The sequence below is a fragment of the Podarcis filfolensis genome (assembly GCF_964270895.1).
Source record: "Podarcis filfolensis genome assembly, chromosome: 1".
Classification (NCBI taxonomy): Eukaryota; Metazoa; Chordata; class Lepidosauria; order Squamata; family Lacertidae; genus Podarcis; species Podarcis filfolensis.
Window position 1 is genome coordinate 46,473,109 of NC_139604.1, and position 223,758 is coordinate 46,696,866.

At 42.3% G+C, this 223,758-nt stretch overlaps 2 protein-coding genes and 3 long non-coding RNA genes across 26 annotated transcripts; 2 read left to right on the forward strand and 3 right to left on the reverse strand.

Moving 5' to 3' along the window:
- Positions 1-272: 272 nt before the first annotated feature.
- LOC310749386 lies at positions 273-1,619 on the reverse strand. The gene is made up of 2 exons (XR_014541596.1): positions 1,501-1,619; positions 273-696 (listed from the first exon to the last, which is right to left on the reverse strand). It is a non-coding gene; the product is annotated as an uncharacterized lncRNA (long non-coding RNA).
- Positions 1,620-1,659: 40 nt separating this feature from the next.
- On the forward strand, positions 1,660-164,989 carry CLASP1 (cytoplasmic linker associated protein 1). 22 transcript variants are annotated; one of them, XM_083584369.1, is made up of 43 exons: positions 1,660-1,903; positions 26,925-27,415; positions 51,906-51,984; positions 53,493-53,596; positions 55,564-55,655; positions 55,908-55,983; positions 61,969-62,066; positions 62,708-62,775; positions 81,953-82,105; positions 82,935-83,008; positions 83,520-83,612; positions 84,552-84,697; positions 85,589-85,724; positions 86,971-87,041; positions 88,416-88,475; positions 90,738-90,815; positions 92,046-92,213; positions 93,326-93,375; positions 94,898-94,951; positions 96,000-96,167; positions 101,585-101,692; positions 103,385-103,411; positions 104,979-105,146; positions 108,493-108,600; positions 113,673-113,735; positions 117,518-117,621; positions 120,606-120,629; positions 122,317-122,561; positions 123,499-123,562; positions 124,295-124,458; positions 126,383-126,461; positions 126,715-126,858; positions 130,330-130,422; positions 132,868-133,011; positions 135,092-135,198; positions 140,404-140,520; positions 147,778-147,928; positions 148,179-148,425; positions 149,383-149,573; positions 152,584-152,712; positions 155,103-155,309; positions 160,807-160,923; positions 162,327-164,989. In XM_083584369.1, the coding sequence occupies exons 2-43, from the start codon at positions 27,221-27,223 to the stop codon at positions 162,411-162,413; spliced, it is 4,851 nt and encodes a 1,616-aa protein (XP_083440495.1). In that variant the 5' UTR covers positions 1,660-1,903; positions 26,925-27,220; the 3' UTR covers positions 162,414-164,989. The 22 variants fall into 22 exon arrangements, with proteins under 22 accessions (XP_083440495.1, XP_083440506.1, XP_083440514.1 ...); XM_083584380.1 differs by lacking the exons at positions 108,493-108,600; positions 113,673-113,735; XM_083584388.1 differs by lacking the exons at positions 108,493-108,600; positions 113,673-113,735; positions 140,404-140,520.
- Positions 57,884-59,952, reverse strand: LOC310749456. The gene is made up of 2 exons (XR_014541638.1): positions 59,836-59,952; positions 57,884-58,491 (listed from the first exon to the last, which is right to left on the reverse strand). It is a non-coding gene; the product is annotated as an uncharacterized lncRNA (long non-coding RNA).
- On the reverse strand, positions 163,801-179,660 carry LOC310749434. Its single transcript, XR_014541619.1, has 2 exons — positions 179,516-179,660; positions 163,801-165,796 (listed from the first exon to the last, which is right to left on the reverse strand). It is a non-coding gene; the product is annotated as an uncharacterized lncRNA (long non-coding RNA).
- Positions 179,661-179,750: 90 nt separating this feature from the next.
- Positions 179,751-221,285, forward strand: TFCP2L1 (transcription factor CP2 like 1). Its single transcript, XM_083585722.1, has 15 exons — positions 179,751-180,009; positions 190,165-190,316; positions 199,202-199,278; positions 201,549-201,654; positions 202,211-202,317; positions 205,531-205,683; positions 206,008-206,118; positions 208,814-208,905; positions 210,419-210,467; positions 210,565-210,658; positions 211,435-211,525; positions 212,224-212,324; positions 214,321-214,463; positions 216,552-216,603; positions 217,720-221,285. Exons 1-15 carry the CDS (start codon positions 179,948-179,950, stop codon positions 217,755-217,757), a joined length of 1,428 nt encoding a protein of 475 aa, XP_083441848.1. The 5' UTR covers positions 179,751-179,947; the 3' UTR covers positions 217,758-221,285.
- Positions 221,286-223,758: the final 2,473 nt, after the last annotated feature.

The following is a 223,758-nucleotide window of genomic DNA, read 5'->3' on the forward strand; positions in this document are numbered from 1 at the left end:
CCTATGCATGCCTCCTCAGAAGTAAGTCCTGTTTAGGACTGCTGTTTAAATGTTACTTTTCCTGTGGTGGCAAATTACAAAATAGGCACAAGGTTACGGCCCTTCTAAGTTAACCACCCATTCATGCAGTCCTCCCTTACAGAGATCCGGGCAGAGGATATTGTTACACGACACCCCAATTTCTGAGCAGTGCAAGATTCCAGGGGTATCAGGTACACTTAGCAGGGTCTGTGTTTCTTTTTGGACAATGAGGCACAGCAGAGACTATGACATCTTTATGATATATGGTTTATTTACACATACATACAACCTGAGCCTAGAGTACAGAGCATTCACATGCACCCCCACCCCCCATTTGCAAAACTGACACTTTTCTCAGTTTGGTTACATCATTCCCCCCTGCAAACCTGGAACTTCCCTCCTCCTCTCTGGCATCCTCCATTGCTAATTACCCAGAGTGCAGGGTGCAGGATGGGGCACATAGTCTTAGTTTTGCTGATGACTTCTCTCTCTGTCTTTTGTTAGGACAATGACTTGGTCATTGCAGTGATTTCCTCTTGATGGTTCTTTTTGATGGCTTGGAACAGAGTCAGCAGAGAGGCAGGCAGACAATGAGCAAAATGGAAGCATTTTAGGATGCGTCTCTGTGTGAGCAATCCTCTCAGTAAGTTCCAATCAGCAGCGGTACCTCTTAACCTGACAAATGATGGACAAGGGCTACCATTAAGGAATTCATTGCAACCAAGTATAACCATAGCTGCTTTATTAGATCATTTAAATGGTTAACTGCTTATTGAAATATAAATTTAACCTTCAATCCATAACTGTTCTTCACTTTTGCAGAATAGTAACGGCAAACCAAATACAAACAATGCATATTTTTTTACAGTGAAGCTTCTGAGTAGACATGTATACATATTTTGCAGTTAATCTTTAAGGTGCCATAAGATTCTTACTCCCACCGCCCAAATACACACAAACACACACAGAGATAGAGATCTTTTAAAGGCAATACCAGTTGAAATGTATTTGAATGCAGTTAACACTAGAACAACAGGCAGAAATTCAACAGGTAATCAGGAATAATAACGGGGAGCGGGAAGGAAATATTACTTCCTTAGAAGCTTCCCTGTGCAGTGTGTCTCTTTAGGACGCAATCCCCACCCCCACCCCTTTCCCTAATTATTTTGAAATAATACTGCATTGCCTTCTTATGACCTTTGACCCCGGAAGGCGAGACCGGCGCGCTCAGCCTTCATCTCCACTCCGTAACTCCGCCCCCTCTCGTTCTCTTATTAATATTAATCAAGGAATGCAGCAGCCGTTTTGTGCACATACGTCATTACTAGAATACGGCTGGCCGACGCATGCGTACAACGCGCGGTGAGCTCATCGCCTCAGCTACACACTTTGCATCCCTCCGCCGCGCGCCTTCCAGTATCGGATTCACGTCACCATAGAGATGCCCCCCCCCTTGGTTCTATCTAGCCTTTGACGGACCTCTATGACTGTCGGCGGGAGCGTCGGCCAGGGAAGAGACTCGGGCAGCACATGCGTGATGGTCCCTAAAAGAGCCAGGAACAAGAGGCGCATGCTCACCGCATGCCCCTGTGCTGTGGTCTACGGCGCATGTGCAGCACCGCCCCCCCACTCCAGTCTTTCCTAGCGAGCGGCGAGTGCGCCTGCGCGCCGAGGTTCCATTCTTACCAAGCCCAAGCTGCAGCTTTATCGGCAACACAGGGGCGGAGAAGAGCATCAGCCATGCATTGCAGCAGCAGGAGCAGCAGCGGGGATTAAAGGCTTCTGCTGCTCCCATTCGTCTGAATGCCTCTTTTAGGACGTGCAGGAGTCCAAATATCTTTGCGCCCGCCTCCAGTGTCGGCGCCACAGCCTCCGCCGCCAGGTATTCACACCCGCCCGCCCTTGCACTGTCATGTTGCCCGGGATCTGCATGGGCAGGGGGCTTGGAGGGGGAGGGGAGCGAGGGCGAGGGCGGTGTGCGGGTGGGGAGCGCGAAGGGAGAGCATTGTCTGGAGCTGCAGAGCTGGCTGGATGGCGAGCGGGGATGATGAGCGAGAGGGATCCTCTGTAGGTGAAAGACTATGCCAGGGTGGGCGGGACAAAATTGCTTGGGCTTCGCATCTTGGCTCCTTTCTTTATTTTTCTGAGGTCGCGCTTTCAGTCTTCTCCGCATGTAGGATAGGGGAAAGATCTCCAGCGCCGGCACAATGGACGAGCATGATAGTTGTGGGTGGGGGGGAACTCTGGTAAGAAAGTGACCTGCCAGAGGGATATCTCCCCCTGCCCTATTCCCATCTCTTTGAGATTTATATTCGAACAAAGCAAATTCGTAAGGATTAGTGCAGGGCGGGTACATCTATATAGGCTGGGAAGGGTGGATTGGGTGACCTATGGAGGAGCCTCTGAATTTCTCCATGTGTTTGTAATCTACATTGAGAGAAAGAAAGACCAGAGAAATGCAGCTTTTGTTTTATCCCCACCTCTTCCTATTGTGCTTAAATGTGAGATTAAGGCAAGCCTGTGCTGCCATAGAAAAGGATGCATTTCTATTTCCACCTTAGTCCTGTGTATCTTTCCCTAACTGGCTCTTTGGAGATTTTTGTTTGTCTTTGTTTCAGTTTCTCATTCCAAAATGCGTAGGTATCTTTGTCCTATTGTTGCAGCCTTTATCTGTGTGTGCTAGGTATGTGGATTAATAAATGTGGTGTTGTCATCGATCGATGATTCCCAGTTTTATAAACATATAAAATGAAATGAAACTTCCTGATGCCTTCAGTGGGCACAGTACAGGGGTCAATTCTCAGAGCGTTCATCTCAAAACTTGATCAGTTCAGTTATGTGGTTATCAATAGTGCCCAAATGAAGATGTTGCAATAAAACAATTTGCAAAAAAGTTTAGTTTGGTGAGGGGAACATGGGGATGATTGTGTCTCTTATTGGGCCTCTGGTGTTTCTATCACAGAAACTACTTCCACTGTTTTGGAGCCTTTACAGATGATCTGCTTCACTTGCTATGCAATTGGGAGAACTATACCTCTCTCAGGAAGGTAGATGTTTGATCTCTCAGCTGGTGTGACTGTGTATATATGTAGCTTTTTATAGTTGTCAGTTTTGGCTTCCTTTTTTTGTCTATCATCCTTGAGCCATAATGTTTCCAAAATAAGATCTCTTGACTGTCTCCACTCCCTCCATCAGCTATAGTAGTGAACACTGTGTCACAACTGTACAGTACAATATACAGAAATTACAATAGCATCTGTTATATAGACCTTTTTTAGATCTTTATGGATGAGAAAGATGGCTTCCCCTGCCATGCCATGCCAGTTTTGAAATGATTTTTGTTTCAACTCTGTAAGAGAATAAGTGCTTCTTCAAAGTACCACTCGGAACGATAAACACAAGAGATGCTACTGTCTTCCAATGTCATACTATAAACTAATCTAAGAACATTGTACTCCTTTTTCTTCAGTGCATATAACTCCTTATTCTTTAAAAAGAACAAACCTATGGTTCAATGGTGGTGATGGTGGAGTTCCTCTTGAGACTTACAGCTACCTAGTTCCATAGCAGTTCTGGGTCAGCAAGGCTAGCCTGCTTCCCAGATAAAAGATAGCTGCCCCTTCCCCTGCAGTTCATATGGATTGGATAGCTTATTATTGCCTTTGAACTTGTTCTTGCAGAAGTATACTGTAATCATACCTACACAGTATTGAGTTCATAGGTGGAGGGCAGACCATCTTATTTGTCTCCTCTTAAGTGCAGGGATGGGGAGCTGTAGGCCCCCACATATTGCTGTACTACAACTCCTGTCATCCCTGACTGTTGACCATGCTTCTAGTTACAGGTAGGTAGCCGTGTTGGTCTGCCATAGTCAAAACAAAACAAAATAAATAAAAAAATTCCTTCCAGTAGCACCTTAGAGACCAACTAAGTTAGTTATTGGTATGAGCTTTCGAAGTGTGCATGCACACGAAAGCTCATACCTATAGCTAACTTAGTTGGTCTCTAAGGTGCTACTGGAAGGAATTTATTTTATTTTATTTTGTTGACCATGCTGGCAGAGGCTGATGGGAGTTGGTGTCCAACAACATCTGGAGGGCTACAGGTTCCCACTCCCTGCCCTCGAGGTACAATTCCAGGCACTTGTTTCCCTCCTCCCCCTCCCAGCCAGGCTTATCTGTGGGCCAGCCCTTGAAAAGAGAAAGGGGTGGGTGAATAACAGATGGGGTGCAAAGAGAGCTGTGGGAGTGTGAGGAGATAACTGATATGCAGAAGAAGGAGGAAACAGAAGGTTATGAATTAGGATGCAGAGAGAAGAGAGTGAGTGCATGCTAGACATGGTGCACAGAGGATGAATCTGAGGAGCATGGGTTGTAGACAGCCCTGCAATGGAGGTGGAGAGAGAAGAGGTGAATAGAGAATGGGTTGTAGTGTGTCACATATAGTGTGTGTATGTAGCTGAAGCAATGATGCAGATTTCTTGCTATATTAGCAATGTAGAAGTGGCCCTCAGAATGACGTGAGCCATGCTCCTCTGCCACAAAGCCTTTAATGTGGCTGGGCACACATTGACTGATCATCTGTGTGTGGGAGAGGGTGGAGAGGTTGAAGAAGCAGAGGTGGTCAGCCACCCTACAAGAAACACCCTCTACTGCTTTCATTCATGTTAACTGGGATGGGTGAATGAGGTTGGTATACGTGGGCAGGAGGAATCTGGGAGACCCAAAGAGCCCTGCATTTCCCCTCCCCAAATATTTCAGGTGTTGGGGGCCAAAATGTGGAAGAGCATAGGGAAGGGTAGATTATCTGGAATGACTTGTATCTGTAATTGCTGAAAGGAACAACAGTTTTATCCTCCACCAATTCCATGTCCTGCAGCAGGTATGTCAACTTTTGGGGCTGTGTGTGTAGGAGTGGGTTTAAAATCCTTTCTCGGGTTGGGCAAGGTGCTTAGTTTATAAAAAAACAACTCTGCATGTGTAAGTGTTAGCGTGAACACTACTCTCCCCAGCCTGTTTAGGGAGGAGCCTCGCCACAATTGCACTCTCCTTTGTATTTACAGTGGACCCTCTGGATACAAACTTAATTCGTCCCGGGGGTCCGTACTTACCCCGAAAAGTCTGTATCTGGAGGAGTTGCTTCTGCGCACGCATGTGGTGCGATAGAGCGCTTATGCGCGTGCCGTGAAACCTGGAAGTATACACTTCCGGGTTTGCCACGTTTGCAACTCAAAATTACGTTACCTGAAGGTAATCATGTTTACTCAGAAGCAATGTGCTTTGATTCAAGTAGGCTTTAGTGTCTGATATGTTTAAGTTTGCTGTCTTAGGGGTTTGTTGTGGCAGAAGTGCTTTCCCCCTCTTATCTTTCTTTTCCTGCAGGAATTGAAGGTGGTAGGGTAGAAACTACCGTATTTTTCGCTCTATAGGACGCACTTTTTCCCCTCCAAAAATGAAGGGGAAATGTGTGTGCGTCCTATGGAGCGAATGCAGGCTCCCTGGCTTCAGCGATAGCAAGGCAAAGCCTCGGAAGCCTGCGCTCCGGAGGCTTTGCGTTGCTTCCGCTGAAGCCAGGAGAGTCTGCTCTTTGAGGCTGGCGGTGGGGAAAGCAGCGCTTCCCCCATCGCCAGCCCCAGAGATTGGGGGGCAGCGGGAAGGCAGCGATGCTTTCCCGCTACTCTCCAACCCGGGTTTGAGGCTGGCGGTGGGGAAAGCAGCGCTTCCCCCATCGCCAGCCCCAGAGATTGGGGGGCAGCGGGAAGGCAGCGATGCTTTCCCGCTACTCTCCAACCCGGGTTTGAGGCTGGTGGTGGGGAAAACAGCGCTTCCCCCATCGCCAGCCCCAGAGATTGGGGGGCAGCGGGAAGGCAGCGATGCTTTCCCGCTACTCTCCAACCCGGGTTTGAGGCTGGTGGTGGGGAAAGCAGCGCTTCCCCCATCGCCAGCCCCAGAGATTGGGGGGCAGCGGGAAGGCAGCGATGCCTTCCCGCTACTCTCCAACCCGGGTTTGAGGCTGGTGGTGGGGAAAGCAGCGCTTCCCCCATCGCCAGCCCCAGAGATTGGGGGGCAGCGGGAAGGCAGCGATGCCTTCCCGCTACTCTCCAACCCGGGTTTGAGGCTGGTGGTGGGGAAAGCAGCGCTTCCCCCATCGCCAGCCCCAGAGATTGGGGGGCAGCGGGAAGGCAGCGATGCCTTCCCGCTACTCTCCAACCCGGGTTTGAGGCTGGCGGTGGGGAAAGCAGCGCTTCCCCCATCGCCAGCCCCAGAGATTGGGGGGCAGCGGGAAGGCGTGCGACGCCTTCCCGCTACTCTTCAACCCTCCTGTGGGCTTTTGGGGGAGATGGGGGAATTCCCCCACCTCCCGCAAAAGCAGGCAAAAGCCGCGCGCTCTTTAAAGGGGCTCCGTGGCTTCTGCTGGCTTTTCTAGGAGGTGGGGGAATTCCCCCACCTCGCAGAAAAGCCTGCAAGAGCCGTGCAGCCTTTAAAGAGTGCACAGCTCTTGGGGGCTTTTCCCCAAGGAGGGAGAAGGGACTGACTGGCCGAGTCCGTCCCTTCTCCCTCCTGTGGGCTTTTGCGGGAGATGGGGGAATTCCCCCACCTCCCGCAAAAGCCGTGCGCCCTTTAAAGGAGCTCCACGGCTTTGCTGGCTTTTCTAGGAATTCCCCCACCTCCTAGAAAAGCCCGCAGGAGCCGCGCAGCCTTTAAAGAGCGAGCGGTTCTTGGGGGCTTTTCCCCAAGGAGGGAGAAGGGACTGACGGGCCGTTTCAGTCCCTTCTCCCTCCTGGTCGAAAAGCCCGCAGGAGTCACGCGGGGCTCCTGTGGGTTTTTGCGGGAGGTGGGGGAATTCTGCCACCTCCCGCAAAAGCAGGGAGAAGGTCTTGGAGTAGCGCACAGGCTGCGTGCAGCCTGTCCACTGCTCCCAGAGCTGCCGGGGGGGGGGAATCATATTTTTTCCTTGATTTCCCCCCCTGAAAACTAGGTGCGTCCTATGGTCCGGTGCGTCCAATCGTGCGAAAAATACGGTATTCTTCTCATGAGCTCATGAAACATATGGAGTTAGACCCAGGATTCATCTAGCCCAGTGGTTCTCAATTGGTGGTCTGCGGACCCCAGGGGGTCCACTTAAACCACCCAGGGGATCCACGGCACCATTCACCTAACAAATACTATCACAGAGATATCAAAATTTTCAAAAGTAGGGGATCTGCAGTAGTTAGCCAACTGGGAACCACTGATCTAGCCCATTATGGTTGATCCTGGAGGTTGGGAATCTGTGACCTCCAGATGTTAGTGAACTCCAACTCCCATCAGTCCTCATCAGCATGGCCAATGGTCAAGAAGAGATGGAAGTTATAGTCCACCACTATCTGGATCTTTTGCCCACAAAGCATGTTTATGTCACCAAACTGTGGCCTGTTATCTTACTGTGGAACATGCATCGTGACCATGATCGTGAGAATTTCCACTCAAAGCCCCCTTGATTTTTCAAATTTGGGTATATAGTGTTACATGAGCCATAATTGCAGCAGAGTGGGACAAAGCCGTGTTGAGTAAGCTGTTGGGCCGGAACTAGTGCATTTGATGATTTGAGACTTCTGAATGAATGTGTAACTTTGTGTTTCATGGAGAAGGCTGGAGGAAAGGCATGAGGTATGTTTACTCGAAACACATGGTGGGTTCAGGTGGCTCCAGCATTCCATGGCTCCTTGTTCCACATGATCTGTTTTAGTTGGTGAATACTTAATTATGCATCTTTGAGTGATATATTTGCTTGGTTATGTTCAAGTCAAGTTCTGAAATCTTTCATGAACCCTTTCTTGGCTCAAAATCTGTCTCGAATATTGCCTTTTTTGTTACAGTAAACTTGATTGATTAATTGTATTGTGATGTTAGTGTAAAAAAAGACATCTAGCAAAGGCAGCTAACAATAATAAACATTCTAAAACAAGTCCCATTCTAGTTCATGTGGTAGAGATACTCTGGAAGAGTGATCATAGTGGGGAGACAACTGGAAACGCACACCCTTGAGTTGCGGTTCAGCAGGGATTGGGAACCTATGGCCCTCACCTCATCCCTGATGGGAGTTGGTTGTCCAATGAGATCTGGAGTGCCACAAATTCTCCATCCCTACTGTCAAGCATGTAAGCAAAGGTAATATGTTTTTATTCGCTATAAGTAATATTGGAACATAATCAATTTTAAAAAAATGTTACTTGTGATAGTCAACCCTTCCAGTTACCACAGTCATACCTTGGATACCACACGCCTTGTGAGTCAAACGTTTTGGCTCCCGAATGCCGCAAACCCAGAAGTGAGTGTTCCACCAATCGGAAGCCGCACCTTGGTTTCCGAACGTTTTGGAATAATAATAATAATAATAATAATAATAATAATAATAATAATAATAAATTTTATTTATATCCCGCCCTCCCCAGCCGAAGCCGGGCTCAGGGCGGCTAACAACAATCAAATAATCAAACAATCAAATAAACCAACATTCTAAAAATATTTCATTATAAAAATTAATTAAAATCAAGTTGATGGCAACCATTAAGCAAAATTCTGTGCAGGTTGCCAGAGGAGGGAGTCAGGCTGTGCCCTGACCAAAGGCCTGGTGGAACAACTCTGTCTTGCAGGCCCTGCGGAAAGATGTCAGGTCCCGCAGGGCCCTAGTCTCTTGTGACAGAGCGTTCCACCAGATTGGAGCCGCAGCCGAGAAGGCCCTGGCTCTAGTTGAGGCCAGCCTAACCTCTCTGAGGCCTGGGACCTTCAGGATGTTTTTATTTGCAGACCGTAGGTTTCTTTGTGGGGCATACCAGGAGAGGCGGTCCCGTAGGTACGAGGGTCCAAATGGACTTCTGGAATGGATTCCGTTGGACTTCCGAGATACCACTGTATTAGGCTTTTCAGTGTTTCTGTACCTTTGGTTGTCATACTGGTATTTCTCCTCAGATTGTCAATATTACATTGAATTCATATGAATTTAATCTCTTTTATATAGTATATTCAGTGTCCCACTAGCATTTATCAGGACTGACATGTAATGGAGACATAGTTCGTAATGCAGTAGGATCATCATGCGTGAAAGAAGTCAGTGGAGGGAGGGATGGGGAATATAAGGAATGAGCTGTCCTTCCTGAGAAGGACATATATAGGATGACAATGATCTCTAGAAGGGTAGCTAGCTTTCCAGTACAATCCTAGACCTGTATACTCAGAAGTAAATCCTGTTGCGTTCAGTGGGACTTACAGGTAAGTGAGCATTGTGTCTGTTGCAGCACAAAGAACAAAAGAATCTTATGATGACCTTTGAGGCAGGGATGAGGGGGACTGGACACCTACAAATGTTGTTGGACTTCAGCTCCCATCAACTTCTGCCAGAATGGCAAGAAGTATGTGATGATGGGAACTGTAGTCCAGTAATATATGAAAAGCCACAGATTCCAAATTCTTGCTTTAAAGGCTAACAAATTATTGTGGGATGAAGTTTCTAAGAGAGGAAGCCTATTATTTATATTCATTGATTTATTACATTTTAAGCAGTTCAGGGTAGCGTACACAGTCTGTGTTTTCCCCTCCCTGCCACTTTATCTTCACAACAGCTATCCTACGATAAGGATAAGTGTGCAATCCTATCCGTGTCTGCTCAGAAATAAGCTTTGCTGAGTTAAGGGGGAAATGCTTCTAGGTTCATAGTCTTAAGTGAGTGATTGGGCCACGGTGATCCACTGAGCTAAAGAGGAATTTAACCCAGTTTTCCCCAATTCAGGTCTGTCATACACTGCCCACTACATCATGACGGCTCCTACTTCGTCCAATGCATGAGTTCATAGAAGATGAACTGCGGGTTGGGGTATCTGTTATACCAAGTGAGACTTAAAAATGAAAATTCAGTTCAGCCTCCGACAGTTCTGTGCAAAACACACACAGAGACAAGATAAGCGTAGTTGACCATTCCATGGTGATTGTGATTTTGCTGATAACAGCACAGCTACGAAGATTGTGTTAACACTTGTATGTAGCAGTTTAACCAGCTTACTGGCATGGGTTCTAATAGATGTACTAATTCATGCTAGATGTACTTTAAAAACTTTTGCTAAAATGGATAGCGAGCAGTAACATCAATTCTCATTCTAAGGTAGGAAACTATTCCCATTTTACAAGTGGAGAAGCTGAGTCTGCAATTCTGTGCCTGCTTCCCTGGAGTGCAGTGGTGCTTGCTTTTGAATAAACACATATGCCAGAGCTGGGCCACATGGGACCCTCCCTATGTTGTGGGCTCCCAACCCTCATCAGCACCAACCAGCATGGCTTCCAGGTCGATCCGCACAGGAAGTGACAGTTGAACTCCTAGCATGGCCAATGGCCAGGGATGACAGGGGTAGTAGTACAACAACATCTGGATGGTACTATGTTGGCTACTCCTGGTATATAATATTAGTATGCAAGACGTGCAGAACATCTTGTCCAAGGCCATGCAGTAAGTCCATGGGTGGTGTCATTTTGCCTGCAGAATGCTACCTGAGGTGTGATTGGACCCTGGCCTGGTGCAGTCGGCCCCTCCCTAGCTATATATCTCATTGAGGGTGAAAGGCAACATAGCGAACCTTCAAATTTCTATTTGAAATGAAATGTGGGAACACTGTGCACCAACTCAAGGCCCTAGGGGTAGCACCCTGGTGTGTATAGTCTCCCTCTTCTAAATCTTTTACCCTGTCCATTGTTTTGTGCTACTTTTCAACAACTAAGGAAACTAACTTGGTTCATTACAGCAGAAATTGAACAGGCACTAAAACGCCTGGGTCTTTCTCACCGGCAAGTGTGCATAGGAATTTGGCTGCAGTCCTGTGTACACTTTCCTGGAAGGTAAGGCCCATTGAACTCAGTGAGTTCTACTTGTGCGTACATTGCTATGAGCTTGTACTGTACATAAATATAGCGCATTTCAGGTGAATGGTTTTAGAGCTGGGGCACAAAATACAGTACAAGGCCTCTTTATACTCCAGGCTGCCTAAATAGGGCTTGAGACGTAGATGAAATGGTTGAACATTAAAGCATATAGCTTAAATGCAGTGGACCAAAATAGACCTTTTTTTGCAAACTGACCAGTAATACACTTTGAAAATGTGAGGCAGTGAAGCAAAATTAGAGCAGTGATGAGTAAGTACTCCAGAGCAAATGGAAAGGATTGTATGGAACAATCCTGGCCTAACTGTAGTGGCTGCCAGTTTATTTCTGGCCCAACTGCTGATGCTGACCTGTAAAGCCTTACATGGGTCAGGACCTCATTGCCTTAAGGACCGCCTCTCCCCATATGAACTGACCCTGACCTTGTGCTTGTCATCCAAGGCCCTTCTCTATGCCCCCCTTCCCCAAGCAGTTTGCAGGGTGACAACACAAGAACGGGCCTTTTCTGTGGTGGCTCCCTGTCTGTGGAACACTCTCCCTAGAGAGGCTCACCTGGTGCCATCATTACATGTCTTTAGGCACCAGGCGAAAGCATTTCTCTTTACCCAGGCCTTTGGCCATTGAATAATCAATGGCCTGTTTAATGCGTGTGCAGCAGTGGGGCTGCTGTTATGATTATTTTATTATTATGTGTATTATTATGCTGTGCATTTGGGTTTTTTTGACATTTGCTTCATAAATTATGTTCTTAACAGGTCCATCCAGCGGGGGTGGGGGGCAGAAGCTGGGTGCGCTTGCCCCAGGCCTTGGAGGGCAAAGCTGGCCAAGGGGCTACCGCCAGGGGCTACCGCCAGGGGCTTGCTGGACTTACACTGGCATGCCACGAACAAGCCTGTGGGCCTCAGACAAACTCTGCACGGGTTCTTAATGTTGAACACAGCCCTGAGATCTTTGGATAGAGGGTGGTATATAAATTGAATGAATAAATAACAACAACAATAACAATTGTATGAAACAACATGCTTGTTATTGGGGTTGATAGCAGATTTTACTGTTGTAGAAATATCAAAAAGATCAACATTTAGATGGACAGAATAATCACCTGTTCAAAGGAAAGCTATATTTCAGCCCCCTGTCCGTGCATTTAATGGTGAAGAATAGTAGCCTGGAGTCTTTCTCTCCTGTTCAGTGTTCCAGTCAGGTTCTTATGTGTTCATCTATCACACTGGTATCTAAGGGTCTGCTTCGTTGCCTAGCACTTTTACGGTGTTGGGGGTATTTGTCTGTCTAGCAGACTAATATATGGACAGCCTGCAAAGTCATCTTTTAAACCTCTTAAATCTGCTGTTTACAAGGGAGTGATTGCCCAGTGGGGAGATTACACAGAAAGTTGCTAACTAATTCTCATTTTTTAAAGTGGCAGGACCTTTGAGGCCTGCTTATAAGTCTTTGACAAATTTGTGATAACCACAGCGCGGCCAGAGCTTATTTTTGTTTGTGACATTACTTAATGTGTATGGAGTACTGGTAGTACTTTTTTCTTTTTCTTTTTGCTGCCCAGGGTAGTAGTGACGCCTCATATTTTAGTAGAAAAAGCACTGGGTACAACTGTTGAACAATTAAATTAGCCGAGCCCAGCATACATTTTAGTAGTTTGTGTTATAATTGATCAATCTCTTTTTAAATTGTCATGAGGCATCACTGTGGTTATTTGCTCAAGTGCGCACAAATAATACAGGATGGCTGCTTAAGTCTTGGGAAGCCAGGAAGCTTGCCTGGAAAATGCTTGAGCAGTTTAAGTCCTGGAGAAGTCAGTTTTGATAGCCTTGCCTAAAGGGTTCCCTGAACTCTTGAAATATCGTATATACTCGAGTATAAACCGACCCGAATATAAGCCGAGGCACCTAATTTTAGAACAAAAAACCTGGGAAAACTTATTGACTCGAGTATAAGCCGGTTCACCACACCACAAACCTGGTGGTGGCAGCAGCGGAGGAGGAAGAACAAGCAGCCCGAAAGGGCTCCTTTTGGGCTGCTTGTTCCTCCGCCACCGCCACCGCTGATGGCGGCGGAGGAGGAAGGAGCAGCCTGAATAGGCTCCTTTCTCGCCGCTCGTCCCTCTGCCGCTGCCTCTGCCGCTAGCAACAGCAGGCACAGGAGCCCGGTTGGGAGAGGCACAGTGCAGTGCCTCTCCCAGCCATGGCTCCTGTGCCTGCCCTTGTGAGAGGCGGGCGGCAGCGGAGGGACAAGCCGCGAGAAAGGGCTCCTTTCTCGCTGCTCGTTCCTCTGCTGCCGCCGCCTCACTCGAGGCTTATATTTGAGTATATATGGTAGTCTGCAGACATGTTTATAGTGATGTGTATATCAAGCAAGTGTTGCAATTGTAGTACAGTCTTCCTTGGTTGACAAACGCCTTGCGACTTGAAAGTTTTGGCTCCCGAATGCTGCAAACCCGGAAGTGAGTGTTCCGGTTTGCGAATGTTCTTTGGAACCTGAACGTCTGGTGTGGCTTCCATGACCTCCGATTGGCCGCAGGAGCTTCCTGCAGCCACTCGGAAGCCGCGCCTTGGTTTCTGAACATTTGGAAGTCGAACGGACTTCCAGAACGGATTCTGTTCAACTTCCGAGGTACCACTCTATTGGATTAGCTGATGTAGACTCCAAATTGGGAATAAGGGCAGCCCTTCGAGAAGCATGTATGCATGATGCAGTTTCCATCAGGTCTCCTCTTTATTCAGTGGAACTTTGCTGCTTTAAAAAACAAATTCTTAGCAAAGAGATGATGCATGTGGAACTGCACAGAGTATAACAAAGCAAAATGTAAAGTGGGAGAAATATGCTAACAATAGGCCTGCTATCAGATCAGAAGACACTCTCTGAATGGCAGCATTATTGTTAGTTGATTTCTCTGGCCACTTTTTCTCCTCCTTTGAATATAAATTGATACGCAAGTAAGTCATGCTTTGGAGTAAGCCTGCTGATTTCAGTAGGCCTACTCTGAGCATGGCTTGCTTGGATATTGCTCATATACTTGGCAAAATGTGAGCTTCCAGCAGCCCTCGGAGGATTATTTTGAAAAACTGCCAGGTGCCATTGCTATCTCAAGCCTCTCTGGGAATTTCCAGGCTGCAACCTTGGTTTTCTCTCTGTGTGTTTTGAGAAGATGGTTGCTCTGGATTTTTCAGGCATTGTTTAGTTTCTAAAAAACAACAACCCAGAGATATAGGAGTTCTGGGTTGCCTTCTGTTTTCTACATATGTGGGGATTGGCTATGGTTACTGAATAATGAGGGGGAACTCTGCTTTCCTTATTCTCAGCTACTTTATTATTTTAGTACCACTTCAAATAATTCAAGACAAAGTCGTGGCTTAAATTACAAACTAATTTTCTCACATACAGCCTTTTTTGGGGGTGGCGGCAATGTGAACTATGAAAATTTGTCTCTGCTGAGCTCCACCCAATGTCGTTTGCAGCATGGTAATACTTAGTTCCACTTGTTCACGCTAATCTATGGTGCAGATAATTAGGTGTCGGATATATGTTACAGATTTAAGCGCTACTGCAGCTGTGACACTAGCAACTAGGAAGTAATTACCATGCATGGAGCTATTTCAAGTCGCTCACTCCTTGTGCATAAGGTATGCTCCTCCAATAGGTCTCATTTTGTAAAAATTCAATTATGTTGCGAAAAGCCATGCACCTTCCTTATGCAGATTTGCTTAGCTGAATAAATCCACACAGGTTGTAAAATTTTGCATTCATAATGCATAGTTGTAGGCTTGAAAACCATGGGGTGGGAATGGGCCTGTGGGAGCCTCAAGCTCATGCGTTCCCCCTTCTTCCCTCCTCTGGTGTGACCATGAGGAAGAGACTGGAAGACTTAGCTTCTCTTTTAGATTAACTGTAAATTCTTATATCCAAACTGACAAATTGTGGCTAACCCTAACTATGCTTTCGTTGAAATAAGGCAAACTAGAAACAATGGATTATGAAGCTAGGCTAGTTCAACAAACCATTGTTGAGACTAACCACAGGATTAGGGATTGAACCTAATGATGATAATAATTTTTTATTTATACCCTGCCCATCTGGCTGGGTTTCCCCAGCCACTCTGGGCAGCTCCCAACAGCATTAAAAGCACAAGAAACCATCAAACATTAAAAACTTCCCTAAACAGGGCTGCCTTCAGATATCTTCTAAAAGTCAGATAGTTTTTTATTTCCTTGACATCTGATGGGAGGGCATTCCACAGGGCAGGCGCCACTACCAAGAAGGCCCCCTGCCTGGTTCCCTGTAACCTCACTTCTCGCAGTGAGGGAACTGCCAGAAGGCCCTTGGAGGTGGACCTCAGTGTCCAGGCTGAATGATGGGGATGGAGACATTCCTTCAGGTATACTGGGCTGAGGCCATTTAGGGCTTTAAAGGTCAGCACCAACACTTTGAATTGTGCTCGGAAACGTACTGGGAGCCAATGTAGGTCTTTCAGGTGTTATATGGTATTGGCGGCCACTCCCAGTCACCAGTCTAGCTGATGCAGTTAGTAAAAAATGAAAGCGATCTCCTTGTAGCTGTGCTGGGAGAGGAGAGGGAAAGCTCATACAGGATCATTTCAGTAATGATAAACCATGGCTCATTATCATGTCTAAACACAGCCATTGATCTTGGTTGTACATCATGAATTAGCAATATATGCGAAAGCTGGAATGAGCCCAAGCGAAAACTCATATTCATGCGCTTCCTCCTCCAATGCAACTGGGAAAAGGTAACATATAGACATAATGGCTGTCAGTGTCTACTAACTAGTCATGTTGGCTATATATGACATCCTATATTGGAAATAGTATGCCTCTGAATACCAGTTTCCAGAAGGTACGAGCAGGAAGGTTATGTTGCACTCATGTGCTGCTTGTGGGCTCCCCAGAGGCATCTGGTTTACCACAGTGGAACAGGATGCTGTACTAGATGGGCCTTTGGTCTGATCTGCCAGGGTTGTTACATTCGAAAGAAGCCAACTTCAAACCATGGTTTATGAAGCTGGTTGGTTTATTTTATTTTAGGCCACAATCTCTGGTTCGTACAACAGTGACAAGCTTGAGATTATTTGAAAATGGAAATTATTGCTGGTGAAATCTTCCTGGCTGAGAAGAGGCAGGGATGAGAGAGTGGACAAGACTAAGCCTTCATTTGTGGTAGTTTTAACTTGTGCACAAAGTGCTAAAGCATAGTTTAGTGTTACATGTGAGAGGGCCACTGTGTCAGACTGTAAATAGGAGCAAAGATGTTGTGTTGAGTTTATGGGAGGAGAAAATACCTATGGGAAACATCAATGAAATGGCTTTGTTGGGCAGAAAAGCAGAGTCGTCCAGATGTGTTATTTGGAAGGCCACAGATCTGTCTTGGGAACCTTTCTAGAAAACAAAGCTTATGGACAAAGCTTTCCTTGAAACTTCTGACTTTTAAAGAAAAATAAAGAATTAGTCATAGCAGGCAAAGTATTAATACATTTGAAGACCCACCTGAGGTTCTACTCTATTCATTTTTGGGGGGCTTGTTTCATAATCTGCCAAAATAACTGCAGTACTTCACTATAATTAAAATAGAGAATGTTGCAGAGGAACAATTGTGACATTCGATATCTATTTAAAATGTAAATGCTTTGTAGCAAGAGGCAGTTTTTAAAATCTCTGCATAGCATTAAGGTACAAATAATTTATTTCCCAAGAAGAAGAAGAAGAGAAGACTTACCCTCTCCCAGGGATATAGTGTCTCCTTTCGCTGTCTGGGGTGAGCACACACATGCTGGGGTGTGTGTGTGCATGCTGGGAGTGAGTGGGGTGTGCCTAAAGCAAAATTGGTAACCCCACAAATTTTGGGCAGTGGCAGCAAAAATAGAATAAAACAAAAGTAGGCATGGTGCTGGGGTAGGCAGAGAGGTTCAAACCTCTCAACCCACCACCCTAATAGGACTGCAAATGGCCTCATTCCTGCAAATTGGGATGGAGAGGGGACCAGCAGCCCACCTTCCTAGCTGATCTCCATGGGACTATGTCTCTTGTGCAATTGAGAATGTGCAAGCATGCATGAATGTGAAGTGGTCATACCTGCTTTTGGCCACATCCACCATGTAGCTCCCAGAGGGTTGGCCAAGAGTGAATGTGGCACTTATGCCGGAAAAAGTTGGCCATCTCCGTTACAGATTATTTTTTTGTACAGTGTATTGAACTTCCTGTTACCAAGTTCAGACAAAACTTGGATTCTGCCAGCTAGGTTTGCAAAGCTCTTTGTGGTCTTCACGACAGTTCCATGATGTAACCAGTTGTTGTTCCTGCTGTGACAGCAGGAAGCAGGATTTCAGTGCTAGCCAGCTGGCCCATCAAGTGCTGTCAGTAGGCTTCCATCAAATGTTGTTAAATTTTCCATGAAGTCAAGAATGCCTTGTCCGCATGCTTGGTTGCAGTCTGTGCTAGGGATGGAGAGTCCGCAAATTGGTTTGCTATAGACTCTGTCACAAGCATCCTTGCCCTGTCTGGTGAGTGTGACAATGAACATGACAGGGATGAACCCATTTTCCCAACTTGGAGCTTGGGAGAAGGGGCATGGGGCCTGTCACTACGATTGCACTTAGCTTTGGAAGAGTTCACAACCAAAATCCGTGAAATCCTGGTTAGCTGCCTGAGTTTTGTTTTTTTTAATGGACTGTGGCAATAATATATGCCACAAATGCTTAGAACAGTGTTTCTCAAACTTGGGTCCTTGGACCACAACTCACATCATCCCTGACCACTGGTCCTGCTAGCTAGGGATGATGGGAGTTGTAGTCTAACAACAACCAAGGACCCAAGTTTGAGAAACACTGGCTTAAGAGTTGACCATGAGTTGTCATAACTTTCTCTTGTTTTGTTATTAAAACTACATATGGCTATTATCTGACTGGTCAGATGCCAACATTAGTGGGAAGGCAAAGTTGATAGACAGGCTCTTTGTCAGATATTGGAACCTGACTCCTGTGTCCTGAACTCTGCCCCCTGGAGCACACAGTCTTGTTGCTTAAATCAAATGGCTGGGAAGAAAAACCTGGACGTGTCTGAAGTTTATGGGTGGGATCTGTACCATTTTACATTGCACACAGGTGCCCGACTTCAACATGCCTCTCTTCTGCAGGTCAGGAAGTAGTGAGTGGAGCTGAGGAGAGAACAATAGGGACCAATGGAAAATGGAAAAATATTGTTTTAATTGCAATATACTTTTCTGTAGGGGGGGAGGCAAAGTTATTTGTCTGGTTCTAATTCATATTGCTTCATATGAATTGCTAAACTTGAGATCGCAAGTCACATATTTTGGGGTTTTGTTCTTGCTACAAAATTCTCTGTCTCTGATTTGCAATCACTTATTACAGGGTTGGTGAACCCAGGAGCCTTGAGATGGTCTTGGGCTGGCATTGCCAGACAACAGGGGGCCTGGGCCTGGGAGTTGGAGTGCGGCAACAACTGTAGGGCCACAGGTTCTCCAGCCTCGTCCTACAATGTTCCTTCCAGAGGGGGGAAGTGTTGGTTGGCCTGCTGTTGGAAAAATAGCAAGTGGGGCCTCTTAAGGCTGATATGGTGGCCATCCACAGACCCCAGAGTGTACCATTCACAAATCTAAAACTACCATAAAGATACCAACAATTTCAAAAGTAGGGGAGGGGTCCATAGCTTGGCTTTTAAAAAACAGGGGGCTTACAGTGCTTGGCTGATTAGGAACTACTGGGCTAGTATATTCATTGTTGCGTAAGCTTTTGCCAGCGCACTTCATCAAATACATGAAGTGGGCAGATGTACAAGAAAACGGTTTGTGGGGTGTGTGTTTTAAACCGAGTGAGGTTTGAAAAACAGTGAGTGCTTGGCTGATTTCAGTGGGGTAGTTGTTTACTATATGTATATATTTCATGATTTTATTATAACCCACTCTGGAAAAGCTTTTCCAGGGAATGGCAGGGTAGAAAAGACTTTTTAAAAAAGAAAAGAAAAAAGTCCAGGAATGCAAGAGGAGCATGTATGCTCACAGTATCATGTGGAACACTCTGTGCACCCAATAAAATGGGGTTTTACTTATTTATATATTAACCCACCGCACCCTCACAAAAGCGTGCCACAATAAATCTATTGAGTCTTGAAGGTACTGCAAGGGTACTGTTTTTAAGGGATTACTGCATGTCAAGAAGTATTCTCCACCCAGCTCTGTAACCAGCCAAATTCATGCATGGGTGGAGCGGGTTTTCCACCAATTTGACTGCGCCGCAGTAAAAACAACAAAGACTCCTGCGGTACCTTGTGGTGCCACAATAATCTGGTTGTTGTTTGTTGTTGTTGCTGCTGCTGCTGAGAGAGAGAGAGAGACTTTCCTCACAAACTGTGACACGGTGTGTCCAATAATAGTCCATCTGGCTTAGGGTTCATATAGCGGTTTTTAAGTGCAAGTTATTTCAGAGGAAAGTGTTGAGTAGGAAGGTCTGTGCCTTCCAATCCTTGTTTCCAATTTTTGGCAGGCAAATGTCTTTGGGGATTGAAGCTCTTGGCAAACCTGGTTTGATCCTATTCTCTATGAAGTTTGACATTCTAAATAGAAGAGCCTGCCAACCAACCTTGATGCTTGTTTTATCCAAGGTCACAGCTGGGGTCGCCATGGGGAAAGGACTTTTGCATGTGCATGCTGAGTTCTTTTTCTTTCTTCCTTTTTTGAGTGGTTTGATGCTTTCCCTGCTATTCTCTGTGCTTTGGTCCAGGGAGCCTATGCACTAAGCAGCTAATTATACCTTTATCAGTGCTACCCTTGGGGCTATTAAGTGTGCACTACAGTCCTTGAACTTCTGGTCTTTCTTGTTTGCTTCTTGGATTATTATTATTTTTTTGGGGGGGTCATTATGGAGGATTTGAAGAAAAAACAAAAAACACACCACCTCCAAAACCATTATGTACAATAGTTACGTTCCTCAGCCTGCTTATTGTTGCTATGAAAATATTATTAAACTGATTGGGTGCAGCAATGGCTCACTGAAGCCCTCTTCGGGCTCTGGGAAGGGGCTCCTTGTGAGCCGCAAGGACTTTCCAGCTCTCTTCCTCCATTTCAGCCTAGAATTAGTTATTGATTTCCCGGTGCTGCGCGTATACGCTGCCACGTATGAGTCAATCGTGAGCAAGTGGGGGGCTGGTGCCAGTGGTAGAAGAGCCCATGGAAACTGAGCATCTTTGATGGTGACCTGTTTAGTAATAGGGCCCATCTGCACTATACATTTAAAGCAGTATCATAGCACTTTAAACTGTCATGGCTTCTGTGGGAATGTTGATATATTGATTATTAATATCTTTCCTAAATTGCACTAGCAAGTTTCTTCACTTAGCAGAGTGTATTCCCCCCTTACATGGCAGAAAACTGGTTGCAGACTTGTGTGAGCCTCTTAAGACAATAAACAATTCAACCTGGCTTGCCCAGATTGAGATATGTTCTATTATTCCTGGTAAGACCCCTTTGACCACCCTAAAAGAATAAAGACACAACAGTCTTATTCATAAGTAACAAAAAGTAGTTTTACTCAGAATCAGGCAGAGCACAGTGTGATCCCTGAAGGCGGGCTTTAGGCTTAAAGTTACAAACATGTACAAACAGGTTTAGCCCATATGGGAGATAACCTAGGGGTGAATCAGTACAGTCCAGGTGAATCAGGAAGTTCGCAGGACGAAAGAGAAGACTGAAGAGAGGGAGGTGGCTGCATGACTTGGCCTTTTACCAGGTCTGGAAAGGTCACGCCTACCTACCAGTCACATGCAAGGAAGGATGCTCCAGACCAGGTGTAACAGGAAGTTCAACTGGCTGGACCAAACATTCCCTTGCATGTCCACTCTCTAGCAAAACAAGGAATGTTGTATTTGACTGCTCCCAGTGGATTACATCCCACCTCTTCCCCCAAAGAATCATGGGAACTGTAGTATTTTTAAAGAATGAAAGAAAATGGACACAGTCCTGGGGTGGGTGGAGAGGTTTCAGCCTCCCATCCCAGCACTTTGATGGGGATCCAGATTGCTCCCTCTCCAGTCATGAGATTTATTAATTGATGATCAGGGAACAGAGAGAGATCTTTGATATCATGTGAGAATGTGGGTGGTCATGTCCACTTTTGACTGTACCCATTGCTGGCCTGCAGCCCCTAGAAAGTTGGCGAAGGTTTTTTGCTATTGGGCCAAAAAATGGTTAGCCACCCCTGCTCAATGTAAAAAAACCGCCCCCCTGGCAATACAACTAGCATGCTATGTTAGATTTCTCTTCCCCCCGAAAATAGTATGGCACCTTGCCATAAAATTTAAGGCAGTTATTTCGCCCTACCTTTCCCACCCCCCTCTTTCTTTCTCGGAGCTGCTGTCTCTTGTTGACAAAATTTCAGACTTAATGTACCCCTGGAAAGAGTCCTCAGATACAAAAGCTATTGTGTAAACAGAATAGGCGAAAGAAAATAATTGAAGCTGGAAGGCCATTGGCCTAATGAGCTCAATACAAGGGTTGTACTCCAGTCCGGTCCTAAACAATGAGAGATTCTAGTTGAACCTCCTTTGGCTAGAGTCACTGAAATGGTCCCAAGCAGCCTTACTTGGAGAGCTCTTCAAAGAGCTCTTATTAATCAAGGATGCTTTAGGCCTAGATGTCCATAGTCAGGCTTTAAAGGACAAAATGCAGAACAGTACCCGTTATTGTCCCCCGGCTCCTGCTCTTGCTTCTTGGGGGAATCTTTGCAGAAGTGTTGCATAACCCATTGGCAGAGAGTTATGGCCGACTCTTGAAAATCTGACCAAATCTGATTGGCAAGGGGTAGCCAACATGATGGATTCCCGGCTCCCATCAGCCCCAGCAAGCATAGCCAATGGGAAGGAATTATGTAGTCGGGCAACATCTGCAGGGCACAATGTTGACAACCCCTGGGATATAGCATTTATCTGCATCAGGTCAGCATCTCTCCCCCCCTGCCCACCCACCGGCAAGCATTCTCTGCTTCAAGAGGTTCCTCTGTTATAGGTTGTGCCACAGCCACTTAAAACCTACTCCTATAATCTACCATATTTTTCGCTCTATAGGACGCACCGGACTATAGGACGCACCGGACTATAGGACGCACCAGACCATAGGAGGGGGAGAACAGGAAAAAAAAATCTCCCCCTCTCTGCTCAGCGCCCCTTCAGCGAAGCAGCAGGAGAAACGGAGTCCCTTCCATTTCTCCTCCCGCTTCGCTGAAGGGGCGCTGCGCAGAGAGGGAAAACTGTGCAGCACCTCTCCAGCGAAGCGAAGCCTAGAGAGCAAGAGTGATTGGTGTGCACCGACCCCTCTCGCTCTCCAGGCTTCAGGCGGCTATCCGCAAGTCTTCGGAGTGCAGCGGGAACTCCTGCTGCGCTCCGAAGGCTTGTGGATAGCTGCCTGAAGCCCCTGGAGTGCAGCGGGAGTTCTCTGCGCTCCGGGGGCTTCAGGCGGCTTCAGTGACAGCAACGCGAAGCCTCTGGAGCGCGGGGGGAGCTCTCCCTCTGCGCTTTGGAGGCTTCGTGTTGCTATCACTGAAGCCAAGGAGCCTGCATTCTCTCCATAGGACGCACAGACATTTCCCCTTCATTTTTGGAGGGGGAAAAGTGCATCCTATAGAGCGAAAAATACGGTACTTTGGTATTCTTAAGCTTCTTTCCACAGTTTGAATTCTCAGGAAGACAAACACTGCTGTGTTCAGCTAACAAATCACTGGATTCATGCAGCCTCCAGCTAATACCGTACGAAGTCATAAAGGGATAGGAAGGATGGGGAAACCAGCCCAGTTGTTCTCCGGAAGCAGTGGATATAGATATTGGGGTGGTTTTCTCACATTGGCCAAACCATCCTGAACATACGTGAACTTCTTGTGAGAAATGAAGGGATAGCTCCTGGGGCAGTTTCTTCCTTGACATGAAGCCCTTGTTTGTGGTCTGGTGACTATCAAAGGGATCCAGGTAGTTGGATGTTGTAATACACAGGAAAGCTTCATAATGTAAGGTGCAGGCCAAAATTAATGGTTAAGATATTTGAAGTCCAGCTGTTGACAGTAGGCTTCGAGATGCTCTTTTTGTTTATTTATAGTTGCGCAATTGACTGTTCTCTTTTTAAAACAACAACAGTTTTTTATTGGTTTTATATAATTACAAAAGCACTGCCATTTGGCAGTAAACTGTCTTCAAAAGCAACTAAAATAATTATAGGTACTTTGAGCTCAGTGAATAATAATAGGCATGCCATGTAAAGTCCATAAAGTATGGTCCAGAATAAAAGACATAATGTGCTGACAAGCCAATATGATACTAAAAAAATGACCCTCTTTCTGTTAAAAGTAATAGTGTGGTCCTCTCAGTATACCTAACATAACACAAAATCAACAAAGGGATCCTCTATAAAAGTCTATATCATCCACATCCATTGATTTGCCAGCATCTGGCATCGAGCATGCTCTTTCACATTAGTTTATGTCACCAAATCATATCATGTACTAATAAATTTGTCTTCTGTGCTTTGACCTCCTATGACTCACATTTTTTAATGTCTGTTCTTCCATTATTGCTGTTTCCCAAACCATCTGTACCAGTAGGTAAGATTAGCATTTGAAGGATTCTTCCAGAAATGTGCCATAGCTGATCTTGCAGCCTGCAATAAATGACTACTTAAGTCAATATTGTGCAGATTCCTGTCTCTCTGCCTCTCAATTGTGTGTGTGTGTGTGTGTGTATGGTTGTCAGAGGATTTTGTCTATGGCAGTGGTGGGGAACCTGTGTCTTCTCCATATGATATTCGACTCCAGCTCCCATCATCCTTAACAATTGGACCTGCTGGCTAGGGCTGATGGGACTTGGAGTTTAACAGCAGCTGGAGGACTACTAGTTATCTATCCCTGACCCATAGTGTTAATATCTAGATAAGGGTGGCTGCGTTGAACTTTAAAGTTTTATCTAAGCCTGCTGTACAACCTTAATACAGTGAGTGAGACTGGCTGGGGCTGATGGGAGTTGTAGTCCAGATTTTCTGGAGGGCACCATGTTAGGGATGGGTGGCCTAATGGATGTGTTATGAGCCTCATTTTTTCTAATAAGAAAGCCCTTTACCCTTCAAGTTACATTTCCCGAACTCTTATAACCCACAAGTAACATCTGCATCATCCCTGTGTGGGGTACTGATACACACACCCAGCACCATTTTGATGTTTTTGCCCACTTGTCTATTGCTCTGGGAATTCGTTTTGTGTCTTAGGATTCAGCGAGGGACGTTTGTGCAGAGTCTTTTTTGTGAGCTAATTGTTTATGGAGAAGGGTATACATTATCTTTAAGTCCAGCCTTCCCGAACCTGGTGCGTTCCAGATACTTTGGACTGCAGCTCCCATCAGCTCTAGCCAGCATGGCCAATGGTCAGGGATGACAAGAGGTATAGTCCCAACACATTTGGAACTCGCCAGGGCAGGGGAGGCTGTTTTGAATAGACAACATACAGGCCATGACTGCTGGAGGAGTTTTGTCATTTCACTGACGGTCGGGGCTCTTTATATTAAAAAAGGGAAAAGAGAACTGCAGCAATGATGACCTAGAAATACAGTCTGTGAGGAAAGACACTTTGCTGACACTCTGCTCTTCAGATAAAAGTCAATTAGGATGTATTATTGTACTGTATTGTTTTTGTACTGGGTGATGCCTGTAGGTTTGCCCTGATTGTTTACTTGGCAAGAGATGTGCTTTACAGCTGTCTGATTAACACGCCCCCCCCCCCCCGCCGGCCGGCCTTCTCTTTTGAACTGAGCTTGACCTGTTTTCCTTCAAGTATGCCCTACTTTCTATACATCCAGGAGCTTCAGATGTTATCATTAGGCAGCTTATTTTTCTTTACATTAAAAGGCACCTGCAAATAATAGTTTTTAGGATGTGGAGACCCCCCCCCATTTTTTTAAAACCATGCAAGTGGTACTTTTCTAGCCGCATAAGCAGGGCCACATGGAAGACTGAAGTGGAAGGGCTGTGGGGGTTGTGGTGTGTGTCTGCCAGAATTAATGGAGAGAGAGAGAGAGAGAGAGAGAGAGTGTACTGTATTGGAATATGTGTGAACAAAGATTCATTTCATTATGGAGGGGGAAGGGAACATAGAGCCTGCAGCTGCTGGTAAAGTGATACAGAAGAGTTGGCAGCATTGTCACCGGGGGGGGGGGGGGACCTCCAGTATGTGCTTCCTCTGCCTCTCTCTAAAAGTCCTGTTTGAAAACACAGGAGTTTTTGAAGACACTGACACTTGGAGGAGGGACTGCATTTCTGTGTTAGGGCAGAGGACGAATGAAGCGCTCTGCCTTGCTTCAACCAGCCTGTTCACTTGCTTGCATGGAATTCCTTTTCCCTATACCTGCCGGGCTGATGCTTGAATACAAGGCCGCGTTAGAAACAGATGCATAATAATAATAATAATAATAGTCATGCTTATAATTTATAATAATATATTAATTAGCTGCCATTCACCCTAAGGTCCCAGGGCAGTTCACAGAATAAAATACAGGATAAAAACAAGTAAATAATTAAAACAAAACAGCAAAACAATAATCACCCCTTCCCACAGACACATTTTAAAGGCCTGGGTGAAGAGGAACATTTTTGCCTGGCACCTAAAATATATACAGTGGCACCTCGGGTTACATACTCTTCAGGTTACATACGCTTCAGGTTACAGACTCCGCTAACCCAGAAATAATGCTTCAGGTTAAGAACTTTGCTTCAGGATGAGAACAGAAATCATGCTCCAGCGGCGCGGCGGCAGCAGGAGGCCCCATTAGCTAAACTGGTGCTTCAGCTTAAGAACAGTTTCAGGTTAAGTACGGACCTCCGGAACGAATTAAGTACTTAACCCGAGGTACCACTGTATAATGAACCTCCATCTGGCATCAGTGGAGACCTTGCAGATACCAGATTTCTTAGGACACTTTGGCAACATGCATGACCACTATCTTTGGTAGCAGTTTTAAGGCTGCAGTTGTATACACCAAGGAGAGGGAACCTCTGGCCCCTGTCATTGCTGGACTCCATCTCCCATCATCCCTGATTGTTGGCCATGCTGGCTGGAGCTGAAGGGACTAAAGAGTCCAACAGCATCTGAAGGAACACAGGTTCCCCATTCCTGGTATACATACTAACCTGGGAATAAGTCCCATTGAAATCTGCGGGGTACACTTCTGAGTAACCCTGTACAAAGCTGCACAGTTAGTGCTTTCAAACATAGAAGTTATGTGGTAATTCTTACATGAATAATTTTATTGGGAGGCCAGGATATGGATAGCATTCTGGAGGTCTGCATGTTGAAACTCTTGACAGTGCAGTATATTTCTCAAAGTAGCTGCTAAAAACATGAAGCTGGCTTCAGGGAGTCATTCAGACTTGCTTTCTCATCCAGACTTGCCCTGTGCTATCACCAATATGCAAAACCTTGCTGTCACTTGCTCTGTGTGTCTGATGCGCACACAGACAGAACAGGAGGCGACTGCTTCAGTGGTTCTTTCTCAAGCCTTTTTTCTCTTTCTTTTGGTCGTGTCTGATTTCAGCAGACAGCACCCATGGCAAAGTATCCGTCTCTCCATACAGTTGACAGCCAGAAACCCATATTATAATTTGTTGACTGCATTTTTGTTGATGAAGAAAATGTGGGTTTCTTTTTTGTTTGTCTACGTGGTTTTTTCCCCTTAGCAGTTGATGCCCTGTATAACAGGATTGGCTCCTTTTTCTTCTTTGGGGCAGACTGCAGTGCTGTGTAATACATGAGAATAGTTGCAAGGAATGGTTGCAAGGGAACAGATAGATAAATTACTACTTTAAAAAACAACAACACACACACACAACATGACAGCTTTAAGTATCTCAGCTGGGACTTTATGCTGTTTGGCTGTTTGCTTTCTTCCTAGTTTGCCTCTAACTTTTCCCTCTTTTAAAATTTTCTTTCAGGATGGACTGCTGAACAGAGAAGCATCACAGACCTGGTCATACAGCACGGCTGGTCCGCTCCCAGCTTTATTTATCTATTACTAGTTATTTTGAATTGAACTTTTAATAACCTGCCAGCTGCTCTTCAGACACACATGGTGCATTGTTGCCATTCCCAGAATCACGTCTTTGAAATCCAGACCCTTGGTAACCTTCATCGAACAAAGAGGCGACCTAGAGGAGACATCTGCAGCAGGACTTTTCAAACCTGCTGCCCTCTAGCTTCTCCACTGGCTGTGCTGTTTTCCTAGCACAACATGGAGCCCACCATGGAGGGTTGCTTGGTCCAGGTTCTGCAGAAGGATGTTGGGAAGAGACTTCAGGTTGGCCAAGAACTGATAGACTATTTCTCAGATAAACAGAAATCTGCCGATCTGGAACATGATCAGACCATGCTGGATAAAATGGTTGATGGCCTTGCTACCTCGTGGGTAAATTCCAGCAATTATAAGGTAAGACTGATGTGCAGAGATGGGATTGCTAAGGTCAAATGTTGCTTCAACTCTGGCTGGTTCGTTCGCGCAGGCTTCTGTCAACAGTTATGGAACAGACATCACTCTTCGCTTTACAGCTTGCAAATCCTCTTGATCCCATGCATTTCTTGGTGATCTGTAGCCGATGTAACAGCAAGTTTGTAGTTTTGTGGCGTTTCGTTTCTGAAAATGTATACAGCCCACACTGCAGAACTCAAAATAAATTAAAAAGAAAAATACCCCCTCACACTTTTTACTGATGGAAATAAAAACAGGATCTTCATTACTGGGTTGGATCAGGGTCCTTCCTTGTAATGGTGAATATCTACTGGATTTTCAAGCTCCTTTAGAGTTACCCTGCTGCAACAAACAGCAATACTTGTAGGAAAGTCGACTTGGAAAGAGCCTATGCATGAGGGCATAATTTAATAATACAAGAAATACAGGAACATCAGCCCTGTGTCACACTCTCTCACCCCACCCCCTTCCATAATGTGCAGAATAACTTGCTGCGGTCCTTTTCCTGGTGTTATTACATGGTGGGGTTTTTAGACACTGCTTTAATTGTGCTACACGTTATGGAAGGGCCAGCTATTTTTAGTGGCAGCTTGGTATAATCATCCTAACCCAGCATTTGCCAGCTTGGTGTCCCCCAGGTGTTTTGGATTACAATTCCCATCAGTTATATTGACTAGGGATGATGGGAGTTGTAGTCCAAAACATCTGGAGGGCACCAGGTTGGCAAAGGGTATTCTACCCTAATCAGCATTCTTCAAGGCCTTCTGCGGGTCTTTCCCATCCCTACTGCAGTTTATTTTAACCGGAAATATTGGGGCTTAGACCCAAGGCTTTCTGCCTTCAGAGCTTTCTGCCTTCTACCACTGAGCTATTACCCCATTTAATGTTGACTAAATACTTGAAATTCACAGCTGAATCTTCTTGAGTGTCAGTTTGTTTTATCTGAGATATTGTCTGAAATAGTTTCATTAGCAGGAGCCGTGGCCTGACTTCTGCACATCAGCAGTACAGTCCCAGGTCAAATGGGGTTCTAGATTGCATTTGTCTACATTTCACGTACCCTACTTTTCACCCATCAGAAGATGATGGTTATCTGGCCAAAGGTTTAAGCCAGCCTTGCCCACGTTGGTGCCCTCTAAATGTTGTTGGATTCTAACTCCCATCAGCTTCTGCCAGTATGGTCAGTGGTCAAGGAATGATGGAAGTTGTAGTCTAGTGTTATCTGGAGAGAAAGTGGACATGGGGAAAGCTGCTGTGAATGGCTTTCAACATGGAGCTAACCAGTTACATCATAAGCCCAAGAGTAGTTCAGAAAGAATAAAACAGGTGGAAAAAAGTGTAACTTTGGGGCTGGTTGTTGTTCATTGTTACCTCAGTGGAGAGATAACAGGATGTGGATCTTTAAGTATTGGTCACTGCCATATGGGCCCTATATATAACTTCTTGGTTATCTAACTCCTGGTGGCAAGTGCTACAGTTGTTAGCAAATAGTTCACATGTGGGTAGTTTCAGCGAAGCCTTAAATAGTCATTATGAAGAGAGCATGATTTAGAGATGGTATCATAGTTAAAAGATATTCTGATAACAAAGAACATTATAAGTAGCCCCTTTTTTCTATCATAAATTGGAAACTGGGGCTCTCCTCTCTTGAGTTGAGAATTTTTTTTGAGGATGTTCAACCCTGAAGGCTGAAGAGAGGTAGTCATAGACACCTCTCCATTTTTATCCTAATCTGTGACAGTGACAGAGGGCGTAAGGAATATCTGAAGCGGACGAGGGTTAATACTGACTAATATTTGGATTCTGTGTTTAACTAAATGATGCAAAATTAAAATAGTGGTGTTGTAGAAAATGAAATTGTTCCATTTGTGCAAGGACTTCCATTTGCACAGCAGTACTTCCCCCTGTTCTCCACCAAGGCAGATTTACAGGGAGTGTGGCAGGAGAGGAGAGGAGAGGGAAGGGAAGTTCTGTTGCACAACCAGAAGTCTTTACTCAAATTGGATGGCTTCATTGGATACAACCTATGCATTTTAGCTGCCCCAAATTACCTTGTGAAGCGGTCCTTAGAAGTGTATCACTATAAACTACAGTCGTATCTTGGATCCCAAACTCCTTGCGAGTCAAACGTTTTGGCTCCCAAACGCCAAACTGAACGTCCGACACGGCTTCCAATTGGCTTCCTGCAGCTAATCAGAAGCCGCACTTTGGTTTCCGAACGTTTTGGAAGTTGAACCGAGTTCCGGAACAGGTTCCGTTCGACAACCAAGGTACAACTGTACTCTTAATTCAACACTTCTGATTAAGCTGGCAGGAAAGAGTGCATTAGACAGATACTGTTTGAAAGAGACTGGCAGGAAATGAAAAGCAACAGCTGATGATAAAACAGAGCTAGGAGAATTATTTCAAATTCCTTGGATTAATTGTAGCCTATCACACAGAGGGTGGTTGCAAGGACAAATGCAGAAGAGACGAGAAAGCACTCTGAAATTTATAGTTCTACTGAATTCATTTCTAGAGCCACACCTTTGAAAATATCACATACATGTAAATCTACATAATTTATAACAGCATTTTTTCCAAATCATATATTTCCCCCTTTCCCCTTCTTACATGCTCCTTATTATTTTGGTGCTTTGGATATATATGTAGAGACCTGGGATAAAAAGACTTTGGTTATGGCAATCCTAATTAACTTCTTTCCTCTTTGGCCTTCTCTGAAAGTATTCTGGTTGTTCTAAGGCTCTGTCATTTTCTTTAGCTTGCCCCCTCATACCCTCATGCCAGTCTTTGCTTGCCCTTTCCCATCACTTTCAACTTAGTAACATGCACCCTTTCTTTTTTTACACTACGTTCTCCCTTAACCACACCACAGTTGGGTCAGGGCTGTTCTGTGCCTGCACCTACAGATGCAGCTGGCGATACTGTGCTATAGTTGTGCATAAGCTATGCGCCGTTCCCCAAGATGGCTCTCACAGCCATGTTTTTCACTCCCTTGTGGCCTCATCTCATCATACTTTGGTAATGTAGGAATGCAGAGAGGATCTGGGACACGGGACAGAGAGGATCAAGTGGATAAATAGTAATAACAAATGCTCTTCCCTCTCTGCCCCCCCCCCCGATTCTGGATTCTGATGATGAATTTGTTCTCTGCAACACGAGATGCTACTAATGCCCCATGAACGGCGTGGGGTTGGCGGAGAACGTAAATACAGACAGAAGTAGATTGACATCTGCATTGTTTGTTACGGGGCATTGCTGGAGGTTTATTTTGCTTTGTATAATTGAGGGGTGGAACAGATGGCTTGAACTTAGTTTAAAGTGGGGTGTCTGTTAAAATTACTCATATGTAGCAATCATCATTCAGCTGCTTTAAGAAGCATACATGCTTTCTGAAGCATGCTTCTTGTTCTGTTGAAGTTCAGTGGAGGAAAGGAAACATGGAATTAGCTTGATGATGATGATGATGATGTGAAATGGACAGTGTTAACGTGCTCTTCCACTAAAGCAAGCTATATGATCTATGAACTTGATGAGACTTAGGAAGGAAGGTGGAATCAATGTTGACAGCTAAATAGGACTTACAGTGGTACCTCAGGTTACATATGCTTCAGGTTACAGACTCCGCTAACCCAGAAATAGTGCTTCAGGTTAAGAACTTTGCTTCAGGATGAGAACACAAATCGTGCTCCGGCAGCAGGAGGCCCCATTAGCTAAAGTGGTGCTTCGGGTTAAGAACAGTTTCAGGTTAAGAACGGATCTCCGGAACGAATTAAGTACTTAACCCGAGGTACCACTGTATTTGTTGTGTAAGTTTGAATGGATGCTTTTTTTTATAGCACTCTTCTTATTCCAAAGTATCACAATCTAATAGGACATGGCAAAGGCCCACTATTCCAGTTGCCCTTCAATTGGACTCCAGTCTCAAAAGTCTTGTAACTCCTTTTGCCAACAGTTGTAATATAAATAAATGTAATTTATTTAAGGTCTGCTAACAGGGGGGAAAACCAAGTTACAGAATATAAAACACATAAATTTGTTGAATGGCATGGGAAGGAAGCATAACTGTTAACGTGAAATAGATACATTTAGGTATTTTGCCCTGGGAATTAAAAATTGGAGCTCTCTGTTGGAACAATCAGAAGAGACTTTGGAGATCGACCAGTGAAAGTCTGTGTAATGGGGTAAATCAGATTTTCTCTAGTCCCTCCTGATACAAAACCAACAGGTGTGATACCACTAATGCTCAGTAGTTTGTGGGTCAGATATGTTAATAATGACCAAGCAACACAGCTGCTATGGGCTGTGTTGCTTTTGTTTATATATAAATATTTTAAGGAGTGAAAAATAATGTTTGTCAATAATCAGGTTAGAAAGTCAATGTTTGCCTTGTTGACTTAAGTTATTTTCACTTTTTTCCACTTTTGTGGCATGAGTAACTCTTTGCATGGGGGAGACAGAGGTTAGGTCAGGTGAGAAGTTCCTGGCCAGCCTTAACCTTCTCCGCATTTGTGCTGCTTAGCTGTGTGTCACTGTACAGGCCTCTAAAGTAACACCTCTCTGAAGATGTTAGCACAGCTTTTTTGTTTTTGTGGGTCTGAATTTAGCACAGATGTGCCAGTGTGATTTGCATTTGCAGTGTCTTCTGCAGGCGCTCCTGACCTACATTTTTCCACGGCAAGCTTTTAAAGGTATAATGAGCAAAGCTACATCAAATTTTGCGACAAGAAAACTCAAAACCTTATTTGGGATGCATTTTGATGTTAATGTAGGTAGATTTGCACAAAGGTACTTCATTTGTTTCATTCAGTTCCCTTAACCTGTCAAATATTTGGGAAAGAGGGAGGGGGGAGAAGGAAGTGAGAGCCATGGAGTAGGGCAGCTAGTGTACAGGAGCGGCCCTTCCTACTGAAGACCTCTCCTCTCTAGCTGACTTTATTTCCTGTAGAGAAGAAGTGCAGGGCCAGCTTTCGCATGAAAATTATGCTTTTGGTAACAGATTCTCAAGTGGGCACCCTACTGGGTATGGAAGTCCTGTCATTTTGATAGCTTTTTTGCCTTGGGTGCAAAAATATCTAATGTTCGCCCACTTAATTTTATTTATTCATAAGAGTATTTCTAAACTGGCAACTCCCTCTCTCTCCCTCCCTCTCTTTTTCCTCCCTCCCTCCCTCCCTCCCTCCCTCCCCTCTCATATCATCTATCTGTCTATCCATCTAACAGCAATACAATAAGAGCATTAAAGCTATATAAAATCATAAAATGCAGAACACATGACCACCACAGAACTAAATTAGTTCTCTGAAATTGCTTCACAAAACAGGTGAGGAAATATCAAAATTGTAGGTGCTCGTCTGCTTTCGATGGCAACAGTGTTCCAAAGTATTGGCGCCACTACGCCAAAAATATTAGCTTGCGTAGAAACTAAACAAATATTGGACGACTGCGTGACAGTCAGGAGGGCTTCTCCAGATGATGGCCGCAATCTGGCTGGTGTCTAAGGGACATGGCAGTCCTTCAGGTAACCTGGTCCTAAGCTGTTTATGGCTTTATACACCTTGAACATAGCTAGTAAGGTACTGGGAGCCAAAAGCTGGACCACCCACCGCATTCGGCAGCACCTGCAGTTTTTGAACCAGACTGCTGCTAGTTTTCTGTGGTTTTGATTTGAATTCTGTGTTCCCTAATCCTTTTTCTGATGATGATGTTGGTTTTGACTTGTCTGTTGCTTTGCTAGGTCTGTGTTACCCAATATCTAGATATTTTCTGCAGGTACACTGGTATTGCCAGAAAAACGAGTATCTCTGGGAGGGGGAAAGGCAAGCAAGTGGGGTTAATGTTGTTCCAATCCCCCTTCATTTGATTTCATTGACCTGAGCTGTAAAGCCGTTAGAATTTCTGCGGTTGCTTATGGCAGGGAGTGGGTGTGAGGGAGAGTCAGGGTGGGAATGTTAACATTTGGTAGCTTTCAGATATTCATAATAGAGGAGCAGGGTGGTGGGCAGAATCATGCTTTTAATAATGAGCAGGCCAGACAACAGTATCTTTCAGCTCTTCCCAGTGGCTTGCCAGCATGTTATGAAATTCTAGCCTGTAGGCCACGTATTTCTGAGGGAAGGACAGGAAGGGGAAAAAAGAGACCTTGTGTGGAAATATTTAGACCAAAATGTGACCCTTGTTTGCAGTTTTTAATTGGGGAGTGTGAAGAAAGAACACCTTTGAAAAACGTATTTTTAACCTTTGTTTTCTGTAAGACGCAACGAGAAGTTCTGCAAGAAAAAGAGGGGTTTTTTCCCCTTTTCTTTTTGAGTTTTACTAATAGAGTTCACTTTCTCCAATGAAAGTGGATTTCAGCTTAGGCGAGCTGTTTTGAGAATATTTATTGCCTTCTGCATTCCTGCTAGTGACTTTGACCTGTATTGTGCTGTTTTGTCCAAAGCTGACATAAGTGCCTGGAAAAAAAATCCTGCCATCAAAACAAAATTGCTGGGGCTTGAGTTTGTTTGTTGTAAGTTTGCCAGATGAAATATGCTTCATATATAAGTGTAGTGTTACTCCCTCACAATGCTAATCTGGCCTGTGAATTTTTTTAAAGCCAGCTTGGTTATCACCATTGCAATTCTTCTGTGAACTTTAATTCCTGTTTTGCAGAACTCAAGGACAATTGGTATGTGGGCAGCAGCATAAACATAGCCTTGCTGGGATAGACAGCAGGCCTGTCTAGCTTAGTAGATTGGTGTGCTATATACTAGTTCCCCCCTAACCTGGTGCCCTCCAGATGTGGTCTGATTATTTGAGCTACTGACCTTCTGAATTTTATAGCTATTTACAGCATGGAGATATAAATTATCAGAGCTAATAAATAGATTATATGTGCATACATGGCTGGGGCTGAGTTAAAAATCTGGTTTCCTTGGTTTTTTAAAATAGAGTTTAAATCCAGATGTCTGGAATTTAAATTTAAATTCCAGATGTCTGGAAGCTGTGGCTGGATGGTTACGTGGGAGCCGGTTGAAGCTAAATCCTTCGAAGACAGAGGTCCTGTGGCTGGGACGGGACGATATGGGATTGGGGGGGCAACTCCCATCTCTTGCGGGGGCGCAGTTAGTGCCAGCACCGTCCGTTAAGAGTTTGGGTGTAATCTTCGACACCTCCCTTTCCATGGAGGCGCAGATTGCAGCTATAACAAAGGCGGCATTTTTCCATCTCCGCCAAGCTAAGCAGTTGGCTCCTTACCTCTCTCGCCCTGACCTAGCCACTGTGATCCACGCGACGGTCACCTCCAGACTGGATTATTGTAACTCGCTCTACGTGGGGCTGCCCTTAAGACTGACCCAGAAACTCCAGCGGGTGCAGAATGCTGCAGCGAGACTCCTTACGGGGTCTTCGCTACGAGATCACATTCATCCGGTGCTATATCAACTGCACTGGCTCCCGGTGGAGTACAGGATCAGGTTTAAGGTGCTGGTTTTAACCTTTAAAGCCCTATACGGCCTTGGACCCTCGTACCTACGGGACCGCCTCTCCTGGTATGCCCCACAGAGAAACTTACGGTCTTCAAATAAAAATATCTTGAAGGTCCCAGGCCACAGAGAAGTTAGGCTGGCCTCAACTAGAGCCAGGGCTTTTTCGGCTGTGGCTCCGACCTGGTGGAACACTCTGTCACAAGAGACTAGGGCCCTGCAGGACTTGACATCTTTCCGCAGGGCCTGCAAGACAGAGCTGTTCCGCCAGGCCTTTGGCCAGGGCACAGCCTGACTCCCTCCCTCGGCAATCTTCGCGGAGCTCTGGCCCAATAGTGGCCAGTGGCTTGAACTTAATTAATTTTATAATGAATGATTTTAGAGCGTTGTTTGTGTTGTACTTTTGTATTGTTTTATTGTTGTTAGCCGCCCTGAGCCCAGCTTCGGCTGGGGAGGGCGGGATATAAATAAAATTTATTTATTATTATTATTATTAAATGGATAATTTTACATTTACTTCTGCAAGTGTTGTTACTACTACTCTGAAATCCACTTTTGGATGAAGGTGCAGTTTTAGGAATTCAGATAGTAAAAATTCAATAGCAGATGACCAAATCAGCAATTATTCTTGTCAAACACAATGAGAAGCACCGAACAAGGTGGCTGGATAGGGATTTTAACAATAGGGGAAGGGAGCTATCATCATGTTATTTGTCAGGCTTAGGTGCTGATTTAATGAAAAATTAAGGAAACTTCTTAAATGATGTTGCAGAATCACATCTGCATGTTCTGAGAGTTCTGTCAGCACAGGAGTGGATATCCAGCACTTCTTGAGAGTTACCACATACAAGAGCCACCTAAAGCGGGATACAGTGGTACCTCTGATTACATACGCTTCAGGTTAAATACGCTTCAGGTTACAGACTCCGCTAACCCAGAAATAGTACCTCAGATTAAGAACTTTGCTTCAGGATGAGAACAGAAATCGTGCTCTGGCAGCGCGGTGGCAGTGGGAGGCCCTATTAGCTAAAGATGGTGCTTCAGGTTAAGAACAGTTTCAGGTTAAGAACAGACCTCCAGAACGAATTAAGTACTTAACCTGAGGTACCACTGTATAAGGGATAGTTGGCTATGAATGTGGTTCTGGCATCTCACATGTCTTACCTGTCTTGACACTGCTTGTTTTATATGAAACTGCTGTACTGCAAATGGGACTCCCCATAGCATGCATGGATCGTGTGGGCGAGTGAATGGAATTAACTCTTGGAGAGAGAGACAGCGGGTGTGAATAGGACAGAGTGGTCAAAGGGTAACTGATCCCTGTTAGATGATCTTGAATATGTGTCCTATAAGAAGCGCATGGAATGTAGAAGGAATGGAACAAGAGAGGATGTGCTGTGCTGCATTTGACTCACAGCCATGCTTTGCTCTTTTTGTTTATATCCCCTTTCAGTGGCAGATAACAAGAGTTGCCTTGTAAATACTGTAGTATGTTCCGGTGGAGGCTGCCCAGCCTATTGTCTCTCTATTAAATCTATTACTTTGATGTGTTGAATTTTATTTTTTGGTAATGCTATCTGTAACATTATCATTCACTGCCATCCCTGTTAATCGGAATCATTTACCTTTGAATCCCATTGTCTGCAGAACTAGTTCCAGGGTTGGAAAAGACTGGTTTTTAAAGGGATAATTATGATAAATCTAATAGAGTTTCTTTCTGCCGTTGTCATAGAAATCAAAAGATAAGTGTTTCTTCTCCTTCTCTCAGTTTTGCTAATTGTTCCTTAATGGAAGACTTTGAATGGCTACCTGCATTGTGCAATACAGAAAAGATCTCATCCACATGTTCTGTTAGATAAGGAAGGATATTATTAAATATATATATTTACCGTATTTTTCGGCTCATAGGGCGCACCGGCCCATAGGACACACCTAGGTTTTTTGGGGGGGGGAATAAAGATTTTTTTTTATTCCCCCCCCCCCAGGCGCGGGGCTGGGGCGGGGGAAGCCCGAGCTTCCCCTGACCCCAGCCCCCAGAACAGGCAGCTCTCCACAAGCCGCACCCCCCCCAGCGCACCCCCAGGTTTCGGGGTGCAGGCAGCTCTCTGCAATCCGTGGGAGGGCTGCGCGACTTCGCGCAGCCCTCCCACGGCTTGCGGAGAGCTTCCTGAAGCCTGGAGAGCGAGAGGAGTCGGTGCGCACCGACCCCTTTCGCTCTCCAGGCTTCAGCGAAAGCCTGCATTCGCCCCATAGGACGCACACACATTTCCCCTTCATTTTTGGAGGGGGGAAAGTGCGTCCTATAGGGCGAAAAATACGGTATATATAGTGGCAGATTACCCTTTTTCAGAGTAATCAGTATTTATAATTATAGCAGCTGTTGGAACACCAAGAATATTGAGGTGATTGAGTGGACGAGACCAATACTGGGTCCAGTGGTCAGTGAGGGTGGTTTTTGCATGTGCTGTAGAGGGAAGTGAGGGGCAGATGGGGCTCCTCAACCTGGGAAGCTAGCCCTTCTAGGAGAAGGTAAACTTTGATCCTAAACTTCCTCTGCCTTGTGGGATATCTTTGGGAGAAGAAAAGGCTAAGGAGTAAACCCTACACTAATCCGGAGTGGAGTCCCTAAGATGGTTGGATGGCGCCTTGTACACCTCCTTCCAGCAACTCCTGCACCCAATCTGGTGCCAAATATACTGCTGTGCTTTCCTTTGGACTATACCCATGAGGCCGAGAAGGGGGTCTTGTCGTTTGGCAACACAGGACCAGCCTTGCACCCCAGGTACTTCAGTACTGCTAACTCAGTGGTTTGACTTCACCCCCTGGAGGCGCACTCCCTTGTGTCTCGAGTCAAATGGATGCCAACAACAGCAACCCCATGCCCTTTGGTTGCTGTTGAGAAGAATCGAACCAGTTTAATCCTGAGCGAGCCCTTTTCTTTGTTGCTCATGGGGCACAAACTTTGGGTCCTGATTGTCAAAGGAGGCTTTCTCCCATGGCTGCTTCAGGTTGTGGGTTGCCACTGGTGCCACAGGAAGGGTTGTCCCATTTTGTGGATAGCTTAGCCTGCACTGCCCACGTGCCTTTTCAATGGAGTACAGTGGTACCTTGGTTTACGAACTTAATCCGTAAATAGATAGCAGTCCCAAGACCTGAAGCGTATTTGCTTCATTGAACAACCGACCAATCAACAGTAACCAGCCAGCATGGGCAACCCACCATTCAGCAATTAAAATCAATCACAGAATCCACAGATTTAACCACAATAGCAATAAGACAATGCACAGCAACTTCAGATTAGAATAAGGAGAGCAGCAAGTAATAAAACAGGCTAAACAATCTGCTTCTCAAAGTACCGTATCTCCAAGGGGATAGAAATAAAGATGCCAAACATGCTCAAAAACTAATAGTGTGTTCCTCTCTCACCTGGACATCTAACCTCCGAATTCCCAAATCTTTACTCCTACCAAAGGAGTACCAACAAACTAGGCTTATACAGTGGTAACTCGGTTTAATAACAGCCTGGTTTAAGAACAATTTGGTTTACAAACTCCACAAAACCAGAAATAGTGTCTTGGTTTGAGAACTTTACCTCGGTCTAAGAACGGAATTTGAGCGGTGGAAGGGCACCGGCGGTGGAAGGCCTCCTTAGGGAAAGTGTGCCTCGGTTTAACAACGGTTTTGGTTTAAGAACGGACTTCCGGAACAGATTAAGTTCATAAACTGAGGTACCACTGTACAATGATTCGGCTTTCTCTGTTTGCATTTGCCCTGCCTACAGTGTTGGTATAGATTACAGTTGAAAATGGTTTTTCAAATTGTAACTTAAAATGCTATTTCTGCTCATCTGAGCAGCTGCTTAGGCAGCAAATATATTCTCAGTTGTTCTGACTTTGACCAAATATAGTTGAATGCAAAGTTCTTTTTAAGCATTAAAGGGAAACCTATTTATAAAAATAAGGTTGGCTGGGTACAGTTGGGTACATGTTGTATACTGTGAGCTTGTCTATAGCATACAGTAGATTCTATATAGCTGAATACAGTTATTTTGAAGTGGCTCTGAATCTCCATCCTTCCTGTTTGGCCTTCAGTCCTCCCTCTTTAAAGCTGCATGAAAATGGCATGTTTCCAAGTGTTACGGAAAACCTTCTATTGCTATCAAGTGCTATGTTCAAATCTTTCGGCTTCCTGCTTTTCAGTACCAGGGGAAGGTCCTAGAACAGATAATTCAACAGTCGGTCTGTGAGCATTTAGAAAAGGATGCTGTGATTACTAAGACCAAGCATGTGTTTCTCAAAAATCAGTCATGCCAGACCAATCTGATTGTTTTTTTGGTTTTTTTGACGGAATTACAAACTTGGTGAATCAGGAAAATGCTGTGCACATAATGCATCTTGATTTCAGTAAGGCTTTTGACAAAGTCCCCCATGATACTCTTGCGAGGAAGCTGGTAAAATGTGAGTTGAATGAGGTAACTGTTGGGTTCGGTCAGTCAGTCAGCTACAAGCCCGCCTAATTAGTACTCATTAATGGTTTGTCATCATCCTGGAGGAGCGCTTGAAGGAGCTGGGTAGGTTTAGCCTGGAAAAGAGGAGACTGAGGGGAGATATGATAGCAATCTTCAGATATCTTGAGGGCTGTCACATGGAGGAGGGAGCATGCTTGTTTTCTTCTGCTCTGGAGGGTAGGACTCGAACCAATGGCTTCAAGTTGCAAGAAAAGAGATTCTGACTAAACATTTGGAAAAACTTTCTGACGGTAAGAGCTGTTCAGGAATGTAACAGACTCCCACGAGAGGTGGTGGACTCTCCTTCCTTGGAGGTTTTTTAGCACAGGTTGGATGGCCATCTGTCAGGGATGCTTTAGCTGAGATTCCTGCATTGCAGCGGTTGGACTAGATGACTCTGGGGGTCCCTTCCAACTCTAAGATTGTATGATTCTAAGAGTATAAATTTTCAGTTCATGCACTAAAAATTAATGAGCTTCAGTTGTTGCACTCCTCAGAGCAAAACCTGCCTTTAATCTGGCATATAAAGACTGATTATATAAAAATGGATTTCTTCTCACACCTTTAATATTCAGCGCACACCTGTAATGAAGTATGCACTTGTCACGAACTTTATATGCGTTGCACGAACGTTACATTTGAAAAGTAGACTCTGTGTGGTCTGATTGGATAGCCCAGGGATACTTTAAAAAATATCCTTCAGATAAACGTGGCTCGCTACTAACAGTGGAATAGCTCTACAAACAAACAACCATAATAAATGAGCCGTATGTTCCAGATTTGCAGTGTTAGCAAAGGAGGGCTACAAGAACCCTCCTTTCCCAACCTTGTGATCTCTGGTTGCTGTAGGACTCCAACTCCCATCAGTCCCAGTCAGCATGGCTGAGTTGGCCAATCCATAGAGCCGCCTCTTATTCATTAGCCGTGGCTATTGAATCTTGCAAGCTGGCAATGTGGTTGAGTGTCCCCAAATATAAACGTTTGCAGCACTGAAAAGCTACCTCAGACCAACTATCCTTCCTTCATTTGTGACTTAAGGAACATGGGAAGCTTCCTTTATTCCATTGGTTCAACTAGGTCTGTATTGACTGGTAGTAACTCTCCAGTGCATTAGACAAGGATCTTGCCCAAGCCTACCTGGAGATACCAGGGATTGAACCTGGGATTGTTTGCTTCCAAAGCTATGGCCCTTCCCTATTTGTCCAATGTCAGAATATCTGTTAGCCCACTATTGTCTACTCTAGCCTGGTTCATGCATCATACAAAACCATAGTTTAAAGCAAACTATGGTTTAATGTGAACGAGCAGCACACTGATGCATGTTGCCCAAAAGTTCCCATGAGGCTTCTCCTTCCACTCCTGCTGCTGCCGTGCAGACAAACCAAGCAAGAGTCAGGGGGAAACAAACCATGAGCCTGTTTGTTCACATTGAACCTATACTTGGTTTAAAACAGCAGCTTAATATGATGTGCAAACCAGGGACTGGAAGCAGCTCTACAGGGTCTTAGGCAAAGGTTTTTTGTCCAATACTTTCTTTTTTCTGTAGATGCAAGAGATTGGATTGGGAACGTATGATTTCTGCTACTGATTTCCCCATAAGGGAAAATAAAGGGAGGGAACTCAGTTCTTGAATGCCGGGAGTAATGAAACTCCCGACCTCAATATGCCATAAATCCTTTTTTTCCCTTTTGAAATGTTCTTGCAAAGTAAGCATTTGTTTACTATATTAAAAAGCACACACCCTACAATTCTAACTATAAGAGACTGTTCACCTAGCTTCCATCACAAACAGACTTTCAAGTTTTTTTTTTTTACATATTTGATGCTAGATCAAAGGAAAAGCAAGGAAAAAATGCTTTAAAAGGACAATGCTACTAAAAAATATATGATTATTGGTATACAGGATATGTTATGTGTATATAGTGTGCAGATGTGCCTATGTTTTAGGTGGGGAAAGTATACCTTTGCCATCAGATTACATGACCACTATCTAGGGATAGAATTTATAGAATTGGGACTCAATCAGTTCTTAAAAACCCATTGGATTGATGGCTAGATTGATCCTAAACAGTGGTCATATTGTGCTTTAGATTGCATATTAAAATGCTTAAAAATACATAGTGCATGGAAGGTGCTTTGAACCTTCTCAGAGGCTCTCCTCTTTTTACTCTGCGTGTTCTAACACCAAGCATTAAAATAGATTCAGGGGCCTTGAGCTGTGACTATCAAAGCAAGCCTGCTCCTATTGTGCTCCTGGGCCTATATAGATTAATGCACAACAGGGGTGTACAAGAGGGACCTGAAACAAAATATTGCAGTGCATCAGTCTCCTCCTGCCAGAAGTACTTCTGTTCAGAGTTCCAGCTACTCAGCCACGACATCCTTCAGGAATCTGTAAAAAAAGCTCAAGCAAGATGGCTCTTTTCTTTCTCCTCTCACCCATGGGTATCCACAGGAAAGGAGGTAGTGGGAACGATAATCCTCAAATAAGCCATAATCCTCAAATTCTCATTTTTTAAAAAAGAAAAGCCTATGTTTATAGCATTTGTAGAACCTGTGATATGAAACAAAGCATACAGGTACTATCCTCTTCTCTCTCTTTTGGTCTGCTGTCCCCTTTCAGTGTTTTCATTCCCCAACCCAAGAGAAGTTCCTTCAGATGCTCACACCCCACCAACTTTTCCTAGGTTTCTTTTTCAACTGCTAACCAACTTCCTTGCTTTAAAGGATTTTGTTTCTACATGCCGATTACTTCAACCAAGTATGTTGATACACCCGCCCCCACCTCCCTGTTTTCTGTCTTTTCAGCACTCAAATCACCTGAGTTTGCTATTAGAGGGAGTGGTGATGATCTGCCACTGAATGTTGGTGACAGGACTACTGGTTCTTTGACAGACATGGCAACCTGCACTGACCATTCAGCTGTAGCAATGGGTTGCTTGATTACCATGTTCTTTATAAATGTGGTATTAGACACACTTTGCACATTTATGCATGCCTGCATATCTTCTGACTAGACCTTTCCCATTAGTCTTAAGCTAAACTCTTGAATTGCTGGATGAAATACCCTTTTGATTGTTTTGTGGTGAGAAAAGTCCAATTAGATAACGTTTAAGAAGGGACCCAGCAAGAGAAAGAATGGAGCCATGCCCATAATATTATATACAGTAAGCCCCCAGCCTACGTTCATTTAACTTCTGCACTTTTAGCTTTATGCGCTTGGCAACTGAAAAAATATTTAAAAGGGGACGGAACGGGTGCAGGCTTCTGGGGAAAAGGATTTTGGCAATCCCGCCTGCCATTGCACCCAATATGTTTTGACTATACACAATTTTGGCTTTAGGTGTGACTGTCTTTTAACTAGTACTCCTGCAGCCAGTCTTATACCTGCTTATGTGCATGTATGTGTTCATGTGCTTAAGCTGTGATTAGCCAGATGCTGCTGCTGTTGTTTTTCAAACTTACCCACAGATGCTTACTGTGTCCTGATCAATGAAAGGCACCCATCTCTCTTCCACCTCTTGTCTTCTCATCCCTCAGCTTAATGCAGAAGGTCAAGAAGGTTAAAAATAGACACAGTCAGATTGGAAACTGAAACCCGAGTATAGATTTATTAAAGCAGAGCAATGTGTGCCAAGGGAACAACCCAGCTTCTCATCTTGTCGTCTGTGTTGGGGGCTTTCCTTCTGCATAGTCACTGTATTGTACAAATGAGTGCATGCTTTATTTGTTGTCCACAACCGACACCCCTTTCCCTCGAAGCAAATTGACCAAGCTGTGGTCCATGGCCCAATTTCAAGTGGGTGACATGATGTAAAGGTGGTAGTAGAAAAAGAGAGAAAAGAGGTTTGGGGTGAAGATAGAGGAGGGTGTGGGGTGGCTGGGTGGGAAAAGAGGGCAGGAACCCTTTAATGGTTTTGTATAGGAGAGGATTTCAGCAGTTGCCCACCTGAGTGACAGTTTCATCTAGGACACAACTATTAAAGGTGTTCTCCCCTCTTTCCCTACTCATCCATCTTAAATGAGAGGCCTCCGGCCTTGTCAGCTGATGGTAGGCAGCCCCTGACAGATTACACCTGAGGGAATGTGGCCCTTAGCAGAGAAAAAGATTACCCAGCCCCATCTTATCCTGTATTCTACCACAGTATTTTGTAACTGATGAACATGATGTTGTTGTTCATTGCTTGGTATATTGAGCTACTGTTAGGTTGCTGTGCTGAATGTGGTGGCTTGGTTGTCAGTGGTTACTGACAAGTGGCACAACCCTAGCACCTCAGTACCCCTTATAAAGCCTGTGCGTGTAAACAGTTGCACAGTTATTCCCCTCCTCTGTATTGTGCAGATGTTGTGGTATCCCAAGCCATCTACTGGAAGGGCCCTGAGTCTTCTCTGCAGGGTCAGGTAATGAAGGAGACGGCAAAATGCATTGGTCAGAGAGACAAGTTGAGGTCTGTTCCTAGAAGGAAGTCTGGACAGGTGAGCGTTGGAGAGAGAGAGAGAGAGAGAGAGAGAGAGAGAGAGAGAGAGAGAGAGAGCTGGGAAGGAAGACTTTGGGAACTGGGTTTTGAGGAACAAGAGTACAAACAGAGCAGGGAAGAGGGTCTAGGTAGGAGCTGAACCTGGAGAGAGCCTATGAACTGCTGACAGGAGAGGGGAGTTGTACAGTATAAGGGCAGGAAAGGGCAAACAACCTTAATATTATTGGGGCCCAAGGCTTTTTTAAAACGTATTTTCTTACCAGGATGCTGTGACAGAAATAGCAGAGCCCCACCCTAGCACCCAGAAGGGCTGTGCTTGGAATTCATACGTGACTAATTTCACCTGACAGACGCTATTGTCAGTCGACAGAGAATTGAGAGAGCATTGTACAAAGGCCAAAACGAAGCTGTGGCACACTTCAACGGAGAGTGTGCAAAAGACCCGAAGTTGGCTCAGTCGCCTATAGATGCCGAAACGATTCAGCCTGTGAGTTTGTGAATAAATGTGTAACATGGCAAAAGTAATTTTAGTTGTTGGTTCCTTAAACATAAAAAATAAAAAACCAAGGTTCAGAAATAATGACTGGGAGATCATAAATAGGCAACTAAGTCAAGTTTCAAGATTTGCATTGGTGCTGTGGGCTGTGCCAAGGGCTTGGACAAACTGTAGAAGTAATAGTGAGGTCGGGAACGGGTCTCACTTCTCGTCTCTATCTCTCTTGTGCACTGCTGCTTTTACTTGTTCCACCACAATGCTGCTCAGCAACAGTGCTTCTTGGCTTAAGTATGCTAGCCGCTGGAGGCTAAAAGGAGGATTGAGAACCAGAGCTGCATTCTAAACAAAGGGCAGTGCTGATCTGGCTGCAAGTCTAGCTCTCCTACTGCTTATTGTAGCATTAGAAAAGGAATGTGCACTGGATGAGGACCTGTAGACTGCAGTAACTCTTAACAATAAGCATGCTCCAGAACTGCCATTGGGCCAATACCACTGGGATACTTTTCACAGCTTCAAGCACTGCAATGTTTTGCTCTCAAATGCAGTTTGTCACATTTACTGGAATCAAATATGAGTAGAGTGACACACAATATGGTTGTCTCTTGAGAGCTTGGAGGAATGGCACAGCAGAAAGGCCGTGGCTCAGTGACATAGGCCTCAAATAAGTATATATCTCCAAAATAGACATCTAGTGTGAATTTCTGTACTCTCCTCCCTTAGATTTAAAAGTCACATTGTTAGGGAATTTAATTGAGCTAATGACATTTCAGCTCCTACAGCTAAAATGTTCTCAAAACAGAGAGGCTTCAGGCTTTATAAAGAGAACTCCACTGATCGGTAAACAGTCAGTTGTATATCCCACTGGTATTGCTTACCCGCCCCCCCATCCCAAATTACTCTCTGTGCACTTCAGTAAAGAATTAAGGGTGATGGAAGACCCTTGGATTTCTTATAGCAGGGGTAGTCAACCTTTTTATACCTACCACCCACCAATGCATCTTTCTTGATGGTAAAATTTCCTTACCGCCCACCAGTGCTCGATGGAAGGAGGATTCAGCTTGTGCTGTAGAACCCCCTACCACCCCCCTAGAATCCTGAAACGCCCACTAGTGGGCGGTAAGGACCAGGTTGACAACCCCTGGCTTATAGTGTAGAAGGCACTCTTGTAGCACTTACTGACACTTCCTTCTAATGTTGGTGCTAATTGTTGAGACTCCAATCTTTCTATATATAATTGTGTCTGGCAGTGTTTCCGAATTTGTTCACGTGCACGAACAAAAACTTCACAACAACGAACACTTCCACAATACGGTTTGGGAGAATATTGAGGTGAAGTGGGAGGTGATCCTTTTTATCACAGCCCGTTCCCAGATGCTCACGGCTTTGGATGTTCACTAATTGGAAGATAAGCTTAGGAAGGCTAGGTAGATAGAAGAGGCCCAAGTACACTTGTTGATTAGACTTAATTGACAGCCTGCATTCCTGAAGTGGGCTTGATTTTAGGAATGTGGGAAACTGCCTTATAACAAGTCAGACCAAACCTAGCTCCATATTGCTGACCAGTGACTTGCCTCCTCTTTCAGGCAGGAGTCTTTCCTAGCCCTACTGGGACTTTGGGCATGTGTGGCATCTGCTTTTCCACTAAAGCTGCAGCCCTCCCGTGTCCTGTTTTTCCTCCATGTATACACCCTTGCTGTAATTCTCTTTGCCCCTCCTCCCCCAACCCGCCTGTAAGGCTGCAAAAAGGGGCCACTTAGCCCAGGTCCTTGATGTGAGTTGTAGTCCAAAACATCTGGAGAAGGTACTAGGTTCAGGAATTCTGACTTTCATTTCACGAGCTAGTACCAATATTTAAAAACTGTCTTCAATTTTGAACAGTGTGTGAAAGAGCTGAATTGCAAACCAATCAAGGAGATGTTATGCTAACCGCAAGTATTTTAGCCTTTTCACTCTGCACTGTTCGGTGGTAGATTTTTAAAAAGAATCTCAGGAGCCGAAAGATCAAGGACCTGTCATAATAAGAAGATAAAGACATGACAGATCATTCAGGTGAATGTATGTTCTGTTTTATAGTGAGGAATAGCTAGATCAAGCTGCATATTAGCCAGAATTCATTCTTCTGCTATTGCACAAATGTGGTTCCTGTTCTGATTTTTTTTTTTTAAGAGTTATCTCTGTAGTGGCAGCTGGTTTTTCACAAGGGATGAAAATTCAAGACATAGCACATCTGACTTGCTTACATCAAATGATTTCTATCTAATCAAAAAGCCCTATATATGTTTTCCCCCCATTGTAAGTATATAGCTTGGATTTCTTTATGTGGCTTAAGGGGTGATTTATCTACAGATGCTTAATTTTAGAGCACCAAATACTGTATATGACGTGTGTGTGTGTGTGTGTGTGTGTGTGTGTGAGAGAGAGAGAGAGAGAGAGAGAGAGAGAGAGAGAGAGAGAGTGTGTTATGGTTAACCCAATGTTGGCTGTAGTTACACTAATGAACCTGCCTTTTGAACTGATACTTTTTGAAACTGCTGTGGACTCAGTTAGTGGCCTGTCAGTCTATTCTCGATCTTTGTGAGACAATGGTGCTATATCACTCCTACTTCTGGTTTTGGAAGTAACGGGATAATTGCTGTGATAGCCTGACCCCTTAGCTAATTTTAAATGCTGATTAGACAAGGAAATAGCTAAAAAGTCTTAGATGGCTTAACTGTGTCCCCATTGTCTGATCCTAGAAGCTGGGAGTGGGTTTGGGAATTTAATTGTTTTTATAATTAGACCCTGGTAGGTTCTGCTCGTGCTGTACTGAACTTGTGAAACAGTTGGAAGCAACGGATATACTGTGCACTTTGTATTTTTCCCTGAAGTGTTCGGAGGATTGCTTTGCATATTACACCAAGCCAAACACCATGGCTTGGTACAAATGTGGAGGCTTCTGGGGAGATTGTGCCAATGTCACTCCTTCCCAGTAAGCCATCGTTTAACCAAGTGTGTCATCTAAACTTGGGCTGTGTATTAGCTCTTTCCCTTCTAACCATGAGCTTTAATCAGTGCTTGTCCTTGGTTTACTGCTTGTGCATGGACTGGAGAGAGCTGCTCCATGAGCCTGGGTTCAGAGGACGTGCTTAGCTCAAAATGGTGCAGCAGCAAAAAATAAAAAAAATGAGAAGGGAGAAGTGAAGTGGCTGCAGGTAGAACATTTATCTCCATGCTGTGTTAGTTTTCCAATTGGAAAGGGTAGACTTTTGTTTTTCATGTCACAATGCATTCAGAAGCCTCCCTCACCTGCTATCTGAAGTGCTGCTGTCTACTCAGCCAACTCATTCTGCTGCATGCATAGGCTAGGCTTTATCTAAAGGTCACCGTAGGGGTAAGTGCACCTATTTCCAGAATCTTGATATTTCCAAACATGTGAGATAGACGGTAGTTTGTTACTTCTCCAGCAGCGGCCCTTGATGCAACTGGAAGCCTTCATGGCACCTAACAGAGCCTCTTTTGAATGTCTGCTGCCTCCTCACCTATTCCACCTTAAGGCTGGGACCAAATGCAGACTGCAGGGTTTCACAATCAGCCAGCTTCCCCCAATGCACACTTTGTTTCCCATCTTCTAGCCCAGTGTTGAGGAACATTTATCAGTCTTAGAGCCATATTCCCCCATGGGCAACATTGGGGGGGGGGTGCGTATTTCAGTGGCAAACAGAGCCAAGGGCCAAAAGAGCAAAAGGTGTAGCTCCTAACCTTTCTGCAGCAGGCTGCATTCCAGCCACCTTCAAGCCACAGGTTTCCGTCCACACGTATACACACACGATTCAGACAAGCAAGAGATGTTATCACAGTTCACTCTTTTGTTACATTTTTGTTGGCTAGTATGGTCCTGCTCTGAGGGATGTGGGTGGCGCTGTGGGTTAAACCACTGAGCCTAGGACTTGCCGATCAGAAATTCGGCGGTTCGAATCCCCGTGACAGAGTGAGCTCCCATTGCTCGGTCCCTGCTCCTGCCAACCTAGCAGTTCGAAAGCACGTCAAAGTTCAAGTAGATAAATAGGTACCGCTCCGGCGGGAAGGTAAACAGTGTTTCCGTGTGCTGCTCTGGTTCACCAGAAGTGGCTTAGTCATGCTGGCCACATGACTCGGAAGCTGTACGTTGGCTCCCACGGCCAGTAAAGTGAGATGAGCGCCGCAACCCCAGAGTCGGCCACGACTGGACCTAATGGTCAGGGATCCCTTTACCTTTTTATGGTACTGCTCTAATACAGTTCTTGAGCACCCCAAAAACTGCTACCTCTGCTTTTTGTGCCAATAGTGACTCACTTTGCTTTATTAATTCTGCCCCGGGCTTTTCTTACTATATTTTTTTCATATCTCCCCTGAGCTTTTCCAAGTCTCTTCCCACCCTCCTCTGCCTACTTCATCATTACCAAAGCATGTTTTTGAATTTGCTTTTCAAAAAGAGTTCCAACTTTGAATTCCTGAGGGGATTTTTTATATATAAAGATGCAGTAGTGCTTTGGTTGCCTTTCTGCTTGAGACTAGTGTGGTTGTTCTTACAGAATTTGACTTGAGATTTAGTTATTTTTATTATTATTTTGTAAAGATCCCTGTTCCGTTTTCAGCTGAGGTTGAGGTGGCTTTTCTACGCTCTTGAAAGAAAAATGGCCTTATTGTTGGTTGAAAATCTCAACTGAACATTCATTAGTTGAGGTACTATGAGCTGTCGATTTACCAAAGGTTGGCGATTGGATGATTGGAGATGTGTGAGGTGTTTCTCTTCATGGTGGCTCAACATATTGGGATGTTAATTTCCTTAGACTCAATTTGCTCATGGCTTCAAAATCTTGAGGACGAGGAGCGATTCCTTCCTTAAGCCCCTAGTAAAATTGAAAGAGGTAAATGCAGGAACAACCTGCATTTGTATAGAAATAGTGAAATAAGGAGTGAAGCAGAAATAGATTTTTTAAAAACCCATATGCTGCTGGTGCTTATAAACAAAACAATTATGATTGAAGATTATGTTTTGTTTTAGTTTGCTTGGCCTCAAATCCTCCATATAGTTTTCCCCTTCTCCAGTCTTGTAAAAATGGGTCAAGTATTCAATTCCCCTTTCTGAAATGGGTAATTCTAGGCTGGTGTTTGGCCATGGATGATAAATGTGTTGAAAATGACTACATCGCTTCTTGCTAAAACTGCAGAGTATTTTCCTGCCCTTGCAAATGGAAGTGGATGAGCCTTCTTTACCCCGAAGGGAGGCAGAGTAGCCTGTATGGTTGAACCTAAAGATTAGATCAATGCTTTGCAAGCCTGAAGTTTTCTCGTTTGCCATACTGCTCTCCGCTGTGCAAAAGATAATTGCAGTTAAATGAGGAAATGGTGCACCTTTTTCTGTCATGATTAAGCATTCCTCATGCTCATAACTCGAATTTGGCGTTGATTTACTAATTCTGGCTCATGGACTAGTGTCCTCCAAATTGCAAACCTTGAACAGAACAAATGCACCCCATGTATGTTGGGAACACCAATAGTGCACATATTTACAAGAATAATTGATTATAAATATATCTTGTAGCAAAGGTGCTTTTTCTACCAAAGATTTTACAAGTGATCTCTAGCATCATCTAGTGGTAGCATTTGAAAACACAATAAAAACGAAAACGCGTGCTGTATTTTCTCTCTAATAAGCAACTTTCTAACCATATGGTGAAATGCGAATAGTTTTACTATACTATTAAAGCTCAAAAAGTGGATGAAACTGAGTGGGGTTCTACTACTGCTTACCAAACTTATAGTGCGAAAATAGTACTTGTGCTACGTGCGAGCACCCCTGGGGTTTGTATCGCATGAGTTATAAATTCTTATTTTGCTACTAGACAGTAAAGGTTCCAAAAATTGCACCTCAATGGGGTAGAAACCCCAGGGATGCTCACGTGTTGTGTAGGTGTTAGCAGTACTACTCTCACTAGACGTTCATTGAGCAGTAGCGCAACCCCAAGATAAGGACGGTTAGCGAGCGGGCGCCGCGGCGATCTGGGCGGGTGGCCGGGAAACCTCTTGAGGTCATGGCGAGCGGGGTGTGCGCGGCCGAGACCAGCGCGTCGGCGTCCGCCTCGCTCGGATGTGGGGATGAGGCTTCCGCGGGGTCCCGGGTTCCGTATTGCAAAGCAAGCCGCTCTTGAGGCCGGTGTTTGCGATTGCGGACTGATACCCACAGTGCATTGCAGCGATGCTCATTTGCATAGAGGGATTCGAAAGCGGCACGGGCGGGGCGGGGGAGGGAAGAGGCTCCCTTCGCTTCCGCTCGTGGCGAACAGCCGGCGACGCCTCTTGCAAAGGAGGACTTTTGCTGTTTTGCAGAGTTAGTTCAATCACATCGGCTGCTGAGAGTTTTGGGGTTAATAAAATAAAATGCTGCAGTCCACAAACAGATTACTTTGTCAAACCCCAGACGCATATTTACTCGGAGGTAGCAAAGCTAAATGGGCGTTTACTTGTGGATGCATAGGAGGAAAACACGCTGAACGCAGCGGGGACTTACTTTCGAGTAACACTGTGAAGAAATAGTCCGTAGATAAGTTTCTTGCTGCAAACACACAGAAGCTTCTGTGGAGGCTGCATGAATTTCGGGTCTGATGGTTTTCTCAGTTAAGTCGAAGGTTCATTCCAACCCGAGCAGACTTCTTGCGAGGGCTGGCTTTATAGAGTGACTTTCCAGCAATGTCACTTAACAATGAACGGTAATGCCGAGAACTCACTTTTATAGGTTGTTTCATATATGCAAGAGTTATTCGTTATACCCTCTACTAACAAATGATGTGTTAGAAAGAAGCCAGCATTGTCTCAGTAAACTGCCTTCCCCCTGTTGGAACTGTTAGCAGCATGATATGTCTACTTGGATGTAAGTCCCATTGAGTCACGTGGGGCTTACTCCCAGGAAAGTGGGTCTGGGATGGCATTCAAAACAAGTATTTTGGTCTAGTACTTGCATTCTTTTTACTATTATTTACACTTCTTAGCCACCTGTTAACCTCATTCTCTCTGTGACACACACCAAGTCAGTCACAAAATTAGAAACAAAATAACACATTAGATAGTGCATTAGATAAAAATACAAAACAACAACACAAAGACAAATGCAAGGCTCTACAAACATAGGCAGTAATATAGCTCCTTTAGTTACATAATAACATAATAACTATTGTCCGTAGTTGTAGCAAGTTACAAGTGCCTTATGTCAATTTTGCAGATGGTGAGCAGCAGTTTGCCAAGACCACCTTGTGAATTTATTAATTTAAGGTGAACTTTTGAATTTGGGGGGGGGGGAGAGGCAGACATTGCCCTACACCAGGCTGAAAATGCATAGCTGTTAATTTACTACTTCTAAATGTTCAAAAGTAGTAGTGTGTAGCAATGCAGCAGCAGGGAGCCCTATTCCATTGTGCTTAACTTTCATGTTCAGTTTGCACGCTTTATGTTTACCTCTCTCTCTCTCTCTCTCTCTCTCTCTCTCTCTCAGGTTGTCCTGCTGGGCTTGGACATCTTATCTGCGCTGGTGTCACGGCTCCAAGATAGATTTAAAGCCCAAATTGGAACAGGTAAGGTCATTGGGACTAGCTGAGCCAAAAGATGTAGTATTTGATTGCATGCTATTCTGTAATATTCTGCTGATATTATTTTCCAGCTTGCAGTCTCTTTTCTTAAATTGTTGCAACTATGAAGAAATAGCAGTTTGCAACAACTGTGATTGTGAAGTCTGGGACTTGTCTGTCTGCATGTATACACACCAGAGCATTTTCCTTTTGAGCCGCAGCTATGTTGACAGGCTGTAAAGTGTTAACTGGAATCTGGATTCCAGTTTATATATTAATTTCATAAAATTTACACACCACTTGATTGTATAATAGTATTACTAATTAAAACAACAAAATCAAGATTTTTTTTTTTGCAGTACTTTAAAACATACAAAAAGTTAAGATAATAAAACAGATTAAAATTCACACTAGTATTTCTGAGCATCTAGGCAGGCTTGCCTAAACAAGAATATTATTGGCAGGTGCCAAAAAGAGTACAGTGAAGGCACCTGCTTGACAGGCAGGGAGTTCTAAAGTGTAGGCGCTGCCACACTCAACAATAGAGTTCTTACCAATGCAGAATGGGTATTATGTGGCACTTATACTAGTGCCAATTCTGCCAATTGAAGCTGTCAGGTGGGTGTATATGGGTTCAGGCTTTCTCATAGGTAAACTGGTCCCAAGTTGTTAAGGGCTTTGTAATAATTGTAATAATAACACCTTGAACCTGGACCAGTAGCAGATTGGCAAGCAATGCAGATCTCTGAGCACTGGTGTTATATTCTTTGTTCATTCTTTCTATAACATTTATTGTGTGCCATGGAGTTTAGAATCATTAGTTTGGTGATGTTCCTTTAGAAACTGCTTAAATTGGAAAGCCAATTTATCATTATCCTGTTTCTAAGCTTATTTTCAGAACAAAAGGGGCAAGAAGCTGGGTTTCTTGTTGTGGGGGCATTAAATGAAAGCTGGATTCTCAGATTCTAAATTCTGCACCCAGTGTTGCATGTGGAATTGTGGAAATGCACACAGGTAACACTGATTCACCATCAGTGGAGCAGATTATAGACTGGGGCATAAGGCCTTGCGGTTTGTGTAAGACCTGCTTTGAACATAACATGGACCGAGCGGAAAGCACTTACTCATGGCTGCTTCCCATGTGTATCTGGTTATATTTAAAGGAACTTGCTGGCCAATTCACAGGTTCACTTCAGCTCCTAATGTTCGATCATTATATGCAAATGGGCTAGCACATGTGGCAAGTGCATGTCAATGTCACTGGGAAGTTCACATGGGTAAAGTCACAGCATGCGCATCTGTTGATGAGAATGGTGTGGTAGCCTTGTCGTTAGCCTGTTATCCTTGGCAAGTGTCTGTTCCATTAATGTAAGTAGCTTGCCAGACCCACTATTTAAGACACCTTGAAATATGTGGGAAGGGTTGGGTTCTCATAGAATTCTTCTGTACTTCCAGCTCTGTCTTTCCATACCCCTCCCTTTCCCCCCCTAATCAGCCGTGCTTTTTGCCCTTAGTACTACCGAGTTTAATTGACAGACTGGGGGATTCGAAAGACTCGGTCCGAGAGCAGGATCAGGCACTGCTGCTAAAAATCATGGAGCAAGCTGCTAGCCCTCAGGTGAGTTCCTGGAAATATTCAACTTCAGTATACAAGTAAGCAACTCCCAAGAAAAGAATCCCTTGAAGGTTTTGGTTTGTGATCATTTAGAAAAATGCAGCTTTTCAAATAGGCTGAGTGCTACCTATCCATCGTAGGCAGCATCCTGCAGACTGAATTGCAGTGGAATTGCAGTTGTGGTGGCAGCATTTTTGCTCGGCACACAAAGGCAAAAGCTTTCAATGAACTGTCATGGTCTGCTGCTTCAGAAGTGCAATAGTTAATAATAAAGTTACTAGAGGGATTGGAATCCAGAATCTTCACAAAATCTGTATGCAGTTTAGGGAATACACCCAAACCTGTGAATTATTTTGAACCACCTACCTGCCTGTTTTGTTGTGAAAAGCCTTGAAATAAATACATTGCTGCAATAGATTCCTTCCCCAATTGCTTTCAGCTATAAAGAATGTTAATCTTACAGACACTCATTTGGAAGCAAATCCCATTGAAACAAATTTAAAACTGATTTTTATTTTTATTTTACACTCAGTTGGGGGCTATAAATTCCAAATGGTTTTCCTGATTTGGGACCAAGAGGTTTCAAAACAGTTTTGTGGAAGCACCATGCAAAACAGGGGTGAATAAGTTCTGTGTAAACGGTGTGTAAGAAATCAGGTACAATGTTTTTGGGAAAACGCTTGTTCCTCACAATTCACTCCTCAATGAAATTGTTTATAGGGGGGCAGGTATATTATATTCTCTATCACATTCTGTTTGAACAACTGGCCATCTCTCTACTGAGGTAACACTTACTTCTGGAGTCTTTCAGCAGCAGCAGTAGTCACAGTTTGAGTATCCTAATTTAATTCCTTGGAAGGTTGATGGGGAGGAAAGACATGAATATTTACAGTACCGTATTTTAAAATAATGGTCACTGCACATGTTTTAATGAAAAATAGCCTATTACAGAGAAACAGTGTACACGAAGTAGATACATACAAAGACATTCATCTCCATACTTTGAGAAGACAAATATTTAGCATTTAATGGAGCATGCCATTCTCACTTTAAGGCCCCCTTCATTTGTTACATGTGTGTAGCACAGCTTAGATCTCTGGGAAGGTTCCCCTGCGCATGAGCAATCGCTCACAGTTTTTGGTTCTTCAACTGTCTGCACACAGTGCACAGATATCAGGGGACTTGCCCTGTGGTGAGTGGAGCAGCTGCAAAGCCCCGTTCTGTACCCCTTGCAGAGACAACTCCGCTTTGTGTTTGAAACCCTTGAAAGTAGCTGAGAGCTGTTAAACACATAAATACAATTTTTGGAGACAGCGTTATCGCTCAGAGTTCAACGGATGCGTCACTCTTAAATGACCTACTAGAGCTGTCATTGCTGATGCATCAGTGTTAAATTGGTGGGGAGTACAAAAATCAGTTTTAGGTTTGTTCCAGTAGATGCATCCTGTTTGAAACAAACAAAACACTAGCAATTCTTTTGGCATGGAAAGCTATTCTCTATTTAAACCAACTAAGAGAAAGTGGTTACCAGTCAACTGAGTGTTCCTGTTTACCTAATCTACCTAAAGGGCTGTACTCACTGCATTTGAAATGCTTATTTTATGGGCAACCAAATGAGTTCTAGTCCTAATTGTCTTAACATACATTCAGTTCCCCTTTTGTGGGTAGATGTTCAGGATAGGACTTTCTGGAGAATCACTGTGTGGTGGTTTTGCGTAGTTAGCTTCCTAAGGCAATATGAGAAGGGGCTAGGTTACCACTCACCCAATAAAAAGGAGTTATTAGAAAAACAAAAATTAACAGTTTACTAGTCACACTCCCATCAATGCCTTCTCAGGTGCATGTGAATAGCAACCCACACAACCCCCTGACACTCTTCCTCGGACTTTACAAGACTCAGAATCACAAAACGAAAAACTGCAGCCTGTCTAGGTTAATCTTTCTCTTATTTTCTTGTTTCTCTGTGGCAGTACGTATGGGACAGGATTTTGGGAGGATTCAAACACAAGAATTTCCGGACTAGAGAAGGAATTTGCCTCTGCCTTATTGCAACACTCAATGCGTAAGTTGGAGCTTGTAGCATATTTTGCTGCCCTGGGCTATTTTGGGAGAAAGGGCAAGATATTATTATTATTGTTGTTATTATTATTATTATTATTATTATTATTATTAATACTCCGCCTATCTGTCTGGGTTTCCCCAATTCACAATTTAATAATAATAAATAATAACAACAATATTCACATTCAAAATCATTTCAAAATACTTAGCACATCTTTTGTTCTCTCCCTCCCCCTTCCCTTTGTGTCTTTAGATCTGGAGCTCAGAGTTTAACACTGAGCAAGATTGTGCCACATATATGTAATTTACTTGGAGATCCAAACAGCCAGGTGAGTCTGCAGTGAAACAAATTTGATTAAATATATTCCCCCAGGAGAAAAATGACTGTGGTGGATAGGGAAGATTTTCTTTTTATTTAATTTTATTTCAGATACAGCCTTTAAATTGCATGCAATAAATTTGTCCAAGAAATGCTTGTGGGTGGCAGGTGTGTGGAATTGCAAGCTTTGAGATTTCTCATTCATTGATCTTGGAGCATGATGTCTACTCCTGTGCTGAAGTTGTTGTGCCAGTTTTGAACATGGTTATATGAATGAATGTCTAATGGCCTTCAGTGAGGGTTTGGTTTCATTTCTGCATGTGGTGTAATGTTTCTGCAGTGCCATAAAACTGGCTGCATATAGTTTTATGGGGCAGTGGGAGAGATCTCAGCAGTGAGAGACAGGGGGACCATGATGTTACTAAGATAAATAATGGAACTCCGTGCCAGGGGCAGAATTGTGGAGTTTACCCAGTAATCAAGCCTCTAAAATGAACTCACTCAGTATACTATCTGCCTCCATATTCAGGTGAGGTAGGTATGATTTTTGTCAACATGTATGGGAAGGATTTGAGTTGTTATGCTATAATAGGGTTGCCATATTTCAAACAGTGAAAATCTGGACAGAAAAGTTATTGAGGGCCCCCCCCCCCCCGCCAACTCTTGCCCATAGAAGTGGCATAGTTCAAAGGTCTATGAATAGTTTAAAAATTGGCAGTGCTGGTTTTCTGCCTCTGACAGAGGCAGCAGGGCAGATGGGGCACTTGTGGGGGCTTCTGCCGCCTGAGGCAGTGGCCTCACCCTGCCCAATGGCTGGACCAGTTCTGCTAATAGTGCTCCCGCAGATGATCTCAGTGATTGGCTTGGGTCATAGCTGGTCCTTAAGGTATCCTAGGCATAATCTGTTCAGAGTTTTGTACAGTACCAAAAGAATATTAAACCTGCCATGGTAGCATATGGAAAGCTCATTATACTTGAGATAATGATAACTTCAGGAATTGGTACCTGAATTTGCTAGGTTTTCTCTTCCCTCCCCATTCCCTTTTCTTTTGCTGTCAGGAGCTATCCTTTTTTTTTTTAAAAAAGAAATCTTTATACAGCACTTAGAAGTTAAAAGGAAAAAATACAACTACTGCTAGCAACAAACACAATAATTAGGCATATATCCACGCTTTCACACCTACTAGCTCAATAGTGGACAGATGGTCAACAATGTTCCCCACCTTTTCTGGCTCTAACGGAAGTGTATCTGAAACACGAGTTTCCTTGTTACCTCTCCTCTCACCGCTTCTGTGCCTGAATCCTAAGTTGTACCCTTAGGCTAATAGCAGTTCCCTAGAAATGATCTTACTACTTTCCTGCTACTGCCATATGAGAGCCATTTAGGCTGTGTATTTCCGGAAATAAACCACTTGGCTGAAATTAAATCAGTGTTGTACCAATTAAATACACAAGCACTTCTTTGAGCAAAGATTACGGCTGGCCTTTGCCAAGGGGGTTGGACTCAGTATCTTATCAGATCATAATCCATCACTTGCTGCCTGTTCTTGTTGTAGAGTTATAGCATCAAAGCTGCAGAGAATGGAATTTGCATCAGTATTGACCTCTGATGGTTGAAACAATTAATATAGAAGGGGACCTTGATTTTCAATTGGTTCACTTTTGAGTTAAAGTCGCAGTATGTTCCATGAAGGGCTTCTAATCAAGAAATTCAGGCGAAAAGTAGCCTTGGGTGTACTAAGCAGTTTCTTTGGATCCTGGCTATAGCATTTTATAAAACCCTTGCTTTGTGTCCGACACTGGCTATATTTAAAAGGCGACAAATTTAAATGGCCGGTCTTCTATTTTTAACTGCAGATAGTCTATTTTTAGCTAGATAGCACTTAAAAAAATGCTGTGGAGTCACTCCATGAAATATAACATGATTTTAATGACTGCTCTGGTCGTAAATTACACAGTGAGGAAATGAGAAGCATTGCAGAATTTCTCTTTAGTTCAGTTCAGCATCATTACACAAGTCGCTGTTTCAAACTTGGCTTCCTTGGACTTGAAACATCATTGCTTTTTAGAACAGCTTTCTAGAAGATCTTATTTTTCCCTCTCTCCAGACTGTTTCACTTGCATCTTGTTGTGTTTTCTGCTCAGCCCAGCGGCAAAAGCTTCTTTTTGACCTTGCTTGTAATGGGAAAGAGATTTTCTTCAACTCCATAAAATACTCTGTGCTGCTCCTGCTCAGGAAATGAACTCTGCTGTGCTGTTGCAGGCACAGGATGGATGATTAGGAAGGTGAATCAGGGGAAGAGATGTAAATTTTTATTCTTAATTTATAAACAAATCAGCCGAAACCTATATGCTCTATCATTCTTCATTTTTTTTACTGGTCCAGTCAAAGGATGGTCATTATATGTTAGATATGGGCTTAAAGCAGTTAGGCGGCAACTCTGAGGGTCCGGTTTTATATGTCGTTGAAGTTTTCCCCCATTGATTCATTAGCCTCCTTTTTTAGCCATTAGTCCAGCTGTTGGGCAGAATTCAGGAAGTGTTGATTAGACCCACTGACAGCAATAATTGGATTTAGTTGTTGTGATTGATGACAATGTTATTTATATTAGCTGGCTATGCCTTGATCCAAGAGCACCTAGTATAATACTTCATAGATAATCCTGGTGAAGTTATGGAAGTGTGGGCCTGACTAGGAGACAGCTGGAAGTCTCATGTAAGCTGCTTCTCTCAAAAGAAGAGTTAGATGTAGTTAACAAACAGTAAAAATCCTTTGCGTTTGTTTTCAGTTCTCTTTACTGGAGTTTAATAAATGTAGTGTATTGATTAACAAACAGTAACAAACTGAATGGAAAAGGGGAAACACACACACACACACATATATATACATATCTGTTAAGATGAAAATAATACTGAAATACAGATAAAATATGAAATGTGAAAGGAAGTGACGTGAGAGTGATGGAAGTCCATTACTATTATTATTTTGTAAAACAGCATTTATTGTATTGAAATATACTTTTTTATTCTTTTACTGTCTACTTTTCTTTCCTTTTTTCTTTTTTCTTTTTCTTATATTATTCTTTATGTATGGCTTGTTATTGATGTATTTACTTTGCAATAAAAATTCTTTTAAAATATAAAAAAGGGGGGAAACAATAAAAATCCTTTACGTTTGTTTTCAGTTCTCTTTAGTGGAATTTAATATAAATGTAGTGTGTTGATTAACAAACAGTAACAAACGGTAGTGGCGCCCGCCCTGTGGAACGCCCTCCCATCAGATGTCAAAGAAATAAACAACTATCTGACATTTAGAAGACCTCTGAAGGCAGCCCTGTTTAGGGAAGTTTTTAATGACTGATGTTTTAATGTATTTTTAATCTTTTGTTGGAAGCTGCCCAGAGTGGCTGGGGAAACCCAGCCAGATGGGCGGGGTAGAAATAAATTATGATGATGATTATTATTAGTATAAATTGTTTACATTATTTCAGTTCTCTTTAGTGTAGTTTAATATAACTATTGTGTGTTGATTAACGGGGGAAATCCCCACACACTTGCATAAGAATACAAGATCCAGCATTCTGACACCACAGATACCTACAAGAACCCCTCAAGCAGGATATGAGCACAATACCACAAAGTCATGTTCCTCAGCAACTGATACTTGGAGGCATGCTGCCTTTGATATTAGAGGTAGTATATAGCCATCATGTCTAGCAACTGGTCTCCATAAACATATTTGGAGAAAATCAGATGAAAGAGAGTAAAGTCAACCAAGCACCGCATGTACTTGCTAATGATGCAGAGAGGAAACTCTGGCACCCCTGGCTTTTAAAAATGTGCATGCTTAATGGTCACCTGCCTCAGAGTCTGGAACGTTGTAACTCTTTTTCCAGTACAGTACAGATAGGGTACCTTCCTGGGTGATCTCCAGTGGTCTTCAAAATGGTGTTGCTCCCCAGTTTTCACGGGATGCCCCCCTTGACACGAAAAGGACTATAGTCTCTTTATCTTCCGAGCTGCCTTTCTGCTTTGGGGTGACTTGATTTGCTGTTTGTTTGAAGAGTTAGAAGAGTGCCTCACAAAAGACTGAGAGGTTCATGTCCTCTCGCCGTCAGAAGTTGGTGGAATGCTTATGGCCAGTTGTAGGAGTCCAAGTTCCAGAACTCTGCCGGTGAGCAGTTGTACTCTTAGGCAGTGGCAGTTGAAAAGGCATAGGTGAGTTATTTGGGCAGAGGGGAGGGTCCACAACCCTGCCTCCAGGTTCACTCCCTGAGTCTCTGGGCTGGCCAAGAGGCAGAGTCTTCTTTCTCCATGGTCTTCCCACACAGTACTTCTCCTTTTACCCATTGTTGCCATGGAGATAGGGAGATCCCTGAGCCATGCTTGGTCAGGGGGGTAGAAGAGGAGCAATGTAGAAGAGCTGGCATGGGAATGGGAGGGAAATATAGCTGGTGGGATGGATGTGGATTCGGCCTAGAGGGAGCAAGGAAGAATGGAGGGTTGGTTTTCGAAATGCAATTTGCTGTGGAAAGAAAGGCTAGAGAAGGAGAGGTTAGATCTAGTAACACAATTTTTTCTTAACATTTTGTGTGCATAATTCCCTGATTCATTTTGGATCTTAATCTGATCCTAAGATAGGGCTGTCCCTTTGAAAGAGTGTTCATGCCTTTGAAAGAGTGTTCAGTGCTGGCCAAAAGCAAGCAGCCATGTCAGTTTGTTAAAACAAAATTAACATAAAATGAGCCTTTTTATTAAAAGCGACTGCTGCTCGCCGTGTGTTATACAAGCTTTCAAGTGGCACCAAACTCTTCCTCGAGCTGAAAATACTAGGGAACATCTTTTAAATGGATGGAGGGTTGGGAATACATGCTTCGTTGTCAGGACTTGAACCTGCTGAATATGAAACCTAAGGTACACCAGGAAGGGATTTAAACTGGTATGCCACACCACTGCCCTCTTGATACGGAAGAAAACTGGCTTCAGGGAGACCAGCAAGGAAACCTTTTTAAACCAGTGGCTCAGAATATAACTGACTGGTCTCTGTACCAGTTTGCTCACTAGTCTTTGTAAACTGCTGCTGTTCCCTGTGATAGATTACTTTTGCTTCTGACTTGCTTGGCCTTAATCCCACTCCCAATTTAAATGAATTGAGCCCTGGTGATTCTTCCTCTGTCTGCAAGAGGTGATGAGTTCGATCTACCTGTAAGATTGAGAAGGATGCCAGCCAACCAAAGGATTGAGAAACTCCAGATTTTTTCTCTAGTGTGAGCCTTAAGGAGACTATCTAAAAGGGGTGGGGGTGGGGTATGACACCAGTGGCTCTCCGTTTGCTGTTGAATTGCAAGTCCCATCATCCCTGACCATTAGCTGTGTTGGATGAAGCTAATGACAGAATCTATCAACTTTGGGAAGGCCATAGGCTCTCGAACCCTGATCTTGCCATAATATGACTTTAGAAGCTTGTGCATCAGGCTCTGGGTGAACATACCAGCTTGTGTTGGCATCTGTATTAGTGGCCATCAGGATGCTATCATATGCTTACAGGAAAAAAATATGTGTTCCTGTTTATATTACTCAGCTGCCAAAGTGGTGGCCTATTATCTACCAGATTTCTTCCCTTGGGAAGTTCAGAGGGGTTTGTTTTCATAACTGTGTGAAAAGCTTTTGTTCTTAAAAATTTGAGGTCAAAACTAGACATGGTCGAGGTCTCTGCTCCTCTCTTTTCCTTATGGATTAGTCATATTATTTCCCTGCTTTTCTGGCATCAGCCAGTGACATAGAACAGGTGCAGAGGAATGAAACAGGTAAGTCTGAGTGAACATTATTGGGGGAAAGGGGGGGGGGATTTGACATGAGTCAGGTGTGTTCCTATATGTAATTCTGCCTAGACCTGGACAGCAATATTGACAGTTATATAACAGTATTATTACTTTATGGATTTATCTAATTGCATGTATAAAACTTTCCCCCTATTCTTTTCTTGGATCTTTAGGTTCGCGATGCAGCAATAAATAGCCTAGTAGAAATCTACAGACATGTAGGTGAACGTGTAAGGGCTGATCTCAGCAAAAAAGGATTGCCACAGTCTCGGTGAGTGAAGAGTTTCTGGTTTTGATGTTCTTATTTTCCAGCGCTCTTCAGTTTCTTCCGCTGCTAAACTCTGAGCCTCCTTTTCTTCTCATCTGCTGAGTGCTATAACTGGTTGGACCTGATCCCTAGTGTTCAAAAGCCTTGAGCAAATTGGAACGATTGTAGTTTGAAAATGATGTTGTTTTGTTCAGTTGACTATAATTTGTACATTACTTGTTTTGTCTGGTAGTCTGACAATCAGGATGAATAAAGAAAATCTCAGAATTATGATGTGGACTTGAAAATTGTGAGATTTGAAAAGTTAGCATCTTTGGGAACATTGTCAGCTGTGCTTAACTATAAGGACTGCACACCTGCTGTTTTAATAAATGAGAAAGCTAAGATTGTAGAATGTACTGAACTTTTTCTGGAATAATGTAATTCACAGCTTGTATGCACTTCTGAGGTGTACCCTTTTTTCTTGTTCATTTAACACCTATATCTGACTAATGAAGGAAGAGTTTTTTCTTTCTTTCATTAAAGTTAACAGCACAAATATACTTTGGTTGATATCAGCGAACCTTTGCCAAAGTCTGCATTCTCAGTTGGAAGTTTTGCAATGTTGATTTTTCAGTTGTTTTATCTTCCCTCTTGCAAACTAGGTTGAACATCATTTTTACAAAATTCGATGAGGTCCAGAAATCAGGAACCATGATCCAGGGATCAGGTGGTGAGTAGAAATATTGTTTTTGCTTTCTTATAAGATGAAATCAGTGGTTTAGAAAAATTGTACCCTTTATCCAAACTTCAATAAGTTGTGGTTAAGACCTGTTTGAAATTAGTGGGATGAATGAATAACAAGTAAATGGGTTTGTGTTTCTATTTTGTGATTGATGTATCCTATTCTTTTATTGCCATTAAAAACGGAGCATGCAAGTTGCTTTCAGAACTACTGAAAAGGAAGATGGTGTATTTTAAAAAGCATCACATTGGTTAGGCTGGGGCCAAAGGGGTTTTGAACAGAAGCCTGAGTGAATTTTCATTCTGAGATTAATAGCTCTATATGAAAGCAACAAGACACTTTGTGTTAGCATTCATATACTGTATATTCCTATTTTGTGGCTGAAAGTTCTGCAGCTGTAAAGTTATCGATTCAATATTCCTTTTATTTCATGTGTTGTTGTAGCCTTCAGCCAGCCTGGCATAGTAGCAGAGCTTGTTCTTTCAGTATCATATTATGAGGGGACATGGTCAAATTCTAAAGTGAACACTGGAGAAGCTATGTTGCTAGTAGCCCATTGCTTTCGCCTGAGAGGAAGCTGGACATTGTTCAGAGGTCATCACATGGCTATGTCTGGAGCAGATCTTCCCAGCTTGTGCCTGTTTTCGGTGTAAAATGCAAACAAGCATTATATTATACATAGTGTTGGTGTCTGATGCAGTCTTTGAATGTCAGTAGATTAGTGTGTGATTTAACAATTAGTTTTTTGGGCAGCTGTCTGTGTGGGTTGACAGTAACCAGCATCAAATAGAGTTTAATGCAGTCATTCGTGAAGTCCTTAGCTCCAATAATTTTATGTTAAAGAACAGAAATATTGCATGCCTTCTAATAAATAGACTGGGTGTCCTGCAGATTTTGGGACCTTAATCTTTCATTTTCTCATATTTGCTGCTGATATTTGCCACAGTTTGTGCTGAGACGCTTTACTTCGCTGTAACATTGAGAATGCAAGTAGCTTTCATCGAACAGGATCTTCTGAACCTCTTTACACCAAGCAGCAAATAGGTTGTTGTGGTTGTTTTGCTTAATGAAGAAATATATTTGCCATCGAACACAATTTTTGGGTTTGAAGGGTTAGCTTCAGACTTTTACGCTTCCATGACCACTATAAGTAAGTTTCAGATCACAGCTGCTTTGATACTTGAGGCACCCACAGAGTTTGATGCCTTCCACTTTTCCAGAAGCAGGTTCTTTAATTGTAGAGGGAATATGAAGTAGTCAAGATCCCATTGTTATATTTTGGAATGTATTTATCCTCATTCTCTTACATCCCCATTAGAGTAATGGTCCAATTAGCTTGATTTACTTTGGAGGCTTATGAATTCATGGGGGTTCAGAACTCAATGGGGGATTATCTGGTGTCTTTGAAGGTCACCTTGGTGAAGAGGTTGCTAACTTGAGAAACAGTAGCTTTCCTTGGACCATCAGTGCAGGCGAATACAGGTGTTTCCCCCCTCTGCCGTAGATCATGATGCTCTGGTTTACGAAGAACATGAAGGGTATATGCATGGTGGCATTACTCCACTCAGATGAAACCGACTGACTTCAGAAGATGTTATTGTAACATGGTGATAGCACCTTTTGTTCCCTTTGGTGCCCATTGAATTGAATCAGATTTATATCGGATCAGTACTTAGTCAATTATGTACGAATCTCCTCGAGAAAAAAAGTAGCCGTTCTCCCCTTTGCAAAGTTATATTAAAATCTGAACAGAAAGGCAGTGATATGCGGGCTTGTTCCTTATCACTGTTTTTTTTCTAGCAGCAACATCCAACAGAGTATCTGGATCCAAAATCCCAACATAGGTTTAATTTTTTCCAGAAACAGTACTTGAAAGAAAAATTAAAGCAATGGGCATCAAGTAGCTCCTGGTGTGATATTACTAGCACCCGAGAGTTTAGAATTTGGTAACTGTATAGACTTAGAAATGCTGTTTGCACTGAACAGAAGCTTAATTTTGTTCATTGCACCTCTAATATGAAGCTTGCATCTTGGTTTTGTATAAAGTAACTATTTTGCAGAGAGAGAGAGAGATATGGATGTTATATAAATACATCCCAAGTTCTTGGAACTCACCAATACAGTGGTACCTCAGGTTACATACGCTTCAGGTTACAGACTCCGCTAACCCAGAAATAGTACCTCGGGTTAAGAACTTTGCTTCAGGATGAGAACAGAAATCGTGCTCTGGTGGCGCAGCAGCAGGAGGCCCCATTAGCTAAAGTGGTGCTTCAGGTTAAGAACGGACCTCTGGAATGAATTAAGTACTTAACCCGAGGTACCACTGTAATGGAGAATTTGCACCCCACCCTCCGGGAATGATGTTGGACTGTAACTCCCATCATTCCCGTCCATTGGCTATTCTGGGTCAGGCTGATGGGAGTTGGAGTCCAACAACACTCAGAGTGCCACAGCTTTCCCACCCCACAAATAAATGACTCGACCATTCTTTAAATATGAGAGATTTCCCCCCTCCCTCCTTCATTCAAGTCCATCAGCATTTTCCTTAAATAGATCTTAAGAAATGCCAGCATTAAGATCCTTATCCACGGGGGCTTTGTTTTTAAGCTTTAATAGTATTATGAATAAAATGCCAGTTGGTGGGGGTAAATTGCAACTTGAAGTGGGCTTTACTTTATATAAGAGGAAGGAGGATTTCATCTTGTGGATATGCTGTTGGTTGCTAAGTTACGAGGAGGTCTTTTCAGTCCTTCATAGCCAGAAAATGGAGCAAAGCTGCACACTGGATTTCTCAGTGGTTCTTAGCACTGTACATATTTGTGTGAGTGTGTCTCTTGTTTTACCTATAATTAATCAGTCTCTGGATGCAGAAATTGAAAGTTCTTCCTTCACCTCAGGGTTTCAGAAAGAATCAGAATTACTATTTTTTTCTGCTTTTTGTAATTCCTTGGATGTGCTTCCACTTTTCATAGAAATGTATCCCCCCCCCTTTCAGCACAAGAGAGCCAAAACTCCAGGCATGCCCATTCCTGTGGTATAGTGTGTGGATCTTTAATTAAATATAAGATGCAGGAAGGGAGTGTCTTTGGTTATAAATTACTCTATAGAACCAGTCCCTTTCCATGTGAATATAGTTTTAATGTTGCAGATTCCCAGTCCAGTGAAAATGAAGCACAGAGCAGACACTTTCTATTGGACTTGATGGTGGTGATGATGTTTATGTTCCCATCTTTAGTTGTTAGTTCTCTGTGTGTTAGCTTTGTGGTTTTGACTCATAATTCAGTTGTGGCAACTTATTTATCATTTTCTCTAGTGCCCCACGAGGCAGCGCTCCCGTTAGGTGTGTGAGGTAGAAGTTAATAGCAGGACATTTGAAATGTGGTATAATTCATGCTCCTTTAATCAAGAAAGCAGCTGTTCAATGCCAAAGCCAGACCAAATAAGTTGACTTCACTATCCAGAGCTGCAGTTCCAACATAGCAAGAAACAGGGATGATGGAGGTACATTCTTACTTTCAATTTGATGCTGCAACTTCCCTTTTCCAATTAAAAAGAGGCATTTCACCAGTCTCTCCCATTATGTCTAAACCAGGAAACTGAGCTTTCTTTGTTATTCTGCTGTGTTGAGTGATGTGCAGAGGCCACATCTGCACTGTAACATTTAAAGTAGCACCATACCATTTTAAACAGTAATGGTTTCCCCTAAAGAGTCATGGGAAACATAGTTTAAGGGTCCTGAGCAGGCATAGGCAAACTCGGCTCTCCAGATGTTTTGGACTACAATTCCCATCACCCCTGACCACTGGTCCTGTTAGCTAGGGATGATGGGAGTTGTAGTCCCAAAACATCTGGAGAGCCGAGTTTGCCTATGCCTGATCCTGAGAGTTGTTTGGAGACCAGTATTCTCTTCACAGAGCTATAATTCCCAGTGTTCCCTGGGGAAGAGAGTTTGCTTGTTAAACCACTCTGGGAATTGTAGCGTGATACAGCTTCGGAATTACAGTGCAGATGTGGCCACAGTCCTCTTGGTTCAGATTTAACAAGGAACTCTGGCTTACTGCAAACCAGGAATGGAGCAGCAAAGATGGTACGCAACAGGAAGAAGTAGCTTGAGGGGTCTGGTAAGGGAGGAGGGCTCTGCCCAAATGGCTGTTCCTGGTTTATGAAGCCGGGAATGATAATCAGAACCAGGCCCATTAGAAATTTCAGCATAGGTGGCACATCAAAGGCCATACTGAGGAAAAGGATGGACTGCCTAAGGTGAAACAAAAAGAGCTTGCTTGCTTGCCTGTATTGACTCTCTTGCAATGTGGAGCTAAGGGAGTTCCTGTGTCTTACAGCCCACTCAACACAAAACACCAGAGACATAAAGCAGGAAGTTAATGCCTGGAAGTCCCACCTTCCCCTTTTGGTACAGTTTGGACCAGGCATAGGCAAACTTGGCCCTCCAGATATTTTGGGACTACGACTCCCATCATCCCTAGCTAACAGGACCACTGGTCAGGGATTATGGGAATTGTAGTCTCAAAACATCTGGAGGGCCGAGTTTGCCTATGCCTGGTTTGGACTGTGGCGGCTGCAAAACTTTCCTGATTAAAACTCCATTGCAATGTCGCCAAGCCTGGTCTTGCAGCACCCAACGTTCTGGAAACCGAGCCCCTCCCTCCTGCATAACTTCCAGCACATCAGCAGAGGGTATAACTGAAAAGGTGACTGTGGTTGTTTTGTATCCGTTAAAGCAAGCCGCTTATAAACTCAGAACTAGGAAACAAAATTGGATACTTTTAATTTTCTTGTAACAGGGCATTTATGTTTTGGTTAGGCAGAGAGGTGTGTAGGTGTGTCTCTGTTCTGGATCTTGCCATGGAATTTATGGGATACTTATTAGGAGTTCTGGAAAAAAAGCAAATACTAAAATATGCATAACTTAACACTTTTATTGAAAGATGCCTATTTTTTTGAGGGGGGGACCCCATACTCAGTTGCAGAACTGTGTCTGGGTTTGTTTGTTTTTAATACAGGATTACAATTCCTGAATGCATTAGTGGCTTCCCTTTGAGTTAAAATTTATTGAGATTTCCCTTAATCAGCCAATGACGGGAATGGTACCCAGAGGGTTCCTTGTGATCTGCATCTGTTGAAATTGGTTAGGCTTTCCAATGCTCTGGTGAAAAGCATCATTATAAATAACATTTTTTAAATCCCTCTGGTTGCTTCTGCTGGTTTTCTGAACAGAGATGTGAAAGAGCTGGGGGGGCGGGGGAGAGAATGCTTCCTTTCTGTTGAATCCTGTTGTACATGCAGAGAGAGATTGTGCTGAAAGGAGCTAGCACCGCTTTTCCAACTGCAGAGGAGGCTTTTATTTTGGAGGAGTGTAGCAGTTGTTTCTCATGCTGGGTCAAAGAGGGTGGAGAGTTAACTCCTGTTTGAGTTGATGCTTGCACTGTAGGACTGCTTTCAGATCCAGCCCTTGTCTAGCATCACAGGACTTCTGCAGATCATGACTGCCAGCAAAGGTAGGCATTTTGCTTAACAAACAAGCAGGCAGCATGTATATATATATATATATGCTACAGACAACTGAGCCTGTTTATGCCATCAGAAGTTATTTTCTCCTGACAAATGGATTTTTCCCTGCCATCCCCCCTGCTAGAGGCATTATCACCATGTAAAAAAGTTTAGGCAAATGGCATCTCTTCATTAGATATGGAGGGGATTTTTTATGCTGTTTGTTTTAAGTCTCTGTATAGGAATACAGATAAACTGATCTGGAATATTGTAATCATATTTCTAGGGGCAAAATGCCTTGTAATGTGTGTGGATGCTTGTTGGTATGTTTGTGTGTCGCACGGGCATTAGAAGACAGGCAGATTTGGTTAGGGGAAGAAAAGAAGAAATCAGTAGTACAGTAGCTTATGGAAGGCTAACAGCACAATCCTACTATACATGTTTATTTGGAGGCAAGTCTCACTATATTCAGTGGGACTCGCTTCCTAGTTAAGTGTGTTTAGAATTGCAGCCTTCGTCACAATAATTGTTTAGGCACAATACGTTTGGGAAGCAAAAGTGAATGACAGCTAAGAGCCTGCTTCTGTTTTCCTAACAGCCTAATTCCGCAGCAGCAAGAAATGTATGTTGAAGTGGGATGCATAGTAACATAGCAGAGATGGGGGTTGGGGTGATGCTGAATCACCTGCAATCTTGTGAAGCATTAATTTACAGGGAGACAGAGACCGCTGCTTTTCTCTCTGGGGGAACCATTTGCATTAGCCATCTTTGACTTAACTGTGTTTGTGCCGTTCTCTCCACACTCTTTCCAAAGACTGGCAGGTGTTTTTCTGTGAAAACAAGGCTTTCTCTGCTGCCGTTAAAAAAATCTTGTTGGTAAAGCATGATTCACTTGTGTTTAAACAGATTAAAGGTAAGGGAGGAACTGAAGTATTGTGGCTGATAAGGGATGCAAGACACAAAACTTTGCTGCCTATCAGTTCCTTTCTGTTGCCTATTTTATCTTGAAGGGATCTGCTCTTAATGTTTTAAGGAGATGTAAACTGGAGCTTCTAAATTGGTTACAACTCTTATCTGTTAACTGTTACCCTAGGCAGTAAAATTATATGATTACATTATCTCAGTGCAGGTGATATTTGAACCTGTTAAAGTAATGGTAGTTAGCTTAATGACGCAGGAAGATAATGCATTCAGGTCCATTGCTTGAAATGGGGGGAAAAGGTTATAGATTGTTTCTTTTCAGCAGGATTAATAACACTGAACAGTTTTTCTAGTATGATTAAGAATCTAGCAGTATAATTAGCTATGAAATAGCAAATGTGTTGTTTGCTCCAATCACTTCCTTTAATTCCTAGTACAGTATAAATCTGCTCAAGTTGGGTATTATGTTAGAACAGGGAAGTGATGGAAATATTCATGACCCAGAGGAAGTTTGGAGAATAAAATAATTAGCATTGTAAACCTTTTGCTTTGCCACTGCTTCAGTAACGGTCTCTTCCATCTCCTCTCACTGCCCGGCTGCTTTCTTAGGCTGCAATCCTGTGCATGCTTATCCAGTACTAGACTCTCCTGAACTCAGTGGGACTGACAATCTCTAGGATTGCACAGTTTGCATTTAAGAACAAACCCGACCCTACCTTCTGAAACATCCTGATATTGTAACTTTTGGATTTGCAACCACAATTCTCAGACACAATGCCCCTGCAGGACTGTGTTTCGTGTTGTAAAACCTATTGGAGGTGGTTCTTTCATGCTTTCCTGGTTGCCAAATGATTGGTCGTATGGCAGTGGAAAGACTGATTTCTGGGACACTCCCCCCCCATTCCTTATATCAAGGGATATCCATTTCTGAACTGTCGTCATTTTGATGGCAGTGTCTTGCCATCAAACACTTTTCTGCCATATGGAAAGTTTATAATGATCTTTATTTATTAGATTTGTATCCCTCTTCCTCCCCAAAGTGCTCCCGGGGCAGTTAACGGCATAAAAACTGATGAAACCATATCCAATAATCAAAGTGACAGTTATGAAAGCAACAGTGCCTAAACATACACTTCCCATTCAAAAGAGCTGGACAAATAAAAATGTGTTCACCTAAACACGTCCAGAGAAGGGGCATCGTGTCCCACAGGAGGGGCAGAGTGCTGCAGGGGGAAAGCCCTCTCTTGTACTTGCATCCTCCTAGCTGTCCTCAGTTGTGGGACCATGAGAAGAGCCTCTTCCCCCTCACCATAAACTGCAAGTTGGGACTTCGGGTGGAAAGTGTTCCATCATCCAGTCCTTGAGTCTCAGATCATTTAGGGCTTTATATACTGGTACCAGTAACTTAAATGGAGCCCGAGAGCTCACCAGCACTCAGAATAGGAGTGACGTAAGCATTTCACTATAGGATGGCTTCACTTGTTGGAGTTTTCCTATACAGAGCTCATCTTGATGAAGTAAAATGATAACACGGGCAACCACCCGCATTATTAGGTCTGTCAGGCAATACAGAACATCCTGTGAGCGTGTATGCGAATGAGTTAGCCAAACATGAATCCCAGGTATCTTCCTTTTATGCTTCCACAGATTCCACAGTCTCTGATATAACCCTGTTTATTGCCGTAAAACGCATGTGTACACCACAATATATTTTTGTTCACTTGTTCACCTCTCAGTGTTGTCTGCTTCATCATCTAACCGTCCACATGCCTTTTAACATACAGTGGTACCTCGGGTTACAGACACTTCATGTTACAGGCGCTTCAGGTTACAGACTCTGCTCACCCAGAAATAGTACCTCGGGTTAAGAACTTCGCTTCAGGATGAGAACAGAAATCGTGCTCTAGTGGCGTCGTGGCAGCGGGAGGCCCGATTAGCTAAAGTGGTACCTCAGGTTAAGAACAGTTTCAGGTTCAGAACGGACCTTCAGAATGAATTAAGTTCTTAACCCGAGGTACCACTGTACATCTCAAGCAGAAATCTTGGGCAAACATGCCTTAGTTTCTACCTAAAGGGCCCATAAATAGCTGGTTTGCTTCATACAGGAGCTATCAAAATAGAGGTCTTACTTTCCTATAGCAAAGATGCCTACATCAGCCATCAATAAAATAAAATAAAATAATAAAATAAAATAAAATAAAATAGTAGTATACAGGGGATTGGTCAGGTGTTCCCCAAACCCTAGCCTAGACTTTGAACCACTAAGCTTGCAATCCTGTGCACACTTGCTTAGAAGGAAGCCTCAGAAGAGGGATTTACTTCTGAGTAAGAACAAGAACTGGCTCAAAGGCAGATGTCATGTGCTCATCCTAATGCATCCAGAATAACTCTTTTCTAACTAAATACTGCTATGTTGTCTTGTTTGAGCTTTCTTAAATATGCATGATTATTGTTACATGTTCATCTTGTGAATTAGTGCAAATTCCTATTCTGTAGTGAATGGAAGCCTCTCTCTTTTTATAGCGCTAATAGATATAAACAAGTACTGTCTAATGGATGTCTTGTTTGCCTACAGAAAGAATGAATCATACCCCTCTGTATCACCAGAGGAATCCTATTGCTGTGCTGTTCTAAGCAAAGTGAATCTCTTCCTTGTTTTCTTCTCTAGGACTAGACAGTAATGAATAATGCTTCCTCACTTTATTTGCATGCACAGTCTCTAGTGAGTTCACTATATAATGCAGGACATTAGGGAGGAACACTGCCAGTAATTCAATTCCACTCCCCTCGCTACTGACCTACTCTAAGCTATGTGACAGCCACGATCCCATTGTTCTGTGTAACATGTAGTCAGCAAGATCTTACAAAATGTACTCAGTAATGTTCAACAAATGTAGTCCTGCTAAGAAATGAGATTTCTCTATCCTATATTACCTTTTCTCGTAGTTATGTATTACCACTACTACTACTACTATTAATATTATTACTTATTAAATTTGTATACCCCTCTTCATCCGTAGATCTCAGGGCGGTTCACAACATAAAATTACAATATAAAAACCGCAAAATGCATAATAAAAATAAGAACAACAACATGTAGGGTCAAGGAACAAGTTCTGTGGGGTCAGATCCAATATTTCCTCTGACTCTCATTAACTGATTTCATGAGGATTAATTAATAACGGAAGTACAAATATTTTAGAGCTCAAACCTCCATGCTGAGGACGATTCATGGTGATGAGTGTCAGTGACAATGATCCACAAGAATGGATACTGCACCAGACAGAAATCACTCATTGGCTTGGAGTGACTCCGAAAGAAATGTGCAGCAATGATTATCAGTCCTATATTCTCCTAATTAGTCTATCATCCTTTATCTTACTTTCAGCAACTGTAGTTTTAAAAGCAATAGCTAATTATTGAAACAGTATGGATCATTTAATGAGCATGGTGTCATAGAGCTACTTTGGTGCTGCAAATGCAACGAATATAAACTAATATATGTTTAAACTGTCATCTATGTAGTCGTTTTTCATTCCATCCATTGTTGTTTCTGTAAAGTGCAGTGCTATATTGATGATGATGATACTTTTATTATTTATACCCTGCCCACTCTGGGCGGCTTGCAGAATATCTTAAAACATAATAAAAACATAAAGCGTTAAAAACCTCCCAATGCAGGGCTGCTTTCAGATGTCCTCTAAAAAGTTGTGTAATTCTTTATTTCCTTGACATCTGAAAGGAGGGCATTCCACAGGGAGGGCACCACTACTGAAAAGACCCTCTGCTTGGTTCCCTGTAACTTTGCTTCTCGCAGTGAGGGAACCAGCAGAAGACCCTCAGAGGAGGTCCTCATTTTCTGGGCTGAGCAATGGGAGTGGAGACGCTCCTTCAGGTGTGCTAGGCCAAGGCCGTTTAGGACTTTAAAGGTCAGCACCAACACTTTGAATTGAATTGGAAACATACGTCCTGGCGGCCACTCCCAGTCACCAGTCTAGCTACCGCATTCTGGACTAGTTGTAGTTTCCGAGTCACCTTCAAAGGTAGCCCCATGTGGAACGCACCGCAGTAGTCCAAGTGGGAGATAACCAGGGCATGCACCACCCTGACGAGACAGTCTGCAGGTAGGGTGTCATCCGACGTACCAGATGGAGCTGGTAGACAGTTGCCCTGGACATAGAATTGACCTGTGCCTCCATGGACAGCTGTGAGTCCAAAATGACTCCCAGGCTGCATACCTGGTCTTTCAGGGGTACAATTACCTTATTCAGGGCTAGGGAGTCCCCCCCTGTCCCCCCAAACAGTACTTCTGTCTTGTCAGGATTCAACCTCAGCCATCCATCCTCCAACTGCCTCCAGACATTCTCACAGGACCTTCACCACTCTAACAGGTTCTGATTTGAAGGAGAGGTAGAGCTTACTCTTACTCTTATTTTACTTATAAACCGTAATTGCACTCATTTGAAGCAGAATTGGATCCACTGCCTTTATAGTGCAAGTCATGGAAAAAGACAAAGCAAGATGTACAAGGATTTATTTGGAACTCGACTCAGCTTCGTTGATTCATGCTCAACCTTGAACTTAGTGAGATCTCCTCCGCTGTCCTTCTGTCTCATGCAAGTGAACATTAGTTGTGCAACTTTGTATCATTTTGCCGCAGATTATTTTGACAAAGTGTTGCCTTTTCGTTCTCTGGTTTGTAAAGAAGTGATCAAAAGTAATTACAGGCATATTTCTCTCTCTCCATCTGGTTGAATCGAAAAACAGCATGGGAGTTTTCTTAGAGCTAAAAATACCAAGTGCAATAAATTCTCATTAGCACTGCTGGGCGAAAATAGCACAGAATTCACAGGTCTTGTGGAGCAGGTGTAGATAGACCAGGATTTTATTTTACTGCATAGCCACAGGGTAAAATTTATAAGCAGAGTTCATGAGCCCTACTATGGAGGTGCTGAAGTAGATGACTGATAAAGCTCTTCCTATGTACACTCCGTAGACCCCAAAAGTAGATACTTCACATACTTTTAAGGCTGTAATCCTCAACACTCTCTTATAAGATGATGAGTCCTATTAAATTGAGTGGGACACAATTATGGGTAAGCAGATGCCTTCAGTGCTGCTTTAGTCATTAACTCGGGACGATTGCAGATATTGATCAGCCTAAATAACACTTTTATTTGGCAAATTTATAAAGTTTACAGCTTTCAACATCGTAGATCTTAAGCTCACATGCAAATCTTCAGAATAATACAAATGTGAAATGTCTGAAATGGGGGGGGGGGAGGAATAATTCAGTGAGCTCATGCTGCAGCATAGCCTCACGGAAACCAGTGGCTTTAGGTAAATATAACTGGTTACTGAATTTCCCATGTCTTACTATTTAAATAAAATATTTTCTCCTCAAAAGTTGGCCCTTACCTAATTTTTTCCTGGTTCTTGGCTGGTAGGTCTTGTGATGCTGCTTCTGCTTCTCGTTTCTTTTTTTTTGTAATTATGGCCTTTAAATTTAATTTTAGCGGCATTTATGTGCCTGTTTTTAAATTAGATTGTTCATTGCCCTGAGCACAGCGTGCGCACAAGTTGGGAGTATTTTACATAAATAAATTTGACAGAATAAAGTCAGCTTCCTTGTGAGTCACATTTTTTTATTTCCCATCACTTAATATATATTTTTTTGAGAAACAAAAAACAGCACACAAATATATGCAGCCTGATGTGGTATGCTGAATCTTCTGACTGTGTCATAGAGAGGCTGATGCAGTTCTGGGTATGATTAAACCTTCTGCTGTTTCATTGCTGTGATGAGAGTCTACTTTATTGTTATTATTTACTTAAAACAAGCTACTAACAGAGAATCTGACAGTGTCTACAACTTTTGCTCCTGTAAAGCTACATCTAAAATCAAAGTGCTCTTAACCATCTGTGTTTAAGTCTAGCAATTAGTTTTATGGCTGAAATATGCACAGGAGACAGATTTGTTTGAGAGCTTCCTAACTTTAGTACAGCTAGATGCATTCAACTGGGAGTGGAATAATTGGGGTCCTATATAATGGTGCTGTGCTATACAGTGGTACCTCGGGTTACATACGCTTCAGGTTACAGACTCCGCTAACCCAGAAATAGTACCTTGGGTTAAGTGCTTTGCTTCAGGATGAGAACAGAAATCATGCTGCAGCGGCGCGGCGGCAGCAGGAGGCCCCATTAGCTAAAGTGGCGCTTCAGGTTAAGAACAGTTTCAGGTTAAGAACGGACCTCCAGAACAAATTAAGTACTTAACCTGAGGTACCACTGTATATGTATTTAAAAGCACAAATGCTGCAAATGCTGACCCTGCGCACAAAAAAGCACTTGGTCACGAAGCAGTTTCTTTGGTGGGTTGTACTAAACTATTTGCATTTCTTCAATATGGTTTATGTTTAGGGATAATCAGTTATTCTACATCTAGCTAAGTCTCGGTTGAGGACTTGATGCCATTTGGCAAGTATGGCTGCTAACATTGAAGAGGCAGTTTCCAGTGGTGATCACACTGCTTAAAACAGCAGTAAAGCTCACTGTGCATGTATAACATATTAGAATAATTAGATATGCCCATGTTCTTCTTCCTAGAAAGCATAACCCTTCTAGTTCCTTCCTGTGCAATTTAGTTTCATAAATTGCATGCAGGACCAGGGGGTGAACATTAATATTTCAAAAGAGAACTGCAATTGCTGCATTATCAGAAGTTGTAAATGTCATTTATTATGTGCATCCTAGGGAAATGCTGGTGTCCGTTTGGTCCTTTTAAAAAGGGAATACAGCAGTATCTTATACTCGTCCTTCTCCCCTTCCGCCTTTGCCCTTACAACTGAAAAAATTTCTGAAGCCTCTCCCCCACCCTTTCATGTATTCAGGGAGAGTTGGTCCAAGTTGGAATGCAATTCTCATAGACCAACAGGTCTATGTCCAACAGGTCAATTGTGATCTACTGGCAGATCCCTGCAATGTTTTGGTAGATCGTGGTCGATCTCTGGGTCCCTTTCCTCTGCATTGGTAAATCTGACTCCTGCCCCTCCCCCTCGTCCTGCCCTCCATTGTTGATTGAACTCAGGAAGGGAAGACCTCTGTGTCGCTATTTTCATCCACAGTGATGTTTTTGTGAGTGTCTTAACCCCAACTTCCCTTGCCTCCCCCCACAAACGGATCTCCCCTCCCCAAGGAAGCCTGCACCTTAACCCCCCCCCAAATGGGGTTTTCCGCCTCCCAAAAAAGCTCAACAACTTTGAGCTGAACCCCTAAAAAAAGGGGGTAGATTACTGCCAGATTTTAATTCTGAAATAGATCGCAGTCTGTTGGGAGTTGGCCACCCCTGTCATAGACACTTAGAGGGAAGAAGAATAAAGCATGGCCTTTTAAATTGCCGTACTCTCTGGAACCCCATCAGTCTCTCCGTCTCCTCACCCAAGAAGGGGGTATTAATGACCAGGCAGTAGTTTTTGTAAACCCAGGGGTCTAGGGTGGGATTCTTCAAAAGTGGATGTATTACCGCCTGTTTAAGGGCAGTAGGCACAACTCTTATCACACAAGAAGTGCTCACCACACCCTAGTGCAACACAATCGAGCTCCCTGCCTGCTGCAGAGAGGGGATACACCCTTGCAAGCGTCCTCCCCACACCATAAGGCTGCAATAAACTGAAACTGATCCCATAATGTATCAGAAGGCCCTGCGCTGGACTCCTCGACTGGGGTTTCAACACGGCACTAGGCACTGCAGGGCCTAGTGACTTTGTTTTCATAGGGCCATGCAAGCAACTCACACCATGCAAACTGGGTGTTGCAAAGGTCCACCCGCTACTTCTAATCTGACTAGCCTCTGGACCACCCAAAAGAATTCTGTTGGACAGCTCTCGGGGAGGTTACAAAGTAATTGTTCTTCACCTTCACTGCCTCTTGTTAGGTTACATGATTCTATCTGCCAAGTATCTGGCCAGGTTCAGAGTGAGCTTTCCACCGCTTGCACTCTGGTCATCTCCTAGCCTGCTTCATAGGCCACAGCTCCATAGTAAACCAAGGGAGGGTGTGGGTTCTGCAGCAGTGGGGCAAACCCTTGGGAGTGATCATGCTTCTCTCCCCCCCCCCCCCCCGTCTCACCATCCCAAGGTGAGACCAGGGAAAAAGGTAGAAACCTTCTGCATTTGAGATAGTGGAGTCTGTGCTTGCTAGGCCATTTAGGCGCAGCTGTCTACTCCCTTTCCTGCACTGAAAGCAGCTTGCTGAGTTTGGCTGAGGTCATTGAGGCTTCTTTCCATAAAATGTACTTACCAAAAAAAGTAATTGTAGAAGTGGACTTGTTTCTGAGGGGTTAGAAGCCACTGCAACTGATTGCATCAGTGCAGTAATCCAGAATCATGTAGCTGGTTTAAAATAACACCTTGGGTGTTAATTATTGAAAAACTTTCCTCTGTCTACCTGCTTTTAGGATTATGTTACCATCGTGGGATATCGATGTCCATTTCACTGTAAATGTATGGAATTTTTCTCCTGGGTAATTTTTAAATATATTGTGTAGTGCTTTTTTGACACATTTTTCAAGGTTTATCTTTGATAGGTAGAAGAAGATAATATGAAATATTTTCTTCCTATCAGGAGTATTTTTTTCTACATTGTGAAGTTTTAGTGGTCTAGCTTATGTGGGAGTGGACAATTTTCCTCAGTGCATTAGAGCTTTTATGTCATGCGCTCTTTATTCAGTAATCCAGGAAATATGGTGCTAAGGAGCCAATGGTTTGTTTTCAACTTGAAACAGTCATACTCAAAACCCTGATCAGCCACAGTGGGTCATATTAGTTTACTTTAGACAAGCCCCATTTCATTCTAACCTATCCAGTGGGGTTGATATAACACTAAATGAAAAACAAATTCACAAGGCATTTTGTATGCTATGACAGGCAGAATCAATAATAAACCTAGCTCTTTGTGGAAGTGCCATTCTCTTAAAAGCCTCTTGTGGAAAGCTGCTGCTATCATTTCCAAGATTTTGATTCAGCACTGAATCTGAGCCTGTTAAGTGTGCCACAGCGGTTATGAAAATAAATGTGCCTGTGAGAACAGGCTAATATTTTTCTGATATTTTTGGCATGTTTTCACTGTGTCGTTTGGAAAACAGCTTAGGGAATCCAGTTGTGGAAATAAAAGAACTCTCTCTCTCACCAGAAAATGCATGCGCAGGTTTGCATGTGCTCTTCACCAGCCTTCCCAAAATTGGTAGCTTCCAGATGTTTTGGACTACAATTCCCACCACCCTTGACTATTGACCATGTCGTCTGGTACTGATTAAAGCTGTATTGCAAAACATCTGGTGGATACCAGGTTGTGAAAGGCTGCTCTACACATTGCTCTAGGGAACAAATCGCATTTCTAGCAACAACGTATGTTGAGTCTTTGAAGGTGGCTGCTTAGATATATTTGTTAGAGATGTCTGCTTATTGCTCTGGGAAATTTGTGGACTTTTTATCCAAAATTGTTGGGCTAAGAGTCACCAGCACCATTGTTAAATAAACAGATTGTTACAAAATTGCTTCTCCTGAGACCTCTTGCTTTCCACTGGAAATGGGGAACACAACACAGAGCCATGGTTTTATCTGAAGAGCAACATATTTAGGACTTAAGTTATGAAAACCTAACCTCTTGCTTGTTAGTTTGTCCTTTTGTTTCAAAGCAAACATTATTTAGATGCCTCCTGACGTGCCTTTATAGAACCTGTGAGAGGGGCAGTTGTGTGTCCTTGTCCCCCCATTAATCAGCATAGATTCTTGGAATTCCTGGCATAGCATCTGTTTCTTCTGATATTGCCCTTGACACAACCCTTCTTTTAAAAACTAATAATGACAAATGTATTTGTCATGGACAAATGACGAGAGCTGTTGAGACACTCCCATTAACCTTCCCAAGGGATGATACTGGGCTACTGCTACTTCTTGGTAGTCAAGCCAGCCATAGTAGGACTGCCTGCTGCAGCTGCCTCTCAGTCCTAGCCTGTTTCACCCCATTGGAAGGTTTGAAATTCACAAGGATTGACTGTGGGATGCTCTACCCTCCTCTCAAGTCTCAGTGCTGAAGCCTGGGCTGTTTAACTCCGCGTGTGAAAGCAGAATGCCTAATGAACACAAGGGGCAAGGATTGATTATGTCCTGGACTTGAAAGCAGCAGTGGTCTGCAAGACAGCGTTGCATCTCGGCTTGCTGTGGAAAGCATGAAGGAATGTTGAGGAAGATTATTTGCAAAAGGATTTGTACCCGTAAGCAAAATTTATCACGATTTCCTCCTTTAATTTAGAGAAAATGTGAGAGGGTTTTGTAAGCGTTTTATTCCTCCCTAACAATTGAGAGCAGACAAAGGCCTCTTTACACACAAGGCATGTGTCTGCATATTGCTAGTCATCATTCATACACGAGTCAAAGAATCAGCAGTGATAGATAATCGCTCATCACAGAAAACCATGCACTGCCTTGGTTTATGGCCAATGAAGCCAGTGGAAGTAAAGCTTGTTTGGACTTTAGTGTTATGAACTGTAGAGCCTGAGTGTGGAATCTAACACTTGCTATAAATTATCACTGCATCACCCAACTGTTTTAACTGAGGTTGGATATGAGTTTTACTTTACTGTGTTGATCTGACTGCTTGCATCTTGTTTTCACGAAGTTCCATATTCTGATTTTTGTCTTATTCTTTGTTTCTCTTTCTGCCTTGTGCACATGCTGCTTCAGAATTTGGTGTCTGAATATGTCAGTTTATTGAAACTGAAGGGGAAGCTGGGAAATGTTCGTTTATTCTGGTTAGTGGGCAGAATGAAATGGGTTTTCAGTCTAAGTTATGGGTAAATGTATTTTTGTAACTTTTCCTAAGGGTGCTGGATTTTTATACATTATGTATAAGGATATATCTTTTTTTATACTGCAATCTTTTGAAAAGCGGTTTCTCTTTATGATATGTATAAAAATGAAATGTGCTTCTCTAAAGAGAAACGTGGACATCAAGCTTTTTCCTCTCCATTTAATGCTAAGGTATAATAAACCACACCCTTGATGAGTGTATTGTGTGTGTGCTTTTGTGTGTGTGTGTGTGTGTGTGTGTGTGTGTGTGTATGAAAGAGAGAGAGAGAGAGAGAGAGAGAGAGAGAACGAGAACAGCAATGCAGTCTTTTTGCTTTCAAGCACAGGACTTTGCTATTGAAGTATCTGTTTTCTTTTTATAATAAACATGAACATTTCTGCAGTTACTTAAGGTCTGTTTCTAAGGGGTGGAAGGATGACACTTTCACATTGTTGACGATGTTGGAGGCAATGAAAGCCTGAGGGAGTGCCTTCCTTCATAGGCCTCTATGTCTCTCACATTTCACTTCAGGTTTATTCCAGTACAAAATAAAAGAGCACATTCTTATGTCATCTACTGAATGAGGATGGACTTAAGCAGATGTATTTGAATGGAACCATTGGCAATGGATGATAAATGTCAGAACATTTTTATAGGCTCATCAAAATAGTTTCACCGCACGTTTATAGTATCTGGGCTCCAAAGACTTGTGAAACTATTTCTAGAAATTGAGGTTAACTAGGCCTTCATTGTCAAGCTATGGGATGAAAACCTTAGTTGGGGGGGGGGGAGAGAATAGGAGGTGGGGCAGTCATTTCCAGACACCACCTGCCACCTCCAGCCTCCTGGAATGTTTTGAAGATGGGGATTTTGGATTTTTAAAAAATGAGATAAAACCTTCCTCGCTACTACAAGCTCTAAAGCTTCTAACAGCAGCAACAATGAGCAGTCACCAAATGTTTGACAGAAGAAGTTAATGCTAGTTTTCTGCAATTCATTTTGGAGAGCCTTCTACATCTGAAAGGAGATCTGAGAAGGTTAATCCTGTATCTGGGGAAAACAATGTTTAATTTCTGGTTCTGCTGAACAACTTGCATGGACTCATCCCCTGAATGTAATTAAATTGGATATAGGGGCTAGAATAGTGGGGGGGGGGGAAGGATCACTGTAAGTGATTTGGATAAAATTGTGTGAGGAGCTGTTGCTGCTTTCAGACAGGACAAGAATAGGAAGACAAATAATGTTGTTATGTGACAGTTTAAATAAACAAATGGAGTTTTCTCTGCCTTTGCTTAGCTGTCTTTGTGAGAACTCACAACCACAGGATATAGTGTTGGTCAGTAGCAGTCAATTTAAAGAACATGGAGAGGATAATATGAATTGTATATATGGTCCAGGCCTGCATTTTCATGATTACAATATTTCTCAGCTGCAAGTCATGTCCAAGGAATAAATATTTATTTGTGCCCTTGTACACTTCAAGCAGTTAATCACAGCCTTAGAGAGAAAGCTGTGCATGATTACTAACCAATCTCTCCTCCTGGTTGTCAGAAGAAATTTTAGTGAAGGAATTATGTTTAATCTCCACATTGGAAGAGATTAGGGTGGTAGAATGGAAGGAATTTAGGAGATCGGGAATTCCCCTGAAACAAACTGTCCTTCCTGTAGTTTCTGTCATACGCTTCACTGAAAAGGTAACATATCCCTCTTTTTAAGAAGGTTTTGGAAATTTGGATATAATCTTGGAACTTGAAAGGCCAGCCTTCTGGCAATCGGGTCTGTCTTCTGAATTCTTGCAGAGTGAGTTTGCTCCAAAATATGAGGTAGAAGCTATTCGCAAATTCCTGAATTTCATCTTGTGGCTTTTTTTTCTTTTTTCTTTTTGCAGATAAAAACTTTGATGATGACGACTCTGTGGATGGAAACAGGCCTTCCTCAGCCAGCTCCTCAACATCTTCAAAGGCTCCATCAAGCTCTCGAAAAAGTGGGATGAGTTCTGCTCGCAGAGTTGGAACAACAGCTCTGGTCTCAAAGGCTCCAGGTAGGTGGAGGCCTTGATAAATCATAAGGCTGACCTAAAACCCATGGCCCTAAAAATAAAATGTGTGTTGTTTTATTTTCTGTTTTGAGTGCCCATCTGAATTTGCTTGATGGACTATAACATTTTTAGGAGGCTGGCTGTCTTTCATAGTTTTGAGAACTATACAAAAGGACTTTTCTTGAGTATGATGGGATAGCATCAGGTCAGCATGGCGCTACACAACTAAATTGTTCATAGTATTTCTACAGATTTTCTCCCTATTAGCAGTGCAAAATCAGAATTGTCTTCAAATCTTCATTCATTTGCAATTTGTAGTGGTTCCTATAAAGACAGCACTTTTTCATATCTTGTTTTCCTGAACTGCATGAAAACCAAAATAAGAGAAAGAAATAACTAGGAAGCTGTTTCCAAATGGCACCTACAATAAGCTTTCAAGAGTTTCTGTGCTGAACAATAGCCTCAGCTAATTAATGTTTTAAAGATTTTCCTTCTTCGGCCCATCTGTCCATCTTCATCGTATGTTCCTGTCAAGAATACCATACTTTCATTAATTATGCATGGGTCTGAATCCTTTAAGAGAAAAGGCATCCCTCTAGTTTAGGTAATATTCTGTTATATTACCAGACTGTGTGTTATGAGATACACTTATTCTTACTACTTCTAGGTTTCTTTGCTTTTCTTATCCTTAGCAGAATAAGAAATATTTACATGCAGCTCCTTGAGCGTCTTGATGGTTTCATCAGCTTGTTTTGCCTGTTATTTTCTAATTTTGTTTTAATATTGTTTAACAAGAAGCATTAAAGCACTCTTTCCTTTTGGCATCTGCCAGCGACTAAAGAAGGAGCTGGTGCCGTCGATGAGGAGGATTTCATTAAAGCTTTTGAAGATGTCCCAACAGTTCAGGTAATAATAATGTGGCTTAACACACACACACACACACACACACACACACACACACACACACGGTCCTTCAGCCATAGTCAAGGCTGATGGACCCAGTCTTTCTTATCCAGCAGTTATGTCTTCTCAGTATTGTTACTTAGATTATGCTGCCACTGCTCCCAAATACTTTTCAGCCAGCTATGGGAAGAGCAGTGGGTGAAGCTTACTTCAGCCCATGGCCAATGCAAATCCTCTTTAATATTTTCTTTGCAGACAAGATGGAGGGGGGCGCTACCTGACTGTATGTAGAGCAGGGGGCAGCCAACATGGTGCCTTCCAGATGTTGCTCTGAGGCCCATCAGCTGAATCCTGCATGGCCTGTGGCCAAGGATGTTGGGGGTTGTAGTTAAAGTTGGCGTGGATGACCGACTGCAGTTGTTGTAAAGGTTCATCAACCGTAGGAGTTGAATATAAGCTCAGTGTTTATGGAAATAAGCCTTGTATCTTAAGAAATGTCATGTATACTTTCCAGATTTATTCTGCCCGAGACCTTGAAGAATCCATAAACAAAATCAGAGAAATCCTGTCTGATGACAAACATGATTGGGAACAGAGAGTAGCTGCAGTGAGTATTTGTTGGAATTCTGTATGTATTGCAACTTATCTGGCTTGTATTTTACCACTTTTGTGTCTTATGTGAGAGTGGACACCTGAAAGTTGTCACTCTGTGGTATGGTGGAAAATAGCAGTAGTCCTTTTATACATGCATATTTATGGAAATCAAAACTTATCTGTATGTCTTGGCTCTCAGTGGATGAAGAACTCGGAGTATGGTTTCTGGCGAAATCTTTAATGCTCAGTCAGGTCAGGTGCAGCAGGTGCTACACATGACTAAGCAAGCTACAGTGTTGATACAACAAGAAACATGCCCTCTTGGGTCCCTTATATAGGAATGGAGTCAGTACAACTTCAGCATGGCAAACCGGCAAGCAAATGGGAATTACTTCCAGAGGGCTGGATCTAAGGTGCCTGTTCACACCTACCTGTACACTCCAACGACTCTGGTGGTGCTGGAGGGGATGCTGAGATTGGAGGTGAACCTGGCACAGAGGTTGGGAGTGAAGCAGGTTCAGTGCGCCTGGGTAACGAGGGGACAGAACGGAGCACTAAGAGCCTATGTTCTGCTGGAGCCCTCTCTGGTCTCTGACACCTCATCCGCAGCTCCCTCCCCTTCTCAAGCCTCTGATACAGCCTGTCCCAACCCCTAGGTCAGCTACAGACAGCTCCTCTGATTCCCGCTCCCCACCCCTGGTCCAACCACAATGTCTCTCCAGGACTCATGTATTCTGAACCATTATACCTCAGAAATTCTAGTTTTCTTTCTGGGGAGTGGAGTGTGGGGAGAAATTTAGCTTTCAGTTCTCAGGCTTGTAGAAAGAAGTTTGAATAGGCCACATTCCTTGGTCACTTTAAAACCCAGCCAGGTGGGTGGGGTATAAATAATGAAATATTATTATAAAACATGGTTAATATTAATCTGCAGTTTGTTCTTGTTACCCAACAGCTAAAAAAGATCCGGTCTTTATTGCTGGCTGGAGCTGCTGAGTATGATACCTTCTTTCAACTCCTGCGCCTGCTCGATGGAGCGTTTAAATTATCTGCTAAAGACTTGCGGTCCCAGGTGGTGCGAGAGGCTTGTATCACATTGGGGTAAGGAATGCAGTCTACATATTCTTAGCTGTCTTGTTAACTGTTGTAACAGGGATTGCAGTGGTTTGTCTGCAGTCCTGTCATTTCTGTTTTGGCAGGATTAGGGGTGCTCTGAGTTAGATTGCTTAACCACCAGACCAGGGATATTTGGAACCTCCATATATTATTTGATTCCCAGCTCCCATCATCTCTGACCATTGACTGTGCTAGCTGGCTGCAAATATGGAGGACATTCCTATTAATGTCATTTCTAGAAAGGACTGGCAGTTCTTGGTTTAAGTGCCTAGAAGCTTATTTTATATTGCTCTTTACGTTTTACCCCTAAGCCAAGTGCTACGCCATGTTATGAATGTACCAGAAGCAGAACTTCTATTTTTTTAAAAAACGGAAAGCTATAATATTGCTTCTAGGTTCAACCAGAGTTCAAGGGGAAAGTTCAAATCGTTGCTTTGGCCTGCTCATCCTGTTGGTGGTAATTCTACATTGGAGTCTGCTGGACTCTAGGGCACATTTAACAGCGCCACTGAAATTTACGAATGTCAAGACAAGATGGAAAGCTTATGAGAAGAATGGGCCTGAAACCGACAGTACTGGAAAAGAAAGCAATTTAGCTATGCCTTCTGGGCTGTTCCCCGGTAGTGCGACAGTGACCTGCGCTAACTCTATCGCTTGTTAAAACACATACAAAAAATAAACCACATTAACTGTTAGAGAAAAAAATGTGAAGTGTTTTGTTAACCCAGTTTCTGGTTATGGTGTTTGTAATGTATTGATGCAATTGAAAGCTGCTGAGAGCTTCTGCTTCTAAGTAGCATATGATCATATTGAACTCCATTTTTTTGTTTTACTGTTATGACATAATTCTTGTGTTGTTGTTTTGTTTTGTTTCAGGCATTTGTCATCAGTCTTGGGTAACAAGTTTGACCATGGGGCAGAAGCCATCATGCCAACAATCTTTAATCTCATTCCCAACAGTGCCAAAGTAATGGCCACCTCTGGTGTGGTAGCTGTTAGATTAATTATCCGGGTGAGTATCTCTCAAAGTAAATGTGAATCGTGACACCAGGGAATATTTTTTATTTATTGGAGTTGTGGGGGGGGGGCGTATAAACATTTGAAAAACATTCCAGTCAGCATGCTGTCCAGAAGAATCCTAAATGGGACAACATTTGGCAGACAAGAAGACTGTGTGTGTGTTTACAGAAAAAGCGCACAAATGTGCTAATTTCCACAATGTTCCTTCACGGAACATAGCCAGACTGGAAACCAACAAAGCCTAAGAAATGAAGTGATTCAACGGTACCCTCTGGGCTACCATCTAATAGTATGACAGTGAGCTATGCTAAATTCATAACTTGCACTATTCTGATGAAGAATAAGGCATATCATTTGTTGGAGACAAGGAGGGATAGTAATCGTTTGTTGGTGATCAGAACTTGCCCTGACAAAGCAAGCATGCAAACAAACATATTTGAATTTCTACTCTGTGTCTGAGCCTTGTTGATGATCCCCTGCAATTTTTAAATTCAGTTTTGGTTTTCAGTACCTGAAGGAGAAACAAATAAATCCATATCCAGTTCTAAGAAAATATCAGCATTAAAAGACACATATTTGTATCATCACAGATTCTGTGGAGGCAAAACTAGAAAACTTTTTTAGTATTTTAAACTTTTGTATGTTTTAAAATAGAGTTGTAAATCTTTATTTTTGTAAACAACTTTAAGTCTCTTCCCCCCCCCCCCAATCAAGTGGTGTATAAATTTTATGAAATAAATAAAGCAAGCAAGCGCAGGGATGTAACTCAGTCCAGTGTATTTTTTTAACAAAAGCATGTGCCAAGAAAAACTGATAATAAATAAATGAATACATTTTAATGTTCATGATTTATACATTTAAATCCCACCTTTCTTCCAAGCATCTTGAGCTAGCTTGCATGATTCTCACCACAATAGCCCTGGCTGAGAGGTACATAGACTGGCTCATGGTCCCACAGTGAGCTTTACTGCTCAGGAAGGCCTTGAACTTTGCTCTCCCCAGTTGCAGTCTGACAATATAATCACTATACCACACTGCATATAATTGTTTGTTTTTAAAATATTTATTATTCTTGTCATGGAGAGGAGCAGAGGGACATGTTTGGCACTGAATCCATCCTCTGTGTGTCTGATTGAGTCAACCACAATCTTTTCATTTTAGCATCTACACTTTAGGAACAGGTTTTTTTGCTTTCAACCTCTCTTAAGATTTCCCTGTTGTTGCTTTTCGTTCCGTAGCATACACACATCCCTCGACTAATCCCCATCATCACCAGTAACTGTACCTCCAAATCTGTCGCAGTTAGAAGGTGAGTCGTGTTTCCCTCCCCCTTTTCTTGATCTGGTGGCTTAGCAAAATGAAATTTAGTGTTAGAATTGTAGATTTGGAATGTCCTAGAGACTGCGCACAGGACAGGGAGAAATCTTTTTCACTGTTTAGCAGAGGCAGTTTTAGGGTAGCATGTTCGGTTCAGCCACACTTGAATGTTGGCCCATAGCAGGTGCTGCAACAGTGAGCACAGGAGGTGGGGAGCATCAAATTTTAGCATCACACAGGGTGCTGCTGAAATTTGAGAACCCAAAGTCTGCCACTGCTGTTGTTTTATTGCTTAATATTCGGTGTTTTATTATTTTTTTATATGTGTTGGAAGCTGCCCAGAGTGTCTTGGGCATTATTATTATTATTATTATTATTATTATTATTATTATTTATTAAACCAAGGCCAAATACATGAATTTTAGTTACCAATAAAAAGCTGAAGACCCCTCTCCAAACAGAGTGGATAAAAAGTCTCTCTCTCCCCCACATTTAGCCCAAGGTCCACATTCAAATCCAGAAACACGCCAAAATTCTGCAGATCAAATTAACAGTGGAGATGCCCCTACGTCTCTTCCTAGAGCCCTCAATATATTGCCACAAGAAGGGAAATCAGCTAGATCTCTGTAACTGCCAATTTCAGAAATCTTTAAGCCTTCTAGACACTAATTGTTTCATTCTTATATTATGTGTAGCATCTGTCACACAGTTGTTGACAATTATTAAAAGCATCCGCAGTAAGTTAAAATAAAGTGACCTGAAATGTTCAAAAGTTGGTATTAGCTTCCAACTGGCTTGGATGGAAGACTTCAGTCTTAAGGGTGCAGGGTGGGGATGGAATCCTATCACTTCAACGAGGTAACACACTTAAATTAGTATAAAAAAACCCAACCCCCAGTATTCCCCCCCCATCCTAAACACCCATTCTGAACAAGATTTCTGCCTGCATTTGAAATGCTAGTTGATCCCAACAAGGGACATGATCCTCACTTCAGCACTGTATGAAATGTTGTGTGTGGTTTTTGTTCTGTGAGCCCAAGACTTTGGTCGAAACATACAAAAATGTGCTTTCAAGGCAAAAGGAGAACCTTCCACATTCTATGACCAGCCGGAGGGACCCACTTAAAAATAAAATCCAACCTCATAGTGATAGGCACACAGAATATTACAGTGGCTGCATCACAACTACAGAACTCACATTGCCCAGAAATTTGCAAAAGCCTAAGTATTTTCCAGAAGCATATATTCTTTGGTAGATGTGGCTTTTAGTGACCTTGGGTTAGGCAGTTATGAAGTTTAATGTGGTATGTGTATTTATAAAGATAACCTAATTAATGGTAATTTCCCATATTTGTTCATACCTTAGGCGCTGTTTTGAATTTTTATATTTACTTTTACAAGAATGGCAAACACACTCCCTAGAAAGGTAAGATGTGTGTATTGTAATAGAGAAAGCATGCTTCCCGCTTGCCTCACTCCCCCCCTTTTTTCTTTGGTAGGGAGGGAATTCTCTGATAGACTTGGCGACATTTGGGAGGAGTAGGCAATCTCCATTGGGCTCCTTACTCCCGCAGATATCATGTGGCAGCAGCTATTCCAGCAGAGGGATTGATGGGAAGCAGGGCCACTCATTCAGCGCTGTGGGAAGACCAGTTCCATTTAGTGGAACTCTCCCTGAACTGTTCCGTTCCAGCTGGTCCTTAAAAGAACTGCATCACTTTAAGGATTGGTGCCTGAGTTTATTTGCTTTCCCCTTCCCTCTTTATTCCTTTTCCTCTCTGCTTGTATTGCATTTTCTGCATTGTAAATCTGCAGACTAGGTGTGTGTTTATTTATCTTACGTAAGCTGTTCTTGAAGCATTTTTGGCTGAGGAGCACAGTAAAATATTCTAAATTAACAAATAAACAAAAGAGAGAGAAACAAGGGAGCAGAGGAAATCAAATTTAACCAGTGTGTGTTCTAGCACCAGGCCTATAGGATCACTGTTAGGTAAAACTGCTGAGTAGTGTGATATTTAAAGATTTCCAAGCCAGCTTGGTTACAAAGAAGATTTTTCTTTGACCACGTTCAGAAGTTGAAAATAGTTCATGAGTGTTTTATGCTTAGAAGCAAAAGGTAGAGCACCCATGGCAGAGAGGAATTTGGTTGCCAGAGAACTGTGTTACTTATGTAATAGCTTATCCTTTTCAAAACATTTGAAGCTAACTTGAGTATTTAGATGAGAGCTGAATTATAAGAATCTGCAGGGGTACAGAGCATAAGGAGATTGTCACAGTAGCTAAAAAGATGTTGCAGTTTTCAGCCAAGTCATTGAGACAGCATCCACACTTCTTAGCCTTAAAATAGTCCCTAAGGAGATGAGACAGCTTGCATATATTGTATTGTGCTGACAGAATATGTATCTGTCTCTGGGAACTTTAGGCGAATCTTAGTCTTCTGCTGCCTAATACCTTGTGGCAGGAGAGCTCCACTTTTCAGGGCAGGAGGGGAAGAATCCCAATGCCTTTCTTAGTTCTCCACATGCTGGGTTGAGAGTTAATTTAGCTAAATTTGATATTGCCCATCTGGAATGAAAAGGAGAACAGATTGCCTGGGAGATACCACGCTTACAACTGAATATGGTACGTCTCAATTCACCCTTTCTCAGTGAGGAAGGAGAATCAAATGCATGGAAAAGAATAATTAGGCCTATATTTCCTATCACTACGGCTATATTCTCCTCACTGCAAAGGATATTTCACTGGCTCCTTGTCATATCCTACATCACCCAAATCTGTCTCTAGAGATTTTGTGATGGTTTAATCTCAACCAAACTGACCACTTCCCTTTTCCTCACAGAAGTTGCACATTAGACTCGACCTCGTTCCCATGTAACATTAAGCCAAACTATGACTATTAAGCCAAAGGAGCAAATGTGCAGGCTCCTGGAAAGGAGATCACGATCAGCATGTTGCTCCTCTGGTTCTGCCACTGTGCTTTCACTTAGCTAAGTCATGGTTTGGTTTCACGCACACTGTCCAAATCCAGGCTCGTGATGTAGTTTTCCAAGGCAAACCATGATCCACAGGACAAACCTAAATCACAATCCTATTTTGGATTACATGCTAAACTGTGGCTTAGCTCAGCACAGAACCAGAACAGATGTAGGAGCGAAGCAACTGTGATCTGCTCTGTGGGAGCTTGCACAGTTACTCATGTTGCGTGCAGACGGGACCACCAAATTGTTTTGATAGCTTTGTTCCCTGAACGTTTTGTGCTGTCACATTATCTTAACCAGTTGGTGTCGCAAGCACGATACAACGTAGATTATGGTGCCAAAGTTGTTCCGCTCCCGCCAGCAAGTAAACCCTATTGATTCCCAAATGGCTTCAGCGGCATATGCACATTTTAGCATCTCTATACTTTTATGCTTCTGTGGTTTCCAAGTAACTCAGGATTGACCTCTGAAGAATGTTTCTTGGCATTTTGAATACAAGAGAGGCAAATGCAATAAAGCTGACTGGCATAAGTAAGCAACCACATCCTCAAAAAGGATATTGTGTAGAAATCTGGGCTTAGCAAAGCATGCTGTTTTTATTCTGGCAAGATGGATAAACTTTTTATGGCCCCAAAGTGCAGTGGCGCTGGAGTATCTCTCCCCCCCCCCCCCCCCGCGGCCTGGTAAATGATGTTGTTTTCTAATCTCAGGCACATATCAGTATTGGCTGAAACACTAAAGAAGGGAATCCACGATGCTGACTCTGAAGCACGGATAAAAGCCAGAAAGTAAGTGGGTTTCTTTTTCCCTCCATTGCAGATTCCATCAAGGAACGTTGTTGTGTGCTATGCAGCTGAATTCAAGGCTGTTAAAGTCCGCAGCAGTTTCATGAAATTTGATGTCACTTAGTGAGGGGCAGAATCATGCCTTCAGGAACTCACATGCAAAAGGGAGAGAAAGAGACTACTGTAGGCATGCTATTGACTGTATTGTTCATAATAGCTTTGCCTTGTTTTGGTGTAAGTTGTTTGGAAGATTCATCTATTTTCACAAGAGAGTTGTGTCAGTTTCAAAGATCTGTTTGCTCAGTGGTTCTTTAAAGGTCAGACATTTGCATTCTGAGACTTGCTGGTATTTTCAGAATTGCAGTTTGTAATGCCTTTCTCTCTTGCCACCCAATATTTTTGAGGACTTCACTAGAATTCAGTTTTCCCTTATCAATGCTTGATCCCTCAGCCTTCATGGATTATTGCTTGCCTTAGCTGAAACTGCAAGAAAAGTCCAATCGCAATGGTTAAACCCAGTGTAGTGACAAAGTGGTAGGCTATGTTAGTGTATGTTGTACTCCCCATTGAGATATATTCTTATTTTGCAGTAGGAAGTGCAATTATCCCTGAATCTTTATTCTCATTTCCTGTTAATTTCTTTTCCTGCTGGGAACATTAGAACTAGTATGAAAAGCTAGTGAAAGTTTAAATGTGAACAAGATGCAGGATGCTCATAAGTTGTTGCTGTTGTCCTCCCCTAGTTCTGCAGCTGCCAGGTTTTTCATGTTGTCCAAATCTGGGCTCATGGTTTGTTTTGCTGCAAACAAACCACAAGCGGAAGCCAAGGCTTGTTCTTGGCTTACCACTCACAATTTGGTTTTTTGGAGCAAACCATGAGGCCTGGTTCAGATGTCGCGACAAGCCAGACTCTGCCTTGTTTCCCAACAGCAGCGGGGGAAGACCGGAGGAAGAACTTGTGAGCAGCATGTATCTTGTTCACAATAAAGCACAGTTTGCTTTTAACGGTGGTGTAAAGTGTGATGTATGAACCGGACCAATGTGTGGAGGCATAAATAATTTATGTGGAAATAAATGGATGTAAATATGCTGGTTTTGATTTCATAAGTTGATTCCCCACCACCACTGCCATTTTAAATTTTGGCTGGAATTTCAACAGAGCAGCTTCTCTGGGGCTAAAGTTCTGTTGCGCTAATGTTGTGTTCAGTGACTGATTTGAAATTTTATCCTCAGGTGTTACTGGGGCTTCCACAGCCATTTTAGCCGAGAAGCAGAGCATCTGTTCAATTCGTTGGAGTCCTCATACCAGAAAGCCCTGCAGTCTGACTTGAAGAACTCTGACAGCATAGTGTCTTTGCCTCAGTCTGACCGCTCCTCTTCTAGCTCCCAGGAGAGTCTCAAGTAAGCCCTCACAGTGTTAATACTAACAAAATATGACCTTTCCCCATTTTCTTTTTAAACATTCAGTTTCATTTGCTGAATTGGTACCGCTTCTGGATTCTGAGAATTGTCGCTTGGCTTCATGTATAGGAACTTGATCTACTTGTTCTGATTTCACATGCAATCCAAAATTTAGCTTGTTTGTTCATTTTAGAGTTTTCTACCCTGCTTTTTTCTTCATTAAAAAAATAATGAAGCGACTTGCAGTAAAACATTAAACATTCACATGATGAACACTTTTAAAAGACATCTGAAGGCAGCCCTGTTTAGGGAAGCTTTTAATGTTTGATGCATTACTGTATTTTAATATTTTGTTGGAAGCCGCCCAGAGTGGCTGGGGAAGCCCAGCCAGATGGGCAGGGTATTAATAATAATAATAATAATAATAATAATAATAATAATAATAATAACAACAACAACATTTATTCCAAACAAAACCATAATCCAACAGTGTGCATCTGCCTCTTATCACAGCAGACAGGAATAAATCCCAGAGTTCATCAGTCTACCCCAAACAGCTCCCTAAAATGCCACGTTTTAATGAATCATTGAAACGTCGAGTCCATTTTAGCTTCCTTAGGGAGAGCGTTCTGGTGTTTGAAAGGCCCTGCCCCCCGAGCTTCATTCTGCAAGGGAAGCTGGAGTGGGATTGGACCATGTGGGAGGGAACATGTGAGAGAAGGTGGTCCTTGGAAATGCTCCACTCCCAGGTGCGCAGGGCTTTAAAGATGAGGGCCAACACCTGGGATCTGATGAAAACAAAATCCCAAGGTGACACTTTGGCCTGGATCTTCCTATGACCTTTCTCAGCAGTTTCTTGTAGAAGTTAAAAAGCATGGGAGATGGAACCTTCTATAAATAGGGAAGGTGGGCGGAACGCTCTTTAACGTTGATGTTCTTCATCTGTTGGAATCTGTGGACAGTGCAAGGATGCATTGTTGTAATCAATTGTAAATGAATGTGGGGAGGGGAGGGAGCCTCCTAAGCCTCCAAGATAACAATTTTTGGAAGTGTTGCCATTGTGGATTCAAAGAAAACCTGTTTCTAAATCCATTCTTTCTCCTCCTTTTTAGTCGTCCGCTGTCTGCCAAAAGAAGTCCAACTGGAAGCACTACATCGCGAGGTGAAAATTGAGGGGACTGGGTCTAAAGTGGGAGTGGGAATGGGGCGGTATGGGAAAGGTGAAGCACCACCTTCCCTGTCAAGTGTCAAGCCAACAAGAAACAATTCTGTTCAGTGACCCTTGTCAGGCACTGCTAGACAGAATAGGTAGTATTAGCTCAATTCAAGATGGGAGCGGCTGCTCAGAAGTGTTGCTACCTTTCATGAAGCAGCCTCGAAGTGGGAAAACGTTTGGGATAAATGGCAACAGAACTCTGAGAGCAAATTAGTCTCAAGATTTGTTCTGCAGGAGTAAATTCTCACTTAATAACTTTGAAGCAACACTTGGCAAAATATTTGAATTATGTTCATCCGTGAAGGCATTTTGAGCCAGACATTGTTTTGATAAAGATCATTCTTTATTAAGCTCCTTAAAATCAGTTGGGATGTCTTCGTTAGATTGGCCTTAGTGCAACTTATGACAGACAGCAACAAATCACTAATATACGAGAATTTATGACAGGCATGATACATTTTGCATTAATTTCTAAGTCATCCTTTACGAACCTAGTGCTCTCCAGATATTTTGGTTACAACCCCTCTCGGCCTAGCCAATGTGCCCATTAGTCAGGGATGATGAGAGTCATAGACCAAAACATCTGGGGGCCACTAGGTTGGCAAAGGCTGATCTAGACAAATCTTTGGATTCCATATTCCGCAAGTATTAAGGGATGCCAGCAACCAGGCTCCTAGGGACACTGTGAATACAGAGAGTAATTCTCCATTGGTTTCTGATGCAACTCACAATACTTCATGTCTGCCATCCCGTCCACAAAACTGGTTTCTTTTGAGAATGGAAGAGCTTGAAGTCTTCATTCTAACTTTTCCTAGCTTCATAAACAAATGTCTTATTCAGGTGCTCAGAACTGCAGATGAATGAATGAAAAACTTTTAGACAGAATTATTACAATTGCCAGAGTTTTCCATGGTTTCTTCAGTTTATTTTGAATGTGTTGTAGATTGGGCAGTACAGGACGTGCACTACAGTACGCACAGTAAATATAATAACATCATTAGATATAGTAAGCGATTAAGTTTGTTTATACCACTCTTCATAAGAAAACTGCAATCATTTGCAAGCAAAATATATATTTTTTAAATGCAACGGCTGACACCCACCACATTCTTCTAAAAACGTTTTAATCATGTATTGTCATTGCAACAAAAGCAAATGAGGCCACCTTTTTATTTATGTGCCTGTTTCTGTTTGCCAAGAGAAATTCAGTCGTCTTGTTGTTGCAATTTTAGTAAGATTTTTCAACTACATCCTTGAAAATAGGGCCTGCCAACAAATAGGGAGATGAATCCTCAACTATATCTGCCCCACAAATACTCCCTCAAACTGAATTGAGTATTCCTGTAGTAGCCGTCTGGAACGGCAAAGGTTATCTGCAGAAGCCTTATTCTTTTAGTAATAATAAGCTGTAGTAGCAATCTAATAGATAGGTAGCATTAACTTACTCCGTCAAATTTTCTTCTCACAGAAGCTACATCAGAGCAGCAGTATGATTTAGTTCAGAATAAAGATTTGAGTGGAGGTAGGAAAACCTATATTTTAAACAGAACAGAGTCTGAATGGTTCATGTAACTGAGAAACCAAGGTCCACCAATCTAGACCAGCCTTCCCCAACTTGTGGCCCTCTGGATGTTGTTCGACTACAGCCCTCATCACCCCTGATCCCTGACTGGGGCTTATGGGATCTGTAGTCCAAAACAATGGCCACCATTTCAGGGAAGGCTATATTAGAGCCTTAGATTTTTGATGAGTTTCTGGTTAACGCACATATGGTCTGGGTTGGAAGGACCTCCGTAGCTGAGATTACATACAGAATAGTTAACACAACACCGGCAAAAGAGTACCTGATTGGTCCTTGAAAGGGCCATAATCATTTTGCTGTTTCTCTGAGGGAGATCTTTATTTTGCCAAATAGGAAGGGAGAGGAGGAAGCTGGATAAAGAGCGCAAATATGTTTTCTTTAATTTGGTATGACGCATTAATTTAAAAGATGTAGAAAGTTTGATTTTAACGCAGTTTATTTGTTAAATAAGAAGACTTCTTGTAATAGCAACCACAAGAATTACAGTGTTGTTATGCCTCTCTCAGTCCGTAATTTTTTGTTTTGTTTTTAAGAGGGTGAATTTTGGAATTTTATTGCTGAATTTCTGTATGTTATTGTATGTTTTCATTTCATGTATTCTATTGCTGTGTGTCAGCAAGAGAACAACATAAAATTTACTTAGCAGAGACAGAACAAAACAATTTTCAGCTGAACTTAAAACCAAGCTGAAAAAGAGAAAGCGTGAGGCTTATTTAAAACCACATTAGAATAGTGAAGGCGTAGAGTTTTATTTCGAAGCGAAGGTTCATATAGTACTTTTCCATTTAATGGGGAAAAAAATCCTTAGGATAAAACTTACTGAAGCATTTTTGTGCCTGAAATCATTCTTTGGGCGTAGGGAAAAATCTTCAGTCTTAGCACCCCCATTCCTCCTGGCAGGAATGAAAAGACTTGTGCTAAACTGATCTCCTTGAGTATCCTTATCTTTAACAGTGCGTATCTCTCTTCCCACCCACCTCCTCAAAAGCTTCTACAGTGAGTGCAAAATCTGTGTCTGCATCAGGGTCCCTCCAACGTTCTCGCAGTGACATTGACGTGAATGCAGCAGCCAGTGCCAAATCTAAAGTCACTTCTGGATCAGATGCCCCCTTCAGCTCGGCAGCGGCCTTGCCCCCGGGTTCATACGCATCTCTAGGTAAGCTTATTTGCTTTCCCATAAAGGAGATGAGTGATTTATGTAAGGATTTAGTAGAATAAATGAATGCGTTTCTTAGGGAGTTCCAGCCTTACAGAGAAATAGTTTGGAAAACGGTATGTACTGTCCCATGGGGAATAAATTCGTGGATTGTTTACAGAAGCATTAGCTAAATGAAATAGGTTTGGCATCTACGGCACCTGAGCAGTTTATGGAGTGGTGGCGTTTTATTTGACATGATTGCTGTCACTTTCTTCGGCAAGGCTTCTGTGAATTCTGTGAGCCAGACAACTCAGACTGTGCAGCATGAGGAACAAATGTTATTCTCTGGAAAGAATGCAGTAGCTGCAATCTAGGGAAGGTGTCCCTATTGGGTTGCATTCCACTAAGTCATACTCAGAGTAATCCCATTTTCATCAGAGTATAAGGCTAACTTCAAATCCATTGATTTCAGTAGGTGTGCGATGGGTATGATGTTGCAGAATGCAACCTTTTCTAATCTTGAATATACATTTGTTAGGATTCAGTGCAGATCAGGGGAAATCGCCTCCTTTTTTCTCATAAAGATTAGGTTATTACAGCTTAGTGTGGCAAAAACATTGTTTAAAGGAGGATCAATATAAGTGAGTATTTGGCAAGTCATGCCAAGATAAAGCAGCCACTAAGTTCCACCAGTGTAAAAATTTGGAGCAGCTGCTAAATTTTGCCTAACATTCTGGGGGAGCAAAATTAAAACAAACAAATATGACCTGTGAATGTTAAAGGCTGCAGGAAGCATATTTCCGGCATGAAACAGACTAGTTTTTCTCCAGAGAATACCCTGAATGACTCTATGCTTTGAGTGATCTTAGTATAACTAGTTGTTATTATTATTATTACCTTTGTATCCCACTTTTCCTCCAAGGAGCTCAGGGTGGTGTACATATATACTCTCACAGCAGCCCTGTGAGATAGGGTAGGCTGAGACTGGTGACTCGCCCAAGGCCACACAGTGAGCTTTGTGTCTGAGTGGGGATTCAAACACTGGTGGTCTCCCGGGTTCCTTGTCCAGCACTCTACCCACACCACCACGCCGGCTTCTATGTGTCCTCCTGTGTTCTTGATTGGTTTGCATGTTGCATTCTTCAAGCGGAAATCTTGTCAGCATGAGTCAATAGTGCCACCACAGAATCTCTTGTCAACTTTTGTGGGTATATTTGTTTATTCAGTTACTGCTTTTCCTGCACCTAATCTTACAATAACCCCAATCTTTTTTTAAAAAATTTCTTCAGTTTAAATTGCAGACTACTTTCATTGACCTTAGCAGGATGTCCCTTTCAATTGGTTTAGTCTGTACTGCACTCAATGGGGGCAGCATTCTTCTGATAGCACTTAAATCTGTGACTAATTTTATTTGGCAGCATCCAAGTAGTTACGACACCTACGACACATGGGGCTACCTTTGAAGGTGACCCGGAAACTACAACTAATCCAGACCTACATTGGCTCCCGGTACGTTTCCGAGCACAATTCAAAGTGTTGGTGCTGACCTTTAAAGCCCTAAACGGCCTTGGTCCAGTATATCTGAAGGCGCGTCTCCACCCCCATCATTCTACCTGGACACTGAGGTCCAGCGCTGAGGGCCTTCTGGCGGTTCCCTCACTGGGAGAGGCCAAGTTACAGGGAACCAGGTAGAGGGCCTTCTCGGTAGTGGCACCCTCCCTGTGGAACGCCCTCCCACCAGATGTCAAAGAGAACAACAACTACCAGACTTTTAGAAGACATCTGAAGGCAGCCCTGTTTAGGGAAGCTTTTCATGTTTGATGTATTACAGTATTTTAATATTTTTTTGGAAGCCGCCCAGAGTGGCTGGGGAAGCCCAGCCAGATGGGCGGGGTATAAATAATAAATTATTAGTATTAGTATTATTATAGAGTGCACATCACCTTACCATGGTCAGTTTCTGCAGAAGGGCTCTCTAATGACCAAGTATGCAATGCCTGCATTTCCAGAAGCACCTTTTTATTTAAGAAGAACTTGTGGGCCCAGTATTAGAGAAACACAGAAGCAAAGACAAGTGGTTCACAAACAAACTAGTGCTGTATTACTTCTGCTGGTTTAGAGAATTACATTTTGACATTGTCCCTTCCTCAGCAATATGCTAATTGTATTTCTTCAGTATTAAAAAAGAGTAGAGCACACACTCTAGTGAAAAGACATCAAGCTTCTCTTTCTTCCCTTCTATACTTAGTGTATGGGCAGGCAGTTTCGGAGGCAGTTTCCTTAAGAGCCATTCACACAACCAGCAGCCTTTGCAAGATTGCTCATATGCTCACTTGTGTTAATGAACCATAATGGGTGAGATCCAATGCATGTCTTCCCCCACAGCCCACCTCCTTCCTCCCCAAATCTGCTACGGAAGGAGGAGAAAATAAAACAGAAGTCCTATTGTGCAATCAGGTTTCTGTTGTGCAAACGGGAGCGTTGGGAATAATACTGGATGTCACCAATTAAATGTGCTGAAAGCATTATGGGGTTATTTGTCAGCAGGTGGAGCTATTGTCATAACGATCTCTGCTGTAAGAAGCAGTCTGGTTAAACAAATGACCGAATTTTGTTTGTTTGTGTGTTCATGGTACTTTTATACTCTGGTAGTATAGGCCTCTCTAACAGGTTTACATGAAGTTTTAAAACAATCTTATCAACCGTGCAACACACTTCAAAGCCAGGTGGCAGAAAAGGAAGCCTGATGAAATTGAAAAGGGGGGGGGGGGAAATCAAAAGAAAGACAACCCAAGTGAGGACTAGGAAATGTCATAAATATCTGGAGGTGGTAGCAGCCTTGTGCGGTTACCCATGTATGTATTACGATAATTCCGGCTTCAGGTGCACAGATGTTGCATTTCTGTTTAACTAACATTATTCATTTAATTCAACTGAAAGTTATACCTTGTTTTTGTAGCTAACTACACACTGCCCACTTCTGCTGAATATTACTAACTTTCCCTGTTATCCCTCTCATTTTTTTTCTAAATTTGCTTAAAGATGGTACTACCAGTAAACCTGAGGGTAAGCAGTCTCTGTGTAACTGAGGTCTGTCTCTGGCTCTTACACCAGTTCTCTGTTATCACCCAAGTGGTCCCTGATTTTCATCTGTGTTCACTGGTGCCTTTGCATGACCTCTTGCATGGTGTTCTCCTCTTACTCATGCTGCTGCTGCTGAGTACCCTTCACCTTGTCTCTCAGCTCACCCTTGTCATTAGGCATAATACTTAGTGGAACATTTTGTTTCTGAGTAGTTCTGTGAACCTAGCCTAACGTGTTGGACACTTCATGAATATCACCGCCAACTGAGGGTTTACCTGGTTTTTGTAACTGGAAATGTTGGGCTCTTTCGTTTCCGTAGAAAAAGCTTGCTTTAAAAAAAAGAAAGAAAAGGGCATAAAAAGGTTATTCTGGTTCTTTGCCCAGTGGCCTTTCTAGGCCTCTGCTTTATTTATTAATTGTGTAGAACTAGTATCATTTTAATGGCTAATAGTTTGTTTCATTGTACAGTTCCTGGCAACCTTGAAATTTATTAACTATGACTGCTTTACCTGTTACTTGATTTTCTTAATGCTTTTACATATTTTAGATATAATTAGATGTTTTTAATTGTTTCTAAATTTCTTACGTATGTTTTTATTTTATTTTTAACAGTACAAATATTATGGGATTGTTTTAAATAGTGCTGTTTTCTATTTACCTTTTCATGGTGTTGGAAATAGTTTCGTTATTGCGAAAGGTGTGCTTTCTGAAATAGCACTGGAATAGAAAGGTAGAAGAAACAGCATGTTTGTAGTAGAGAGAAAGGGGATTCCCTTGGGAAATATAACGTTTTATTCGTTTTAAAAAATCTATCATATAATAGCCAAAGCCAGACTGAGCATTTGCACTGAATTTGGTTATTTTTAGATTAACCTGTAGCTTAAAGAGAAAATAGTAGATGCAATTACCTTGTGAGGTAGGACAGGCTAAGACTTTTAGAAGACATTTGAGGGCAGCCATGTATTGGGAAGTTTTTAATATTTGATATTTTACTACGTTTTTATATATGCTGTAAGCTGCCCAGAGCGGCTGGGGAAACCCAGCCAGATGGAGGTGGGGTGTAAATAATAAAATTATTATTATTATTATTATTATTAGGAGGAGGAGGAGGAGGAGTAATCATGAAGTAGCCAATCTGGTGCCCTCCAGACGTTGGACTACAATTCCTGCCAATTGGCTCTAGTGGCTAAGGGGGAGTAGGAGTCCAACAAAATCAAATGGTCCAGTGGTGCTGGTGGGTTGGGCTCTGATGGGATGCAGCCTATGAAGGAATGGTACATCTGTTGGTGTCATCTTCTGTTCATTCACACTTTCAGGGCAGCTGAAGCAGTTATGCTGATAATAGTTGAAACAGCTTTTTCTTGCTAGTGAAGGGGAGGAGGAATAATGATAAAGTTGTAAAGTTTAGTATGGTACATTGCTGCTGCTTTCCTTGTAATATCATAGGAACTTTGGAAGCTTCCTTAATACTGAGCCAGACCATTGGTTCACCTAACTTAGTATTGTCTGCAGCTTTCCCTGGCTTCAGACGTGGGGCATTCCTGTAGATGTTGGGGACTGGGAGCTTCTCTGTGAAAAGTAGATGCTCTACCACTGAGGTAGAGTCCTTCAGGATTTGTCAGAAAAAATTGGATCATCACGCTTTGTGCTTACTGATTCTACTGGCCATAACTGGGCTGCAAGGATGTTTGCTAGAGCATTCTCGAGAAGTTGTTCTGCTAGAACATTCTGGAGACACACAGGGACTTATTCCTCCTATCTGTAAAGCAGGAATAATATTGCCTAGTCTTATTCAATAATAATTTTGAAGATCAGCCATTAACACCTAGAACCTCTTTATCTCCAGTTCTCTCCCCTAATTTAGGAATGAACTTTGTTGTTTTCCTTTTTCTTGTGACATTTTGATGCAAATTGTTTTGGGTGTTCTATTATGTACACTGTTAAATGCAAAGGGTTGTACCCAACATTATATGTGTGTAAGCAGAACAGGCTTCCACTTGCACAACAGAACTTTACTATCCTCTCCTCCCCACTGGAGCCCTCTGTGCACCATCAAAATCATCTCCAGAGGATTGTAAAAGTCTCTAGGGCAGATTTTGCGGGCTGTGGGAAGAGGAGAGAGGTGAAGTCCCATTGGGTTGCACCTAAATATTCATTTCTGGTTTTGATATTGAGATTTTAACCATATTTCTAACACTAGTAAAATGGGATGCATTTTCATTTTAGTACAAGTATTATGATTATGATAGATTTGTTCATCCCAATTTGAATGTGTTGGTGAGAGGATTAGATATTTAAAGCACAATCACTTGGATTAATTAACTGCTGCTTCTTTCCCCCCTTTTCCCTAGGTCGGATCCGCACAAGGAGGCAAAGCTCTGGAAGTACCACCAGTATTACCTCATCACCTGCTGACACTCGAGGCCGCAGCCGGGCTAAAGTAGTTTCACAGTCCCAGCGTAAGAAGCCATTTAGCTTTGTCTTGTTGAGGAGGCTTTATATTTTTCCAGCTCATTTTCATTGCCTGTCCTCGAAGAAAGCACATATTCCATTCACTCCAATCAGTTTCGTTCAGTATATATAATTTGTGTGGAACAGCCTTATCCAAGGCTAGGACTCCAATTCATTATAAAATGGTACACAGATATAGAAATATCAGGATATTTGAGGGCTCTAGGTAATGGTTACCATCCCTGTGTACATTCCCATCCTCTTTCATTATGATCACGTGCGTTTATCTCCTAATATGCTGCTTGAATTGTTCACTTGTGTTTCACACATTCATGAACTCCTTTGTGCTAAGCATGGAAGAATACTCCTTCATTAGAAGCTGCTTCTAATCTGTGGTGTCTGCCTGTTTTACTTGTAAAGGGCTTTCCTACTCTTTTTACCCCAGAGGAGGTCCACTAAATCAGGCCCTATCCATCTCTCTGGGATGTCTTGTGCAATTCATCCTGTAATTCATCCAGCATCATGGGAGCATGTCTTTCAGAGAGTAGGAAGGTGGGACTTTGGCTGGATTGGTTGAGTGCTGACACTGTGCAGAAAGGTCTGCATCTGCGATGACTGCTGAAGAAAATAAAATGGATTCCCGTATGTCATAAATAATAGCTGGCTCTCTGATCCTTTGTTACTGTACTGTATGATCTGTGATTACTGATCAGTTAAGGGGAAGAGCATATGATACTTGCTAATTTGCATCTTGTTAGTCACTCCGATTCCTGATCACCTGGGGCATCTCTCAATTAAGCTGATATGCTGGGTGTGTGAAAATAATTCTAAAGAAGGGATAATGTAGAATGTGTAAAATAGTGATTAGGTGCTTAATGTAGTGTATTTGCATAAAGAGAAAAATGATATTACCAGTAGCATATTCACAAGTTTTTTGTGTTGCATGGTATGAGCATTCCCACTGACCCTGACAGAATGCCAGTTCTCCTGATGTTGTGTTTTTTACATTGATTGTTAGAGCCCTAATCTTTGAATCTTGCAGTTCTTTCACTGGGGGCTTGGCAGGCCAGTCTTACTACCCTGCTTGTGAAAGTTGCAATCCCATTATAAGGGATTGCTAGTGAGCAATATAGCTATTAGGGCTGCTCTTGGTTTCTTGATCATTTTTGTTTTCTTACTGGTATCATTCTTTGTGTTCTAAATCCTTAACAAAATCAATACATTATTAAGGGGACAAAGCGTTTTGGGGGGGGGGATGTGCTGAAGAAGCTGGCTTTGGGATGATTGATGTGCATGTTGGATCATTACTCATGGACCCACTAGTTATCCCAGTGCAGACATGCTAGTAATTTGTCTGTGACCAGCAACAGCTTTGCATGTCCTGCTACACTGCATCTAATTGCTGTGCAAGGCCAACTCATGATACCACTGATGAAGGCTCTGTGCTGGCACTACGTTTCTTTTTTGCTTGACCCCCAAGTGGTCATTTGCCAGCTCATAAGTTCAGGTAATAGGTGTCTCTGTGGCCATGCTGGCAAGAAAGGCCATGCTGTGTAATATACTGCATGGTGCAAGCAGTGATGTGTCTGTCAAAAAGCAACTGATGTTGTGTGCAACTAGCAATGCTTCTTGAACTTTGTATTGTCTCGCTTTCTCTAATTCACTCTCTGCCTGTCCTTTGGTCTGCTCTCATAATCCAGGATCCAGATCAGCTAACCCTGCTGGTGGTAAGGACCCCTTCTTTGTTTTTTCACTCCTGTTTCCATGTCTGTGCTGTCTTTCACACTACTGTTTTTAACTATTTTAATATTCAGGATACTTGCCCCTCTTTAATCCCCCCAGTACCCATAAAATGAGAATTTAGACTTGGACTGCTTTTGGTATACACATTAGGTACTTAGAATACCTTTGAATATATAAAAACATGTCATATTTCAGCTGCTATGATTATTAAAAACTAGGTGTTCTTTTTTTATCCATCAGCAGTACCCTGCTTAATTCAGTAGGACTTTCTTCTGACACAGCTCTGATTGGGCAGCTTAGTCTTGCTGATGCATGTGAGATTAAGTTCAGTGTAAATTGGAAGGAAGATTTGGCATTTTTGTCTTGTACAGTACAGTAGACTATAGAGTGAAGATAAGGTGCAGAGACCCGTATAATCAAGAGCCCAAATCTTCTGAATGTACCTACAAATCAGGAATGTTGTTTTCTATGTGGTCTCCAGGTAGTTTGGCATGAATTAGCAGAACAATCTTATGCATGTTTACTCAGAAGTAGGCTCCACTATGTTCAATGGGGCTTGCTCCCTTTTAAGTGTGCTTTAGGGCTTCTGCTAAAAAGACCGCAGGGGTTTTGGTCACCTCTTCAAATGTTCAAATGGAAAACAGAATGCTTTGCGAACAACCATGAATGACTCTTTGCTGGATAGAGGAGGTTTAGAAGTTCTTAAAATAATAAAAATGAAATGTTTGCTGCTTGTTCAGACAACAGAAGCAGCAGCACTGGTTTAAATTGTAGTTCCTAGGTTGGGGAAAACATTCTTAATTGTAGGTTCAATTAAACAAGTATGCAAGATGCCTCAAGATGTATAGAACCTACTTGCTAGTAGCACGGCATTTAAAGATAAATTCACGATCAAAGGATCTTGCATCTAGTATGGTGAGTTCAGTTGGATTTTTATTTTTTTAACAGGAGCCCACTTCCCAGCATTGCAAAGTGCTTTTGAAACTGAAGGGACTTTTAAAAGTAGGTTGTGTGGTAACACAAGGCAGTCTGAAAGAGTTTTTAGAAGTTGTTTTTTCTAAAAAAAAAATATTCCACTGGGCTGCTACAAGTCCCTTGTGTGAGCTGAGCAGTTCTTTGGATCCCTTTCTGCCTTCATAAAACCATATTTCCTGGTTGGACATCAAGGGAAATTGTGGTTTAAGAAATCAGGAGGTATCCTCTAGTCTGCAGCCTGAGTGTATGAGAGTAGAAAAGAATGGGGGAGGTGGAAACAGGGGGCCCTTGAGCTTTCTTTCTTTCATGCACAAACTGTGGTTTGTAGGAGTGCCTCATTATGTGTGAACTGGGTATTTGTTTAAGGAAGGTACTTCCTCTCAATCCATCATAATTTTTGAAATGCGTAATTCAGAAGTGATCAGACATGTTTATTAACAAATGGGCGGCTTCTGGGTTTACTTTGCTGCTTTAATTTTGTTTTTGATATATTTTTTAATTAAATGGAACCGGGCAGATTTAGTCATTTTGAGATAAGCTGAATGTTTTTCTTTTATATCTGTGGTTCCTGTCTAGCTGGCAGTAGATCCAGTTCCCCTGGCAAGCTCTTGGGAAGCGCATACGGTGGACTGGGCAGTGGAACAACCAGAGGACACCCAGCGCCATCCCCTGCTGAAAAACGCAGCAAGGTCCCTCGAAGCCAGGGCTGCAGCCGAGAGACCAGTCCAAACAGGATAGGTCTAGGTAAGATTTGTATTGGCTTCGGTGCAGAACAAAGAGACTGAAGAAGCACGGCATGGTGCTTGGTATTACCACAATAACATGGTGGCTATGATGGCCTTATTTAAATGCGCACCCTAAGAACTTTATTAGCGATTTGCATTCTTTCAGAGTCATGCTAACATGTCCACAAAGTTCTGTGACTCCAGAATGAGGAAAGAGGAATCTGTTGAGAGAGCACTTTGAAATGGCAAGGCCATCTTTTCCACTGAATCAGTAAAACTTCCGCCTAATTCCACACTAGTAGAACTTTAGGTGAAGCCACCTTAGGTGGAGGTTGCCCAGGTTTAATCACAACATTAATCAGAAAATAATACTTGTTTTTTTTAAAAAAAACAACCACCACCAGTGGTTTACCTTCTGTTGCCACTCTCATGATTTAATTCCATCCTATCATTTCAAATGTACTGTCAAGAGCATTAAGACAGAATTTAGCTACTTCATAGTTCATGTTGATGTTGGTGAATGCTAACATTTTCTTTCTCTACCTTCCCTTAGGAAAAAAATATGTATAAATATATATCATGTTGTTGCCTCTGCTTGAAAATAGAACCTATTAGTGCACTGTTTACCATTCAAGTAACTTTTCAACTTATTCTGTAGCTTCCCCTCCCCACAAATGAACATATGTAGGACCATTGTGCACGTTCCATGGCTCAGTAAAAGCAGCTGTCCAGTTATCAGAGACATCTGATGTTCAAGCCAGGCTACCTGCTTTCAATGTAAAAAATATGGTAGCCTTGGCAGGTTTTATTTTGAAGGTAGGAGTTCTGGTTTACATTACAATTCATCAGCATAGAATCCAGTCCTGCTGGCCAGAACTGCAATTGAGACCTCCAGATAAACTAGCAGAGTAGAACTGGAAACAGCGACTTTAAAGTCAATATCAGAATTCCAGGAGTAAACAGGCAAGAGTGGAATTGGGAAAGCAGGTGGGACTGGAGGGGGAGACACATACATGGTCAGAGCTCAAGATACAGGATAGAATGACAGCACAGAAGGCATACAAGATTTGAGCAGAGATTTCAACCAGATTTATGAGATCGCAAGTGGGGTGCGTGAGAGAGGGAATCAAAGCCTTAGTAGTAATGCGGGATGTGAGGTTACCTCTCTAGAAGAGATCTGGGGACAGGCTTTCTGGTTGTATGCACAGAGAAGGAAGGCAAAAGACAGACAAGGGAAACAAGATAAAGAAGGACATAGCTATTATTAAGAAAATGGCAGAGGGCATCAATACCAAGCTGATAACCAGGGCAGTCAGCACAATGAGAAAACTGATTTTGTTGAGAGTCAGTTGATCCAGGAAAACATTTTATGCAAGCAAACTCAATTCCCATGAACCCAAATTAAGACATCTGTTCAAAGCAGAATGAACTCCAGAGTAAGGTCTGAGACCTCTTTGGATACAGTGTCACTTTTGTTGTGGTGGTGAAAAATACATGCAATTGTTATTTTTGCTTATATATTACATTTTCATTTAAATACATGAAAAAATAGATTTATCTATAGGCGAGCAATGAAGCAGAACTTTAAAAAAAGGCATTTCAGTCCATCTTAAAATTTGGTCAGGTAGTGGCCTTATTTAAATGTCATCTGTGAAGAATTCGGTATACAGTATAGGCAGTTTGGATGATACCAGAAAGCTGAAAATGCATGCCTGTGAATACTCTCTAATAAGCCACGTCCTCTCTAAAGCCGTATGGATATTTACAGTGGCATTTAATCAGGTCACCCAGCATAATGCAATCTATATAGAGTGCACCTCCCTGTGCATTTTTCTCCAGCTGTTCATTTTTGTCATGAATAGTTCACACTTGGTGGAACACTTTCTGCTACTCAGGCTCTCTTGTTTATCTATTTATGAACAGAATGGATTTTTTATAGATTTGCAGGTTCGTTTCTGCTTTCTCTTGCCGCATCATGAGAATCACATGCTACAAGCAGATCATGGGTGCATCTAGGATGAAACTAACGAAGCTTAAGCTTCAGGGCCCCTAATCCCAGAGGGACCCCAGAAGCAGCTATAGTCCACGTTGCTTTAAAAAAGTTAATCATGCATGTATATAACATTTCCCTCCCATAACTCGAAAACTATAAGGCGTAGGAAATTTTTTGTTCACACCAGTGATTTTGATATGTGAGATATTTCAGCACATAAATTTTAATCAAAATCTGAGGCATAGAAGTTAATTTTTTTAAAAAAATGTGGTGATCTGTCATGGAACAATCCCTAAGTTGAAGAAGATCATAGTGGTTACCTGGACCTCAATGCTGGTTCCAAAGGGCCCCACATAACAGTTCAAACCTCAGGGCAGCAAAAATGTAGGTCTGCCACTGTCCCTGTTTGGAATCTGGTTCAGTCAGACCTCACTTCAGTTCACAATTTTATGATTCAGCCTCAGTATTCAGATCATGGTTTCACTGAGCCGGTGGACTGATCCAGAGTTTGCAATAACAGGATGGGTTTGTGGAAGCAAATGATGCACCAGTTGTTTGGTTTTCATCTTCATTCCATATTCTTTATTCTCAAACTGAAGGGCTCTGTAGTGTCATACATGACACCTTTCAGTCTTGGTGGTCTCCAGGTGCTTATTTGTATTCTTCTCCAACAAATAACTGGATTTTGGTTGTGCTGTTGAATAGAAACCCAAAGGAATAGATTCCACTTCATGTTTGAGTAGGCATGCCGGATTTTGATGAGAAAAGAAGGGCAGAGAGGAGAGAGAATCTTGCAAGGGTGCCTGTAGCAATGCTAACCGATCAGGGACATCGTCATAATAGCATATTTTGAGAAGGTTCTAGATAAGTGAATGTCCTGCTTACCTTCCTTTGACATTATTTGTCTATTACTATGACAAGTCTTTGTAAAAGACCTTTTTTTTCTTTTTGTAAAAGTGGCCTTTCTTTAGTGGTTCGTGGCTAAATCCTTGTTGATCTGGTTATCCCTCTAAAAACATATCTCTCTCCCACAAGGTTTCTTTCAGCCTCAGCAGTTTGGCATGGTCTTTGTATGTGCAAAAGTCTAACCCTCTCTTTTTCCAACTAAGATCTTCTGTCCCTTTACCACTTACACCAACCGGGATTGCCTGCCAGGCAGGCTTCTCAGGTGTGCTGATTTGCAACACAATAAAGCGCCACTTAGCATGCATTGCGGTTGGTCTGTGGCCAGTCAGAGTTGGCTGCTGCTGCCCATGATTTTCCTTTTTTACTAATGTCAATAATGACCATAAATGTGACTTTCCTGTCTGAGCTTTGTGTCCTCATTAAACTTGTGTTCACCTTCTCTGAAACCCTCCCTGCTGCATGCTAGCACGGAGCAGCCGTATCCCCCGACCCAGCGTGAGTCAGGGGTGCAGCCGCGATACCAGCCGTGAGAGCAGCCGAGATACAAGCCCTGCTCGGGGCTTCCCTCCACTTGGTGAGTACCTGCAGGCGCTGGAGCTTCTAAGGGCCCTTCCTTCTCCTCCCCGTTTTTTGTGGCTTAGTCAAGACATCACTAGGTGGAATGAGCTTGTTTTACTCTCTCTCTTTTTTTTTAATTGCAAAACAAAAAACAAAAAAAACCTTCCCAACACTCCCTGTTTCCGACCCTCACTTTTTTCTCTTCCCTTCTGCATGCTTAAATCCTGCTTTCCTTTAGTAGGAAGATCCTCCCGTCTAAAAATAATCATCATTTTGTTATAGTTTCCAAGGTCTTTTAACAGCATTTGAGCAACAATGGTTTTGACAAATCCAGCACTTCTGAAAGCAGCCAGCCTTCATCACTTCAGGGAAGAGTGATGCTGCCTCAAAGCATGAGCTGGTGGCATTTAGATCCAATGTAATATTGGCTTTCACGGGGTGGGGGGACTTAGAAAGTGTGTTCACATTTTCTTTCCCCCTCTTCCAATATGCACTCCATCCTGTGGCTTGCATGCATGCAATAACAAGATTGCTGTCGCAGGGTAACTCCATCCCCAGCTGTAATTGCGATTAAAATGCCCTGTATTTATAGGGCATAATGGATTCATCACAATTTCACAGAAGTTCCACGGTTTTGCTTTTAAAATTATGGTCCAACAACCCTAGTCCAAAGAAAAACCTGTGCTTCCAAATTGGTAGTGCAATGTCTTGGTTCTTCGTAATGAATGCTTTCTATTGTATTATTGGTTAATTAGTTGTGCGAGATATTCTGAAGGAAACTGAGCATCCTGAAGCCTTGAAAGGCACCAGTTGATTTTGTAGAAGTATTCAGTCTGAATATAAAATACCATTCCAGTATATTCTACAATGTATGGTACTTGTGACTTGCTTAAAGCAGACAGGTAGTTTGTGATCATGTACCAAGAACTGGGTGGTGTTCAGCTAAGTTTTATTCAGAGTAGACCAGTGTGTCGTAGAGCAGGCATACGCAACCTTCAGTCCTCCAGATGTTTTGGACTACAATTCCCATCATCCCTGACCACTGGTCCTGTTAGCTATGGATCATGGGAGTTGTAGGCCAAAACTTCTGGAGGGCAGAAGGTTGCCTATGCCTGTCATAGAGGTTGGAGTGCTGGACTAGGAACTTGGGAGACCAGGGTTCAAATCTCCACTCAGCCTCCATGAAGCTCACTGGGTGACCTTGAGCCAGTCACTGCCTCTCAGCCTGATCTACCTTTCAGGGTTGTTGTGGGGATTAAATGAGGGGGAGAACCATGTACAGGCCACCTTGAGCTCCATGGAGAAAAAGGGTGGGATAGAAATGAACATGACTAAGTTAGGGCCATTGGTTTCAATGGGTCTACTCTGAGTAAGACATAATTGAGTACCACTCTCTGTGTTTCGCATTTTAGCACTATATACCCAACGCTCATTGAGATTTCATAGTGGAGGAAAGCAAATGTTATGGAATGTAACCCTGCTGTGTGTGACACCTGTAGAGGCTGGTTTCTAACATTGCTGATGGGAAAAGGAGTCTTTAAACCACGAGCTTTCAGATCCACATCCAGAGCTCAGCTGTAGGCCTCAGACATTGGTGACGATATCTTTTAGAGGTGTCCAAATGTGAGCAGTTTAGAACGATTCAGTCTGCCATCTTGATTCAAAATGGCATCCAATTGAATCCAAATTTAGTGGAAGGGAAAATGTTCTCAATCTCATCAGCCATCATGCAAAAATTGGTTACTGTCCTGCTTCAGATCTAGTAGTCCTAAAAAAAGAAAGGTCTGGTCACAAACCAGAACGTAAGGATAACACAAGAAGCAAGGTCCAGAAGCCGTCCAAGGACAAAACACAGGAAATCCAGTCAAGGCATGTCAAGGATGTTGTTCCAGCGCTTCCTTCTAGAAACTAGAAGCTTTAATGCATGAACCTTCATAGCCTTCAGGCACTCCAGCTCACTAGGTCTACACTTATAGGCTCCAGAGCTCCCCTGGACTCAGTAGCAGCTCAGCTTCTGTTCAGGGGCCCTCTGTGTCTTGTGAAGGGTGTTGGGATGCCTTGAACTCTGAAGGCCCCAGATCCAGCCTGCTCCTCTGTAGTATTTGCTTTGGGAGGACCAGGTCCTTCTCTGAAGAGAATTCTTGCAGAAGGAGCCTGGCAGTTTTTATATCTTCATATGTGTCCAAATCAGTGTTGTTTTGAAAGGTTCAGTCAATCCATGTTGATTCAAAATGGCATCTGGTGGTTTCCAAACATAGACCGAAACCCGCTTCAGGAACCATCATGCCAATTAAAAGGTCTGAAGGCTTAGAGAACTAATGGATGGACAGACGTCACACAGCTTTCAAAAATATATAGTAGATAGAATGACAATATAACAAAAAACAAAAATTTCTTCTACTTGATAAGTGACTATTGCTGCCATAGGTGAATCAGAAAACCTTTCTACTCACTGTTGATAATTAAAATTTCTCTAGTTCGGTGATCTGTTATAGCTAAAACAAGGTTAGGGATTTGTGTGTTCAGGAACCATCCTCTCTTCTTTAACTAAGATTTATTAATATTAATCTGAATTCTGGAATGTTTCAGATAACTTTCTAAAGGATGATTAAGGAATGGCTTTAAAAAGGTCTGAGCAAAAACACAAACCCCGGTCTTCTTAGCCTCGTATTGCCAATGTTTGAGAGTGTTTACCCATTAGGCTAGGAGAAGGGGGGCATTTGTTGCTGCATAGCCTGGCAATGATCAATGCAACATGTGGAGCACGGCATGGAAATACAGGGGAATCTCTATGCATTGCTTAAGCATTTGGAAGACTCTTCTCTTTCCACTGTTGTTCTGTGACTCAGTTCTTGGGCTGCAAAGTTTGCAAACAGGCACGAAAAATATGAATTTAAAGGAGCAGTTGGGTTCTCTCTGTGTGTGTGTCTGATATTGGAACCAAATATTTATGTTGTTTTCTCCAGTCATATACTATAACTAAAAACTAAAACCCAAAGAGGTCTTAGTGGCGCATGTGCATGTATCAAATGTACCATTTTAGAAACTTTTCAACTGTTAATGCAAAGCTGTATGCTTTTCTTACTGTCCAAGTATACAACCGGTTGTACATATTCCTAGCATTTAACATATTCAAATTTATATTTTTTCTTCTAGTAAGGCAAGATAAGAAAAATACTGCTGTTAGTGATAATCTAAATCAAAATTCAATTTTAAGAGTTTAATAGCATTTTATATAAAATGCAACTATAGGCTTTGAAATAGATTTGCTAAATAATGTTAGTACTACCCTGGCTCATCTCCTGGTTTTGCACATCACATTATATTAATAGTTTATTTGGGCAACACAGCAAGCCAGACTCTGACTTGTTTCGTATGCAGCATGGCGGCAGCAGAAGGCGGGGAAGAGAACTATGGGAACTTTTTAGCAACAATTTTTCATTTTTCATGTCACTTTTAATTTGTATACCACTCATCTGTATTACTATACACAATGAAGTTTAACAAGCTGAAGAACAACAAAATATACAAGATCACAGATCTTATAACAATCTATTCCAATAAAATAAGTCATAATCATTTTTTTATAACTGCTAGTTCACACAAAGCCACAGTTTGTTTTATACTACGTATAATATAATGTGACATGCAAAATGGGCCCACATATAGATATCTGAAACATCCAAGATGGGATCAAATGGAGAGTATATGAAATGAAGAAAAAAAATTAGCAGGGTTTATCTTTGCCATCTTACATCAACCACCAAATTCTCGGCTCTATTCTTCCTTAGACTCTTTTAGTTGTTAAAGTGAAGGGTGCTCTTTCAGATCCAAAACTGAGTTCAGAACTAGTGAAAGCATGAGCATGCATGCAGTACAACTGCAGATTGAGCAGCTGAATAAATAAGCGGTGAAAGTATTTAAATGACAATTTCCCCAGCCAAATCTGCTTCTTTCCACGGTATAATGTGTGACCTCTTTGATTTTTGTATTAATCAATACATCATTATGATACAAACTCTTTGTTGTCTTAGATCCAAAGGTAAGTATACTGTGACCAGACTGCTTAACTCTATTGGCACTTGTGAATGATTTAAATGACTATTTGTCAGTGCTGGTGCCTTTTACTTTTTGGGTGCTTGGATGTTTTCCAGCTACAAAACTGACCTCAGGATTCTATATTTAGTGTAAAGTCTGTAACTAACATTAATGATTCAAATCTCCTCTCAAATCCAGATTTGTTCTTTTCCGTACTGTAGCTGCATGTTGTCCAGACCATATGGTACCCTAATTAGACTCTCGACAGAGCACTTGCTTTAAATTCAGAAGTTCCCACGTTCAATGCTAATGGATTCTGGGTTAGCAGAACTGGGGAAATCGCTCTGCCTGGGGAATGGGAGAGATGCTACCTGTAAGAGGGAGCCCGAATATGTCTATGGTAGCATCATATGTTCAGTTTTAATAGGTTACCTGCTTTGTGGTACTGGGGATATAATTTCTGCAGCAAATATATGTCATGAAAGTTATTTCCTTATGTTGTCTTTCCACTCCTCTCCGGCGCTGTTGGTTTGTCCCTGAACTACAAATTGTCTTTTTATTGACCATGGGTTCGCATCTATGAATGAAACTACTGAGGTTTAACACTTGCAAGCACAGTTTCTAAGGATTCATTGCGATTCCGCCATAGGATTTAGACGGACCACACCTAAATCCTATTGCTTCCAAGTTAATCATTTCATGTTTTCATCAGTGATTCTCCTGAACCCAGCAGGTGATTCATGTTTCTCAGTCTCTGCTGGACTGCACGTAACTCGGAAGTCTCAAAAGGGGTCCCTTCTGTTTTTCATGCATCATGCCCCATAGCTGGAGGGGGAGGGTCGGGGTGAGCAAGGGAGCTTTGGGTGTTGGTCCTGCTTGTGGGGCTGGCACTCGATTTATATGTCCATTCATATGCGATGCCATTTCCTTTTCACTATGTAACGCCAGTGTTGGTATTAATCATGTGCATCCTCTTTGGACTGTGGCACTTTTCTGTCTTGAGTACATGTGTGTTAATCCTGTGGGTGTTGCCATTCCTTCTACTTGCAGCCTCTCGACGTCATTCCAGGTCCACTAGCGCTCTCTCCACTGCTGATTCTGTTGGGCAGTCAGGTGAACAAGTGCTAACTGCATGAGTCTGCTTCTTAATAGTGTCTCTTTTTATTGCCATTTTAACATTTGCAGTCACAAACGTCGCTCTTCATTTAGCATGTGCTTCTTCTTTTTTTACCACCACCACCGCCGCCATAGGCTTTCTTTTTTTTCCCTTTAAACATGCTTTTGTCACTTTTAAGTTTTGAATGCATTTTTTTAAAAGGTGGCTTGGTTTTTTTGGTTTTGCATACTGTTATTCCTGGAAAGGAAACAATGTTAAAATGGCGATTCAGGGCTTTGTTGATGTATCTTCTATGCATTTGTTCAGACAGATTGCATAGTATTTTGGGGCATGCTTCACAGCAGCCACAGGAAGCGCATAACATCACTTGGAGCTACAATTTTCTAATGCTCAATAAATAAATGGCAGAGCTGACCAGCAGCAAGGATGTGGCTCAAAATTCAGTTGTACAGTGTATCTCTATGGTGTGCAAATAGCAAAAGTCAGTTTAATATTCTTTGGTAAATACAATTTTTAAAATGATGTTCAATCCAAGCTTTATAAAACTCTTATTTACTGAAAGGCACAAATCAAGCAATTAAAAGCTTGGGTTTTTAAGCTGGACTGGGTCTTTACGGATTTGCATTAGTTTCTTAAGCCAAGTAGTATAGATTTCTATAGATCATGATTTATTTGAATTTGTGCTATACATTTGAAAGGTGGCAGATTTGGTAGAATTTGTCTCAAAATGGGTGTCATTGAAAAATTATTTGGGATTTGCCTTGTGCTCTTCTGAAACTTTACTGGAGAACTTCATTCATATCTCTGAAATGGGCTTTAGTACACTGAAAACATACTCTTCTGGAGTGAGGGACTGACAAGCCCAGAATTTGTCCCAATAGAAACATGTATTGCATCGTCACCCATCTCATGGGTTCTGCCCATTTGCTAAAAGTAGGGCATATAGCTGCATGCCACCTTGTAACTTAATGTGAGTTTAATTTAGTTGTTTCTGCTGGGTATTTTAAAGGCTTATGACATGATTTATTTTACCATTCTGATTATCCACATCTTTTAAAAAACTATTTTCCCTTTTCTAATGCAGTCTTAGTTTTGCTTGATAACATGTGACAGATAGAATTCAGTTCTGGTTTTTATGAAAATTGTGAGCATTTCAACTGGCATTGCTGGAGCTAGATTTTCACTCTTTACCAACCTACACAAGGAATATTTTCACTTGAAAGTTAATTCCCCAGTGGCATGCCTTTTTCCTGGAGGGTGGCCATAACCACACTGGGATGCAAAGATTTCTTTTACTTCATGATTTGTCAAATAATTGTTCAGTATTGGAGCTCTTGCCAGGGTGGTTGGGATCTTGATGTATTAAATCAAGTTGGTGATTACTTTCTGGGCAAGAGTACTAGATTTATGTATGTTTTCTGGAGCAAATTTGGTTGCACATACCTCTTTGATCACTTTCTTGTTCATTCGCATGTCACGAAATTAGCCTAGTAAGCTGCATGTGGCACATTCTGGGGCCAGTTTACCATGTATGAAAGTGCAACCAGTTCCTTGATTTTGGGAAGCAGGTAGCAATAGAAATAATGATTTGCCATGTCTGTGGGGAAACGTCACGTCCCAAAATTCCTGTGTACCTTTCAATGGGGCCACACTATGGCAGTTCTATATTTCAACTGTGGATATTCCACAAATAGTAGAAATGTTACCTTAATCCATGACCCAGCTGAATTTCAGCACTTTTAAACCCCATGCAGATTAGTGGTTCATTTCTTTCATTGAAACAAATGAAAGTGGTTAGCTTTGGCTGGATCATACACTTCATTTTATCTCTGCTATTACTGAAATTTTGGAAGATGCAAATCCAGGGGGTGAAATTCTGGCTTTCAGTGAGACCTGAGCAATGCCACCTGAGCCAAAGACATAAGTGCAGTTATCCTGCTATTTGTAGATTCTCTGAAACCTCCTACTCAAATAGTTCCACTGAACAGTGGAGGGCTTTAACAAAGTAGGTAGGTTATAGGATTGTGGCTGTTATATTGCACCAGATACTTACTGATACTTACAAAATTATGGTTGACTAGTACAAAACTTCATAACAGTGCATTTGGCTTGTCACTTCATATACATTGTCACATTTCCACCAGGTCTTCTACTTGAAGATCTACTTGAAACAAAACTGACGTTTGAAGCAAGTATTTCTGCTGCTTCTGCAACTAGGTGCATTAAAAAAGGGAATAGTAATAACATGCAGTTTTTATTTCCCTGTAAGCATCATCAGTCAATTGCTTTCAGAAAAGGCTTTCCATTAAAAACGTTTAATTTTCGCATGTAGTCTACTTTTATTTTTAGAAAATGTGCTTGTTGTAAATTTAAAATGCCTTATCTTGGTAACGCATTTTGAAAAATGAAAAACTTTTGGTATAATTGCCCCAATGCTTAGAAAATTATTGGTTTTGGCCTCTTAACATTGATTCTTCCTTTATGCCATAGTTGATCTGATCTTGCTTCCCTTCCTGCAGACCTAAACAAATATTGAATGCAAAAGTTGAATGCAACTTTTATCTGAGAGAAGATTGCAGAGTTCACAGAGCTCACAAATGATTTTTCCTGTTGAACTTATTCTGTTTATGCCTAGGTTCCTGCATCAGTTGTTATTGAATCTGCACACCCCCATTAAACCTTGCAAGAAATTCCTATTCATTGGAGATGAAGCTACTTAAGCTGTTTCTAATTAGTGTGCCCTAAAATATTTGCATGCAAACCACCTTTTTATCACTTATTGCACAGTTGCAAATTATATGGTTCAGTAGTGCAGATTATCATTGTCCTTATCTAGCAAGGGAAATATGCAAGGATGCAGCCTTCTGCTGTTGCAGGTAGTTCATATCCATACACTCATCCACTTCGTGATGCTGATTGGGCCCCACTGAACTGACTAGGGATATACACCACCATTCAGCTAATTGCCTACAGCTAGAGTAGGATTGGCATGCCATGTTTCTACATTACTGTTGCTTTTAAAAAGCTCAAACACTGTGATTTTTATTTGATTGATAACCTACGCTAGCTGTTGAAAAAAAAATCCTTTTGAAATTCATTCTATCATTATTATTATTATAGTCTTTCTTCTATAAGGCTGTGAAACCCAGATTCAGATGTAATGCTAAGCCAAAGCGTGGCTTACCTCTGTGTAGCCCATCAACAGTAAGGCCACAGTCTTTACTCTGGAATCCGCATGTTTGCTAGTTCGTGCTAAGCCATGTCCTGGGCCACTGTCGAGTAATTGTTAGCTATTCTAGAGTATTTTAAAAAGTACACATTGCAGGACCTGCAAAAAAAGAAAGAAAATTAATAGAATACTAGTGACAATTTTTCTCTTAAAACACACACACAGCACACACTCGAAAATTTTGTTGTGGTACTTATGCATCATCCTTTGAACAATGAGTGATATCCAGGGGTTGTTTCATTAAAAAGACACCATAAAAGAGATCAACTCCCTCCCTTCTGTTTCTCGATAGGAAAGTATTCTGGTGACTTGTCCAATGCTACATCTGGGATCCTAGCTAGCTATGTAACAGGACTCTACATTTTGACAAGTCTGTTGTGGTGCTAAAGAGGTCTGATCATAACAAAACAAAACAGTGCCTGGTAATAATTAAAGCCATGGTGAGAGTTCCCTCTCTGTGTCGGTTCATTCCTGGCCAGCAGCCTTATTAATATTCCAAGGGACTGTGAACTCCCCTAATGATGCCTTTCAATATTGTCTTTTGTGCAGACCGGTTTGGGCTTGGACAGCCAGGCAGGTTGCCTGCCTCTATGAATGCAATGCGAGTCCTCAGCACAAGCACAGATCTGGAGGCTGCTGTGGCGGATGCACTGGTAAGAAGGAAAACACAATGCTACCAACACCAGAAACTGACTTAAAGCTGCCTATTGTACGTACATTCTCCTGTTTCTTGTTTATAACTGTTCCTTTTTAATGTGCGTGACACTGCCTAAATGTCTGCCTTGGAGTTTGGCATATGTGGAATAAAGTTAGTTAATGCACAGCCGTTCTGCACAAGAGGCAGAGCTTTTGTGACTGCTGGCATTGGAACTGAGAAGACTGACACTAGTAGTCTCAGATAGAAGTGAAGAGTTGCAAGCATTAACTGTTTGATCCTAACTACCCTTATGTGGAAGTAAGCCTCATTTATTTGGATGAGTCATATTCCGTCTAAATGCACTTAGGAGCACAGCCAAAGTCTCCGAATTGCTGTCTGCTCTGTTCAACAGTTATATACCATGGTAGATGAGATGCTTCAGCTGTAAGACATTAAGGACTTGTGTCTCTAGTTCTAGATATTTCAGGTTTGATTTCCAGCACAGTAGGTGTCCCTGGTGTGGTTGGTATCTGGGGTCACTCTCAAATCCTCCAGTGATGCTCACCAAGGCCCCTGCCCCTCCCTATTTTATTTTATTCTTTTTACTTTGGGGGGAGTGTTGGTTGGGAAGTTTCCTGAATTGGGGGGGTGTTGCCTGCTTTTTTTGCTCTGTGTTTTACGTGTTTGGGTGTGTGTGTGTTTAACTCTTTTTTGGGGATAGATAGATAGATAGATAGATAGATAGATAGATGATAGATGGGTGGGTCTGAGTACTGCTGTTACTTCTGTGAAATGGGTATTTTGCAGTTCCTACAACAGTTCCTTTGATTTTCAAATGTGCCTCCAGGCCTGAGAAGGTTGGGAATCTCTCCAGACGTGTTAACAAATTTTGCTTGGCTCCTGAAGGTTGGTTGGTGCATTTGGAAGGCTAAAAATGAATCTCTTCTCCTAGGGAACTCGTGAGAATTGTAGCTCTGTGAGGGGAATAGGGGTCTCCTGACAACTCTCAGCACCCTTAACAAACTACAACTCCCAGGATTCTTTGGGGGAAGCTGTGATAATTTAAAGTGGTATCATAGTGTTTAAAATGCGTGGCGTGAATGTGGCCTTAGAAGTGCTCTGCTGGAAGCTCCTCATTTCCAGAAAATCATCCATTAAGTGCATCTAAGTACAATGTGTTCTGCTATGAGTGACACTGTGGGCTTGATTCTAGCTCCTAGACTATGGGTCCACCTATCTCAGTATTTTTTTACTGAATGAAAATGTTCATCCATGACTGACTTTGTTTTCTCACCCACGACTGAAGAGCTTCCATTAGAATGGATAGCTAGCGAGGCCTCCAGTACTTCAGTACAAGCTGTCTCTTATGTTTGTTAAAGTTGACAGGGAACTACTGGCCCTGAGGTGCAGCATGTGAATTATACGCTCTCTCTCCCATGCCTCAGTAAAATCATAAATCCATAAAGAAAGGGCTGTAGTGAAGTTGGGGCCTGTATTTTTTTCCAAAATAAATTTTCAGATTACCCTGTCAGCTGAAGCATACACGCGTCAGTTATTTTCATCTGTCTAAAGACTGATAGGGAGAAGGGTCCTGCAGTCTCTGCCCTCAACAAGTATATCATAAAATCAATTCTCCACATGGAACACAGAGACAATTTGTTTCTACTTCAAGGTAGTGGTATTTTGCATTGCCGACTAGCAATGCAAGCCCAATCCAGAAAACCCCAGAACTGGTAAGATAGGGCCTTCTCATACTGAAGATATGCAGAGCAGCAGACCAGTCATCTGATTTATTGAAACCCTGTTTGACAGATACCCAGGTCCAGTTGATGTTGCAGTAGAACAAGAAACCCTCCAAAGTCTATTTCTGTTGAATTTTGCTGTTTTCCTTATCGTTGTTACTATTGTGAAAAGGCAGCTGTTTTACTTTTGGTAGCCAGTCTCCTGCCTTTCTCTGTTTCTCACTGAAAAGAATCCCCTAATCTCTAGTAGTCTTTCTCACAAAAGCAGCATTCTCTGCTCCCTGCCCCTCCACCTTGGTATTTGAGAAGTCTAGATGCTGCTCCAAAAAGGCTTTATCCCAACAAACAAGATTTCAAACAAAGCCCTGCAGGTCAAATTCTGTGTCCTGGCACACACTAACTTCTGTACCTGTAAAAAGAGACAACTGAACCTGGTCAAAAGAAACATTTTTGTTTCTGCCTAGCAAACGTGACATCAGTGTACAGAACCAGTCTTGTTGATTTGAAGGTCATTGAGAAACATTGGGATAAAGGGATTTCACATTCAGGGGAAGAAATAAGTCCCAGCTGGCTATGAGAGAGGGAGGGAGCTCTGGGAGACCCTAGTGCAGGCATAGGCAAACTCGGCCCTCCAGATGTTTTTTGGGACTACAACTCCCATCATCCCTAGCTAACAGGACCAGTGGTCAGGGATGATGGGAGTTGTAGTCCCAAAACATCTGGAGGGCCGAGTTTGCCTATGCCTTCCATAGTGTATTTGAACAACTTTGAAGAAAAAAATAGCTCTTAGTTATTTGGTTTTCTGTGAGGCTAGAGAGCGTGTTATCTCTTCCCTGTCTTCGATTCTGTGTCTGTGGGCTGGTAAGAGATAACATGTCCTCAAATGCCACCTTAAGGAGAACAGAAGCTTAGGGGTGATAATCAGGACTGCAATTCTTTTTTATTGGAGTTGTATAAAAGTGTCAGAATGGCATAGGATAATGTTGGCTTTAAGTGTAGGCAGAATGCTAAGTGCGCATCACCTATGCGTGAATTGAAGAGGCATTGGGAAGTGAGATCAGAAGAGCAATCTGTTTGGTACCATGCTCTGTACCCATTTTAATTTTGTGTTGCTTGAAGTAAATCTGGCTCAATTTATATTTTTATTTGCTAAGACACATTTGCTTGTACATTTTTGTTGCAAGTGCAATCCCTGCATAAGCTTCTGACATAATTCTCTTATGCTTTCTCCCGCCCTTCAATCTTTTCCTGCATACAGCTCTTAGGAGACTCCAGAAGCAAGGTACTAGTGCCTGACTTTTTGACTTTTTGTTGTTGTTTAGTTCTTTTCCTTTTTTCCTTTTTCTTTTTTTGCTTTTCCTGTTACAGAATTCATATGGTGCTGTAATTATTCTGATATGTTAGAGCCCTATCAAGCTGTGGAATTGGGACCTCAGAAACACGTTCTGTATCATTCACTTAGTGTCTGTGTGTGTGTCAAAGAAAACAAGAAAAGCCAAGAAAAAAATACCTTTAATGAATTATGCAAATAAAACATTACTATTATGTACACGTGTATATGCATATATGCTAAATTATGTAGAGGGTGGGAAAGATCAGGAAATCGGGTGTAATACATAGCTCTGAAAATAATAGTTATTTGATGTTGCGTAGCACAATTAGGTATTTCTAGCAAGGGTGGGAGCATATTCCATATTATTATTATTATTATTATTATTATTATTATTATTATTATTTTGCTGTATGCCGCCTTTCCACATTTCAAAACATGCTCAAGGCGGCTAACAACATGAAAATAATACAGAACCACGACATAGCAAAAGTAGTCTTAAACAATAAATTAAATATTTTAAAATATGCATCCAAACTGAACAGTTTCCACATAAATCGCAACAGGATCTAAAATAAAGATACAAAAAACCAACAGCAACAACCCCCCTCACCAAACAACACCCCAGCCCAAGAGTGTTCAGTTCAGCTGGAGTTACTTAGGGCTCTGCGCTCCCAGGCCAGGTGGGTAAAGGCCTGCAAGGCAGGGAGCAGGTCTTCCAGGAACACACAGGCAAGATGGTCTCTCATTTGGCATATAGCTGCCATTCTTCATAAGGCATTGCCCATCCACACACATTATGTGACAATAAGGACTACATCCAAAGTAAATATGAATTTTCAAAGCAGCCTATTGCACTCTAGTGATAGCCTTTAGGTTTCCATAAATATACACAATTCCAAAAACAAGAACCTCTCCTAATGCTAATTTTGGGACATCTGGATCTTATGCTGATGCCAGCAGGCGGGGGGTTCCCTGTGCTCGTCTTACACATTTTCTTAGGATTTGAACTTCATTGGGATTAGAGGGAGTGTGCACATCTTTCCGCAATGTATACTTTGAGTAGCTTTTACGGAGTGTGATGTAATCATTTCAGAAATTCATTATCATTGCTAAATATCTTATTTGCAAACCTGGGCTCTCAAGACATTGGTTTTCACTAAACGAAATTTGTATTAGCATAATTATGACTCTTGTTTATTAATGAAGAACCAATACTTAAAACCATAAATATGACATACTATATAAAATCTGAATTTATATAGGTGAATTTGGAGGCAAACCTTGTTATTTATTTACAAAACGATATCAGCAACAGAATATTTCTCTTTTTCCAGTTGAAATCACTGGCTTGTTAGCTACATGTTTTATCTCCGCAGTTCTTTTCTATATTAGTATTTATGATATCTCATTATCGGTAGTTTCTTCTTTCATAGGGCCTTTTCTGTTATCACTGCTTATATTTTGTCTATGTCACTCTTCACTAAGACTCCTGATGCAGTTTAATTGTGGTTTAAATGTTTTTATGCCATAGTCACCAGCAGGGTCAAACAGGCTTCTTTGGTGTTAAATTCCTAGTTTTTGCTTCAGTGTGATCACGTGGAGCCCACTAAGCTCAGGGTTAATTTCCCCCCACCAGAAAAAGCCGGTGAGACGAAGGTATGAGCCATATGGGATGTATTCTGATGATGATGCAAACAGTGACGCATCAAGTGCTTGCTCAGAGCGCTCCTACGGTTCCCGAAATGGAGGTATCCCACACTATCTGCGGCAGACGGAAGATGTGGCCGAGGTCTTAAATCACTGTGCAAGTTCCAACTGGTCTGAGAGGAAAGAGGGGCTAATAGGTCTACAAAACTTATTGAAGAGCCAGAGAACACTGAGGTAATTGTTTTAGTAAGATTAAGAGAGGTATTATTTATTTATTTAATTTCTATGCCGCCCTTTATTTTTAACTCAGGATTAAGGAATGCCCTTGCGCGCGCGTGTGTGTGTGTGTGTGTGTGTGTGTGTGTGTGTGTTGTGGAGGTTTCTAAGCAGAGGTTGGATGGCCATCTGTCATGGATGCTTAAGCTGAGATTCATGCATTTCAGGGGGTTGGACTAGATGACCCTTGGGGTCCCTTAGAATCATAGAATTGTAGAGTTCAGTGATAATAAAAGGTTCTGCAGCAGAAAAAAAACAAAAGAGGAAAGCCCGATCAGCCATATGCCACACAGCAAACAAATAGAGGGCAGGTGATCACCCTAAACAAAAAGCCCTCCGGAATGGCATTTGCAGTCTCCCTAAAGAAGGGAAGAAGCTAAATTCTCCTTCTGAGGGAGTGCTGTAACCAAGGAAGTGTTGTCCCATGTAAACACCTGGCGTACTTCTAATACTGGTGGGATGCAAAGCAGGGCTTCCCCAGAAGATCTCAGTGGATGGATAGGGTCATGTTGGAGAAGGCAGTCTTTGGAATATTCCAGCCCCCAAACATTTGTGGTTTTAAAGTTGGCAACCAGCATCTTAAAATTGGGGCTGTGAAGTAAAGCAGTGTAGAGTAAATCATTTTTGATTAATATGGTCTTAATTGTGGGACCCGTCATCAGGCCGGCAGTAGGAGGGAGACTCATTACACTCAACTATCATATAAAATTGGCATATCCTGAATTAATAGCTCCACATATTATATTGTTTGTGAATATGACCAATCTTAAGAACTGTATTTCATAGTACCACACATTTTATGGTCGGACAGTAAGTGTAAAATACTTCCTTTCCAGCATTTTACAGATACTTTATGTAAGATCTACAATATTCTCATTTGGGTTTTGTGTTTCAGCCGAGTTGAGTTGAAAAGACTGTGCGAGATCTTCACACGCATGTTTGCTGACCCGCACAGCAAGGTAAAATCTTAAGTAGATCTTGTAAGATAAACCTGTAATATTTTCTGAATGTACATATTTGTTGGTATAAAACAAGCTTGTTATTGAAACCTTGCTTGTCTCAATCTCTTGACGGCGTCATTATGCTCTGAAACAGATTTGACTTTGTGTGTAATATTTTAAGGCTTCTTTGTGAAGGAAGTGGGGGTATAAAGAAATTATCTCACTACGAAATATTTGTGCCTTTCTTCCTGAAGCTTGAGCATTGCAGAAGTAGGGCTCATTTAGGGCAGAACATCTCCTTAATGTGCAGTAAGAAAGGTTGTTTCAAAATATGTTACTTGCATCAATTTGTAAACACTTAACTCTAGCCTATAATAAAACAAATGTCTCAAACTTTATGTGAATGCATATATTATCTGGGTATTGGGGGAAACTGCCCTAGAGCAGTTGGCTTTGGTTCTCCATATCTATGTACTAATGAATGGTTTGTTTTGTTGCATGGCCTGTTTTGCGGTGGAATTCACTACAGAGAGTAAGTGTATTCTCTTTCCTCCTCACCCCCACCCCTCCATGTCACCTCTTTTATATGTTTAATATGGCACATCCTGAAAGTTTACAGTGCTAACATTGTTTCTAAAAGTATTCCATATCTAAAGTAGATCCCCCCCCTTTTTCTTCTTCTTTTGGACATGTTTGCGGTGTTGTTATAACTATTATTCTACCCCCCCCTTATCTCTATATTTCTTATAGGTTTTCAGCATGTTTCTTGAAACCCTGGTAGACTTCATCATTATTCACAAGGATGATTTGCAGGATTGGCTTTTTGTCCTCCTGACACAGTTGCTCAAGAAGATGGGAGCTGACTTGCTGGGCTCAGTACAGGCAAAAGTGCAGAAAGCTCTGGATGTAACAAGGTAGTGTGTCTGCAAATAACAATGGATGACCTGTGAACCTACCAGCAAGGTGACTTCACCAGACACTTAGACATAATGGTCCGCTTTGGATATAACATGAAATCGTAGTTTAACATCACAGGAAGAAGCCTGCTTGGACCCCATGCACAAGCACACCCTACTTCCTGCTCCTCTGATGCAACCACAACAAGGAGATCAGCAGAACATTTCTAGATTTAAACTAACCACAGTTTATTGCTGCATCTAGACCATTCTGTGATTAGTTTAAGCCATGGTTTATCGAAACAAGTTAAGATCAATTTGTGGTTTTTGGCTTCTTTTAGTAAACCAGGAATGGGGAATCTGGGCCTCCAGATGATGTTGGATATCAACTACTTGAAATTTAATAAATGAATAAAAACAATTAAACAATTGATGACCGTTTAAACTGTGTGTATGGGGAAGTATTTTTTTATTATTATTGTATGTCTTTTCTGTGTTTTTATATAGCAACCCCCCCCCTGTGATCCTCTGAAATAAAATGCTCAACATCCCCAGCTGTTGATCAGTCATCAGGGATGATCAGAATTGTAGTTCAACAGTATCTGGACGGCCAAAGATTCCACATTCTTGAAATAAGCCACAGTTTAAACTAACTGCAGTTCCTAGTTTGGATGTAGTAAGAGACTACAGTTAATTTCAACCGGGAAGTGGGTGCTTCCAATAAAATTCTCATGGCTACATTGGGCGAGGAGAGAGTGCTTACGCTTGAATCTCGGGTAGTCTTGTTTCTCTAACACTAAACTGGTTTAGCAGTATATCTAAACCTGGTACATTTCAGGAGAGAAGCTATTTACTTTGCTTTACTACTTGAGGGAACCTTGCCGTTCATTTAAAACCAGCATAAACGTTGGAGCCCAGAGGTCACACCCACACCATACATTCAAGGCACTCTTCTACAACTTCAGTAGTCATGGCTTCCCCCCCAAAATCCTAGGAACTGCAGCTTGTTAAGGACTCTTAGGAAGCCCCTCGCAGAACTACAATTCCCTGCACCCTTAACAAACTATAGTTCTCAAGATTCCTTGGGCTAAGCCATGACTGTTAAAGTTGTACAAGAGTGCTTTAAATTATGACAATGGATTCTTGACAGTTTTTCAGCAGCCAATAGTTAAGGTCTATGCTTGGACTGCGTAAGTTGGAAGATGTCGTTCATCAACCACTACGCTATAGAGCTTCCCTCCCTTTTCAGAGGGCTTCCATGGAACCCCAGGTCAAAGAAACAAGGGCTGCATGTAGCAATGCCCAAAGAACCAGCTTTGCATTTTTGCAAAATTTTTTGCATGTTTGCATTTGAGACTCGTCTTTTTTAAAAAAAAAAATATTCTGTTTTTTGTGCTCCATCACCCAGGCTGTGAGTAGTAAATGCTGCATCATTTCTCCATCTGAGACAAGATCTTACAAGAAAAGGAAAACTGAATGAAACAGAAAGTGAGGGGGGGGAGAGAGAACTATCTTTTTAGAACCTTTGTTATTGACTGAACATTAGCCGTGTCTGCACACCTCAGTAAACCATAGGTGAATGCAATATGTATGAACAAGAACAAGACACAACATGCCTGGAAGTCACCCTCCCCCTGCTCCTCATCCCACACAGCCTGGAGGACGACTTCAGAAGCTCTCATTTGCACTCTCAATCGGTTTCCCACGACATCCAAACCTGAAAGTGGCTAGTCTTAACTATGGTTAGTTTAAATAAGCCAGCTTCAGCAATTATATTTGCAAGTTGTTTGAGATTAACCATAGTTAATTCACAGGTTGCTGATCTAAATACTACAAACCGTGGTTTAGCATCATGTGCAAATGTGGCCTCTTGTGTGCATAAATGTTGTGACTAGTAATGGAATTTGTTGTCATGCATTGTTTTCTTTTCTTTCCACTCTAGGGATTCTTTTCCGTTTGATCAACAGTTTAATATTTTGATGAGATTTATTGTAGATCAAACCCAAACACCAAACCTTAAGGCAAGTAAAAGCTTTTGCATTAACATTGGGAAATGCTTGCATCTGAGAACATAGTACTTGACCACGGACCACAGTGGGGAAGGTAGTCTTTTGTCCAGTGTTTATATTTTAGTGGCGTTCAGAAAATCTAGAGATGACTTTTATATAGCAATCAGTGACCCACAGATTCTTGAATAGGAGCAGGGAAAGATCTTGGGGTTTGGGGAATTTGCAGTGTTCTATCTTACTTACAGAAGTATCCCACTCACTTTAGGTAAAAGTGGCCATCCTGAAGTATATTGAGTCCTTGGCCAGACAGATGGACCCCACAGATTTTGCAAACTCCAGTGAGGCAAAACTTGCTGTTTCTAGGATCATTACTTGGACAACAGAACCAAAGAGCTCAGATGTGAGAAAGGTGAGTTAAAGCAACGACAAGGGTTAAGTGTCAGAATTTTCTAAGTTAATATAAACCATTATAAACATTGTGAAATTGAATAGGTCAAGTAATTTGATTTTTGAATGGCTGTATCTATATCTGTCACCTTAGATAAAGTTTATGGCTACTTGACCATCCATTTTTGTCTTCCATAGCATTATATGAATAACCAGAAGAACTTTGAGCTCTTTTTTTTAATACATCTGACGGATCAAACGGTATTTTACTTTGAAAAGAGAGAGCCAGTTATTCACCATCCACAATATTTACATACCTATTAGATAATACAAGATTCCACTCCCTAGATAGAACAAAAACAGGATCTAGAAGCATATTTTCTATGAACCCTAAAATTCAGAGAACTTGCTTGCTTGCTTGTTTTGGAACATTTCTGCACCACCCACCCCCTTTATCACTTGGTCTAGGATGATTTAAAAAACATTAAAACAAATTAAATACAGCCAGCAATAATAACAGATCAAACAGCATAAAAAGTAGTAGCAACAATAGGAGACAATCTTCACAGAGTAGGTGAAATAATTGAAAGGCCTGGGAGAATAGGAAAGTCTTTGTCTGGTGCCTGAAAGATAACAAGGTAGGTGCCAGGTGAGCTTTCCTAGGAAGGAAGTTCCACAGATGGGGTGCTGCAACCAAAAAAGGCCCTTCTCTGCTCACTACCTAATTCCCCTTTTAACAGTGGGAGTGCCCAAAGGGCAGCATGAACAGATGTTACACACACACACTTTCAGTTCATACATAATATTTATTTCATATAATTACAAAAGAGGCACTTTGGAATTGTCTACAATAAGCAGAATACCTTTCTGTAAATATGTGCTTTGCATTACTACAGTATTATGATGCTCTGGCCCCCACCCCCATACTTTCCTTGCATTCTTTAAAGCTAGATTATTTGGATTAATTAATAAGAAGATTTCCACAGCAGGGCAGTGTCTGGAACCTTCTGTTTGTTTGTTTGTGTGTGTGTGAGAGAGAGAGAGAGAGAGAGAGAGAGAGTGTCTTTGTTGTACTGCCCATCCTTAATGGGCTAATTTACATGTCTCTGTGTGATAAAGAAAAATATAGTTTTAAAGCAAATTGCTGGTGAAATAGCATTTTAGCAAGGTCTAGGAAGTTTCCAGCTCTGCCATTAGGTGTCACCATTGCTACACACAAGTTGAGAGGAATCTCACCTTGTTAAAGTTTATATAAGAAGAAAAAGATACAACCTGTGGATGTTAGGGAGGATAAGGCAGCAGGTGATAAAAACACAGAGAGAAACTGAAGAGAAAGGTCCACTCAGAAAAACCTAAATGTCAGTGAAAAATTACTTTATCCGAACACAGATTTCATACAAAAGACAAAATAGGCATTTGCATGCAAATACAAAAAGCATTAACTGCATAATTTTCACATGGGAAGGAAGCAAATTATGGCTATTTAATTCAATTATAAATGATCTGAAGTCAGTTTTTGCTGTTAACACCAAATTAAAATCAGAAGCAGACAGTGAAGAATTCTAAAGGCGTCTCTTCAAACTGAATGACTGAGCAAAAAAAATGTCTGATTAGATTCAGCACAAGTAAGAGCAAAGAGATAGGGGGTATGTAAGGAAGGCTCTTTAAATATACTTATTCATAGAAAAGCATTCTGGAGAAGTATAAAACTTGCACTTTTCAAAAGACAAGGGGGGAAAGGAGCCTTTAAAAACCTCTTTCACACTGGTATTTTAAAATGTCTTTGATGCCATTAGAACCTATAAAGATCTCTCTGTTCCTAAGCCTTGTTTCCAAAACAGTGGCCATCAGTTTTTGTTTGTTTTGAATGAGGAGCTCAAGAGCAATTTTGGCCAGTACATGCGTTTTGAGTTCTGCAAATAATAGTTTTTTTAAAAATAGGGATGAGTGTTGCTTGGCAGTAGATTCTGGGCAGACAAAAGAAAATACTTCCTCACATGGTGCGTAGTTAATTTATCTAATTGCCTGTCACAAAATGTGCAGGTCTCCAGTAGCTTAGACGTGTGTTTTTTTAAAAAAAAAGGATTAGGCAATTTCATGGAGAATGGGTTTTAAATATAGTGGCTAATGTGGTGTTTTCCCCAGATGTGATCTACTTCCTTCAGAACCATCCAGCATGGCCAGTGGTCAAGCATGATGGAAGTTGTGGTTCACAACATCTGGAGGGCAGCACATTGGCTACCCCGATCTAAGAAAAGCTATTTACTATTATATCTGAGTGAAACTTCCATGTTCAGAGGAACTAGACCTTGAATACTAGTCACAACAAGAGAGGGCTTTTTCCTTCCTGCCCTGCTTTTGTAGGCTTCCTGGAGGCATCTGACTGTCCACAGTTGGGAACAAGGTCCTGACAATATAGATCCTTGGTCTGAATGAGCAGGGCTGTTCCATAAAAGTTCCAACGGGGTTTTGTTGGACAGTGTATGTCTCTTGGACAAGTCATTCATCTGCCATTGTAGCTTTCAAAACGTGGCAGCTAAATGGCAGTCATGGCTGGTACGATGGGAGCTCCACCAATGCATCCATGGAACCCTGACCATGGCCCTGTGAAAACAGGATGCTGGGCCATGGACCTGATCCATCAGGTTCTCCTTACATTCTTATCCAGGTAAGCTGTGGTGATGCCAGTGTCAGGGGGACAGCTCCATGGCTCTCCATCACTGTTCTCAACACTACTGCTAGGTGAATGTGCTCTAGAAATGCACGTACCAGGCTTAGGCAATCCAATCTGCTAGCACTATTGCAGCAAAAGGCTATCTAATCAAAGCTCAGGCAAATATGTGGTGTTGCTGGAACACCATGGAGTGATGTGCTGCTTCTTTGCTGCCCCGGACTGCAATCCTATACATATTTACCTGTGAGTAAGCCCCACTGAAAGCATTGGGACTTCATAGACATGTATAGGATTGCGTCGTTTGACATACTTGCAGTTTGTATTAACATAGATCTTGCCTAATACTCTGAGGTTCCTAAAGCTTCTTAAAGCTTACTTTGGTTTTAGGAGGGAAAAGATTTGTGAGCAATCGATTTGAGAGGTGCAGTATAAAGTCCATGTGCTTTTTCTCTCTCTCAAAAAAAGAGAAAATGAAAAATAATGTTTAGCAGCAGTTATTAAGGTGGGAGTAATTAAAGTCTGATAGTACCTTTAAGACTGCTGAGTGCTGCATGAGTAACAGAGCAGAATTCACATAGAATCCAATGCCACTAAAATAATAGATGAGATCCCAGCCAAAATAAGATGTAAAAGATCTTAGTGATCAAATAGCAATTTAAATTTTACAGCATTGGCCTCAAGTTTGAGAAGCACCACCTGCTTTGAAAATGCAGCCCTGGCAAGAAACTAAAATATGCAACTGCTTTTCTGTATGGGTCACTGAAAATATTGTGCTTGCTTCTACTAAATCCTGTCCCCTTTCCTATTTGTTGACCTCAGACCATGCATAGTTGGGTAGGTGAGGATATACCAGCTAGACCATCAGCCTCATCAGGTCCTGGTGAAGGAAACTTGGAAGAGAAGTGTAAACAGGTAGATTAAAAAGTAGTGTACACTAATCATAAGGTATACTCTCTGTTTGCAGTCCAGAGTTCTAATCTAGTCTACATCATCTGTGGAGAGAAATGGGGGCCCGAAATAAATATGCAGTGCTGACTGTGTGTGTGTGTCTGTGTGCGTGTGTGCAAATAAATTGGCTTGATGTATGTTTTCTTTCACTCAAGAGTTTGAATTAGATGAAGTGTAATCATTACTGTCTAAAAGAAGCTCTGCAGTTAGTTGCACTGCATGATGAGTTCACATCTCAAGGTTGGGTGGAAAGCGACTGAAGGCTCCTGGCGCAAAGTTGGGGTGTGCCTGCTTTTACATCTGCATGCAGCAGGCACACCCTTTGAGTATTAGCCCAACACAGCTCTGCCCTATTACAGGAGACAAAGGAAAAATGACATTTGTCTACGTAGAAAGACAACTTTGGTTATGCCCTTCAGTGGCATTTGAGGAATGGCAATCTCAAGTGCAATAAGCTCCTTTACTAGAGAGAATTTTGGATTCAGATAAATGGCATTGTAATTATTCCTGGGGGGAACAGACCTGCAGTAGAAACTGGTAGGAGCCTGCTTCAGAACTGCCAAGACAACTGAAAGGAGCAGTCATTGTCCTGTGGCTTTAGGAACAGAAGGGTTAGTCAATTCAGAAATGAGTCAAGAGGGGCTTTGAATCTGCTCTTTTCTAAGACTCCACAACCCTGAGATCTTGCTTGCCTAGGTGCACTACTGATTGCATGTAGGCATCCTCCGACAAACTAAAATTCCAGCGCTTGGATCTGCATGATCTGTCCCGAGTGCTTATGTACTTTGGCATGATTTCCTGCTTTTCCCTATTATTTTATTGCATCTTTGATTTGTCATAATATTTTCAGTTCAGAGAATGTTCTTTTGATGAATGTTCTTCAGTTCTGTAGAACAAGATGGACAGGAGTGATTTCCACCCTCTTTCTGGGTACAGTACAGTCAGATTCTCTATGCAGCTGGAAGATGCTCTGGCCAGTGGAAGGAAACTATTAGGCCTTTGTAGACAACAGACACACATTTTCTCTTCTTCAGGTGTAACAGTTTGCTTATGGTGGATGGAAAGGGTCACCATTTAAGGACTGAATCTTAACACACCTTGGAACAGCCAGTTTAGACCCTGACAAGTGACCCTTAGGGCTGACTTCATGGCACATGTAAACAAGAAACGAGATGGCAGTTGGATAGTGAATGCTGGATGTGGATTCTCCCCTCCCTCCCCAAGCAAACTCCAGCACCTGTTGGCTACCGTATTGCCCAAATTTACTGACTACATCAGCTTTCAGTCCAACTGAAAATGTTCTCATGACCAGAGTAGTCAGAATTTGTAGTTAATGTGTTGAAGCAGCTGCAGCATTTGAGGCTACTGTCCTAAACACACACACACACACTTACTAGGGAGTAAAATCCATTGAGCTCAGTAGGATTTACTTCTAAGTAAACATTCTTAGATTGCACTGTGTTTATATCCACATATGATGAGTCTGTTACATGGGGTTTATTCTTCAATTGAGATATTTCAGATAGACTTCATGTGCAAAAACTGACTGCTCAGTAGTTCCACTGGAGTGTGGAGTGTAAGATGCTGGTCTGGAGTTTAGCTTGTTAAATGCCCTAAAAGGCTTTGTAGGGATTAGTAATTTTTGAAGGTGTGTAACATGAGATATGTATCTCTACTAGGAAAAATACTGCATTGCTTGGGATGTATTCAGTGGTGTCCCTCTACTTATGCATGACTCTTAGAACCAACAGGTCTCCATCACCATAATGTGGAGGGAAGTGATGTCCACCTATTTTCTCACCCTCCCTGTGCTTCCCCCAACCTCCAGAGAGTTGGGGGGACCCTTTGGAACAACATGGGAGATGGCGCAGACAGCTGCACCAGGGAAGAATTGGCAAAAGTCGCCTCCCTCCCTGTTCTACTGATGGAAGCTGCCATTGGATCCAAGAGCCTTCTATCAAAAAGCGACATACAAGTCTATGTGATACACATTCTTTCGATGTGCTCTTTTATTTAAAGCACTGAAGCTCCCCTTTATTGTTTGACACCATGGTGGATTAGGTAACCCTGTTGTCTGATGCAGTAAGGCAGTTCTGAAGCCCCAAGGCCAGATAGCTGAAACAAGATATTTCATTGGACTTGGGAAGTACTTTGTGCATACACCTTTGATGCAATTCTTGCAAAACTTCAATGGATTGATCTCATTGTTATGGATGTGCTTCGTTGTTATGGATACTGTTAATGAATGTTAATTCCATCTAATTGAAGCTTGTCACAAAACACTATATGTATTAATGGATCTTAATCGCATCCCACGTTATTACTGGTAAGACCCTCCTCGATAGAACATAAGCAGTTTTTAAAGATTGCCCTGATGTTGATTGGTGGGTTTTTTTTATTCCTTCCTAGGCAGCACAAATAGTCCTGATTTCTCTGTTTGAACTGAACACTCCTGAGTTTACCATGTTACTTGGTGCCTTGCCCAAAACATTCCAGGACGGTGCTACCAGGCTGCTACACAACCACCTCAAGAACTCCAGTAACACTAGTGTGGTGAGGCTGTGACATATTTTCCTTAAAAATCAACTGAGCCATTGATTTATGTTAAGCTGTTGATTAGGCCTGGCCAATGTATCAATATACAGTGGTACCTCGGGTTATGTACTTAATTCGTTCCAGAGGTCCGTACTTAACCTGAAACGGTTCTTAACCTGAAGCACCACTTTAGCTAATGGGGCCTCCTGCTGCCGCCGCACCGCCAGAGCACGATTTCTGTTCTCATCCTGAAGCAAAGTTCTTAACCTGAAGCACTATTTCTGGGTTAGCGGAGTCTGTAACCTGAAGCGTATGTAACCCAAAGTAGCATTGTATAGCCCAGGACCAGGATGAGTAGCATATCATGGTGTTGGTTACACTTGCTGGTGAAACGACCTTGCTCCTGAGTCCCTCTGCTAGCAGCACCTGTTGGAGGGAGTCAGGAGTCTCCAGCTGAGTGAAGCCCGATGCTGCTGAGGCGTTGGGGCTCGCTCAGCTGGGTGGGGGGAGCCCTCCCATCCCCAGCTGAGCAGGGCCTGATGCATTGTCCCCAGCCTGTGAGGCGCTGGGGTGAAAGTTCCTCAGCTCCCACCGTGAGATCAGCAGCAGTTTCACGCTGCGTTTTGCTGTCTGGGGCCAATGCGACTTGCTTGGCTGGTGATACATCATGATGTTGAAAACCCAACATTGCCCAGCCCTACTGTTGATCTGTTCAGAGCTAAAGTTCTGCCCTAAAATCACACAGGATTTGTTTTACGGGATACAGTCAAACCTCAGTTGTCAAACGTAATCCGTTTGGAAGACCGTCTGATTTCCAAAACGTTCAACAACTGAGGCGCAGATTCTGATTGGTTGCAAGAGTTTCTTGCACTCAAGCAGAAGCCGCGTCGGATGTTCAGGTTCCAAAAAATGTTCGAAAACCGGAGCATTTACTTCTGGGTTTTCGGCGTTCGGGAGCCAAAACGTACAATAACGGAGGCGTTCGGGAACCAAGGTTAGACTGTAGTACAAAAAATACCTTTTGACAAAGTAGGTATACAATGGTACATAAATGTACATAAAGCACTTCTGCTTTTTCAATTTCTTCAAATATGGGCTCACTAGTTGTGAGCTTTTATAAGAAGCTTGGCATTGTCTAGATCAGTGGCATTTGGTATGCTTCAGACATGGACTACAAATCCCATCCAGCATGACAAATTATCAGTGTTGATGGGAAGTCTAGTCCACGACACCTGAAGGCTATCACATTGGCTATGCCTGGCCTTGGGTTTTGAAGAATGGCTTCTAAAAAGCAGAGGTGATGACAAAGCTTGTTGGTGCTCAGGCAGGGCTATGAACTTTAGGGGATCGTAATGGTAACCTTCTCAGTAAAGATTGTGGAGCCAAATTATATTATTTGGCTCAGGTTAAAGCCCAAGTTGGAGAAGAAGCTTATCCTCACCTTCCACTTCCATTGACAGGTGAAGTGGGCAGTCTCCTCCTCCTCCAGCATTCTAATGCATTGCATAGCAGCATGCCAGGACAAAAGACCACATTGGCCTTTGGGTTTTCCCCAAAGGATACTGATGTTGGAATAGTCCTGTTGGAAAACTGCAGTTCCCAAGGGCAAACGCAGTGGCATTTGGCCAGTCACTGGAGAGAGGAGGGGAGACTTCCTCTTTCCCTCTTCCATAACTAGACCAGAGTTTGTCACTACTCCTGTCAGGTGGGGGAATGGGCAGAGTGGTGGATTGTGGTAGGCAATTTCTGAAGCTGGATTGTCCCCCAAAAATAAGCCAATCTACTTCTGAAATTTTTTGGGGGGGAGTAGCTTGGCTTATTTTATTTAGAATATATGCATGTGTATATGCAGTGCTTTTTTTCTTAAAAAAAATGTTTAGGGGTATGTGTTCCCCCAGAAAAAAAGCACTGTGTATATGTATGTGTGTGTTCCAACACAAGCCCAGGAGTCATTTATTCCAACAACTTAATTAGAAAAATTTATTCTATTTAAGTGACACATTATATGAATGAGGACAAAATTGTTCCGTATTTATTCATCTTGTTGTTGTGCCACATGTTATTTGCCCCTTACCCTCTTTTTTGCTTGTACACTTAGGGTTCTCCTAGCAATACTGTTGGCCGAACTCCTTCACGTCACCCTAGCAGCAGAACCAGCCCCTTAACTTCACCTACCAACTGTTCTCATGGAGGACTCTCCCCAAGGTAATACTGCAGCTTCATTTTAAAAAAGATTGATAGGTGTCTGAGAGGCTTTTCTGTGTGAAACATATCTGAAAGGTGACTCCTCAAGAAGAGGCAATGTAGGAAAATATGTAACACATTTGCTCCGCTCTGAAAGTGGGTCAGGAGACAAAGCTTGTATCTGTACCTTAATAAAACCCTAAACCTGTACTTTTATGACAGCTTTTGCACAGAGTACAAAACGCTTGTTTATAATAAAGTGTCTAAAAGCTAATATAGATGTGGCAGACTGAACTATAGGCTCATACAAATGCACATGCTCAAGTATGCATCACAGCCTTCTGTAAAGGGGATTGTATTGTATATTTTTTTCCCTACTTCGCTGTACAATTGAATTTTAATAATGCATTATCAGGTTCGTATCAGAGGATGTTACACTGCTTGTAGCTGTAGGTGCGACTGGGTGTGTTCCTTGTGCATTGTAACAGAGAACATTATGAAAGCTGTGTGACATGGTAGAATTTTGTTAGGGGAAACTATACTCACACGTCCTGATCTAACGTCATAGCCTTCAAAATTTATTTTATTTTACTTTTTATTACATTATTCCTCCAAGGAGCTCAAGTTGTTGCAGCTCCCACCTCCCCAATCTATTGTTGAGAATCTGAGGTGAGATAACCACGTAGCAAAAGTTGCCCCCAGTTCCAGTCACCACACAGAAGCAGCTTAAGGTTCACAGTAGATTACTGCAGCATGTATAGGCTTTTGCAGATACATATATGTACACAAGCAGAAAGTATTTCTGTTGCTACAGCAATTCAAGATGTAACACAGACTCTGACTCACTTCTCAAGACTGACCCTGACAAATACAGCACAGTTCCCCGGACTGATGAGCTGACATGCCTTAATCATTTATATAGTCAGCACTGGACTGTTGCTGTAGCAGCTGGCTTGGCTTTGCCCGCTGCTGTTGGCTTATCTCAACCATGTAATAATTTGCGCTCATGAAGGAAATTAACCCCTTCCTCCAAGTTCCTCCCAACATTTATATTCACCACAACCCTGTGAGATAGATTAACCTATCCCAATATCATTCAATGAGCTTCGCAGGTGAGTAGGATTTAAACCCTTCTCTCCCAGGTCTTAATCCAGCACCCTAATCATTTCACCACACTCACTGAAGGGGATAGCTGTAACTTTGTTTCCTGGGTTTGGGGGTTTGGTTTTTTGTATTTTAGAATTGGGGAGCAGGGGAGCTGGTAACACACAGGCTTGAAAGGCTGGCAAATAATTACCAAGCACAATGAGGACTTCAGAAGTAGAAGGGTAGACTACATAGATCAGAAGTAGCTGACATGGTGTCCTCTAGATGTTGTTGGACTTCAGCTCCCATCATCCCTGCCAATTGGCCATTTGGATGGGACTTGGGAGTCCAAGCAACAGCCAGAGGGCACTACTCTGGCTACCCCTTGCACTAAGTTGTTCCTGTGCTAGAGTGATACAGGGGGGAAGTGCACAGTCTCTGCAAAGCTTTATAAATAAAATACTAATAAAATGCAACCTTTGTTTTAAACAACACAGCAGCATGGGTATCAAGGGGAAAGGGAGGAACAGTATCACTGTTGTATGCATTAGCCATTAGGTTCCTATGACACCTGTACTGTCACATTCCACACAGTAGTCATCACAATTGCAATCTGGGGGGGGGGGATCCCCAGCAACTACAAGGGGAAATGTGATTTTCCTGCAGTAAAGGGGCTACCTTCAGGACATGCTAGCCTGAATAGCTTGAGGAGCCTAGCCTCAGCTTGAGGAACCTGCATGGCATATTTCAAGGATTTGAGCAAAAAGGCCAGGGACAGATTAGATCAGGGAAAGCAAAGGGCATGGTTGAATATACTTGATGTTTAGATTAGAGGATGTGCTATAGCTTACTGGTTTAGTGCAGGCTTCGTATGCATAAGGTCCCAGATTCATTTCCTGGTATCTGTAAGATTCCTGACCTAAAAACACTCATCTGAGGCCCTGGAGAGCCAGCTTCTTAATGTGCATATAATACTCATTCTTTTCCAGTGAAATAAAATTTAGGGATGATTTAGACTAAAAACACACAAATGTCATAAAGGGCCCTGAGGTAATTGACACCAAATTTGTACTAGAGACCAAATGATTTGCTTCCACAGTGTTCGTCACAATACACCCATAGTCAGAGTAAAGTGTTGCAACTCGGTATTTAGAAACATTTCCAAAAAAGTTTAATTGTCCAAGATGCACATTTTAAGCAATATAGATTCACTGAAGAAGACTTCCATTGCTAGATATCAGTAAAATGGACAGTGTTGATATTTGCATCATGATGTCACTTGGCTATGTAGTTCTGAGAAGTTCAAAAAACCCCAAAGTGTTCTCCTAACCACACACATTTCTAAGTATGACTCTGCTATTAGGTAAAGAGCCTAGAAGGCAATGCTTTAGCTCAAACATCTTATTGAGGGTTCCATTCTGTACACATACCAGTAGATGCACATCTTTGAGCTGGATTCAAAAAACATATTAGATCAATACCTTTATTAAGGCAACCAAAATATCACCAAACAATGTGCAAACTTTCAGGTTCTCCAGAACTCTTAATCTAGCTAGATAGTAAGCAGAGCAAGGGTGCTGCAGAGAAAATCCTGGCTGATGGGGTTTCTGGTTTTCAGCCAATTATTTGCTTTTTATTTCTGGCGATTCCGTTAAGCCATTTCTGTAGCTTTCCAGTTCATTTTTGTAGCTTTCCTGTTCAGCTCTCTGAAATGCTTGCTGCATTTTTGAATTTATTTACTGTTTATTTATTTCTAATTGTGTTCTGTTTTTTAATTTTTGTTGTTGATGCTGCTGTCCTTGAGTTTGAAAACAGACAAAAAAGTAAAATCCTGCACCTAGGTCAGAAAGTTGACATAAGAACACAGCCTTGAACTATGAATGAATGAATGAATGATTTGTAGTAGTGAGATCAACGTCTTGCATTATTCTTCAGATGCTTTGGGGCTGATAATGCCTGAGAACTCTCTAACAAATAATTCCTCTTCTGTTTGAAATGTTATTTTCTTGATAGGATGTGGTATTTTTGAATTATAAACCTGTCCACTTGCATGGCTATAAAGTGACAGGATTGGTGGACTCTCTCTCTCTCTCTCTCTCTCTCTCTCTCTCTCTGTGTGTGTGTGTGTGTGTGTGTGTGTGTGCATGAGTCCTTCAAAAGTTGGGATTGAATGACTTTGGATGATTCCCTCACAGGTAGGTGAGATTGGCATCTGTGGAATTTATTACCCTTTCTTTTCCTTCTCCGTGAACCAGTATCTGCAAGCATAACTGCTCTTCTTATCTCTTTTTCTTGAGTGACTTTCCTTATTCCGCTGCTCAGAAAGAAACTGCTGTGACATGCAATAGAATTATTTCTGACTTCCCATTTCCAGTCTTGTAGCATTTTTCATACACCAATGTGATCTTTACCTTTATAACGTATTTAAAACTCAATAGAAACAAAGAGACAGATTGAATATTCCAGCAACTCCAGAAGGAAATGTCCTGAGATGTTAGGTTCTAGCAGTGATTGCGGGCTCCATATCTAGCCTTCTCTGACCTGACAGATCTCTCTGATCATTAATAAATGTCTAGGAGACCAGGCTGGAACATTGTGATAATGTTAACCTAACACCACTCCTAACTATGCTTGACTTAGAACGAACCATGGCTTTTAATGTATTTTTAAGCTCCTATTGGAAGCCGCCCAGATTGGCTGGGGAAACCCAGCCAGATGGGTGGGGTATAAGTAATAAATTATTATTATTATTATTATTATTATTATTATTATTATTATTATTATTATACATTATTATTATAGAAAAATATGCACTGTAGTTTTGAAACTACAATTTGAAAACAGAAAGGAGAGGGAAATTGAAAAGGAAAAATGAGGAGAGAAGGAGGGTGATTGAACCCACGAGGTCCTTGCAATCTCCCAACTATAGTTAGGAGAACAGGAATTTTCCATCTGTACTGAATCTCCCTCTCTCCTGCCTTTTAACTTTTAAATCACACAAGATGGAAATACATATTGGCTTTGCAGTGCAATCTTATTTATGCATGTTTACTCAAAAATCCCATTGAGTTCAATGGTGTTGGGCTGCAGCCTTAGTCTTCTCAAAACCTTAATGAATCATCATAACATGCATGAGAAAACTCAGCCCAAAAAACTACGTTTAGTCAGCAAAAGTGGAACGGGTGGAGCTGGAAAGCAGAATGTAGACCACTCTGATAGGAGGCAGAAGGATAAGAACATCTTTTTGCTTCTATGTTTTGAAGAACAATAGCTTTGAAGAATGAATGAAGATGCCACAGAAGCAATTACCATTCAAACTAGAGTCACAAGTCATCAGTGAAAGCTCCTGCCGTTTATCAGGGCCTTGGACAGCCCCCCCTTTTTTTTTTACAAGGCCCATTCTGCTTCAGCCTGACAGTAGACCTGCTAATTTGGAAGGTGTCTTTTTAAAATGTGTAAAGTGCTGAAATGGGGTGGATTAGGAGGAACTGTGGGTTTTGTTCAAAGAAGAACTTGCCAATGATGACAAGTATTTACTGTTCATATGAGTATTCAGTCAGAGGACCAGAGACATAGCTATAATGCTAAGAAGAAACACTGTCCTGGAAGTTTTGTTGGGAAAATGGATTATAAGATTCCACCCGCTGCCAGGTCATCTGTGGATGTGTACATCAGACCTGGTGACCATCAAGCACTTGGCTAGTTTGAAGCCCTTCTGGAGCCTACATTCTGTTACCCTGGTGAATTTGTTCCAGATGCATATTCAGAACAGCAATCACCTCAGTATTTTAATATTAGCTGAACAATTGAAAACCACTTCCAGAGAAAGCCAATGGCCAAATTTTCACTGATTTCAATTGCAGGATAACATCCTGGGTCTATATTGTGAAATACGCAAACAGAAACAACACATTGACTGTCCTGAAATCCTTAAATAACAATGTTGGTTGATACTAAAGATATTACTGAATAACAACATATTTACACGGAGTGTTTCTGTCCGGTTTGTTTCTATTAAGTTCCTCTCTTGCTGAGAAAGCATGAAAAGACTCAGCCACTCAGATTATAGTTTTGTTTTCTCCTTTTTTCTTTTTCTTTTTCTTCCTCCCTTTCTCTCTTTTCTTCCTGTGATCACTGCAGTCGTTTCTGGGGTTGGAGTGCAGATGGGCTGTCGAAGCACCCCCCTCCCCTTTTTCAGCCTAACTCCATCCCCGTTGCTCCTCCTCACAAGACTTTCAGGCGCTCTTACTCTCCCAGGTAACAAGCTACCTGTTAATCCATCTTGTCTGAGGTGTCACAATGTTATTTACCTTTTGTCTCAGGTAGGGTGCTTTCCAAACAGATAGGTCTTGGAGAGGCAGAGACGGGCAGCAGCTCTTTGCTTTCTACTTTTTATCTGTGGAGAAATCTCCACTTCTCAGTTCCAGAAGCTTTACCTGTTCAGCCACCACACCGAATTGTCAGAAACCATTCCTTTCTCTTCCTTCATTCCTTCTGCTGGAAGCACTGCAGTAAAGGCAACGTCAGGCAAGCAAGTTTCCCAGGGTAACACACCTTAGCCCACTTCCCCGTTGTGCAGTAAAGCCTGGGGTAGAGTCTTGCGATAAACCACCCAGAACACCAGAAGCACGGGGAACGTAACTGAAACATAGATGAGTTGCTGCTGGAGAATTACATTGCCTTGACTACCAAAGGGGAAAATGGGTTCCTGGCATCATTGGGTGGTCTTGGGAAATACCATGTTGTCTCTCTGCATTTAGCGTTCTGCTTCCTAGTCTTTCAGCTGCACCGGGAATCAGTATTCACTTGGGTACATAAGGGCTGGATCACACGTTGCACGGCATGTTTGCTGTGTGTATCCTGATGTGGGTGGGGGCAAATGTCTGTGCATCTTAGGCATGCTGGTCATGACATGAACCAGCTTGGCCATGGCTTCCTGGCATGTATTCTGCAATCTGTGGAGAAGTATATATCACCCTTTCGCAATTCAATTTGCCATACAAAAGGCAAGCACTGTTTTGCTGCATTAAATGTGAATTGGCCCTAGCTGCTGTATAGTCTGTGCATAGTCACTAGCCTCAGTTAAATTGGAACCCAGTAAATAAAGCTGGGATTCCGCCAACTGGGATTGCGGCGTCTCCCTCACTGCTGGAGCAGGCTGGGGAAACGGCACAAACTATTCCCCATCTTCAGCATGGGTATAGTAGCTTCTGGCTGGATCAAGGCAAGTAAGATTAGCATTCTGTTCAGCCCCCTTTTTAACTTGACAGTGTCTCCTCTCAAATTACACCGCTTTCTGAGGATACACACTGAACTGAATGCTTGCCTCAACTGGGGAACAGCCATAGCTCAGTGGTAGAGCATGTGCTCTCTGTGCAGAAGGCGCAAGGTTCAATCCATGGCATCTCCAGTTAGGGCTGGGAAAGTCCCTTGTCTGAAACCCTGGGATGCTGCTGCCAGTCAGTGTAGACATTACTGAGCTAGATGGAGCCAATGGTCTGGCTTGGTATAAGGCAGCTTCCAAGGTTTCTATAAGCATCCAGCTCTCCTTGCAGAATAAATGAACAATGAGAACACTGGAACAGATAGATTGCGTTCCCAATTAGTTTACTGGGCAAAGACTGCAGTAGTACTGTTTCTATTTGAACTATCAAATAGAACTATCAAATAGAACTATCAAATAGAACTATCATTCTATTTGCCATTATGATACATTCACAGGCAACAGCTAGGAATATGAATAGCAATGGATATGAAAATGGGAATGAGGATTTTCACACAGGTCTAGATTCTGTCAGCCTGTAGAGAAAGAGAGGGGGATTGTTGATATTTAGAAGTTCTGGTTAACTTTAATCCTGGTTAACTTTAGGGAAAATGTTAAAAGCTCCAGAAACTGGTGAGCTCTGAATCCTAAAGACTGTGTTTGTTGGAGGCTGTGGCAGTTGGGAAATAATATTGTGACATCTGTAAAAGCCACGCATTTCTCCTCATCTCTTTGTTCACTTTGTAATTCTTCCAGTTTTCTGCATGAATCATTGTTTTCTATCTTGTATGATTGATGGGATATATTTGTTCTTTGTAAATGGATGTTGTTCCATCTTGCACTTCTTTTTCTCTCTCCTCGTGTTATCTGTGTATCATACAATTCCTGTACTGCCTAAATGTATTTTATTGCACATGTGGTTACTCTTAAAAAAACAATATTCTAGAAATTGCTTTTCTTCCTTCCTTCCTTCTTTCTTCCTTTGCCTATTTTGTAACGATTCATTCTTAGGTTATAAAAATAAGTTCTTCCCTTGTGGATTTTGGATGCCACTGATATTTTAAGGCTGCAGATAAAATTCCATTCCATGATACAAGTTGTATGACATAACCCACACATTTGTGTAACTGTGCTCCACAGATGTTATTGTTTTAGAATAGAAACTCTGTCTGAATTAACTCTATGAGCTGCTTTAGCTACTAAGTGTTAGTAGGGGTGGTTTGGTTTTTTTTAATAGCCAACATCAACCTTGTTTAAAAAAGCCCTACTTCTAAAATAATGTCACCCCACCCACTTTTATTCTCAACAGACTAATAAACGAACTGATGCAAATAGTGTTTCCAGTAGATGCAGGCTATTATTGCGTGCATGTGCAACAGTATAGAATGCGATAAACAAAAATCCTGCCTTGCCCTGAAAGGCTTATAATCTAAATTTAGACCCAAGGAGGAAACAACAGGGAGAGAGGCACATAAGTAGAAAGAGGAGAGCCAAGAGTTGCAAAGGATGCGTGTGAGTGGGTGTCAGTTGCTTATTCTTAAGTTTTCTATGTACTCTATGACTATGGGGGGGGGGGGTTATACCAGAAACGTCACAGAAGGAGTGGATTTTTAGCTACAGCTGGAAGGGGAAGGGAGGTAGCCTACTTCTTCACACAGAGCATAGTTAAACTATGGAACTGGCTCCCATAAGCCGCCAACTTGGATGGCTTTGAAAGAGGACTAGGCAAATGCATGGAGAATGAAGCTATCAGTGGCTACTAGCCACACTGGCTGTGTTGCGCCTCCACTGTCGGAAGCATTATGCTTCTGAACGCCAGTTGGTGGGTATCACAGGTGTGCAGAGTGCTGTTGCTCTCGTAGACAGCTTGCAGGCTTCCCATAGGCATTTGGCTGGCCACTGTGAGAACAGGATGCTGGCCTGATCCAGCAGGCTTGTCTTTTGTTGTTGTTGCTGCAGCTCTGCCAGTGAGTACTGGGGAGGACCGCTCCCCCTTAAAGCCCATTTTCCACCTTGGGCCTGGAGGCAGGCCCCATACTCACCGCCACAGCTTATAAGGCTCCAAGGAGGCCTGGGGGGTGGGATGGATGTTTAGTCGGGTTTGGGAAGTTGTTTAATTTTGGTATGTTTGTAACTTTTACTGTTTTTGGTTTTTATTGTTTTTTGTATAGGTTTTAATTTGATTTTAAGGGGAGGGATCAGGACTGGCTGGGAGCCAACAAAATGGCTGGGGCATGTCCCGCAGGGGGGGGATGCACTGGGACAACCGATCTCAGTGATCATGGGCAGGAGGAGGAGTTACATTAAGACCAGACCATGTCATTACCAAGGAGGCAGGTTTAGTCGTTGTTTGAGGACTATCCCTGCCGCTGGGTCTGGTCTTGACTGGACGGATACTGGAATCAGCAAGGGATACCCACATGACCTGAAGGTGCTGCTGTGCAATGCCAGGTCAATGATTCATAAGACCACTGCCATCCATGACTTGATCGTGGGCCATATATGAGAATGGATGAAAAAATCATTCAAATTAGAGACCTAAAGATGCTACAGTTGGAGGAGCTAAGTGTTAAGAAATCATTGTGCCAGTAACAAGTAGAAAATTTCTAGAAGGTTCCAGAGTTTTTTCCTTGAATGTATGGGAGTGGCACTCTGAGCTTAATTAGCATCAGCTAGAAGTGCAAATAAGAAGACCACTCGGTTTGGTTTTTGCATATGCCTGTTCCTGTAATTTATGAGGTGCTGGAGATAAGACAAGACTTTTGTTTGAAAGTGTACTGTTAATTGCTGTTTATGTTAACAGTTGAAAATATATATTGCTATCGTAATGCTTGTACCCGGTCTGGGAATAAAATCTTCCCAGTTTAGGGAAGTTTTTAATGTTTGAAGTTTTATTCTGTTTTTAATGTTCTGTTGGATGTTGCCCAGAGTGGCTGGGGAAACCCAGCCAGCTGAGCGGGGTTGTTGTTGTTGTTGTTGTTGTTGTTATTTATTATTATCTCTTGACTGAGACTTCACAGAGTTTGTGCGTCATCTTTGAAACAACAACTTTGTCATTGTTCACGGCTTCTGTGAGAGAGAAAGAAGATAAACTCTGCTAAACAGTTTAAAAGAGGTTTTACCTAACCACCAGTGTCTGCACAGTGAAAGTGTGTGGACGGTAACCTCTAATATTAAGGTGGTAGTTGGGGTCTTGGGTGTAGAGCAGCCTTGGGTATAGTGAGCTTGTGAAAACCCAATGAAATCTAAGCATTGAATGCCCAAGCCCTTAGAGATGTGGGACTGGATGAAGGAAGTAGAGATCTGGAAAGTGAGTCTATGTTTGAATGCCATACAATTTGATGAAGCTGCCCAAAGCCAGAACATAGAGAGATTAAGAAAAGTCCCAAGAAAAGGGGAAGGGATGCTGCTGAAAAGTTGTGATGGGTAGGAAGAGAAGCAATCAGCTGTATGAAAGGCAACATAAATCAAGGAAGGTAAGGTCAAAGGCTGTGTACACACCATGCATTTAAAGCATACTCCTACCCTCAAAGAATCCTGGGAACTATAGTTTATCCCTCACATACCTTCTATTCCCTGCACTCTTAACAAGTATAGCAATCAGGATTTTGAGTGTGTGCTTTAAATGTGTGGTGTATACGCAGCAAGAATCCAGAGACCTTCAATTTTGCTGGTTAGAGAGAGATGGTGTAGAGACTGCATGAGCAAATAGCACGTTTCAAGACTTTGGAGGTAAAAGATGGAAGGAAGATTGGTTACAGAATGAGCAATTCTTTCAGAACACGGGAAATGGTGGCACATTTGAATATGATAGAGAAATAACTGATGTAGAGAGAGAACTTGATTTTGTGGTAGACTGGGTAGAATAACGATGCAAGTGCTATTATAGGTAAATCCTAGATTCAACCATTCCACAAAATCATCCTAGCAAGACTTTCACCGTGGGTGGTGTAGACAATGCCAGGACGAGAAGCCCTTTATTTTTGCCATTTTCAGAATGTAAGGAAATTGATTCTTTTGCAAAAAATGTAACTTTTATGTATCTTCTTATCAGTGAGTTACAATCACATTTTCAAGTGGTTGAAAATTATGTTGTTGAAACTGATGGTGTAGTTGAAACTGACAGTGCAGTTGAAAGGGCTTTCGTATTTGTTTGTTTTTCCACCACCACTGGCAGATCTTCCTTCCAAGTTTTTCTTTGTTCAGAGATTAGGTGTTGCCTTATGCCTGCTTTGCCAAAACACACCATGGACATTCAGTTCTGGTAGTGCTACTTGGGCTGGTGTTGCAGAGTTAGTGCATTGACAGAGGTCCAAGGATTGTATCTGTTCCCAGTATTCATGAAGCCCAGAGAACTCAGGAGACATAAATCTTGTCTTTGGTCCGCAGTTCTTTGAATCCCTTCCAGGAGGAGAAACTTCTAGACAATTGTCAATTGCTGAAACCAGAACGTTGTTCTGGTGAGGTGCCAGGCAAAATATGTTTCCATTTTGCGAAACATCCATTCAGCAGAGGTAATATGTGATGGGAGAATCTATTTGCCAGTTCTTTATTTCAGGCACATTTCTTTGGACTACACTATATGTGAAGGGGGCAGACACTTTTGTTCATTCACAGTGCTGCCCCCATCTTTATATAAAGCATCTTCTATTGAACCCTGACTGGAAACACAGGTAAAGTGGGGGAGGGGGAGCTAGGGTTCAGATCCTTTGCCCATGTGCATTTCTTGTTGTAAAAAATGAATACATGTACACTCTGCTTTATATGTGAACAGCGCACACCCATGAATGTTTTCCCCTTCATGTCTAGTTTGGCTCTATATCTTTCCTAAGTTGAGGCATACCAGTGCAGAGAGAAAATTGCCATCTTTCACCCCTGTTTGGAAACGATGGGATTCAGTTCTCATTCCTTTCATTTTAGCAATGAATAGTCTCCAGCCCAAGAGTCATTGTACGTAGCTGGTTCACACACAACACGAAGAGGACAGCATAGTGGTCACTGTGCCTGGTCCAACTACTGTGAGCTAATCCATGGTTTGGCTTAGTGTGTCATCTGAACCTGGACTGGTTGTTTCGCGCACTCCAGACAAACCGTGAACTAAAAGCCCAAGAACATGATCTGGTTACAGATCACGGCTTGTATGAAGTGAGACAAGCCATGAGACAAGGTTTAAATGGCATGCTAAACAAAATGATGACTTAGTTCACCCCAACAGGATTGCAGGAAGGTCATTTCCCTTGCCTTGCTTTGCAATGTAAGATTGCAACCACCAGTGTGCCCTGCTTTCAAATGATATTCATAGTTACAGGGTTTTTATATGGAATGGTGGTCTGCTGGTGTCCCTGGTAATATTCAGTCACATATACTCTGGTATTTGGGGCCAAAGTTCCCAGTGAGCATTAGAGAAAAGCAGGGCTTTGCTGATAGCTCCCCACATTTCTTGCATAAATCCATTCCAAGTATTATATTGACGCAAACTGCATTGGCATCAGTGATCACACTGGGCTACCTGTGACAGATCTGGATGATCCAAAGATGATCAAGTATCCAGTTGGGCCAAAGGGAAGCTGTTTCATATCTGATACTCCAGTTATGGTAGTAATAGACTTAAGCCAGCTTAAAATTTAGGTTAAACTAGCTTTCCTCTGGATATAATCAATTTATGTTAATTTAGATAATTTGACTTTGGTTTCTTGGAAAGCACAATTAAAAGCCCAAAAACTAGTTTGTGTATTTCATACATTGCCCATGGTGCCATAAACTTTTCAGTTTCCATTATCACTGATGTGCATTTTTATTACTAACCATTTACCATACTTCATTTATTTGGAACTAGGATTGACTACATATGCTAGAATGCTCGAACTTCATATGGAAATAATTGATTTTGATGTGCCTTTTGGTTGATGGTAGTATGAGATAATGCTGTTTAAATTTTGGCTGAAATTATTACTTTTAATTATTTCTAATATACAGTGAAATTGCTTCACTGAAAGGGCTGGTTGAGTATTCATGTTCGCCATATAAATGTAGTATCACAGTCAATACTTAGTTTATGTTTGCCAGGTTTATACCATCCACAGCCAACCTCTGAATCCCTGTTTTGGGGTCCTGAGTTCATGCCTTGTGAAAGTTAGCATAAGTTTTGAAGCTGAATTTCAAATCATGTGTCCCCAAGTGAGCTATATTATAGATCAAAATCAAGAAAACCACTCTTCGTTTTTAACATTCCGTATGTGTTTGATCTTCAGCATGTTGGATTACGACACAGAGAACTTAAATTCTGATGAAATTTACAGTTCCCTTCGTGGAGTCACAGAAGCAATTGAAAAGTTTAGTTTCCGCAGCCAAGAAGATCTAAATGAACCAATCAAGCGTGATGGAAAGAAGGACAGTGACATTGTAAGTAGGCTTCTGGGGAGATGAAAGGATGATGTTGATGAAAATGGTTAGCAAAATGTCGTGATTTTGAATAGTTTTCCTACAGGGAAAATATTTTCATGCCGTTTGACTTTGATAATCCAATGCCCTTTCTTAGCATTGAACTTCAGGAGTCAAATCTTGCAGCTTTTGCTCTCTTTGCGATCTTAGTAACTGCATCTAATGTAAGTCTTGCTAGTCTTAATTGCCCTTGTTCTCCCTGTTCCCACAGGTTTCTCGAGATGGCTGCTTAGCCTCACCAGCCACTGATGTGCGTGGAGGCAGTGATGTTGTGGAAGGGGGAAGGATGGCTCTTGATAACAAAACTTCCCTACTCAACACCCAGCCCCCGCGTGCATTTTCGGGACCCCGAGCCCGGGAGTATAACCCTTACCCACACTCGGATACTATCAGCGCCTATGACAAGAGTGCCCTTAAAGAGGCGGTGTTTGATGATGATATTGATCAGCTTCGGGACGGTTTGTTTTTGTTTTCTAAATTCCTGGACGATCCCCATTCTTGCTTTAAAATATGAATATTCCTATTTAATTGGTGATGAAATGTACTGGAACTTGCTTCTTGAGTTCAGTTTCCATCACCTCTTAGCTCATCTCTGCTAGAATATGCAAAGACAGTGAATATTATGAAATATGAAACTATTAATTGGGAAATCCTAGTCTTTAAAACTATAATATGAATATGTTCATTGGGTAAACTTAGTGTTTGCTTTAACATTTACGGTCTTTCCCCCTCATCACTTTGACAGGATAAGGCTGATGGGGTGGGAATGACAGGAATATCATTGTTATTAGAGCCATTTCACATTTTCTGACAGCCCCTGGTAGTAGACCAGTATTCCATCTCTGTGTTTTAGCTTCAGCACATGAACTTGAGGGGGAGACAATGCATCCTTAAATAGTCGGGATCATGAGCCTGGAGACTGTACCTGGAGGCTGGAGCCTACAGCAGTCTGTGTGTGTGTTTGAGTCAGGGCCATAGCTCAGTAATAGAGCACAAGCTTTGCATGCAGAACATTGTGGAGCCAACCCCTCACATCTTCAGGTAGGGCTGGGAGAGACTCCTGCCTGAAACCATGAACAGCCTCTTATGGCCATTGTAGGCAGTGCAAAGATGGATGGACCAATGGTCCGACTTGATGAACCCCCAGAACAGCTCAAAGTGGAAGGAGAGGGGAGATTATTCTATCAGGCTAGCAGAATGGTTTGCACTGACAGAAGAACATTTGCAACCGCAACACTGAATTGCTCCCTAAGTATGTTAATGTTATAGATCAATGTGTATTGTAGCCAAAGGATGAGAGATAAATCATATTTATAGACGCTGTGAAGAAACAATGTGAATCTGTCTCATCCTCAACCATTTGCAGAAGTAGGTTCTGATTTGTCCTCATTGTGCTTTTCCTTTTCCCTTCTCAGTGCCCATTGATCATTCTGATTTGGTAGCTGATCTTTTAAAAGAGTTATCCAACCACAATGAGCGGGTAGAAGAACGGAAAGGGGCCCTTTTTGAGCTACTGAAGATTACAAGGGAAGACAACCTGGGAGTTTGGGAGGAGCATTTCAAGACCATTTTGCTGTTATTGCTGGAAACGCTTGGAGACAAAGATGTAAGCTATCAACATAGGATCCAGTATCTTTTAGGGATCTTTCAGGTGACACACATTTTCTACAGCAAATGGTGACAGAGGGTGATGCTTTCCCTTTATATGTGGCTATTGTTTAGATGGAGTGGCAATACTATGGTGGTTTGCTGTCATTAATGTTTCCCAGGAATTCAAAGAAACTGGAACTAGCTGCTTTGGACGGGCTTCTGCAGAATACCTCAGACTGCTTTAAAAAAATGGTCCAAATCTGGTTTCCACCCCCCACCCCCTTTAAAAAAAATTATCCATGTGTTCTGAGCAGCACTGGACAGTTGAGTCTCGCTGCTGTTTAAATTTCCTGTAATGCCTTCAAAGTAGCCTCATTCTGGGGCAAGATGTGAAATCAAAATGGCAGCCCCCAGCATTGCTGTGCACCTTTCTGGTTGCCACCCCTGCTGCCAAGTAAGCCTTTTGGAGGAGGCGATCCCACCAGAGGGCATTTTACCCAGGGCTTCCTCAGACCTGGAGCTGCCCACACAACTAGATAGGAAGCTGAGAGAATAGGGGCAGATCAGTATGAACATGGATGGTTATGAATGCTAGCACTAAGGAATATCCATGCCTTTTAAAAGCACCGTGTGATCGTTGTACTTGTTGTACTGTTTTATTGTTGTTAGCCGCCCTGAGCCCGGCTTCGGCTGGGGAGGGCGGGATATACCGTATTTTTCGCACCATAGGACGCACCGGACAATAGGACGCACCTTGTTTTAGAGGGGGGAGAACAAGGAAAAAAAATTCTTCCGCTCTCTGCCCAGCGCCCCTTCAGTGAAGCGGCAGGAGGCGCTGCGCAGAGAGTGGGAGAATTTTCCCCCTCTTGTTTTCCCGCTCTAAAACAAGGTGCCCTTTAAGGTGCGTTCAGGCGGCTACCTTGGAAGGTTCCTTTCGACCTGCTCTTTGGGGCTGGCGAAGGGAAGCCCACCACCAGCCCCAAAGAGCAGGTCAGGGAGCAGCGGAAAGGCACAGCGGAGAGGCTGCTGCCATAGTCACGCGTCACTTCTCCAGCTGGGAAAGGGTCGCGGGGCTATGGCTTCTTTAGCCCCGCACGCGCTCTCCTGGCTGGAGAGGTGACGCACGGCTATAGAGGCTCCTGCCATAGCCGTGCATCACCTCTCCAGCTGGGAGAGGGTCGCGGGGCTATAGCGTCTTCGCTCCATAGGACGCACACACATTTCCCCTTCATTTTTGAAGGGGAAAAAGTGCGTCCTATAGAGCGAAAAATATGGTAAATAAAATTTATTATTGTTGTTGTTGTTGTTGTTGCCCTTTGGGTGAACACAATTGCTACTGCCATAACTTCATTTGTTTAAAAGATTTCTATCCTGCCCTTCAGCAAAGCCACCAGGTCAGTTTGCAAGAATGAGATGATGAAACAAATAGAATAATAGAAACTTCATTATCCTTCATTCTATTTTCTTGTTTTATGAGAGGAAGTGGACATTCCAGCCTCTGAAATTTTCAGTTTGGTCATCACATCTTACCAATCGCCTTTGGGTTTCTGAGCACTGTACCAAAGCAATCAATGGAATCATTTCTTAGTTGTTGAGCAAAATGTAGTGGTGTCACCCAGCTTGCCTTGACAGCAGTATAATACAGCAACTAGGTAAACCAAAGGTAGCCAGACTTTAGTTTGTTGCACTTGAGGATATGGTCTGAACTTACAAAGGCCCTTGGCTTACATTTCACAGGCAAATAACTGGCAGCATTCAATATTATCCCGGCTGGTTTCCATCTCCCCCACCCCCTGGCCTACCACCACAAAATAAAAACTGAAACACTAGCACTTCACCACCGAACGTTTACTCAGTTGATATGAAGTATCTGAAGTAGTGCCCATGGTTTTACCTGTTTGAAATGCCATCAAACTATTATTCTGAAAGCAGCAGTCTGTTGCATGCCAGTTATTGTTTGCTATTAGTGTCTACCAGTTATTGTTGTCATAGATGCGTCAGAAGATTTATTCAGGGTATGAGTCATGTTCTAGCCTGTGAACTGAGCAGGTGAATACTCAAAGCATCAGGATGTACTGAAAAAGTTCAGCCAGGAGCAAGTTAAGCTCAGTGCTCCTCTGTTGAAACCGTAGGCACTGTTTGGAATGGCTGTCATCCAAAAGCATAACTCAACAATTATATAACTTGAGCAGTTGTTCCTAGTATTCTTGTTTGTAACATCAGTAAGTGGCAAGGCTGGGGTGGAAGTACACCGAATGACAAGAACTGTGATAGAAATGCTGGATAGATTTATTGCAATATAAAATAGAACAGTACTTGGGTTTGCTATGCTTAACAATAGTTGTAGCTCTTCTGAATGCAGTGAGACAAGAGGAGTACAAACTTGTCTTAACTGAATTTCAGTAGGCAATGTGTTGGATTTTATTTTTGGTATTAACATGCATTTAAGAAACATACAGGATCAGAACTTTGCATATCTCTTCTTGAGATTCTCAACAATGGGTAGCTGAGATAAAGTGACCCACAGAATATAGAATCTAGAAAATCCCAGCCTTCATTTTAAAACAGAATCTGCCTCTTATACTTGAGTCAATACATTTAAGAGCATGGTGACAGCTCAGAAACTAAAAGGTACATGAAAAGTCAAGTTATTCCCCACTCACCCAGTGTTATGGATTGTAATTCTTTTGTGTTTTGTTCAAATGTTTTAAATTTTGGGGGGTTAACAGACACAGAAGCAGAATATAATAATTCTGCATATAAATTGCTCACTGTTAGGTAGCATTTACCTAGTTCTCAGATATATAACTGAATTTTGCAAATGAGTTGAGACCCATGATGTGTGGTTTTGAGGGATCCTCATTGCTAAGCAAGTGACCCATAACCCTAATGCTCCCCTTTTCTTGGTCTAAAAGATTTCTCCCCAAAATAGAAACTGTGCCAGTCCTAGCAATACACACTTTATGCTAGTCATTTTGAAAAACTAATGATCTCTTCTCCAACATGTGCTTCTTCTTTTGATTTAGCATTCAATAAGAGCCTTGGCACTGAGGGTGTTGCGAGAAATCTTGAGAAACCAGCCTGCAAGGTTTAAGAACTATGCTGAACTAACTATCATGAAGACTCTGGAAGCACATAAAGATTCTCACAAAGAGGTGAGGTGGCTGTTTTGTTGCTGCTGGAGAAGCTCTGTTGTCTAGGGCTTGTTGGCAAGAGACTCATCTCAGCCCTCTTAATGGTCAAAGCTTAACTCAAAGGCTGACAGATATTTCTGTGCCTGTTCTACATAAAACGAATTGTAGTAGACAGGAACCTAAATGCCAAGGAAAAGTATTAAAATAGAATGGGTGGTGGTTAATGCTAATACTACTCAGGGTAGACTCATTGAAATTAATGGGGATTAATAGCAGGGGGTCAACTCTGAGTACAACTGTGTACTGTAGGGTTACTTTAAAGTAACATCTGAGGCATTTTATAGAGAAATGGGGGTGGGGTGGGAATAGGATTCTTGGCCGCAAAATGGGAGTAATAGGCAAACCAGGCTACAGGAGATAGCCATGTAACCCGTGCAGGATTATAGCTTGAAGCACAAGGTGGCATTATCCGGTTAAGCAAGCAACATGGGAACAAAATGTGTAAAGACTGTCTTAAAAAGGAGGACCAGAAAATATTTAATCCGTTTAATAAATCAGCATGTCTGTACTACACTTTCTTGGAACCAGAGTCTCCACATGACACTCATTTTTTTGTAACAGCATTTAACAGCAGTTGTAAACTGATTTCCAGATAAAGCAGCTGGACAAAACATTTTGTTCTGAAGGAGTGCCTTTATTGGCAGGCATCTCCCAAGCACACATTCTTTTTGATTCACCTTGACTCTGTGCCCTTGTTGGTTTTTTTTTTCCCCCTTCTTCTTCCCCGAATCACCTCCACAAGTGAGTGGAAAAGCTTGCCATCTCCCAAAGCTTTCTCCGCCATTTCCCCCCCTTTTTGTCTAAAACACTTTTGTACAATTGCGTCACAGAGTATCAAAATTATGTATAGTGCTTAAATTGCTTCAAACTCTTATGTTCTCATTGCCACTTGTGTGCATTTGTGAATATATAAAGCACCAACTTTTGAGCTATCAATAAGTATAGACATGCATCCCGCTCCAGAAATCAATGTATGTGTTCAGATGTGTGCAGGCATATCTTGTGGGTGGTTGTATTCATTACAGTTGTGGAAAGTGCAAAGAAAGGTAGATATAGACTCAGTACTGAAGTGCTCAGTATGTATGTTTAGCTTAGTTGTAGCTTTTGTGGGTGAAAATCAGTCCTCCCAATTCCTTTTTCCTATGGAATTATGGATTTTCACCTTCAAGTTGAACTGGTGGAATTTGCTAAAATAGTTGCCCTTTTTAAAAGTAAAAAGCAAGTCAAATATTTCAGTTCTGTCAGTTGTAAAAATTACAAGTGCCATTGTTTCTGATGAATGTACAAGTCATACTTACAGGAATGGGTATTTATAGATATCTGAATTACCAAAATATTTAAATATTTTTAACGTGTGTTTTTGCGAAATCTTAAACATATACCAAACAGTCTGCACTTTCTTAAGCAAAAAAATGCATGTACAGTCATTAAACCTGCATATTATTTTGTCCTATTTGTGGTAAATAATCTTAGTTGTCATATAGTGAAATGTACACGTACAGAATAAATGTATATACAGCCTTAGAATTATATTAACCATGTTACAGTGTGACAGTGCAGGAAAACACACTGGTACTAAAAGGTCTGGTGTCTTAACTTGAGGAAAATATAATATTGAACAAATTAGTGTATATCTGAAACCATAATTGGTTCTTTTTATCATACATTATTTTATCATACAGCCTAATAAATTTGCTTCAGATGTGAAGAGGATGGATCAAACAAATCATTTTGTCTCATAAAGATACCTAAACTTAATTTGCTTTTCTTCAAACAGTCACATAACAAATACTTTCAATTCATTACACAGAGCATATCTGGGGCTGTCTTCAAGCCCCAAAATACAGAGTATACAAACCTAAGATAAGTCAGTGGCTTCAGAAAGCTGTGAGGTCCACCTTTCTTCTTAATGCTACCTTCAGCTATACATTATCCTGCAGTGTTTGTTTCTTCTGGCACATTTCATAAGCATTAAAATAAAAAATTGGGAAGGTCCTGCCATGCCTACCATTGTTGGCATCTGTCTGTCTCAAGAGACAAGGCAAGAGTGTCATCAGGAGTAAACTCAAACCATTCAAGAGTTACAACACCTGCTGTGGCTGTAGAGACCGATACAAGAGAGACATGTTTTATTGCAGTTGGGGCAATACAGAAAACAGCATTTTGTGACTTATCACCAATCTACTATGCGTGTAGATTCAAAACGCAGTCTCTAACATCAGTACAATAACCTAGTTCTAGAGGACTGCTGGGTCATGCTGAGTTTTAGATATGGAAATGTATGGGTTTTCTGTGCAGTACTAATCTGTAAAATGTAAATCACTCCCCCCCCCCCTTTCCCCAAATTCTAGGTTGTGAGAGCTGCTGAGGAAGCCGCTTCCACTCTGGCCAGCTCCATCCACCCTGAGCAGTGCATCAAAGTGCTGTGCCCCATCATTCAGACAGCTGACTATCCAATCAATCTGGCCGCTATTAAAATGCAAACTAAAGTCATTGAGAGGATCTCAAAGGAGTCTTTGCATCAACTTCTTCAAGACATCATCCCTGGCCTGTTGCAGGTATGCTACCCTGAACGAATGCATTCAGTCCGCACAAACCAAGTATTATTTAACATTTCTTCTGACTTCTGGCAGGTAGTAAGAGCCACTCATTATATATTATATATGTATAATTTTTATAGACTATTCCTTCGTTTATAAAAGCACATGCATTGTCTCTTTCTTCAGGTTTGTTTTCTATCCTGTTGTTTTGAGTTTGGAGTATATATGGAGCTGTCAGTTTAGTTCTGCCTTCCAGTATCCCTTTGGCAAAAATGAATCTGCCTCTTTTGTCTTTTAGCACTGCTGCGGCTTTAAAATTCAGTTCTCTGCTGAGTATTATGGCTTCTCCGTGAGCCTTTCCTGAGCCAGGTGCAACTCTTGCTGATTGAAGCGGGCTTCCTTAGCAGTTGCTTCCTTTGGGTGGATTTTGTGCTATGAGTAGAGTCAGTGGGGCGGTGGGGGGGGTGTGCTAGAGGGTGAGGGGGTATGGATCTAAGGCAGGTGTGTTGCCTCCAGATGTTGCTGAACTACAACTCCCATCAGCCCCAGCAAGTACAGTCAATGGCTACTAGGTACAATGGGATTCATAGTTCCCCACACCTGTTCTGAATGTCTCAACTTGCCCCCAAACCCTCACTCAGATATATAGCACCTCCCTGGTTTAGTTTTGTGACCATCTGACTGTATGTTCTTGAACTATGTTTTCTTCCATTAGTCTTTTTAGGGATGGTGTGGCCCATCAGCCCCAGTCAGCGTGGCAGATGGTCAGGGATGATGGGAATTGTAGTCCACAGGACCTGGAAGGCATCGCATTGGCAACTCCTATACAGTCTGGGTCCTGTATATCTTAGGAGAGCACCTGTTGAACTCTCTCCCTCTCCTTTACGATCTGCTGGATAAGCCCTGCTTAAAGTTTCTGAAAACTGGAAGAAACTTATTTTATTGGCTGTGATATGAATCACTTATCCATGCAGTGTACCATAAAGATAATTTAAACACTAAGAATACACAAGGTTGCTATGGTTCAAAAAAAGTTCGTTTGCAGTAGTTGCCTTTCACGCATCTCACAGGATAGTTTGATGTCTAAATATATGCTCCCGCCTGATCATTTCCTGGCGCTTTCTCAGGTTATTTGAAGATAGGCTCTTTCATCTGCTCTCTCCCACCCTCCCACAGCCAGTAGCCTGAGATGGCAGTTGGTTGAGGGAGAGGCCAGTAAGCTGGAACCGCCATTGGGAGCTATAGGTCAGGCAGCTCTCATGACTTTGTTTCTCCTTACCTCAGGGCAACCTGGCTAGTTTGTTTTTTTAAGGAATAAGAAATAAAAAGTAAAAATCAGTTGGAGGACTTTTTCTGGTTTTGCCCATGATTTGGAGTTATTTAGCTAGAGAAACTTATAGGGTCTGGCCTGCAATGTTTTTGGTTTTTTTGTTTGGCCATTTTAAGGTTCTCTTGTGATTTGATTCCTGAACAATTCAGATTAGTACCATATTTATGGTTTGGTTTTTGGTTTTTTATGAGTATAATAAGAATATATCAGCCAAAGTGAATTGTATTCTCTTGACCCAAGCCTCTAATAGCATGGCGAAGTTGGCAGCTACGTTTTATGGGTTCTCTTTCCTCTGAAAGTTACTAGACACGTTTTTCTCTTGTACAAAGTCAGAGGTGCAGCCATGTGTTTGAGGTGGACAAGAACCACGTTATAAGCAGGGAACTCTGGCAGAGTTCCAGCTGACTCATTCTGCATCCCCGGTTGTTGTATGGCGCACATGATGTCAAGGCGTATTCAGAAACAGAGGTTCTTCCTCCCTCTGTGCAGCTGACTCTCTGCTTGAAAGATTATTGCGGCAATATTCTTCCACACCTTTGTGCCCTCAGATGGCACATAACCATCATGAAAGCGGAGTGCTGCTTTAAAATGCTCTACTGGCTCTCCCCCCCACCCCGGTTGAATCAATATTTTGATGTGTATCACAGACACAACTGCCCTCATTGCTGGTATCAGACAGTTGTGAAAATGGGACTGTGTGTTCTCCCCTCTCACCTATCAGTACACTGAAACTGGCAAGTTTTGCCTTCTTGTAAATGTTGGTCACACTTTCTGAGCTCCCAAGTTCTCATGAGTGATTTACTACACCACAGTTTGCAAAACAAAGGCGCTGGTGCCTTGGGGAGGTTACAGTTCATTTCCCGTTGTGTCCTAAGAGGCAAATTGAACTGTTACATGCAAATATGTGCTGTGAAGGTGATTTTTAAAAAAATCAAAACCACAGGAGGGACAACTTTGAAAATTGGCCAGTGAATGAGAAGTTTAAGCATCTCCTGCTCCCCACCACTCCTTTCACACTGCAACTTCTGAGGCTGCTTTTATTTTTTAAAAAACAGGCACCCTTTGGGTCTTTGTTATACGTACACATTTATGTGTAATATACAGTTTAGCCCTGAAGTGTTCATTCATTCAGTTGGCCTTATCTGTTTCCCCGTAACTCCTGAGATGAAGCCTTCAGTCCAGCTGAAGGGGTGCCTCCATATGTTGTTGGATTCCAATTCTCATCAGAGCCATGATAACCTCCCAGCAGCCTGAAACAGCCTTTTCATTGGACTGAATCTCCTTTTTTTTTTTTTAGTTCATTAAGGTTTCGAAGATGCAGTTAAGTTAGGTGGTGCATTTGAGTGAACTTCCCCATCTGTATTTGTTCCCCAGGTTGTCTACTTGTTTTTGTCTGGAGGGTCGTGTTGGTTAGGGTGAGAGCTGCCCCCACTTGGAATTCTTCCTCTCAAGTGTGTTGTGTCTTTTGCTCTGAGAGAAAAATCAATGAACTTTTGGTGTTGCTCATTAAGATATGACCAGAGATTTAAAGCCATACAGTTGGTGTCACTTCCAGTGAGATCTGGCCATATAATGCCTGGCTATTGCATATAACCATGTTCAGTTCTGCGGAGGGCTAAAGCCCAGTGTTTTAAGAACTTCAAGAGTTGTAGCAAAGCCAAAAGACCCTTTTGGCAGCAGAATGAAGCAGAAAGAAAACTCTCTTGAGTGTTTCAGAAGCTTCTTCTCTCTGCAAGACCTGTGTTAGAAGGCGAGGTGAAACCCAGTGCCTGGGAGAGTCATTGGATTGTGTCGCATCTTTTACAATGTGACTCAAGTTGTTTCTCCTCACTCATATTAAAAATACTGTTTCATCATATTCACACAGTTCATGGAATAAAAACTGTTTTAAAAATAGCTCAAAGAAGGCATGGAGCTGTATAAGTCAAGCAAATTATTACCTTGTCAAGATGAAGTCAAATGTATAATTATAAAAAAGTTAATTTATAATGAACTTCACCCTTGTTTAGCATGATGTGGCCTGCCCTTTTCTTCAATTGAGGCCAGTTCGTCATTTTCTGGCTACAACGCTACATTGACTCAGATGGAGAGAGAATCTTAAAAGGCCAATATTAACCAAATGGTTGATGGCTACAGATGACCACCTTCTTGCGTAGTTTCAGTTGCCGGGCAATAGGATTCTAAGTGCCTACCAAGTGGGTCATCTGAATCTGTCCTAAATCAGGGAGCAAAAAGTTGATTTGCAGCCTGGAAACAGGGCCCAGGAATTTAACCCTAATTGGACACCTGCTCTGGAAATGGTATTTTTATACTTCTGCCTCATTTGATGAGGATTCTTGCCTTAGTCTTGCTTCATAAATACCATTCCCCTTTAGTGTCTGGCAACAGGAGAAGGGGTGGGAATATGGTCTGAAGATAGTTGTAGCCTTCTCCCAGCAGAGGTCACTCTGAGCCAAGGGCACAAGAAGACCAAAAGCTCTGTCCGTCTGCCAGGGCCTTTCCAGAAGCTGATTTTAGTGCAATAATTTCACAGCTGTGACTCAGTTGCTGTGTGCGATCCAGGCATCATTCTGCAATGTTTTGCTTCTGTTGAGACCACAATTTTTAAATCCCCCACAGCTGTTTCCTCTATTGGTATTGACCTGCCTTCGAAAAAACTAAATAAAAAATCGCGAATCTTTAAAAAGCAATGGCTTTTTGAAGTGGCTGAGCTCTTGCCAATGCTTGATGCTTTTTGTTGTTGAGCAGTGTGAGTGATGCAGTGAAAAAGCACATCACTTCAATAGGAGTAAAAGTTTTTTAAAAGCTAAAATGTAGTGTTCCCCAAACGGTGTGCATATTATGAGGGAGGCGGTGTGTTCTTTGGCACTAGTGATGTTACAGGCACTGTCTTATAGGAAACAAAGCACTCGCAAAACTGCATTTCATACAGCACCCACCTGAAGCATGCAAATACCTCTCTTGTTTCTTGGGGGACTTATTTTGATTGTAATCCAGCCAGCACTAGTCATCAGGGATTATTATTAGAAGGAATGCTATGAAGTATAAAGAAAATGTAGAAAAATAAGGAAGCTTGGGGGGGGGGAGTTAAAGGGGGAAACCTAAGGAAGCAATCTGTCTCTCTTGCGCGCGCACACACCCACCCACCCACCCACCCCAAATAAAGACAAGTGAGGATTGAGCAGGCTCAGGGGCCACAGAATACGAATGTCTGGATGGAGCATGGGATGAAAAACAGTGGGGAGCAGGAATTGAATTGAGTGTCCTGGAAAAGGACATGGGTGACTGGGTAGAGTAATGCACTGCAAGATTTTGTTGCAGGTTTCACTGAGTGGCCTTATTTTTTAATTTTTCAGTGCACTGTTCTATATCACTGCATTTTTTCTTTTACAAAAAACATTTTTAGCGTATTATAACTTATAATCAATTTATTGGTCAGAATTCGTTCTTGGGTTTTTGGTGTTCTTTTAAGGTTAACCTTCTTCTCTGTACAAAGTTGATGTTCCTTTTACAAATGCAAATATAGGAACGCCTTCCCTGTCCCAGGCAAGTATGACTCAGCCTTCTGGGAATTCGTTACCGAAAAGGCTGCTTCCTGAAGTTGAATAACCTGCATTTCGGTGGGTTAAGGAAGGGTTAACTGGTACTAGAGAGAAGCAGACCGCTGCCCAGTCCTTGGCTAATAAACCCACAGTATGACCCAACCTTCCATGCAGGGGGATTCTTGGGTGCTGGGGCTACCAGTTATTTCCTGTGAGCCAGGCTGGTAATCTGCTGTCTGTGGAGAGCTTATGTAGTTCCTGAAGCCATATGTCACTTTTCCTATTTATTCTGTCAGGTTTTTGGGCACGCCAGTTTTCAAGGGAAGGGAGGAGAGAAGGGGAACCCCCTTCCAGGTTGGAGAAATCTTGTAACAATACTTGTTTGATCTGTTTTATATTTGCTTTATGATTTTCTTTTGCAGGCTATCTTGAAAATTATCTTTTTTAAAATCATCATCATCATCATCATCATCATCATCATCATCGTGTTGGGACTAGGTTTCTCTGTGTCCCTGCATATTTTAATTGTTCTCATTTGAAAGTGTACTACAAACCCACTCCACTAGCTCCTAACCCTGAAGGAAGAGAGAACTTGTGAAGAAACCTTTCGATTCTCATGACTCCCTCCGTTGTTTCCATCTAGGGCTATGACAACACAGAAAGCAGTGTTCGCAAAGCCAGTGTATTTTGCCTCGTGGCAATCTATTCTGTTATTGGTGAAGAACTGAAGCCTCACCTTGCACAGCTCACTGGGAGTAAGGTACGTGCGGCCTCTTGATTTTGAAACACATGCAGTCCCTGTAACTTTAAGCACAGTCAGTAGGCAAAATCAGGAGCAGTTGTTCCCAAGCATTTTGCTGGCTTCACAAGCATTCAGGCACAGCCCACTTATATATGTAGTTGGTTACTGGCCTTTCAATAGTGTATTTTGGCTAGTTCAAGATGGAGGAGCATCTGCCATACATGTTAGCCCGGAAAAGAGTCCCCTATAATATAAAATGGCCTTGCTCAGCCACAGCAGCGTTTGGGAGAAATCAATAGTTGTGGCACACACAAAATGGCAAAAGGACATAATGGGCCTGGCAAGTTGATATGTTCTTCCACTGCTTTCTGATGTCTGACTTGTGTTCATGTATTCTTTTTGTGCAGGGACCAGCCATTTTCTTCTATTTTTTATTAGTTGCCTCATAAAATAAATTTGCTATGCATCATAAAAAACGAAAGTAAAATCATTGACAGTAAAGCCATACGACAGTAAAAAAAAATCCTCAGTCACCTTTCAATGAACTGCTATTCATTGAAAGAGAACAATTTGAAAATGATTCATAGATGGTACTTAACTCTGAGTAGGTTGGCTAAGATTTTTAAGACAGAATCAGATAAGTGTTGGAAGTGTAAAGAAGTGAAGAGAACGTTCTTCCACTTGTGGTGGACATGTAAAAAGGTAAAGGGGTATTGGGAAATGATTTATAATGAATTGAAAAAAATATTTAAAATTACTTTACCAAAAAAAACCCAGAGTCCTTTTTGTTGGGGATAACCCAAACTGAAATTCCCAGGTGTCAGAAAAGGTTATTTATGTATGCAACAACTGCAGCCCGTGTTTCGTTAGCCCCAAATGGAAAGTGAGCCAGGTCCCAACTAAAGAGGATTGGCAACTTAAATTGACAGAATATACACAATTTGCAGATTTAACATATAGAATAAGAGCAAGAAGAACATACGTTTAAAGAAGATTGGAAAACATTTATTGAATATATGGAAAATAACTGTAAACAGCTGAAAACGCTGCCAGCATTAAGATAAATTCAACAGAGTAAACAATTTTTGATGGATGTAAAAGTGGAAAATTGATTTGAACGGTTATAGTAAAATATGCAGGGATGTATGATATGTAAAATGAACCATGGAAAGAGAAGGGGGGAAGTCAATGGATATTTTAAAGTTTGTAAAATGTTTATCTGAAATTTTAAAACAGAAAATTTGGTGAAAATTACAACCATTGGGTGCCTACACTAAAGTCAGGGATCCATGAGTCACATTGAACTCAGTGGGACTTACTTCCAGGCTGACACACATAGGACTGCACTGTGAAAGACCCATTCTGAACTGGAAGCAAATTAATGAAGAGGAGTGGGTGTTACTGTGTCTCCTTTCTTTCAGATGAAGCTCCTCAACTTGTACATAAAGAGGGCCCAGACCACCAACAGCAACAGCAGCTCATCTTCAGATGTTTCCACGCACAGTTAATGGAGATCTTTGGACATGCCTGTAGACATAGAAGCCATCAGCTGTGCCTCTCAGAGACCCTCCCCTCATCAGCATGCTCCACCCGCTGATGGAGGCCATGCAGATATTTATTGCAATCAGTATTTTTAGTCCTTTTAAAAGCTTTCTATGGTAGGATATTATTGTTACTGAATGTAAAGGAAGCAAGGCCTGGGTTGCAGTCTTCTTCATTAAAAAAAATTAAAAAGGCGATAGAACACACCATGGTTAAACACACTGCAGTTATCCACTGACGTTTTGGGGGTCATACTTACAGTAGACTCGTTGAAATCAATGGGCTTAAGTTCATCATGTGAATTGATTTCAGTGGATCTACCTTGAGTATGACTTCTTGGATTCAGACCTTGGGTTTTTTATTAGGTTGTGCTTGTATCGGTCAAACATTTGACTAGTTCCTCCTGTTCCTCTAATTTCAGGAATGTGTCCTTGTTTCAGAGATGAGGTTAAAATTTAGAATGGCCTCACTTGGGTTTTTTTGGGAGAAAGCCCTACATTCTTTTTTAAAAAAAGGAAAGGAAACTAGGCCCCTCAACTCACTTTTTAAAATTATTATGAGGGGGAAACACCAACACAAACAAATTGTATAGTACCATCATCTGAGTGACACCGGTCATGGAAATTCCCTGGGAGATCTCAGCAAACTTGCAATGGTGCTGTTTATATAGGGCAGATGCACTTACCCTACTATAACCCATTTAAGACCCGCCTCTGTGTAGATGTTTCAATTATCTGATTATTATTTTTAGCACATGCTGAGAAACATTTTTACAAAGTGAGAAAAAAAAAAGAAAGCAAAGCTATATGCTGTGATATAGTCTTGACTTCTTACTCCAGAGGAGGTTCTACTTACTTGACAAAACTCATTCCTACTCTGTTTTTCATGGTGGTTTTTTTTATTTTATTTTATTTTAAAAAACGGAACTCTGTTCTGTTACAGTATTCGCTGGGGATTGAATTCCTTCTGTAAAAATTTTATCTAGCTTTATGAAATCTGTTAGTATGCACTGAGCGTGAATGCACTGTAATATCTCTGAACTGGTTAAGTATCAACACTCACTGTCAAAGGAACTGACAACCTATCTCTTAGAAAAGATATGTGAAATGTGCTACTACTGCTGCTGCTTCAATCCTCAGTATGAAATTTGTACTTTCCAAACCTCGATTGGCTTTTGTAGGAGCTGCAACTCAGATAACCAGGCCTTCCTTTCTTAATAAAATACTGCTTTCGTTTGTCAACCAATGCTCCTTAGTGTGACACTTTTTCTGTTGCCACCTCCCCACCCAACCTTTGAGTACTCCAGGAGTTTGTCACCCCACCTCCCAACAACCACACAATCTGATTTTATTTATAATCTTGTTTTGTGTCTACTGTACATAGCAAATTGTTTCCCTTCTCTCTTAGTATTTCAGATATGACTCTGTTTCATTAGGGTAGTACTCAAAGGGCTAGGTAGTACCCAATCTGCACCAATCTGCTTTCTTAAAGCTATACAGTTGAGGGTGGGGTGGGTGTTTTCTTCCAGGCACAAGAACCCTTTGGCTACCAATCCATACATGCTGGTGAAGACAAATCTGCATGATGTTGGCGCTTAGCTGCCAGATTACGGAGGGCTCCTACCTTTTCTCAGCACTGTCCAAATGTCTGCAGCTGCCTTTTTACTTGCTGCCTCCTTACGCAGGGCTTTAACTTTTCAGACCTTTTGAAAGAAAGAGGTTTCTTTTTCTTTGTATTCTTCCCCATCTTCTCATCCCCCGCCCCTTCCCTTGCCCCGCACCCATTTCCCTCCTCTTCCCAGACCTTCATATCTGAGAATCCGCACAGAACAACCCTGCCTGCTGTTGGGTTGGGTTCGATGGAGATGTACATGCTGCCAGTGGGGCGCCAGCGTCCCAGGGCATGAGCAAACAAATCAATGCAACCCCTTTCACACCATCTGAAGTACTGTAGGTCTCTTATATAGTCCAGCATCGACTGAGGCATGTGGCTTCCTTTTAAAAGGTACACTATGTGTGCTTGCCTGGATTACAGTACAACACAAGACCTTTTCTATCGCTTCCTAGTAGCTTCTCAATAACCTGTATAAGTAATGTAACTTGCAACGTTGTCATATAAATCTTCTTTCTACCACCCTCCCAGACCCTTTATTTATCAAGTGTAATAGTTCATATTAAAGGACAACAGAGAAATGTTTGTAGAATGCAGCAGGATTTTGCTAACAGTAATAATGTTTTAAATGGGAAGGATGGGCTTATAAAGCCACTCAAAACAGTCAGCCATCAGAAAAGAGTTTGTTGGCACAGTGTTCACGCGCATGTATTTAATTTCTATTTTTGGGTTGGTTATTTTCTTTCTCTTTTTTTGGGCGCTTTTGTCATGTTACATCCATATCTGTATTTATATCTTATTTGTTTCACTTTTGAGTGTATCATGGCAAATGTACAGATGTTTTTATGTTAACATTTACATGATAGAATTTGCTAAAAAATAAAATGAAACCTTTTGAGTTTGCCCTAGAATAAATGACAGTTAAATTTAAGTACTTATGGGAGCCTCTTTGCACTACAATTTGGTCATGAAAGCAGGTGACCTCAAAGATGAACTGTCAGCACTGAAGCACGATTTTTTAAACCCCAAATCACATTTATTTCCACACATGTGACACTGTCCAAGGGTACACCCATTATAGTAGCATTGTATCCCTGTTCAGACGTTCATAGTTGGGAGAGAGCAGGATCATGACTGTGGCACCAAGTTCTGCCCTCTCAGTGCTCTGAGATGCTTATAGAAATTCTGAAACTCTGATATTGGTCCTTGCTTGCTAGGATAGAAGAGAAGGGTGTACAGGTGCGTAGAAATTACTCTACTGTACAAAGGCAAAATCATTGTATTGCTCACTTTTGCCTCTGGCTCTGCCCATCTTCAGAATGTGACCCACAGAAGGTTGCTCAGATGGGAATTCTGCCTTGAGCTAAAGAAATTCTTTTCCTGACCTTGCCCTACATGCATAGTCCTCCCCACAAACCATGTGATCTACATAATGTAAAAATGTGATGTACAGATCACATGGTCATGCAAACGCCATTGGCATCTGTCTGTCTTGGGAGACAATGAAGGGGTACGGCTTGGGGGCTGGCACCAAACAGTTGGAAAGTTACAGCACCTGCTGTGGCTTATAGAGACTGGTACCTGAGAGACATGTTTTATTGAAGCTGGGACAGATGAAGGTGTCCGGTTGTGCTGCTGCAGATGCACCATGGCGTTTCTTTTCTCTATGCGGTCATTCATCATCTGGTCACTGCTGTGGATAAGTAACCTGACAGATTGTCCCAGGCACTGCCATCATCTGCAAGGGATTACCACATGGCGGGGTTAATGTTGCCAGTCTTCATGTCACATTTGCAGACATCTTTGTAATGCAGAGTTAGTCTGCCAATGGGCCTGGTGCCTGAAGCCAGCTCCCTGCAGAGCACATCCTTGGGAATCCCGCCATCCTTCAAGCATACCTTCCAACATTAGTTGCAACCTTAACCCTACTTACCTGGGAGTAAGCCCCACTGAATTCAGGACTACAGAGCAGTCATGGAAAGCCTTGTGCAGTAAGTGTACTACACAGGCATAGGGCAGGGTCACTCTACACACACACACACACACACCCGTGCAATTTTACTTGTCACTTTTGAATGCCTGCACAGGACTCTTGCCTTTTCACATTCAAAGGGTTTTACTACTTGATAGATAATCATTAATGCAGGTTCTAGGGCTTTAGCCCAGATAGACATGAGCACAAGACTGGATTCTTATCGTAAGCATATTGAATTCACTGACTTAGCATAGCCAGAAGAACTGTTTCATGCACTGAGATATTCACTGGGTGTCAATATATGCTTGAAACAAAACTGATATTTCATTTCCTATTTGATTGATGCAGTATTGACACTAAACATTCAGAGCTGTGTGCTTCCTCCTCCATCCCAGCAATATCTTATAAATACTTTTTTATTTGTGCTTAAGCTGTTAGGACTTGCTTGATGTCCTGGACTGGAACAACTAAAGCCACATTTGATGGTTGAAAACAAAGACTCTTCAACACTTAACAACTGCAGAATTGTCCACATCTTAATCTATTCCTGCAAAAATTATCACAAGTCTGTGGCACTTGTAAGAGTAACACGTTGTTTGCTAGAGCCCACTTGATTTGTTTGAAGCATCTTGGAAAACTGGTAGGTGTATATAAAATAGAGATGAATGAAAACAACAGTTGGAGGCAATAAAATACAAGAGACAGTAATAAGTGTGCAACAATGCAATCTTTTGTGCCCACTGTGGAATGAACTTCATATAAATGTCAAAAATGCAACCGTCACTCTAACTCCTAACCCACAGAGCCAATCCAGAGAAATATAATGACTGATAGTATCAAAACCTTCTGAGCGCGGTCCAGAATAATCAACATTGTTTCCTCTCCTGCTAGGTCTCCCCCAGCACAGGCCATCCATAAGGTGGTTTCATTGCCAAAGCCAGGGCACTACAGTGGTACCTCGGGTTACAGACGCTTCAGGTTACAGATGCTTCAGGTTACAGATTCCACTAACCCAGAAATAGTACCTCGGGTTAAGAACTTTGCAGCAATCGTGCTCTGGCGGCGCGGTGGCAGCAGGAGGCCCCAATAGCTAAGGTGGTGCTTCAGGTTAAGAACAGTTTCAGGTTAAGAACAGACCTCCGGAACGAATTAAGTACTTAACCCGAGGTACCACTGTAAAGAGAATGAAATGTGTCTAGGTAAGTAGTTTCGTACAACAGAGCCTAGGGTTTCATGGGGACCACCTGTTTAAGTACTTTGCCCCAAAGTTGATCAACTGGTTGATAGATATTGCTATGCTTAAGAATCCAAGGAGGGTTTATAAAGGCATGCACGCATGCAGGGCCGGATTTAGGTTTGATGAGGCCCTAAGCTACTGAAGTAATGGGGCTCTTTATATGTCCAGCTGTCCTTCGTCAACAACAAATTGTCACTGTTTTTTGTGTTGAATATATGCTATATGGTGATTTATGGACCTAATAGGTATCTAAAGCCATTTGCACATAACAAAATATTTATTTTGGAAATGTACAATCAGGTTTTTTTTCCTTTAATTTTTTTGGGGGCCCCCAAGAGAGTGGGGCCCTAAGCTATAGCTTGTTTAGCTTATACGTAAATCCGGCACTGCCAGCATGCTTGTCTCTTTCAAGGGGGCCAGGGCTGCCTGTTTGCACAACAAAGTATTAATGGCCGCTTACACCAGTCCAGCAAATCCCCATCTGCTTGATGTAATTAGTCAAGAGAGCAAGGGCTGAGCAACCTAGTAGCAGGCCACACTCCTCAAAGCATGCCTGCATTGTCAGACTGCAGTTCTTCCCACAGAACAGGGTCAGCTGTTGCTCTGGCACATCCTGAAACATGTATCATTACTGTGGTCTAAGGCTAGCTTCTTTATATATATATGCTCTCTTGTTTCTGTGGGGATGGGATATCTCCGTTTTTTTAATGCTATGCCTTAGGGGGCTTCTCAGCCTGATTTGCCTGTAGATGTGCCAACAACAAATGACACAGTGGCAAAAGTGTCTTGATGGGATCTGCCCGTACTGGGTCAAATTGGTTTTTAGCCCTGAAGCACTGCAGAAAGCTCTGAAGTTGCCGGCATTGCAAATTGCATGTTAGGCAAAACATGATAGAAATGCAAATTTTGAATGCACGTGCTTACTATATAGCCTTTACGATCCCCTTTATATTCAGTTCATCCAAGTGGCTGTTCTAGACAAAACACAAGGAGGTAATAGCTGCAATCCTGCTGTCACATTTCTATGAAAGTAAACAGTGATTTTGTTAAAACATACGAGAGGCATCAGTAGTACTTTTTAGTTAAGCATGCCCACCTGTTGTAAAATATACAGGCAGACACACACACACAGAGAGAGAGAGAGAGAGAGAGAGAGAGAGAGAGAGAGAGAGAGCGCAGAAACAATAATCTTTAACACTGGGTTCTAAAAGATAAATGACAAGTTTCTGTAGGCAGGATAGTTACTCTCACTCAACTCAATTTTTAAATAACTGCTTAGGATTTTGTTGTCATAAGCTTATCCTCAGTGCTGTTCTACTAGATTTTGCCAAATGGAAAGATCATGGATATACTTCCCTTGTAGCTTTTGAGGTGTCAGCTACAGAAGTATCCAATTAATCTCCTTGTGATTTGTAGATGGGAGGCAACACACCTTGTGCCATGGAAAAAACACATCAACAATTAATGTTGAGATGGAATCTCAGCAATCAGCAGGAAACTGTCAAGCAACTGCAATCCAGCATAGTCATAGTCACGCCAACAGCACAATTTTTTTAATTTAAGGAATAGATAAAGAAAAGCAAGAGGTAAATAAATAATGGGCAAACTAGAAATCATTCATGTCGTTAGTCCTTGCATTTAAAAAAATAAATATCAGGCATGGGGGCTTTTACCTTTTTGTTTCTGTCAAGGCTTTGGTCAGATTGAGGCTCTCTGCATTGCCACCAATAAGAGTTTCCTAAAACTCTAGTATTTGAGAGTGTGCTCCATATTCCCAGAATCCCCCCCACAAAACATCCTGTACAATATGCAAGGAACCTGAAGTCTGTCCAAAGTAGTAAACTCTATCCAATTTGCTAACATCTCTATCAACCAACAGGTTTCCACACAAATGCAACTTTCATGTGGTCTTTTCATGATGTTGTGCCATAAGTTCTTATCACAAAAAGTGAGAAAGATAAGAGCAATGGAAGCTCTTAACCAACAGTGCAACTAGGTAAATTTAGACCTTGAACTCAGGGGTCTTACAGAGGTCCCAAAGGTCTTGTGCATTCAGTTATGGACCATTAATATTTATCTTCTACATACCAATATGCATACACCACCACCATTCTAAGTTTTACAGTTGCTTCTATGTTCCTGATATGTTAAAAACCAAAATACAAAAGGTTTGACAACCCTGAGAATACATTTTAAAACGTGTGTAAACTCTAGCACTGTCATGACAACAGGAATAAAATGTAGTTTGCTTCTGCTGCACCAATGCTAAAGGCATTTACTTGAGTAAGCACTATTCTGTTGTGTAAAAGTAAAGTAAAAATAAATAAAATGGGTGTCTGTAACCATTCTGTTTAATAAAAAGGAAGGAAGGCTGCAGTAGCTAACACCAGCTTTGGCAACCCTGGCATGTGTGTGCCATGGTACAGATAGTTGGTGCCACAGTCACTTACGGACACACTGTTAAAACCGTGTTCGTGGAAGACAATCTTACTTGGCTATGAGTGATCGCCAAAGAAAGAAGAAGATGAAGAGTTGGTGCCAACCCTGGACCTGTTTGCTCCTGCTTCCATCATCTGTAACTCTCTGGGTGGCCATCTGGGGACCTGCGAGGCTGCGGGGAACTGAGCCTCTTCCTTAAAGTCCAGTCCTAGCTGCACTACTGCTCTTAAGTGGGGCAACAGATGAGCTTCAAGATCCACTGAAGAGTTCCACACTGAGGATAACATTGGCAGGTAAGCGACAGTGTACGGGAGGACTGGATGAGGTGCTTCTGATCAGCTGTAACCTTGGGAATCTGCATCCAATAGGGCTTATTAGGTTACATAATCATATATTCTAATGTACAACATCTCAGTGTTTGATAATAGAGGTAGCAAAAGGATCAGACTCAAAAACAAGGATTTGACAGACAACCCAACAGATCTAAAGAAAAGTAACAGTTTGCAGAAGTCTTTGGCAGGCATCCAGGGAGATAGAAGCCAGAGATCTGTGTGAACTCAATAGACAAACCACCAAGCCTCAAGAAACTGTGGAAAGGGAGTGTAAGCGAGAGTCCTCCTGCACTAATCAACAGATTATGATGAAGACACGCATGCCCTTACAAAATCCATTGCCTGCCTGTAGAACAGCATTCAGTGAGGCTGGTGCTGCCAAGGCAGAGGTAGGTGTGTTGAATTTTGGTCAGCACTGACTCTCTATTTGTAATCCCCAGAGTAATAGAAAGAGAGTATGCAACCCTTTGCTGCTATGTGTGCAGAAAGCAGGCCTTCTTCATCAGGGAATCTAATACACAGAAGAGGCAGTTTCTGCAACACTAAGGGAGTGAAGAGGATCCCCTAAGGAACATCTCCTTCCCTAAAAGCAGTGCTTTTTTCTGGGGGGATGCAAGGGGACACGTACCCCTAAACATTTTGTGAATTGCTGTTGCAGGAATTTATCTATGGGTTGGGGGGGGTTGCCCCTCCAGCAGATAGCATGCACATGCAGCCCACTACCAAAAATCAGCACAATCACTTTTGTGACTTTTGTGATTTGTCCCCACAAAACACTTCATCACAGTTTCTTCCTATCTATTCAAAGGGCCTTTGCTGCACGATACCAAATGTAAGAATTCACTGATAAATGTATCTGTGTACTGGCTCACTGGGAAAACTTCAGAAATTCATATAGACATATGAGCTCAGCTACTCAGCAGCCCCTCTGCCTGAGTGATAATTCCTGGCATCCTGATACCTGAGTGCCAGACAGGTAGCCATTCCAGAAATAACAAACCCAGATGAAGACAAAAGGGTGTGATTAACTTGGCTGGGAAACAGGGAAATGTAAATAACTCTTTTGTTACACTTGATGGGTGTTTGGTGGCGGGCAAGGAGAACCATGGGGCAGGGTCCAGGATGCTCAGATTACTGTCACCAGACCTCCCCTTTCATGATGTAACCATGATGTATTAGTGATGTAGTTTGGGGGGGTGTAACATGGGGATTAGCAGCTAATAAAAGTTTGGGGGCTCTTTTGTTCGGGGCTTCCATCTTGTTCCACCTTGTGGCAGGTGGGAGTCCTGTCGCGACAGTCTTCAATAAAGACCAAGCCTACTGGCTGCTGTTTTGCTCTGGTATTCCTGGCTGGTGTCCTTGTTTTTTGTCCAAGGGAGCCCTCAGATTTCTTTGTTAACATTGTTAAACCACTGGATAGATCTGGTAGAAAGATTGACAGATTGCCTGAAGCATCCCAAGAATGGGAATTCAGCTGCATCTTCAAGATTCACAGCATTATTGTTACTAGCAAAGTGGGAAATTAAACACTGGGAATGTGAAAAGTCTATTAAGACTTGCAAACGGAAAACATTAAAAGCGGACCAAACCAGAATGACTTAAGGATGGTCAAAAGGATTAAGAGTTGGGAAACAGGCTGTTTACAAATATATCTGGAGGCGAAAGAGCACTAAAGAGAAAGTAGTAATGAGTAATTAGCGAGGAAAGGGTTGACTTGCAAGTTGCTGAGATAATGAACTCCCTTTTAAATCCAGTTTTAACAAGAAAAATTGAAGGGGGAAAGGATTTGGATCAATTAAACAATAACAAAAAAAATGTAAAAAAGAAATTAGACTATCTAGAGGTGCTCATCAGGTTACTCTAAAAGGAACCAGAGCTTAAACATGTTTACTCAGAAGTAAGCCCGAGTTCAGTGAGGTTTACTCCCAGCTAGGGCTGAAATCCTACCAGTGCTACAGTTAGGTAATTTATTTAGACTCTGGCCTTAATAGTCTTATAGGAACCCCACTCTTTAGATTTGGGGGCCATCCAGCTCATTCTATTGAGTGAGAGAGACCCTGGACTTCTGCCTTGAATATACCATTGAATTCTATGCACACTTCCCTGGGCTGGAAGAAAATCATTTAATTTATTAAGACTTCTGAATTAAAATGCATAGGTTTGGCTGTTAGTATACAAGGGATACTGATGGGACTTAATCCCAATTAACCACACATGGGATTGGACTGCCCGTGACAACTAACTTTTTAATGGATTGTGTCTGTTTGCTGACAATTAATGTGGCGGCCATGATTCGCAATGATTATGGACCTATGGATTGGGTGTGTCGTAGAGTGGTTACTGCTGCATCACCAGAAAAAAAAGCAATGCATCACATCAAAATTTGTGTATTTGGGTAGATGTAAATTTAGTAATACTTCCATCATTTTACAAGAAATACACCTCGTCATAGTGCAAAAATAATGTCTGCTCAGTCTGCTGTCCTGATGCCGTTGATGGGCAACTTCAAAGCCCCTCCACTCTCCCTTCATTTATCTCTTAACCATTTAAACATTTATGGTTCCCAAGATTCTTTAGGGAAGATATGTGCTTTAAATAGAGAACTGTCCTCTGCAAAGTAGGCTATATGGTCACCCAAGTTTGCAGCAAGTGTGAATATTGAAACAAAAGTGTTACAGTTGGGCGGGGGGTTGTAGGGATCACAGAATCGTAGCATTGGAAGGGACCACGGGGATCATCTAGTCCAACCCCTTGCAATGCAGGAATATTTTTGCCTCACAGGGGACTGAAACCCATGACCCTATGATGACGAGTCTCATGCAGTAGCAACTAAGCTATCCCAGATCCAAGCAGCTGTCTTTGGGAATCAAAAGTGAAGTAGTAGATTGCTTTCAATATGCTTTGCATAAACCTTTGCATATAAAACAAATATGAAAGGTACCAAAAAGCTCTAGTGATCACTCATCCAAAGGCATTATCCTCAGAATTCACACCATGTGGGGAAAGGTGAAGCATAATAATATAAATAAGGCTTATTTCCTCCTAATTATGAGTATAAAATCTTTATTAATCAAGCTCTGGACTGTATTTATGTCCACACTAGTACTATTATGTGGTTGCCCTCTGTACGGTAGCAACAGTATTATACGCATTAACAAATCATGAAATTATTAAGCCTTTCAGTTATTAAGCCTTGTGTTTTATTCTGTATGCACTGTGGTTCTTTGGATCTTATTAAACCTCCGCTTTCACCAGTCCCAGCCAGCATGTTCAGGGATGATGGGAGTCAAACAACAACTGGAAAGTTGCAGATTCCCCATCCCTAGTCTTTTAGCATATTTTAAAACATTTGCGTCTTTCAGCATATATGAACTCTGTGTTCACATAAGCAACAATTATGTGCTTAGCATGATTTCTTGTTAAGATGGGATTTCCAGAGAAACCTTACAAGTGACTTTTCAATAGGAAGTTGTTCACACCAGTCTTTTTAACTTCTAAATCATCTGAAGCCAAGGCTTCAAAGGGTTAAGCCATCACTGACATGCCCCAGGGGCTAATACTCTTGATGATTTTGTTGCTATTCTAAAAATAGGAGACTAGCTTTCTAATCTCCTTGCCACTCATTTCCACTCCCTGCCAGTTTTTTCCTGCTTTTTCTTGCAGAGGGGCATCTGCAACCCAGAACTGTCTATGACCCTTAAGCTTCTAGAATGATTACCAGGGCTTTAAGGCTTGCCCAACAATGCAGAAACTTTAACCTATCAATGGGTTTTATAACCAAGTTTACAAAATTGGTTTTTGGGTTGGGTTTTCATTCCTCCGTTTTAAGGACAGATGTCAGTGTTAGAAATGGAAATCAGATCACTAAACCTTGGCATTCCCATGCAAATCCAGAGGGCACCACCTTAAGTGAGGCAGGAAACCCCTTCACTTAACAAGCATTCCCACCTGGCAGCTAAAATAAAATCAGAGCAATGCTGCCTTCTTGGAAGAGGGTTGTTTTGACAAAGAATAATGTAAGGGGATCAGGGAGCGCTGCTATTAAACCAGGGGAAGAGAATCTGTGGCCAGCCAGATGTTGTTGGACTTTAGCAGGGGTAGGCAAGCTAAGGCCCATGGGCCAGGTGTGGCCCAATCGCCTTCTCAATCCGGCCCACGGACGGTCCCGGAATCAGCGTGTTTTTACATGAGTAGAAACAAGGAGACAGGTTGCTTAGTTGCTAGACCACTTCCAAGCAATTTCATCTGATGGCATCTCCTATCTAACCCAGGTGATTGTCAGTTGGAAACAACAGCTGATCTTAGTTTATCACTGCGGGACTAGCCTAGTATAAACTGACTTTGGGAATTAATGAGGAGCAGGAGGAAGTGAGTCAATTTGACATGAACTTTTCTGCTTTACTAACCATACCCAGTCTATTAGTAGATTACAAAGAGCAACCAAAGCTATCTCAGCTTCTGCTATCTTGTCTAAATTCAATCTAAGAGACAAGAGTTTTAGGTTGGATCATTTACCTGGCTGCAGTTTAAGAGCAATGAAGTCAAGGCAGTGCAGAAATGGGACACCAGAAGGACATGTCCCCTCTCAGAAATTAACAAATTAAGTAACGGAACGAATTCAGTACGTAACCAGAGGTACCACTGTATCCTTGGGCTGGCTTCTGCTAGCATACCAGGTTCACTGTACCTAGCCCAGAGTCATTCTGAGTCAAACTTAGTTGCATACCACCTACAGCATCTTCCACTTAGAAAATTGTATGTACATGTCTAGATACTATAGTTGCTTCTGTGAAACAACCAATGTTTTTAATATCAGCATTTATTTCCCAAATGCTAATTCCTTCCAAAATAGTTGCCCAGTGAAATGAACTTGTAGTTACAGAGCTCTTGACTGACCAGACAGATATGGTTTGAAGATGCAGAAAGAACCTTTTCTGCCAAGAGAGATCCCTTGGGCTGCCGGATAGTCAATATATTAGCATGGTCATTGCTTTCTTTTTTTATGCATATATGAATGCCTGCTAAAGATAGCCAAGGCAAATGTAAAGCTGCAAGGAGACAGTTCCCTGTCCTGCTCTCACCTGATGAATGGGAATGTTGCCAGGCCCTACTAGGGAAGCAGGCGCTGGGTGGTGTTTTTGGAACGTCAGTGTTTTCTCAGAGGTGCTTGATAACCTCTCTGAGCTGCAGATGGCTTTCATCAGATTCTGTTCAGTTCCAGCTGGGGACATAGTCCAAGGCAAACCACTGGAATTTCTATTATTTGAAGTTATGCAATGTAGCAGTGTCCAGGTAGCACAATTGCCTCTTCCTTTCTGGAGGCTAGCTGGAGTGTAAATTCTTAAATCTTGTCATGTTTGTCTTATAGCTGATATGCACTGCAAAAGCTGTGTAGTAGTGGGTGGTGGTAAGAGAATAATTCTGTGGCAATTTTTCTTGTTAGACATTGTAAAGCTATTGGGATCTTAAAAAAAAAAGAAAGACTAATAATCTTGTATGTAGCTGATTTGGGGAATTACTACAGTTGCCAGGATTCTTTGGGGGAAACTATGACAAGATAAGTGGTGTAAGGCTGCTTTAAATGTATTTATGACATTCAACTAGTGACAGCAGGAACATTCACAGGAAGGGAAGGGAAACAGAGAGGAACAATCTGTCTGGGTCAGGAAATCTGTTTCCTTCACCTCACAGTACAAGGGCCAAGGTGCAGCTGGGGTGCCATGGCAGATATGAAAACCCCAGAATAGTTTAGTGTTTTGCCTTGAGAAAATGATGGCCTTCAGTGGCATGATTATCCTTTGTTGTTGTTGAAAGTCACCTTCAGTTGCCTTGGGCAAGATAAAGAGATATTAATATGCCCTGCTCCATGGCTGCTGATGTGAGGATGCAAAGTCAACGAGTGATACTCTGCTTAGCTGATTTGTGATGTTAAATTGTACTGAAGACTACTTTCAGACATGTTGGCAGAACTACCAAAATTAGGACCTAACTGAATATAACCCCCCAAAGTGATTATATGAATTGGCTTCTGGTTAAGTTGGATACCAGAGCTAACTGGTGTCTGAAGAAGTTTTCATGCACATGAAAGCTTATACAGTGGTACGTCGGGATGCAAACAGGATCCTTTCTGGAGCCCTGTTCGCATCCTGAACAGAACGTAAGACGCGACAGCGCGTCTGCGGGTCACGTTTTGCTGCTTCCACGCATGTGCGTGACGTCATTTTGACCGTCTGCGCATGCGCGAGCGGCGAAAACCGGATGTAATGCACTCCGTTACTTCCGGGTCGCCGCAGAGCACAACCCGAAAATACTTATCTTGAAGCGTATTTATCCCGACGTATGGCTGTACCCAGAACATACTTAATTGGTCTCTAAGGTGCTACTGGACAATTTTTGGCTAACTGTGTTATAGCTGAGTGCCACAGTTTGCAAACAGTTATGATTTTACTCTGCCCCTTCAGCTGAGCAAGCATATTGAAATTGGTATGATGTCGTAATTCATAAGTCACACATATTCTGGTCTGGCTGGTGAAATATTTTAAAACTCTCTCTCTCTCTCTCTCTCTCTCTCTGTGTGTGTGTGTGTGTGTGTGTGTGTGTGTGTCTGTCTGTCTATCTATCTATCTATCTGAAATTCTTACTGACCTAAAGATCTTATAATCCAAGGGTATAAAAATGCATTGTAATGTTTGCATTACAATGGACCCCGCTTCATAATTTCCACCTACAGACTTTCTTGCATGTCAACCTTCAAAGGACCAGGGTGCTTGAAATCACTAAATATGTTAGAAAACTGAATATGGATTTAGTTGTGACTCCCCAAGGCACAAGCTAAAATGATTCTCTTGGGGTGGGTTGTTGATCCCATAACAAATATAGTACTACCCTATCTCCTGCATAAAGAGTTCAAACAAATAAGTTCAACACATTATGAACACATAGCCCAACAAGTGTTTTAACCTTCATTCCATGTCATGCGCCAATCTGCAATTTTCCATTTCTGCCCGACACTAATTGTACATATTCTAATAGATATCTTCAGAGGAACAAACTGCTTAAGGCAAAAAGAGTAGTCTCTCTTTCCTTAAATATCACCACCCCTTCTCTGTGAGTTGTGCGAACTCCTCTAACTAGTACTGAGGCCTTGAAAATGTAAACATTGTACAGTGGCACCTCGGGTTACAGACGCTTCTGCTAATCCAGAAATAGTATCTTGGGTTAAGAACTTTGCTTCAGGGTGAGAACAGAAATTGTGCTCCGGCGGTGCAGTGGCAGTGGGAGGCCACATTAGCTAAAGTGGTACCTCAGGTTAAGAACAGTTTCAGGTTAAGAACGGACCTCCAGAACGAATTAAGTTCTTAACCCAAGGTACCACTGTATTTACATTTGAAATCAAGATAACAACTTTCTTGCAGGCAGCAAATGAAAATTAGATATCACTAATTAGAGATCACTAATATCTAACAATTTAAAACAAATAATAAACACCCATTGCATATGCTTTTGACAAGATAACTTTGGATAGAAACTATGATTGTTTGGATCTGCAGTCATAATCCTTTAATCTGTGAAAACCAGAGAGAGAGAGAGAGAGAGACAGAGAGAGAGAGAGACAGAGAGAGAGAGAGAGAGAGACAGAGAACAAAGGCAGTTACCACAAACATGTATTGGGATGTTTCTCTTTAGGGTGCGTTATGTTTACAGAAGGAAAACTGTAATTGTAAGTGACCAAAATTTGGGTACATTGTTTACTTCTGTTCAAGTAAAATAAGACCAGGTAACTACTGACTGGTCAGTTGGATGTCAATACCAGGAAAGGCCCTAGAACAGATTAAACAGCATGCCTATGAGAACTTGGAAAAGGATGCTGTGATTACTAAGACCCAGCATGGGTTTCTCAAAAACATGTCATGCCAGATGAATCTTGTTTCTTTTCTTTTCTTTTTAAGTTACAAGCTTGGTGGATAAGGGCAATGCTGTAGTGTATCTTGATTTCAGTAAAGCTTTTGGCAAAGTCCCCCAGGATATTCTTGTGGAGAAGTTGGTAAAATGCAGGCTGGAGGAGGTTACTGTTCAGTGGCTTAGTAGCTGGTTGACTGACTGAATCCAAAAAGTGCTCACTAATGGTTCCTCATCATCCTGGAACAAAGTGACAAGTGGGGTGCTGCAGGGTTCTGTCCTGGGGCCATTGTTGTTCAATGTCTTTATAAATGGCTTGGATGAAAGAATTGAGGGGTGGCTCATCCAATTTGCAGGTGACACCCAACTGAGAGGGGACACCCCCGTCCCCTTTCTGGTGTGTAGAGAAATGTACATATGTAACTTGAAACCAGTGGTGGGTAGGTGGGGACAACCTTGCTATGTTTTAAGTCACTCATGTATATAGCCTTTTGTGTAACATACTGCAGTAAAAACCAGTCTGGATGGCCTTCCCTTGTCAAAAAAAAAATTTTTTTTGTCAAATAATTAGTTTTCCAATATAAAAAAAGGTCTTGTTTAGGTGCCCTTCTAATAATGTCTGGTTGCCAGAGTGATTTATTTTTCTGTGCTGCCATTTTAGAATTCTGACTGCTTGTTTTTGTTGAAGGTTTTATTCTTGGATGGATGTGTTGTTGCTACTTTTATTCTTGGATGGATGTGTTTTGTGAGCTACTTTGGAGATCCCACTAGAACCAAAAAGATGTATCTATATCTGTATAGGTGTACGCTAATATGGCCTCGCAGCTGAGCATAGTATCAAGCTCCATTTCTACTTTACAAAATGGATCCACACCTCTAAGTTTGCCTCAAAGACAGGCTCTAAATGCCATAAGCATTCCCTTTTCCGAGTTTGGACTCCCCTCCGCTTTGCAGGGTGGGGCCTGCTGCCAAATGGGGAAGTGCGAGGCCAAGGCAACTGCATCCCCTTTCCCTCAAACGCCTATGGGTCCCAACTGAGCAGTGCAGTGCATAAAGCTCAATGTGGGGGTGAGAGAGAGTTTGCAGCCAAATCGCAGGTGCGTGTTTTGCTAGAGGCATTACCAGAAGTCAAGGATGCATTGCAGTTACCAGGTCCGATGTGGCCTCAAAATTTTAACAGCCATTGGTGGGGGGGGGGTCTCTGAGGGCCACATTCGCCCCATGCTTGAGGTCCGCCCCCCCAACTGTGGTATACAAACTACTTTGGCAGGAAGTGCTATAAAAAACCACATTTTAGGCAATACCTTTAGCCAGTGTTTTTTTTCTTTAAAAATGTTTAGGGAGTACTCTCATTTTCCTACTCATACTGAAATAGCGACCCTCAATGAGGCCAAACTTAGATTCACAAAATGTTTAGGGGTATGCGTACCCCTGCGTACCAACAGAAAAAGCACTGCCTTTAGCAGTGAGGTGGCAAACTTTCCAGTACAGCATCTGGGTACACATCGTGAGGCAAGATGGCTGGGGTGGGGGGTGGGGGGCGGCGAAGATAAATAATAGTTATATACATTAAACCTCGGAAGAAGGCAGTCTGTGCGGCTCCTCCATTTCCGTGAGGTCATCTTCCCCAACTCCACTTCCGTGGCTCCGCCTCGGCTTCTCCACCTGCGCCGCGGACAGCAGCCGACTGGGGATTGGCGCCCAGTCGCGCGGCCCGGAGTGGCGGGGAGCGGGCCGGCGGCGGCGGCGGGAGGCGGGGAGAGCGCGCGGCGGAGAGGAGAGGCCGGCGGCTGACCTCAGCGCCTGGGAGCGGCCAAGCAGCGGATCACGCGGCTGCTCAATAAAAGCGCGCGGAGAGGCGCCGGCTGCCGAGTGCGCGCAGTTTGGTCTTGGGCTGGCTTCAGGTTTCAGGGTTCGTAGCCCGCCTCGACGTGTAGGGGATTTTGGGTTTAGGGCTACCGGGCGAGCGAAGCTTAGCAGCAGCGGTAGCAGCAGCCGTCGAAGAAGATGCTGTTTTGGCACACGCAGCCGGAGCATTACAACCAGCACTCGACAGGCAGCTACCTGCGGTGAGTGAGCCCTTCGAGCCCGGGGAGCGAGCGGCCGTAAGGCGGGAAAAGGGCGCAAGGTTCTCAAGCAGGACGGCGGGGAGACGTCGACCGACTGACTAAAATGCGGGCAGACAGGAGCAAGGCAATGGCTTTGCGGTTGGGGCTATTGGTTGATGCTGCAGAGCAGAAGGAAGGTCTCTGGATCGAGGGGTCTCCTTGCTGGGCTCCACATTAGGGACGTGCAGCGCAAGCTCCCGCTCTTATTTATGCGTGTTTGCTCAGAAGCAAGACCCTCTGCGCTCAGCGGCGCTTCCTGCTAGGAAAAGCGTGCATATGGTTGCAGCCTTTGAGGGTCCATGTTGGGGATGCGGGAAGGACGGGGAGCGGGACCCAGGCGGCGTGGTGCTGTAGAGAGAGAGAGAGAGAGCTAGAAGCATACTGAGCAGGAATGAGTGGAGTCAAATTGGGCTGGTTTGTTTAATTTCGGGGGCGAACGACTTTAAGAGGTTGTGGTTGACTGGGCTCTTTTATAGAACACCATCAGTTGACAGTGCGTTGCGGAACATTATAGGCAACCTAATTTATTGTTACCAGATTTTTTTTTCAATGAATCGGGGACACTTTTTTTTTTAAGGTGAGTAGCAACAGGAAGTCAGTACAGTGGTACCTCGGGTTAAGTACTTAATTCGTTCCAGAGGTCCGTTCTTAACCTGAAACTGTTCTTAACCTGAAGCACCACTTTAGCTAATGGGGCCTCCTGCTGCTGCTGCTGCACCGCTGGAGCATGATTTCTCTTCTCATCCTGAAGCAAAGTTCTTAACCTGAAGCACTATTACTGGGTTAGCGGAGTCTGTAACCTGAAGCGTATGTAACCCAAGGTACCACTGTAGTGGGGATGGTGTGGCAAAAGACCCTGGGCCGAAGCACACGTGCAAAGCCCTTCTTTCACACCCTGTGAAACATAAATGTGCATTTTTTAAAAAAACTGGGCAACGGCGCGCTGCCTGCCTGTGACTCCTGAGCCTTCCCTGATCTCCTTCCCCCTTTGTTTTGACAGATCAGGGGAGGCTCGGGAATCACGGGCAGCCAGCCGTTCCCCAGGAGGGGCCAGCCTGGTAGTGCAGTTGGCTCTGGCTGGCTTCAGGAGCTGCTCGCTGCTATGGCGCAGGAAAAATGGCAGGCGCCATGGCAGCGGGCAGATCCTGAAGCCAGCCAGAGCCAACTGCACTACCAGGCTGGCTCCGGGCTGCTGAGGCTGTCGTTGCCACGTTTCCCGGGGACAGATTTGCAAATCCGGGGGCTGTCCCCGGGAAACGGGGACGTCTGGTAACCCTAATCTAAATAGGTGATTGGTTCTGAGGAGAGGGAGAGAGAGGAAAAGACACGTGTGTGGTGTGCGTGTGCAGTTTCTGAAGTTATGAGGATTCTGGTAAAAATAATGGATCTTTATGTAGCTGCGCCACCGGCAAGGATAGGTGCCGTCTCGGAAAGATGTGGATTTGTGAAAGTGGACTCCATTTAGACCTCATCTGTGTGTGTGAATCTTGTGGTCAGGGATGGGTTGCTGAGCAGTGGCAGCTCAGATGGGCTAATCTGTTTCAGGGAGCTGGATGGGCGCCGTTCTCTGGAGCCAGGAGGAGAGAGTGATGCAGCTGTGGGTTATCATGCTCACCTGTGATACCTAGGGAGAGCTGCCCTCTCTGTGGGTTCTCTTAATGGTTTGGATTTGTTTGTACATTTCCCACTTTTTTGGGGTGTGTGGAAAGTATGATGTGGGTTTGAACAAGTGGAAATTCCAGAAAACTTAAAGGAGCCTGGTGACTGCAGCTTCTAGCCCAGGTCAATTAATGCCGATTACCTCTTAATGCCTTTCCAGTAATTTGTCACTGAAAAGTTGCACAGCTGTGAGTGAGGTGGAAGCTCTGGTGACCAAGTAGTTATTTAGTTTGGATTAGTTAACACCGAGTCCTTCGTTGTGTTTGTGCACTTACAGATTGCTCAGACTTTTCTCTCCCAGTGCATCTTATGAGAGAGTAAGGATCACACTTGGTATTCATGACTGTGAATGCGTTAACTGTGGTATAACGAAAAGCTTTGTAACTATTTATAGAAGAGTAGCCACTGCAACATTCAGTCGTTTGCCACAAAAGCAACAAATATTATTGTGGTGTCTTAAAGACTGACAATTTTATCGTGCCATAAGCTTTCCTGGACTGCTGTCCATTTCATCAGATGCATGAAGTGTAATCCTGGAATGGCAAGTATATACATATGCACCTCTTCAACTCTATAGATGTGCATACAGTACTCTACAGTCATGCATATAATTGTACTGAATTTGCCAGTTAAGTACTATCTAACACTTCATGTGTTTTGATGAAGTGGACTGTAGTCCATGACAATGTATGGCATAATAAAATGGTTCATCTTTAAGGTATCACAAGAGATTGATTGCTGGAATGGACTAGCACTTCCAGCCATCCTTAAACGATGGGGTAACCAAGCCTTACAGCACCTTAAACAGTAGCAAATTTAGTACGGCGTGGGCTTTTTTTGAGTAGAGTCCATAGATCTATCCCTTAAATTATTCCCTCTATGAACAGGTCTGGGAAGATTTAGCAAAGTGGTCTTTGAGAACTGAGCAAGTGTCTTGCAAGCACTGGCAAATGTCTTGCAGATAGAGGCACTAGCTTTCCAAACCAGCTTTCTCTCATTCTTATCTCCTCCCCTCGTTTGAATGATGACGACTAGATCCTTTTCATTCACTTTACTGGGCTTGTTTAATCCAGTTTTTTCCTGCCTTATTTCCACATCGGTCACATTTTATTTATTTAGCAAAAGGGGCAGTGGGTAATGTAAAAGATAGCAAATGGAAAACCTACATTCCAGCCCTTCCCAACAGAAAGCTATACTTGTACTGTTGTGTTTTTATTTTAATAGTGTGATTTTTATCTGTGCTTTTGAACTGTGTCTAGAATGCTATTTCAAAATCCATAGTCAAGCAATGCCTTTGGTAGGACCAACAAAAATGTCAGAAAACTGTGAAGAAGCTTTTAAGATGACAAATGCATCAGACTGGATGGTAAACGCAAATTGGGGGTGTGAGGGGGAGAGAAATCTGGTTTGATACTGAAGCCATAAAGTTTGCATTTAGCTGGTTTTAAAAATGGAGTGTAGGAGCAAATGGCAAACTTAAATTGCAATCGCTTAGGTTTCATTGCCTAACAGTTTCCCATGTTATAACTTGTTTGGCAGTCTAGACACCAATATGCAGGCAAAAGCCAAGCCATATAGAGCAGCACATGATGCACTAATGGTTTGAATGTGTTGTTGGTACAGGCTCTTGTGTTCTTCCTACACCCTTCTCTGGTACAGTGTGGTGCTGGTTCCATGGTATGAACATGTGTGTATGTGTTGACTTGAGTCTTGTCCTGGTCTCAGTACTGTTCAAGGGTAAGGGGCCCTTCCCTGGCTGTTGCTGTCTTGTGGGATCTCTCACCCAGGACCATTCTTGTACCCAAACCCTGAAGAAGACACCTGTCTGCTGCTAGCTGCACATTCCCCCATCCTTTTGCTCTTTGATAGGAAATTCTACCCTTGGTGAAACAGTTCTGTTTCAACTTTTTAAAAGGCACAAATGTCTCTCGGGGCAACTCTTACCTATTTCAGATTTGTGGCAGAACATTAACCTTGCTTTATGCTCTGTGTTTTGAGAATATTTTTACTTCATCTCTCTCACCACCACCACCCCTCCCACTGAAATTAAAGCAGGTTCAGTGGCAGTTAATGCAAGGTAAACTCTGCAATCAATTTCTACATGTGGTTGAACTGAAACTGTTAATGTTGGCTTGATTTATATTCATGTACCATAACAACAATATTGACAGCTGTTACCAACTTTCCTTTTTTGCAACTTTTTGCCATTTTCTTTTTGTCCATCAGAAGCTACTATTGATAATAACTTTTCTGTAAGGTGTATATAGGTGCACAGAGGACTACGCTTGTGTTCTTTACAACCAAGAGGGTGTTTCTTTGTACAGTCATACCTCGGGTTACAGACACTTCGGGTTGCGTATTTTCGGGTTGCGCACCACGCCGAACCCGGAAGTACCGGAAGCGCCAGATCGCAACGTGCATGTGTGCAGACACGGCACTGCAGGTTGGGAACACTGCGGGTTGTGAACGTGCCTCCTGCACGGATCACGTTCGCAACCCCAGCGTCCACTGTATTGGACGAAAAAAAGCAACTTTTATTTTACTATCTCCTTAGTTAAAAAAAAAAGTGGAAAAGGGGGGAAAAGTGTAGAAGATTATTTATTAGGGAAAGTGTAGAAACAATAAGTTAGCTTCTCATACAATCTGCAGTAAAATTTCATTGTACACCGGTTGTACATTGACAATAAAGGTATTATTATTATTATTATTATTAAAAGTAACAAATCTTGATTATGTAAGAGTTTGCTTGAATACATTGTGTATCATTTTACCAGTGGTATGGAGCAGAGATTATTATTTGTGTGAATGAAAGTACTTTGTCTCTTCAGTCCTTATTCTGGTCCCAGCACTTGTATATTAAGCCAGTGTTTCTCAAACTATTTGATGTGGTGTACTGGCATTGCCCACCTCCGGGTGCCAGGGACCAGTACCATATTTGGTCCCTGAAGCTGTGGTGGAGTCACTGTGGACTGGCAGATCATCACCCGTGGAACAGGACCAATTTGTGGATCAACACTTTGAGTAGCACTGTACTAAATATCTGCCCATGTAGTCAGCTACAGAAGCAGTTTATCTATTTTTCTCACTCAGAGTAGTGAGCAACATATCCAGTGCATCCTGTAACAGACAAAATATTTGAGGTTTTTTGCTCCCGTTTTGAATTTGTAAAATGGAAGGTTAGGTTGCTTTTTCTATTGGATCGGTTCTATTTGTCTATTTCCCCCCTCTTACCTAAGTGTTTTACAATTTCAGTATACTAAAACAAACAAATGGTGCAAAATATAAAACAAGGGAGATTCTCCTAGGTCAACTGATGAGAGAGTGAACCACTGCATGAGTATTTTTTAGAGTTTCACAACTAGGTGTGGACGTGCCTAAATTTAGGCTGCTGGTAGAACTGAACTGCAAAGATTTTGGTGGAGTTATTCTGGAAGGGGTAGGTCAGTATTCTTTAACTCCTTTTGTTAACCTTGCTTTGTCCTTCTTGTAATGCTAGGCGAGCCTTTTGAATTGCATAACTGTGACAAGCCTATACTGTGGCATGGGGTGAGGTGATAAATGTAAATGGCTCTAAAACAAATAAATTGGCATGCTGTAAATAATCCTTGCTATAAGAGATGCAAAACCATTGTTGTGGAACAACCTTCTCTGCTTAGCTCTGAGCTGTGTGGTAAGGTAGGTATGCCTCTGGGGTGCGTCTTTAAAGCATTCTAATTATTTTTCATTGTCCCTACCCAGGAGATATTAGTTATATAATACCTGTGCTCCATCTCCATTAGCTTTCCTAATTGGGAAAGTGCTCGTGACTTCCCAGAGTTAATGAAGATGGCTCCTGTATTTTCAGTGAGAGCTCTGTTGCTGCTCTGTCCCACTACGCTGCTGTTAAGCCAGAGCCCCTAACATAAGGGCAACCAATCTGGTGCCAGATGTTGAACTCTGAGCAGCATGGCCAGACAGGGATGAAGGGAGTTGGAGTCCAGAAACATCTGAAGGACAGCAGGTTAGGGCTGTCCTAGCACATTCCCTAACTGAAGCAAAGGTCTTATTCACACTCAGTGTTAGAAACTGAGATATGAAAGCTCAGAGCTAAATGGCACCTTAAACTTAGCTCATGGGCGCAACAGCAGAATGTCTGCTTTTTTAATAACAAGAATACAAAGCTGAAAATGAATGAACTGCAGCTAAAATAAGTTCATTTTTCACGTGGTCTAGTCCTTTCCCTGCCCACCCCTTGATATTCTTAAGAGGGTCTCTTCTCCTGTCTTTAGAGAGTAGCTGGAATTGGGGAGGCAGAAAAAGGTCCTCCTTTCCTTTCACTCTGCAGTTTTAATCTGAAATCTTAGGCTCAGTACTGTGCCCAGAGCTTAGAAACTGCTCGTGCTAATGAAATTCCCTGTCGGAAAATGCTCCTAGAACAGTGGGAGTTCTGTTGAACTTGGAAGGGCTTGCTTCTGAGTAAGTATGCACTGGCTCATTCCCTTGCTTAATAAAGGAGGGGTTGGTTAACACTAATGTATTCATAACACTCACTACTGCTCAGGTTTTGATGATAATAATAATATCTGTCATTAAATGCTTAGCGCTTCCCCTGATGTTCAAAGCATTTCCCACACCCTCTCAGTACCTTATTTGTAGTAAACCTGTGAGTCGAAGCAATATTGCCTGCATACAGCAGATCCGATTCTGAGAGATAGTAGTTTACCTAAGGCCATTCACTGAGTTAATGATTAAAGTGAGGTTTGAACTGAGGTTGCCACTATGCTGGACCAACTTTTTACAACTAGATGTGTAAAGTACCTATAACTTTTCCCCTCCTGCCAAAAATCACATTCTCTAAACTGGCAGGGAAGGGCATTAGTGTGAAGACCACAGTAGAGGTGAGGAAGTAAAGAAGTGCCACTGCCTTGGCCTGCTCCACAAACAACATTTTTCATGCAGATTATAGCTTCCATGCATGCCGACATTTTTTGCGAAATGAAAGAAACTACATGTGACTGAGCATCACATGTTGTTTGGGTGCAAGGTTACGAAAAGCATCTTAAATGCAGTGAAGTAAGTAATTTAGTCACATGCTTAACACTATGGTTGATGTGTCCTTTTTTCTCCATCAGATAAAATGTCAACTTCTCTCAGTTAAGGACTTTTTGTCACAAAATATTGCCAAATTAGCATGTTTTGTTCAATGGGCTCAGAAACCAGATTCCCCATCCTTGCCTTGATGCGTATAGGTATGTTGTTGTTTAGTCGTTTAGTCGTGTCCGACTCTTCGTGACCCCATGGACCAGAGCACGCCAGGCACTTCTGTCTTCGCGTATAGGTATACCTGGCATTAAATTTCATGAAAATTGGTCCCCTAACTGAAATGCCAAGAGGTTTCATGATTGGAGCAAAATGTGTACTTAAAATGATGGGCATCTGTGCTGCACATATATGTACAGTGGACGCTTGGGTTGCGAACGTGATCCGTGCAGGAGGCACGTTCGCAACCTGCAGCATTCACAACCCACAGCGCCATGTCTGCGCACACGCGGGTTGCAATTCGGCACTTCTGTGCATGCACAGAGTGCAATTTAGCACTCCGCGCATGCGTGGCTGCCGAAACCCAGAAGTAACCCATTCCGGTACTTCCGGGTTTTGGCGCGTCCGTAACCCAAAAAAACACAACCTGAAGCATCTGTATCCCGAGGTATGACTCTGTGTGTGTGTGTGTGTGTGTGTGTGTGTACATATAATTAGATTTTCTGTTTTACAATTTTAAATACTCATTTAAACATCCTTACAGTATCAGTGACTTCCCTTCTTCTCCTTACATGGTTCATTTTGCATACCATAAATCCCTGCATATTTTACATAAACTAAACCATTCAGTATTCCATTATTACAATCATCAAAACTTATTTACACTGTTGAATTTATCTTAATGCTGCCAGCATTTTCAAGTATACACCCCCCCACATTCAATAAATATTTTCCAAATTCCTTTTAACGTATAAAGAAGATTGTGCTGTATATTTTGGATAACCAAAACATAATTATCAGACCAAGGGAACAAAACTAGTTTGAATTGATTAGAGAAGCTGGGAAGTATGTTATTACTCTTTCAGCTCAGATATTGGTATTGTAATGTAATCAGTTACAAAATGGCATTGGTTTTGACTTGAACCAAGTACTGATGCAAAATGATTGGAAGTAGATTTTTTTCTATGTTGTTAAAACTATGCTGTATGTACAGTGCACTAATGTACTACTTAATGATGCACCTTTAAAAGAGGCGAACTCATGACACTCTTGCATAGGTTCTCAGTCTTGTGACTAGTTCAGCAGCCTTAGAATGTGGCCTAACATGTTCAGAAACTTATAAACACAAGTCTGCGGCCTAAACATAGCATAAATGTGAATATCTACCACAAGAGGAAATGTTACCCAGGAAGTGTTGTGCACCCATCTCCATTTATCTAATTCATAGGGTACGGAATTCGTATGTGCTTTGTATAAGTTTTTTGCACATTGTTCTCTGAGTGGGACTAGCCTTAAGGTAACACTAGGCAACTACCCTGGCTAGCATTTTTTATTGGAGTAGTAGATGGAAAGGGTTTTCTATTGCTACCTTGATGCTTTTGCTGCTTAGGATGGGGCTTCAATTGTCTGTATAGCTCTTTGCCTATTGTACTAACCCTTCTAGGTTGGCAGAAGCTGGGATAGAGCAACAGGAGCTCACACCATTGGCAGATTCGAACTGCCAACCTTCTGATCAGCAATCCCAAGAAGCTCAGTGGTGGCGCTGAATCCATGCAATGGGGTGAGCTCCCTCTGCTCTGCCCCAGCTTCTGCCAACCTATCAGTTCAAAAGCATACCAGTGCAAGTAGATAAATAGATACCGCTGTGGTGGGAAGACAAACAGCATTTCTGTGTGCTCTGGCACTCGTCATGGTCCTCCATGTGCCAGTAGCAGTTTAGTCATGCTGGCCACGTGACTCAGAAAGCTGTCTGTGGACAAATGCCGGCTCCCTCAGCCTGAAAAGCAAGATGAGCACCACACCCCATAGTTGCCTTTGACTGGACTTAACCATCCAGGCATCCTTTACCTTACTAACCCTTCTAATTCCACTCTCTCTTTAGTTCTTCCCCTTTGAAAACCCATTTCTTGCATCACAAAGCAAAATCTTAAGAGATCTGTCTTTCTAATGTAGAATAAATGTAGTTATTTTCAGCTGTCTTCTAAGCACTTCTTTAATTGGGCTGATCATTAGATCTTGAAAATATATTCTGACCAGCAGCTCATGTCTTCAGCTGCCAACTATGTAAGCAAAATGTTCTTGTTGAGAAACAAATATTTTGACGTCCATTTAATGTGATAAGTATACAGTGCAGTAGTCTGATAGGAATCCAGATTGCCATCTTCAAACAATGTCCATTGCTTAGTCTTGATTAAGCTCATTGCCCAACACTGAAGAAATGCCTACTTTGCATGGTAAACCTGACATATTGGTGTTGCTGTGGGTGGGGAGGCTCTCACACACCTATTTATGTGCAATTTCTGGTGAGGGATATGTTGATTGAACTTCTGTGAGTTGGAAACAGATGCTGGTTTGAGGTTCTAAATTATTTCTTTGAAGGGGTACTTTTTAGGACGTTAAACTGAGAGGAGGCATTTCATAGTGCTACATGGGTGCTGTTAGGTACAAGGAAGACTGCAGTTCTGAGGAACTGAATTTATTGTTTTGTTTACTTGTCCTTGGATTCAACTGTTTGGTTTTGAGACAGAGCGTCTCATTCTTTAGCTCAAGACCAGGCATAGGCAAACTTAGCCCTCCAGATGTTTTGGGACTACAACTCCCATCATCCCTAGCTAACAGGACTGGTGGTCAGGGATGATGGGAATTGTAGTCTCAAAACATCTGGCGGGCCGAGTTTGCCTATGCCTGCTCAAGACCATTTCCCAGCAAAATCTTAATCCTTCTCTTTTAAGAGTAAATGCTACATTGTAAAAATCCAACTCAGATGTGTTGGCATCTTCCTTTCACAATGTGTGCTCTCGCTCTCTCTCTCTCTCTCTCTCTCTCTCTCTCTCTGTGTGTGTGTGTGTGTGTGTGTGTGTGTTAGCCCTCAGTGCTTTCCAACATATTTGCTACATTGCATGTTGTGGGAATAATGGCAGGAATGTGTATTTATGGGTGAACATTGGTGGTGTAAGTAAGTGAAGCCAGAATGGTTTTGTTGGAGTAGACTTTTCTACCCTTACACTGCTTAACTATATCTGCACATATTGCAAATGTTTCATTAATGAATTTGTTGTATTGGCTTTCTGGGAAACTGATCATAGCAAAAACAATGTTTGCTTGTGGGATATGGGTCCTACAGATCCTGCCTTTAACCTTTGTTATTGTGCCAGTACTTCTGTGTGATCAGAGTTGTAATGCAGTGTTGCTAATTGGGTATGCATTGTGTTGTTTCAGTGATGTCCTCGCACTCCCAATCTTTAAACAGGAAGAGCCTCAACTCTCCCCTGAGAATGACACAAAACTCCCTCCATTTCAGTATGTGCTCTGTGCGGCCACATCCCCTGCTGTGAAGCTTCATGAGGAGACACTGACTTATCTAAACCAAGGTAAGACTAACACAATTAAATAGAAAATTGCACTCCAGAATTTGCCAGACTAAATACAGCAATTCTTCAGTTCTTTTTGGCCTGACAGTTGCCAAAACCACATGTGTGACACTCTGGTCAGTGCATGCAGCAAGCTCAGAGAACATTACATGAAAGAGAATGGAATAGAAGTGTAGAGGTCAAATCTTTAAACACCAGATTAATATTTCTGTGAAGCTGAGAGTTGACATATAGCCAACAAAGTATATATGGTTCTGATGAGCAGTTCTTCTTTGTTGTCCTTTGAAATGTGGTACTTGACTTCTGGTAACACCTTAGTGGTCTGCTCCAGTAAGATTGAAGACCAGCTCATTGCTGAGTGGTGAAAATATTGGCTTAGAAGGGCAACAGGGACCAACCTCTTCCAGAATCTGCTGCAGCACTCACCATTATTCTCCCTTTATCTACCCTGCAAATGAGTTGGGCACTGTCATTACACAGATACTTATTTCTAGTTGGTCAGGGTTTTGCTTTGGGTGGTTTTTTAATGTTTGAAGGAATAATGAAGTTGTGTGTGTTGTGAGTTGGTTCTCTTCATTCCTACCCCTCTCACACCAACGGCACAGGCCTGTCATGTGTTACTGTGTTGACATGGGAGCCACTTTCCCATGATCAGCCACCCTGGCAAGTCTCTGCAGAGAGGAATTTTATGGGTTCAATGAGTGATGCGGATCCTTCCCACACCACTTTGTGTCCCTCTGTCATTTTGTCCAACTCTCAATGTTTCCTCTTGACAGATGTTACTAGATTAGCATTAGATGTAACCACAAGGAAGCAGCTCAGAGGCTGCTCCAGTAATGTATGAATTAGTCCTACCTAAAGCATTTCAATTTTCTTTTCTTTTAATAAGGTGACTTATGCCTGTCTGAATTGCAGATATTTTAGAAAATGTGATTGCAAAAAATGGGAATAATGTGCCAAATAGATATACCTAAGTTGTGAGCCAGTGTTGCTCTGGGTTTTGTGCATGCAGCAAGCTTACAGTACTTGGTACCGAAATAATTCTCTTTAAATCTTTTTTTTTAAGTGCATGACCTTAGTTATTTTATCCTACACCTCCAGCTCTATATCAGCAGGAAAAGTAATATCTTATCTCAGAGCACACAACGTGGTCAGATAATATACAGCTTTCCAAGCTTCATATAATTTCAGAAATGGACCTGAAACATAGTGTGTGTGGGGGGGGGGGGGGAATTGTGCCTTCTTGTATAATCAGTTCCTGCATCCTTATTGTGCAGTTTTCTCTGTAATGTGTTTTTTTAAGAAAAGTTTTGTTTTTTAACACAGTTGACTGTATGCTTCCAAAAGTAGTTCTAATTACTACTGATGAAGTGACTTAAAGTCCTGTTCTGGAATGGGATATGTTCCATGATGATATGTGATTATGTGTAGGAGACATGGTGATGGGAAAGACAGACAGTGGCTTCTAAGTGCTATGGTGATTGCTCATGTAAATGTTCTTCATTAGGAATGTTACACAATTGGTATCTTAAATAATGTATTACTTTAAAAGAGCTGCTGCTATGGTGTTTGTATTTTTAATTTTGCTAAAGGCTCCCTTTTACATTCTTAGTTTCTTGATCTAGGAAGACTTTAAATTTGAGAACCCATAAGTTTTGTTTGGCCAGTGATTCCATTTCCTCACAACACAACATAGCAAGCATGGTTACCTTTTAGCTATAGGGTTTTTTTTTTGGGGGGGGGGGAGATCCTGGCATCAACCAGGGTCATCCCGCCATCGACCGGTAGATAGCGATCGAACTGGACTAAACTATATAAACTGGACAGCCCTGGACTAAACTATAAAAAGAATGGATCTAGAGCAACATAAGATGCAAAAAAACCCCCATCCCTTTCTTACATCTGTGGAAACAGAGCTTACCTATGATGGTGACTTTTGGGGGATCCCTTGTAAAACTCATGAGGATTCATAAAGATCTGTGGTTGCCTTGTTTTTACCATAGCAGTAGTGAAGATGCCGAGTCTGAGGATTCTGTGGAGGCAGATGTAATTGGTGGCAACTGAAGGGATAAAAGTCATGCCATTTCAAGAGGACCCATTTAATCATACTGGATCTTTTTTAAAAAACAAAATCCAGCAAATCCCCATATTAACACAGCAATGGAAACCCAGCCCCACTGAAGCCCGTGGGCCCTAGTGTACCCTTTACAGATATAGCTGCATCCCTCTATTTTCCTCTAGAAAGGGACAAGATGCTTCAGATGCAATCAGCAGACAATATTCTCAGCAGACATGAATCTGTGCAGGCTGTTGCTAGAAAGAATGCAAGACAACTTCCCTTTCCCCGCAAGTCCTTCATGCCTATACCAGATGACCTGGCAGAGGGTCTAGACAACCACAAATAATGATTGGATTCCTAATCATAGAGTAATAGTTTGGATCCTAGGAAGGATAAACGGGTGGGTGCCATCGTAAGTGCAATACCTCAGCTATGCAATGTGTTCGAACACAAAGGAGTGATGGCGATGGGACTAGAATGGTTGCTCTTTTCTATGTGAAAATAACTGGTTTCAAGAATTTCAGAGAGAAAAAGCAGCAAAGAGTGCAAAATAGTGTGGGAGTAGAACAGTTTGGTTCTCCTGAGCAGAAATAGACTTCTAAAAAGCCCTTTTGAATAGTAGAATTCACTAATTCACCCTTCGTTACTGAAAAGAGCCAGAGAAGCAACAAATGTTGGCCAACTTTGGCAACCAAGGAAAAAATTATGATTGCTAGGAACCCTGGCCACCTCCTCATGTCACTGCAGTGTGAGCTCCCTGCTCCCCCTTACCAGCTTGGATGTGGAATTGATGTTTGTGTTGGTTTGGCCTCTGCATATTCAAGATGTGCTGGTTGCCACCTGACAACATAGCAGCTCTTGAACTACCTCCAGCTCTTGAGGTTGAGAGGAGGGGTAAGGGGCTGCTGTGCAACTATTAGGACAATCCCAACCCATCTCTGCAAGTTCCAAGACTGAGAGCTAGGCTGGGGCTCAGCACATTTGCCAGAGGGCAGAAGCATGCTTGCCATGAGCAAAAATGCAAAAGACAGACACTTTAATCAGAAGGACAGATCTTTCAAATATTTGATTTGATTCTGTCACGCCCACCCCCCAAACTGTTGGCAGGCAGGCATCTCTTTTGTCCTAAATGGAGTGCTGTTACATTTATATGGCTTAAATTGCAGGAGGAAAATAGTCTTATTAAATACAAAGAGCCCATAAACCACCTTCTAAAGACAGGTGGAGTTGCTGTGCATCATACAGCCCAGGAACATTGTGAACCTGGCTTGTTTTTACTACCTTTCTTTTATTGTGGAGCAGCACTGTATACATTATACTCAGCTTTCTTAGAAGTATTATGTAAATGCCTGTTGCTTCAGGGGTGTCCTCCTCTGATCTTGTCCTAGTCCTAAAAGATTTAGTATAAATATTTAAAATAAAACAATATATGTTAAGTAGAGATGGGCAACACTATAAATGAATGTTCATGTTTAATTATGTGCTTTTCTGAATGTACCCCATAGTGGCTTTTGCTCTGACAGGAGTGGGGAATCCCTCCAGCTGTTTCTGCCATCTTAGTCATACTTGCTGGAACTAATGGAATCTGGAGTCCAGCAACATCCAGAGGGCCACAGGATCCCATCCTTGCGTATAGGTAGAAGAACGTACTCTGTAGTGGCTAGTTAAAAATGTACTGCCTCACCATCTTTATTATGTCTAGATCTCGTGAGAAGGGAGTTATTGATACTTGCTTTCTTGGACTACCAAATAGTCATGGGAACACATAAATGTTTAGTTTGCTGACTTCCAAATTTTGGCCCAGTCTGCACTATACATTTAAAGCAGTTTAATGCTACAATTTTCAGAGCTCTTTGCATAGCTACTCTGAGAACAATAGCTTTGTGAGGGGAATAGGGGTCTTATAGCAACTCTCAGCACCCTTAACAAACTCCTGCCAACCTAGCAGTTTGAAAGCATACACACACACACACACACACACACACACACACACACACACAGATACAGATAGAGGTGGCTGAAAGCAGAATGGTGGTTGTTCTCAATGACCCTCAGTGCAGGTTCACCCTCTGAGTAGTAAGCCACTAATGGTTGCCTGATTAAACTCTTAACTTTGTGGTTATCTCAGTCACTACGTCCTGTAGGAATTGGCACGCTGTAAAATGTAATACTCATTTTATAGTTTTACTATCACTTACTCCATTCCTGCTGTATGTCTTTTGTAGGTACAAGGTTCTTTATGTCTTATTTTTTTAGCCTCTAATAATGTAGTGAATAAAAGCATTGCTTGAAAGAATGCAGTGCCTCAAGCTGCCAAAGTATTGAGAATGAAACATCGTCAACTGTCATATTGGCCCCAAGCCCATACACAGAAACACTGTGTAGCTGAATTGAAAGAGGAATGTAACATTTCATTGCTGGGTTGATTCAGTTAATGCGCATTGGTCACATCAAGGGAGTCTTTTCATAGATAAGAGACCAGTTTAGCTTCTAGATCTAACATGCCTTCCCTTGATTATCACTTCATCAGATCTATTTAACCTGTCCTTCGACACTCCTTAGTTGCAGCAGAAAGGTAAACTGAGACTGGTGGCTGAGTCTAAAAATACACTGGCCAGTTTTAGAGGTGACACCTTTTAAGCTACAAATGTACATAAGATGTTCTTTTAACAAAGCTATAATGGGACTACCTTGTCTAATGGGGATAGGTGACAGCAAATTGTATTCTGTGCCTCAATGAAGTCTTCCTTTGTTGCCACAGTTCTTTCTGTGTTAAAATTTCAATTGGGTAACCGCCTATAATTTGTCAAAGGATTGCCCACTGGATGGTCATGTCTTTTCCATTGATTCACAAGTACCTCATAGGACAGGGGTTGCCAACCTTTTTAGATCAGCAGTCACATTTTGAACTTTGGTAAAGTGTTGTGGGCACCAAACACAAAATGGCTGCTGTGGAGGCATAACACAAAATTAGAGAGTACCATCATTGCTGTTTCCCCACAGAGAGTATAGTAATTGTTGTTTCCCCACCTCAGTCTCAATTAAAGGAAGTCAGCTATGTCCTGGTGGTTCTGATTGTGGAGATCACGCATGATATCTCCCTCCCTCTCTCTCTCTCTCTCTCTCTCACACACACACACACACACACACAGTCTCACACATATTGACCACAGGTCACAGACACACACAGATATCTCTGTCTCTGACCCACACCCTTCTCCCTCTCACAGACCATACATACATCATACATACATACATACATACATACATACATAATCTCCCACTTCTCCCCCTCTGCAAACACACACATCACATGGCCATCTTTCCTTCTCTCTCTTAAATGTATCTTTACCTCTCTCACAAATAGGCATCTGCAGGAATATTTTCCGGGGCGGGGGGAAGGGGTAAAGTAAAACACTGAAAGGGTGGGGCAGGCTAATTTCTCACTTTTTTTTTTTTAAGAAGAATGGTATTTGTACGTTTTGCCTCACATCTCAGGTTCTAAAAAATGCTAGAAACTTCTTTTAAAAAATGAAAGCTGAGAATCTGTGGTTTATGGCTCATCTCAGGGACACCAAAGAAGGCCTTTGTGGGTGCAGGGTTGGAGACCCTTGACTTAGGCTGGTGCTGGTTAGGAGGAAGTTTACACCCAACACACACACACTCACTGTTACTAACCATATCCACAAATGAAATCCTTCTATTCAATATTTTTAAATTTAGAACATTTTTATCCTGCCTTTCCATCCTGGCATTTGAGATGGCATATATGAGTTTCCCAGGAGTTTCCCTTGGCCATTGAAACACTGATTGCAACCAGAGCTGCTTAACTTTAGAAGGTGTTATGTGCCTTCAGACCAGGCCATGACCAGCACTAATAATACTGCAGATCCAAGAAGATATGTCATACAGTATTTGAAAAACCAAATGGTGCTGTTCTTCTCTGTTGGTGAAAACATAGCAGCATTTAATGGTGCTCCAGATTCTGTCACCTCCTTCTGCCTAATAGTAGGGCCAATCATGAGACTACGTTACAGCTTCCTGCTGCTTGCAAATTACTACATTCCCCCCGCCTCTCTTTTTTGCACAAAGTTCCATTTTATTCCTGAGCTGTTTGTCCAGCCACAGCTAATGTCATAATTTCCATGGTTGCAATCCTCTGTAGAACTTTAAGGCTATCAGAATAAATATTGTCCCTGGAGTGAGTTCCAGAAAAGTAGCATTCTTCTTTTCTCTGCAGGAGGGAGATATACCGGCCATTTCATTTTACTTTGGAGAGTCAACTCCGCCACTGGTCAAACCAGAACTTAAAACTGATCACCATTTTAGATTGTCTTGTTACACATTGATCTGCATTCTTGTGCAAGGTTGGGAGGTGGCTGCAGGAGGAACTTGAAAAACCAGCTCCTGTGGCTCTGCTCCCTGATTTTATTGTATTTATCATTTTGCTCTTGTTCCTGATATTTGTTTACTAAACAATGGTTTTTTGCATTCAGAACTAAATTATATCACCAATCAGGGGTGGGTGGGTGTAAAGGACCCCTGGACGGTTAAGTCCAGCCAAAGGTGACTGTGGGGTTGCAGCGCTCATCTTGCTTTCAGGCTGAGGGAGCCGGCGTTTGTCCACAGACAGCTTTCCAGCTCATGTGGCCAGCATGACTAAACCGCTTGTGGTGCAACAGAACACCGTGACAGAAACCAGAGCGCACAGAAACGCCATTTACCTTCCTGATGCAGCGGTACCTATTTAGCTACATGCACTGGCGTGCTTTCGAAGGTTGGCGGTTCGAATCCCTGCGATGGGGTGAGCTCCTGTTGCTCTGTCCCAGCTCCTGCCAACCTAGCAGTTCTGTGTGTTCTGGCTTCTGTCATGGTGTTCCATTGCTCCAGAAGCAGTTTAGTAATGCTGGCCACATGACCCGGAAAGCTGCCTGTGGACAAATGCTGGCTCCCTTGGCCTGAAAGTGAGATGAGCACCACTCCCCATCATCGCCTTTGACTGGACTTAACCGTCCAGGGGTCCTTTACCTTTACCTTTTTAAATATATATATAGAGAGAGAGGGGGGGGGAGGTATGCTAATTGTTGTTGGCTGTTTTAACATATAAATAATCTAAAAAGAGTAGCTTTATGTTGAAAGTTGATGACTAGACTATTTGCCTCATATTGATAAGTCTACTGAGCAGACACAGCTGTGTTTCTAATAACATTTAGCAAGTCCAAATCAGAACAGATCTGAACATCTGGAAATAATGCCTCATATGTTCTTATTGAAAACTTGTATGTTAAAAGACTGTGCTTATTGGGAGTGATTTTAAGAAGTCAGCCTGTCAATCTATGAGTTGGGATCCTATGGGAGTTAGTAAATAAACTTGGCTGCTGAGAGAACAGGAGGTAGACCCAATTCTACCATCACTGTTCTGTAAAGAACATATATTTCTAAGGCTTTGTGCATCCATTGTATTAGGCCAATCATTTAGGATGCTGCCTCAGTTCTTGGTGGGCATCATCTGTTCTGAGCAATCAGCAGTTAATTTCCTGGTTGCTAAGGATGCTGACAGTGCAGTTGGCAATGTATTGTGTTATGAGTTGTGGGAGCCACAGTTTGGGGGGGGGCAGATTCCCCTAAATTTCTGAGTCTAATAAGTGTTAGAATTTACTCAGTGCTTGGGAGTGTTGAAATTGGCTGCCAGACACTGGATTCAGTAAAATGTTAAAATGCAGGCCAGACCAGCTTCCCATGTTCAGGAAATCACTTGGGCGATCAGCCCTTAACCAACAACAAAGGGAAGGCAATGGGCCTTTTGGAAGGCTAGAGAGAGGGCACTCTGTCAGATGGCCCTTGGGAGTGGCCCCTCCTCTAGCTCTGTTAGTTAGCAGGACAAAGGCCAGAGTTTGAAGGAGAGCATTTTTTAGGGTTGCAGTCTGTTAAACGCAGCAAGCTGGAAGCTGAGAAAGAGGGCCATGGCTGGCATCTGTTTGAATCCAAAGCCGCTGTGGCTATAGCAGAAGCAAAACCCTTTTGGGGTGTTACTGCTGTGAATGCTTTCATCGTAGGCTCAGGTTATCTATATGTATAAATAAACCATATATCCACAGTCTGCTGTGTCTCATTTCCAAAGGAAACATGAGCCCTGGGTAAGCGCCTGAAACCCCTGGAATCTCTCACTTCTCAGAGATTGGGGCACCATGTAACAGTGTGTTTACTCAGAAGTCCCTCTGCGTTCATAGATGCTATGTTAGCTTGTTTAGGATTGTAGACTGAGAGCAGCAGCAGAAGCTGCCTGTCTATACAGCTGTTCACAAACATCTAGAGGGAAAGATCCAGAGTTTAGATATTCAACCAAGACTGTGACAGCACTCTTTTCCACAGTGCATCCCAATGCTAAAAGGAGATGCCAGCCAACAAACACAAAACCAGTTATGGAACACTTCATGTGGGCTTGTAAACCACCAGTGGTCTGTGGTTCAGAACCTACTGCTTGAAGATGCCTTCCTGCCAGAAGCAGACATGCTAATTAGACCATAAATATGCTTTAGGTCCCCCATACATGACAAGTTTATAGAAAGTGCCAAGGAATTTGAAGACACTGTGTTCTTTAAATTTCCAAATGGATAATCTGGCACAGTCTTCCTCTCTTAAGAGGTTACAATAATGCCTGACCATTTCCTGGGAGAAACTTGCTATATTGCAAAAAGGAAAAAAAATCACCCTTCCCAACCAAGCATGATTGATGCCAGTGCAACTGTCTATTTCTCTTCTTGCTGCAACATGCTTAACCTGCAACATGCTTAAACACCTTGGAAATGTTTCCTTGAACTCCTAGGTCAGTCTTATGAAATCCGTCTACTTGAGAATAGGAAATTGGGAGAGTTTCAAGATTTAAACACAAAATATGTAAAGGTAAGGAGATTTTCTTCCTGCTGCTACATACAGGCACACTCTAATAAGATGGTCATACCATTGGAAGAGAATTGACTAGGGAGAGGGCAGGACTTCAGGGTGGAGGGGGGGTGCTTTCTGATCTGAATTCCTTTCGATTCAAGCAGGAGTTGGCAGTTTGGGTTCTGGAGCCCAGTATATGCCAGTGGATTTCTGTTTTTCCTGTCTTCTTTGAATAATTTTTACATCTGTTATTCATAAAAGACCAAATAGTACATTTACCTCACCAATCCCCAACGTGTTTTTAAGAGTTCTGGGGTCTATTCTAGGGTGTTATTTTATTTTTTTAGTATACAGCATTTTTCTGGCCTGGCCTTTTAGGCCTCAGTGCTGACTTCAGGGTCCAACATTCCTCAGAGCTTCACATTGCAGAGAAATATTGGCAACAATGGACAAATTGTATCTTGGGGGATCATGTCTATTATCATGGTTGTTTTTTTTTTGTTGGCAAAATGCCCCAATGAGTATTTAAGGGCACATGGCATTCCTGAGTACATAGCTTGAAAACCACTGATATAGACCTCTTCCCCCGACCTCCCATTCCCATGTCTTGGATACAGAATAGACCCTTAATGCTTGCTCACATGCTACATGTTGTACTCCCACAGTTACATATCTTGCTTTTCTTTAATTCTTATTCCAGCCATGGAAGGGAGGGGAATTGTTGTTGGGAAGCATAACAAGAAGGAAGGTTTATCCTTTCTCTCCTTAGATGCAACTCACCAAATATCCTCCCCAACAGCTACAGGGCTTAGTAAAAAGCGAGCGAGAGAGAAAGGGAGGGCCCATTGACACCCCAGAAGATTGGCGGTAGTCACACCTGCATGTTGCAATCCCAATAAAAAATCTCCCTCTCCACAGATAAAGTAAAGCAAGACATGTAACTATATGCTACACATAAAGTGAAACATATAGTTTGACCCTTATTTGGGAGATGTATTATCTTGTGTTTGATTTAAAGCGAAATGGAAAAGGTATTTAATAACTTTCTGCATGTAAATACATGACTTCTCAAGGGTGTTTAGCTATCTGTCCTTTCACCACTGCTGCTGCTGCCACCACTCATGATCCTTATCTACAAGGTGTGGCCTTTGACAGCAGCATCCAGTGCTTACTCCTTTCCTGCTTGTATGTGGCAATAGATGTAGTGAGTAGGGGGGGTCAATACAGCACAGCCTTAAACCAGTCTTTTTATGAAGAGTTTACTAACTTGACATTTCTCCTTGGCTTAAAAACCCAGTCTTTGGGCTCAAGAATATAGCATGTGAACAAGCATTTAGCAAAACATTGTAGAGTCCCACCTTGCGCAAAGTAAGCTGCAATAAGCGTCACAGATCCCACTGTAGAATCCACATAAGGAATCTCTTATCCTGGTCCACCTTTCATGTCATAGGCACAGCTCACAAAATGCAACTGGATCCCGAGATACGTGGGAGGAGGGAAGATCATCAATGCAAATAGGTCATTGGATGAATAGTTTTGAGTCTCACGCCCATTCCTTCATGGGTTCTTCATTTGGATACAGATGTTCTAGTGACTAATTTCCCCCTTCAACAAATGTTCCAATGAAATGGCTTTGCTTTAAAGAAAGGGGCCATTTGCAAAATCTGATATTCATACTGCATATTGCAAAAGCAGGTTGTTTTGTTGTTGGTTTTTTGTTTAGATTTGGGTTCCCACCCCTCAGCATCCAGCATACGCATCTGTAATTTTATTACATTTCTTTGAAATAATCTAATCCTTTTGTTTTTAGGTTTTCAAGTTGTATGTTCAAAATATTTCAAATCTCCTTCCTGGATAGTGTCACCAAAACAAGACTTCTGTAAATGGGAAGTGAGGTCTAGCCAAATGGCATTGGTACCCCACAGAATAAATGCTCTATGCCTTCAGCCATATTTACAGCTTGATCCTGGTGACTGGCCACTGGTGTATTTTCAACAGAAGGATAAAAACATTCCCCAGGTGTCAATTACAGCATGAAATTAATTTGGCCAAGCTGGCTGATATAGTAGCAGCAAAGTTGTTATCTATAGGATTGTTTTTAGACACAAAAATCTCTCAGTTTCTCATTATTCTTCCTAGTCTATTTGGTGTATATGGTGATGGGTGACCTTTGTAGAGAGCTACATCACCTTGCTTGTCTGCATTAAAAAAGTGGAGCTTGTCTGCATTAAAAAAAGATGTACATGAATCACTTCATTAACTTCAACCCTCCTCTTCTCTCTCAACAGAGCATCATTCGTGTGGTTTTCCATGATCGCCGTCTGCAGTACACGGAGCACCAGCAGCTCGAAGGCTGGAGGTGGAGTCGGCCAGGAGATCGCATCCTTGACATAGGTGAGAACTTTTCATTATGTTGTCCTTTGAGGTGTTTCCTGAAGTTATCTACAAGATTTTTCTTCAAGGCACTTTCACGTGGTAAAACTGCAAGCTTTAAATCAAGTCATGCTCCTCCTCATGGAATCAGAGCATCCTATATTTTTTTACGGTATCTTTTCTACTGCCCCCAGCATGTAGGTATGTATTGCATTGTTTGCATTGTAAATATATTTATACCCCACTTTTTTTGTTGAAAACTAATTTACACTTAAAACCAAAACAGAACACTGCATAATCAATAAAATTACAACAACATAAAACACTGTGGTTAAAAAGCCATCTTAAATGACATCATGCCTAAGCATCCATTTTGGTTCTTAATATGAGAATACTATTTAGAAATGACATTACAATTGCAGTCACAGCAAGATGGGGGGGGGGATTGATTCTCATGCAAAATGGAGTTTGTTATGTTTCTTTCTGACTTTTCGAATGCATCTGGTGATTATATTGCAATGTTGTTTCTGCTCTTCAATTTTAATTTTTTTAAAATTTTAGGGGTTTTCTTCTACAGATATCCCACTGTCAGTCGGCATCCTAGATCCCAGAGCCAGCCCCACACAGCTGAATACAGTAGAATTTTTGTGGGATCCCTCTAAGAGAGCATCAGCATTCATTCAGGTAAGGAAATAACATTCTATTTTTTATTCCTTTTTTGAAAAAAGAACAACCCCACATTCTCCTTTTAAAATCTTCTGGGACACATATTTCATTGAGTATATTCCAATAAAACAATTTCACATAATTGAATTTTCTTTTAAGCCTACAGTGCTAGTAGATTTTGAAGAGATAATAGGAATACAAGTAGAAAGAATAATACAAATATGCCATAACAAAACATATCCAACATATTAAGGGGAGAAAGATCAAACCTTTTCAAGTAATAAGTGATAACAAAACCTTTCCACCTCAGCTGGCTAGGCCAAAGCAAACTAGCAATATTTTGATGGTTGTTCATGCAGGGTGTAGAAATCCTTTTACTTAACCTCATTGCCCAGTAGTAGTTCTGGATATTACTTATTAGGAATGTGTTCAGTTCAATAAGCCATCACTTTTCATCTGGCTGGCTCTGTTGCTTGTAATGGTGAAAGGTACCGTATTTTTCGCTCCATAGGGCGCACCTGACCATAAGGCGCACCTAGTTTTTAGAGGAGGAAAACATGAAAAAAAAAAATCTGAATCAAATGTTGTACTAAACTATTTAAAGCAGCAAAGCGGGTGGCTCCTGTCCGCTTTGCTGCTTTAAAGTGAGCCTCAGAGGAGGGAAGGAAGGGGAACCATGGCTTATCTAAGTCCAGTTAATAATGCTGAGCCTGATTTTATATGCATCTCAAAGCCTTGACATATATACATTATAATGACAAGCCGAGATAGGCCTCCTGCATAGGAGGAGGGGAGGAGAAGAGAGGGAGCCATCATAGATCAATAGGGAGAGCATGGAGAAGATCCCAAGTTCAGTCCTTGAAAGCTTCTCCAGGTAGAACTGAAGGTGTGTCTCCTGAAACCCAGGTGAGCCTCTGCCCATCAGTGAAGACAAAACTGAGCTAAATGGGCTCAGGGGTCCTGACGTGGTACAGGGAAGGTCCCTCTGTTCCTGTTTAAATTAGCCCTTTCTTCAGAACCATGGCGACTACAATCTTAGTTTGTTTTTAAAGGGAACAGCTGTAACCTCAGTGGCTTTGCATGCAGAACACCACACGTTCAATCCCCAGCCTCTCCAGGCCTGAAACTCTGGCAAACTGCTACCAGTCAGTGTTGACATTACTAAGCTAGATGGAGTAGTGGATCCGACTCCTTATAAGGCAGCTTCCTAGGTTCCCATTAATGCTTCAGATCTGGGTGTGAGGCTTGCTGTCATGTTTAGTGTGGTGAGGGTGGTTCTTTGCACATCTGGAAGATGACTGTGTCACCTCCCATCACCCTCTTGAAGGTGCTTTTACAGCTCAGGGAAAAGGGCAGGCAGCCACAGCATGTGTAGACTGTAGCATCCTGAATTAAGGGAGGGATTCCCCTTGCAGCCAAAGGGTTGTTTGAGGCCACCACGAAAGAGCTGATCTTAAGCTTGAAACCAGGACTTGCTCTTTAACCATGCTGCTCCTCCAGTTGCCAATGCCATCCATGTAACCTTGTGTGAATATCAAGTGTGGGTTGTGTCCAGGAACCTGGGAGGATTTCTTTCACATGAATGCATGTTTTCATCTTTAAATAAACAGCCCATGCAAGTTTCCAGCTCTTATGGCCATGCCTGGCTGTCTCAGTGGAAATCTGGGGAGGCTGAGGTGGACTTTCCAGTGGTCAAAGTCTTCCTGCCCAGCATCTATTTCCTGCCCTCTTTCCCCACTGAACCCCCGAACCCTGCTTCAAAGCAAGCCACGGAGGGGATTCCCTCTGCTTTGAAGCAGGAAAGTGGGAGAGGAGCAGCTTACACGAGTGTAAGCTGCTCCCCTCCCACTTTCCTGCTTCAAAGGGAGCCCGGGAGGAGGGAATCCGTTGCAGCCTCGAGCAGCGAGAAGGATCCATGGGTCCCCTCCTTCCCTTCTCCGTGGTTGCTTTGAAGCAGGAAAGTGGGAGAGGAGCTGCTTACATGGGTGTAAGCTGCTCCCCTCCCACTTTCCTGCTTCAATGCAGCCTCGAGCAGCGAGGATCCATGGGTCCCCTTGCTTCCCTCCTCCGTGGTTGCTTTGAAGCAGGAAAGTGGGAGAGAAGCTGCTTACACGGGTGTAGGCTGCTCCCCTCCCACTTTCCTGCTTCAAAGGGAGCCTGGGAGGAGGGAATCCGCTGCAGCCTCGAGCAGTGAGAAGGATCCATGGGTCCCCTCCTTCCCTCCTCCGTGGTTGCTTTGAAGCAGGAAAGTGGGAGAGGAGCTGCTTACACGGGTGTCCGCGGCTTCCCTCCCACTTTGCTGCTTCAAAGCGAGCCACGGAGGAGGGAGGGACCAACGGAATCCCCTTCCCTCCCTCCTCCCCGGCTCAGCTCAGCAGCCGAGGCTCTTGCTGGGTTTACAATGAGCCGGAAGGACGGACAGACGGCAGTCCCTCCTCCCGCCTCCCTGTAAACCCAGCCAGAGCCACAGACACACTCTATGCAGCTCTTGCTTTAAAGGGAGAGCTGTGCAGAGCTTGTCGGCAGCAGCAGCTCTTGCTGGCTTCGCTCCATAAGACGCACAGACATTTCACCTTACTTTTTAAGGGGAAAAAAGTGCGTCCAATGGTGCGAAAAATACGGTAGTTGTCCAGACTGATATCATCAATCTGCATGCAGCCGGTGCAAAAACCATTTTTGAAAATAAGCACCATCAACTGAACAAAGAAGTAAATAAAATCAGCTGGCAGTGCCAAATTACTAATATATTTTGCAAAAACTGTAAGAGATTGTTGGAATGAGAACATTGGTGCAAATGTAATCCTCAACGTTGCCTTTTATTATTATTTTTTTAAGAAAGTTGTTAAGGGGAAATTTGTGTTTGATAGAAAGAAGCTGGTGAGAGGGAGCGTGCACTGTAGCCTTTGCTGATTTCTTGATTATGGCAGCCTACGCATTAAACCTTTGAAACACCTTCTTTCTGTCAAAGAATTCTGGGGCCCTAAGTTACCCCTCACCGACCCACCATTTCCAGCACCCTTTAATAAACTACAGTGTCCAGAATTCTTTGCAGGTAGGGGGAGAGAATCTGCTTCAAATGTGGCTTAAAGGTATGGTGTGTACACAGACTATAGATAATGGACAGGCTAGAAGTCTGCACTGGTCCTACTTGGGGCTTGTCAGCTCTTCTTTATAATAAAACCAAATGTTCTGTTCTGGGAACTTGAAGCCAAACCATTCCTTTTTCACTAGGTGCATTGTATTAGTACAGAATTTACTCCAAGGAAACATGGGGGAGAGAAAGGCGTACCCTTCCGGATACAAATGGACACCTTCAAACAGAATGAGAATGGCGAATACACAGACCACTTGCATTCTGCAAGCTGCCAGATCAAAGTCTTTAAGGTACAAGGGTTGTGGGATTTTCCAAACAGTTTTCACTTGGTTATGAAATTCACTTGGTGACCATGAGCAAATCGCTCTTCAGCCTTGCAGGCTTGTTATGAGGTTAAAACACTCAGTTTTCTAAAGGGAGTACAATACAATACAGTACAGATAAATAATACAAAGACTAGGCTGTTGGTCGCAATGATCAAATACTACTCAATGTGGATAGGATGTGTTCATTCATTAAACAACACAAATCTCAGTGTCACTTTTGTTTGGATATCAAGGGAAATAGCTGCACTATCTGTTGGCTTAAAACTATTTATTCTGTGTGCTTTATAGCCTAAAGGAGCAGATAGGAAACAGAAAACAGACAGAGAAAAAATGGAGAAGAAAACTACTCAAGAAAGGGAGAAATATCAGCCATCCTATGATACAACCATTCTGACAGAGGTATGGTAGGTCTGTTGCTACAATGCCAAATGGTACTCAGGTGTGAGACAGTGCTTCCCTCTCAAAGTTTAGAAGTTTGCAATGTAAGGAGCAGTATTTATCTTTTCAGAAAAATAAATAAATATGTGATTGATTGTTTCAAAATTAGAAACACTCAACCAGTGTTACTCAACCTGGCCTGTGTATGTATCCAGTACAACCTTAAACATCTAATGAGCCTTCCCTTATGTCATAGTCCAACAAAAGATCTGAAAGTAGGTTTGTTGCTTTCAGGTCTCGTATTTTCAAATTTTGACACAACAGGCTAGCAGTGTTCATGAGATTACCAAAGATGTGAGGATCCATATTTGTTTAGGTTCAACTCACCGGGTTTTCAGGAGTGAACACAAGAATCAGAACAAGTGCAGAGTGTTAAGAGACTTTCACTTCATGGGTTGGAACGAACATCTGTGTCTGAAAAGAGATACATACTTCCAGTAGTAGGGGCTCCCTTTGGTAGGATATTTTTGAGAGTGGACTGTTTTTAGATTAAGCTTAGGAGGCTAGTTCATAACCTTTGGCTGAGCACACAAGCTACAACATGGAGATAAGACTGTGTGAGCTAGCAAGCACATGCAGGGTTGCAGCAATTCTAAGTGCTTTCGTGATCATGGGTGCCAGAGCAGCCCCATGTAGCTGCTTGTGAATTTTTTTTTTTTATTTGTAAGATTTATATCCTGCCCTGCCCTTAATTGTAAGTGATCTTGGGATGGGTCACATTCAGATAGAAACATAAAATAAATAAATAAAATCTCAAATATGAATCACTTAATCTGTTTACGAAAACAATACAGGGTGGCTCAGTTTCTTGCTGCCCATATGCACAACAACCTGGAGGGGAAAAAATAGGTATTTTATCTGGTGCCAGTTCCTGTGGAACTGTCTCTGTATGGTTGCAGACTTGGGTGAGCCTGAGGCTGATCCTGGCATTGCTCCTGCATGTTTTAACTGGCCATTTATCTAAACTGCCCTGGTGGGTGTTTTGCTTCTGTAACTTGCTGCGGGAGATGTTTGTGCAGTATGCTCTGTGAACTTTTAGCTTCTTGCATTCAGCAATGGACTTAAACTGTTGTGTGCCATTCTGTGAGGTAGGGAAAGATAGATGTATCTTTTCTCTTTCATCAATCTACCTTACCTGTCTAATCATTTTCATTAAAATAATGCACCATGTAGTCTGATCACATAATTGATGCTCAGAAGTACTTGGGAAGCAACCGCACACTTGGGCATCCTGGCCAGGAGCATAAAAGTCTGATTCTGTGCATCGCAGCAGCTGCACACAACCAAAGCCAAGGCTGTACAAAACAGTCTAGTCTTGTGCATGATGTACTAACTAGCTACGGCCAGTCAATGTAGCAATTTCGAACGGTATGCTCAACAATGACATAAGCTTCCTCTGAGTCTCCTAGGAAGGTTAGGTACCATTTTGCTTGCTAGACTTCAGTGCATTTTGACATCTTAAAAGTTCATGCCATTGCAACACCAGATTAAATAGTAACTTTAGTGCACCCCTTCTTATTTGTTTTAAAGAGGAGCAGAAACAAATTTGCTTCTTCTCATTCACAAAACCTTTTTTATTTGTATACGTTTTAGTCAGCTGCAATATAATGTGACCCACAGTTCATGAGACCTTTACATAGAAAGTGACCTATTTCTAAGGAGCTGCCAGATTAAGCTGACCTGCTGTTGACAGGAATGGCCTTTAGCACCTTGAAGCAGGAAATCATATGGCCCTTGTTACTAAAGAGTTAAATATTTGCTAATATTTGTTTGCATTTGCTGAGGAGAGAAATCCTAGGGAATGTCATCGATTGCCTTACTATCATTGTAAACAGAAGACATATTGTGTAGAAGGTTCCTGGGCTCTTAACAGGTTATTTAGACAGACTTAATTCTGATTGTACGCCAGCAAAGAAAAAAACACTAGGGGAAACATTTGTTTGTTTGGTTTGATAGCCTTGTGCCATCTTTCCTGTAAGACCCATACTGTGTGCTGCTTCCTTTGACATCATTCAACAGTTTGAGCTGTCAACAGTGAATCACGACAGATCATATTTGGTGCTATACTTGTACAAAATGCTAGTTCTTTCTGCTGAAGTGCATTGGTTCCATTCATTTATCACTCCGCTCTCCATGATGTAACTTTCCCAAGTTACTAACTGTTTTGTACCACCACTTCTGGGCTAACACCAAGTACTATGATTATTTGTACTTGAATGGGTAGAACCTTTTGGAACTCTTTGGAATATGTGCAAAGCTAGCATATTGGAAAGAAAGTTGTTAGGCTCTTGCCACCAACCCAAAGTATCCCTGGCCTTGGTACTACCTTTCCCTGCCCCATCCCTGTCCTGGTCGGTATATTGTTGCCAGGAAGAAAGCACTGCCACGCTGCCCCCCTCCTTGCTCCAGTGCAGAGCTGCTGACTTCTAGTAACCCTCTGCTAGAAAAAGAACAATATAGAAAAAGAAAAAATGTTTGAATCAGGAGTGTTATTTTGGGGGGGGGTGATGATAGACTGTCACTAATAAAGATGTACAATTAGTTGTCACTAGTGAAGGTGCAATAAAAAGTAGTTTTGAAAGAGAATTGGACTTCAGTTTCTGATTCCCCTTTGAAGCATGCTCTTAATGTTCCTAATTTGGTTTTGTTTAAACAGTGTTCCCCGTGGCCAGATGTGCCTTATCAAGTGAACAACGCTCCGTCTCCAAGTTACAACAGCTCTCCAAACAGTTTCAGCCTTGGAGATGGGTACGTGATAAATATTTTATCTTTTCAGCTGACATTGGAACCCCAGTTTCATGTTTTTGTTTCATAAAAAGAAAAGAAAAACATGCCCGTGTGTAAAAGATAAGGAAGTTTTAACTTCGCATTTAGTGTTATGTTGGAGCCTGCAATTCAACCCAAACTTAAATATTATTTGCCGAGATTGCAAGACATACTGCTGTGCTCTTTTACTGCTCCCACTCGCTTGAAAGGTACTTGCATATTTAAATTATTTAAAGCATTTTCATGCCACTCTTCAGCCAAAGCAGGTTCCCAGCATGACTCATGTCAATAAATGTCAATGATGAGACAGTTCTTGCCCTCAGGTTTGCAACCTAAGAGGCACAAAACAAAAGGAAAAGGGGATTGGGAGGGAGGAGAGAAAAAACAAGCTCAGGCCTTAGTTTTAATTACAGAGTTGTTGCAATAACCAGCTACAATGGAAAGATCTTGAAATGAGCAATGTCCTGTCCCATCTCTCCCACTCCTATGGATGGAATAGAAGAGATTCCTTTTTAAACTTATACCTACTGTTGGCAGGTGTAGGGGAGGTGGGTTTCAATCAATCAACAAACAAACAAACAAACTTATTTATATCCTGTTATTTTTCCAAGAAGTTCAGGGTGGCATACATGGTTCTCTGCTTCTCCTTCCCCATTTTATCCTTTCGTTAATCCTGGGAGGTAGGTTAGGTTGAAAAATTGTGACTGGCTCAAGGACTCCCAATGAACTCAGTAATTGGATGATGGTTTGAACTTGCATCTCCCCGATCTTAGTTTGACCATTGCACCTCTCTGGTCTCCTTAATCCTAAATTAGCCAAGAATAAAGATTTTTTTAAGTCTTAAAATAAAACTCCCCTCCCCTCCTAATTTCCTTGAACATATTGGATATCCTTTCTATAACAGCTACATTCCAAATCTGTAGAATCCAAGGGATTTGTGTTGCATCACTTTTTTTTCTTTAAAGGGGGGCAGTCTTTCCATGTAGAACATAATAGCCTCCTTTTAAAAAACAAAGCAAAACCGAAACACATTTTGACTTCTCTTAGTGGAAACAACAAAGAGGAGATCTCTGCATGGTCTGTTATTTTGAACACCTGATTAGGCAACTTGTACTTGGAACGTGTTTCATTTATATACAGTGGTACCTCGGGTTAAGAACTTAATTTGTTCTGGAGGTCCGTTCTTAACCTGAAACCATTCTTAACCTGAGGTACCACTTTAGCTAATGGGGCCTCCCACTGCCTCTGTGCAGCAGCCATGCAATTTCTGTTCTCATCCTGAGGTAAAGTTCTTAACCCAAGGTACTACTTCCGGGTTAGCAAAGTCTGCAACCCAAAGTGTTTGTAACCCGAGGTGTTTGTAACCTGAGGTACCACTGTAATCCATCTGGAGAGAGGGAGAGAAGTGGGGACGGGGGAGGGACAACAACCAGCACTATTGAGGAGAGACGTTAAAAAAATCCTTTTTTCTTTCCCAATTCTGTACAATTTTTAGCAACAGTTCTCCAACTCACCAGGCGGAGCTCCTGCCTCCCAGCAATGACGTAAGTATTTGAGATCATGTTAATGTGGTGCTTTTCTTTTTTTAGGACACTGGTGAACAGTTCATTTCAAGACCCTCTTATTCTTTTTGCAATGTAGCATCTCCTTCCCTCTGCTTCTATTCAAGATGCTCAGCAGTGGCTTCAGCGAAATAGGTTTAGTCCATTCTGTAGACTCTTTTCAAGTTTCTCAGGTATGTGTGTTAATATGGCCCATGTGCCTTTTATCCTTCCTAATGTTCCTTCAAGGGGGTAACTCTGTTCTTTAAGTAATATAGACCATTGGCCTTTCTGTATGGATAGTCCTAATGGGAAATAAATGCACACTGATTTCACACTGCACCATTCCTCAAGATTATGCTCTTTTGGTGGGAATTCTGCATATTCCCAACACTCAGAAGCAACATTCTGTATCTGGGGCAGGAGAGAGGTGATGCGTCTCTCCTTCCCCTGCTCCCCGCAGTAAATAGTACATCCATTTTTTCATGCACAGCATCATTTGTAAAACACAAATTCTGGTGGGCTTTCCTTGGTTTCTTCAGTTTGGGGTTTAAAAGTGCAGAAGTGACCTTCACATACCCTCACCCTTGCCTGAGGACCATGCACTTGGACAGCCATTTTAGTTGGTTCAGGAGATGTCAGTTATACAATGTGAAAGATTCCTTGCTTCTGTGTTTAGTTACACTATGAGCTCAATTTGCACATGCTGCTGGAAGCAGGTTTTTGTGTCTGAGACCAGAAGTAACATGATTTTGCCCGTGGCCATGACTACTTCCTTCTGGATCTCTCCCCTCCCCACACATGCAATAGATTTGCACAAAAATATCTTTGTCAAGTGACTGCTTGCAGTATTGGCTTTTTCTAATCAGAACTTGTATTCCTCCAGCACCTGTCTTAACAAGCCTGTGAAATTTGATTCTGTATAGAAGCTTGTTATTGGGGGGAAATGACCTTTGCTTGAAATGTTCAGGTGCCGACTTATTGAAGATGTCCAAAGATGACCTTATTCAGATTTGTGGCCCAGCTGATGGCATTCGACTTTATAACACCATTAAAGGAAGGTTTGTCACATTTTCTGTTACAGCACAAGTTACTGCGTTTTCGAATTTGTGGGTTTTTTTGTGTGCAGTGGGGAGATCCTTAAAAGCATATGTGTCCCTGTAAACATACATAGTAAATAATAAAAATTGACTGCATCTTGGGATGGTACACTGATCAGCTGAGAGAGAGTGAGGGGTCACTCAATAAGCTTTGTGGCTGAACAAAGATTTGAACTCTAGTCTTCCCAGTCAGTCTTGACACTAGCCCAGGTGAAGGCAGGCTTCAGGCTTGTGGGGTCCACTTGGTAATTTACTAAACCTCAGGATCTCCCAGGATCTGATCCAGAAGACATACACTTAACATTTCTGAGCTCAGGAATTTGTTCTGAATACCAGAAATGAACTGAGTTCACTATCATTCCATAGCCGCCTCCACCCCAAGAATACATTTGAATATTCCCAGCTTTTTTCATTCCAGCAATATCATTTGGTGGTGGTAGCAGACTGTTCTATTGTTGAGCAATTGGGAGAAAGAAATCCATGCTGATTTACCAGTAGATTCCAGTCTACCTTCTGCACACCCCTGTTCTAGGCTTTGCATCACAATTGGGTCTCTACACAGTTATCCAATTTCATGTGCAGAGCAGCACCGTGCCCAGTTGGAAGCGTTGTGTCCTGTTACAGTGCCAATACTGAAAAGAATATTGTTTTGCCTGTAGGAACGTAAGGCCCAAGATGACCATTTATGTATGTCAGGAACCTGAGCAAAACCGGTCTCACCTTCATCAAAAACGAGAGAATGGAGATGCTAATCTGTGTAGTAAGTGTCTTGTTCGTTTTGGCAAAGCTTGCCAGCCTTTTGTAATAAACTCTACATCCTTTGAAAAACTCTGGCTACCCGATAAAATCTATCTCATGGGTAGGCAAACTAAGGCCCGGGGGCCGGATCTGGCCCAATCGCCTTCTAAATCCGGTCCACGGACAGTTCAGGAATCAGCGTGTTTTTACATTAGTAGAATGTGTGCTTTTATTTAAAATGCATCTCTGGGTTATTTGTGGGGCATAGGAATTCATTCATTTCCCCCCCTCAAAATACAGTCCAGCCCCGCCCCCCAAGGTCTGAGGGACAGTGGACCGGCCCCCTGCTGAAAAAGTTTGCTGACCCCTGGTCTATCTAATTGCTATTAGTATGATCAATTTCAAAAGTTCCTCTTTTCCAGAATGAACCCAAAGTCATATAACCTCTCCCCACACCACACACCACTAATAGCTTAGGGACTGATCCTGTTCAGCCAACACACTCACTAATACATAGGTATGAACAGACACAGGGTTGCATTTAATGGGAGGAATTCAACACCACACTCTCCTGATCATTCCACCAGTGCAACCATTTTGTCTTTCCAGATGGAATAACCTCCCCGCTTGCCCTGTGCACTGTTCTGGGGGTTAGCCTGACATCCCCTCAAGCTAATTTTAGTGTGTGAGAGAGTGGCTGTCTTCTCTTCTTAGAGTCACCAGATTATATATAAAAAAAACCAGGAGTAAATTTTGGCAGATGCATCTTACAATGCAGGATTCTACCCACTGAAATCCTGTCAGCTACAGAATGGTTAAAAGTCACGCTGCTTGCCTCTCTGTGAAAACACTCTCTCTCTCTTTTTATAATCTGTGATTGTCTTCCAAACAGGGAAACAGTGATGGTGGCCATTATGAGTAGTTTCCAGCAAATATTGAAGCAGAAAATTTTCCTATGCAAATCAGGGTAATTTGCATCAGGAAATTTCTTGCTGCCCCAGGGAGTGGTCTAATTTAGCAAATTTGTTTAAGAAACTAAGCTGAAAAAAGGTATCCCATGTTATATTTTTTTTGGCCCAATACACCTTAAATATTTTACTTGAAGTATTTAGAGGGGAGGATTTTAAAGCGCACTTTTAATATGCTTTAAATGTTACAGTACATAGATTTTTTTTATTGGAGTACTTGTAAAATTTTACAAGACAATCAACATTGTTTGAATTTAAGAAAAAGCAGAATGACATTCTTGCTAAGGATAATCGCCTTAAAAACCTTAATTAAAACTTTGAAACTGCCAAGTTTGCCTAATATTATTATATCACAACTGGCATTCATGAACTTATGAAGTGGTAATTTTTCCACCCCACAACACTGGATGGTGGTGGTGTCACTACTATTAATGGCACTCACCTTGAGGTTAGAATATGTTCTGTTTGTGGAGCCTGACCCACCAGTTGAAAATGAATGATTTGGCTTTTGGTTACATTCCTGGGGCTAATCTAGCTGAGCACATGTTTGCTAAAAAGAAAAATAGAAAAATTGTAGTGGTATTAAAATCAGTGAGCATACTGGAAAGGGAAACAGTTTTCTGTGCCTTACTTCATAGTTTTCCCCAAGCTGGCTGGAGGCAAAGGCACCCAAACATGGGAAAGTGAGGTGGGGAAAAGTTTAGCTCCCCCATGTGCTTATTCTGGTGATGAAAAGGACACCTACTCCCTCTTTCATAAGTGCACATCTTTAATCACATGCATGTTTTGAATTTTTCATATCTGAACTGCAAAATTAAAAATGCATAGATGTGCAAAAGTAATGACTGGGTGGCGACTTCTTTCTGTCATCATTGTGAACTTATAAGGTTGCTTCTAAATGCTTTTCTTCTCTTAAGTCTTAATATTCTAGTGTGTGCTAAGACAAAAGCAAATGAGGGCTGTTTTGCAAAAGTTAAATATTTTCCCTTAAATATATGCAAATCCATTGGTGCACGTCTAAATATTTCTCTTTCTCCAATACTGTTGCAGCATACCATGCTATCTTCTTAGAAGAGCTGACAACAGTGGAATTGATGGAGAAGATTGCAAACTTGTACAGTATTTCCCCACAGCAGATAAACCGAATCTATCGGCAAGGACCTACAGGGATCCATGTATTGGTGAGCAATGAGGTAAGAGTTTTAACTGGAATGCATCCCATCTGGTTCTAGCTATTGATGTGTGTAAGACCTGTTCTCTGACCTTAGTGTGACTGACCTTCATAATGCTGTGGATTGTGTGTTTTGCTCTGGAGGCTCTGAGTTCTAAAATGCTAGAACATGTCATATGGAGCGTTAGCAGTGAAGATCACAATATGAAGAACCTGATTATAAAGCTCATTTTGCTCTTCTGTTTATACAATACTTTATGGTAAGGATGGATATGAAGGGAAGTAGTCATCAAGCATTGTTGATAAAGCTGGTAATGAAATGATGGGAAAGGCATATTCATTGCTTTTCCCTGGACTCTCTTCCACTTCATTTCAGCTCATATAGTGCACAGCCTTGGCCTCAATGTTTGAAATTGACTCTTAGAGGTTGTGCTTGTCTCAAGTGAATAGGCACAATTTCAAGTTGCCAATAGGTAAGATTTCAGCACCATGAACAGTTCCTTCTGCCTTTACAGATTCTATAACATTTTGCTTCTGCTAGTCTCCATCTTCAGGTTTGTTCCCTTGCCTAAAAACCACAGATACTGAAAGGCAATTCGAAATATAGAAGTATCTGGGGAACATAAAAAATTACATTTTAAGCATGCAGTACAACCACATTCCCGATAAAATGATGGTACTGAAACATGCAATCACTTTCACCCCTAGAAAGTAGAAAGAATTACAGAGAACCCAATATTTCCCCTTTCACATTGACATTGCTTTGTCAGTGAGTTAGTTTAATGGTTGCGTTCAAAAGTGGGTGAGCTTCAACAAGCTTGAGCAGAGTATCTGGTTTGTGTGCTAACCCCCTTATGCATGGCCAGGTGAAGGACTTCTGCCAAATTTAGTTTCATTTTTAAAGAATCTCTGCTATGAAGCTGGCTTATTAAGCTTGCTATAATCTCATTCAAAAAATCTGCAGCATTGCTTAACTTTGACTTAGTGGGGTGGGGGAGAAGGGCACATGGAATCTTGGATAACAAAATGTTAAAGCTGAAATATATGTACAGCATGGAAAATACTATGCAAAAACAATAAAACCTTTTGAGCCCTCATCCAAGTTTCTTGCAAGCAACAAGATGTCATGCAAACGGGAGCAAGAATCCCACTTACTTGCTTCCAACCATTCCCACAAATGTCTCATTCTGTTCTATGCTGCATATTTTCCATGGCAAATATTCCCAGCCTTTTCTAATTAAGCTGTGGGCTGCATGCTCTAGAATCACTTAAGAAGCTTCGTTGCATATGACCCCTGGAGAACACAGTTAAAGCAGAGAGCGAGGCTTCCAGTGCAACTGTGGATGAAGCCTGCAATTTTTATTCTGAAAGTCTCCCTACCGTTTCACTCTGATGAATCTGAAACCTTCAGTGTTTGAATAGTCATGAAGTGTTTTAAGGCAGCCTCTGGGAAGAAGAATTGCCTCAACCAGCTAGGGTGCAAGGAGACCCTTCATTACATGCTTGAGTTACTGATTAACAACAACAATTGCCTTATTTTTGTGTTCTGGTGGCAGGGCAGCAAGAGCGATGCAAACAGCAGTCACCAATTGGATGTTCTTCATGCATCATTAGATATGGTGTATGGGTGCAGCACTGGACTTAATTTTGGTGGATATTTTTCTGTGTGAAGGTGACTGGGGAGTAAGAGCACTGTTGTGTGGAGGAAAGCAGAGCCTATGAAGACGGAAGTCAATGACTATCACCTATCATAACACCTAGCACAACTTAAGTCACACATACAGAAGACCCATTGGGCATGACTAATGGAGTTGGTTAGGTGAATCTTGACCTCCATTTTTTGGAGTGGTGTGCTTTATAGCTCATCACATCTCTACCATTTGATTATCTACCATTTTTGCATGTGTGCTGCTGCAAAAATTCCTCTAGGAAGCATCTCATGGTTGCACATCCTTTTTGAATAGCCCTACTGGCCTCTGTACACTGACAGTTCCTTTGTTTTCAGACTAATAGCACCCTGTTGATTAGGAAATGTATATTTCCTTTCTGAAGAAAATATGTGTGTGTGTCAATAAATTCCAGATTTCTTCCATTTGTCTTTTTTATCCAGATGGTACAAAACTTTCAAGATGAATCTTGTTTTGTCATCACGACGTTAAAAGGTACTGTATTTTTCGCACCATAGGGCGCACCGGACCATAGGGCACACCTAGATTTTAGACGGGGAAATCAATAAAAAAAATCTTTTCCCCCCCCCAGCCCCAAAGAGCAGCGTACTGGCTGCGCACAACCTCTCCCTGCCGGAGAGGATCCTGCTCGCTGCTTTGGCTTCCTCTTTAGCCCCGCGCAATCTCTCCCTGCCGGGAGAGGTTGCATGCAGCTAAAGAAGACATAGCCCTGTGCAGCCTCTTCCTGCCGGAGGGGTTGCGCACAGCTATGGAACAAGCCAAGGGGTGGATGGCGCTGGATGCTTTGGCTTCCTCTTTAGCCCCACGCTAATACGGTATATACACATATTTCCTGCCACAATAGTAGGATTTGCCTTCACCAAAATAAGGGTGTTGGAAGTCACTTAAGGGGATCCAAAAATTCTCAGACGTAAAATGACAAATGCATAAACAGCCAAACAGGATAGTCAGATACTATGAAAACAGAAAAAGGGGTGGTGTCACCCTTTCCTTCAGGGGCCTCAAACTTGAGATGTGAAAGTTCCCAAAAGCAAAGAAGCGAAGTATGCACTGTTCTGCCAGTGCATTTATACCACACCAACCCCCCTGCTGCCTTGTCTCTCTCACTCCCCCTCCTGGTAAGGTACACCTACCTACCTGCCAGAAAGTTAGCATAGTGGCTCTATCTATTTAGTTGTTCAACATTTGCTAATTCTTTTCCATATATGAAGCTCCTCATGTAAACTATCATTTCCATGCATTGGGGTGTCCTTTGCTTCTGCCCATATATTTATATATTTCTCTTAGCTAGTGTTCTGTCACCTTTCCTTCCACACTATACCAAACTTATTTTCTTTTGTAATGTGACTAAAACTACTTGGATTTTCTAACAATCCACATCCCATAATGTAGTACTAAGATTACAGTACATAAATTATTTTTTGAAATGGATGTCCACAGCCTCTTGGTTTGTCACACAATTTGCATCTGTAGAAAGTGCAGACTAGTAGGATCTTCAGTCAGGTATGTGTATGTGTGTGTGTATTTCAAAGTTTCAAGTTAAAGCACTGATTAAAAATTTCTCCCCTCTTTTCTCTCTCTCTCCTGCAGCTGAAAGTAATGATGGCTACCATATCATTCTGAAATAACCCTCTTCTATGTATGTTGGGACTTACAACATATGATGCCTCACTGCAACCCAGACTGAAAAGATGGAAAACTCATTTGTATAAAAGTGTTCTTATTAACTGAATGCCCTAGCAGAAAAATTAAAGTGTGTAAATTTCAGAGTGTTGGGGACTAGACGTGGTCTTCGGAGTTCATCTGATTATTGTTTTGAATTGCCTTTCCTTTTTAGAACTACCTGTATGCATTTTTGTTCATTGTTCAAAACCATGTGCCTTATTAAAACAAAAACAACTTAATATGAAAAGCACTTCTCTCAATCCTCCAGGGACTAGCATTACAAAGGCTGATCATCCTGGTTACAAATGTAGCTAAATGTATATACTGTACTACTTTTCCTTCTCTTCCTAGGTAATATAGATAACCAGACAGCTATGGATTCTTTCTTCTTAAAGCAAATTTGCAATCATCATCTAAATTCCTAAGGAGGGTAGTTACTTTCCTGCATGCTTTTTTTTTTTGTTGCATCTGACAACAGACCAAGCAGAAGCACTATTTCCAACCCCCCTTTAATTATTCTATATAACTCTTACTTGCTCATTTTAATTAGGTGGCTTTGCTTTAGGACTTCAAATTGAAAAAAGGACAAACCAGGGCAAATTTTGCCCTCAGCTGAATTGTGCCCCTCATTTGTGGCTATGATATTTCCCCCCAGTAAAACTCAACAGCTACCACTGAGATCTGCTGGAGAAATTAAAAGGGCTGACTGGAGAAATGGGCAGGTTTTGCTGCACATCCAGTTTGCAGTTGCCCCATGGAACTCCGTGAGAGATTTAACTTTGGAAGAAAGCACACTAGCGCTCTCTCTCTCTCTCTCTCTCTCTCTCTCTCTGTGTGTGTGTGTGTGTGTGTGTGGAGAGAAGTTATATATGAGGGGAGAGGTTAGCAAATACTTATCCTCCAGGGCATGGAGCAAGCACTGACCCTCATCCAGTAATGTGTTCACAAACTGGTCTCCTTTCTGCTATAAAAGTAAACTGGTTCCATTCACTTGTATGACAGAAGGTTATAGGTTTGGTCAAAGATCTCTCACGTGCCTTGGACTTTGCTTATGGCTGTGAGCAATGTTTCTTCTCTTCTGAACACTCTGGTTTTGGGCTCCTTGCTTCAAAAGCTCTCAAGGCAATGTTGTCGCTAAGGGAAAGAGGAAAGATGGAAACTTTGCATTCCTCTCCTCATGTCTACCCTTCCCTGGCAGATGTATGTGCATATCATATGCCTGCTTCACCAACAATTGTATGTTAAGCTTCAAGGTCTGTGCTGTTTCCACTTGCATCTATGGATTTGAATATTCTCTATTTGTTTTTAAGAAGCACCTCATTCTGTTTTTTTCCCTTTTTCTCTTTACACCTCATCCTGCTACCACTTCTTCCTTTTGAGTACGGATTATAGAAGCTTGTATATAGATAGGTATAAATAGAGACACTCATGGTCCTAACTTTAAATATTTAAAAGCAAGAGTCCCATAATTTTGGGGGCTGTTTTAACATGGCTCTGAAGTTGTCAGTAAAACTAAGGAATCTTGCAAATTTTCATAATACTTAAGAAGTTAAATGGACGTACCAATACAGTAATCATAAAGAAGTATAGGAAGCAAAATATTCAGAAAGAAATGTCCCATAGTCTAACTGGGGAGGTGTTTGCTCTGTTGATTTCTCAGTTCTGCTCCAATCCAGAAATTGGGTATAAATGTTTTCTCTTACCCAAATTACCCCCTAAGTGATTCTAATGTATTAATGTATTTTCAGATATTAATGTCACAGGACATACTGTCATAAAGGCAGACAGCTACTTCTGTGGCAAAATAAGTCTAATTACTTTGCTGATATGAGTGCCTTCTTGTGAATGCTCTTTTCTAAAATGTGTGTTTTTGTTGTTGTTCCCCTATCGTCTAATTTGGCAACTGAGGCTGCAATCCTGTACCCGCTTATCTGGAAGTAAAGTCTCATTGAACTCAATGGGCCTAAGCTGCTGAGTAGACAGGAGTGTGCAGATTGTGCTGTGAGCGATCTTATGAAAATCTTTGTGTATAGGTAACACTTTCCTCTACTAATATTGTATAGAATGTTAAGCTGGACGGACACACGCACAGTGTTATGCGGTCAGTCTATCATTGAGCTGGACACTTGCACCCTGATCCATTGAGTGCAGTGGGTGTGCAGAAGCAGGCTTCTGTGCAGTGATTCCCTGCTGCATCAGGAACCATGCATACAGAAGAGTAATGCACATGTAACTCCCTTGTTTGGTTAAGGGCACTGCCTGCAGTGCTGGTCACTGAAGTAGGATGGTGCATTCAATGGCCAACAGATGGCCAATGCCCAGATGGGTTGGAAAGACTTTATATGGCTGCCTCCTCTAACATTTGACAGGTATCTGTTGGGTTGAGTGCACATGGCTCATTCCTCATGTGCAACAGTGCATGGGGCTCCTTCGATAAAGGAGAACTTGCCTTTATCTGACTCGTAGAGTGAAGGGAAACATAAAAACATATTTTTACACTCCCTGAATGGCTCTAATGGGCACAGCTATCATAGAATAATGTAAATCATGGTTCAAAATTACATTTAGCACATTTGTAATTTGTTGTGTTTCACAGAAGTATAAACACTGTACTTTTGGTAAAGGAAATCCTGATTTCTTTAACATAATAATAATTAGTAATAATAATAATCACAGCTTTTTATAACAGATGGGTAGATAACCATAGAAATAGACTGGACAAAGCTTGATATATTTTAAGTTAACAAGTGCTGAGCTGTTGCTGAGCTGTCTGTGTTAATAACAACACATTTTCCCTGGCTTATTTGTACCTCTGAAACACTGAACTAGAATTCTTTATAGTCCTCCAAAGGAAGATGACATTTATTAGGTGGAGTTAGCATTAACGTGCCGATTACCTCTACACGCACATAGGAAAACATTGTTTGCCAATATTCCATTTCACTGTCGCTGTAGTCTGGGATAAGGTGTGTAAACCTCATTTTGGGACTGGAGTTTTCAGCATGCACAAGGAAGTTGACTAACTTTAATACTTTTTAATAGGCTTGTCTCAGGAAAAGCTTTAAATTAGTACCTCCCCACCCCCCTTGTCAAATGTATATTTGTGTGTTTTGCACTTGACTTTGTTATCTTCTGGAGGGGGGAAAGCTCTTAAATCTCTCAAAAATTAAATTTCTTTTGTCTGATTGGGGGTAGGTATTTCTGTCTTTCAAAGGGTTATGGGAGTTCAGTTTTCTTCACCTGTAATGCAGCAACCATTTAAATGGGTGTGATTTAAATGAAGGGGGGAGGAAGGGAGGTCAAGGATAAAGAGTTGTGAGTATACTGCCAGATTCTCTCTCGGTTTTTATATATAGATTTTTTTAAAAAAAAAACAAAAACGAAACCTGCATATTTTGCACTGGCCGTTCTACTGTTGTACAGAAGAAAAGACACATCTGTATTTAGACTCTGTGCTCCAGTAAAAATGCAAATAAACTTTGTAAGAAATACCTTGCACTTTTTACGTAGATGGATCGTGTGTTTTCACCGTATAAGATTTAAGTACTTCCTGTTTGGGTTTACTCTTGCGACTTCAGAACCAACATCAACATCAGGGCCTGCTCCAGTTGGACACTCCACTAAACACATACATGCATCTCCAGGACCACGTTTATATTTCATATACTATTATTTGTTTTAGTAGTTTGAAATTGTAGACCCCCTTGGGTGTGTTGGCAGAATAGGTGGTATGTAAATATCAGCTGGTATCTAATGTAGCTCTAGCAATACATCCCATTCATTTCAAGGTTTTCTACCCACATATCGTCCTCGCAGCCAAGAGCTATGCAAAGGATTTGTCAGAAATGGGCCACTTTCAGGAGAAGAGAGTTTAAAAGATGTTACAAGTAGGCTGGTTAAAAGCTAAACCTCTGAGCTCAGGTTTCCTTTGGATGGGGATGCATTGGTGCTAGAATTATGATAGGGGGCAGGTAAGACGGAAGAGAGCAAATTCACAAGTTTAGCCAGATCACAACCTCCATGCACAACCTCTGTATAGCCTCGTTAAGTTGCTGTGGTGTCACAAAAAGTAAATTATGGTTCCCTTTGCCCTACTGGCTTTCATCAACACTGGAAATGGGGACATCTGAACAGGAAATGGAAAGATCCCATAGAGCTGTAGCAGGTCATTAAAAAATGTTCATGGTGACTGGCATATTCCTCAGAATCTGGTACCAGTTATGGAAAGTTTTTAGCCTGAAAACTGCCAGGACCTCGAAATCAAACCTATTGCCACCCTGGCTTATACAAAGTCCTTAATAATCCATATTTCCAATCTATTCTATGTCCTTGTGAAAACTCCCTATTATTGTAGCCATAATAAGGAATGGTTTGCTTGGCCTTGGGTCCTCCTCTAGAGACTAATTTCAGCCCTGAAAATAGAGATAATTTTTTTTGTGACTGGGGTGAAGGCACACATGAGGTTTAACTGCTGAAGACAAGGCAGCTGGTTGGCAGGTGTCTTGTCTCAGGAGACAATGGAGGAGTAAGCATTTGGGAGTGAAGTCAAGCTTCACAGATTACAGTGCCTGCTGTGGCTGTAGAGACCGGTGCAGGAGAGACATGTTTTGTTGCATATAATGCTCTCCCCTCCACCACCACCAAGTAGCCCTAGTCCCATGCAGTCAAAAGAAATGGCTTCAATTTAGGCAGGTTTGGGCTGCACAGCTGTTACTTGTTTTTGATGTTTCTACTTCTGTAGTGGCTCACAGTACTCTTTAAAACAGGGGTCAGCAAACTTTTGCAGCAGGGGACCGGTCTGCTGTCCCTCAGACATTTTGGGGGGCTGGACTATTTTTTGGGGGGGGGGGAATGATGCAAGAGCACCACGAGCCCCGGTGGCTGCTTATCTGTGTCTTGCAAGCGGCAGGACAATGAGCGGCATGTGAAAGGGCTCCAGAGAGGGGCTGCTTAAAATGGCGGCAGCTCTGGCACAAACAAAGCCCAGCCTCCTTCCTCTTCTCGGCAGGGTGGGGAGAAGCCAGGAGGAGGGAGGGAGGATGTGCCGCCGTGTGAGTGAGAGGGAGGAGAGGGAAAGAACGCACGCGCTGGTGATCCATGCGGTGATTCCCGCGTCAGATAGAGAAGGCAATTGGGCCTGATCCGGCCTGTGGGCCTTAGTTTGCTGACCCATGCTTTAAAAGGTTGCTTACGAAATACTCTTATACAGTGGTACCTCAGGTTAAGTACTTAATTCGTTCCAGAGGTCCGTTCTCAACCTGAAACTATTCTTAACCTGAAGCACCACTTTAGCTAATGGGACCTCCCGTGCCGCCGCGCCACCGGAGCACTATTTCTGTTCTCATCCTTAAGCAAAGTTCTTAACCTGAAGCACTATTTCTGGGTTAGCGGAGTCTGTAACCTGAAGAGAATGTAACCTGAAGCGTATGTAACCCAAGGTACCACTGTATGCTCACTCCCCCAAGTCATTAAAATTTCTGGAGGCAGCATGACCTCCCAAAGTGCTTCAACTTTTGATAGTGTACAGTCTCTGCCTTCTGAACTGCCCATTTTCCCCTCCCTTGATCTCTCTCTTCTGTATACACCCACCCACACACCTGGAGAAGTGTTGGCTTTTATAAGCATCTCACTGGAAAACAGAGTTCCAACCAACAGAAGACCCATCTCTTTATCACTGTGTTGGATGAACACCTCATTTCCAGTGGCAGCAGCATCTCCTGAGTAGAGTTACAAGGAATGGTTGGCCAGCAGCTGTAGCAATATGAAGAAGAACACTTGAAAAACAACCCAGGGAATAGTAAGAAGAGTAAGAATCCACAGCAGCCATCAAAGTCCCTCTCCGCCCCCCAAATTCACAATGCTGCTAACTAATTTGTTCCAAATACTTATTAGAATACAGTGTCCATGATTTCACTGAGCATTAAGTACTGAGAAGCGTCAGGCAGTAAAACTCAATTTTGTTGG

What these genes read in the sequence shown, in the direction of transcription:
- CLASP1 (XM_083584369.1), top strand. Translation starts at nt 27,221, where the DNA reads ATGGAGCCCACCATGGAGGGTTGCTTGGTCCAGGTTCTGCAGAAGGAT. An exon ending in CATGGAGGACTCTCCCCAAG is followed by an intron (nt 135,199 to 140,403) that starts GTAATACTGCAG and finishes TGATCACTGCAG; the next exon opens with TCGTTTCTGGGGTTGGAGTG. An exon ending in ATAAAGATTCTCACAAAGAG is followed by an intron (nt 152,713 to 155,102) that starts GTGAGGTGGCTG and finishes CCCAAATTCTAG; the next exon opens with GTTGTGAGAGCTGCTGAGGA.
- TFCP2L1 (XM_083585722.1), top strand. Translation starts at nt 179,948, where the DNA reads ATGCTGTTTTGGCACACGCAGCCGGAGCATTACAACCAGCACTCGACA. An exon ending in GCCAGATCAAAGTCTTTAAG is followed by an intron (nt 205,684 to 206,007) that starts GTACAAGGGTTG and finishes TGTGCTTTATAG; the next exon opens with CCTAAAGGAGCAGATAGGAA. An exon ending in TATAACACCATTAAAGGAAG is followed by an intron (nt 211,526 to 212,223) that starts GTTTGTCACATT and finishes TTTTGCCTGTAG; the next exon opens with GAACGTAAGGCCCAAGATGA.